This window comes from Capricornis sumatraensis, chromosome 16 (genome assembly GCF_032405125.1).
Source record: "Capricornis sumatraensis isolate serow.1 chromosome 16, serow.2, whole genome shotgun sequence".
NCBI lineage: Eukaryota > Metazoa > Chordata > Mammalia > Artiodactyla > Bovidae > Capricornis > Capricornis sumatraensis.
In genome coordinates this window covers 74,213,290-74,457,994 of record NC_091084.1, presented here as the reverse complement: position 1 = coordinate 74,457,994, position 244,705 = coordinate 74,213,290, and the positions used below count along the sequence as shown (strand labels likewise).

The 244,705-nt window shown below is 40.0% G+C and overlaps 1 protein-coding gene, 1 non-coding gene and 1 pseudogene across 2 annotated transcripts; all 3 read right to left on the bottom strand.

The window, feature by feature from the left end:
• Positions 1-7,258: 7,258 nt before the first annotated feature.
• Positions 7,259-175,958, bottom strand: HSD17B12 (hydroxysteroid 17-beta dehydrogenase 12). Its single transcript, XM_068988508.1, has 11 exons — positions 175,729-175,958; positions 115,584-115,630; positions 112,739-112,814; positions 71,308-71,415; positions 56,246-56,310; positions 55,338-55,382; positions 33,397-33,431; positions 25,509-25,590; positions 23,838-23,903; positions 9,411-9,560; positions 7,259-9,148 (listed from the first exon to the last, which is right to left on the bottom strand). The coding sequence occupies exons 1-11, from the start codon at positions 175,886-175,888 to the stop codon at positions 9,044-9,046; spliced, it is 939 nt and encodes a 312-aa protein (XP_068844609.1). The 5' UTR covers positions 175,889-175,958; the 3' UTR covers positions 7,259-9,043.
• Positions 38,129-38,196, bottom strand: LOC138093340 (U6 spliceosomal RNA; annotated as a pseudogene).
• Positions 114,725-114,796, bottom strand: TRNAS-GCU (transfer RNA serine (anticodon GCU)). The gene has a single exon. It is a non-coding gene; the product is annotated as a tRNA-Ser (tRNA).
• Positions 175,959-244,705: the final 68,747 nt, after the last annotated feature.

The window sequence follows — 244,705 nt, the reverse complement described above, 5'->3', positions numbered from 1 at the left end:
TGGCACAGAACCACTTCTTCATTTATTGGCTAAAGCAAGTTAGCCCAGGTTCAAAGAGTGGGGAAATAGACTTTACCTCTTGATTGGAGTTGTAAAGTCACATCCCAAAGAGTATGGAAAATGGGAGGGATACAGTGTTGAAGCATTTTTGCAACCATTCTACCACACTCTATGATGGGGAATATTGGAGAAACAAAGTTGCTGCAGGAAGAGGGTGAGGGAAGCAGTTTTTTGAGATGAGGTGGTGGCTCCAATGGTAAAGAATCCGCCTGCAATGCAGGAGACCTGGGTTCGATCACTGGGTTGGGAAGATCCCCTGGAGGAGGGCATGGCAACCCGCTTCAGTATTCTTGCCTGGAGAATCCCCATGGACAGAGAAGCCTGGCGGGCTACAGTCCTTGGGGTCCCAAAGAGTTGGACACGACTGAGCAACTAAGCACAGCACAGAAAGGAGTCAGATTGTGCAGGCCTTGAGAGGAATAATAAACTCTGAACATTGATATATGGTATGAAGTATTGATTAACATTAAATGTTCAGGGCCCTTCCTCCCTTACTTGCCATCTCATAGAAAACTTTGAAATGGTTGTCAAGTCCACATGTTTTAAGAAGGTGTAAGATTTATGCAATCGAAAGAGAAACCAGAATATTGGCCCTTTTGTTTCACGGTGTGTCCCAAAGCAGGGATTGTTTTCTTCCAAGTGATTAGGATTCTGGTCAGAAAATAGTCAATAAAAGCTTATTACTGAATAAATTAAAAGTACCTGAAATTATTAAGTTAATGATTAGTGGACTAAGTCCCTTAATGCTTTAGAAATAAATTATCCACTTTGTGGAAGCAAATCCATTATGTAGAGACACACAGAAGTTAAATTGATCTGCCTAGGTCTTTTGCCTGGAAAGAACCAGAGCTTTAAATAGAGTATTCATCCAAGGCTCCACTTATAACTTTCCCAGAGGTTGTGTAGTGCTTGCCAGTCACGATAGGTGGTTTGTCCAGTTGTCAAACGCAGCCAGCATCTGCACCAGGGTGGATGCATGAATGAAAAAGACATAGTAAGCTATCAGCATGGGGTATGTTAGAAGTGGCCTTTTATTTTTTCATCCTTCTACGACTACTTGCTGGGCAGAAACTACATTTATAAGGTATGTGTCTGCAAGGCTTCTTCCAGGTCTTGCCCCATTGTCCTCTCAGGGGCAGAGCAGTGGCTCCAGGGGGAGATGAGCTAGTCGGTAGAACGTTAGGTAGGAGAATCTGGCTCCATGTGGTAAAAGTACGTAGAGATTCTGTTTTTAGAAATTAGGTTGGAAATCCTGAGGGATATCTGCTATAATACACCAATAAAAGATAAAATGCTTTTCAATACTGGAATTAGCCTGTGCAAAAAAAAGATTTCTTCTGAGACCAGGTGGAGAAGGCAATGGCAACCCACTCCAGTACTCTCACCTGGAAAAATCCCATGGACGGAGGAGCCCGGTAGGCTGCAGTCCATGGGGTCGCTAAGAGTCGGACACGACTGAACGACTTCACTTTCACTCTTCCTTTCATGCATTGGAGAAGGAAATGGCAACCCACTCGTGTTCTTGCCTGGGGAATCCCTGGGATGGGGGAGCCTGGTGGGCTGTCATCTATGGGGTCACAGAGTCGGACACGACTGAAGCGACTTAGCAGCAGCAGCAGCTGAGACCAGGAATAATGTGGGAATCCGAGTCCAGAGAGATGAGTAAGCTGGGACATACACACTCCTGGGTGGCCAACTGCTTGTATATTTCTGGGGAAGGGGGCAGATAGGTTGGGACAGGATGGAGACCAAGAGCAGGAAGGAGAGTTACAGCAGAGACTCACATAAAGCTGGGACCCAGGAAGGAGTCAATACCAGAAAGGGGTGCAGAAATCTCACAGAGGCCAACAGCAAGAAAAGTTTTCTGTCTTGGCATTAACTAAGGGTAGGAAGAACTCTTCCCTGAGAACTCATGGCCACTAGCCTATTTTCCATGAGTTTAATTGGCACCCCACTCCAGGACTCTTGTCTGGAAAATCTCATGGATGGACAGAGGAGCCTGGTAGGCCACAGTCCATGGGGTCACAAAGAGTTGGACATGACTGAGTGACTTCACTTTCTTTTCTTTCTGTAAGGACGAATTAATACCATTTGTACAATTTCCGTCCCCTCCCCCACACCCAAGAAGAACAGAGACCCAACAGCTGCAAATCTCAGAATTTTAATATAAAGCAGGTGAAAATCGGTAATGCCCCCATAACTGATGAAAACGAACACAAATCGCCAGGAAAATTTACACTCAATAAGATTTTGAATAATTTCAATATAGGTCTAATGAAAAACTCACACGAATCATGAAAAATATGGGGAAATGAAGTACCATTAGCAAAAGTCAGCAGAAACAATAGTACCATCTACAAAAAATACTGGATTATTGGAACTATAAGAAACACAACATAATGGTGTTTAATATGTTGAAATAAAACAAAGACATAAGAATAGTTGAAACCATAAAAAATTCAAAGCTTTTTCAAGAACCAAATGCAACAATTAAAATTAAAAATTCAGTGAAGTCCCTATTTTTCAGTGGGACGTTAGTACCAAGCAGTCACTATTAGAGCAGAAAAAAAAAATTATAAATAACTTTTCTTTGAAGACACTGGAAGTATTTGGATGCAATGAGGACTAGCTTAACTGAAATTCTAAAGAGCGAGCCCCCACTAGGTGAGCTGGCTATGTTCTTCCCCTGGGACATTTTCCAAGCGTAACAACTGGTGACTGGAGTTGCCAGAGCCAGTGGCATCTCTACAAGGGGAGAGACTCCAGCAGATCTTTCGAGAGCCACGGGGATGGCATGATGGACTGGATCTAGAAGCACTCTCAGACGCACGACCAGTTCCCCCGACAAGGCATCTGCTGAGCACTACGGCTGCACAGAAGGGCAGAGGTCTGGGATGAAAAGACAAGGTGAAACCTCTCATGGTCTTACTTTGCTTGAAAAGCTGAATTTTCAGAAAGGTGAGCCCACCAGAAACACGTGACAGGTTTCATTCTGCTGACATGTCAAATGACAGTGGCGATGAACATAATGGAAGGGGAACTTAGCCCTGGCTTGGCTCAGGACTTACCTGGGTTGAAGTGATCGGTCTCCATCCTACCTACTAGGGAGGAGGCAAAGGCTGCCTAAAGAAAGACAGCGTTGACTTCGGCCTTGGTTCTTTTATATAGAATCTCTGGCATGCAGTATTTAAAAATTGTGGGACATGTGAGGAGGCAGGAAAATGTGACCTCTTCTCAAAAGAAAAAAATAAGTAGATCCACAGATGATCCAAATATAGGAGAAAGCAGACAGTATTTAAAACAATTATATTTATAAAAATAGAGGAAGGGGGCAAAGCATGAAAAAGGGAGTATTTCAATAGATGACTAGAAATTAAAGATTCAAATGAACCTTCCAGAGGTGAAATGTATTAATACCTGATATTACATGGATTTAACAGCAGAAAGTACCTTCAATATGGCAGGATTAGTGAACTTAAAAGATAGTTGATAGAAAAGAAGCTAAGGAGAAGTAACCTGAACACTCTTGACTATATAATCCAGTAATCATGCTCCATGGTATTTACCCCAAATGAGTTGAAAACTTTTGTCCACATAAAACCCTACACACAAATGGTTATAGCAGTTTTATTCGTAATTGTCCAAACCAGAAGCAACCAATATGCCCTTCAATAGGTAAATGGATAAGCAAACTGTGGTGCATCTGTACAATGGGATATTATTCAGCAATAAAAAGAATAGAGCTATTAAGCCTTGAAAAGTCATAGAGGAAACTTAAATGCATGTGAAATGAAAAAAAAAACCAGTCTGTAAAGTCTGTGTTCTATAGTGATTTCAACTATAGAATTTTGGAAAAGGCAAAACTATTGAGACAAAGATCACGGATGCAGGTGTCTGGAGGTGGAGGAAAAGGGAGGGATAAATAAGTGGAACATGGGGTTTTTAGGGCAGTGAGACTGCTCTTTATGATCCTGTAGTGACGGTCACATCACACACATTGTTAAAAGGTCCAGGAAACCCTAATGTGAATTGTGGACTTTAGTTGATAATCAAATGTAACAATATTGGTTCATCAGTTGCAAAAATGAACCACACTGATGCAGAATGTTAATAAGAGGGGATATATATACATATATTATAATAATACATATAATTTTGGCTGTACTGGGAAGCATGTGGGATCTTAATTCCCAGACCAGGGATGGAACCCACACTCCCTGCAGTGAAAGTGTTGAGTCTTGGCCACTGGGCCACCAGGGAAATCCCTCCAGATAACTTTAAATTGTATTGTGCGTGCACTGAAAATGTTCAGGAGTAAAGACAACGAAGATAAAGAATGTAAAACTTCCAAACTACTACAGGAGGAAAAATGGAGTAAAAGGAAAAAAAAAATTAGCCAATCAGAAAGTGAGAAAAAGAAGCATAAAAGAAACAAAGAGAACAAAATAACATTACAGAAAGAAGTCTTCATGTTTTAAGAATCATAAGTTATACATGAAATTAACTTGCCTGTAAAAAGCAGAGAATACCAAATTAAAAGACAATTACCCCCCCCCCCCCAGGTTTATTTTGCTTCTGTTCTGTTCAGTCGCTCAGTCGTGTCTGACTCTTTGCGACCCCATGAATTGCAGCACGCCAGGCCTCCTGTCCATCACCAACTCCCAGAGTGCACTCAGATTCACACCCATCGAGTCAGTGATGCCATCCAGCCATCTCATCCTCTGTCGTCCCCTTCTCCTCCTGCCCCCAATCCCTCCCAGCATCAGTCTTTTCCAATGAGTCAACTCTTCGCATGAGGTGGCCAAAGTACTGGAGTTTCAGCTTTAGCATCATTCCTTCCAAAGAAATCCCAGGGCTGATCTCCTTCAGAATGGACTGGTTGGATCTCCTTGCAGTCCAAGGGACTCTCAAGAGTCTTCTCCAACACCACAGTTCAAAAGCATCAATTCTTTGGCGCTCAGCCTTCACAGTCCAACTCTCCCATCCATACATGACCACAGGAAAAACCATAGCCTTGACTAGACGGACCTTAGTTGGCAAAGTAATGTCTCTGCTTTCCAATATGCTATCTAGGTTGGTCGTAACTTTTCTTCCAAGGAGTAAGCGTCTTTTAATTTCATTTATTTTGCTTACAAAACATAAATATGTGGAAGGATAGAGGTACCTAATTTGATATCACAGAAAAGAGATTTTAAGGCAAAAGCATTAGCAATAAGGATGTCAATACATGACAAAAAAGTTCAACTCACCAGAAAGTCAAAATTCTAAAATTTATTCATCTAAAAAGATAGCCTCAAAATGTATCAAATAAAAATGGATAAAACGGGGAAATCTGACAAATTCATTACAGTGAGAGAATTCAAAACACTTCTCTCAATTACTGACAGATCAGGCAGATAAAAGTTAGTAAAGAGATTTAAGATTTGAATACAATTAACAAACAACTTAAAGGACATATATTGAAAAATAAGAATTAGAAAATAGACATTCTTCTTAAGCATGCTTGGCACATTTAAAGTATTGGCTATACCTAGACATAAGTCTCAAAAACTTCTGCGACTAGGTAATAAGTTTACATTTGTTAGGGATTAGCTTCCTACAGTCGCTGTAACAAACTCAGTGGCTTAAACTAAGACTGCTGCTAAGTCGCGTCAGTCGTGTCCGACTCTGTGCGACCCCATAGACGGCAGCCCACTAGGCTCCCCCGTCCCTGGGATTCTCCAGGTAAAAACACTGGAGTGGGTTGCCATTTCCTTCTTCAATGCATGAAAGTGAAAAGTGAAAGTGAAGTTGCTCATTAGTGCCAAACTCTTAGCGATCCCATGGACTGCAGCCCACCAGGCTCCTCCGTCCATGGGATTTTCCAGGCAAGAGTACTGGAGTGGGTTGCCATTGCCTTCTCCAAAACTAAGACTATCCTCTCACAGTTCAGGAGGCCAGAAGTCCAAATTCAGTTACTAATCCAAAGACTGGGCCCTGCATCTTCCAGAACTAGGGGAATCCATTCCCGGCTCCTAAGAACACTGGGTGGCCCATGGCATTCCTTGGCTTGTGGCTGCATTATTCTAATCTCATGTTCGTGGTCACACTGCTTTCTCCTCTTCTGGTTCTGTGTGTGCTCAATGTGTCCACCTCTGTGACCCCATGGATTGCAGCCTGCCAGGCTCATCTGTCCATGGAATTTTCCAGGCAAGAATACTAGAGTGGGTTGCCATCTCTTACACTTCAGTAATCTTTCTCTGCTTCTCTCTTATTAAGAATATTGTGATTCCATTTAGGGTCCATCTGGATATCCTAAGAAAATCTCATCTCAAGATCCCTAACTTAATCATACCTGCCCCTTTTCCATATAAGGTAACACTTACAGATACAGGGATTAAGACCTGATATCTTTGGGTACCATTCTTTATCATACACTCGCACCTTGGAAGACAAACCTAGACAGCATATTAAAAAGCAGAGACATCACTTTGCCAACAAAGTTCTATGTAATCAAAAAGTGTTACTTGTTCAGTCCTGCCTGACTCCAGATGTGAGAGTTGGACCACAAAGAAGGCTGAGTGCCGAACAACTGATGCTTTTGAATTGTGCTGCAGAAGACTCTTAAGATTCCCTTGGACAGCAAGGAGATCAAACCAGTCAATCCTAAAGGAAATCAACCCTGAATATTCATTGGAAGGACTGATGCTGAAGCTGAGGCTCCAATACTTTAGCCACCTGGTGGGAAGAGCTGACTCACTAGAAAAAGACCCTGATGCTGGGAAAGATTGAAGGCAAAAGGAGAAGGGGGCAGCAGAGGATGGGATGGTTAGACAGCATCATCAGCTCAATGGACATGATTTGAGCAAACTCCGGGAGTAGTGGAAGACAGAGGAGCCTGGCATGCTGCAGTCCATGGGGTCACAATGAGTTGGACATGTTAAGGCTATACAGGCTGGATTCTTATGCTAGGCTGGATTCTGAGCACTTTAAAATATTAATTTGTGCTCAAAACAATCTATGAGATAGGCACTATTATTATTCCCATTTTTCAGAACACAAAACTGAAGTGGAGAAAGGTTAAAACTATGTCATAGTCACGTGTTCTTTGATTACAGTGCAATTATTTAGAAATCAACAACAAAAGATTTAACTTTTTATTTTGAAATAACTTTAGATTTACAGAAAATTTGCAAAATAGCACTAAGAATTTCCATTTCTCTTTCACTTAGATTCTCCAAATGTTAACATACTAACACATTTGCTTTATCATTTTCTGTATACATATTTTTTCTGAATCTTTTTTGATTAAGTTGCATATATAATGTCCCATTATCCATAAATGCTCTAGTGTGTATTTCCTAAAAAACAAGAACTTTTTCTTAAGTAACCACAGTACAATGATCAAACTCAGGAAATTAACATTGATATAATGCTATTATCTAATCTTCAGACTACTCAGATCTCACAAATTGTCTCAAAATTGTCCTTAGTAGAAGAAAAAAAAAAATTTCTCAACCAGGATCCAACCCAAGATCATGTCTTTTGCATGTTCCTTTCGTCTTCTTTAATCTGAAAGTTTTGACAAGCATAAGGTGGCAAAGTATAAGAAATGCAAAGTGTTTTTTGTAAAGCTAAATTTATTCAATTTAAATGACTATTTTTTATTCTGAGATTATGTTCTTCCTATTTTAAGGGGACTAACGTTTCTTTACTTTTAGAGAATGATGCCAATGGCAGAGGGTGATTTGGGTCTTTCTGGTTTTTTTTCCCCAATGTCCTTGGCTGGCAAGTTTAAAAGCTAGAAACACTTTTAAATATGCCAATTAAAATGCCTGTTTGTTTTGTTTTGTTTTGCAAATTTCCTGGTGCTTAAAACTCAGAATCTGGGAACCACAGCCTAGGTAAAGATCTGCCTTCTTGCATATTCCACAACACTGAATTAATTTCTTAGCAAGTTCCCCAAACAAGTTAGGTACGTAGCATGATAAAAGTCTTAATTTATATTAAACCAGTGAAAAAATGGCCTTAATTTCAAGCACCAAAGACATACACTTTCAATCAACATCACCATTATATCATCTTTCATTAAAACTAATTGTATCAGTACCTATAGGGTACCTATTTAAAAGTGTAATACCACTTCCCTAACATCATCACTGTCCTAGGAGTGGCCTGGTGTCACCCACGTGAGCAGTATTGGTGCAGTGCAGAAACAAAGAACCTGGGGTCCAAGAAGGCTGCCTTCCTGGGTCAGGGATTTAGCAGCACTGGAAGGGCTGCCCATCAGTGTACATTTTGGCCTGTTTACCTTTAGAAATCATATCACAGGGCATTCAGTGTTTATACAAGTTTAAACTTAGAAGACATCTGTATTAGAGGAAAGCGTATTTTAGTGAGCATCATGTGTCAAAAATAACTCCATTATTTTTACGTCATTAGCTACCCTTGCAAAAGGAAAGTTCTATATAAATGTACAAACATACTTTTAGAAAACCTTATAGCGTGCTCTGCAGATTGCAGTGTGTCTTCCCATATCAATGAATCCCCACTCCCTTAAAAAGTTAAAAACAAAACCAAAAAAAAAAAAAAAGGAGCTGGCCATTACTTTTTAAAAGTACATTTCAGTGTAAATACTGAATAATCATCACTGGCATTTTCGACCAGATGAAACTGTTTAGCCTTATGTCTGACTCCATCATTCACTGATTTGCTATAATCATGTTTCTTCTATTAATAGTAAGCAGTTCTTGCTAATGTTAGTTCTATATCCATTTGATATGAGCATTTATGTTAAACTTCAAAATAACTCCCGGTGGCATCCAGAACATATGTCAGGAACTCCTGAAAGCAACCTCTGTTTTCCTCCTAATTATGACAACATTTAGCTTTATCAGTAACTGTTAATAAGCATGACAACTGAAGATGTGGAAATGGTGGGTGCCTTGCAGCAAACACGCTTAGCTGGCGCATCTGCCGAGTTACTCGAAGGTGTTACCAGTGCTCAGTTCTTCTTCATTTTTTTAAAATAGTGAGCCCGGATGGATTTGTTCACATTCATGCTCACTTTAAGATACAACCAGGAAGGCAGGATTGAGGCTACTGAGAACTAGGGAAAGAAACGGAGAGATACGCAATTAAGGCCTACAATCTGAATTCATTTGACACATAGCATCTTATGTTTTACTATATTACTGTTTTATTTATAGATAGATTTAAGAGTTCTTGGATGTATGGTGGAAAACACGGAGGCCTTGCTAGTAAGTCTAGACAATGTATATATGCTAATGTATCACATACTAATTTTGTGACTCAAAGGGAAAGAAAACCCCAAACCAAAGTACTAATTCGGGACTCAAAAATCGACATACCAGAAGAGAATGGATGAAGTATCCATTGGTCCGGGATTGCACGCCGATGGTTTTAATGGCAGACTTCACAAACGTCTCCGAAGAAGGCTTATCCAAAGTTGCCTTTCGAATTTTAGCCAGTTTGGTTGCAACAAAGTAGGGCAGGACACTCTAAAAAGGCAATATACCCCACAAAAAACATGCCATTGGTTAGCAAGGCCATAAACTCAGAATTCACTGTGATGTTTGATTGCTCTTAGTGGCAGAAACATTCTGAAAAAGTATAAAGTTTGTATCTTTAGAGAGAGACAGAAGAAAAAGAGAAGCAGCTATCTAAAGCTACCTTGATAGAAGAAATGGCTGCATAAAACAAGTTTACAAAACAAAACAAAACAAAATCTATCACTTCCCTGGTGGCGGAGTGGATAAGGATCCACCAGCCAATGCGGGGGACACACAAAGCTGCAGAGCAACGAAGCCCGTGAACCGTAACTACTGAGCCTGCACTGCAGAGCCTGGGAGCTGCGGCTGCCAGCCCACACGCTGCGACTAGAGCGCCTAGAGCCCGTGCTCCGCGAACAGCCACGGCAGGGAGAAGCCTGGATGCGGCAATGAAGAGTAGCCCCTGCTCACTGCAACTGGAGAAAGCGGGCGTGGCAATGAAGACCTAGTGCGCGCGCACACACGCTTCCCTAAAAAAAGGAAAAACTTCTTCATTGCCGTGCGCACCCAAGTCCATGGGGTCACAAAGAGTCGGATGCGACTGAGCTGCTGAACTGAACTGAGCGATCAATACAACAGAGTCCGAGACTTGAGAAAGTGTTAAAAACTAAGCAGAAACACACCTTTTTGGGTCTTTAAAAAGAAGCATTATACAAATCTAGAGCAGAGATTTGGAATAGGATGCTTTCTACTCTGACTAAACAGCATGGTTACAGAACCACCACATAGGAGGTTTTGGACGTTTTATGCCCCTATAGAGATAATATTAATTTTCTCCCTACTTGACGGTTACTAAGCTTGTTCTATCAGCTTTGGCTCATCTAAAATAAAAGACATTTCACACTCTCAGCTTTGAGGCTACCCACTTTTCTCCTCTAGTTTCTTACCATTCTGAGTTTTATAAACTTTGCTGTTGATGAGCTAGGACCACCATCTGTCTTTGTTTTTCTTCTTTTTTCTTTGTTGTGGGGGAGACAGGATAACATTATGGAAACAGCTTGGGTAACTAATAAGATACTTGACGGCACTAGTGTGGGATGGCAAACCTGGACATTACCTTTCAGGAGGATTAACTATTTATTATTATTCATTATTTAGGGGAATTAATTCTTTCTGATGCTTGCTAAATTTTAGATATGCTTCAACACAGAACGCCAGGAAACCCTACTACAATGACTCAAGAAGTCCCTTCTATACTTTGAAATTACCTGGTCATGCTTGTCTACCAAGGAGTGAATGTACTCTCTTTATCTGAAATGTGTGAAAGGATAGGGTATAAATTACAATGAAACTTCTATTAAGGAAGTGGATCTATTTCAGCACATGGTGGTCAAAATCAAAAACGTAATTACTAAAGGCAGAAACAAAACTGAAATGTGCTCCAGTCTATAGATTTTCTTCCTGCTAAGAGCGGGGAGTTCCTCTCTCTCTTTTGTTTTGTTATTTTTTGTCATTCCCAAGTATGAGTCACCCTCCTTAACAGGTGAGCTGAAACTGCAACCCCCCTAATAGAACCATGAAGCCAAGGGCCTAACCACTGTCACTCTCCAACTTTTTCTTCCTCCCTGCAGTAACAGACCTGGCACTGAGGAAACTAACTTCCCCAAGGCACTTCAATACCTGGGCCAACTTGGATTAGGGGACTTTTTGGTGTTTGACAGTTTGTTTACTGGAACTGGGCTTCCTCGGTGGCTCAGATGGTAAAGAATCTGCTTGCAGTGCAGGAGGCCTGGGTTCAATCCCTGGATTGGGAAGAGCCCCTGGAGAAGGGAATGGCTACCCACTGCAGTATTCTTGCCTGGAGAATTCCATGGACAGAGAAGTCTGGCGGGCCACAGTCCATGGGGTCACAAAGAGTCAGACACAACTGAGTGATGAACACACACACTTCCTGGAATTATTACTCTACACTTATTCTTCACTTAAAAAGCTTTTTTTTTTTTTTTTTTTTGGTCAAATAGATCCTTATTTTTAACACCATGTTGCTAGAAGGATCCAGTGTATGACAGTACAAACCAGAGAGTGATCTCGGGCTAACACACAATATGAAATGCAGAGCTCATGAGGCTAGAGAATGGGTAGGGAGAGACAATGGGTAGGGAAAGAAAGCTTGTTCATCAAGCTGAGTAGCAAACAGCAGAGAGAATGTATGCGTGTACTCTGACTCAATAGTGAAGGACCTCAAGCAAACGCCGTCACACCTCTGGGCCCTGGGTTTCTTGGTTACAAAAAAGGAAAGATTAAAAAACAAAAACAAAAAGCCTTTCTCATATACAGATCACAAGCCTATCTCAAGAGTGAAGTTTCGAGCCTCTCAGTATAATGGTGGCCTACTAATGATACGTTCCAATTACATTATTCTATTCGAATCCTCCCTGCCTCCCTCCTTCTTGCTGCTGCTGCTAAGTCACTTCAGTCGTGTCCGACTCTGTGTGACCCCAAAGACGGCAGCGCACTAAGCTCCTCTGTCCCTGGGATTTTCCAGGCAAGAATACTGGAGTGGGTTGCCATTTCCTTCTTCAATGCATGACAGTGAAAAGTGAAAGTGAAGTCGCTCAGTCAAGCCCGACTCTTAGTGACCCCATGGACTGGAGCCTACCAGGCTCCTCAGTCCATGGGATTTTCCAGGCAAGAGTACTGGAGTGGGGTGCCACTGCCTTCTTCTTGGGGCAGCATAAATCAGACTGTTCTGATCTTAAATTAAGTAGCACTGCCTGGCTGAACCACTTGATGGTGCCAAATGTTAACTCATCATTCAGTTAAACCTCCAGCTTGTCTGGAGGAGGTCTTGGCTCTGGAGGTAGGGACAAGAGACACATACAAATTCTACCCTGGGAAGGGTATTTATTTCTACAAAGGTTTAGAATCGAAGCAGTTCATATGGCCTAGCAGAGGATGGAAAGGATTCAGAGATGGGAGTATAAGGGAAGAATGTGTTGGGTAATGGAAACAGCAGGAGCAAAGAAAAGGAGACACAGGGAGCAAGATGGTCTCAGGGACCTGCAACAATTCACTATGGTCCACACATCAGAAAGGCATGAAGCGGTGGCAGGAGGAAGGCTAAAGAGTACAGAAAACTAAGTCCAATCACTGACGGTATTGATTTCCAGAGCAGAAGTGATGGCACGGTCTTATTCACCATTATATGCTTAGCCACCGCCATTGCCGCGTGTGTGCTAAGAGTGCCAAGGAGATCTGCTGAATGAATCAGCAACAGAGCTCTCGGGACAGCCCTGAATATACTACTGGGGTCCCTTTCTACTGCTGCAGTCCAGAAAATTAATGACACCAGAAAGCTGACAACATGATATGAGATTTTAAACCACGACTTTAGATATTCTGACACTTAAGATTATCTATCTATCCAAACAAAAACAAACATATAGCTTTTGCTATAGCTCACCTAGCATCTAAAAAGCAGTATTTCAAATCACATAAAAGTCTCCCTGGTGGCTCAGATGGTAAAGATTCCACCTGCAATGCGGAAGACCTGGGTTGATCCCTGGGTTGGGATGATCCCCTGGAGATCATGGCAATCCACTCCAGTATTCTTGCCTGGAGAATTCCATGGACAGAGGAGCCTGGCGGGCTACAGTCCATGGGGTCGCAAGGAATCAGACAAAACAGAGTGACTAAGCATAGGACAGTATAAAGAAATACCTAAAGGAAATCAACCCTGAATATTCACTGGAAGGACTGATGCTGAAGCTGAAGCTCCAGTACTTTGGCCATCTGATGAGAAGAGCCGACTCACTGGAAAAAATACCCTGATGCTGGGAAAGGTTGAAGGCAGGAGAAGAAGGGGACAACAGAGGATGAGCTGGATGGATGGCATCACCACCTCAATGGGCATGAGTTTGAGTAAACTCCAGGAGATAGTGAAGGATGAAGGACAGGGAAGCCTGGCGTGCTGCAGTCCACAGGGTCGCAAAGAGTTGGACATGATTAGTGACTGAACAACAACAAGGAAATATCTTATAGGTCAAAATGTCATCTAAACAGTTAAACTAAAACCCAATAAATGATCATTAATCCACCTTTCCTGTCTTCCCTGTCTATGCAAGGAAACATTATAGTGAACCGGTCAAGAAGATACCCATACTTTCATAGGAAGTATTTTGGGCAGAACACAACAAATTTTAAAAGTTGCTTAAGCTCAACAATTTGCTGTGATAAATACAGTCAGCCTGGAAACAGCTTGACCCTTGACAGCTACAGATGCAGGCACATGCCCTGGTCTTTAAACCGAAAATCATTAACTAGGCCATAAAGCAAAGCTGTGATGTTTTATCCTTGCATCAGCCTATAAAAAAAAATCCCTGGAGATAAATTTGATATCCTTTTTCTAACCCACTGAGTAGCTTGCTGAGGTATCTGGTCTTTAGGGAACAGTTTAGGGGGCCCTCGATTCAGAACTGGAAGTTTAACTACAACTTGATGTCATCAAATAGGAGAAAGATGGATGCCCAGCTCTGCACAGCAAGTGTTCAAGAATCAAACACCAAACCTTCTAACTTCACATGGTAGTGATCTTTCATGTCGTCATCTGTGTACTGAATATGCCTTCTCAAATGTAAAGATGACTACAACAACCCCCAGCCATGCTTTGGGAAACAAGGATCCAGAGGACACCAGGCTCCAGTCTGTTTGTACAATATGCAATTCTCAACATGGGGTCTGATCTGCCTTGTACGAGCATTACGTTTACCAGGGAAGCCGGCACACATTCTCAAGGCAGAGGCTGCAGCTCCTAGGAGGCGCTTCAGGGAATCTCTTCCCTTAAGTCTGCGTACTCATCCTCCATGGATGAGTACATGGAGGATCTGATATCCTCCAGAAAATCTGAATCATCACATACCTAGATCCTAGTTTTGGAAAGGAAAGTGAAGTTGCTCGGTCGTGTCTGACTCTTTGCAGCTCCATGGACTGCAGCCTGCATGGGATTCTCCAGGAAAGTATACTGGAGTGGGTTGCAATTTCCTTCTCCAGGGATTCTTCCTGACCCAGGGATCGAACCCAGGTCTCCCACACTGCAGGCAGACTCTTTGCTGTCTGAGATTGGGTTATTTCACTTGCAGACCATGAGATGAGCATTTTCACCAAAGGGCCCTTGATTATCTCATTGGTAGAAACAAATCCTTGGACTTTCTAGAAAAATGTTAGGAAGAAGGAATCATTCTGATGGTGCAGAGATCCCTGATTCCGCAGCAATGAGCAAAGGCCCTACAGTAACATTAGCTACAAAGGACCTAAGCACAAAATAAAGGAGTTGAAGTGTTGTGCTCCGCACAAAGACGATCCTTGATCAACACTGGCTGGCTGATAATCTTACAAATGACCTACTTCCATATATGTGGAATTTGTACATTAAAATGCAGAGAACCACAGGATAAACAGCGTAAATCTCACCCAAAAAAAGCATGTATTCAACAACAAGTGCTTCCTAAGCACCTACTAGAACACTGATTTAGGCACTCAGAATTCAGTTATGAACAAAGACAGAATCCCTGACCTTACTGAGCTTACATTCTTAGTTGGGGGAAGGCCTGGTGCATAGAATCTATAAACAGATGGTAAAAGAATGTCTATAAGATTGGCAGTGATGATAAAAAAGGAAGAAGGGAAATAAACCTGAGTGAAGGATGGAGGTGATGGGGGCTGTTACTGCAGGTGATCAAGAAGGGCCCTCTCTGATATGGTAACATATATGTGATATGATCACATATAAACAAAGATTACAATGAAGGGAGAGAGCAAGCCAAAAGGATACCTGGATAAAGAGCCTTAGACTGGAAGAACAGCAAGTGCAAAGGTCCTGACTGTGCTTGGAGCGTTTGAGGAACTGCAGGGAGGTCAGAGAAATAGCAGGGGTGGGGGCAAGGTAATGTGGAATGCTTGCAATGAGAACAAGGCAGGTCATAAGAACTCATGATTTTACTCTGAAAGAGATGAAAAAACACAGGACGATTTTGAGCAGAGGAGTAAAACGACATGGGTTATGCTTTAAACAGATCGCTCTGCAGGAGCAGACTGTGGGGCTGGCAGGGGTGGGAGTGGGGAGGCCACACAGGAGGACACTGCAAAAGGCCCAGCCAAGAGGTCATGGTGGCTCAGCTTCGCAGCAGCGGTGGGTCATGAGAAGTGGTCAGGTAGTGGATGTGTTTAAAGGATCAACTAAAGTCAGGAGGATTTCCTGATGGGAATACGGGAATCCTGATGGAATTTCGGGTGTAAAAGAAAGAATAAGCTAGATACAGGGGGCAGAACATCAGCTCTGAAATCAATAGACCTGGATTCAAATTCCACTCAATTATTTACTAGTCGTGAGATTTTGAGCAAAATATTGAGTTTTGGTTTGTTCCCTGGGGTATACAGCATCTTCCTTATTGCATTATTACAAGGATTAAATACAACATTGTCAGTTAGAGAGTGTGGGACTTGAACTCTCATATGTGTTAGCAATTATTTTCCAAGTTTTCTAATATTTATATTTTTCATAATGGATTTAGAAAGAAAAACTTAGCTAACATTTTATATCCCGTAAGAGGTATAAGAACACCATTTGCTATAGAAAAATGACTCCGATAACCACTTGGATATCTCAGTCCTTTATGGATACAGATTTAGTGTGTTTGAAGAAGGGCTTCCCTGGTGACTCAGGCGGTAAAGACTCTGTCTACAATGCGGGAGACCTGGGTTCAATTCCTGGGTCAGGAAGATCCCCTGGAGAAGGGAATGGCATCCCACTCCAGTATTCTTGCCTGGAGAATTCCATGGAGAGGAACCTGGTGGGCTACAGTTCATGGTGTCCCAGAGTCGGACACGACTGAGCGACTAAACACTCTCACTAAAGGACACTTTAGGTTTTTAGTTCTTGCGGTGCAACGTTACTTAAAAGGCCGAGGAAAAACAGCCATGATCACTGACAAAAATAAGGATTCACCTAGTTGGAAGGGGTCTGGGTCCAAAGATCCCAATGGGACTAATTTTATTATTCTTAAAGATATTTCTCAACGTTGGTGCAGTTGACCAGATATAACCATCTCCTGTGAGAATCTTTCTGCTGCTTCATTGTTCTCTGTATTTAGACTCCATTTGCACTAAAGACACACACCATTGCCTTCTTTTATTGTCACTGGCAATTAACAAGAAGAAGGTATGAGGACTTACATTTTCATTCCCAACACCTATTTCTCCACGTTGAGCTTTCTAGCTCGTTGAAGCCTCGTAGATCTGATTACGCTAAGCAATAAAATGCTTTAACAAAATATACAAAGAATATCTTCTTTCATTAACAAAATAAACTGGAATCTTGTTTGCTCCCTCACTTCAATTTGTCTGACTTGTTTTCTAAATTTATTCTAAAAACTATGTTTTTTAAAGAATTAACAAAACTGCCAACTCTCATCACCGAGGAGAAACAAACAACTGGAAGGCAGGACTCTTAGAGAGTGGAGCCCCAAGATTTTCTCCATTATGATAAGTTCACATTTAAATGGAACTTATTCTAAATTCTTTTGCAATCTCTTGCTAAGTGTGACAAGCTCCCCCTTCACTTTTAGGCCAGGCCAGCTGAAACCTACACCTGCCTTCTTTGGGTCTGAATGGTCTCCACCTGCATCCTCATCTTTCCTTTGGTAAAAAGTCAGGTAAACTAAACCTGGGCTTCCCTGGTGGCTCAGACGGTAAAAAAATCCCCTGCAATGAGGGAGACCCTGGTTTGATCCTTGGGTCAGGAAGATTCCCCTGGCGAAGGGAATGGCAACCCACTCCAGTATTCTTGGCTGGGAAATCCCATAGACAGAGGAAACTATGGGATTGCCAAGAGTCGGATATGACTGAGCAACTGACACTTTCCCTTTCAAACTAAACCTAATGGGTAGTTTCAGTTAGCAAATGATCCCCATGTTGAGAACATTTCCAGAGACCTGGCTTTCCAGCTCCAAGCAAGAAGGCTATGGTGCAGGATAACACCCCAGGGAGAAGCACGAGGGCCTGTCAGAAAGAGCACAGACCCAGGCGTTACTCAAACCCACGCGACCAATCCAGAGGGGGAAATTCCTAAATTCCCTATACCTCCCCCACGCCCCCAACACAGCATCCTCCTTTAGAGTCTTCATGGAATGGACCACTATGTGAAGCCATCTCATTCATGTGTGTGCTTGCTTGCCTATTGTCTGTCTCCTTCCCACTAAATATAAACTCTGCCACAGCAGGGACTCCATCTGTCTTTTTGCCACGGCAGCCCCACCTCCCCAGCAGTTCCCTCTGAGTATTTTGAGAGTAATATTACGAGAAAGAGTTTCCTGACGGCCTAATGGTTAGGATTTGGGGCTTTCACTGCCATGGTCTGGGTTCAGTTCCTGATAGGGGAATTCAGATCCCATAAGCCACGCAGCTCAGCCAAGATGAGAGATACCGTGAGGTCAAAAATTAGAACGCAGGTGGTAGGTTAGATAAGAATACTACATCAAAGTTAACTGTAAAGTTGGTAACTGTATTGTGATTAGTTATAAGGGTATCCTTATTCTTTGAAAATACATTGAAGGATCTGGAGGTAAAGAAACATGATACATGCAGCTCACCTCTCAATGATAAAATAAACCGAGCAAAATATTAACCACAAGTGAATCTGCATAAAGAATACTGGGGTGTTCTTTGTACTATTCTTACAAGCTTTCTACAGATTTGAAATTACTTCCAAATCAAAACACACACACAAGAAAGCCTGTGAAAGTTTTACAGAATAAGAATTCAAGAAGTACAGTTTAAGGATGTCAACTTAGTCTCAGCTCTTTCTTACTTGCTTGCCATTAAGAGATGGAGCCTGGTATTGGGGCCCACCAACTAGCCAGTCAGATCACTTACGACTTTGCCCTCTGAAAGAGTTAAGTATAATTTTGACTGCGATTTAGTTATAGCGTAATACTGAGAACTGATCATTCTTACTGACAGAGCAACTTTCAATGAGATTTACAACAATGTTTTTCTTAGCCTCTATTCTAACGTTAACAGAGTCAAAATGCACCTCTAAGATGTTTCTTATCACTTGTTGTCACTGTTGTTTGTGTTTCCAGGAAATGCTTTGCCAAATCTATTGGCAAATCTGAATTCATGAAGGAAATGTTAAATGTGCTTACAAAATTATAGGAAAGAAGTTGAAGGAAAGACGAGGAGAGCAAAGCAAAGGAAAAAATATAACAAAGGAATGAACAGAAAACAATTCAGAACCTGGAAAAAATTCTCTCTCCCTCTCCCCAAAGAGCCATCTGTCATATCTCCATGTGGACACAGACCTAGAAAGCGAACTTGTCTTCCAAAGATTAGAAGAAACTGAAGTGTGACATCATAGCATTAGCCTGGAAGCCCTCTAGATAGAGAATTTGAAAATTCAAGCCCAGAGGCCTATGTGAGCACCAGAAGCAGCTCAAAAGGCCTGAAAAACAGAGGACTGTGTATCGCCATGCACAGCCAGGGTCCTGCATGAGGCCAGCAGAGGGCAGCTGTCAGGTGTGCCCCACACTACACCTGCCGTGAGTGACAGAGACAGACAGGATAAAAAGCCCCAGTACACTGGACACAGTGTATTGGTTGGGAGGGGACGGGGGAGTTTGTGGCCAGATAGTATCAGACACAGATATGTAATAAGAAATGAGAGAGGGGCTTCCCCTCTCTCATGTGGCTCAGGGGTAAAGACTCCACCTGCCAATGCAGGAGACACAGGTCCCACCCCCGGACCGGGAAGGTCCTGCCTGCCGCAGAGCAACTAAGCCCGTGCACCGCAACGACACAGCCTGTGCTCCAGCGCCCAGGGGCCGCACCCGCTGAGCCCAGGGGCCGCAGCTGCTGGAGCGTGAATGCTCTAGAGCCCGTGCTCCGCAGCGAGAGGGCAGCCCCTGCTCGCCATAGCGAGAGAAGCCTGCACACAGCGGAGACCCAGGACAGCCAAATAAATCCACTTTTTAAAAAAGAAAGAAAGAAGACAGCAAAAGGGAAGGTGTAACCACGTGCACCCAGCAGCTGAGATAAGGTTTCCCAGGTGAAGCGAGGCCGGAGCCCTGGAAGATGGGCGGGGAGCAAGTGTGAAGAGGAGGCTGGCAGAGGAGTGGGGTGAGGGCGTGCAGGCAGAGGAGGGGCCGGCCACGGGCAGGGTCCGCTCTGGCTGGAGTTCAGGGTGGGACGATGGAGCGGTCAGAGGCGAAGGCCTCATGGGGTCTGAATCCAACCCTGAACTTGATGCGCTGCCACCGGAGGACTCTGAAGGAGGGCTACACATCTCGGTTGTTTGGAATCAGATCACCCAGGAAACGGGATGTGGGAAGCAGTGGAAGGGAAAGCAGCTGATGAATACTCCTCACCCGAGAGACTGCGCAGACCACACACCACCAGAGAAAAACCAATACTCCGTAACGGAGCTGCAGTTAGACCGGATTTATTTTTTCTTATCCCTTTGGTCAGAGTTAACATGAGAGTCTCTTCTACTTCAGCATTCTGACGTGTTCATGCAGAAATGACTACTTTTCCTCACAAACATTGCGGTTTTTGGTTTTTCACCAAGGTCACTCTAAGTCTAAACTTTGAGTGAATTCCCATGAAGGAACACAGGGGTCAATGAAATCACATCATTGATAATCCATCTTTAAGAAAAAGAAACGTGTATCAAAGTAAAATATTTCCGAAACAAATGCTAATGTGTTTCGATAGTAGCGGCTGGTCACAGATCAACAGGCAGAGAAAATGCAGAAAAGATCTTTGAGGGAAATCAGACCGGAAATAAGAGAAGAAACAGCCTTGTGTGTTCACTGAATTTTGGAAACTGCTCATCTGTGCTCACAAGGCCTAAGACTCCCTTTTGTCACTGAAACACTTGGCAGCTTCTGGTCACACTGCCTCCAGGTCACTCACCAATGGACCTTTAAGATTCCTACTGGGTCTCCATAGTGTTTAAAAATTATTAGCTAAAAATATAAGTTAATAGCTTGAATATAATTGATTCATCAGAATGAGAAGATGGCATGACACAGTGTGGCACATGAGGCCTGACCTCCCCTGAGTGCTTTACTGATCTCCTGTTACCAAAATACAACACATTCTGTGTAGCAGGTTCAGACTATTAGCATTAAAATAACTGGTGTCAAGAGACTAGGAGGTGGGGAGCATATGTTGCTGCTGCTGCTGCTAAGTCGCTTCAGTCGTGTCTGACTCTGTGCGACCCCATAGACGGCAGCCCACCAGGCTCCGCCGTCCCTGGGGATCTCCAGGCAAGAACACTGGAGTGGGTTGCCATTTCCTTCTCCAATGCATGAAAGTGAAAAGTGAAAGTGAGGTCGCTCGTTGTGTCCTACTCTTCACGACCCCATGGACTGTAGCCTACCAGGCTTTTCCATCCATGGGATTTTCCAGGCGAGAGTACTGCAGTGGGATGCTACTGCCTTCTCCGGGGAGCATATAGTAGCTCCATATAAAATTCAGAAATCTTGAAAACCCTGACCTCCCAGAGTACCCTGTATTCATGGGGAGCTGCAGACTGGAATAACACCAAAGGGCTATGATATGGAAGGATCCCTTCAAAGGATCCCTTGGGGGAGACATTTAACTGACCCTGGAAGATGAGGAAATATTTACGCTGAAGATATAAGGGAGGAAATGGAGCTAAGCAGTCCAGCGCCTTCTGCCTGGCCAGATGGATCCAATGAACGTTCAGTGGGGTTCCCAGGTGGTGCTAGCGGAAAAGAGCCTTCCTGCAATGCAGGAGACATAAGAGATGTGGGTTCAATTCCTGGGTGAGGAAGATCCCCTGGAAAGGGGCATGGCAACACACTCTAGGACTCTCACCTGGAGAAGTCCATGGACAGAGGAGCTGGGCAGGCTCCAGTACGAAGGGTCACAAAGTCAGACACGAATGAGTGACTAACACTGAGATCATTAGGAGATGCCATGAAACACACAGAGACATATGAAGTGCCTAGCACGGTACCTGAAAAGTATTCCCTCTAACATTAGCTGTTTGTATTGTGATTGGTCGTCTGGGGCTTCAGAGTGCAAAAAGGAAAATACTAGGCTCACAGAATGGAAAGCCATAATGAACACTGGATGTGTGAAGAGGTGGGCACAGGCCATGGGCAGGAGCAGGAATGAGATAAGGATTGCAATCTCTCCCAAGACATTGATAAAAATGTGCCTAACCATGGAAATACCGTGAGCCATCACTTCTTTGTGTTGAGCGATAGCTGATTTGAGACTGATCCCCATAAAAGCCCCTTCACTGGATTAGTTTTGTATTGTATTTTCACAGCATTGTATCTGTTAGCTACATAATAAAATCAAAGGCCTCTCTGAAAATTAAGTCAAAATGGATCAAAGGCCTAAATATTAGAGCTAAAACTGTAAAACTCTTAGAGGAAAACATAAAGGGGAAAATCAATTATACTTCAATAATTTTTTTTTTTTTAAACCCAGCCAAAAGCCTCACGACATTTGACTTGGCAATGGTTTCTTGGCTATGACACCAAGAGCACAGGTAACAGCAATGAAAAATAAGGTGGACTGCATCAAACTTTAAACCTTTTGGGTGTCAGAGGAGACCACACACAGAATGAAAAGGTAACCCACAGACTGGGAGAAAATGTTTGTAAACCATATATCTAATAAAGGGTTAATGTCCAGAATATATCTAGACATCCTACAATTCAAAAATAAAAAAGCAAACAACCTAATGAAATGGTGAAGAACTTGAATAGATACTTCTCCAGAGAAAATAGACAAGTGGCCAGTACACACTTGAAAAGATGCTCAACATCATCAATCCTTAAGGAAATGCAAATCAAAATCAAAACCGCCATGTGATAACCACTCCATACGCATAAGCATCAGCTCAGATCAGTCGCTCAGTTGTGTCTGAATCTGTGACCCCATGGACTATAGCCCGCCAGGCTCCTCTGTCCATGGAATTCTCCAGGCAATAGTACTGGAGTGAGTTGCCATTTCCTCCACCAGAGGATCCAGGGATCGAACCCACGTCTCTGGTGTCTCCTGCATTGGCAGGCAGATTCCTTACCATGGTGCCACCTGGGAAGCACTCATAAGAATGGCTATTATTAAAAACAAACGAAAAGAAAATACCAAACATTGGTGAGGATGCAGAGAAATTGGAACCCTTATACACTGCTGGTAGGAATATAAAATAGGGCAGCTATTATACTGTGGAAAACAGGAAGGTGATTCTTCCAAAAAAGACTTATCATATGATCCAGCAATTCCATCTGTGTACATATCCAAAAGAACTGAAAGCAGGGTCTCAAAGAGATGGGTGTAAACCCACGTTCAAAGCAGCATTATTCACAGCAGCCAAGAGGTGGAAGCACCCCAGTGCCCATCGACAGACGAATGGATAAACACACGTGACATATACCAGTAACAGAATTACATTAAGCCTTAAAAAGGAAATTCTGACATGCTGTAACATGGATGAACCCTGAAGACATTATGTTAAGTGAAATAAGCCAGTCACAAAAAGACAAATACTGTAGGATTCCACTCCTGTGAAGTACCTGGTGTAGTCAAATTCAGAGACAAGAAGTAGAACAGTGGTTGTCAGAGGCTGGGGGAGGGTAAATGGAAAGTGACTGTTTAAAGGATACAAAGTTTCAGTTTTGGACAACTGCAAAAAATCCTGGACATGGAAGGTAGTGATGGCTGTGGACAATGTCAATGTACTTAAGGGCACTGAACTGAACACTTAAAAGCGGCCGAAATGGTGTTTTTGGTGTATATTTTACCACAATTTTAAAAAAGTAAAAAAATCACTACCATACCTATATCAACCTGGTAAATGCAGTCATCCTCACTTTAGTAAAAGTTAGCTTTATTCAGCACTTTCATCTCCTATCATTAATAAACAGTGGCACTCCTTGCATACTCGGCAGCTAAGAGATACTGATGGTCTAATTCTTTCAAAATAAAATCGTAAGCATTTACAATTACTATGCACCAACTGTTTATGCTGCATAGTTCTACTTTAGGGGTAATTGCTTTAAAATTCTAGAGAATAACTGTTTAAAATCTAGATTTAAGGGCATAAAGGAAAAGAAACCATGCCTTTAACGGTGTGTTAACGTCACATTCACTTACTTAGGAATGTGATTTTCTTTCGTTGCCAAGACAGCAACAGTTGCTGTGGAAACCACACAAAAACAGGGATACTTAACTGAAACGAACTCTACTCACCTGCACAAAGATGCCCTTGCTCTTATATTCCTCATGGAGGCATTGAGAGAAGAAATCCACAAAAGCCTGGGAGGGGGCGGGAGTGAGAACACACACATTACATCAATCGGCCTGATCTGTAGCCATGGAAACAAAAATAATCAACTAACCATTTAACACTATAGTTTCTAATCATTCTTTTCACTTCAGATGAAGACAAGACCTTAAAAAAAACAACAACCCTCAAAACCTCATGTTTTATCTGCCACCTAATTAAGTATTCTTTCACCAAATATAATATCTAAATCAAATTCTGATTGAACTGGAAAAGGCTCTTCTTTATCTTTTCTGTTTTCAGAAAATTACTTTCCAAGAAAAAACCTCTTATTATATAACAAAGGATATGTCCCTCTTCCCCCACCTGCCATTCGAACAGAAACACAGTATGAATTCCGTTCAAGTCTGTTCTACGGGGATTTTGTTGTCAGTAAAGAGAAGAAAGGAGCAAGCATTCTCTTTGTCCTTTGGGACGGCAAGATCCAAGAAGTGCAGAGATGAACGTGACAGCCCATCTTCTTCCAACAGAACAACTCTACATCTATTTGTAAAATATACTACTTTTTTCAAATGTGGACTCAACCTCAGGCTTGAAATGTATCAGTGATGACTCCACTAGAGTCCCTGTTAATAATATTAATAGTCTTGTGCCTGCAGAGCAGAACAGGCAAGAAGAAGTTCACCAATCACTTCAAGAAACATGGTGTTCATTTTAAACATGCCTACTGTATGTTTCAGAGATAAAGAAAGCAGGTAGATTCCAGGGTGGGGGGCCAGGCCAAGCTTTTTCAAAATGCATTACTTTTCAGTTTTTTCCAGGGGCCAAACGGCAAGGGAAAAGAGGGCAGGTATTTTGCTCTTTTTTAACCCCCTGCACAATGCAAGTTCTTACTGTGCATTTTATTTTGCTCATTTTCCCCTAAAAGCAGTGTCTCAGTGGTCACCTTTACTTCAGAGATGTATCCTATGCTTCAACAATGTCTTTGAGAATAATGCTATTGACCTGCAGGCAGTATAAAATGCATTCTAAATCACTGTCCTGGTAGCAGTGTGAAGAGGTGAATGGTGGTGTGGTATAGAATTATGGAATCTTACAGAGAGCTCTGGAAATTCTTATCTCACTCCAGAAGTGGCAGTAAATATCTATGAATTTTGAATAATGTTGCCAAACATTCACAGTTTCCCCATCTATCTCGTGTCTGCTATGTCTGCCTATGTGCTGACTAGCTGCAATCCTGCTGTTCAGTTCTGCGGACGTGGCACTTGAGCTGTATGCTGAGTCATTCAGGAACCAAATCCCGTCTTAGACTCATTAACACCGCGTTCTGATCAGCTGAGCTAACTGGCCCAGACCAGCTCTCTATGGGAAAGTACAAATACCAATTTTAAAACCAGTAAACTATGAAGAAAAAAAAAAATCATCTGTGGATCTGAGATCTTGGTGGTAAAGTTGATACCAATCAGTCTATCTCCAGCTCCAGCTCTTCTGAAACTAGGATTGGCTATTTTCCTTTTTTTCTTAGTCCATTTGAAAATGGCTAAAGACAGAACTTCAAGAAAGTCCATCTCTTATTTTTCAAACTGAAAACTATTCTTTATTCTTCTTTTGACACCATTTACTAAAAAACTGTTCACCTTGGTTGCAGAGTAGATGGTCAACAGTGGGACTGGGTACATGCCACTGGCTGAGGAGATGTTCAGAATTACCCCTTTAGATCTAAAAAAAGAAGATGCATGTAAACAGAGTGAAATCAAATATACAATTGTAAGTTACAGATTGAGATATATAAAATTATTTAAAACAGAATAACCTGGCTGTTTTTCTAACCCACCTCTCTCCTTGCCTTTCATCAGCATGTGCTATGCTTGGTCAGTGAATGAGGCATAACTCAATCAACTAAAAATAGCTCTGCTTTGCAATTAGCTCACTTCTCAGTCTTAGTAATCTGGGGCATGACCGGATTAGATCTTCAGTCTTCTCAAGCTGATTTCTATTCTCTGAGGTCTTTTCTGGCTATAGCACCAAGAATTATCACTTGTAAAAACACTCTCATACTCCTGGTATGCTCTTAATTTGGTACATTATCACATACTATCGTGCTGCAGCACTTAATCACTCTATGATTATCAACATTTTAATCCCTCATAAAACCCATCAGATTCTGGACATCATAGCTTTTAATTTATACTTTTCCTCACAATACTCTGCCTGTGGTGAGCATCTAACAGGTACACACATGAATGAATGTCTATGCCCCGCTTTCTTACCTTTCCAGGTGGTAGGCATTCACGTGCTAAATGAAGAGCTGACTCTTAAGACAGCTACTCCATAGTTCGCCAAATCATATTCTTTTGCCAAAAGGCAAAGCTCAATTTCTACTGTAACTTTTAGAAACTAATGTGAGATTTCAAAGTCAGAAAGTTACCAGGAATGACTCGTTCTACAAATAAGTAAAAATTAGTTTGAGAAAAGCAATGCTGCAAATACACAGGTTGTTAGCAGTTGTATATGGCTTGGGTAAAGTGTGAAATTAGGGTTTTAGGAATTTTAGACAGAACTAACAACCAACTTTTGGTCCTCAAATCCATTCTCCCTGGGGAGTTGGTCCCCTTATTCAGCTATGTCAATCTGACTCTGCCTGTCCCCTGCCCTCTAGACCAGGTTCCTGTCCTTCAACTTTCATGCCCAGTCGCTCAGCTGTGTCCGACTCTGTGTGACCCCACGGACTGTAACCTGCCAGGCTCCTCTGTCCATGGGATTCTCCAGGCAAGAATACTGGAGTGGGTTGCCATTTCCTTCACAGGGGATCTTCCCTACCCAGGGATCAAACCCCGGTATCTTGCATCTCTTGAGTTCGCAGATGGATTCTTTAGCACTGTGATACCTGGGAAGCCTTTCTTTCAACTTGAAAGTGAAGGTTGCTCAGTCGTGTCCAACTCTTTGCGACCCTGTGGACTATACCATCCATGGAATTCTCCAGGCTGGAATACTGGAGTGGGTAGCCTTTCCCTTTTCCAGGGGATCTTCCCAGCTCAGGGATCGAACCCAGGTCTCCCTCATTGCGGGTGCATTCTTTACCAGCTGAGCCACAAGGGAAGCTCCAGAATACTGGAGTGGGTAGCCTATCCCTTCTCCAGGGGATCTTCCCTACCCAGGAATAGAGCCGGGGTCTCCTGCATTGTAGAAGGATTGCACTGTAGAAGGATTCTTTACCAATTGAGCTATCAGGGAAACTCTTACTTTCTCATTATTCTTGGCCTGAATTTACTTCCCAAGGCCTTTTTTTTTTTGTATTTTTTAAAAGGACTATATAGGCCCTTCTTATGCAAAATAATAAAAGAAACAAGATCAAATGGCTTCTAAGTTATTTTAGACATAAATCTGAGAAGAAATAATCCCCAAAGGTCATTCAGACCATCTGCCAGCCTCTAGGCGAGATGCCACTTCAACCATCAAATGGAAGTCTGGACCCTCCACTTAATGAGTCACTGAAAGTGAGTTGTTTTTTGGCTTCTGTTTTTTTGAACTGAAGTCTTTATTAGTAATATACACTTTCCTAAGTGGTGACTCAATTAACAAGTTGGACATAGAAATCAAATCTCAAATTTTCTGCAGGAAGTTCGAAATATTTGGTCAATGTATTAATTATATCATTCTTGTAGTTTCTGCCTGTGTCTCTCACACAGACAGAAAAGGCTTTTCTTTTTAAATTTTAAGAGTAAGAATGTCTATCAGGACTTAGAACTCAATTATTCTAAGATAAAAACAGGTGAATTAGCAATTACTTATCTAGTAATTTCATTTTATCTATATTTGTGAGGAATTCCTTTGATTAAAAGGGGTTAAAAACCACCTTTGTTACTTAGACTTTTAATACAGTACTAATTTATGATGTTTAAAATATCTTTATTTTTTTAGAGTGTTAAAAATGTTCTGAAATTAGACTATGGTGATGATACACTCTGTAAATATACTAGAAACCACCAAATTGTACACTTTAAATGAGTGGATTTTAGGACATGTGAAATGTATCTATCTCAATAAATCCATATATATAGAGAGAGTGAAATATATTTATAATTTATTGGAATATGTTTCCTTTGAGTTAAAAGCAGATCCCAATCAAGTAGAAGCTATCTCCTGCAATACAATCTGCTTTCTGAGAATAAGCCCAAATCTTTGCACCCTGTCCTGAGCCCCAAGCATCCATCTAAGTTCAGGTGGTGTTTTAACATTTTCTCATATAACCAGGAACTGCTATATCCTCACTCATCACAGCAAGTGAAGAAAACCCATTCTGAAGAAGTTGTAGAAGATGATGTTTTCCACTGTAGCTGATCACTGCTGGTTTAATCAGTGGGATTCTGGGCTAGATAATACTCAATGTGGCTAAAAAGGCGGCATGTGCCCTTGAACAAAAATCTTACATTCTGTTTCTTTCCTTTCTCACAAGTGAAATACAATTTAAAAGTCTTCCAAAAGTTAAAGTTCAAAAGTTATTAAAAACATTTTTAGGGACTTGCCCGTGGTCCAGTGGCTAAGACTCTGAACTCTTAACGCAGAGAGCCTGGGGTTCAATTCCTGCCCAGGGAACTAGATCCTACATGGAGCCATGAAGACTGAAATCCTGTGTGCTGCAACTAAGACCCAATGCAACCTAATCAATAAATATTTAAAAAAAAATTTTTTTTTAAAGGAAATCTTGACCACATCAAAATGGATTCCTAAAATGCCACTCACCAAAGCAATGATTTCAATACAGGAAAGTTCATTGCAAGATAATAAAAACCTTGTTCTTGCTTGCAAAATTAATACAGACCAACAGTCAAATATGGTCTGCCACAATTATGCAAGCATGTGCTTTGAACTGTTTACTCCTTGAGGCAAGTGAGATTTTTGTTTCTCAAATATTCTACCTTAATTTAAAAATTTCCAGGGGGTAGAGTTAGTTTGACTTAAGTGAAAAGTCAGAATTGAAAGATACTTTATTCAAAACACAATATTTGCACTCTAAAATGCATCAGAAAGTCTAAACAGAGAATGCACTAGATTTAAGTAAACACGAAACAGACAGCATTTATCAGTGGACCAAAATGACAGCAGAGGAAAAAAACCACCCATTCCACAAAAACACTGTGCTGCAAAGCAGCGCACGTTATTTGTTTGTCTTGCAAAAACCCTCCCACACACAAGGCTCTCTTTCTCTCCAAGGATAATGATATTCAACTTTGTTTTGTCTGGATCACAAATAACACCTTTGCAGAGTTGTCTTACTCTCTGTACTGTATACAGTATCTATTCTTTACATAGAGATGGGGATGAACATTTGGGACCGAGAGACACAAAGGACCAGCCTCTAAAATCAACTACTCTATCTAGTGCTAATCTCCCATCTACGCAGAATTAGTGACGTCAAACTAGTTTCCATGGCACAGCCAGACTCACGACAACTCTGTTATATCAAGCAGAAGAACAAAATGTGCGCTTAATTGCACACAGAAACAAACATAAAACCAAACCCTGGCTAATCTCTCATTTTCCAGGGACTTGGGGAACAATTCTAAGATTGGAAGGTACATTAAGAATATTTGCTGAAGTTCCATAATGAAGACTCCCGATGCTCATATTTCTGAGCATTTCCAGTCTGTTATGACAAATATCCAAATAAACAAGTCCAGTAACATTTTCTGTGATACAACCTTCTTAATTCATCATGCTGCTTACGTGCTAACAGCCACACGATGGTGTCTCAGTGGCATAAGTTATTGAGGATCTACTAGAATTAAAATACTGCAAAGACAAAGCAGAAACCACCACTGCTGATAAGGAAGCACTTTTTCATCTAAAAATATTCTCTTCAATGACTAGCCCTCCCACAAGCCAGACATTAAACACACATAACCCTATGAAATTCAGTTCCTTACATTTTTAGCCTTCTATCGTTATGCTTTCTAGAATTTTCTAAGTTCAGTGAAATTCCCAATTAGAAGACTCTCCTTAATGATCACTTGGATGAAAGAGTTACCAAGCCTCTTTTCTTCTACACATGCCCCACTATTCTATCAGATAGCTGTAGTATCCTTGTACACAGCTCTTAAACAGTATTGTCATGGAGGAAGTGGCAGGTCTCCCATGAAATAAGTCTCTGATTTCCATCTTCCTTGGGACTCTCATCATTGCTCCACGCTGCAGGTGAGAAGGAGGCTTAAATATTGCTGTGAAGCACTGGAATACAGGGTTGGTCCTGTGGACAGCTTACAGGATACAGAGAGTGATGGCAGAAAAAGGAGGGTTGTGCAAAAAAGACTACATCCCAGTTCTTCATATTTTCACTTCTTATCAGGGAGCACTTAAGTCTGCTCTTGGAGGGTCATAAGTTTTTTTTTTTTTAAAGCTGAAACATAACACTGAATATTGGTACAGACAGTTCTCTAACAGGTTCTCAAAAAGACTGAGAAACATATCAAAACAGAGTTCTATGTCAGAAAAGAATTCTGGATCACAGGGGTCAGGTATATAATTAGAACCAGCAATCCAAATACATTATACAAATATTGCTTTGTTGAAGAAAGTTTGCAAACATTTCCCACATGAAAGAGAACTGCCTGCCCTAAAACACCATAACATGTCATAATTTCACCTTAAGTAATACAGTATGAAAGGGGCTATTTTTAGCTTTTCCATGGTTGTTATGGCAACCACCTCCTGGCTCCAGCTGTACACAATGTTTATAATTCCAGGGAAGTGGAAAGAGCAAGTTTCCTCCATAACATAATTTTGTACTTTCTACATCTATGGTAATAATAATACCTTAGTTTGATTATAGAGACTTGTTTAGTGATAGTCAGTTGGCCCTAGGCTATAGTTCTAGAGAGTGTGGGAAGCCACACACATCAGAACCAGAATCAGTGAAAGAAAAAAAAAAAAATCCCACCACAACGAAGAACTCTGCTTTTCCTCAATGGAGATACGAAACCTACGGCAACCAACCATAGGAAATAGATCATTTGGGGATGGCTCACATGGGCAGGCTACGATCAAATCACTTATAAGCAAGAAGGCTTTGAGCTGATCTGTGAACTTGGAGTCTTTCTTCCTGCTTGGGCACACAGCTGACAGCGCTTCTGGTCTCCCCTGCAGTTAGCTGTAGCCTGTGACTGAGTTCTAGACCATGGAACGAGTGTAGAAGACAGGGACACCACTTGGAGGCGTGACCCATAAAACACTCTGTAAAATCATCCTTCCTCTCTCTTCCCTCATTTGCTGGCTGGGTGCAAATATTTCTGCAGAGAACTGCAAGGCCTATGGAAAGAGTACCGTGCTGTGCTTAGTCGCTTAGTTGTGTCCAACTCCATGAGACCCCATGGACTATAGCCCGCCAGGCTCCTCTGTCCATGGGATTCTCTGGGCAAGAATACTGGAGAGGACTGCCATGCCCTCCTCCAGGGGATCTTCCCCACCCAGGGATCAAACATTGGTCTCTCACATTGCAGGCAGATTCTTTACCTTCTGAGCCACCAGGGAAAACCAAGGGAAGAGTAGGGGCCCCTTAACTCCAGATGGAAGGAGCCTGAGATCCCTGGATTGACTGTGTAGAGCAGAGTCCTAATCACTGATCCACACTGGACTGTGATGTGAGGGGAGGATCAACCTTTAGAATTTTAAGTCGTTGAGATTCTGGGGTGGTCTGTTGTAGCAGTTAGCCTGCCTTGACTAATACAACAAGTAACTCCTTAAATTCAAACAGACAGACCTGTTCCTTCTCCTATCCCACAAGTACCAATTCATAAATCCCCCTTACATTTCTGACTAGTCCTTCAGCCCATGACAGCTTTCTAGGAAATCAACTTGATTTCCTAAAAACAAGGATCCAATTCATCTTCCATAGGATAAACTTTACTCAGGGAAGTGGATAGGTCCTTTCCTTTGCGTTCTTTATCTAAGGCTTCAGCTACAACTGTGAAGGTGGCTCCTAGGTCTACAGAGACATGTGAGCACTTTGTATCATGTATTAACTAATTATGTAGCCTCATGGCACTCAAGTTCTTTGGATCTCACTTTTTACGTCAAATGAGAGGGGACTGGTTTCAATTAAAGTATGAAATTCCATGATTCTTCAAGTCTGATTAGTCATAAGCAGTATCTCTTTGGATATGGTTTTTAACAACAAACTTAAAAATTCCTCTGTGGAATGTAAGTATTTCTTTTTTTAATGGGTAGAATACTACCCTGAATTTATACTGTGTCACTTGTAGATATCCAAACTGGAATTAAGCTGATCCCAAATTTCATCCGTCTTGAGTTCTAGTCTGTCTGCCCTAATTCTCTATAATCTTTCAGGTTTCTGGTCTTGTTTGACCGTCTTCACTTTCATATCATCACCATCAGGGGCATGCTCAACCATCAGTAAGTAGTTAAGAGGTTTTAAAGGGAAATTTTACTAAAATAAAGCAATTGAGACATTAAAAATCACACATAAAATGCAATTACAATGAAAAAGTAGCAATTAAATGAAAAAGTAGCTACCAACCAAAATGGATTCCGAACTTCAGTTTCCTCATCTGTACAATGGTGGGAGGCTATCAAATTATATAAGCAAATGCTTATCGGATTGTCAGCCCAACACCTGGCAAAGAATATGTAATCGATAAACATAAGCTGTAAATCCTTGCCTGAGCTGGTCATGGAGACACCTTCACGGAAGTAGGGTCCCTGGCTCTTTGCAAAGCTGTGATTCCTGTGGATCTCTCCCAAACTCAAAGCCATTTTGCACAGCAAGGATGACTGTGAAACCCTAAATTTAGCAAATGACCAAGCAAGCCCATCCCTTTGCAACAGGTTTGCTTTGAAAGCTTAGCCATCACTCAGACTTCTCCACGGGAGGAAAAGAATTTAATTCTCGTGTTATACTTCCTGCTATTCCTAATGTAAGGACTTAGCAACACATTTCTCAAGAGAAATGAAGACATTTAGCAAATCCTAGTGGAACCCAATACAAATACAGCTGAAGCTAGAGGACATAAGCTTTTTTCTCCAAGGGCAGGGGTAGGGGAGGCTGACCCCTTAAGATCGCTTTATAATATGCCTAAGTTCCACATACATCCTTTCTCCCATAACAGAAAAACCAGAGGATGGGGGGGTCTCGCTTCACAAAACTCCACTGAGCTGGGCTCTGCCAGCATACCTCTTTAAGAAGGCATTCCCGGGAATATCCCAGGAACTCTATCCACCCCCTCAGAAGAGCAGGCAATTGAGTTAGTGATGGTGACTCAGGCAGGCTTTTTAATCCTGATGTAAAGGAACCACCACCACCCTGGTGAGGGAAATAAAAAGGGAATCGAGGGGAAAAGGCCTCCACCACCGGATGACTCATGCCCTACCGTGTGACTCGCCTGGCACATTACTCTGTCACCAAGACATGGAGGAGAGGTTCATTAGTCACTTTAATGAAATTTTCAAAGAAAGGATTCTCCCTATAAATAATCATGAGCTTGAGTGTTTGTGTGTGAGCTTATGACTCACCTCTCTACCATGCCAGGCAGGACCAGCCGTGTCATCTGTGAAAGAGGAAAACAAAACATCCATGGTGACTGAGGATGCAGGCCACCGAGAGTGAAGAGAACCTGCCCACACAAATGAGGGGGACTCACCGAGCTGCTCGCCACTTCTGCAGACAGCAGTTTATTTTATAGACTTCATATATTGGGTTGGCCAAAAGTTCAATTGGGTTTTGCCATACCTTCTTATGGAAAAACCTGAATTTTTTTTTTTTTTTGATAGATAAGAGATGGATTTATTTACAGAGAAACACCCTCCACAGACAGAGTATGGGCCATGCAGAAGGCAAGAGCGACCCTGGGGGGAACACACTCCACACAAGTACGGGCCGTCACAGAAGGCGACAGCAGCCCCGACTGAACGTTTGCAAGAGTGCGTAAAAAGGAACCCGGGGCAATTACTGGAGATAACACTGGAAACACTTTCAGTGAACCTGGCTAAAATTAGTCTTGCCTGAAATGTAATACTGGCATGGAGATCTTCAAATAAGTAAGGACTTCTGGTGAAATCCATGTCTCCCAAAATACATTCTCAGTACACGACATACATTATAAGAAATATCCTGCCTACCAAACTTACTTAAGCTTTCTAATCTTAACAGATCAAATAACTTTTCTCCTATCAAAAAACCTTTAGGAGAATGCCATAAAGTGACATGTAGGCAAATATGAAGTCTTATCTTCACATGTATTTCTTCTCCTGCTCAAGCTAATTGTGAGTAAAATGCATCCTTCAAGAAAGTTGATATTATCTGTCATCTTAAGTAACCAACAATGAAAAAAGGGACACCAGCATTTTTATTTTTTATTGGCCGAGCCAAGCAATATGCAGGATCTTAGTTCCCTGACCAAGGCTTGAACCTTGGCCCTCTGCCGTGGAAGCAGAGAGTCCTAACCGCTGGACTATCAAGGAATTCTATGGGCACCTCATTTTTAAAGGACTTCATGACTGTTGCCTAAATATATATACTAGGACGAGAGAAACTATTAATACTTCTAAACTCTGTTTTAAGATATTATTAACTCAGAAAAGTTAAGACATCCACTGGTTTAGTCAAGGCCACATCACAGTTAAGCACCTAAGTTGGAACATGAACTCTGGATTCCTGCATACCATCAGTTCGGGAAGAAACAAACGCTATTTTGTTACAGAGAAGTCTGCATGCATGCCAGGCACAGGAATCTCAAACTTTCTATCTTGAATAACATTATGTCTTAATTAAAATAGCATTCTGACAAAGAGAGCATTCTTTTCCTAGAAACACTTCAAAGAAAGAAAACACATCCAGACTTCACCAACATAGAACCTGCTCTGCAGAACTCTCAACTCAGAGGTCAACTTTGGAGCTGCCACATACACTTTTCCAGGAAGGATGTGAATTTGAACCAACACCGTGTCATAATAGGAGAACACACTGCCAACTTCTAAACAGACAAAGTGATGTCTTCAAAGCCCAGGGGAATCGTTTCACCAGAAGTATCTGATGTGGCCAAATCTTCCAGGTAAAAAAAAGGAGACACTGTAAAAGGAGTCTGGCCAGAAGCATCTCCAATCTTCCTCCTTCTGTAATGCTGTAATCTCATATAGTTCAGATCAGCCGCTCAGTCGTGTCCGACTCTTTGAGATCCCATGGACTGCAGCACACCAGGCTTCCCTGTCCATCACCAACTCCTGGAGCTTGCTCAAACTCATGTCCATCGAGTCAGTGATGCCATCCAACCATTTCATCTTCTGTCATCCCCTTCTCCTCCTGCCTTCAATCTTCCCCAGCATCAGGGTCTTTTCCAATGAGTCAGTTCTTCGCCTCAGGTGGCCAAAGCATTAGAGTTTCAGCTTCAGCATCAGTCCTTCCAATGAATATTCAGGACTGACTTCCTTTAGGGTGGACTGGTTGGATCTCTGTGCGGTCCAAGGGACTGCAATCTCATGAAAGGTGGTATATATAATGATCATAGCACAGACAGCTAGCCCAGAGTAGGCCCTAAAAGGAAACTGTGCCCCTTGTTACCAGCGTGTACTCTTCTTTCAGGACACAGCACCACTAAGTATCCAGGCCCCCCTTAAGCTTACTGTGCTTGACAGTTGAGAGCAAAAAAATGCTAATACATTTTGAGGTCATCCAGTTCAACTCACCACACAGAAGTTTCTGGACAGTTCCAGCAATATTGTCAAGTACCTCAACTGGGAGCTTCTTTAGGGTAAAACAACTGTTCTAAAATTAGAGTTTCGTGATGACTGTAAGACTGTAAATTCACTAAAAACCATTCAACTATACACGTAAAATGAATGAATTGTAAAGTGTACAAATTATCCCTCAATAAAGCTGTTTTTTTTAAAGTAAATCTTAATAACCATATGGATACGAGTTAAAGAAGTGGAATCACAAAATACATTTGGTGTTACTTTATCAAACACAAGAAATAAAAGAGCTCTCAAAACGCTCTATGCATATCAGCTCATGGCCTGGAGCAAAATGAAGTAATAAAACAGGCATTCTTCCACTCAGTAGAGGGCATGTTAGTTTCTTGGATTGAGGCTGGGTGATGGGAACTCATGATGGAGTAAGAAAACAGGTATTTATATAAATAAACCCTTACCAGACAGTGTTATGAGACAGTAGGGTTAAGGACAGAGGGCACCAACACTTAGGAGAGGGACTAGTTATGTCTGGGGAAATAGGCAGAGCTTTGTTCAGTTACATTCTGAAAGAATAAGTAAGAGTTCACTAGGTAGGAAAAATCCTAATCAAGGGCATAGAATGTAAAACTTACAATGTATGCTACAGAATTTATGCACTAAAAAAGCTTTTTGTTGAATGGGTCAAGAATAGGGAGAAGTGAAAATAATGTGCATGCCATTATATACGCCCTGCAATCTGCCTGTCATACCACGTCAGACAGCTTCCCACGCTAGTACAGACAGACATCGGGCATGGTAACGGTTGCGGGGGATTCTTCTTCGTAGGGAGAGGCTATATGCATTTTTAGCAGTATCTGAACACATACTTTATTTAATACGTTTCATCAGGGGACCATAATGCTTAGGCTCATGTATTATAAGGAGGTCTCCAGCATTTTGTGAGGAGAAGTTGTTAAACAGTTCCCCCAATGTCCTGAGATCCCCAGAAACAAGATGAGGAAGAAGAAGACTGATAATAAAAAATGTTCTCACCCAGGGATCGGGGTGTGTACATGCCCATGTGCATTTGGGGTGAGGAGTGAAACTTGTTACGTGTGAAGCAGCCAAGTGGAGTGGACAGCGGGAGCCACTGACCACCACCTACCTTTCCTGCACAAAAGGAGAGGAGGAGGGATGGGATTCGCAGGCAGTGATCAATCTGGAGAACTACCAGGAAAGTCTATAAGATCTGCTGATGCAGTCCTTTATTCTGACCAGGGATCTCAGTACCACTTGACTATTTAATAACTCGTTGTGCAGAGTTTTAAAGTTAAATTCAGAGTTTGTTTTTTTTTCTTTCCCCAAGACATAAATGTACACACTTAAATACAGTCCAAAAAGAAACAGCACTTTAAGCTGGGCTGTTAAGGAAATAAAAATGTACACTTTGGGAGCTATTTTTTTCCTTATACTGTGTGCATGTCATCCATGAAATGTCTCCTTTCTGAATGGTAAAAACTACCCAGGAAATGATCAGAGACAAAATAAAACCTTGTAAGATATTATCTTATTTACAAAATTATATCAACAGCATGCTAAACATTAAGTCAGTCCTGATGGTTGTTAATGTGCGGATAGCTTCAAAATATATTCACTTTTTCTCCCAGTTTCATTTGAAATATAATCTACATAACTTTTTTACATCATGAAAGTGAAGGAGGAGAGGGAAAAAAGTGGCTTAAAACTCAACATTCAGAAAATGAAGATCATGGCCTCCGGTCCCACTAATTAATGACAAATAGATGGGGAAACAGTGGAAACAGTGTCAGACTTTATTTTCTTGAGCTCCAAAATCACTGCAGATGGTGACTGTAGCCATGAAATTAAAAGACACTTGCTCCTTGGAAGAAAAGCTATGACAAACCCAGACAGCATATTAAAAAGTAGAGACATTACTTTGCCAACAAAAGTCCGTCTAGTCAAAGCTATGGTTTTTCCAGTAGTCATGTATGGATGTGAGAGTTGGACCATAAAGAAAGCTGAGCAACAAAGAATTGATGCTTTTAAACTGTGGTGTTGGAAAAGACTCTTGCAAGTCCCTTGGACACCATGGAGATCAAACCAGTCAATCCTAAAGGAAATCAGTCCTGAATATTCACTGGATGGACTGATGCTAAAGCTGAAACTCCAATACTTTGGCCACCTGATGTGAAGAACTGACTCCTTGAAAAAGACCCTGATGCTGGGAAAGATTGAAGGTGGGAGGACAAGGGGATGACAGAGGATGAGATGGTTGGATAGCATCACCGACACGGTGGACATGAATTTGAGCAAGCTCCGAGAAGCCTGGTGTGCTGCAGTCTTGCAGAGTCGGACAAAACTGAGCGACTGAGCTGAACTTAAGGTACACATCATAAGGATATATGTATATATATTGTAAGATGATTACCACAATAAAGTTTAGTTAACATAAGAAATACAGAATGCTTTACCATCTGTGTGTCATCCTTGCACAGTTCAGTTCAGTTCAGTCGCTCAGTCGTACCCGACTCTTTGCGACCCCATGAATCGGAGCACGCCTTGCACAGGGGCCATGCGAATCTTCCCTGTATCATTTCAATTAAAGTATCTCTGCTGCTGAAGTAAGTCTTTCTGTCCTTGTTATTCAGTCACTAAGTTGTGTCCGATACTGTGGACTGCAGCCCATCAGGCTCCTCTGTCCCTAGGATTTCCCAGGCAAGAATACTGGAATGGGAAGCTACTTCCTTCTCCATAGTCTTTATCCAAGTGAATTAAAACTCAAGAAGTTTTAATAACACAAGGGAAGAAGCAGTGTTTTCAATGCCTGGCTATTAAAGGGCCAGAAATACTTGTTGCAATCCTCATTTGAACAAATGATTCATCATCAAAGATGGAAATTCATGCATGAAAAGGTTAAATTCTTTTGTATTGGTCATTGGCTTCTCCTCTTAAATTCTGTTTCTAAATTATTTCTCCTTGCCATAAAATACAGTATCTTCTTGGATCTGCCAGACATAACAACACTGAAAAGCCTAGGAAGAGTTAACCTGAAATCCACAGGCTTTTATAAGGCTGATTAATGCCTTCGTCTATACTTAAATTATCTTTCTTTCTACTCAGAATATACGTCATAATAAATTCAATTTCAAGCATTCTTTGTTGGGGTATGTGCATACACATAATTCTTAATATTCTGTGTGTAAGTAGAGTGGCTTCACTACGTTAACATCAAATTAAATTCTCTTTAACGTCACGTCTTACATAGGATATTTAAATTAAGCTATTAGCAGTCTCATTTTACTTTATATGCATCAATTGGTATCTGAATGGCTGGTTATTTATACCATATACCAAGTGTTTCTGTGAAATCTCACTATCTGAACTCCATCTCACAGTTTACAAGCTGTTTCTGGAGTTAACTCAATATACTAATTTTAGGCCATCTGCAGGTGATAACTGCTGTACCAGGAAAAATTTTGTTCCTCTTAAGATACTGCTAAAATAAGGTTACCATAACTTGTAAGTTCAGTGGTTAAAAATATCAAAAATAGTAGTAAAAATGACTTCTATACTTGTTTTCTTCTACGTTATTTCCAAAAGTATACAGCAGACAATATCAAATTAATTCTTTCCTCAAAAGTAAATAAAAGTCCTATAATAGCACCTCTATGACAATGGCAGCTTCAGATTCTTGCGGAAAAAAACAAATGTTTCCTATTTATAGAGACATATTTTTTAGGGACAGTTGCATCAATCCTTCCACAAAAAAGTCCTAGAAGCCTAACTCAAAGGGAGAAAGGCCGATACATGCTCTTTCACACCAAGATATTATATCACTCTGCATGCAAGCCTGGCATAGTCTTCACCAATGATAGCTCAATTGAGAATTCCTCTTGGGGACACCACATATTCTATTTCAAGAGTTATATATTTACGGCCACAGCTATGTATGTTCTGGCTGGGAAATAAGTAACAGGCTGATGTAGCTCATACAAAAATCAAAGTCAGTATTATTAGATCATTCAGTTGAGATAAGCTGACTCAAAAATGCACTGGCTGACCTAGAAAGTTCTTTAAAATGTTATATTAAAATGTATCCATCTTAGTATTCTGAAATATTTCTTCTATTTTTGGCAACTGCTTGCATTGTTTTTGCAATCAGAAGAGCCCCCACAACTAATGTTATTTCTAAAAGAAATTAACAAGAATAAAATTTTTTCTTTTTCACTTCTCTGGCATCAGTAATCAAGAATTTGTAGGAAGAATCTTATTTTATACTCAAAAGCCAATCCAAGTTTCCTACTTTTTAGTTTGGTATGAAAACCGATGCCTACACAAGTGAATCATGCATATTATTTTACAAGCAAATTATTTTTATATCATGTAACCTCTTGTGTTTCATCATTTTTTGGGAGAGAACAGTATAAAGAAAACATTATTGCATAATGCTCAAAGAGATAACTAAAAACCCAAATGAAAAGATTAAAATTCAAGATACTTTAGTTAAAATAAGAAAACGATACTGACACCTGTATCACCATTACATATAAATAGGAGGTCCAGGAATCCAGGCTTCTTGTACAAATAGTTAGGACACCACAAATAGCCACTTTGTCCCTGCTGCCCTGCCCCCTACCCTAGAGAAACCTGCATGGAGTAAACAGGATCTGAATTCAAGCAACTGAAAAATGAACCCACACAAATGAAAAGGAAACAGATACAAATGCCTTAAGCAAATTTTTAGTGGGAATCATTAACAATAACTTTTTAAAACCACAGTATAATAGTGCAAAGAATTACATAAAGTAACAACGATGTCACACAATGCCTGTTTTGGAGAAATTCAGTGGTAACTCCACTGGAGGTCATGCTAGAATGACACAGCACACATTTCCTTTGATGAAATGTATAATTTCAGCTCTGGCACCAAGAATACAACTTAATTATAAATTCTTAGAATCTCATACGTATGGCTAACAGAATGCTTACCACGCGGGGGGTAAGAAGCTTAATGAGATTGGGTTTTTAGACGGCTTTGAGATCTGAGTATTATTTGCCTCTCCTCTACCAATGTTTAGGTCTTTGTGAAAGTCATCAGCCCTTCTTGTCAAGGTTATCAACCCTCTTTTGCCATTTCCCCCGTCCCATATTACTGAACTTTAAATTCAACCCCATACTATAAAAAACAATACTTTTTCTTGGATAATAAATTCTGGTTTAATTTTTTTTTTAATGACTTAACAAAAGAAAAAGAAAAAGAGAAGAACTTTCCAGAACAGAAAACTGGATGCCAACTAATAATGAAGAATCTAAAGCCATAATTTTTAAACTCTAAACAACAATGAAAATAAAAAGAACATATATACCATCACACACTGTTTTTCCAAGTTTGTTGTTCAGTCATTAAGTTGTGTCTGACTCTTTGTGACCCCTGGGACTGCAGGTCACCAGGCTTCCCTGTCCTTCACTATCTCCCGGAATTTGCTCAAACTCATGCCCACTGAGTTGGTGATACTATTCAACCAATATACTGAGAGTTTCTATTACTGATCTTTTCTCCAAATAAGCTGACTTCTCCAAAAGTGACAGATTTGGAGGAGAAAAGAAGCCCTAAGTTTCTCACAGAGATTTTTACACGTTCACTCATTTATAACGCATTTCTTCTTTAAACAAGCTTTACTTGGAGCTACAAAGAATCTTGGAATCTCCAACTACTCCCTCATTTTGTAAAGATGAAAATTGTGGAAAGAGTGGTGGTCGTGTATTTTGGTAAAACCATTATTTTGTATTTGTGCCTGAAGCAGCCCATTACTCTGAGACTCTTAGGGCTAAATATGCTCCCCAATTTGGAAACTGTTAAGAGCTTAATGATAACTGCTTTCAAATGGATTTAAAGGCTCTAGATATTAACCTGGAATGTGTTTCTTCTGAAACCCTGGGCAGGGGCAGTGGTGAGAAGCATACTCTCCTTCCTACAATTGATTAATTTCCTGTTGTGTTAACTTGAATTCTTGGGGCCGAGTCAGAGGATAACTTCTTAGCATAATCCCTAAATTAAATACCACTAGACTGCTAAACAGACTTCTCTGGTGGCTCAGATGGTAAAGCATCTGCCTACAATGTGGGAGAGCTGGGTTCGATCCCTGGGTCAGGAAGATCCCCTGGAGAAGGAAATGGCAACCCACTCCAGTACTCTTACCTGGAAAACCCCATGGATGGAGGAGCGTGGTGGGCTACAGTCCATGGGGTCGCAAAGAGTCAGACACAACTGAGCGACTTCACTTCACTTCAGACTGCTGAACAGATTCTCCTGATGGATTTCCAAATTAATAGAGGGCTCCCCCTACTGGTACTATGTGACATACCAGAGGCAAATACATGTTTTTTTAAAAAAGTAAACAATATTTTTCTTGTGTGTTTTCATCTGTCCATCCATCCAAACCTTTATTACTATTATCTACTCCATGGGCAGGACATAGCATTATGGCTAAAGTGATATACAGTGAATATATAGTTGTATAATGAGAAAAAAAAATTGGCTTTTCAAAAGCAGGCAAAGGGTCTCATATTCCAAGTGATTTGCTTTCAGACAATCATAGGGATGGAAGAGATGGATTTAAGTCAAAGACATTCCAATTCTTTAAGTCCTCCAAGCAAGCAATGATTCAGTATGAGTAGGCTAAATACTTGGAATTACTGAACAGGGGGGAACCATGAACTCAAATACCTAAAAGGGCCAAGTGGGTGAAAGAACAGTGAGGTGGGTCAGACAATAGGGGCGAGTGGGGACTGCGGTGATCTGGAGAGTGCAGGCCCGACTACTGAGCACACTCCGCTGTCATTCAGCTCTGATCACTCGCTGCCAAGCAGCAGTTCAGGTCTGTGTCACCCTCCTTTCAAAATTTTCCCAAGAGAAGCTAGAAAGCTGGGAAATGTCCTAATTTTGAACACACTGCTGGAGCCAACCAAAATATATTAGTAGCCCACGTCCAGCCCACAGACTATGGATTTGTAACCTCTGACCCAGAATCAGAAGGAACTCACCTTCCACCCACTCCCCTTCTGGAAGATCCAAAGCTTAGGAAGTTCTCACAGCTCACTTCAGGGTAAATATCAGCATCCGATCTAAGGCTAACCTTTCAGAGGTTGTGTGATGTAAGTGTGTGTGATCCTTATTTCTAAAGGACTAGAATTTTCTTTTTTAAAATTTATTCACTCATTTATTCAAAAAGCATTTGCTGTACACCTGCCATATGTGAGAGCTAGGGCTGGGAAATGGCAGAGAAAGAAAAGGACGTGGTCCCAGACCTCACAACCTCTAGAGACACTCAACGAAGAATGAAATGCTAAGGGAAAGGGACACACACAGCATGCAATGAAATAGCACAGCTGAGAGACTTCATGGAGCCTGGGAGGCTCCCTGCCCCTTCCCCACCGCTGAGTGTGTAATGCTTCAGCTGAGAACTGAAGAGTGAGGAGAATTAGTAAAGCAGGAGACGAGAGTCTTCTATGCAGAGGGCCCAGCCCGAGGGGACGCTGGACTGAGACTAGTTCAAGAGACTGAGCGCAGCACTTGGAGGAGAGAGACCTGAGTTCAAAGGGAGACGTGGGGAGGAGCCAAATCAACATAGGCACTTCCCAGGAGGTCACGTGAAAGGTTCTGGACTTGAGGGAAAGAAGTCACGGAGGGGTTTAACAGTGGTGTGATACGACCCAGAGTACAATAATAACACTTTGGCTGGAGCACGGAGACTGGACTGGAGAAAGATAAGCTGGCTGGTTAGGCTACTTAAGTGGTTCTCACTGAGAAATGTAAGGTGCTTGGAATCTGCAACGAATAACTGGGTGAGTTGATTTGCAGAACAGTTAGGAGGCTGAGCTAACTGGCCTTGAGAGAGAGAGAGAAAGAGAGAGAGAGAGAGAGAGAGAGAGAGAGAGAGAGTGTGTGTGTGTGTGTGAGCTAACTGGCCTTGAGAGAGAGTGTGTGTGTGTGTGTGTGTGTGTGTGTGTGTGTGTGAGCTGATTTGCAGAACAGTAGGTTGAGCTAAATGGCCTTGATATTGTGTGTGTGTGTGTGTGTGATGTCTGGAAGAAATCATTGGGTGAGCTGATTTACAAAACAGGAGGTTGAGCTAACTGGTCTTGATTGTGTGTGTGTGTGTGTGTGTGTGTGTGTGATGTCTGGAAGAAATCATTGGGTGAGGTGATTTACAAAACAGTTAGGAGGTTGAGCTAACTGGTCTTGATCGTGTGTGCGTGTGTGTATGCGATGTCATGCTTCCCTTCTCCATGTTAAACATCTCTACTTCTTTCAGCTACTTCACTTTGGCTGATTATCTAATGAAGGAAGAATTAAATTTTGATCCCCTGCTTAAGACTCTTCCTCCCCATTCCCAAATAAAATAAGACTGAGTGGTACTTCACTGTAACTGGAAATTGTTAATAAATTTTACCTTGGATCCCCACCCACCTATTTCTCTGCTCTGAGAAAGGTAACAAAGAAAGTAGGACAGCCCCTGTATTTGTCAGAATGATAGTCTGGAAATTTCCTAAGGGATCTCAGTATAGGTAGGGCCACTCCCTATTGTCCAGCATATTCACCAAGCCCAGTAGCAGCTTCAGTGCCCAGCACCTTCAGAAGGGATGGCTTTCGCATTCTTAGATAAGCTATGGAAAAGGCTTGGGCTGTGTTCATTTGAAAAGGAGTGAAGAGTCTATGGTGTCCTTGAGGTTCTTATACTGTCATTAAAGGAATCAAAGAACCATCAGGCCTCGAGAAGGAAGGCAATTTTCAGTTTGGCAGATGTTACAACAAGTGATCTCAAATCAGTGACAAACGGCACGGAGAAAATCCATTTCGGAACTAGTCTTTGGATTTGGTGCTGAGTATGCTACCGATTGAAAGTGGACTTGGATCGATATATACCTGCCTGGAGTTGTGGCCTGTTCCCCCTTTTCTATGATTTCTCTAATAATAACCAATAGCAATACCACAATTTCACCTGCAAACTCTTTCAGTATTCCGAGATGGAAACTTCTTCCAGGCATAGTGAAGTGAAAGTCGCCAGTCATGTCCAACTCTTTGAGACCCCATGGACTGTAGGCTGCCCAGCTCCTCTATCTAAAGGATTCTCCAGGCAAGAATAATGGAGCGGGTAGCCGTCCCCCTTCTCCAGGGGACCTTGCCAACCCAGGGATCGAAACTAGGTCTCCTGCGTTGCAGGCGGATTCCTGACCATCTGAGCCACCAGGGAAGCCCCTCCAGGCATAAAACCCGAACTACTGTAGAAGTGTGTGGCTTAATATCTGGAGATTTAATTATCTCTTAAACTCTTACCATTTCTGGTCTGAAGGTCATTGATCTTGAGGAGAAATGAGCCTTAACCTTAGATTTTAGTCACAGAACATCTGAAATCACAAGAAAGCCCTGGCCAGGAGGACCTTTCTTCCAGTTGAAGGCTGATCTACTGGCCATATCAGTCACCTTCATGCAGAATTTTCACACCATTGCTCTCCTGACCTTGGCACTTACCGCTCTGCAGGGAATAAGAACAAGACTGAATTTAACCCTGAAGGTACTAACAGCAAAACTACAAAGCAGGCAACAAGGCTTCTAAATACCTCTTAGATTACCTCAACTAACCTGGTAAAGGGAAAGCCCAGTTAAGCAAGTCACTGAGAGAGAAAAAAAAGGAATAATTCTAAATTATTGAATAAGATGAAAAGTGAAACAATCAGATGGGACTGGAGGGGTCTAGAGTCACCGCTATTTTTGTTAACATTTCTTCCCCCATATCTGTGGACCACTCATCGCCACTTCATCCGGTGATGACCTGTAAATCCTTTGGCCAGGATATTGCAGTTTTATTATTCCTCTGTTGGAATGCGGGACTTCGATGATTTTTTATCATCATGTGACCTATTGATACAGGGACAGGAACGCACGGACCAGGCACTAACCCTGGAATGTCAAGCCAGGTCATTCAATGGTCTGGTACAGCACAAAACTTCCAACCAGATGCTGGGCCCTGCCCACAAATATCTCCAAATTAGGGACACAAACCCAAGGTCACAGGGCAAGCTCATCTCTCCAACCTTTCTGGGCATGCTTCTCAGCCAGTCAGCTTCTAGCATGTGGTTTGCTGAGGAGATAAAACTTGAACCAACCCTGATGGACAGAAGATGTCATTCTCTTTCATATATAAGCCTTTTTCAACACACTTATTAAGGCATTAGGCCATAAACATCCATGCCCTGGGTCCCCTGATGTCCAACCACCAGAAAACCTTATAAGATTCTAGACCAATTTTCATCTCCTTCTAAGTTAACCTGGAGCTCCAAACAGCCGCTGCTACTGAAAACGTAATCCTGGATCCGCAACATAACCCAGTCAACTGAAGGACAACAGAAACAATTCATCAAAATGCACTGTAGGGCAAATCACAGCAGCACGAAAGAACACTAAACCTGGGAGCTTCAGACACAAGACTCCATCAAGGTGAATGCCCCTTCTCAGTATAAACAAGATCAAAACACATGCCTTTAAATACACACTGCCATGCCATTCTGCCACTAGAGCTGTCTTTCTAAAATGTACACCAGATCACACCTTATTTCTACTTTAAGGCTCTCTGCCCTCTTGAGCACAGCACTCAAGGACCTGAACAATCCTGTCCTAACTTACTTTCCTGGCCTCTGGTAAGCCACTGCACACCACTCACCTCAAGCTGTTAGAGTCAAACTATTGCCATACTTGAACAGTCAGTCAAACGTGCTACAAACGAGCCGGATCCTGCCTACGGTACAATGAAAACTGATTGGCTGTCCTGTAGATGGTACTAATTCCGTGATAAATAAATCAAGCATTTTGAACTGTTTTTCCACTAAAAGCTCCCATCACAAATGGACAGGAAAATACATATTTACATGAAAGATAAATTAAAATATTCTTCATTCTTTGGCTACATGAAGAAGCATTTCTGAATAGCAAACTCCCTTAGTGCTCTGCAAATGGGATTTGACTTCCAAAAAGAGGTTAACAGACAAAATTTTAAAGCATATACCCATCTCTTCTGCTGGTGATACTTCTTGTCAGTATGGCTCACAATATGATAGGGGATGATGTTTAGTAAGTTTGGCGTTTGTCTCCACTGACTCCTTTCGTGGGAAAAAGCATCTATGCCCATGGAAAAAAAGAAGGTGGAAGAAGAACAACGGAGAGCATTTTATCATCTGTCAAGATACCAGGACTGATGTCTTGCTATTATTTCATCATTATGGTAAAGAAAACTAAGGATCCTCTCCAGTGCGGTGGACTGGTGGTGCTTCATCCATGCTTCCCACCCCTGCACTACTCATCTGTAAGCAGGGCCATGAGGTGAGCACCACCAGTACACGCTCACTGGTGCTCAGATGCTGCTCGGAGGATGAGGTGTGTGACCACAGAGCAGAGCAAGCTGACCGGTTCTCAGAGATCAAGGTCAGGACCTTGGCCTTTTTATCACTACTACTCTGTAGACTGCCAGTCCAAAGTGTATGCTTTGGGAGACAGAGGCTGCCAGGGTTTCTCTTTTTTTGTACAATTTTTTTTTCTTTTACATTGGAGTATTTGTTTTACAATGCTGAGTTAGTTTCTGCAGTGCAATGGAGTGAATCAGCTACGTGTATGTATATATATATATATATATATATATATATATATATATATATATATATATCCCCTCTCTTGTTGGACCTCCCTCCTTTCCCCCGGCCCTGTCATCCCACCCATCTAGGCCATCGCAGAGCGTCACAGGTAGGTCATCGTATAGCTCGCTGCGCTATACGGCAGCTTCCCGCTACCTGTTTTACAGCTGGTAGTGTGTTTATGTCAAACCGAGTCTCCCAGTTCAGCCCACCCTCCCCATCCCCCACCATGTCTACACGTCCATGCTCTTCAACTGTGTCTCCATCCCTGCTCGGGAACTAGGTTCATCTGTACCATTTTTCCATATTCCACACACATGTGGTTAATATATGATGCTTGTTTTTCTCTTTCTGACTTACTTCAGTCTGTATGGAGATTGCAGGAGAAGATACTAATTAATGGATATAGAGCAACAACTTTACACTGTTTCTCTGACAGAGGAATTAAAGTGACCAGGAGACTAATGTGGAGCTAGTAAAATGCAATTTAAAAACACTTCAACATGTTTTTCATCATTACTTTATTATGATATATTATGAAACACATGTACATAATATAACTCACTATTTTTTTAAATTAATTTATTTATTTTAATTGGAGGCTAATTACTTTCCAGTATTGTAGTGGTTTTTGCCATACACTGACATGAATCAGCCATGGGTGCACATCTGTTCCCCATCCTGACCCTCCCCCCCACCTCCCTCCCCATCCCATCCGTCAGGGTCATCCCAGTGCACTGGCCCTGAGCACCCTGTCTCATGCATTGAACCTGGACTGGCGAGCCATTCCACATATGGTAATATACATGTTTCAATGCTATTCTCTCAAATCATCCCACCCTCGCCCTCTCCCACAGAGTCCAAAAGTCTGTTCTTTACATCTGTGTCTCTTTTGCTGTCTCGCGTATAGGGTCATCGTTACCATTTTCTAAATTCCATATATGCGTTAATATACTGTATTGGTGTTTTTCTTTCTGACTTACTTCACTCTGTATAATAGGCTCCAGTTTCACCCACCTCATTAGAACTGATTCAAATGCATTCTTTTTAATAGCTGAGTAATATTCCATTGTGTATATGTACCACAGCTTTCTTATCCATTTGTCTGCTGATGGACATCTAGGTTGCTTCCACGTCCTAACTATTGTAAACAGTGCTGTGATGAACATTGAGGTACAGGTGCCTCTTTCATTTCTGGTTTCCTCAGTGTGTATGCCCAGCAGTGGGACTGCTGGGTCGTATGGCAGTTCTATTTCCAGTTTTTTTAAGGAATCTCCACACTGTTCTCCAGAGTGGATGTACTAGCATGCATTCCCACCAACAGTGTAAGAGGGTTCCCTTTTCTCCACACCCTCTCCAGCATTTATTGTTTGTAGATTTTCTGATAGCAGCCATTTTGGCTGGCATGAGATGGTACCTCATTGTGGTTTTGATTTGCATTTCTCTGATAATGAGTGACGTTGAGCATCTTTTCATGTGTTTGTTAGCCATCTGTATGTCTTCTTTGGAGAAATGTCTCTTTAGTTCTTTGGTCCATTTTTTGGTTGAGTCATTTATTTTTCTGGAATTGAGCTGCAAGAGCTGCTTGTATATTTTTGAGATTGTCAGTTGCTTTGTTTGCTATTATTTTCTCCCATTCTGAAGGCTGTCTTTTCACCTTGCTTATAGTTTCCTTCATTGTGCAAAAGCTTTTAAATTTAATTAGGTCCCATTTGCTTATTTTTGCTTTTATTTCCATTGCTCTGGGAGGTAGGTCATAGATGATCCTGCTATGATTTATGTCAGAATGTTTTGCTTATGTTTTCCTCTAGGAGTTTTACAGTTTCTGGTCTTACATTTAGATCTTTAATCCATTTTGAGTTTATTTTTGTGTATGGTGTTAGAAAGTGTTCTAGTTTCATTCTTTTACAAGTGTTTGACCAGTTTTCCCAGCACCACTTGTTAAAGAGATTGTCTTTTCTCCATTGTATATTCTTGCCTCCTTTGTCAAAGAAAAGGTGTCCATAGGTGTGTGGGTTTATCTCTAGGCTTTCATTTTGTTCCCTTGATCTATATTTCTGTCTTTGTGCCAGTATCATGCTGTCTTGATGACTGGCTTTGTAGTATAGCCTGAAGTCACGCAGGTCGATTCCTCCAGTTCCATTCTTCTTTCTCGAGGTTGCTTTGGCTATTTGAGGTTTTCTGCATTTCCATACAAATTGTGAAATTATTTGTTCTAGTTCTATGAAAAATACCATTGGTAGCTTCATAGGGATTGCATTGAATCTATAGATTGCTTTGGGTAGTATACTCATTTTCATTATATTGATTCTTCTGATCCATGAACATGGTATATTTCTCCATCTATTTGTGTCATCTTTGATTTCTTTCATCGGTGTTTTATAGTTTTCTATATATAAGTCTTTTGCTTCTTTAGATAGATTTATTCCTAAGTATTTTATTCTTTTCATTGCAATGGTGAATGGAATTGTTTCCTTAATTTCTCTGTTTTCTCATTGTTAGTGTATAGGAATGCAAGGGATTTCTGTGTGTTAATTTTATATCCTGCAACTTTACTATATTCATTGATTAGCTCTAGTAATTTTCTGGTGGAGTCTTTAGGCTTTTCTATGTAGAGGATCATGTCATCTACAAACAGTGAGAGTTTTACTACTTCTTTTCCAATCTGGATTCTTTTTATTTCTTTTTCTTCTCTGATTGCTGTGGCTATAACTTCCAAAACTATGTTGAATAGTAGCGGTGAGAGTGGGCACCCCTGTCTTGTTCCTGACTTTAGGGGAAATGCTTTTAATTTTTCACCATTGAGGATAATGTTTGCTGTGGGATTATCATATATGGCTTTTATTATGTTGAGGTATGTTCCTTCTATTCCTGCTTTCTGGAGGGTTTTTATCATAAATGGATGTTGAATTTTGTCAAAGGCTTTTTTTGCATCTACTGAGAAAACCATATGGTTTTTATCTTTTAATTTGTTAATGTGTTGTATTACATTGATTGATTTGCAAATATTGAAGAATCCTTGCATCTCTGGGATAAAGCCCACTTGGTCATGATGTATGATCTTTTTAATGTGCTGTTGGATTCTGTTTGCTAGAATTTTGTTAAGGATTTTTGCATCTATGTTTATCAGTGATATCGGCTGGTAGTTTTCTTTTTTTGTGGCATCTTTGTCTGGTTTTGGTATTAGAGTGATGGTGGCCTCGTAGAATGAGTTTGGAAGTTTACCTTCTGCAATTTTCTGGAAGAGTTTGAGTAGGACAGGTGTTAGCACTTCTCTAAATTTTTGATAGAATTCACCTGTGAAGCCACCTGGTCCTGGGCTTTTGTTCGTTGGAAGATTTTTGATTACAGTTTCAATTTCTGTGCTTGTGATGGATCTGACAAGATTTTCTATTTCTTCCTGGTTCAGTTTTGGAAGGTTATACTTTTCTAAGAATTTGTCCAAGCTGTCCATTTTATTGGCATAAAGTTGCTGACAGTAGTCTCTTATGATCCTTTGTATTTCTGTGCTGTCTGTTGTGATTTCTCCATTTTCACTTCTAATTTTGTTGATTTGATTCTTCTCCCTTTATTGCTTGATGAGTCTGGCTAATGGTTTATCTATTTTATTTATCTTCTCAAAGAACCAGCTTTTAGTTTTGCTGATTTTTGCTACAGTCTCCTTTGTTTCTTTCTCATTTATTTCTGCCCTCATTTTTATGATTTCTTTCCTTCTACTAACCCTGGGGTTCTTCATTTCTTCTTTTTCTAGGTGTAAAGTTAGGTTAGGTTTTTCTTTTTTCCTCTCTGCTTCATTTATTTCCACCATTCTATCTTCTACCTCACTTATCCTCTCTTCTGCCTCAGTTATTGTACTGTTGGTTCCCTCCAGAGTGCTTTTGATCTCAGTTATAGCATTATGCATTATTGACTGACTCTTTTTAAAATTTCTTCTAGGTCCCTGTTAGACATATCTTGCATCTTCTCAATCCTTGTCTTCAGTCTATTCATCTGTAAATCCATTTTGTTTTCAAGACTTCAGATCATCTTTACTATCATTATTCTGAGTTATTTTTCAGGTAGACTCCCTATCTCCTCCAATTTTGTTTCATTTGGTGGGCATTTATCATGTTCCTTTACCTGCTGAATATTTCTCTGCCTTTTCATTTTGTTTAGATTGCTGTGTTTGGGGTGGCTCTTCTGTATGCTGAAAGTTTGTGATTCATCTTTACTGTGGAGGTTCCTCCCTGTGGGTGGGGTTGGATGAGTGGTTTGTCAAGGTTTCCTGGTTAGGGACGCTTGTGTTGGGTGTTCTGGTGGGTGGAGCTGAATCTTTTCTATGGAGTGTCAAGTAGTGAGTTTTGAGGTGTCTCTGGGTTTTGACTTTTGGCCGCCTGAATTTTAATGCTCAGGGTTATGTTCCTGTGTCACTAGAGAATTAGCGTGGTATGTCTTGCTCTGAAACTTGTTGGCTCTTGGGTGGAGCTTGGTTTCAGTGTAGGTATGGAGGCTTTTGGATGAGCTCTTGTCGATTAATGTTCCCTGGAGTCAGGAGTTTTCTGGTGTTCTCAAGTTTTGGATTTAAGCCTCCTGCTTCTGACTTTCAGTCTTTTTCTTATAGTAGCCTCAAGACTTCTCCATCCATACAGCACCAATGAAAAAACATCTAGGTTAATGGTGAAAAGATTCTCCACAGTGAGGGACACCCAGAGAGGTTCACAGAGTTGCATGGAGAAGAGAAGAGAAAGGAGGGATATAGACGTGACCAGGAGAAGAGGGGGAATCAAAAGAGGAGAAAGCAATTTAGCAGTAATCAATTCCCTATGTGCTCTCCACAGTCTGGAAACTGGAGCAAACTGGTTTTGCCCCAGCTCACCGTGCATGTGCTTTCCCGGTCTACGTTGCTCAGGCTCCAGGTTGCTCTGCAGGGGAACTGTCCAAATCAGGCCCTGGGTTTTGTGCACTTCCCAGGTCTAAACTGCTCAGGTTCAGGTTCTTGGGTACTCCACAAAGGCACAGATTCGGCTGCGCATGCATTTTGTGCCCTTCCCAGGTCCGAGTAGCTCAGGCAACCAGGTGCTTGGCAAGCACACTGTCCCAGGTGGTCTGTGCATCTTATCACCTCCCCGGTCCCAGCCACTCAGTTTCCCAGGTGTGTCGCAAGAGCACCATCTCAGGTGTCCTCTGGGAAGCTGCTCTCTTGCTCCAACCCTCCTGGCAGATGTCAACCATCCAGGATCCCAGGAAGACTTGGTTAGCAACTGGGAGCCTGCTCACAGTTTGGTGGAGGATGCCATCTCTGGGGCCGACATTGCCCCTTGCCTTCTGGCTCTGGCTGTCGCCCGCCTGCTTCTCTGCCTCTGGGTAGTGGGGAGGTGCCGGTCCACAGCTGGCTAGCTCTCCTCCGGTATTCACTCAGTCCTTTGTTCTGTGAGCAGGCCAGGCTGGGCCTTAGGTTAGAGCTCTTCACAGGAAAGTTCTCTCTCTCTCTTTTTTTTTCTTCTCTCTGGTTATCCCACAGTTTGGGTTGCTATTTCATGTTAGCTCCCTCAGATTGTCCTCAGGGCATTCAGGCCCAGTTCTCACCCTAAGCATGCCACCCACGCTTCCCTGTTCAGTCCCCGCTTGCTGGTGGCAGATGAGAGCATCTGGGCTACCTCTCTGCTGGGAGTTGCAGTTAGGCATGTATTCTGTGGGTTTTTTTTCTTTTCTTCCCAGTTATGTTGTCCTCTGAGATTCCAAAACTCCCCACAGACCCGCCAATGAGAGTGTTTCCTGGTGTTTGGAAACTTCTCCTCCTTCAAGACTCCCTTCCCAGGATGGTCTCCATCCCTAACTCTTTTGTCTCTCTTTTTGTCTTTTATATTTTGTCCTACCTTCTTTTAAAGAGAATGGGCTGCCTTTCTGAGGGCCTGGTGTCCTCTGGCAGTGTTCAGAAGTTGTTTTATGGAAGTTGCTCAGCATTCAAATGATCTTTTGATCTTCTGAATTTGTGGGGGAGAAAGTGGTCTCCCTGTCCTATTCCTCTGCCATCTTTGGACCGCCTCTCCAACACACATTATTTTTTAACTCTCATTATTTTTAAGCATTTGGCCAAATATATTAGAAGGGATTATCAAAACCATAGTACACAGTCATTTCAAAAGGCAAAAATCATAAAACAAATTATAGACCACAAGTGATCTTAATTTTGATCAAAAAATTTGCTTGCTAAAAAAGTAATAGCTGCATACATTTACTCAAAATCTTCACCACCTCTGAGTTTAACAAAGTAATAGAAACATTTTTTAGAGCCTTTAGTATGCTCTGGGCACTATTCTAAGAGATTTACACATATTACCTAGTTTAATTCCCAAAACAACTCTGTAAGGTAAAGAGAATTATCCTCCTCAATTTATAGATGAAAAACTGAAGCACAGAGGGTAAGTAATTCACTCAAAGGCCGTATTACTAGTAAATGATGTAGTTATTTAATTAACTTGAAACCTTACACAGATTATTGAAGAATGATTACATTTACATAGCATGCCAAGGGAAATACCTTTAAGACTATACAGATATATGCACATTAACCATGTTTTACAAGCATTAATTTTGTGCACGTGTGTCTTGAGCCAAAGCTACTCACAGATCCACTTGTTTGTAGTTTGCCTCACACTGAATCTTACTTGAGAAAAAATCTTGGTTAACCACAACAAAAAAGATAAAGCAACTATTTGTTTTATAACATTGTCATCTTACAATGTAATTCACTTGAGGTGCCTTTAGGTAACAAACTGCCAGATGTCACATAGTGTGCATGCAACAATGATGTGGCTTTCTTTTTGGTAGACCTGCTTTACCTGAATCAACTAGATTGCTAAAATCACATAAAGACTAAATTAACTACACACTTTAAAAGCAACATATACATTATACAGGGAGAAGCACAGCTATCCATATATGAAATGTTGAACAAGACATAATAAGATTTTATGGTCTCTGAACTTGGAAAAAGATTTTAGGGTCCTTGAATTTGAAATCAACTGTGTAACGGTTATGATTTCTCAGGACATGAAGACCCAAGGAGAACTTTTCTTTAAATATTCACAATTAAAAAAAAAAAGACTATGCCATATATACAGTTACCTTCTTATTTATATTTATCTGGTTAGTCCAAATAGTTTAAAGCTTTTCTTTTTGGTTTTCTTAAATTAGTATATGAGTTAATGAAAATATCAATAATTTTGCTGTTCCATCAGTATGTTCAAATTGAAACTACCTGACATTATGTATGGAAATTCTGCCTTAAGCAGTATTTTCTGCTGGTCTGGTATGTATAATCAAGGTATGCTATATCATTGTAGTTACTGTTAAAATAAAAGGGGAAATGGAAATTTTCTGGTGGTCCAGTGGTTAGGACTCCAAGCTTCCACTACAGGGGGCACAGGTTCGATCCCAGATTGGGAAAATAAGATTCCTCATCCTAAGAGAGGTAGAGAGGGATGGTTCTGAGATGCTCATACTTGCTAGCTATTCTTCCTTTTAGCATATATTAGCTGTGGTGTCTTTTGTTGGCATATACAAGTGACATGGCTATAATGCACGTCTAGCAACTAGAAATGAGAGTAATTTTCATGTGTGGCTAATAAAAATCATACTCATTACTCTGGGGTCCCACATACAATGCTTTTCCACAACATTTAGCTCATCAGCTTACGTGGACCACAGGAGATATGGACTGGAAACAGTAGGTTAGCAATGAATTATTCATAGGTGAAAGCTTTGTAAAAGAATCAATCTTCAGCCTAAGTTAGTCTGCATATTCCCAGGACTCACTATGTTTTTGTAGAAGTGTTTGTGTATAAGAGGCATTTAATAAATGTTCAGCTGCTAAAAAGGAGAACTATATAGATATCTGTTTGGTAATTAGTTCTTTCTACTTCCTGAAAATGTAAGGAAATAAATTGCTTTCATCTGGAATACGTATTTGAATCAAAATAAGAGCTGACTGAAGTGAACAAACTGATTCAGTGTTTTTAAATAGAAAGATCCAGAAAAAGGTGACGTATTTATAAAGAAGCTATTTATAAAGATGACATGTTTATTATAAGTTTCCTTACCTTGCAAACAGAAAGGACATTAACATTTATCAGTTTCTTGATGGTCTGCAAAAGAAATATTGATCATTTTATATAGATTTGATCGTGGAAGTGACCATATTATATATAAGATAGATAGATAAGAGATATATAAATAATCCAGAGATGCATTGAAAGTTTCCCCAGATACAGTATAGACCTTGGAAACTGACAGGATTTGGGGTAAAGAGGCAGCTTATATTTTACTCTCAGTATTACAGTATTTTTCAGCTAAATGCAGCAATTCATGCTAGTATACAGAATCCAAAGTATACATACAAGTGAAATCTGCAAGCAAAAAAACCACACTAAACCTAAAATAAATATATAATTTCCTCTCTGCTAACATGGAAAGAAGAAACTATTGAATCTAATATTTTCAACAATTTTTAAAAATTTACATTTTCTTTCAATAATATGTTTTCTAGTTTTTATTAAAGAATTAGACATGCATCAAGCATATAGCTTTCATTTTGGTAGAGCTAGTTTACCTGAATCCACTATATTGCTGTATATTATTAACACCATTATGGCTTTTAAATTGATGTTTAGAATCCTGATACTTAAACAGAGCTGCTTTGATGTAATCAAAATGATAATAATAAAACTGGAGCTATTATTGAACCTAGAGTTGTACAGATGAGATGATGAATATTTTCTCATTCGATCCTTCTAACAACTCTGTAAAGCTGCCTATATCATAGACAAGGGAACGGAGACTAAGGGTGGCTGGGTCATTACCTGGGGAACTCAGATAGTGAGTAGAAGGACCAGGGTATGAACCTCGGCTGTTAGACTCCAGAGCTCAGAGTCTCAACATTATACCATACTGCCTCACCCATGCCTGCACACATTCTTTCTATGACCACAATCTACAAAAAACAACTTACATTGTCCAAGTCAGGAACATCCAAAAAGTATTCCGGATACTCATATGACATTCCCACATTGTTCACTGAAATAAAACAAGATCATTAGCTAGCTACTATACATTTTGTAGATTTGACATAAAAAGATTAAAAATAATGAGACTAAGATGATACATACAATTACATAAAATGTTGCTTCTGTCTTGAGTGATCTCTCTATCCATAATCTATCTGTACAGACAGTTCAAATGTCTCCTCTTTCACTAAGCCTTTCTGTATCCAACCCCTGGCAAAAGGACTTTTTATTGGCCTCCCAATTCCATAGCCCATTGGAGTATGTGTACATTCCACCTCTGTAACACATCTGTAGATACTGCTTAACCTCTCTCTCCGTGTGTGCGTTCAGTCGTGTCTGACTCTTTGTGACCTCATGGACTGTAGCCCACCAGGCTCCTTTGTCCGTGGGATCATCCTGGCAGGAATACTGGAGTGGGTTGCCATTTCCTCCTCCAGGGGATCTTCCTGGCCTGAGGATCAAACCTGCATCTCCCATAGCTTCTACACTGGCAAGTGGATTTTTCACCTCTGAGCCACCTGGGAAGCCCAATCTCTCTTTAGATCTTCAATTTTCAGAGTACAGTAGAAAGATCAGAGGATACAGTTATATATATAGGAGACTAAAAACTTGAGTTCTACTTACAACTGTTTCAGAAAATATGCGACTTGGGATAAGTCACGCATGATATGCATCTCAGTGTCTTCACCTCTTAAATGAGAGCACGTTTTAATCATTCAACAAACATTTGCCATTCACTTGTGTGCAAGACACGTGTGAAGAACCAGAAAAACCACAAACAACAGTTTGCATCATGGAGCAAACTATCCAGTAGAAAGAGAAAGACACTAAACAAAAAGAATGAACAATTATCTCATTACAAAGTAGAGAGTGCCGTGGGGCCTGACCCAGACTTCATCTGGGAGGTGAGGGAAGGTTTGACATTCACAGAGGTTAAATAACTTGCACAAGATCATAGAGCAAAGTAAGGCTAGGATTCAAACCGAGAGTATTTGACTTCAGAGGTGTCTTAACCGCTAATTAAAGCCATCCTATGACTTCATTCCTTATTCAGCTCAGGGAAAAAAAAAGTCCATAATAATTGGATAATAAACAGAAATCTGATAGCAATGTTTAATAAAACTGTAAGGTATCAGAAAAGAAAGGTTTCAGTAGCAAAAAGACAATGAAATTCTGATCATTCTGCTCAAGTGTATAAGGAATTATGCCAGATACACCTGATAGTAGTAACATTAACTTTTTCAACAGACTAACAAAATTAGTGGCTCAAAGGAACTCAATAAAGGTTCTATATTTAGCACTGAGCCAGTCACTTGAGGCTGTGACTCTCAAGATTTTACTGGTACAATTCGGTCAGGATGGCTTGAACAAGATCACTGAAACCTGTCTGAAAAATCTGTAAGCAAAGGACAGTAGCAAAGCAAACTGTATTTAATTAAGATTCATGACCATCTGAATAGGGATGGTATCTAAACAGAAAAATAATAGCAGGTTCAAATCCATTTTTATTTTATTCAAAATGTTCTCCACCCACCAGGGATTCTAGGAATCAATTCTTTAAAGATCAGCAAAACTAGTTGAAGGTGCGGGTTTGTGTTCATTCGACTTCGCCTTAACCATCCACAAGGTTATAAAGGATGAATAACTTATTTACAGAGAAATAGCAACAACCAAAAGATCTGTTAAAAAGTTAAACTATTCTTTAGAAAGTCAGTGTAAGATTACAGGAGTCCTCAAGGAAAGGTTTTCGCCGAATTGTAATGTTCTTCGGGAAAGAAGATTCCATCACACACTGTGAACTTCATCTCTCTTCACTCTCTTATATCTAGAAAACTTTCTAGCTGTAGGTCTCTGGATCTAGAATCTAGATCTAGATTCTAGGTCTCTTTCTAGCCCATGGAAATACTAACGTTCCTTTTCAAACTGCTGAAGAAAACTGAACAGTGTTACTATAAATCTTTTACAGTCTGGGATTTGGATTTAGAAGGAAAAAAAAACCCAGGAACTTTGTAAGCAACACCATTAACTTTTGCCATCTTGCCAACATGTGTTACAAGGGCCAAAGTCAAGCTAAGGATGCCCAACCATAACTAATTAAGCAAAGAAGTGATACTCTGGGTAAGGTTGTGTCTACAACACAAAGCCTTCAGATCTAATTGAACAAAGGGAAGACATCACAGCTATCTACTCACATGGTGAAAATGTGATCATCTATTTACACAATTCTAAAAGAAAACACAGTCAACACTGAGACCTTTAATAAATGGTATTATGTATAAGGGCTATGCTTTTATAATCAAAAATAAACACAGGAAAAAAAAAAGTGTTAAAACTGGAATAGACCTTTCAGAGCACTGAGCCTGACTTTATGAGGGGAAATACATGCCAAGGTCACACTGGTAAGTGGTCCTTTACTCTTAAATCTCTTGCTATCTTATTAGTCAGACCTTTTGCTGGTGGAAGATATGCTACCTGTATTCTCTCCATAGTAAGTAATCACTGCATAGTGCTATTATTTAAGAGTTCAAGAAAAACAACTGTTGCTCTCAAATGTTATTTCCATAAACTTGCACAATGGTGAGAATCTTTTGGAAAAAGTAAACTCATTGCAATTTTATTTTGAGACGTTAGGTGGCAGCAACAACCAGACAGCAGGCAGAAAAGGCAACCAAACAAGCAGGGACTTGGAAAAGGAAGAAAACAGGCTTTGGGTAGGAGGGAAGGGTGGAAATATTTCCATTATAATTTAATCTCATTAAGAATGGGTACATGCAATACCATCTTCTTATATTACAAGATTCATTACAGGATTCGCCAAACCAAACAATGCCACAAGTTGTTCCAACATCATTCAGATAATTGAAAATCCCTTTTAAACAGTAGCGTTTTAAATTAGCATTAAATATCTGTTCATTAGTGAGTTTCCTTGAATTCCTCACATCAGGCACCAGAGGCAGATTGAAATTTTTGTTCAATGACCTGAAAAACTCTTTTAACTCATGTAACACACCATGTCTTTCAGAAAACAAGGTGTTATATGTACATGTAATCTTAGAATTCCGAGCACTACCCCGACAATCATCACAGGACCATGAACAGATAGAAACTCTTTCCCATCCATTTCTCAGTGGAATTCTAAGATTGGGAAGACCTCAACGGAAGAGATGAGGCAGACGGAGAACAGAGGTGAAGACAGGCCAAGAACAAGGACAAGGTAAGTGGAAAGAGGAGGAGGTGGTGGACCCCTGCAGAGAGGAACTGTCAGTGTGCCAGGTTCGACAGTGCGCTCTCCATGTCTGCCATCCAGAACTTTCAAAAACACCGAAACCGGAAAGCATTGTATTTTAAAGGCTCGGAAAATCCACAGAGTATTTCTGAATGTTATATAAATATTCTAAATTACACCATACTGCTGTTTAAAAATCATTTCCACCTATCATACTTTTAAAAAATGACGAGAACATACACAAGATTTGTTTCTTCTGAATTCATTTTCTGCTGCTTCTACCCTTACTGGACTTGCCATCCTTTATCAAAACCAGCTGCTGTAGAGATAATGATGTCATTAGGAAATTCAATTTCTGGCATCTGGGTTGGGCATGAGGGAGGAGCAAAGGACAATAAATTGCTAGAGAATAAAAGTCCATCTGAACGAACACAAGAATAACAGATATGGGTAACCACACACAGACCACCTTCAACCTGCTGCCTCTGCCAGATTAATCACACATAAGACATCAAGGCAGTTTAAAAACTCACTGCCTAATGATGGGGTTTCCTAATACATAACAAATAATGCAGTCTTCTCTATTTCTCTCTCATCACATCAAAGTAGAAAACATGACACTAAGTTTACATTTTGTCACATTTGTAGTTGGATACGCTAATGCAGTTCATTCATAAAAAACTGAATTTTAAAAACTGCTGCCACCTCACTTTATTGCAAAAGATACTGAACTTTTAAAAATGTAGACCCAAGTAACACCATGAGTGGAGAGAAACTTCTCTTATTTTAAGCTTTCGAACCAGGAGGGGATGGATCTCAGAGTCCAACAGACCCAGATTTGTCTGTAGCTACCAGGTCCTAATGAGATGCAGGTGATTTCACTCCAGTAAGCCTCGGTTTCCTCATCACCTTTATATATAAATTAGGCATAACAATTTAAGCATTAAATGGGATAATACACATAAAATGTTTAACCCGATGCCTGGAACATACTCTGTCCATGGAATTCTCCAGGTTACCCACCCATACTAAAGTGGGTAGCCATTCCCTTCTCCAGGAGATCTTCCCAACCCAGGGATCAAAGCCAGCTCTTCTGCATTGCAAGCAGATTCTTTACTATCTGAGCTACCAGAGAATCCCAAGTGAAACCCCTCAAAAGTGTGGCAGTGGTGGGCTTCCCTGGTAGCTTCCCCCATGGCTCAGACGGTAAAGAATTTGCCTGCAATGTAGGAGACCTGGGTTGGATCCCTGAGTCAGGAAGATACCCTGAAGGAGGGCGTGGCAATCCACTCTAGTATTCTTGCCTGGAGAATTCCATGGGCAGAGGAGCCTGGCAGCCTACAGTCCATGGGGTCACAAAGAGTTGGACACAACTCTTGTGTGAGCGACTAACACTTGGAATATACTAGTCTGTTAGTAAGTGGAGAGTAAGAGTTGTTATTGCTGTGTGGTCACTTATTCAACAAGTGTTTACTGAACTCCTATTTTGCACCCAACACTAGGGTAGGGGCTGGGGCTGCAGCACAATAGTCAAGGTCTCCGTTTTTATTGTACATAACCAGCATTGAAGTGGAAGATCCATCTAAAAGAGAGCTCTAGGCAAGAGTTAACCAGAATAACTTTACACGGATTGAATTTATCCTAACTGCTCCTGTTCCCTCTTTACTTCATTCAAGTAATCTAATCTTACAGTCTGCGGAGTTTGGAAAGTGATGCAAAGAAAATTCCTTCTTTGCCTTATTTAACATATTGCTGGAGCTAGCACATGTTCAGACTCTGACAGATGATATTTGGAACAGCAAGTAAAACATTTTGCAAACTTTACAGTTTTCCTACACTTGTGAGTAGCAATTTCTAAATAAAAGAGAGTTTACAAGGCTTTAAATCTACAGCGCTTTTACTCAGAAATTGAAAAATTAAGATTGAGTCAGAAGCAACACAACAGAACATTTTAGCTCCACTGTTTAATTACAAACTGCTACGTGATGCTCATTACAAAACCATGTAAGATTTGCCATCCATCAAGTTGGAAGAGAGAATGAGGACAGGGGATGGGAGAGGGTTGGTAGTTAAAAAGCTCAGTGAACGGGAGGAATGTGTGTCAGTTCATGAATGATGGTTCTGCTTACATTTCTGAAATCACAGATAATTGCCCAGTTTTAAGCTAAAGGTTTTGCTTTAATTAATACCACTAGTGGGTTTTGAGTAAAAGGAAATATATTTGAATTCAACCTTATTCTCACTTTAGAAATCCAATCTCGTTCAATACATCTGATGGAACTATAAGGCACTATGAAAGTGAAAGTCACTCAGTCATGTCCTACTTTTTGGGACCATATGGACTCTACCCACCAGGCTCCTCTGTCTATGGGATTCTCCAGGCACGAATACTGAAGTAGCTTGCCATTTCCTTCTCCAGGGGATCTTCCTGACCCAGGAATTGAACCGGGGCCTCCTGCATTGCAGCCAGATTCTTTACCAACTGAGCTACGAGGGAAGCCCAAAAGGCACTATACTTAGTCTAATAACGTTCCTGATGAGTCTCCTAAAAATTCCATGTACCTGTTCTGCTTGCCATGATTGGCTGCATCAGGCTTCTGCTTCATTCAGCCCAAAGGAGGGCGTTTACACCAGATCCTACTGTCTACTTGAATCTCCACTTTGCTTTCTCACAGCTTTCTCAAGTTTAACATAACTCAAAATGAAATCATCATTGTTTTCTACAGAATTGCTCCTGGTCCATGGTCTCTTGTCTTAGAGAAATAGTCCCCAGCTACTCAAGTTGACCTGAAAGTTGCTAATTAGTAATTGTATAATCCTGGACTGCTTTTGAATGACTTTGGCTACCTGATGCAAAGAACTGACTCATTGGACAAGACTGATGCTGGGAAAGACTGAAGGCAAAAGGAGAAGGGGACAAAAGAGGATGAGACAGTCAGGTAGCATCACTGACTCAGTGGACATGAATTTGCGCAAACTCCAGGAGACAGTGGAGGACAGAGTAGCCTGGCGTGCCGCAGTCCACGGGGTCACAGAGAGTCTGACACGACTTAGCGACTAAACAACAAAATAATCCTGGGCAATGCATTTAATCACTGTAAGGCTGTTTCTTGTCTGTTAAACAGGATAGAAATATTAATATCTATCTTATAGGATTGTTGGGGATTGAATGAGATTCATTAGCATGGTGCATGGCATATAAAAACCCTTTGTGAATCTCGGCAATAATAATTAAAAGCAAACTGCTGCTATTCTTGACTCCTCAGTCAGGCAAGACCTCTGATGAGGACCTCATCGGAAATTAGTCCTACTTCCATTTAAACATCTCTCCAGTCAATTCACTTCTATCCATTCCCACCGCCATCATTCTAACATAAGCCACCCTTATCTTATATTTCATTGCTGAAATAGCCTCATCTGTCTTGGCATCAATCCTTGACTCTTCTACTCAGGAGTCAGAAGGATCTAAAATGCTAGAATGGTATCAACCGCTTACAACTGTACAGTGTCTACACTGTCCTGTCAAGAAAGTCGAAACGTATCAACCTGGATTTCTAAGCCTTCTGTGGCGTTGCTTAATCTCCAGACTCTAGCAGTACAATCTGTGCTCTAGATTTACAGACCTTCTGTTAGCTCCTCCAACCTGCCAAGCACATTCACCTCAGGGTTTTTATACATCCTGTTTCTTCTACCTGGAAACATCTTTTCTTGCAGGATTAATCAGCTTTCAGGTCTCAACTTAAATATTACTTTCTCGGAGAGATCCTCTCTGACACTCTTAGCCTTCTCGGCAATTTACTCTTTCATTACATGAAACATATTCCTAATTACTTGCTCAGTGTCTGTCTTCCATGAAAGCAAAAACAGTATCAGTTTTGCTTATTGCTATCTCTCCGCAATTTTACCTGTTGAATGAGTTGGGGCACAACTATCAACACACAGGAAGGGACTTCCCTGATGACACAGTGGATGGGACTCCGCCTGCCAATGCAGGAGACAAGGGTCCAATCCCGGGTCCAGAGGCCTCCACATGACATGGAGTAACCAAATCTGTGAGCCACAACTACCGAGCCCACGTGCTACAGCGACGGAAGCCTGCGCACCGAGAGCCTGGGCTCTGCATAAGGAGACGCCACCGCCAGGAACAGCATGGCAGCAAAGAGGAGAAGCCCCTGCTCACCGCAACTGGAGAAAGTGTGCACACAGCAACAAAAAGACCCAGTGCGGCCCAAAATAACTAACTAAATAAAATTATTTTTAAAAAATAGGATCTGCCTGTAGCAGGGGGACAGGGAGTGTAGGGTGGGAGAGGAAAACAAACAATTAAAAAAGGAAAAAGGCTGTATTATGAAGAATTCTGTATGATATAGTTTGCCTGGTCCTTGTCCCAGACTCCTGAATGGAAATGTCTAAACCCTTGGAATGTCTTTGTTATTCATGGCGGGACCTTTGGATCATATCTGAGTTTAAGCTAACGAGACAAAAAACCTGGGGTTAGCCACTGGTGACTAGAGTTGGGGCTTTTAGCCAGCCCCACCTGTGGAAAAGGGATGGGGGCTGGAAATTGAGTTGAATCACTTGGCCAAAGGTTTGATTAGTCATGCCTAAATAATGAAACCCCAATAAAAACTCTGGACCCTGAGCTCGATGGAGCTTCCCGGTGGGTGAACACACCGACGTGTGGAAAGGGTGATGAGTCCTGACCCCACAAGGCCAGGGCACAGAAACTCTGCGTCCGGACCCCTCTCGGACTTACCCTTTGTGTCTCTTCGTGTGGCTGCTCCTGATTTGTATCCTTCACAAGAAAACTGTAATTTTAAGTACAGCAAGTTGCTGCACCTGAAAGGGTCATGGGAAACCACACATTTGTGGCCAGTTGGTCAGAAGTGCAGGTGGCCTGGGGACCTTCAAACTTACAGCTCGTGTCTGAAGCGAGCGCAGTCTATTTGGGGTCTGTGTCACTGTACCTGTGGGGTCTACACTAACTCTGGTGGTTTGGGACAGAACCTGAATGTATTAGAAAAGAGAAGTTTTGGGAATGTCCCAAACTCCAAGAAGGCATGAAAATTATATCCTGGCGTAATAGAGTAAATTCACCCTCTCTACTAACTACCATCCTACCATGCTCCTCTAATCCTTTCTTGCATACTAAAACAACAGCCTCTGTCCTTTCTTGAGCCAGAGTCATTTTATACCTGGGCTACAGGGCAAGGGGAAAAAAAAAAAGGGAAAAGAAAGAAGGGTGTTTCCAGACATTCAAAGTTTATCACTGGTGCTCTCTCAACTAACCTTATCTTGCCCTTCTATTTTTCGTCCCCTCTCTAGGCACCCTTGGGTTTCCCTGGTAGCTCCATCAGTAAGAATCCACCTGCAAGTCAGGAGACCCAGGTTTGACCCCTGGGTTGGAAAGATCCCCTGGAGAACAAAATGGCAACCCACTCCAGTATTCTTGCCTGGGAAATCCCATGGACAGAAGAGCCTGGTGGGCTACGGTCCATGGGGTCATAAGACCTGGACACGACTTGGCAACTAAATCACCACCACCACCTAAGCACCCCCACTATTCATCAGCCTACCACTACAGATAGCTCTTTAAGCCTCGATACTTCATTTCAAAATGATTTCTCCACATCTTCCATTAACTGAAATAGTCATTCCTCAAGGTGACTGATCCAGCAAGTAGGCAGTAAACTGAATACACTAATACCAATAAGATGTAAATGAAGATGTCACTGCTCTTCCTGAGACATTTACATTTCAAAAGAAGGCACTTTAACACTAATTTCTAAATAGTAAAGTTCCTGAGAATGGCAAGAAGATCATCTGTAGCTTTACATATTTTAAAACCCTCTGAAAAAGCAGCAAGACTCTTCTACTTGTAATTTCCTTCATCAACTGGGACTGAGAAGCCACATAATAACTTCCCAAAGTGCTTAAGATTTCTCCCCTCCCAGGGTTCCTAGAAAAGTTTTCCTCAGCCCAGTTCCTACCGCCCTATAGTCCCCACTCTCAGCCATCTGTTTCCTTTTCCTCTGACACTTTGGGGACTGAACTATAACGAAGCCTTCTAGAGATCTCAACCAAACTAATTCCCTGGGAGTTTGCCATTTTGAAGCTAATTGGTCCTTTCCCCCAAGTAGCTAATAATATTTTTGGTCTTTTGTTAAGAAGCTTTGAAAATTAAATATAAACAGTTACAGTTACAGGACTGATCTTAACTATTAATCTCTGCTCAAACTATCTTTTAAGATACTTAATTCCCAACACTCAGCTATTTTCCATCCCAGAACAAATACTAAGTTGTAGGGGGAAAAACAGAACACAAATGCTTCTGATGTTTTTCCCATAATCCATAAGGCTGTATAGGTAAGGATAATCAAGAGAAATTTTGCATTCAGCTGAGAAGGGAAAATACCAATTAAAAAATGACCCACCAAATACATTAATAGGACAATTATTTATTTATGAAGGGCACAGGAAGAAAGGAGAATAATGTCTATCTCAGATTTTGCAATCAACTGACTTTTATTGTCTATATATACTGTTGTTATTTAAAAGATGCCTCTTAATATAAGTATGGGCACTGTTTAGAGACAGAAAAAAGTTGATGGGTAATCAACAGGTCTAAGACCCTAAGCCATTACAGATCGACACCCGGCACCAACAGATTTTCTGGACGCTACAAGTTACATAAATTATGGCCTATGGGTGGAAAGGACCTTCACAGCACTCGGCATAGGGAAACTCTTGGTCCAGGATGCATGAAAAGCTTGAAAAAAGCTATGGTTGATTTTTTTTTTAATGAATGACAAACTAAGCATCTTTTTCCAGAAGGACCTTTCTATTTTTGCCTCTAGAATAAAGAATGCCACTATTTAAAAGTTAAAAAAAAGTCAGAGTGGAATTTGAAACAAGTGTTGTCTGTGGCATACTCCAAAACCAAGCCTACTCCCCTGGCCCTGGTAGAACACGCCGTCTGTGATGTAGTGCATGTCCTCCAACCAATCTGGAACACACACGAGAGTCCCTCTTGAGCAATCGACTGAGCATTGTAACAGTGACATTCTGTTAACCAATTGTTTGCTCACTGAAAGCAGGACTGATGTCATTTTCTCTAAATAGCTGGAGTTTGTTTTTAAGTTTTCTTAAATCTGTGTTTCTTGGCCTTTGCCTGAGAAGACAGGAGATGTTTGCTTATTTTACACAAAAGAGTAAAGAGTTCATCATCTCAACCTTACACATTTGCAGTCTGATCAAGTTATGGTGAACTTTCAGTACGAATTCACAGAATTCCTGGCCATTTTTTCCCCACTTATCTTATCGAAAAATTAATATTTCTTTCCTAACACATAGCATTTTCTATTGCAATTCTGAAAACAGAAATTCTCTATTAAGCACTGACTATGCTTTTAGTGGTCAATGCTATTCAAACAAATGGAATATACCTTGGTGATTTTTATTTCTTTTTATCATTACTGGTTTCATTAAAATTTCTTCAGCAGAAAAAAAAATCTTTCTTATGACTTAATATGGGTTGATTGCTAAATCTTACTAGAAATCAATGTATATGCTTGTTATTTTAGGTAATATTATAAAGGTAAGACTGACGTTAAGCAGAGGAGGAAGGAGGATAAATTATTTTACCCTTCTTAGACAGAGGTGGGGGTATAATGGGATCTGGACTGGGGTGGGGGAAGAGGGAAGAAACTGAAGGGGCTATATGTTCAGGTAATAATAATAATATAAAAAATCAACACCAGACCCCTCCCACAAGTTCTAGATGGTTACACCCACACTAGAGAAAGAACTATAAGATTTAGGTTGAAATATGACCTAGTAGTAAGATAAAATTTAGCTCATAAGGACATTTTAATATTTTCCACAAAAATCTTGGCAAATTAAAATTACAATGCAATATATCTGCTAATAAATGTCAATAATAATTATACAAAGCTTATGATTAAGGAGATAGTTCTGACAGAGTAGGAAGAAAACAAACTGTATAGCCAATTAATAGTATAATGAATGTGAAAGTGCTGCTATAAACTTTAAAGGAGCATTAGCTCTAATTATTTTTATTATTGAGCTGTAACCAACCTAGAACTGAAAACTTAAGTTGTCTGTGTATGTGTGTGGGGGCCCAAATAAGTATTCAACCAAATCGTTTAATTACAGTATAACTTCAAGGCCACACTGTTAAGATTTTAACCTCAACCTCAGCACTGCTGAGATTTCAGCGTGATCACCCTTTGTGGAGGGAGTCTATCTGAGCACTTGAGCACATTTACCATCACTCCTTCCCACCCTGCACAGGGGCCAACAGAGCTTCCTCCTCTCTCCTCAATTAGTGACAACCAGAAATGTGTCTGGATATTGCCAGACACTGCAAAACTGCCCAGGTTAAAAGCCATGTCAAAGCGTAAGAAAAACCTCACAGTTATATTTATGGCTCTCCCACACAAACTGAGAATGAGAGAGAGCCAAGATGAACTGGAGACAGATGTCTATCACTAGGCATGTGTGTGGCTCAGATGGTAAAGAATCTGCGTGCAATGCAGGAAACCAGGGTTCGATCCCTGCATCAGGAAGATCCCCTGGAGAGGAAGGAATGGCTACCCACTCCAGTGTTCTGGCCTGGAGAACTCCATGGATAGAGAAGCCTGGCAGGCTAGAGTCCACCGGGTCACAAAGAGTCAGACACTACTGAGCAACTAACACTTTCACTAGGTATGGGTGGTTACCGAACATTTAAAATGTAGCTAGTCTGAATTGAGAGAATGTTATAAATGTAAAACACACCCTATGACTTGAAGACTTGGTATGAGAAAAAGAATATAAAATGTTTCCGAAAGTGTTATGTGGATTACTTGGTAAAGTGATAATACTTTGGAAACAGTGGGTTAAAATAAAATACATTACTAAAATTAGTTTCATTTGTTCCTTTTCATTTATTAAAAATGTAGCTATAAGACAGGTTAAAATCACATACCTGGCTTGCATTATATTTCCAGTGGACAGTGCTGAACTTGTGCAAAAAACTACCCCTCCTCCACACTAGTTCCAGGCAGCCCGTGATGACACAGAGCTCTGTCCCGGTTTTCCTCTTTACTTTCTCTCCATTCTCCTTGGATTAGCTCCAGTCTCCTTTCTCCAATGAGACAACTACTCGGAGATGACTGACCTCTAAGCTCTCTCTCTAGTTCAGAGCTCTACTGAAAACTAGACCCATATGTCCAACTACCAACTTGGCAACCCCACCTGGTGGGGAGGGGATGAATTGGGAGATTGGGATCGACATAAATACACTTCTGTTGTGGTGGTTTTGTTGCTAAACTGTATCTGACTCTTTTGCCACCCAATGGACTGTAGCCCGCCAGGCTCCTCCATCCATGGGATTTCCCAGGCAAGAATACTGGAGTGGGTTGCCGTTTCCTTCTCCAGGGGATCTTCCTGACCCAGGGATCGAACCCTGGGTTGGCACTGGCAGGTAATCTCCTGCACTGGCAGACGTATTTTTTACCACTGAGCCATCAGGGAAGCCCATATATACAGTACTATACGTAAAAGAGACAACTAATGAGAACCTACTGTATACCGCGGGGAACTCTACTCAGTGCTCTGTGATGACCTAAGTGGGAAGGAAATCCAAAACAGAGGAGATACACGTATACATATAGCCGAGTCACTGCGCTGTACAGTAGAAACTAACACAGTATTGTAAAGCAACTATACTCAAAAAAAAATAATAATAATTAAAAAAGAACCCATTTGGGCATCCTAGAAGAACCCCAAACTTAAACGATCCTCATTCCCAAAAAGCTTCCCTTTCTAGGATTCCCCATTTTATTAGATGGTATTACCGACACAGATGTTCAAGCCAGAAACCTGAAGGTCATCAAGAGTTCTCTTGCGTCGCTCACATGTAGAGTCCTGCTTCCTCGTCTCCCTTCCTATTTCTGGAATCGTCCTTTTTCCTACCCTACCGGCGAGGCCAAGTCACCGTTATTATTTCCCATATCGACTCTCCCATTCCTTTTATCCTCTTCATTACACCCTGCCCTCCCTGTCTCAACACTTATCCCATAGATAACTATTTTTGATCAGGGTCGTCTTTCCATTCAGAACATCATACTACATAAAGCTAGGCGCTTTCTTGTTCACTGTTGTATCTCCAGTTCACTGACTGGTGAATGAATAAAGAAGGGTGGAAACTGCTGACTCGCAGGCTGCAATTTACTAACGGGCTGGACTACAAAAGCAGTGGTTCCATTAGCATACGTGGCCCAGGAAAATATCAATTCTTATGTCTAAATATTAATGCTTATGTACTGACACAAGTCCTAGGATTCTGGAAGTGGGTACCCTGTACCTCATCCTTCATAGATCTGCCTATTGTGCCTAAACTCACGCTGTAGGGTTTCTATATCTGGGTCAGGAAAGAACAGCTGAAGAAAGCCTTGTATAACACTCCAGCCCTAAAGGAAATCAACCCTGAACATTCACTGGAAGGACTGATGCTGAAGCTCCAATACTTTGTCCACCTGATGTGAACAGCTGACTCACTGGAAAAGACCCTGATGCTGGGAAAGACTGAAGGTGGGAGGAGAAGGGGCTGATAGAGGATGAGATGGTTAGAGGGCATCAACTCAATGGACATGAGTCTGAGCAAACTCCAGGAGAGAGTGAAGGACAGAGAAGCTTGGCATGCTGCAGTTCACGGGGCTGCAGAGTCAGCTACGACTGGGCGACTGAACTGTGTAGAGCGCAGTCGTGCAGTATCTTTATTTTAAGCCCGAGATGTCCGGAAGCAAGCTTAAAGCAGCAGTGACATGGCTGGTAGGTACATCACTGCTGAAAAGTACAATAGTACTTTTAGTACACTACTGAAAAGTTCAAAAGTACAACAGTACTCAATAGTGCTTTTCAAGGTACTGTGTAAGATTAAAAACATGTTCTCTGGTTTTTGTGCTTGCTTGTTTTTTGCGTGTCATTTGTGTGAAAAATATTATAAACCTATTACAGTACAGTATTATATAGCCAGCTGTGTTAGCTGGGACCTAGGCTAACTTTGGTGGACTTACTAACTGGACTTAGGAACACGCTCTCAGAATGGAACTCGTTTTTAGGTAGGGGATTTACTGTAGTGGCTAAAACCCAGGTGCAGTTCTCAGCCTCTGTGTGACCTCAGGCAAGTCATTCATCTGAGTCAAGTCTTCTCGACTGGGGTGATAGCTCCCCTCAGTGGGCAAAAATTGTTTCGGGGGCGTGGTGTGAGCGCTTAACCTTTCTGTATATAAAGCACAGGTATAGCTTTTGTAAACAAGATACACAGGGTATCTGTGGTACTAAAATTTCATGGGCGGGAAGACTAGTGGAAAATAATGTCGAAAAAGACTACTTGTTGGGGAGAGGGTAATACTGAACAAAGGCTAAGAAATACCCCTCTAAGCCTTTATTTCCTCAACTACAAAAGTGGGTCAGCATCACCTGCTGTAAAAGATTATAATAATATAGCTATATTTAAATACATACCGAGAGAATGAAAGAGTGGAAATAAAGCAGGCCAAGAAAACAACCTAAATTGTAGTCGTCATTAAAACACAACATAAAACATAAAGATTCACACATATATAAATTAATATCATCTAATGATCATTTGTATTAACAAGACAATTTTCTTTTCACTAGTTAGGCCACCAGTTGAACACCTAACATTCAAAATGAAAACAGTACTAATCAACAGATGCAAGAAGAATCTATAAATGTGACAGAGATACAAACCTAAAATACCAATCTCAAGACCTGCCAAGCTTGTTTTAATTTTGTCATAAATATCTTCTAACGTAAAGTCAACGGCAACGGTCTTTGTTTCCACTTTGAATTTTTCTCCTAGGGGAAAAAAAAACACAAATGGAGAGAGGAAAATTAATATATGGCAAATAAGATTCAAGCATTTGATGACATTACTTTTTCAAACACTTTCCCCACCCCAATTTGAGATAAAATTTAGACCAGGATAATTTTAAGCAATCATGAGATCATCTAAGAGATGCTATAGAATCAGGACAATAGTTCTGAAACAAAAATTCCAGTGTTATCACAGAGTTGCCTGAATGTTCCTTAATCAGTTCTCCTATAAATCAATAATGATGACTTTTTAGATCCTTAGATACAAACTAGAAAACATGGTTCATATCATCATGCTATATACTCTTTAAGTATCTCTGGCTTTATGATTTTAATTGTAAATGGATAACTTCATTCTTTCTGGAAGAAGTCTCTATGTCACAAAATATTGTAAAGTGTGATCTATTAAAACAAAAATATCCATATTATTAATCTGGAAATAAAAAGAATATGATATTAGAATTTGGAAACTTGGTTAATAATAAATAGTCACTACATTTAAAAAGCCCACAAAAAATGCACAGTAATGGAGCCATACAGTGACACAAGAAAGACCTGTGTTCCACTTTGCACAGGACTATTAAGGTCTAAACAGAGCTAAGGGAGATAACACACTGAGAAGTGAGGCGCTGGAGAAAGCATATTCATGAGAAGGAACATGTCATGTTGATTTCTGCCTTCACCAGTGAGCTGCTCTGAGAACACGGCATCAACGGTGAGGTTACTGAGACATGGGTACCAATTTCACTTTCACACTTATTTGCTAAATGACTTTGAGCAAGTCTATGGGCCTCTGCACCCTCTTCTGAAAATGAAGGTCAGTTCAGTTCAGTTCAGTCGCTAAGTCATGTCCGACTCTTTGAGACCCAATGAATCACAGCACACCAGGCCTCCCTGTCCATCACCAACTCCCGGAGTTCACTCAGACTCACACCCATCGAGTCGGTGATGCCATCCAGCCATCTCATCCTCTGTCATCCCCTTCTCCTCCTGCCCCCAATCCCTTCCAGCATCAGAGTCTTTTCCAATGAGTCAACTCTTCGCATCAGGTGGCCAAAGTACTGGAGTTTCAGATTTAGTATCATTCCTTCCAAAGAAATCCCAGGGCTGATCTCCTTCAGATGGACTGGCTGAATCTCCTTGCAGTCCAAGGGACTCTCAAGAGTCTTCTCCAACACCACAGTTCAAAAGCATCAATTCTTCGGTGCTCAGCTTTCTTCACAGTCCAACTCTCACATCCATACATGACTACTGGAAAAACCATAGCCTTGACTAGACGGAACTTTGCTGGCAAAGTAATGTCTCTGCTTTTGAATATGCTGTCTAGGTTGGTCATAACTTTCCTTCCAAGGAGTAAGCGTCTTTTAATTTCATGGCTGCAGTCACCATCTGCAGTAATTCTGGAGCCCAAAAAACTAAAGTCTGACACTGTTTCCACTGTTTCCCCATCTACTTCCCATGAAGTGATAGGACCAGATGCCATCATCTTAGTTTTCTGAATGTTGAGCTTTAAGCTAACTTGTTCACTCTCCTCTTTCACTTTCATCAAGAGGCTTTTTAGAAGGTACTAATACTCATTAGTACTATCAACACAAAGGTACCAAAATATTACCAACACTACTATGTACTGGCATACAGGAGGCAGTCCATAAAGTCTCTAAGAATGTTTATTCTTTGGAACTGGATAAGAATTCAAAGAATTAACTTAAAAACCCTACTTCCAAAAATAAAATGTTCTTCCTTTGAAGTCAATGCCGGCTCATCACAGAATATACAGTATTAATCCACAGAGATTTCTGTTCTTGCCCTAAAAGGATTTATGTCTGAAACTAAAACAGCTGATTCACAACAGATTTATTCTTAGTTAGACTCAATGAAAAGTTATCAACTCTAGATAGGAATCTATGAATAAACTAGACAGGATAAAAATTGACCTGGAAAACACCTTATTTAGTGTTCAAGGTACACCTATAATTTGAATATAAATTAGTTATGACATGTGTTCATGTAATGGACAGCCAGATACAGGGTTTTCCCCCATAGCTGGTCTAACATGTCTTATCACAAATGGTTCACAGAATTTACCGCAAGTAAGTAAAGAACTCTTGCCTTTATTAGAGCCACCAATTCACAAGAAAAAAAGACTAAAATCAAAAGGCTGAAGGAAACCTTTTATTGAAAGTAAAACTTTATTCCAGAGGTAAAATAAGATAAAATTTATCTATTTATTTAAGAAAAGCAAAGTCTGTTTCCACACTACCACTATATGCTGACATTTAGAAAAATTTCTCTCTAGTAATAAAAGCCACCTAACAGCCACTGAATCAAATTTACTTTTAGATCTCAGAAGATTTGGTGAAAGTACTTACATGGCACAGCCTTATATACATATGGCATAAGTAAGTTTTAAGTTTTCTTATGTCGTCACATTAGGATAAATAAAATGGCTTTTGATGCAAGTTTTTCCAGATACATAAAACTTTGAACTTATACCTGAATTTCTCTCAATCCTACTCTAGTCCAGTTAACACTGTTTTCTTTCTCTTAACTTTTCTCCACTGCCCCTGTTGTGGGCTTTTCTTCTTTTTAAAACATAGGTCAGATGCTGTCACTTCCCTCCTTGCAAACCTCCAAAGGGTGCCATCTCACAGACAGTAACAAAGTCTTCAGCATCAGCCTGATACCAAACTCATCTTTACCCACCTACTCTCCGGTCACTCCTCAGCCTTGGTCACAGGGGTCCTGGCAGTTCTGTAGACACAGAATCTTTTCCAAATACACTCAAGGCTTTTGCACTTTCTATGCCCTCTGTCTGGAATGCTCTTCCAGATCCCGCATCTGTTGGGTCAGAGAAGTCTTCCTTGACCAGCCTTTGAAAAATGCAGCTACTCCTCTCTTGCACTCCGTCTCCCCCTTCTCTGCTTTTTTCATCCCATTGTGCTTCAGTTCAGTCCAGTCGCTCAGTCGTGTCCAACTCTTTGCGACCCCATGAATCACAGCACGCCAGGCCTCCCTGTCCGTCACCAACTCCCAGAGTTCACTCAGACTCACATCCATCGAGTCAGTGATCCCATCCAGCCATCTCATCCTCGGTCGTCCCCTTCTCCTCCTGCCCCCAGTCCCTCCCAGCATCAGAGTCTTTTCCAATGAGTCAACTCTTCGCATCAGGTGGCCAAAGTACTGGAGTTTCAGCTTTAGCGTCGTTCCTTCCAAAGAAGTCCCAGGGTTGATCTCCTTCAGAATGGACTGGTTGGATCTCCTTGCAGTCCAAGGGACTCTCAAGAGTCTTCTCCAACACCACAGTTCAAAAGCATCAATTCTTCAGTACTCAGCCTTCTTCACAGTCCAACTCTTACATCCATACATAACTACTGGAAAAACCATAGCCTTGACTAGAAGGACCTTAGTCGGCAAATACCCCTCTCTAATCTATGTACTTTGTTAACGCACATGTTTATTGCCATCCGCTCCCACTAGAATTAAGCTTGTGGGGACAAGGACTTGGATCTGTTTTGTTCAGTTGCTCAACAATGTCACAAAGGCTCCAGGGTCCTTCCACCCTTTCTCTTATTCCTCTAGACTGGCTCTTCCCTTGGTTTCAAGAGGGTCACTGCCATTCCAAGCGTCCATGCAGGCAACGTTCAGAATCAACAACAGGACATCTTGTTTAGGTCCCTTTTATAGTGAGGAAAACTCCCCCAGAAGAATCCAGGAGTCTTCCCTCACATTTCCTTTCTCAAGGTTATGGGCTATGGATGCTCTTGACGAGGTCCGTGGACCAGATTTGAGGACTCCATGAACTGCCCCCCAAACCACCACCACCAAGCTGTGTGAGTCAAAAATAGAAGCACGTACATAAACACAGGACAGGAGATGCCGCTCTCTGGGCCAAGGCTCTTAGGAGAGAATAATGACAGATGTTCTAAAAGGCTGGGGTGGGAGACAGCTGGCTTCCGTAAAACTGTAGAAATAAATCTAGGCATCTCCCCGCTTCCCATAGCCTATCAACCCTCATCTGGCCCTGCCAACAGAAGCCAACACAGATGAACAAGAAACCTCCGTTTTAAACACGAGCACAAGGATGCAACAAGCTTCTGGAACATAAGCGGGGACCATTATACTCAGGTTTGAACACACCTTTCGGCCACCCCAATACAATCTTCATTTCCAGGTTCACCACATCTCCTACCTGAGGCTCTTTATACAACCACCCGTCTACAACTCAGCAATAGCCCACCACTGGAGAAGAGTAAGAACTTCACCGAAGCTTTGGAGACATACTTCTGAGTACTCTGATCCTTGTCCACCACAACGGTCTACAACATGACTGCCTCTATTGTCTTTCTTCCAAGGTAGAAGCTCTGATAAGTTAAAATCAATACCCTGAAGGGCTGTGGGATAAAGATATATAATAATTCCTCCAATTATGTCTCAGCATTTTTAAAAAAATCACATAAATTTTTTTTTTTCCTTTTGAAAAGCAACTTTTTTTCTTGAGGTACCTCTCTTTGTTGGCTTGAGAAATGAAATTAAACTCGTCTCTTGGTATCTATGTATTCTGTTTCTAGGATGCCCTGTGAATATAAAATTCCACGGAGGCTCAAGTCCCATATTCGGCCGACCATATCCACTAATTCTACCAACCCAGGATTGTAAACATACCACGTGATCCTGGGGCTGGCTGAATCCACCACGTGGAACTCATGAACACAGAAGGTAGTGAGTACTGCCAGTAAGACCTGGGCCAGAGCTGACCAATTTCCCATGCAGGATATGTGAACTAAAAGGGATATAACTCAAAGTGAAAGGGATATTTCTGTAACCCTCCATAACATTTCTCTCTTCTTTCAAATAAAAAGATAGTTCGAATTAATTAGAAGTCAAACATCACACAGTACCTTTCTTCTAAAAATGCTGGCTGTGCTGCTTTTGTTTTAAAGTGACCTCTTTTTATTTCAACCTGTCACTTTGTTCTTGCAAGATTCCATTCTGGTTTTGTGAAATTTCACCACAGGAAAAAGCATTCTTTTCAAGATCTAGGTCTCTCACTTAGGTATTTAGAAAAAGGAAGCTTAACAGTTGCTTTTATTTCTTTAAAGTCAAAACAAAAGCAATCCAGGAACTTTTGAAAAAAATTACCATAACATTTAAAATATTAGCTATTGAAATAACTACTTTATGGCAATTAACACTCTGAAGATCAATACAGTTCAACATTTTGCCAAGAGTAGAACCATTTTTCTATTTAACACAAAACAACACTTTTCATTTAAAGTAGAAGGAGCACAGTTTTTACGTATTAAACCAAAGTAAAAGCAAAAGTGCTGATTCACAGTCTCGTCCTATAGTATTGGAACTAAGAATACAGATCTGACACCAGTCACCTAGACTCTAGGATGTCCTAAAGAACTCAGAGGTACCATGTAAAATGCTTAGGGCTGCAATTAATAGCCTACCAACTAAACAGGAGTAATACCTGATAACAGTTATTACAGTAATAATTCATAAGTTGTCATTTACTAAGAATCAACTAGATGCCAAAAAGTTTACTAAATGACGTATGCCACTTAATCTGCAGAAGAATTTACTGGTATCTTGCTGAAACTCACAAATGACTATCATCATAAATTTCAGTCTTCATCATTTGAAAGGCTATCATTTATTTATGGTTTGTTTTTTTAGTTTTGAAATAATCTCAATCAAAGTTGCAAATACTGTACAAGGAATTTTTTTTCCTTAACCATGTTTCATTCAGTTGATTCAGATTCCATCACCCATAAATACTTCAGTGTAGCCGTTCTCAAATAGTGACCCATGACCCTGATGGCTCTTTAGAGTCAAAATTACTAAGACATTATTTGCCTTTTTTAGTTGGTGATAACTGCACCAATAGCACAAAAGTAATGGTGGGTAAAACTGCTAGAATCTTCTCAAGAAACCTAACTATGTTAAAAGTCACTGTGTTCTTCACATACCAGCAGTAAAAAAGAAAAAAAGTCAGTTTTGTTAAAGAATGGCTCCTATATGAAGCAGTAAAATAATTTTTATTAAATCTCTACCCTTGTGTATACATCTTTTTAATGTTCCATGTGACAAAATGGAAAGTCTACATAAAGCACTTTTTCTGTGTACCCAGTATAACGGCTGTCCTGAGAAAAAGCAAGCACAATTGAGTTGTGAGCTGAATTAGCTGCCCTTTTTTCAGGCAGCATCATTTTACTTCAAAGAACAACTGACAGAAAAACTATGCTTATTCAGATTTGGCAGACATATCCTAAAAACGGATGAAGCTAGTCTGACACTTTAAGAAAAGCAATGGGATTTACTGTCCATGGTAAAATGGGAGATTTTAAATGAAAATTAGAATCCTATAAAACTTGTATCCACCGTCCTGAGACTGAAAGAAAAGATTTTTTTTCTGATGAGATTAGGACTGATATTAGTAATTGTAATTTGGCGGTGGGGGAGGGGAGTGCGGGGAGGGGAACAGTGTCAACATTTGTAAGATTTGCAAAACTCAGGAACCAATATTTTCCAAAGACCAATCATAAAGTTAAAAAATCATGATGGACAAAGACCTATTCAATGTGGGAGACAGACATATGGATTTTAAGGTAATGGAGTATGAAAAGTTCATTGATATGTTTTCAGATTCCAGATCACAACTAACCTTGAAGAAATTTCCACTTAAGGAATGTCGATGTAGTAACCAAAAACAATATCCACAATTATCTGAAGAGGCTACCCAAATCACTTTCTCTTCTCCAACTAGATATTCATGTAAACCAGATTTTCTTCTCATGTGCTATGCTGTGCTTAGCTGCTCAGTCGTGTCTGACCCTTTGTGATCCCATGGACCACCAGGCTCCGCTGTCCATGGGGATTCTCCAGGCAAGAATACTGGAGCGGGTTGCCATGCCCTCCTCCAGGGGATCTTCTTTCCGACACAGGGATCAAACCCAGGTCTCCTGCACTGCAGGCAGATTCTTTACTATCTGAGCCCTCTGGGAAGTCCAAGGATACTAGAGTGGGTAGCCTATCCCTTCTCCAGGGGATCTTCCTGACCCAGGAATCAAACAGGTGGATTCTTTACCAGCTGACCTACCATGGAAGCCCTTTCTTTTTAAACTTCAACCAGAAGAACATATTTTCACATAATGGATGCAGAAACAGATCTGCAAACACAACTGTCTTCTATGTCAGATATCAAAGAGAGTTTTACAAATGTAAACTAACACCACTCTTCTCACTGAATCTTGTTGTTTCAGAAGATAGCTATTGTCCTTACTAAAAATACATTACACTAACAGAATGGGTTTATTGCTATTACTTTTACATGAATTAAAAAATTATTTTAAAAAATTAGCCAGCTTGACTTTCTAATACAATAAACATTGATAGCCATATCCTACATAAACAAAAGCTCTATGGGACTCTCCACAATTTTTAAGTGTATAAGGGGTCCTGAGACTAAAAAGTTTAAGAATGTTTCTTTCATATGTAATTCCTACAGTCTCCTAAATGTTATATAAGCAACAAAATTAAGAAATTAACCTTGATACAGTATTGCCTTGTAACTCTTGGAATCTATTCAAATTTCATCAGTTGTCTCAACGATGTCCTTACAGCAAAAGGATCCAAACCAGAATCACCCATTGCATTAGGTGCCACGTCTGTTTAGCCTTTCAACCTGGGAACAGTTTTCTGGTCTTTTCTTGACCTTTATGACTTTGACACTTTAAAGACCACAGGCCAATTACTTTGTAGAACATCCCTCAATTGAGGTTTGTATGTTTCCTCATGATTAGATTTGGGTTATACATCCTTGGCAGGAATATCATAGACATGAAACTGTGTTTCTCATTGTACCCTATCAACTGTCCTATTACCCATGAAGATACGTTTGATCGCTTATTAAAATGGTAACTGCTTGGCTCTTCCACTGTAAAGTTACTATTTTCCCCTTTGTAATTACAAATATTTGGGGTTTTTTGTGGGGAGAGATTTTGAGACTACATAAAATTCTCTTTCTCATTAAAATTTCAATTTATGCATTTATTATTATGAGCCTGGGTTCATAACTTCCTATTTTATTCAATAATTATCATGTCTATTTTAATTTTAATGTTCAATTTATCCAGATTTGACTAATGACAGGGAGTCTCTTCAAACTAGTTTCTGTGTCTTTTTGAAGCATCCTCATTATTCTTTGAATACTTTCTTGCGTTCTGGCACAATAAAATATTCCAGGCTCACCTTCTATTTTCCCTGCCCCAGCCCTGGAACTAGCAATGTCTCCAAGGAGCACTGCACCCTTTATTAGAAAATAGTATCTGGAAACCAAGATATGAGTGGTGAGTTTACTCATTATGATTGGAGTGTAGCTGCTCCCAGCAAAGAACATAAGCTTTGGCAACCAACTGTACAGTGTCACAGGCATGACACAAATACATACTGGGCAGTGTCCCACACTTAGTTGCCACTGAGAGACACTTCCTGAGATGAGAGACACTACCTGAGTAGCCACTGAGAGACACTACTCTACTTTAATAGAGTAGCCAAAGGTGCTGCAGGCAGGCCTTGGGTTCTTCTCCAAAGCCTGGAACATGGTAAATGTATCCAAGTATCTTAGATACAGGCTTCCCAGGCAGTTCAGTGGAAAATAATTCACCCGCCAATGCAGGAGATGCGGCTTCAATTCCTGGGTCGGGAAGATCCCCTGTAGAAGGAAAGGGCAACCCACTCCAGGGTCCTTGCCCGGGAAATCCCACGGACAGAGGAGCCTGGCTGGCTATATGGTTCATGGGATCCCAAGAGTTAGACACAATTTAACAACATCTTAGATACACAAATGTCTTTGATACATAATGTGAAATAAAGGCTGATGAAACACTAGTTTAAGTCTTAGTTTAAGAAGGGGTAGCTTTATTTGGGGCCTTTGCTTGGTAGATTAAAGTATGAAGTAATATTTGAGCTGTGAAGGGCAAAACAGACTCTTGGTTACCTATGGAGTTTCACGCTAAAAACATATAAAACTCCACATACTTTGCTCAAGTATTTCCAGAAAGTACACTAAACAGATGTTGAAAAATAGATCCCATTTGCCCACAGAAACAATTTTATAATTGGAATTTCTGCTACCAAAATCAATCATAGCTAAACCCAATAATGTAACATAAATACACAAACATATAATACCATTAGCCTCTATAATAATTTAAAACAGTAAAATTATGCCCCCAAAGATTGATTGCCTTAAGGACCCAATTTACTATAAAGTATGTATTTAACATGTAAAAAATATAACTATCATATCATAAATTTGGTCTTAAAACATGTTGGTCCCACTTAATATACAATAAAACTGGCTCCCTAGACTTTAGAATGATTTGTGTAGAATGGGCCTTTAAGAAAAAGTTCAAGGAGGTATAAGTTAAACCTTTTAATTAACAAGTTTTCTCTGCAGCAGACAGAGGCAATATCATTTCTATTACCCTTAAGGTTGCTTCAAAGCAATATTGTAGAAGTTCAATACATATTATTACAATGTATATATCATAAACGCAAAGATGAAGTGTTTTCTCAGTACTTAAAAACAGACCAACTAAGATGGATATTAGACAGTAATATCAAAACACATGGGTTGAGTCAAAAAAATTATTAGAAGAGTCCCTGAACTCCCTAAATTTGTAGGCAAAATACTCTGTATTTGTATATACTTTTTATAGAAATAAGGTTTTTATTTGGAATCACAAAGCACTCATCATCCTCAAAAGAATAAATGTTTTTGGTTTAACAGCTCCCCAGAAATAACCACTGTGAATGCTCTGTTATCCTATAGATCTTTCTTTGATGCATATAGACATATATACACACAGAGTTGGTTCTTGAGTTTTGTTATTTTTCTATTTGTACATATGTGGCATTGGCAGGCTGGGCTTTTTGGTTTTTTATTTTTGTTTTAAACAACAGTAAGACCAGACCTTCTCTAAATATGTTACTCTCTAAATGCTTTTTAAATAAACATGGCCTTTCAGGTCAGTACGTACTGAGAGACATTTTTAATTACATAGAATTTCTGGGCCATAATTTAAGAAGCCATTCAAAACACAGTATGAGCGGGCACAGATCTAAAGAAGAATTCATTGTCTTAGAGAGGGGGAGTGTAACCTGGCAAGTTGTAAGAAACAGAATGTGAGAAGCCAACAAATGCAGAGGAATTTATAGGTCACCACGGCTTTATTTAAAAAAAAAGAGAGAGAGAGACAAAATAAGGACCTAGGAAACTACAGAATGTTTATGTTCGTTAGCACCAAAGCCAAAAGCAGTTTGACCAGAAGAAGTGATGGCTGCAGCGGAGGCTGCTCCCTCACATATGCCCGCCCCAGCTTCCAAGACTCTTCCCCAGGCCAAAGCCATGATAATAAAAGATAATGATAATACATACACAACTGAAGTATGTAGAATAAATCATAATCCAAGGCAAGGTTATTTGTAGTCTAGTTAAGGCCACCTTGGGAACGGTCTGCGTGAGATTTGGGAAAGACTGTAATGCAGGCAACAGACAAAGGCAGGAAGTCGTTAAGGAAAAAATTGAGTAACACATCAAAAAGCCCTACTGAGTCACAGCATTCAAGGCTATTTATGGATGTTGGTCACCTCTTCTACTTCTGGAACTGTGGTCAAGACAGGCAATGAATCACATGACTGATGTTCTGATCGTCCGTATCAAGGTCTGGAAGGAGTCACTGACCAAGAAGAGGTGGCTTATGTTCCCACTACCCTGCGTTTAAGCTGGTCTGCTAACACAGAACCATCTAGGGCCTACCATCTGCACTGAGAAGGCGGGGCCCTGTCTCTAATCAAACAGAAGAGTGGATTAGGGAGTCACTGATAGACATGTCGATCATTTCTCATATCTCACTACTGCTGAATATCCTGCACCTAAATCTTCGTGGAGTTAGCTACCTGAGTTTTTCTGTAAGATAAATTCCTAGATGTAGAACGGTCAGGGTATTTGTGTTTTTAAATTGGGTACAGGAGAAAAAGGAACCAACTTCGGCTTCTTCCTTCTTTTTCATGATTTTATTTATTTATGGCTGTGCAGGCTCTTCCCTCCTGTGCGGGCTTTCCTCTAGCTGTGCCAAGCAGGAGCTACTCTCTGGGTGTGGTGTGTGGGCTTCTCACTGCAGGCGTCTCACTGCAGAGCACGGGCTCGAGGCTGCTCGGGCTTCAGTAGTTGTGGTACACGGGCTCAGTAGCTGTGGCACAGTAGCTTAGCTGCTCCAAGGCATGTGGGATCTTCCCGGACCAGGGATGGAACTTGCATCTCCTGCACTGGCAGGCAAATTCTTTACCACTGAGCCACCAGGGAAGCCCTCAGGTATAAGAAACAGACTTTGATTCTAGTTTTCCACCTGGGTATCTGGCGAGAGAGGCCAGGGTCAAGAGGCCTGGCAGCTGGGAGTCCTCTGCCACAGTTCTGGCTCTGCCATCAAAAGCTCTGGGGCCTCTGGCGAGCACCTCGGATTTTCTGGGACTGTTTCCTCCCCTCAAAATGACTGCCTGCTCGCTCAGTCATGTCTGACTCTTTGCAACCCCATGGACTGTAGCCCACCAGGCTCCTCTGTCCATGCGATTTTCCAGGCAAGAGTACTGGAGTGGGTTGCCATTTCCTTCTCCACAACTTCGGCTTTTTTACAGTCTGAATTAATTAGTTCATGAATTTCAGAAAGCCAGAAGCATTTCTGTCATCTTAAAAGAAAACAAATAACTCCTCTGGTCAAGACTCACTCCCAGGACTACCAGAACTATAAAGAAAGCCAAGTTGCAAGCAGTATACCATATAAAGAAATAAAGTGTTGGGTAGAAGAGGGGGAATGCTGGAGAGATCTGCATGTAGGAAAATGAGAGTCACTAAGACGAGTTTTGGAAGGGTTCACCAAGCACAGGCTGAGGAGGTTGGCCAGAGGCAGCAAATGCGAGGTATCCTGGCAAGGCTGTTCCCTTCATGGAAATGGAAATGCCAGACTTTTCACTTGATGCCCCTAAACACACAGACTCCCTGGGCAACAGACGGCATGCTCACAAAGGGAACTTCCGGCTTTATTTTGCCTTCCTCTCTACATCTGCCAACAGGAAGCGGTGACACTGATAAGCACGCTAGCCTTCACCATAGTTATACTTCTTATAAAAAATAAACAAATAAAACTGGACATTCAGTTTTGTTTTGCTGTTGTTCAGTCACTCAGTTGTGTTCGACTCCTTGCGACCGCAGCATGCCAGGCTTCCCTGTCCTTCACCATCTCCCAGAGTTGGCTCAAACTCATGTCCATTGAGTCAGTGATGCCATCTAACTATCTCATTCTCTGTCACTTTTGTTTACCAGCCTCTTAAACTTGATTTCATGCAAGTTTACCCTTGAAAGGCATATTTACTCTGAATATTCAGACAAAATCAGGTTTCAGCTTCTAAATCTTGGGTCAGTTCTCCAAGAGTTTCCTTTGGAACTGAGTGTAAGCTTTCTGTCTTAGACACACGTGCACACTGATTCTCTCTGCCCTCTACCGTGACCAACATTCTTAAAAGGCAGCAATCATGAACGCATTGCTGCGGGTCACTCCAGGTACCCCGCCCCGGCCACTGAGGTCTGGCTACAACCCGATTCCATATTCAGTAGCGGAGCTGAATACATTCCTCTGACAGTTTGGAACTCTCGTGTTCTATTTCTCTTATCTCACAGCGCTCCTCTAACAAAACCACAAGGGCGACCTCTGAGTACTTGCCACGTGCCAGGCACTGCGCCAAGGGTTTTCCATGAATCATCTGATTGAATTTGCACCACAATCCTAGAACATTGTGCTAGGACTGCCTCCATTTTAAACTGAAGTGAAATAGCTCGTCCAAGGCCAGAAAGTTCTGTCAGAGACCGGATGGGATGCAGCGCTGGAAAAGGCGCCTTATTCCCAGTTCCACTCTCTCTTGATGGCATCAGGCGCTGCTTCTGGATTAACTGAGGCTGGTAAGCCTTGCGTTTAGATCCACATTTTTTGTGAGGAACAAAATAACAACAGTTTTTTTCAGTTTTAGGATGACTCTTGCTGTGCTGAGGTTTATTGCTACACTTAAGCCATAAGTGTACTTTTGAAACTCAGTGTATGAATATCTGGAAATACGGCCCGCCACACTTTGAGTTTAGCTAGTCTCCTGTTGATGATGTCATTCAAATCTGGGGAGTTAAATCATCTAAAAAGCATACCCTCCAGAATTAGGAGATTAGGACTGAGGTATCTGCGTGAAGCAGATAGCTAATGGGAACCTATGGCTAGTGCAGAGAGCTCAGCTTGGTGCTCTGTGGTTGACCTTGATGGATGGGATGGGGGTGCTGGGGTGGGAGGGAGGCACAAGGAGGGGATATACGTATACTTACAGCTGATTCACTTGGTTGTACAGCAGAAACTAATCCAACATTGTAAACCAACTATATATTCTAGTTAAAAAATAAATAAAGCATATCTTCCAAAGTCTCTTTATAAGGCAGTTAATACTATGGACATTCATTCACTCATTCAACAAATATTTCTTGAGTGCCTTTTATATGTGGGAATATTAGCCATGACCCAACTAATCTGCTTATCTTGGAGCTTTGAGTTTATCGCAGGGTAGGGGGAACCAGGAAAGAAACAAGCAAAAATATAATTCATCATATTTGGTAATAAATGCCATGGGGGGAAAAAATAAAAGCAAGGTGAGGGACAGGGAATGACTGAACAAAAATTCTTTTAAAATGGGATTATTTTTTGAAGCTAAGAAATTCTATTCCTAATGATGTGTTAAACTGGTATAACACTGTTATAACACTGATATAACACTGTTTAAATTCCATGCCAATCCTAGTCTATGACAAAATTGTAGTATCACAGGTAATTAATGGACTGAATTAGACAACTGACTGGATGTTGAATCCTCAAGAAGTAAACTTTATTTACTTGTATTTACTATACTTTTCAATTATTTCTAAGCAAAAAATGAGTACTTGAAATTTTTCCAACTGACAAGTGTCATACAATTTAATGTAAAATATGAAAACATAATGTGTCTGTAATTAATAAAGTCCATGTCTCTCTATATGTATTTCAACCAAATTTTCAGGAAGTCTCACTGGTCGTTTTGAGGAAATCAGTTCATGTATCCTAAAGGTAATAAACTCAGGCAGACCCCTGGCAGTCACACAACTGGGCCCTCAGCCAACACCCTTCTGTAGCAACATTTCCTTTTTGCTTTGTAAGCTTCAGTAATGACCACAGTGTCACTGCCATGAAGAGTTACCTTGAAAAGCAAGAGATCTTTTATCTCCCTTTTATCCTCTCTTGTTCCTCATTATCAAATGCCACCAACAAATAAGACTTAGTGACTGAAAAAGTCACTCAGTCATGTCTGACTCTTTGGGAGCCCATGGACTGTAGCCCGCCAGGCTCCTCTGTCCATGGAATTCTCCAGGCAAGAATACTGGAGTGGGTTGCCATTTCCTTCTCCAGGGGATCTTCCCAACCCAGGGATTCAACCTGTGTCTCCTGCATTGGCAGGCAGATTCTTTACTGCTGAGCCACCAGGGAAGACAACAGTAATTACACTTCTCACTTAGCTCCCAAGAAAGCAATTAACACATTATACTGGGGAAGGCAAATACTGAAATTTAAGCTTTCCCCTTACATTCAGAAATTTCTCAAGTATATTATCTTGTTTGATCCTTACAATAATCCTCTAAGTTATAGAAAGCATATATTATCAACATCACAGATGTGAATACATCTGTCCCACACAAAGTGCAACAGGCAGCCAGGTGGCTCAGGTGGCAAAGGTCCTCAGGGGAAGGACAGAGATGGAGCCAGGTCACTCAACAGCTAATCCATGGCCACAGAATCATGTTCTGTTAACAGTACTCGGTATTTAATAGAGCATTCTGGATTAAAAACAATGCTGTCAATTGACTGCACACTCCAAAATGGAACATTTTTTAAAAGGTATGGACTCTAGCTCGTTTAAGAATCCTGATAATCCTTAATAATTAAGATTAACTAATCATTAATACCTATAATAAGAATGGGTGAGTTTTTATTACCCACATGGTAGATTATATTCCATGCCACGTACTTTGCATCACTTTGGGCAAGTTTCACATACTTAAAAGTACATGAAGGTGAAGTAAAAAATGATCAGTTCCATTTCACGATTTTAAAATATGAGATAAACTGTAAGTTCTGAAGGTCAGAGAGTTCAGGATGAATGTCATTAATTCGATCACAAGTTGTAAAATACTCCATCATCTTTTAAAACTTTGAATCAACGAAAATAAACTTTCTACAATACCTCACAGGGATTTCAGCAAATACTTTATCCGCATAGCCTGAAATGCATGTTCTTTATAACTTCATATCAAAGAGATTAGAAACATTAACACTAGTTCACAATACAGAAAAAATACTGCTTTTTAATAAAAACTGATTTGAATATATTATGTAAAGAATATTTCCATGCATAAATAAATTTTATATGTATATATTTATACAGCTTCTTAATTTGGGGGGGAAGATAAAAAGAGAACTTAAGAGTAATTCCAGAGTTGCCCACAAAAGTGGATTTATAAAAACATCATAGCAGAATATACACCTGTGGCCATGAAGGACAGAGTGGAGGCTTTAAAAAATACATTCTTAGGATTATTCGTGACACGAGGCTGTGTACTCTGTACCTGCACCGCCGGGATCCACCCCCCAGATCTGCAGTGTGACCTCAGAAATGTGAAACAGGGAACAGATACTAGTTGCCTATTGGTGCACATTAAACGACCACAAACTTGCCTGTTTAGAACAACAGGTATTCGTCAGCCCCCAGATTCTGTAGGTCAAGAATCTAGGCATGGCATAGCTGAGTCCTCCACTCAGAGTCTCAGAAGTCTGTGATCTCACCTGAGGTTCAGGCTCTGCTTTCAAGCTCACTGGCTATTGGACAGAAAACCGCTCCCTGCAGTTGTAAAACTTGGCCTCTCTGGTCTTAGAGGCCACTTGCCATTCCCTGTCATATGGTCCTCCCCATAACAAGGCAGTTTGCTTCTTCGAGGCCAAAAGAATAATTCTGCTGCTTCAAATCTCTTCACCTCGGGGAAGGCTTGAGCCAGCTTGGAAAGAGCTCACCTAATGAGGTCAGGCCCATCAAAGATAATCTCCCTTTAGAAGAACTCAGAGTGAACTGATGAGAGACCTTACTTGCATCTGCTAATTCCCTTCACCTTTACCATAAAATATAACCTAGTTACAAGATGTCCTGCCTACACTCAAGGGGAGGGTATTCTATGGGGCCTGTGCACTGCGGTGCATGAATCTTTAAGTTTGTTCAGTTCAGTCGCTCAGTCATGTCTGACTCTTTGCGACCCCATGAACCGCCCCATGCACGCCAGGCCTCCCTGTCCATCACCAACTCTTGGAGTTCACTCACACTCATGTCCATAGAGTTGGCGATGCCATCCAGCCATCTCATCCTCTGTCGTCCCCTTCTCCTCCTGCCCACAATCCCTCCCAGCATCAGAGTCTTTTCCAATGAGTCAACTCTTCGCATGAGGTGGCCAAAGTATTGGAGTTTCAGCTTTAGCATCATTCCTTCCAAAGAACACCCAGGACTAATCTCCTTTAGAATGGACTGGTTGGATCACCTTGCAGTCCAAGGGACTCTCAAGAGTCTTCTCCAACACCACAGTTCAAAAGCATCAATTCTTCAGAGCTCACCTTTCTTCACAGTCCAACTCCCACATCCATACATGACTACTGGAAAAATCATAGCCTTGACTAGATGGACCTTGGTTGGCAAAATAATGTCTCTGCTTTTGAATATGCTATCTAGGTTGGTCATAACTTTCCTTCCAAGGAGCAAGCATCTTTTAATTTCATGGCTGCAGTCACCATCTGCAATGATCTTGGAGCCCCAAAACTAAAGTCTGACACTGTTTCCATTGTTTCCCCATCTATTTCCCATGAAGTGATGGGACCAGATGCCATGATCTTCGTTTTCTGAATATTGAGCTTTAAGATAACTTTTTCCCTCTCCTCTTTCACTTTCATCAAGAGGCGTTTTAGTTCCTCTTCACTTTCTGCCACAAGGGTAGTATCATCTGCATATCTGAGGTTGATATTTCTCCAGGCAATCTTGATTCCAGCTTGTGTTTCTTCCAGTCCAGCGTTTCTCATGATGTACTCTGCATATAAGTTAAATAAGCAGGGTGACAGTATACAGCCTTGATGTACTCCTTTTCCTATTGGGAACCAGTCTGTTGTTCCATGTCCAGTTCTAACTGTTGCTTCCTGACCTGCATATAGGTTTCTCAAGAGGCAGGTCAGATGGTCTGGTATTCCCATCTCTTTCAGAATTTCCCACATTTTATTGTGATCCACACAGTTAAAGGCTTTGGCATAGTCAATAAAGCAGAAATAGATGTTTTTCTGCAACTCTCTTGCTTTTTCCATGATCCAGCGGATGTTGGCAATTTGATCTCTGGTTCCTCTGCCTTTTCTAAAACCAGCTTGAACATCTGGAAGTTCACGGTTCACGTATTGCTGAAGCCTGGCTTCAAGAATTTTGAGCATTACTTTACTAGCATGTGAGATGAGTGCAATTGTGCAGTAGTTTGAGCATTCTTTGGCTTTGCCTTTCTTTGGGATTGTAATGAAAACTGACCTTTTCCAGTCCTGTGGCCACTGCTGAGTTTTCCAAATTTGCTGGCATATTGATTACAGCACCTTCACAGCATCATCTTTCAGGATCTGAAACAGCTCACCTGGAATTCCATCACCTCCTCTAGCCTGGTTCGTAGTGATGCTTTCTAAGGCCCATTTGACTTCACATTCCAGGATGTCTGGCTCTAGATGAGTGATCACACCATCGTGATTATCCAGGTCATGAAGATCTTTTTTGTACAGTTCTTCTGTGTATTCTTGCCACCTCTTCTTAATGTCTTCTGCTTCTGTTAGGTCCAGACCATTTCTGTCCTTTATCGAGCCCATCTTCACATGAAATGTTCCCTTGGTATCTCTAATTTTCTTGAAGAGATCTCTAGTCTTTCCCATTCTGTTGTTTTCCTCTATTTCTTTGCATTGATTGCTGAGGAAGGCTTTCTTATCTCTCCTTGCTATTCTTTGGCACTCTGCATTCAGATGCTTATATCTTTCCTTTTCTCCTTTGCTTTTCGCTTCTCTTCTTTACACAGCTATTTGTAAGGCCTCCCCAGACAGCCATTTTGCCTTTTTGCATTTCTTTTCCATGGGGATGGTCTTGATCCCTGTCTCCTATACAGTGTCATGAACCTCCGTCCATAGTTCATCAGGCACTCTATCTATCAGATCTAGTCCCTTAAATCTATTTCTCACTTCCACGGTATAATCATAAGGGATTTGATTTATGAATCTTTAGGAGCATCTTAAATTGTTTACCACAGACAAGCACCCTTCTGACTGTGGGTCACCTGTATCTGACTTATATCACCTTTCATATGGGGATAACAGAAGTACCAACTCCAGTGTTGCTTGATTCAATCAGTGGATTTCTATAAAGCTCTGAGAACAGTGCCCAGCACATTTAATGATCAGAGAAATAATTCACATTTCATGATCAGAGAAATAATTGTTGTTCAGTTGCTAAGTTGTGTCCCACTTTTGCAACTCCATGGACAAGCAGCATGCCAGGCTTCTCTGTCCTTCACTGTCTCCCAGACTTTGCTCAAATTCATGTCCACTGAATCGGTGATCCCATCCAACCATCTCATTCTCTGTTATCCCCTTGTCCTTTAGCCTTCAGTCTTTTCCAGCACCAGAGTCTTTTCCAATGAGCTGGCTCTTGGCATCAGGTAACCAAAGTACAGGAGCTTCAGCTTCAAGCATCAGTCCTTCCAATAAATATTGAGGGTTGATTTCCTTTAGGATTTACTGGTTTGATCTCCTTGCAGTTCAAGGGGCTCTCGAAAGTCTTCTCCAGCACTACAATTCAAAAGGATCAATTCTTCAGTGCTCAGCTGAATGTTTATGGTCCAGCTCTCACATCTATACAAGACTACTGGAAAAACCATAACTTTGATTATACAGATCTTTGTCAGCAAGCTGATGTCTTCGCTCTTTAATATGCTGTCTAGGTTTGTCACAGCTTTCCTTCCAAGAAGCAAGCATCTTCTAACTGCATGGCTGCAGTCAGCAATCACAGTGACTTTGGAACCCAAGAAAAGAAACTCTGTTAGTGCTTCTACTGTTTCCCCATCTACCTGCCATGAAGTGATGGGACCAGATGCCATGATCTTAGTTTTTTTTAACGTTGAGTTTAAGCCAACTTTTTCACTCTCCTCTTTCACCCTCAAGAGGCTCTCTAGTTCCTCTTTGCTTTCGCCGTTAGAGTAGTATCATCTGCATATCTGAGGCTGTTCTTTCTCCCAGCAGTTTTGATTTCAGCTTGTGGCTCATTCAGCCCAGCATTTCACATGATGTACTCTGCATATAAGTGAAATAAAAAGAGTGACAATATACAGCTTTGTCATAATCCTTTCCCAATTTTGAAAGTCAGTTGTTTCATGTAAGGATCTAACTGTTGCTTCCTGACCCCCATACAGGTTTCTCAGGAGACAGGTAAGGTGGTCTGGTATTTCCATATCTTTAAGAATTTTCCAATTTGTTGTGATCTACAAAGTCAAAGGCTTTCTCATAGTCCATGAAGCAGAAGTAGATGTTTTTCTGAAGTCCCCTTGCTTTCTCTGTGATCCAACTATGTTGGCAATTTGATCTCTGGTTCCTCTGCCTTTTCTAAATCCAGCTTCTAAGTCTGAAAGTTCTCGGTTCACGTATCGTTGAAGTTTAGCTTGCGGAATTTTGAGCACAATCTTCCTAGTATGTGAAATGAGTGCAGTTATATGATAGCTTGAACATTCTTTGGCATGGCCCTTATTTGGGATTGGAATGTAAACTGACCTTTTCCAGTCCTGTGGCCACTGCTGAGTTTTCCAAATTTGCTGACATACTGAGTGCAGCACTTTAACAGCATCATCTTTCAAGATTTTAAATAATTCAGCTAGAATTCCATCACCTCCACTAGCTTTGTTTGTAGTAATGCTTCCTAAGGCCCACTCGACTTCAAAATCCTGGATGTCCGGCTCTAGGGAATGACAACACCATTGTGGTTATCCAGGTCATTAAGACCTTTTTTGTATAGTTCTGCATATTCTTACCACCTTTTGTTAATCTCTTCTGCTTCTGTTAGGTCTTTACCATTTCTGTCCTTTATCATGCCCGTCCTTGCATGAAATGTTCCCTTGCTATCTCCAATCTTCTTGAAGAGATCTCTAGTCTTTCCCATCCTGTTGTTTTCCTCTATTTCTTTGCACTGTTCATTGAAGAGGGCCTTTTCATCTCCCCTTGCTATCCTCTGGAACTCTGCATTCTGTGGGTATCTCTTTCCCTTTCTCCCTTGCTTTTCGCTTCTCTTCTTTCCTCAGCTATTTATAAAGTCTCCGCAGACAACCAGTTTGTCTTCTTGCATTTCTTTTTCTTCAGGATGGTTTTGGTCACTGCCTCCTATAGCAATGTTATGAACCTCTATACATAGTTCTTCAGGCAGTCTATCTACTAGATCTAATCCCTTGAATCTATTCGTCACCCTCGCTGTGTAATCATAAGGGATTTGATTAGGCCATACCTGAATGGCCAATAACACTTTGATAAAAGGAAATGAAATACTCACCCACAGATTGTTGGAGCCTCCTCAATTTTATCTGGCCCCAGTTAGAGTTAAGCTGATGTAAAACTGCTAAGTTTTACTTAAGACATCTTGGTTTCTTTTTACAGTCCTTTTAAAATAACTAGAAATAGTGGTACGCTCAGGCTTGAACTGCCACCTAGTAACTCTTGGCAAGAGCCAACGTCGTTACACAGGGTGAGAAGTCCCGGGCTCTCCAGACCTGACCGCTCCTTCTGGCCTCATTCTAGCCCAGCTGATTCATTCCATTACCTACCTGGTCCCTAGAAGCATATGCATTTCTAACCTGAGACCTAAACTCATCCCTTTCAGCTTGTGTCCAGTGAACAATACAGACACAGAAAAGACAGGCATGTAGTAAAATATATTTTTTGAAAACAAAGATAAACTTAAAAAACTTAACTGGTGGAAAGCAAAAATTTTACTTTCCATGCCATTTTTTTTTTTAACCCAAAAGAGTATAAGCCAAGGAATCCAAACAGAGACATCTAAGACGCATTTTGTAGCAGTATACAACAAAAACAAACTTGAGATTTAAATATATCCCTTCCAAGAGTATGAAAAATTTATCCTGCACTACAGATTTTGGGTTATAATGCTGTGTTAACACCCAGATTCATCAGCTGTAAGGAATGCTGATACTCTGGTGCAGCATTTTGACAGCATGGGACGCTCTTTCCCCTCAATTTTGCTGTGAACCTAAAATCACCTCGAAAGAATAAAGCTTATTTTTTAAAACTACAAAATATTTTTAAATCTAGTAGGATAAAATCTTCTCCATAAAATATTCGTTAGTTTTTCTAAACATCTTCAAAAAGGCTTGAAAGTATTTTCTTCCCCCCCAAACAAGCATCTGACAATGTAAAACCCATTCACAAAAAAAAGATTTAGAAACAGCCCATATTCCCATGATGCTCTGTTCTCCTCAAGAAAAAGTAACCACTCCTATGGATTTATTCTCCATTCATACTGGATCACACTTGGAGAAGGAAACGTGACCCAGAAGGAAACAGCGGCTCACACTCCAGTATTGTTGCCTGGAGGCTCCCATGGATAGGGGGACTGGTGGACTATGGTCCACAGGGTCACAAAGAGCTGGACATGACTGAAGTGTCTTAGCACTGGATCACAAGCTAGTACATCAGCTATTTTACTTGCTTTTAAAAATATATCAGTATTTCTAAAAGTCTGTGCAGTAGGGCTTGATTTTCTTCATCTACCAAAAGCAGCTGCATTGTGTAAAAGTCCCAGAGGCAGTGCTGCTGTGTAAAATGATGATTTAAGTAACATTAAGCCCTTCTTGCAAAAATCATCTTGTAGTTACGCCAAGAGAAAATTCAATTAATAATATTTCAACTGTGTGAAGGGGTGATGGAAAGGAGGGAAAGCCAAAACGTATTTTAATAAATGATTTTCTTAGGAAGGGCCATGTGAACTTATATGAATACACATATTTGTTCTGTAACATTTTTAAGAATGAACTTTTAAGAGAAAGCAGGGGTGGGGGTGCAATGGGGGAGCTTACACTATCGATTTCCCATTTAACGCAGTAATCTACCATATTCAGGCTCCACTACCATTAACATGATCTTTAAAGTGTACTTTAAGTCTCCTCACTACAAATTCTGGCAACTTGGAGCCAGCCAAGCAAAAGAAAACTGCCTGGTGAACCAACTTATAAAACATTTGTTAAGTCTGAAAAATGTTAAAGCAGTTCAGTAAAAAGATTAGATGTTCAGCAATATATATATATAATGCATATAAATTATATATATAAATTCATATGAAGTACTAAAAGTTAAGACATAAAAATAAAGAGGTAGCTTGCAGCCTCATTAGATGTTTTTTTTTTTTACTTTTTGTGTTTTGTTTTGAAAATGGCACAGGAGGAATTAAGGTCTTAGGTGCCAATTCTGAATCTGCTAATGTATAACATTTGCACGTGATCTTAAAAAATGTACTTAATATCTCTTCATCAAAGACCCTGAAAGAAAGAGCAGTGCTATGTGTATGCCAAAGAAGCTATCAAGAATATGAGTCCACTCATAATATAGATCCAACAGAAATTTACACACATGCACACGTGCTCCAAAAAGACATACACAGGGTTGTTCCCAGTAACATCACTGACAGGAACTACCCAAATGTCCATCACCGATGGAACAGACAACTAAACTGTGGTATATTCACAAAGGAATGAAAATAAATGAACTATAGCTCCATTTAGAAATATAGACAAAACTCACAAGCATAATGCTGAGTTGAAGAAGCCGAAACTCAAAAAAATACACACTGTATTATGCAATGTACAGAAAGTCCAAAGAAGTCAAAGCTAAATGATAATATTAGAAATTAAGACAGTGGTTATTTGGGGGGAGGAAAGAAAGAGTAATAATCGGGTGGGAATATGTGACTCCCTCAACTTCGTGTTCACTCACTAACCTGTACATGAGTATTTTTACTGTTTTTGCTATATCCTAAGTTTATATTTGTTTTCAGTATTAATATTTATAGGCATGTTTCTGTTACAAGGCTTCCCTTGTGGCTCAGCTGGTAAAGAATCCACCTGCAATGTGGGAGACCTGGGTTAGATTCCTGGGTCAGGAAGATCCCCTGGAGAAAGGAAAGGCTACCCACTCCAGCGCTCTGGCCTGGAGAATTCCATTGACTGTATAGTCAATGGGGTCGCAGAGTCAGACACGACTGAGTGACTTTCACTTTTCTATTACAAGACAAAAGCAAAATTAATGAATATTTATAAAGTGTAACTATGTGAAAGTTTTAGTGTTAGTCTCTTGGTCATGTCTGGCTCTTTGCGACCTCATGAACTGTAGGCTGCAAGGCTCTTCTGTCCATGGGATTCTCCAGGCAAGAATACTGGAGTGGGTTGCCATTTCCTTCTCCAGGGGATCTTCCTGACCCAGGGATCAAACTTGGGTCTCCTGCACTGCAGGCAGACTCTTTACCACTGAGTCACAAGGGAAGCCCTAATACTTATAAAAGTGTACCTATACCATACCAGAAGTACCTTTTTTTGAAGATAAGGCATATCCAAGTGATACAAATGTTCTACCACACCCTGCAAATGAAACAGAATTTCTCTCTAGATGTGCTGCTTAGAAAGACTGTCAAGGATAATAGAGGCTGCAAACTCAAAACATCCTCAGGGACCAAGCACTTTTCCCAACTGTGTGAAGAAGGCCTGGTAAAGTACATACGCAGGCACTGTGTGAGTGCAGAGGGGATGGGACACACGTGACAGGACAGGCTCCACCTAAAGGGCAAGTAGGTCACAACCCCAGCTGACAGCTGCTCTACAGAAATGCTGGGCGTAGGGTTAACAGATCTTTTGGATTTTCAAAGACTTAAATTAAGATTTATGTAATTAAGTGACAAGCACTGATTTTTTTAAAAGAAAAAGCAGCCCAAGAAAACTCATCTAAAAGGTACCTGTTGGAGATAGCAGAGAAGACTATTATGGGAACAAGTCCTTACGGTACTAGCAAGAAATGTCAGATTGGGGTTCAAGATACCAGCAAAAGGTTGAGTTTTAGGGAAGAAAACATTTCCTCCTTTGAAGAGGAAAAAGTCTAGGCATATAGAGACATATGCTGAGTAATTGGGTCCTTTGGTAGAAACAAACAACGAGGAACAGCAGAGAAGGTGTGGGTTTCCAGCAATGGTTTCCAAACTTCACTTTCAACAGGCCCTTTTATCAAAAGTCCACAGAACTCCATGTACAAAACCGATCAAAGCAGGGCGGCCAACACTGAAGCAGAAGGAAAGCTGGAGTCCCACCCATGATGGTGCCCCCTATCTTACTGCAAGTCCAATATCCACCTCCACAGACCACGACTACAGACACCAAGGATGAATAATGGCCTTCTACAATCTTCCATGCCACTCAGAAATGGAAGTCCAAAACATGGATTCTCTCTATACTCAACACACCATGAGAACCTATATTAATACCATTAATGATAACTTGGGGAAAAGGGGAGAATAATGAGAAGTGTCACCTAGGAGTGGAAAGAGACCTAGGCCTGCAGTTAGTTGGTCTGTAATTAACATTCACACTGCCTACTATGTGACCTTGGGTAAGCTAGCAGGTTGTCCTCATGATGGTTCTAACAATCAATTATGAATGTTTATTTCACTACTTATTCAGGAAATATCTCAAACATTACTAGAAGACTATTTGCCTTTAGTCAAAGCTTGTTTTAATATCAACAGTTCTATATAGTTACATTAGGGCTTTCCTAAGTCAAAGTCCTCCTTAAATACACAGTTAAATATGGCTTTATCTTAAAGAAAAAGAATACATCCATTCAATCAAAATGCTCACACATCCTTTAAATGATCCAATGATAATAAATGCAATAAGCAACTGCATTCAAAAATAGTTATAATGCAAATTTAGCTTAGCCTGTTGTTTGTTCTCTTGATGGTAGGTTATTCTGACATTAAGTTTTTGAAATGTGCCTCCCCAAAAGTTATCATTCAGTTATCAGCCACACCATTCAAAGTATATTTAAGAACATGGGGGTAATGGAAAACACAGTGGAAGAAGCCAAAGATCTGAACCCTGTCCACCTCTGCCATTCATTAGCTATGACCTGGCTTCTCAGAGTTGGTTTCCATATTAATAAAATGAGGATTTTAACCCATCAGTGGTTCATAAACAGAGATGCCCTTTTAAAACAGTGTGGAGCGTGCTTTTCAAACTACATATACCTAAACATGATTCTATGTATTCCACAAAAGTGAATATATTTATATTTGTGGCTTAATATTTTAATCAGTTATGGAAAAGTGACTGCATTTTAGATCTTATAAATCTCTACAGCATTAAACAGAATGAATGTATAATAAAAGCTGACTCTATATCAGTGTTCTATTACTAGTAGACCGATGTTATAAAGTATTAATTCTATTGTTTTTTAATAACAAAGGAATAAAGTAGTTCAAAATTTATCATATTTCCTGTCAGTTTTAATGGACTCCTCTTTTGATTCCAGCATTAGATACAGCAGTACATTATCTAAATTTGATCTGTAGTTATTTTAAAGATCATCACGTAACATAAATTATACATTTAATAACTGATGGCATAAAGAGATTATTAAAACAATAGATAATTGACAAGAAGACACAGAACTTCACTTGCCAGAAAAATCAAGATAAAATGAACCTTTTCCATAAAGCTTTCAAAAATACTTTCTCTCTGTGATGAAAAAGAAAGCAATCCCTATATAAGACTACTGAACTTTATGTTTTAAAGAATATGCCTTTCTACAAATTCCTTTATTAATGCTGAAGGCTGTACCCCAAATTACAATTATCCACTTAAAACAACAACCAACAATTTAGAAGTGGGAGGAGAAACACCAATTATCTATTTAAATGGGAGCCATTTCAGAACACCTTGGTCCCACATTTCCCTAACCAAGAAAACGGTTTCATACAAAAGTCATGGAACCATCAATAACACAACTGGAAAGACCACTCACTGTTTTAAAGAAATCACACAAACATAAGCAAATATTTTAATTACGAGGTATAGCTAGTGTCTGGCCATGGAGCAGCACACTCCCACATGCCTAGTGCCAGCTGTAGAATAGCAACACGCAAGCAGCTGCCTTAATTGGAGACGCAGACCAACGCATGCTAATTTGGCAGAGCCAACTAATTGGTAGGTATGCTACATTTCTAACAAAATACCCACCCATATTACAGATGTTGTTCTCTGCTGGAGTACACGATTGGTAACAAACAGTAATGAAGTTGAAATCAGCTACATTTGGTGAAATTGTTTAGTTGGACAGCTTTAGAACACGATCCTGCATTAGCTTAGAAAAACACTTGTGCCATAATTGGAACGTCAGCTAAATGTCAAAAGCATCTTTCTGTGCAATATTAAGAATATGATGAGGTTTCATAATGACTATTCAGCCAACAAAACAATACTTGCTAAGTGGACGCATTCCCCCAATTAAGTCACGCCAGGCCCCGTGCAAACATCTGCAAAAGAACTGAGTCCTTTTTTCTCTTCAAAGTTTAATACAAACCAAACATTTATAGACCTCTGCAAAGATAGTAATTATGCTTACCAAGAAATCTATGATGGTAGGGGGAAAATGGGGAGGGGATCTTCTGCTTAAAGCCATGATGGTGTAACAAAAACCAGATTTACTCCGTCACTTAAAAAAAAATGATAAAATATATGAAACAATGGTTTTTAGACACTGGACAATAGGCAGTTCAGGAGAGGAATACCTAATAAAAGGGAAGTAAATAAAGTGACCCTTATGGTTACCCTAGCTTACTGCCCAGTTAGGTTTCCTGGACTGGAATGAAGAGAACTCACATAGATACCAGCAGTGTCCCCTGAACTGAGGAAACAGACTTGAGCACTTGGGAAACACAGAGTCTGCAGAATTAGCCGAGTGAAGAGAAAAAGTGAGTGAGAACAAGAGTAAGAAAGATTGTGCGTGTGTGTGTGCGTGTGTGTGTGCGTGTGCGTGTGTGTCAGTTGACAATCAACACATCACTTTTCAGGCAGCACTCCCCATCTGCACATGCGCATCTATAGACCACGTAGTACACACTGGGCAGTTCAAACCCATCTTGTTCTCTCTCAGGAGAGGGAGAACATGCTGTAGTCTTCACGTCCTAGAAATTAGAGGGTGACTATTTTAAAAAGAGATAAGGAAGATATTTAAAAAGATCTAAATTTTTATATAGAGAGAAAAACACAATTTCTGGATTAAAAAAATATACACTAACAGGATTAACAGCAGATTAGACACTGCGGAAAAAAGGTTAGTAAATGTGAAGAAATAGCAAGAGACACCATCCAAAATGAAATACAGAGAGAAAAGAGACTGAAAAGAGACGAAAGAGCACACTATGAGTGAGCTGAGGGACCACTGCAGTCAGTTTAATATACTATAACTGAAGTCCTAGGAAAAGAGTGAGGGATAGAACGAACATCTGATGCACTAACCGCCAAAAGAATGAGAGGAGACTTCTTGTCAGACACACTGCAAACAGTGGAACAAACAGGTAAAGTACTGCGGGGGAAGAAAGAACCTGTCAACTTAAAATTTTATACCCAGGGAAGATGTATTTCAAAAGTAAAAGTTTTTTTCAGATACACAAAAAGAATGTCACCAGCAAACCAACACTACAAGAGAATGTTAAAGGGCATCTTTCAAACAGAAAAAAAGGAAAAAAAATCCCAATTTTAATCTATTTACATGAAGGGATGAAGAGCATCAGGAATGATAGTATGTGTGTAAATATAAAATACTTTAAAAATAAATTTAATTCTCTTTAAAATACAGTTGACTAAGGCAAAAGTACCATGTTACACAGCCTATAACACACAGAGGAACAGAATGTATGGAAGGGAAGTATAGGATCCTCCGGTTCATAGGCTAACATGAAGTAGGACACCGCGATAAGTTAATGTACCCTACAAAATTAAAGGCAATCACTAAAAACAAACAGAAAAAGATGTAGTCAAAAAGCTAAGGAAGAAAATGATATGGAATAATACAAACCAGGCTATTAATCCAAAAGCAGGCGGGAAAAAAAATAACAAAAAAGCAAATGAACAGATGGGAAAAATTCAAAGGAGTAAGTGATAAATTTCAATTCAATTATATCAACAATAACATTAAAAGTTAATGGCCTGAGCATACCAATTAAACAGCAGAAATCATCAAATGGGATAAAAAATAAGACTAAAGTTATGCTGTCTATAAGAAACCCATTCTAAATATAAAGTGCATATAGACTAACAATGAAGACAGAAAAGGATATATCATGCTAACACTAATCAAAATAAAGCTGGACACAGAAGATTTCAGTGCAAAGAACACCACTATCAAGCAACTGTTTAAATCTCAAAACACCTGTTCTTTTCTGACTAGTAAGTACTCATTTAAATCTGAGAAAACTCAAAAATTAACAAACAAGGACAAAACTTCTAATGCTTTACATATGGTGAGGATTTCAGAAAAATCATTCTCCAAGAAAAGATCAGCTCAAGCAGTGACAGTTTAAAAAGTCAGACAGACATCTGACTAGCAACTAATAGTTATTTGAAATTGTACTAATATAAACTTAAAATATGAAATATTTGTAATAATTGGTAAGAACCCAACTTCTCCGTAAACCTCTGATTAAGGTAAATACTTGGCCAAATTGGAACTGGTTTTTAAAATATGTCTTCTTTCTGACCATATCACAGTACAAAAAATAATGCATTGTAACATTTCATTCAATTTAGCTTTTAAATTTTCTACCCAGGTTTTACCAGTTAGCTGCATTATCACTGTTTCCACACACACAATTTAAAGTCATGAAAATTGATATCTTTATTAAAGGGTTATTAGCTCTTCTAAATTACAGACAGTGCTCCAAATCATCTTATCTTAATCACTCTTCCTATCTCCTGGGTATAACTTTTAAACGCCATCTCTGACAAACCTGGTGTCAAAAATGATTGTACTGCTCTGTAATGTCATTGGAAATAAACCTCTAAAACTCTTAATTGGCCTTAAGATACTATACTAGTATCATGGTGAGTTAAATAAGGAGGAATGTTTGGTTAACTGGCCAATTTCTGAATACTAAAATTCCTAAGGAAAACTCTAATTAGGATATCAAGTTCAGTGTGGTTATGTGCGTCATCTTATACTAAGAGAATACAGTTAATACATTCTAAGTTATAAGCGAAAGTGTTAATTTGTCATCTAAATATATATGTATACACACATATACCTATATATAAATGGGCTTATAAAACATATTAAAATCTACAAAGAAAGCTTATGAATTAAGCCATTAGAAACCAGTTGTTGCAAAGAAACTTGATCTTTGATAATATAATCTTCTCTTAAGAAGAAGACTTTAAAAACAAGCTATTCTGTGCCTTCAGTTCCTAGCCTGGCCAGGTTCCTTATCTGCCCACAACACTCTCACTTCCGAACAACCAGTTATCTTTTTGAGTTTTTGTGTTGACTTTTGTTGTGCCCTTGAAACATTTTTTTAACAAAATTTCTTGCTTCTGAGGCCAGATTTCATAATCATTACTATTTCTTGCAGCTGTGCTTTATTTGAATTACTGTCACTCCAAACCTGGACAGTAATCATTTCTTGTCTTGGGCACCTATGACTTATGTTTATATTTTGCTGTAATCACTAGTCTCCTGGCAACTCTTTATGATACTGCCTGTGAAAACATTAGCCTCAAATTAAAAATAATAAAATTATTTAAGATATATTTTATATCCAAACTATCTCTGGTGTTTCCCAGATAGCCACTGGGCATCATCTGGCTACCAGGAAGAACTAGATATATTATACCCTGTATCTTTAATTTAGCTTAACTCTAAATAAGAGTTGCCCTGTTTACTAAACCCATAATATGGGCAGATCCATGAAGTAACTAATAACGAGTATGGCTCAACACTTGTACATTTTTCAAGGTAGACAGAATATATTCAAGATCTTATGAAAAGGACTGGCACAACAATGCAAACAATATGATTTCTAAATATTAAATACTCTGGTTAATTGGTGGCAGGTTTAAAACACACTTTATAAAGGTCCCTGGAGATTCATTTACCAGTGTCTTTAGTGTCTATCATAAGGCTCGTGCCCTCGGGATAATCACTGACTGAATCAGTAAGTGGCTGAATATTATACTCCAATAAGGGATTCCATTCTGACATGGTTAACTGTTGTAATAAATTAACCAGAAACCACCAGTCTTGTTAACAGGTGGTTTCTACTTTTCCTTCAAGAATGCCGAAAGGCCAAGCCATAAGCTGGAGGTGAGAAAACTGGGTCTCTAGGATGAAACATTCAAATAATAAAGGCTTGACTATTATGGACTCATGGGTCAGGCTTCCTGTCCAGTGTAACCCAACAGCACCACTAAGAGCATACTCTTAGACAGAATGTATCAGGAACCTAAGTCAGTATTTGTAAGACTATTTTACTTGAAAATCAGACACCTTGTAAAACCAGGCTGCTAACCCAAGATCCAACGGAAAAAGAATTAATTTTGCAAGACTGAATGGAACCCACGAGGGAAATTTAATTGGTTTTGACAAAACCTCTTTCTCCCTTACTCACTAATTCTCATGGTGTCTGGCTATACTTGGGCATACTGAAATGAAAACTCTTTGAATGATGTATTGCTCCAACCAAGCCCTCTGGATTCAGGAAAAAAAAAAAAAAACAACAACTGAGAAATCTCCATATAGCTTATAAAATGTGGCAGACTGTATTTTCCAAATCAAGATTTTATTTTCAAAAAATATCTCCCTTCCCACATGTTCTCCAAAGTTACCACATCACTCCCCCATCACGACGTGGCATCTTCTCCTCTTCAGTTGAATCTGAGATGGCCCACCATCGCTTTGACCAACACAGTACAGCAAAATTAACACCCTATGAATTATGAGAGCAGGTAACCAAAAAGACATCAGCTTCTGCCTAGTTCTCTTAGGACATGCACTCTGGGGAAAGAGAGCTACCATGTAAGAAGTCCAGCTACCATGAGATGAACATCCTGCAGAAGCTACATGGAGGCACTGAAGTCAACAGCCCCAGCCACGTCTAGTCTGCAGTCACATCCTGCCGCGGCAGCAAACTGCGAAGCCATCTCAGATCTCCCAGACCAGACAGATGTGTTATCCCTCAGCTATCACTGATGACCTAAATAATGCCCTGATGGGTAAAAGAATTGTTCCCCGAGTCTTGGCAAATTCCTGACCAGCACAATTTGTGAGCATCTCAAATGGCTATTTTACACTTGTAAGTTTGGGTAGGTAGTTCGTTATGTGGCAATAGTAACTTGAATATACACTAGTAATTTGTTAGGTCAATTTCTAGATGGGAATCGTATAGAAAATATAACACATACTCATTGGTCTTGTCTGCAAAACTAATCAGAATAAAGGTCAAGTATTACACATGTTTTTACTGAGTTTTTTTTCTTTTTTAATATTTATTTATTTGGTTGCAATAAAAGGGATCGTCTATCTTCATTGTGGAACATGGGTCCCGAGTTGCTGCATGTGGGACCCAGTTCCCTGACCAAGGATCGATCCCAGGTCCCCTGCCTTGGGAGCATGATGGAGTCCCAGTCCCTGGACCACTAGTGACGTCCCAAGTCCTTTTACTTTACATGGTGATGTAATTATTTAGACTCAGGAGGAATCTACCTTTCTCCTCAGTTCAGTTCAGTTCAGTCCAGTTCAGTCGCTGAGTCGTGTCCGACTCTTTGTGACCCCATGAATCACAGCATGCCAGGCCTCCCTGTCCAGCACCAACTCCCAGAGTTCACTCAGACTCACGTCCATTGAGTCAGTGATGCCATCCAGCCATCTCATCCTCGGTCGTCCCCTTCTCCTCCTGCCCCCAATCCCTCCCAGCATCAGTCTTTTCCAATGAGTCAACTCTTTGCATGAGGTGGCCAAAATACTGGAGTTTCAGCTTTAGCATCATTCCTTCCAAAGAAATCCCAGGGCTGATGACCTTCAGAATGGATTGGTTGGATCTCCCTGCAGTCCAAGGGACTCTCAAGACCACTAGTGAAGTCCCAAGTCCTTTTACTTTACATGGTGATGTAATTATCTGCATAGGCTCAGGAGGAATCTACCTTTCTCCTACCAGGATATAAATTAGATTAAAGCAAATTTATAACTATCACCATGCCAGAAATGTTTCATTTAACAGTACCTCTCAATTAGGCATGACAAACCCACAAGTGAGGAACAAGGATTACACTCCCATATGGGGAAACAAAGTTTCAAAGACCTCCCAGTAAACCATCCTGGTACCTCCTCTATGACTTGAAGGGAGTCTTACGGGGAGCACAGAACGTCACTTTCTGAAGGCCAACAACACTGAGTTACTTGGGGAACTTGCAGTGAGATCACAGGTAATATGATCTTACAAACAGGCAAAATCGGTAGAGGCATACTGGATGGTCTTCTTGGTTCCTGACGGCTTACGACCTTGAAATAGGTGAACTCAAAGGGCAATAAAGATATTTTTGGCACTACAGAAGTGGTAAAAGAAATATGTGACTCTAGGGGATACATGAGATTAACTCTATTCCTACAATCATACAGTTCTAGCTTTATTAAAGATAAAACAAAAAGATCTTTAGGTGTTCAAGAATGTTTCATATTCCTTAGATAGATGAAAAAGCTAAATACAGTAAAGCTCCATATTAACAATACTGATGGCACATCAAAAAAACACGGGTCCAACATGTTGGGTCGAATCTGCACTTTAACTGCACAGATACGATCATAGGTCAAGAATGAAAAAGTGAAACTGATATTGTTCACCTTAACCTATTCCTCTGTTGACTATTTACCAGGAAGATTTACCAGTAAGTTTTCTAAAAGCTTTACATTTGAAGAAATAAAGTCATGAAATTTTGGGGGCCATCCTAAAGGTTTTCACCGACATAAGTCACACAAAAGAGACATCATATTTGTGGTGACTCAAGACGGTAAGGAGTCTGCCTGCTATGCGGGTGACCTGGGTTCAATCCCTGGGTTGGGAAGATCCCCTGGAGAAGGGAATGGCAACCCACTCCAGTATTTCTGAATGGCAACCCACTCCAGTAGTTTTGCCTGGAAAGTCCCATGAACAGAAGGAGCCTGGCAAGCTACAATCCATGGGGTTGCCACAAGTTGGACACAACTCAGCGACTTAACTTTCTTTCACTTTCTTTAATCAAAGACAGAAATGTTTTTGAAATCAAAGTTGATTAAACTGTATGCAATGAGAATGATCGATCGCTGCATAATGATATGAACTATTAACATTTCCTTCTTTATATTCTACGCGCCATTAGGCTGCTCTGAAAGCCAGTCTCTCTTGCACTGTGCTTTACTGCAAGTAAAGCACAACTCAACTCAGAGTCTGACATTTATCCAGGAGTCTTTTTTCTTTGACAAATCAAAATCAGTAAAAATACTTAATATATTCATAATCCTGGCTAACAATGATAATAAAATAAGCTTATTATATGTATGATGACTTTCAGCTTGTCTTAATTCAACAAGTGACAGGTATCCTTACAAAGAACTGTAATTTCATCAAAGCAGTCAATCCTGGGAAAGCATTTAACCACTGCTGGCAAAACATTTAGTTCCCTACAATGTTATATATAATCCTTTTAAATTTTTTTCTGAAGAGCTTTGATGAGTAGGCTGTCCTCCATGTACACAAGCAATTACATCTCAAGGCACAGAATCCCCAAATTTACATAATAACAGTAGAGAGTTAGATGGTGAGAGGAGCCCTATTTCTCTCCACTTGGTTTCTTTTTTAGTCTCCTCCTTTCCTGCGTTCAGGAAAGACTTCTCCAGTGAGACAAGAAAGAAAGAAGGATGAATTCACCCACTGGAGTGAGTTTAAAAGCTGGAGAGAGAGCTTCCCCAGCGGCTCAGTGGTAAAGATTCCACCTGCAGTGCAGGAACACAGGAGACATGGGTTCCCTGGGTCGGGAAGATCCCCCGGAGGAGGACATGGCAACCCACTCCAGTATTCCTGCCTGGGAAATCCCACGGACAGAGGAGCCTGGTGGATCACAGTCCGTGGAATTGCAAGAGTCGGACACAACTGAGCGTGAGCATGAAGAGAGACAAGCTAGCCTAGTTAAACAAACTTGCTTGGCTTCTGTTTCCTGACTGAACTCTGGCTTGTACAGAAACTGGTATCAGGAGTGGAAGCCTGAAATACAGACCTCAGGAGACTTTTACGTTGGCTTGACTCCATGCCGCAGCAACACTATGAATGGTGGTTGCCCATCGTTCAAGTACCTACTGAAGAAGTGCCTTAAGAGACGAAGCAGCTCCTTGGCACAGACCTTTCAGTTTGCAAGAAATGACGACTACAAAGACTGGAAAAGCAAGTCAAAACCACAAGGAGACATCATCTCACACCTGTCAGAATGGTGATCGTCAAAAAGAACACAAATCACAAATGTTGGTGAGGATGTAGAGAAGAGGGGACACTCCTAAACTGCTGGTGGGAATGTAAATTGGCCCAGTCACTGTGGAAAACAGAATGGGGGATTCTCAAAACACTGAAAACAGAACTATGTTATGACCCAGCAATTCCATTCCTGGGTATATATCAGGAAAAAAAAATCCATTCGAAAATATACATGTACCCAGTGTTCACAATAGCATTATTTACAACTGCCAAGATACAGAAGCAACCTAAGTGTCTATCAACAGATGAATGGACAAAGAGGGAGTACACACACACACACACACACACACACACACACACAAACACACACACACACGAATACTACTCAGTCATAAAAAATAACAAAAATTTGCTACATGGAGCAACATGCATGGACTTGGAGGATATTATGCTCAGTGAAATAAATCAGAGAGAGAAAATACTGTATGATATCATTTATATGTGGAACCTAAAAAAAAAATACAACAAACTAGTGAATATAACAAAAAAGAACAAGACAGATAAAGAGAACAAACTAATGGTTATCAGTGGGAAGGCAGAAGAGGGAAGGGGCAATACAGCGGTAGGGTATAAAGACATACAAACTACTATATGTAAAATAAGCCACAATGATATATTGTACAACACGAAGAATACAGACAGCATTTTATAATAACTGTAAATGGAGTATAACCTTTAAAAATTGTGAATCACTGTCCTACACCTCTAACATATAATATCATCCTTCAACTAAAACTTCAATAAAAAACAAAGACTGCGGTATGTGGCTTCTTCTAAATGCACTGGGGCTCTAACAGAAAGAAAACGACAAGCTTGGGTCTTTAAGCTTTCGAGATCACATTTATGATCTAGATCCAGAGAATTTTTATGGCAACCCCAGTATAAACTTTTATGTCTTATAGCCACAGAGCTCGCTTCACTAACATCCCAGATTTGAGTGTGTCATTTACGGAATTACAATAGAAGATGAATTTCACAGACTCACCACATTTCATGGATGAAAGTGAAGCAGAATGAGAAAGAGGGAGACCCTGAGACCGGAGATGAGGATATCTGCGTGGACTCTGTTGAGGCTAAAGAAATGACACACACGCTGCCCCTGCAATGCTACTCTGAGCTTGCCCTACCAGGAAAGAGAAATAGCTTGCTTTCTTGTCTCTGAAGAGATTAGCTTTCCCTGGCTTGAAAATCCTGTAAAAACCTCACCATAAATATAAGGGTAATTCATTTGCAGCAGAATGCCTCTTCTACTCAAGACCTAGCTGAGGAGGCCTTATTACTATCCAGAACATCCCTTATCACCACCCATAAAAGGGTTAGATTCTGAAATTCCCTGGAAGCACAAGTACAAAGTCTAATCCACGAAGTAATAACTTATACACAAAAATAACTGTGAAGTTTTTTTTTATACAACTGGTATAGATCTCATATGTATTGGTAGAAACATGGAAAAATGTATTGGTAGAGATCTGGAAAAATCTGGGTGTGAACAGATTCTATGAGCAGTAGATTAAGGAAAACAAAATATAACACCAGACTGGTGGTGGTTTAGTCGCTAAGTCATGTCCTACTCTTGCAACCCCAAGGCCTATAGTCCACCAGGCTCCTCTGTCCATGGGATTTCCCAGGCAACCCTGGAGTGGGTAACCATTCCTTTCTCCAGGGGATTGTCCCAACCCAGGGATCGGTTACGTGAGTCACTTGTGAAAGATTTAGGATTTAAAGGTTAGTTTCTACAACTGAAAAGAGCTCTTAAGAGTTAACTTCGACTCCACGATGGTCCACATTTGATATCATTGCTGCTGTTGTTCAGCTGCTAAGTTGTATCCAATTCTTTGCTCTCACTGAACTGCAGCACGCCAGGCTCCTCTGTCCTCCACTCTCTCCTTGGAGCTTGCTCAAACTCGTGTCCATTGAGTCAGTGATGCCATCCAACCATCTCATCCTCTGTTGCCCCTTCTCCTTCTGCCCTCAATCTTCTTTTCCAGTTAGCCAGCTCTTGGCATCAGGTGGCCAAAGTACTGGAGCTTCAGCTTCAGCATCAGTCCTTCCAATGAATATTCTGGGATGATTTCCTTTAGGATGGACGGGTTTGATCTTGCTGTCCAAAGGATCCTCAAGAGTTTTCTCCCAATACCACAATTCGAAAGCATCAGTTCTTCGGCATTCAGCCTTCTTTATGGTCCAGCTCTCACATCTGTACATGACCTGTGGAAAAACCACACCTTTGACTATATGGACTTTTGTCAGCAAAATGATGTCTCTCCTTTTTAATATGCTGTCTTGGTTTGTCACGGCTTTCCTGTCAAAGAGCAAGCATCTTTTAATTTCAAGGCTCCAGTCACTGACTGCAGTGATTTTAGAGCCCAAGAAAATAAAATCTGTCACTGTTTCCAATTTTCCCCCTTCTATTTGCCATGAAGTGAAGGGATCTGTTGCCATGATCTTAGTTTTTTGAATGTTGAGTTTTAAGACAGCTTTTTCACTCTCCTCTTTCACCCTCATCAAGAGGCTCTTTTGGTTCCTCTTTCTGCCTTTACAGTGATATCATCTACATATCTGAGGTTACTGACACTTCTCCCAAAAATCCTGATTCCAGCTTGTGATTCATCCAGCCTGGCATTTCTCATGATGTGCTCCACATGGAAGTTAAATACGCAGGGTGACAATATACAGCCTTGTCATACTCCTCTCCCAGTTTTGAACCAGTCAGCTGTACCATGTAAGGTTCTAACTGTTGCTTCTTGTCCTGCGTACAGGTTTCTAAAGAGATAGGTAAGGTGGTCTGATAGTACCATTTCATTAAGAAGATTCCACAGTTTGTTATGATGCACACGGTCAAAGGCTTTCTCGTAGTCAATGAAGCAGAAGATGTTTTTCTGGAACTCCCTTGCTTTCTCCGTGATCCAAGGAAAGTTGGCAATTTGATCTCTGGTTCCTCTCTTAGAAACCCAACTTGTACATCTGGAAATTCTCAGTTCATGCACTGCTGAAGCCTAGCTTAAAGGATTTGAGCATTACCTTGCTAGCATGTGAAATGAGCACAATTAAATGGAGTCTGAACATTCTTTGGCATTGCCCTTCTTTGGGACTGGAATGAAAACTGACCTTTTCCAGTCCTGTGGCCACTGCTGAGTTTCCCAAATTTGCTGATACACTGAGGGCAGCACTTTCACAGCATCATCTTTAGGATTTTAAACGGCTCAGCTAATAAAACAGTAGTAGTAGTAGTAGTGTTAGTTGCTCAGTCGTGTCCAACTCTTTGTGACCCCATGAACTGTAGCCCGCCAAGCTCCTCTGTCCATGGGATTCTCCAGGCAAGAATACTGGAGTGGACTGCCATTCCCTCCTCCAGAGGATCTTCCCGACCCAGGGATCAAATCCTGGTCTCCTGCATGGCAGGCAGATTCTTTACCATCTGAGCTACAGAGGCCACAACTTTTCATGGCATAATGTAGAGTCAAGAACCCAAAGGTTTAAGGAAGTAGAAACGTTGGAGTGCATCTACCATGGCAATTTGCACACACAATCCCTCCACCACTGAACCCCCAAGAAGGCCCAGCAGATATCTCTTCACTGAAGCACCAACTTGTTTATTATATGGGCAAGAGGTCTAGGTGTAGCCCTTTATTAGTCTTCCAGTCATAAAACTCACTGTGTTGCTACAATATAAGAACTCCCTATTTCCTTCCTCCAGCCCCTTATTTATTTCCTTCCTCTAGCCCCTTATTTACTTCCTTCATGGTACTTACCATAAACTGCAATTATTTGTCTTTGGTTTTGTTTATTATTTTCTTCCTATTTTTTTCTGTATCCTCCACTTTCACGTCATTCCACGAGCACAATGACTGCATATATCTTGTTCACTATTGCATCTTGACTGCCTGACATAGTACCTGGTACACAGGCATTCAATAAAGATTTGCTGAAGGCATAAACAGAGTCAGTCTGTCTTTGCCAACGGTAAATTCTGGTCCTTCCTTCTTCTGGAATACATACGTTCCGGAAAATATGATCCCCTCACAGATGATTTACATCTGAGTTGAAAACTTATACAAATGTATAAATCTCCTCTGTGTATTTATTTTTTCAGCCTGGAACAGATGACCTGGTTTGCTGATATCACCTCTCCCAGTAAATTTATATTATGCCCAGAAAAATATTTTTCAAAATTTTCAAGAAATAAAAATTTTTTTTCCTCATAATAAAGGTCATTTCAGTGCCTTCACCATCTGTTTCTGCATGAAAAATGTTTGAACAGGATCCTGTCTCTTTCCAGAATCACATTTCTGCCCACATTCATGTGTCACCTCATATCACAAGTTAACAAAATTCTCAAATGCCATTAAAGCATATCTTCTGACTCATGGGGCAATTTTTGTACAGCCTGGAGCACTTGCTGTGAGTGTCATGAGGAAGCTTTTCTTGCTTCTGTATCAAATAGGGGGTGGAGTCATTCATAGTACAGCATTTCAAAATTCAATGTTCCATTTAATCAAAAGCTTCTACTTTCAGCCTATGAACCTTTATTTCTAGCAACTACTAAGTGCTTTCACTAACAATCAGTTTTACATACACTGGCCACAAACATACACACAATGTTTTTATCACTGTAAGAGTTATTAGACACATTTAACTACAAGTAACTAAGTAAGAAACAGTATTAAGATCCAGGCAATATGTTAACATCACCTACTGCATTAAGTAAATACCTCAGACTCCGTAGTGTCACAGGAGCACTCCTTAATTCGAATTCACACCTCAGCAAAACTGCAAGATACTGTATGTCTTGGACCTCCAAGGCTGCATTTACATAGTTGAAACTTTGAAAGTTAAAATCCTTAAATACCAAAGACGTATTGGATATCTCACTTTTGCAAAGATCTGTGCCCTCAACAGGGCTTTAACATTTTTTTAATATACTTTATATTACAAAGATCTGTTTTTCACCTAAAGTGTCTCAACGTGTAATCTGTCCAACAGGACCAGCTATGGTCTGAGTAGAAATAATAACAAAATATACACCTCACAAGGTTGCTTGAAGGATCAAAGAGGATAATACATGTGAGAAAATAAATAAATAACAACATACTACATAAATGTTAGTAGTAGACGGCAATGTTAATAATAATATGGTATATACAAACTTACATAATATTATATGTCAATTATATCTCAATAAAGCTGGGACTCCTCTGAAAGAATCAGGGTAGTGTTTTAGCCGGATACTCAGAGAAGTCAGTTAAAGCAAGAATTCTAGAAAATGATAAGCACATATTATAACCATTTTGACTGACACCATGACTAAGTGTGATTCATTCACCAACCCTCTGTGTAGGGGACCAAGTCCTTATCTGAATTTGGATCTGCAGTCTGGAATTCCAGTCTTTCTTACATATACAACACCCCCACACCCATAACGCATTATCTATAATTGCAGTTTCAGTTCTTAACGCAGCAAAAACTTTAACACATATGAAACAGTCCAAACCATTTTTTCCCCAATATTTTGCATTTTTCTTGTTTTCCCCTACGTTGACAGCCAATTTCTAAAAGAACTTGCTTTTCTCACTTTTTTTCAGAGCATTCAACTTGGTTATCGTACTCTCCCTTTTACACTAATAATTCATCAGTGTACAGAATGCTTAGTAACAAATGCACCCGGCATAAGTTAAGTCTGAAAACAAATAAAACTGACTGTTAACAGGTAAACCATTAGAGCCATAGGAATAAAAGTACACAAGCATCATACTGAGAAGCCTACCAGCCACAAACAGCATATGGGGAACATGAGTTAACACATTTTACCAAGGAAATGCACAGCACTGGTTTAACCATCTGGTTGGTTAATGAGATGTCAGATGAAAAGAGTTTTTGCCATATTATAATTCAGGTCTCAAGCACAGCTGTCTAAGAAAAAAGTCCAAAATAGTTTCTCTCTCAAATATATATATGCTAGCCTTTTGCATTTTTCCTCAGTCGTATACGATATACATTTAAAGACAATGAAGTCAGGGACTTCCTTCTCTGGGGGTCCAGTGGTTAAGACTGTACTTCCACTGCGGGGGTGCAGGTTCCACCCCTGGCTGGGGAACTAAGATCCCACATGCCCCATGGCATGGCCAGTAAATAAAGACATTGAAGTCAAAGAGCAAAAAAAAATGTTAAAATAATTAAAAGGAGCAACAGAAAAAGAATGCAGAGGTTTAAGGAGAACATAATCCGAGAATCGGATTCTTCACAAAAGAACCTAAATGAGTCAGTAAAATACATTTTAAGCAACTTATAATGGTACTATATTAATTTGAAAAAACTGATCCACCTCTGAAACACCCCCATTAACAGCAAAAAAACCCAAAAAAACAAAAAAGAAGTTTTCTGAAACATAAATAAACACATTAATGGTAGATATCTGCTTGAGAACATTAAATTTAGGCTACCTGTACTCCTTTTGTGATTATAGGGGAAGGGTGATGTGAGGACTTACTTATCTCACTGGAAACCTGGTTCAGTTTGTCCTGTGATCTGCTGATAAGGACAATTTTCATTCCACGCTTTGCTAACTGAAACAATAAAAGAAGACACCGAACAGCTGAATCACATCTCTGTTTCACTTTAAAATGTAAATTAGATATAGCCTCATTTTAAGAAAACATATGATAATTCAAGTTAAAAAACAAATAAACCCCCGAGTGTAATGAATGGGCAAACCAAAATGAAGACTTTACAAAAAGATTCCCCAAAGAATTATTTTTCTCAGTCAAGCTAGTGTATAAAAGTCAATGGGTTTTAGAAAAAGGAAGACTTTTACTTTGTACCTGTCCATACTTAATTTTTTTATTCGTAAGTATCTATTACTTCTTTAATTTAAAAATTAGCTTTAAAAGTTTTTGTCTTAGACTGGGTACATGAAGACTATAGAACTGGCAAAGGAAGCTACAGTTAAAATGTTGGGAATTCAAAAAATAGAACCAATTTTAAAGTTTTTATTTAAATACTATACTTTATGGACTACAAAGGCAAACTAAGATAGTTAATTGTATGACTTAATAAAGAATTTCCTGAGGAGTACCTTCTGTGTACTTCTCCAGTGCCGTATAAGTACTGCACAAAATGAATAAGATTTATAGGAACGTGGTTTCTATCCCCAGAGACCCATAAATATTGGGGCAGAAGAAAAACACTGATATACACAGAATTTTTAGTGAACTACTACAGACAGTATATAAATGAGAATAAATTATGTGCTCTGAACTATAAATGATTTAGTAAACTAATTTTCCAGTCCTAAATCCTAAAGTCAGCTTTTATTAAGTAAAAAGTGGTATAGCAAATGAGAAGATATGGAACATTTTTTTATAAAAAATAATTAAGATTGGTAATAACTTGCTGAATTAATCTCTTATAAAAACACTATAAAAAACCCACAAATATATACCGAGAGTCCTTCTTTTTTTAATTAATGGGGAGAGGAAGAACAAGGAAAAGATCCTATCTATTGAAAAACGGCATCTAATATAATCGTAAAAGGAAAGATACCATTTAAGAATCACCATTTTAAAACTACCCTAGCGATAACTAATTTAGCAACAGATGCTGGGGTGGAAGACTGTTGAGAAATGAGGTATGCATGCAAAGAATCATCCCACAGATTCCTCATTAATTACAAAGGGGGAAAAGGTACTTTTATAATAGAAAATTATGGTAGAGAGCATCTTAGTAAGTGACTTATCTCAACATAATAAAGGAACGAATGGACTTCTTGTGGCTCCTGATAAGATAAACTCAAAAGAATACAGTATCACCTGTGTAACACTCCTGCTAAAAAATGTTTATCACCTGTGCAGCATTTCTGCTAAAAAAATCTACCTTGAACCGCATCATGAGGAACTGAGCAACTGAGCACACACGCACACAATCACGAGGAAACAATCAGACAAACCCAAACAGTAATCTATGGAACAACTGGCCTGGATTTTCCCCAAAATGCCACTGTTACAAAAGAAAAAAGGCAAAAAGGGTGGGGGTGGGGGGCCTGCGCGGAAGGGCACTAGGGAGCTCTCCTGGTCAAGAAATAGGCCATCTAGATGCAATGCACAATCTTTAAATGGTTCTGGAATACACAAAGCTCTAGAAAAGGCACTCCTGGGATAACGGGGAAACTTGAATACAGAGTGTATATTGTACGGTAGTGTGTCAAGTTAAACTTTGTATCCCATGTGTGATCACTGGACTGTGGTTACAAGAGTGAACATTCTAGTTTTCAGAGGCTTCATGCTGAAATCTTTAAGGGTGAGTTGTTACAATGCCTGTAAGTCGCAAATGGTCCCACCAAAGTGAAGTGAAGTGAAGTCGCTCAATCGTGTCCAACTCTTTGCGACCCGTGGACTGTAGCCCACCAGGCTCCTCCGTCCATGAGATTCTCCAGGCAAGAATACTGGAGTGGGTTGCCATTTCCTTCTCCAGGAGAATCTTCCCAACCCAGGGATCGAACCCTGGTCTCCTGCATAGCAGGCAGGTGCTTTAACCTCTGAGCCACCAGGGAAGCTCCAAATTATAATGATAGAGTGAAACAGGGCAAAATGTTAACAACTGGTGAATCCTGATGAAAGGTATATGAGTGCTTCCTGTATTCTTCTTGAAACTTTTCTGTAGATTTTGTATTAAAAACAGAAGGCTGAGAAACCAAAGGATTTAAAAAAAAAAACGCTTTTGAAAGGATAAATGAGAGAGTCAATGGATCGGCCAGGATCTCCACCACAATCAGACAATATCTCAGGCTATCAGTGCGCCTCTGTGGAACCAGGACTGCTCGCCTTAACAGCATGGCCAGTGCTTCTGGTCTGTATAGTTTTGTTCAAACTATTATGATGTCCTCCCCTTCAGTTACATTATAGACAACTGGAATCCTCTGAGGGTGTCTGTCAATATCTGTCAGTCACAGTCCTTCTTGTGAAAACGATACCATGGGCTAGTCTGCAGATTTAATCGCTCTCTAATAATTTATCTACCTTTTGGAAAATAATCCAAAGCAATTAACTTTCAAGACTGAGAATGGTCCATAGTTACACAATATAAAATGAAATTACACTAAAATGTTCACAATTCCAACTTACCAGGACAAAACGTTTTACACACATTATGCCCCAAAAGTTGTTTTAAAGTTGTGTTTAAGCATAGTATTGCTAACAAGGTAGAAACAAAGTACCTCTATTATATTGTATAAGGCTCTATTGGTGCTTTTAACTTCAAAATCAAAATTACTGTAAGAGAGCATTCTATATTTGTTCTTACATTTTTATACCAAAAAGAAAGTCTTGAAAATTACTTACCTCTTCTGCATATGATTTTCCAATTCCATCAGTACTACCTGTGACAACTGAGAGAAGAAACAAGTAACAGTTTAGTTTCAGAATCACGATGTAGAACTGATCACAGTTAAGACCCACCAATTAGACACAAGAGGGCCTGTGTGATACAGCTGCCTCCTGAACAACACGGCTTTGGACACCAAGGGCCCATGTGTATGTGGATTTTTTCCAATAAATACATAGTACAGTACTACAGGATCCAAGGTTAGTTGAATCCACAGATATGAAACCTCAGAAGCAAAATCTCAAGATACTGAGAGCCAACTGGTAGGTTATACTTTGATTTTTGACTGCATGGAGGGTCCGTGACCCTAACCGACCGTGCTGCTGACGGGTCAACTGTACTCTGATGTGAAAGACGGAGCAATTACCAGTGGTTCATTATTAGGAATGAATACCCAGCAAAAAGCTAAAAATAAAAAAACTGCACTTCCAAGGGCTGACAAGGATGTAAAGCAACTAGAACTCTCATACAATGCTGGTGGCACTATAAATTGACACAATCATTTTGGAAAAATGACTTTGCATTATGTCCAGAAATAAACGTGCCTACCTATGACCTCACAATTCCCAAGAGGTAATAAAAACATCATGTCTATCAAAACAATGTCCATGGTAGCTTTATTGAGGCACAGTTGTCCAAATATTAAACTACAAGAGAATGAGTAAGTAAATTAAGGTATATTTACACAACAGAATACTAAATAGCAATTTTTAAATAAAAGAACTATTAATACATGCAAAAGATGAACAGATCTCTCAGACATTATATTGAGCAAAAAAAGCTGAAATAAAAGTGTACAAGCTGTTTTGATTCCATTTATCCAATTCCAAAACCGGAAAAACTAATCTATAATGATAGAAGTTAGAATATTGGCTACTCCTAGGTAATGGGGTAGACGACAAGGAAAAGGCATTAAGGGAACCTTCAGGATGTAGGAAATATTCTATATCTTGATGTGTACGTGTGTATGTAAAAATGCATGGAGCTGTACTATTAAGTACACATTATGCCTATTATACATTTAAAAACTTTAAAATATATTTCTAGGTAGTAAAAATCGAATAATACCTATTTCTTCTACGAGAAAGCATATTTCTCTTTAAAGCTCTAAAACCTTATGTAGCATAAACATCTGAAAATGATAACGGGTCAGATCACACCAAGGTATCTTATCTCTAAAATACTGGAATCGTGTTTAACAAATTCATAGCATGGTTGTGAGTGGCATCCTGAAATGGGCTTCCCTATGCCTCAGACAGTAAAGAACCTGCCTGCAGTGCAGGAGACCTGGGTCGTAATCCCTGGGTGGGGAAGATCCCCTGGAGAAGGGAACGGTTACCCACTCCAGTATTTTTGCCTCAAGAATTCCATGGACAGAGGAGCCTGGTGGTCTACAGTCCACAGGGTCGCAAAGAGTTGGACATGACTGAGCGACTAACACTTTCCCTACTTTTACTATTCAGAAATATGGCAAACATATCTAAATTCTTCCTAGTCATATGTTTCATAATCATAATAGAATATGAAATAATAAAACAGGTTATGAAATCACATCTATGTCTGTCTCCATCTCTATCTCTCCCCCTCTATCAGCTCTGTGCTTAGCCGCTCAGTCATATCCAACCCTTTGCGACTCCATGGACTGTAGCCCACCAGGCTCCTCTGTCCATGGGATTCTCCAGGCAAGAATCCTGGAGTGGGTTGCCATTTTCTATCTGCTCTATCGGCTTCTCTTTTTCTCCCTCTGCCTCCCTCCTTCTCCCCTCCCTGGCATCTGTTGAATATATCATACATTTAACTTAACCAGCCTGTCACTGGCTGACTGCATCCTCCTGATGTCATTTAACATGTTCTTCTGTCCACTAATTGGAGAAGGAAATGGCAACCCACTCCACAGGTCGCAAAGAGTCGGACACGACTGAGAGACTTCACTTTCACTGTCCACTAATAGTTAGGTGATCAAATTCAGGTTTAATTTTCTGGGTAAGAATACTTTATAAGCGATAGTATGTACTTCTATCAGGAGGCACGTGTTTGCTAATTTTGCTTTTTGTTACATAAGCAGCCATTGATGTTCACCACTGAGATACAATATTTAATTAGAGACTGCAAGATGGTGATACTTCCATAAGCCTCTTATCCTTCTCCATCAGAGGGCAGACGGAATGAAAACCACAATCACAGAAAACTAAACAAACTGATCACATGGACCACAGCCTTTTCTAACTGAATGAAACTATGAGCCAGGCCACGTAGGGCCACCCAAGACGGATGCGTCATGGTGGACAGCTCTGATAATACGTGGTCTACTGAAAAGGGAATGGCAAACCACTTCAGTACCCTTGCCTTGAGAACGCTATGAACAGTATGAAAAGGCAAAAAGATAGGACAATGAAAGATGAGCTCCCCAGGTTGGTAGGTGCCCAATATGCTACTGGAAATCAGTAGAGAAATAACTCCAGAAAGAATGAAGAGACGGAGCCAAAGCAAAACAACACCCAGCTGTGGATGTGACTGGTGATGGAAGTAAAGTCTGATGCTGTAAAGAGCAATACTGTATAGGAACCTAGACTGCTAGGTCCATGAATAAAGGCAAATTGAAAGTGGTCAAACAGAATATGGCAAGAGTGAATACTGATGTTTTAGGAATCAGTGAACTAAAATGGACTGGAATGGGTGAATTTTACTCTGATGACCATTATATCTATTACTGTGGGCAAGAATCCCCTAGAAGAAATGGAGCAGCCATCATAATCAACAAAAGAGTCTGAAATGCAGTACTTGGATGCAATCTCAAAAACGACAGAATGATCTCTGTTCATTTCCAAGGCAAACCATTCAATATCACAGTAATCCAAGTCTATGCCCCGACCAGTAATGCTGAAGAAGCTGAAGTTGAATGGTTGTATGAAGACCTACAAGACCTTCTAGAGATAACACCCCCAAAAGATGTCCTTTTCATTACAGGGGACTGGAATGAAAAAGTAGGAAGTCAAGAGGTACCTAGAATAACAGGCAACTTTACCCTTGGAGTATGAAACGAAGCAGGGCAAAGGCTAACAGAGTTTTGTCAGAAAGTGTGCTGGTAAAAGTAAATACCTTCTTCCAACGTAAGAGAAGACTGTATACATGGACATCACCAGATGGCCAATACCGAAACCAGATTGATTATATTCTTTACAGCCAAAGATGGAGAAGCTCTATACAGCCAGCAAAAACAAGACCAGGAGCTTACTATGGCTCAGATCATGAATTACTTAATGCCAAATTCAGACTTAAATTGAAGAAAGTAGGGAAAACCACCAGGCATGACCTAAATCAAATCCCTTATAACTATACAGTAGACGTGAGAAATAGATTCAAGGGATTAGATCTGATAGACAGAGTGCCTGAAGAACTACGGATGGAGGTTCATGACATTGTACAGGAGGCAGTGATCAAGACCATCCCCAAGAAAAAGAAATGCAAAAAGGCAAAATGGTTGTCTGAGGAGGCCTTACAAACAGCTGAGAAAAGAAGAGAAGCTAAAGGCAAAGCAGAAAAGAAAAGATATAAGCATCTGAATGCAGACTTCCAAAGAATAGTAAGGAGAGAGAAGAAAGCCTTCCTCAACGATCAATGCAAAGAAATAGAGGAAAACAATAGAATGGGAAAGACTAGAGATCTCTTCAAGAAAATTAGAGATACCAAGGGAACATTTCATGCAAAGACAGGCTCAATAAAGGACAGAAATGGTATGGACCTAACAGAAGCAGAAGATATTAAGAAGAAGTGGCAAGAATACACAGAAGAACTGTACAAAAAAGATCTTCACAACCAAGATAATCACGATGGTGTGATTACTCACCTAGAGCCAGACATCCTGGAATGGGAAGTCAAGTGGACTTTAGGAAGCATCACTACGAACCAGGCTAGTGGAGGTGATGGAATTCCAGTTGAGCTGTTTCAAATCCTAAAAGATGATACTGTGAAAGTGCTGCATTCAATATGCCAGCAAATTTGGAAAACTCAGCAGTGGCCACAGGACTGGAAAAGGTCAGTTTTCATTCCAATCCCAAAGAAAGGCAATGCCAAAGAATGCTCAAACTACCGCACAATTGCACTCCTCTCACATGCTAGTAAAGTAATGCTCAAAATTCTCCAAGCCAGGCTTCAGCAATACATGAACCGTGAACTTCCACATGTTCAAGCTGGATTTAGAAAAGGCAGAGGAACCAGAGATCAAATTGTCAACATCTGCTGGATCATGGAAAAAGCAAGAGAGTTCCAGAAAAACATCTACTTCTGCTTTATTGACTACGCCAAAGCCTTTGACTGTGTGGATCATAACAAACTGTGGAAAATTCTTCAAGAGATGGGAATACCAGACCTCCTGACCTGTCTCCTGGGAAATCTGTATGCAGGTCAGGAAGCAACAGTTAGAACTGGACATGGAAAAACAGACTGGTTCTCAATAGGAAAAGGAGTACGTCAAGGCTGTATATTGTCACCCTGCTTATTTAACTTATTTGCAGAGTATATCATGAGAAATGCTGGGCTGGATGAAGCACAAACTGGAATCAAGACTGCCAGAAGAAATATCAATAACCTCAGATATGCAGATGATACCACCCTTTGGCAGAAAGCAAAGAAGAACTAAAGAGCCTCTTGATGAAAGTGAAAGAGGAGAGTGAAAAAGTTGACTTAAAACTCAACATTCAGAAAACTAAGATCATGTCATCCAGTCCCATCACTTCATGGGAAATAGATGGGGAAACAATGGAAACAGTGAGAGACTTTATTTTGGGGGGCTCCAAAATCATTGCAGATGGTGACTGAAGCCATGAAATTAAAAGATGCTTGGTCCTTGGAAAAGCTATGACCAACTTAGACAGCTTATTAAAAAGCAGACACATTACTTTGCCAACAAAGGTCCGTCTAGTCAAAGGTATGGTTTTTCCAGTAGTCGTGTATGGATGTGAGAGTTGAACCGTAAAGAAAGCTGAGAGCTGAAGAATTAATACTTTTGAGCCGTAGTGTTAGAGAAGACTTGAGAGTCCCTTAGACTGCAAGGAAATCCAACCAGTCAAACCTAAAGGAAATCGGTCCATGAATATTCACTGGAAGGACTGATGCTGAAGCTGAAACTCCAATAGTTTGGCCCCCTGATATGAAGAACTGACTTGAAAACACCCCGATGCTGGGAAAGACTGAAGACAGGAGAAGGGGACAAAGAGGATGAAATGGTTGGATGGCAACACTGACTTGATGGATGTGAGTTTGAGTAAGGTTCAGGAGTTGGACAGGGTGATGGACAGGGAAGCCTGGCATGCTGCAGTCCATTGGGTTGCAAAGAGTCAGTCACAACTTAGTGACCGAACTGAATTCAACTGATACTTGAATTCTGTCTTCCCATCTTAATTTATTAGCTGGAATATTTCCATAGTGAAACAACTCCTTATCAGTTATTTGATAACAAATGATACAGAATTTGCACAGAAGCACAAGATAAATGTTGGATTTTTTTCCTTTACTTACCAGTTTTCAAAATAAATTGGTTCTCTGATACCTCTCAAAGGTAACTCATGTGTTTTTATGATTGTGATTTTGCTTACAAGAAACATTATTAACTCATGCATTTAAACATTTGTAGTGGAATCCACCTATAGGAAATTAAGTATCATATGAAAGTTCCTCCAACCTCATTATCAACTCTGTTGCACATTTCTGTAACTTTTCATCTTCTGAGTATTTTGGAAGTAAGGAGACCCAAATTTTACACTGTATTCCTGTCACTGATGCACTAACGTTTCACACAAGAAGGATAAACATTTTCTAATTGTTTCCAATTCTCTCCTTTTCCTTTTCTCTGTGATAAACTTTTCTGCTCTCTTCCAGATCCCCAGAACCTCATCTCCATGCCTCTTTCTTCATAACTTGTTCAGACTCCACCAACTAACTCCACTGTTGAGATCACTTCAAACGAGTCCTTTCTCTCTTCCACATCTTTACGTGCGCTTCTCTTGCAGCACTTACCACTCTCTACTTTGAAATGCATTTGCTCACGCGTCTTAATTCTTCTGCTGGATTCTAGGCTCCTTGCTGTGTGAGGTGCACAAGGTGGGTGCTCAGTAGACACTTGCTGAATGCACCAGTGATGCTCACAGTTAGCTGCTCTTACAAACTACAAAACAAGACTGAGACGATTTCCCTGAGAACCTGCTTTCTCAAACTTCTTCATGATACAAGCACAATACCTTATACTCTCCTAATCTGTCTGCCACTCAACCTGTCTATTCACAGAGCCTTTGGTACCTAGATTATTCTGTTTATGCTCAGCAATTGTGGAGCAAGCAAATCCTATATGTGATTATAGCACTGAATCAATCGCCGCATCAGACTTTCTCAGATTTGGTGTTTTTAAATCCCTTAATATGAAAAAGCTCAATAAATAAATGACAATAAATTCATCACAACTAATGCATCTAGAATTTCTGGTTGTAATATACGTATTTCAAAAGAATACAGATGACTCTGGTGTGTGTGTGTGTGTGTGTGTGTGTGTGTGTGTGAAAACTGTGAACTCCAGGCTGACCTCAACCAGCATACATTCAGGTAAATCACTTCAGTTGTGCCCAACTCTCTGTGACCCCATGGACTGTATGTAGCCCGCCAGACTCCTCTGTCCATGGAATTCTCCAGGCAAGACTACTGGAATGGGTTGACATTCCCTTTTCCATGGGATCGTCCCGACCCAGGGATGAAACCCATGTCTCTTAAGTCTCCTGCATTGGCAGGCAGGTTCTTTACCATTAGCACCACCTGGGAAGCCCTCAACTAGCATACCACACTTTAACAATAGTCCTGCAAAGCCTAGAATATGTCAGGACTAGAGATTATAAAATTTGTCTGACGGCCATCAAAACTTTATCAGACTCTCCAGTTTCTGGAGTTTGCAGTGGGCATCAGGTACCATTAAGAGTACCAACCTCATCCTCGCTTCCAGTACAGAGGTCTTCAGGCAATCCTCTCACCAGTCGTGTTATCTGCTCTCAGCGCACAAGACAGCATCTCCCAGGAATGATCCTCAGTCAAAGGGAGCTGCCTTGCCCAAGGTTACAGCCCTCCCCTGGGTAATGCATGCCTAATTACCGGTCCACACAAAGATCCAGCTCCCTTACCGCACTTAGGGATCTCCGACGGGCCATGGGCCAGGGGGCCATCCCATGGGGCTCGAGTGACTCCAGCATCAGTCTGACTTCTCCCTCTGCCCTACCCTGCTTCCTTTGCTTACTCACTTTTAGGTACCATTCCTGAAAACATCCCCCTAAATACCTCCTCTACATACACACGTCACAAATGTCCATTTCCTGATGAACTACTGACAGCCTACAAGTCAGGCTCCCTTCTTTTTAAAGTGATTTTACTTAAATCTAGGAAATACATAACTTAGCTTGAAAAAGAAAACAGTTTCAAGAGGTTTTGGACCAAAAAAAAAAGGGGGGGGGATTTTTTTCTGTATCCTTCTGCACCTTCCTACTCCATCCCCGTAAACAACAATTTTCACTGCTTTTAATTGCATCTCCTTGTCTTTACATGTTCTAAATCCTGTTATACTCTAATTCCCTGATTCATTTATTTTTATACTACTTGACTCATTCGGGTTGAAGACAATCTTGACCCCTTAAAATTTCCCCATCCTTCCAATGAAGTTATATCACAAGATTCTGTAAACAGTTAGTCATTAATTACTATAATACTGTAACTCAATTCTGATATTAGCCCAGAGTGAGTGTAGATCCTACAGGTTAAAGACAGCGAAACTGTCCACGAGCAGGCACCAGCCACAAGTTTAGGCGTCCCTAGGTCACCCACGCTTGTGACTAGTTGGTTACAATGTTCAGGTTCTCACAATTTCTCAGGTTCAAGAATTCACTAGGATGACTCACAGAACTCAGGATAACTTAAGACAATTAATGATTACAGCTTTATAGTGAAGGATAAAAATCAGGACCAACCAAGTGAACAGCCACAGAGGACAAGGTGTAGGGGGGTCCCCAATGTAGAGCTTCCAGGACCTCTCTGAATAAGGGGAGGTCACTCCTCCAGCCCCACCCCAGAACATCAGTGTGTTCACTCACTAGGAACTGCAAGATGATTTTTGCAAGAAGGGCTTAATATTACTTAAATCATTTTACACAGCAGCATTGCCTCTGGGACTTTTACACAACGCAGCTGCTTTTTGGTAGATGAAGGAAATCAAGCCCTACTGCACAGACTTTTAGAAATACTGATATATTTTTAAAAGCAAGTAAAATAGCTGATGTACTAGCTTGTGATCCAGTGCTAAGACACTTCAGTCATGTCCAACTCTTTGTGACCCTGTGGACTGTAGTTCACCAGTCCCCCTGTCCATGGGAGTCTCCAGGCAACAATACTGGAGTGTGAGCCGCTGTTTCCTTCTGGGTCACATTTCCTTCCCCAAGTGTGATCCAGTATGAATGGAGAATAAATCCATAGGAGTGGTTACTTTTTCTTGAGGAGAACAGAGCATCATGGGAATATGGAATTCTCACTGGGCTTCATTACGAAGGTGTGGTTGATTGAATCACTGGCCACAGGACTGAACTCAGACTCGAGCCTCCTCATCCCTCCGTAGGGGATGGAAGGTTCAGCTGGTATCCCATTCAAGGTGCCAATCTTCTAATCCTGAGGTTGGTGTTTCCATCAGGACCAGTCCCCATCTTGAAGCTCTCCATACAGTCCCACCATGAGCGATCTCACGGGCATACATTATCAGAGCCCACCATGAATAACAAAGACATCCCTATCACTTAGGAAACTCCAAGGATGTAGACACTCCGTCCCAGAGAGCAGGAACAAAGTCTGTCAAATCCTTTATTATTCAACAATTACTGTGGCTAGAAAAATTTATCATCCACTAGTGACCCAAACTGCATATCAGAATTACATTTTCTTTCCTAATCAACGTTTTTCTTCTCCTGGAGTTAAAATGGCCTTTTTCTTGCATTTGCTTAGCTTTCCTTTTCAATGTTGCCCCAATCTCTAAAGGCCTCTCAGTATATTTTTCCACACAATCAACCCCATCAATTTGTTCCATGCTTCTTTTTTTTGGTTTTCTTTCCCTTAAAGATCACCTTCACAGAGCGCTCCAACTTTCATCCTATTCCAACCTGGAATAGATGCTCTGCGGGCACAGCTATGGTTCTAGAACCTAATCTTAGGGAATTCTCTCGGACTCTCTCTCCCGGGTTGAAGCTCTTGTTTTTTTAGATCTTGTTCTAGTCCCTCATTATGGAGCACATCTAAGTTGCCAAACAAGGAGGCATTTAGATACATTTTGTAAACATTTTGAAAAGTAATTACTAAATTTTAAAGTAGCTTTTGTTGTTCAGTCACTGTTGTCCAACTCTTTGCGACCCCATGGACTGCAGCACGCCGGGCTTCCCTGTCCTTCACCGTCTCCCGGAGCTTGCTCAAAGTCACGTCCACTGGGTTGGTGATACCATCCAACCGTCTCGTCCTCTGTCATCCCCTCTCCTCCTGCCTTCTATTTTTCCCAGCATCAGGGTCTTTTCCAATGAGTCAGCTCTTTGCATCAGGTGGCTAAAGTATGACTTATCCAAAAACAAAAAAATGTGAAGATAATACAGAGTGTTCCTCAAACTCCAAGCTAGTTCTTCTTATTACTAACATCTTACATTATTATGGAAAATTTGTCACAATTACTGGACCAATAATGACACATTATTATTAACTAAACTTCATTTTTTTTTCAGGCAGTCTTGTTACTGAGTGTCCTTCTGTTCTAGGATGCCATCCAGAATTTTAAATTTAGTTATCACATCTCTTCATGTGACAGTTTAAGAGGCAATTTTTTTTATCTTTTGTATCTTTAAAAATATAGCCTATATTCTAACTTCACCTGTAGTAGTTTAACTAGTATGAACAAAGAATGCTGCCTGCCATCAGTAAACAAAGGATGCTGAGGTCATCAGGCCATCAGCTGCCCCCAACTGTGAACCCTCAGGGGATTCAGGATGGAGAAAATCAGGATACTGGCCTGTTAGGGTGCCTATCAAAGGAACGGCTTCAGTAAACCAAGACTCTGGCATCTTCCCATACATGAAAAAGCACTAAATTCATAAACTTGAGAAGTCTGCTTTTCTTTAATTAAATTGCAAAAACTTATACATCCTGGCTCCTCCCTTACCTTTTTGGAACAGTCACTCAGAGCTAAGAGTGGTTGACTCTTTGGAGCAGTCACTCAGAGCTAAAAGGCTGTTTCCTGGGCTTAAGCCCTCAGTATGGCTGCCAAATAAAACATAATTCTCAAATTTTTGGTTGTGCATTTTTTTAAGTCTACACTAGAATTCGAAACGAGATCGCTTTCAACAAAAAATTAAAACAACCCTCCACTGCACCAGTATTGCTTAAAAAGAAAGTTTCACCATTCTAGTTACAATTTGCTTTTTTGTCACTGGGGCTTTTAGGATCGTTACTTCATCTTTAGGACTCTTGAGAAACCTATATGCAGGTCAGGAAGCAATAGTTCAAACTGGACATGGAACAACAGACTGGTTCCAAATAGGAAAAGGAGTACATCAAGGCTGTATATTGTCACCCTGCTTATTTAACTTATATGCAGAATATATCATGAGAAATGCTGGGCTGGAAGAAACACAAGCTGCAATCAAGATTGCCAGGAGGAATATCAATAACCTCAGATATGCAGATGACACCACCCTTATGGCAGAGAGTGAAGAGGAACTAAAAAGCCTCTTAAGGAAAGTGAAAGAGGAGAGTGAAAAAGTTGGCTTAAAGCTCAACATTCAGAAAACAAAGATCACGGCATCCAGTCCCATCACTTCACGGGAAATAGATGGGGAACAGTGGAAATAGTGTCAGACTTTATTTTGGGGGGCTCCAAAATCACTGCAGATGGTGATTGCAGCCATGAAATTAAAAGACACTTACTCCTTGGAAGAAAAGTCATAACCAACCTAGACAGCATATTGAAAAGCAGAGACATTACTTTGCCAACAAAGGTCCATCTAGTCAAGGCTATGGTTTTTCCAGTGGTCATGTATGGATGTGGGAGTTGGACTGTGAAGAAAGTTGAGCGCCAAAGAATTGAAGCTTTTGAACTGTGGTGTTGGAGAAGACTCTTGAGAGTCCCTTGGACTGCAAGGAGATCCAACCAGTCCATTCTGAAGGAGATCAGCCCTGGGATTTCTTTGGAAGGAATGATGCTAAAGCTGAAACTCCAGTACTTTGGCCACCTGATGCAAAGAGTTGACTCATTGGAAAAGACTCTGATGCTGGGAGGGATTGGGAGGCAGGAGGAGAAGGGGACGACAGAGGATGAGATGGCTGGATGGCATCACTGACTCGATGGAAGTAAGTCTGAGTGAACTCCGGGAGTTGGTGATGGGCAGGGAGGCCTGGCGTGCTGTGATTCATGGGGTCGCAAAGAGTCGGACACGACTGAGCAACTGAACTGAACTGATGGTGATAGAACTTGAAGTGGGTGCTTCTCCCTTCATTGGTGCTAGGCACTGATGGGACTCCAAATTCATGGGCTTCAATTCTGGCAATTTTCTTATGTATTAAATATTAATTATTTGATAATTTCTGCCTCACATTGTCTAGAATTTCCTTTAACCAGAGTTTGGACATAACAGTTTCTTTATTAATTTTACTTTTCTTCTTATTTACTTTCCTGGAAATCTCTTCAACTTTTATCTTCCAAATTCTGTATTGACTTTTAAAATTAGGTTGTCAATTTTTTAATACTGAAGAGCTCTTCTCATTCTGATTGCTCTCTTTTTAAAGCAGCGGGTTGTTCCTACTATACATTCATTATCTTATCTCTCAGGACATTAATTAGACTTTGTTTATATATTTATACTTTCTTCTACTCTTTTATTCTGTCTCCTCTAAGTTATTTTTGATTGTTTTGGTTTGTCTCATCTTGGAGACAGTAACACAGCAATGAGGGTGCATGGGTGGAGTGACTATATTGGGGCCCTCACTACAGGGTAATCGCTGGGCAAACGAGCTCTTTGTTTAGGGGATCCACAAGTCAGTATTGTTATTGAGTCCAGGCTTGCTCTGCTTGCCACATGACAGGCCAAAAAGTCTACAGACAGGTGTTGAGGGAAGGAATACGACTTTATTCAGAAAGTCAGCAGACCGAGAAGATGGCAGACAAATGTCTCAAAATAACCATCTTGTGGGATCTGGATGCCAGATTCTTTTACTGAACAGAGAATGGGGGGAGGTAAGGAAGTAAAGTAAAAAGGCTATTAATCTTGCAAATACCTCCTGGAATGGCCAGTGGTGGGAGGTGGGGGGCGGGGCAGTGGGAGGGTGTCAATTTCTTGTTTTTGCAGCCATTTACAGAGTGGGGCTTCCCTGGTGGTTCAGAAGTAAAAGCATCTGCCTGCAATGCAGGAGACCTGGGTTTGATCCCTGGGTTGAGAAGATCCCCTGGAGAAGGGAATGGCAACCCACTCCAATATTCTTTCGTGGAGAATCCCATGGACAGAGGAGCCTGGTGGGCTACAGTCCATGGGGTCGCAAAGAGTCAGACAAGACTGAGGGACTTCACTCACTTTCACTTCACACATGGGCTGGGTCAGATTGTGTCTCTGTGAGCTGAACAAAGACACTTCCGTTTAAGTCAAGCAGAGGAACAGGGTTACCTGAGGCAGGCCATTATGTATGATTATAATAACAGCAGCAACAAAAAGCAAAGGTTAAAGTCAAAAAAACTGATCCAACATGGAGTCGAAAAGGACTCTTCCAAACACAGATAAAAGCATCTGTATTTTCTCCAGGACTCCTGATATCTCTTCATTCCCCAAATTCCAGTCTTCTGGCTGCTGAGTAGCTGGGCAGCTGTCAGTCTGCAGACTCACCACTTAACCTCTGTTCTCAGTCTGGTGTCTCACCTCTGCTCTCTTCTGTGCCCAGTTTTTTGGACTCACAAGCACATCTGGTTCGGTGCCCTTCCTCATCCTTGTCTTTTGAATTCCTGTGCTTTTCTTGGGTCCACAGCAAACTTGCTTGCTTCTCGGTGGTGGACCATCTGTGAGCTCTTAGACATCTGCTCTGTGAAGTAAGCTGTCGCTCTAACTTTACTCTCTGTGACTGGGAATCAAGGATTTCAGAAGTTCCCTCATTTCATCCAAATGGTGCTTTCTGTTTCTTATTCTCCTAAATAATTTCCTACACATTCCAAGAGATAAAAGGCTAGAAAATACTGTTACTCGCCTATTTTGAAACTGGAAGTTCCCCAAGGTCCCTCTTAAACATATTAAAGTAGACTAAGTTGAGAATAAATACTAAATACACTTCTCAAAAAGATTTGGCTTTATGCTCCCAACAAGAACACTTTTTCCCTATCATCTCCTATTAACTATCAAATTTAAATCAAGTTAACAGCTTTTAGAAACTATTATCTGTATGACTAGAGACTACAGTGATGCATAAGACCCACTGTGGATATGAGGTATTCTATAAAGCACCCATTTCATGGTTAGGGCTTTAAGTATTAAGCAGAAACGAATATGAGTTTAAATTCCTTAAGTATTAAAAATTCAGCCTCTGATCTTTTTAGATACATAAAAAATACCACTTTCCCATATTCAGAGAATTCTCAGAACCAAATACAGCACTATATAGTTACACAAAAGTCAGACACTGCCTCACAAGTACATTTTTTTTCCTGCAAAAATAGAAAAGTATAAAAATTATTTTTATGGGCACAAAGAAACAAAAAATAAAACTGGAAACTGAGAGCCTCTCTTAGTCATCTCTATAAGCACCACTGCAGATCTATAATAATCAGTCATGCACAATGGCCAGGCAATGGGGGACCAAGTACAATTTCCCCATCAAAGTAAATGACAAATTCTTTAGTTCTCTAAGTCATGACAGGTAACATGCTTGAAATAATGTACAAACATGACCAAGTCATCTGTCAAACTTAAGTCAATCTCAAAAGTTTTACTTTATGCCAAAAAAAGATTAAATTTGTCTACTTAAGGCAGGGAGGAGAGGGACAAGGATTGTCCTGTCTTTGCTTTTAAAGATATATTCTTTGCTTTAAAGCTAAAGAAATATTGCAACAGTAGTAGCAGAGATAGCAGCTCATGGTGGGATAGAAAAAAAAAATCCTTAACCCAAGTTGAATATATTTTTTTAATTTTATAAAATAATAGTGTGAATCTCACTAGATGCTCCATATTGTCTGGGTAGTCAACTCTTCATCATTCACTTTAGGAAGCTAAATAAAGCGCATGTTAAATCAAAAGTCTTTGGGCAGTGTTCTGTGACATTGGGGAAATACAGGAAAGAGCCTACTATTTTTCACTCTTCTTTCTGTCAGTATTTTCTAACCATGTGCGTGTATTGCCTTTCCAAAAAAAGAAGTCTTTTCCTACCAGGAATAGAAAGATGGTGTAAACTGATCCAGCAAATTCTCCATCTATTCTAGTTTCCGAAGTATCAGTGTAGCACTGCTTACATCAATGTTTCCTAAGGTCACTTAATACTTTCTTAAAACTGATTTTTTAAAAATTAAATTTAATAGAAAATGGAATTACTATTTACTTAATTACCTGATATGGTAAAAGACCACCAGTTTCAATTAATATAAATAGAATATTAGTATAGAATATGTACATAGAAAAATATTAAAATTTTAAAGTATTCATCAATGCAGTACCTAAGATTATCTCTTGTTTGGTCTTCTGGGAAACACCATCTAAGCACTATCACCGTGATATTTCTACCACTTTGCAATGAAAACCAAATGAAAAAAAGACCAGCTTTCAAATCACCCACAATTAGAAGTACTGCTTGCTTTTTGTGCTTTCTTAAAACAAAAATAATTATATACAGCCACACCAAAAGAAGATGAAATATGCAAAAACAACCCTGGGGACCCATCCTTCTTACATTATACACACACAAGGGCCAGAGCCTACTAACTGTCTTCCTCAGTACCCATCCATCCTTTCCTTCTTGGTAGCAATCGTGGCCTGGAATACAACCTCCCCAGCAGCTAGGCGCAGCCACGTGACTAAATTCAGGAAATAAAATGCAAGTAGTGTTTCTTGTGAGGGACTTTGAGAAAGGCTGCATTAAAGGAGTGACTCAGCGGGGAGAGACTCCTTTCTGACCTTTATCCAGCCAATTCAAAAGTGGTGGCTACAGCTGGCTTAAAACTCAACATTCAAAAAACTAAAATCGTGGCATCTGGTCCCATTACTTCATGGCAAAAAGATGGGGAAGAAGTGGAAGCAATGACAGACCTTATTTTCTTGGGCTCCAAAATCACTGCGGATGGTGACTGCAGCCATGAAATCAAATTGAAAGAGACACATGTACCCCAATGTTCATCGCAGCACTGTTTATAATAGCCAGGACATGGAAACAACCTCGATGTCCATCAGCAGATGAATGGATAAGAAAGCTGTGGTACATATACACAATGGAGTATTACTCAGCCGTTAAAAAGAATTCATCTGAATCAGTTCTGATGAGATGGATGAAACTGGAGCCGATTATACAGAGTGAAGTAAGCCAGAAAGAAAAACACCAATACAGTATACTGACACATATATATGGAATTTAGAAAGATGGCAATGATGACCCTGTATGCAAGACAGGAAAAAAGACACAGCTGTGTATAACGGGCTTTTGGACTCAGAGGGAGAGGGAGAGGGTGGGATGATTTGGGAGAATGGCATTCTATCATGTATATACTATCATGTAAGAATTGAACCGCCAGTCTATGTCTGATGCAGGATACAGCATGCTTGGGGCTGGTGCATGGGGATGACCCACAGAGATGTTATGGGGAGGGAGGTGGGAGGGGGGGTTCATGTTTGGGAACACATGTAAGAATTAAAGATTTTAAAATTTAAAAAAAAAAAAGACACTTGCTCCTTGGAAGAGAAGCTATGACAAACCTAGACAGCATATTAAAAAGCAGAGACATCACTTTGCCGACAAAGGTCCATATAATCAAAGCTATGTCTTTTCCAGTGGTCATGTACAGATGTGAGAATTGGGCCATAAAGAAGGCTGAGCACTAAAGAATTGATGCTTCTGAACTGTAGTGCTGGAGAAGACTCTTGAGAGTCCCATGGACTCAAACACCATTTTTATGATCTCATCCTTCCATCAAGAAATGACAATGTTTGTCTACAGCCAATTATATAAAACCTGGAACACAAATCTATTCATGTTTCCCCATTGCCACCACCTGGGCTACGAGAATTCACTTCCCACAAAAACTACTGCAACAGACTTCTAACTCACTCACCTGCTCCCTTTCTTATTCCTCTCCAAATTACTCTCCACACTGCAACCAAAGTGACTGGTCCACTGGGCAAACGTGACATCACTTCCCTGCCAAAAACCTGTCAGTGGCCTTCCACTGCCCTTAATTCTTTACAAGGTCTTCCATGAGTTGACCTTACCTCCCATCACTGTCCCCCTACCACCCACTGCCCCGGTCATGCTGAAAATTTTCTAATTCCTACAAAGTTAACATGCTCTCTTTTCACAAATGCAGTCTCCACTACTCCCAAAATTACTTCCACCAGTTTCTCTCTCCCGTCCTTAAGGGTTTCCCTTGAATGTTTCCTCCTTTAGACCTCCCTTGACCTCGTGACCAGCAGGATCTCACAGCTCCCTGGCCCCTTGGTACTCTGGACTTCCCCTACTTGACATTCATCATACAGACTTCCATAAAGGTCTGGGTCACCACAGTCTAAAGGCGAGCGCAGTGTCTGGTAAAAAGCAGACGATGTTTCACAAGATGAGTGAAACATGATAAAAGGCGATTACGCCACGATGAAAGGAGACTACGAATGAAGGACTATCTTCTTGCAACACCCCCCACTGCTTCACCTACTTTTTTTTCTTTTTCTTTTTTTTTTCAGAAATAATGCCCAATCAGCCACTGCACGCAATCCCCAGCACTCTTCAGCCCCTCTCATTAGCACGGATCAGTGGTCTAAAATAAAATTTAAGAAATGTCACAATCAGAAGTTTAATTTAGTTTATGATGAATCTATAGACACACATATTCAAAGGATTGTGAGGGGGTCCTTGTAAAGAGATGAGTTTCAATGCTAGAGAGAACTACTTCACTCAAAATGTGCCAGGGGGGATGTGAACTGAACAGATGCAAAGCAAGAGCAGGGGAAGGGGGGGGCGGTGATGAATCACTTGGGCTTAGTAAGGCACGCCAAATTACCAAAGTTGCGGCAGATCTCTGTTCTTGTCATTAAGATCGGCTTCTTCAGTTAACACTTGGTGCTCTCAGATTCCATATTGCTATGAATAAGTAGGGAGTTTTCAGCAATACACAGAATAAGGCTACAGGTATCGCCCACCCATAATCCAATGGCCTCAGGTATCACCCACAACCCTATGGATTGCGAGAGTCTTTATGATGGCCAGGGGCAGAACTGAAGTAAGAGAAAGAAGGTGGGGGCAGTCTGGGGGAAGGAGACTTTAAAAGGCTTATGTTTTCATATATAAATATAACATCTAAAACCAAATTTGCAACCCTTTGAAAAGATGGAAACTGACAACTATAAAGAATATCCCAACTTGGCACCCAGAAGTGTCTTGCTTGTTACAGATTATATAAAATACTGGCAAGTGACCAGGGCTCAGCCTCCAGATTTTAGAGAGTCAACAAAAATGCTTCAGTTTGTGTAGGTTAAAAATACTCTACTCTTTTTGTCCTCAACTTGCCAGGAACAGATATTTTTAGTAAGAATCCAATCAACCTTACCAATATCAAACATCAAAAATAGACTAGAGGAACACTGGAAGCAAACGTGCTATTTTTAGCTTCTTCTATTCCCTGCCACTACCCACCCAATTCTGACTGCAGGGCCCATGCATAAGAGCTTAGTTATTCTAGGCAGATTCCTTCTCCTGACCCTTACCCACCCTCCCCGACTACCACCTGAATGCAGAGAACACTGGATTGATTAAAGATTAATACTGCCGCAAACCATGACAGCTGCGGTTCCACTGAGTGCTTTTGGGGGGTGGGGAGAATAGGAAAGGACAGAGAGCTTACATCAGTATTCCTCTTGGGGATCTATTACATGGGAAGAAAATTGCTATTTCAATTCCCTTTTGTTGCTAAAAATAGCAGTCTCAATTGATTCAGGCAAACAGAGAACTGGCTTAGCCAGGGCTGAATTTAGAAACCACTGAAGTCCCGAAGAGCAAATGCAAACGTAGTCTAACACATGCCAGCTCATATTTAACAAAGAACAAAGAGGACAGGCGAGCAGCCTGCAAGTTAAGAAAGCAGCAGCAACTTCCTGCATTTTTCATTAAAGAGAAACAGTGAAAGTGATGCAAAATAAGAAAGGACAATTATAACTTGTTCTTCTCATCATATTTTAACAAAAAAGAATCTTATAGGAAAAAAAATATCAGATTATACATCAACCGTGATGCTGTGGGCATTTCCCCTAACCTCATGGTTTGGGGAAACAGACATCTCTTCTCAAGCACAGTCTATTACTATGGAAGGAAAAGGCCCAGTTTACAAACATGCTATCCCAGGAGTATACAGGCCTCTCCCCCACTAAGCCCTGTTGGATTCCCTACTGAACAGGCCTCTCTCCTACCTGTCCCTTCTCTTCTCTTGACCCAGCCAAATACTGCAGACAGTTATAATTTGCCACTCAAAAAATGAGCAAACAAAACCAAAACAGAAGAAAAGACTCCAAGCACCCAGAGGTTCAGAATAGAGAAAATGAAGGAACTGCAAAAAGCAGAATCCACTTAAGTCAGTTAATCCCCTGGGCTGACTTCCAGACAAGGCTGTCTGATACATTCTGGTAGCACCAAAACCCCAAAATATCTCCTGCCTGATTCTTTCACTTTATTTGGTTAACTGAAAACCTTCGCAGATAATGATTTATTTCAGTTACTGCCACATTTTCAAAAATGCAAACTCATAGAAGAATTAAAAGAACATCAATCTGTGTGCTTCAGCATGATTTCGTGGATTCAAACTGTTTTCCTGGCTTCCTTTGGGAATTCCCATAACGTGAGGGTGACCGGGAAGGGGCTTCCCAAGTTGAGAGCAGGAATTGTGACTGGAGACAAAGGGGTGACTACTTGGGAATCACAGGCCTAGTAAGACCCCACCCAGGAATGCCTGTGGGCTTCTGCCATTTAAGTACAAAGGGCAGAAGTGAACGGGTTAAGGACATGGGTGCTAAAACCAGAGCTGCTGCTGCTGCTGAGTCACTTCAGTCATGTCCAACTCTGTGCGACCCCATGGACTGCAGCCCACCAGGCTCCCCTGTCGCTGGGATTCTCAGGCGAGAGCACTGGAGCGGCTGCCATCGCCTTCTCCGAAATCAGGGCATCAAGGTTCAAGTCGGCCATCTGTCAGAAGCGATCAGTGTGTGCGTGTGTTCAGTCACTCAGTCGTGTCGGGACTCTCTTCGATCCTATGGACTATAGCTTACCAGGCTCCTTTGCCCATGGGATTTTCCCTGCAGGAAAACTGGAGGAGGTTGCCATGTCCTCCTCCAGGGGGTCTTCCAGACCCAGGGACTGAAACCGCGTCTCCCATGTCTCCTGCACTGCAGGCAGATTCTCTACTGCTGAGCCACCAGGGAAGCCCAAAGCTATCCACAGTTACCCTCTATTGTCTGTTTCTCTATCAAGTGAAGACAACGCTATCTGCCCCCAGAACATGAACCCACTACACAAAAGAACACTGACTTACACACGTGGAACTAATTAAAACAGTCACATTTAGCAACAGTGCATGGTACACACACAAATAGTCCAAAGAGCTTCCACCTCTTTAATCTGGTGATGCAGAATCCAACTTTACTTTTCATTATTCCTAACCAGCCCCTTAACCCTAGGCAGTTTGTCTGGTGTTACCCAAACATAACATGCCAAGGGATGGACCGCATGTCATGCCCCAGTCACTTCTCATGTTGAGACGGACATTTCTCTTTACTCCCCACCCCCATCAGCCACCAGCCAATAATCTGAACTTCTAAGCTTTACAGACCACAACAATCATTAAGTCTGGCTGACTATGTAGCCTCTGGGATGTCAAAGCCCTGATAATCTATTATTTGAGCCTAAATACTGTTCACAAGTTCAAAATAACTGAAAGCAAAGAAACAGAACTGAAGTTCTCTGACTTTTTATCTGCTTCTAATACTAATGATTAATTAGATCATAAAATAAGCCAAGGAAGGCAATTCCTTGACAGTCCAGCAGTTAGGACTCCACACTTTCACTGCTGAGGGTCAGGGTTCAATCCCTGGAAAAGGAACTAAGACCTCACATTCTGCACAAAAATAGGCAAGAAAAAGAATGAGTTGACGGCCAAGTTACAAGATTCTTATCTCTATTACGCTATGTAATCCTGCCTCCATTTTCTCCTTCATGTGGTGCAGGCAACATTCAAATGACAACAACTGTCCAATCTATGTAAGTATTTTATACTCAACATAATCCATAACATTCCCTCTACGTCTGTGTAAGAAACGTACATCTTGTAAATGCCTACAATGCTTGAAGTTACTTCAACAAGTCCATACTGGAACAGTCCTTAACCTCAAAATAAAAAATATTAGTCTTGACATATCTTATGATTATACACATTTAGTAATATCTAAAATAAAACATTTTCTTAGTTTATAAGCAGTACACTTGTAGGACAATAGTGTCTACTACGTGCAAGTTCATTAAATATGTGACTCAGGCCTGATAAAAGTGAAAGGTATACTGAAATCTACTGGTTAATTCCAATACTGACTTCTTTGAATGGTCTGCATTTTTACAACCCAAGGTACACGTGTGTGTGTGTGTGTGTGTGTGTGTGTGTGTGTATGTGTGTAGGGTCTAGTGTAGATTATTTGATTATTTCAACCTAACTCATCCAGTTTAAGCTTTTAACCATATTTTTCATATGAGAAATGGGTAAATTCCTCCAAAATAAAGCAACTGCAAATTTTAATCACCTTGATAAATTAAGTCCCTCCCAACTAAGAAGCTATGCTGCTGTCAAACTGGGTTTATCACAGTAACTGCAATAAACTCATATTTTGAGCCAGAGTCTCCTAGTGAACAATTTCTGCTTCTTAGAGGATTAAATAATTCTGTAGGTCTAAGTGTTCATGTTTCAGCCATAGAGGCCTCACCACATCCCTAGGGACTCTACACCTAGGAGAAACCAAGTTCATACTGACTCAGGCCTGGTCAAGAACTTCAAAACACTGTCCAACAACTACATTTCAATAAGAAATAAAAATAAGAACTTAAAAACCACTTCCCCAAAAGATAGTTTGGTAAACAATTTATGATATATCTTGAAGACTGGCAAGCATCAACATCAAATTTGAGGAAGGAAGTGAAGAATGCTAATTTATTCTCTCCAACGGTTTTTTTTTTCCTTTTTTTTTTTCTTTTCCTTATCTCTGTTGAGACAAAACCATGGGAGCACACTTTCCTCCCATCAGAGATCTAACTGAATTCTCTTTCTAATGTCTAGGGAAACCCAAAACTGCCAAGGAAATTATGCTAAGCAACTTAACAACTATCACACTTCTCAAAATGAACACTCAATGAGATACATTTTCAATCTCATCTTTTCAAAAGAGCTTCATGTAATCCAACTCCATTTTTCTCAGTTACAGAGATCGTAGTCTACATAAAATAGGGGTGTGCTGACTAGCAGTAAGGAAACTTTGGTGTTAGTCCTAGTTCTGTTCAGTGAATCTAGACCACTAGTTAAGATTTCTGAGCCTAGTTTCAGCATCTTTTTAAGTGTTGTTGTTGTTGTTATTGTCCAGTCACTCAGTCGTGTCCGACTCTTTGTGACCCCACGGACTGCAGCATGCCAGGCCTCCCTGTCCATCACCATTTCCTGGAGCCTGCCCAAACTCATGTCTATTGAGTCGGTGATGCCATCCAACCATCTTGTTCTCTGTCGTCCCCTTCTCCTCCTGCCTTCAATCTTTCCCAGCATCAGGGTCTTTTCTAATGAGTCAGCTCTTCACATCAGGTGGCCAAAATATTGGAGCTTCAGCATCAGTCCTTTCAATGAATAGTCAGGACTGATTTCCTTTAGGATTGACTGGTTTGAGCTCCTTGCAGTCCAAGAGACTCTCAAGAGTCTTCTCCAACACCACAGCTCAAAAGCATCAATTCTTCAGCACTCAGCCTTTATGATCCAACTCTCACATCCATACATGACTACTGGAAAAACCACAGCTTTGACTATATTGACCTTTGTTGGCAAAGTAACGTCTGTTTTTTAATATGCTGTTTAGGTTTGTCATAGTTTTTCTTCCAAGGAGCAAGCGTCCTTTTTAATTGCAGTCACATATTATATGAATAGCCAGGACTCCATGGTTCCACGACTATGATGAATATGAAGTTATGGTCGTGACTTCTTTCTCACCTTTAACTACTGAAACAAACACATCCGCAAGTTTTAGAAACAGGAGACATCGAGTCAGAGTTATGATTTACAATAATGAAATAGAACCTGTAGCTGGCTCATCTTTAGGAAGTCAAGAAAGAACATGAGTAACTGAATGAAAAACTCTTTCCAACTTTTAATTTTTCTTCCAAAAACAGTTAACAAGAAAGGTAGAAAACTTGAGGCTTGTTTTATAACTTTATTTCACCTGTGAACCACTGGGGTTCCAGAAGTGGTAAAGACCAGTGAGATGATTTTCTGCTTGTCCTTTGAAGTCTGCTTTATTCAAGCTCATAGATAAGCCCTAGTCTCAGATGCAATTAGGTAGCATTATGGAATCAAAGGAAACATACTCTCCTCCCCTCCAGAAGCTACCTCCTACAAACAGAACTTCTAACAAAAGCCTTATCTAACATGCAATCTCATGTATCTTTCAGCAGTCCCATTTGTTTACTTATATCCCTTTTTATTCTGCAGAGGACCCGTGGAAACTCACTGATCTCTAGTGAAAGTTTCCACAGCTTGTTCAAATATAAATTATTTAACAAAGTCTCATTGTTTGAACTGAGCTGGAAAAGAGAAAGTATAAGGTCTCTGGTGCCTAATGTTAAAAGTTGTGTTGTTTACTGACTTATCTACCTTACAGGTAAGCTGGAAGGATGAATATCACCTGCTACTTAATGATTTGAAAATCCTTTCAGTTCCTCACAGGATTAGGATTCCTCACTGCTCAACTCAAAGATTCTGGTATTCTACTAGATTCTAATAGATGTGCAGTAGCCCTCGGTTTTCTTAATTAGTCATTGATCCTTAAGAACCAAGGGCATCTGAGGCCATTCTTTAAATGTCACGCCTTTCCATGCCATCTGCTGGCCTCTAACTAACTTAATCCATTTTAGTTTTTCAGAATGAACATGACCTTTAAGACACTGGTATACTGTAGCACTGTTTGCAATAGCAAAATCAAAACCAAAACCATTCAACAATAAAGGACCGCTAAATAAATCACTTCCCAAGGGGTTCAGCAGTAAACAATCCTTCTGCCAAGCAGGAGATGTGGGTTTGATTCCTGGGTTGGGAAGATCCCCTGGAGAAGGAAATGGCAACCCACTCCAGTATTCTTGCCTGGGAAATCCCACAGACAGAGGAGACTAGTGGGCTACAGTCTGTAGGGTAGCAAGAGTAGGATGTGACCTACTGACTTAACAAAAACAACAAATAAATGACACAGAATATATAATCGAAGAATATATATATAATATATAATTATGGTATATATAATTATGGCATATATAATAACATAGTTTATCTATATATACACCTACTATATATAATATCTATATGATATATGATATTGTACCAATATAGTGGAAATACAAGGCAGCTATCAAAAATTATAGCACCAAAGAACAGCCTTTGGCAGCGAAAGGTGTCTATGTTTCTAAGCGAAATGGAGAAAAAAAACATGAGGAGCAAAACTGACTATATTTGTTTTAACGTTTATTTCTCCTGAAGACCCTTAGATGGAATTTCTAATGACCACTATCTAATGATGGGCCAGAAGAAGCTTATCAAAATACTAACTTAAAACAAGTGAATTCCCAATAGTAGGAATGACAAGTACAATCACTATCTTTTGTATAAAAAAAAGTTTTACACGTACATATGTGTATGTTCGTATGTATGTTGGAAAAAGTCTTGAAAGTCTAAAAGGTCATACATAGCCCAAGAAGCTGACGGTAGTTGTCTCTACGTAGAGGGCTGTAATTTTTATTTTCTTCTTTTTACTTAGCTGCATTTTCTATTTTTTCTATAATAATTAAATATATTTCTTATATAATGCTTTTATGAAGGTTAAAATTAAATTACATTCTGTAGGTGCTAAGTTACACAGAATTACAGTATGGAAGTCACTATACTCTGTGTTTATTGCCACAGTGAGATGGTCTGTTTAATTCAGTTAGCATTTAAAATCTAGGCTAGAAAAACACGTAACAAACTCAAGCTTTCTAGAAATGAAACAAAATAAAGAACTGAAACTATCCTACTAATTCTGGAGAAGAGGACAGCCATGCCCACTGTACACTTATCTCTTTCAACTTGAGACCCAGAGGGCGGGGAAAACAAAGAGAAACAGGACTGATCAAAGGCCAGAAAGGATAAGAGCGTATTGAGAGGAGAATTTTGCCGGTTTTATACTGTTTATTGTAATACCAGAAACTTGGAGAAAGAGAGTTGTAAAATTCAGCATCAAGAGATGATGGTTTATTCTATGAGGGAAGTTCCAATACTTTAGCCACCTGATGTGAAGAGCTGACTCACTGGAAAAGATCCCGATACGGGGAAAGACTGAAGGCAAAAGGAGAAAGGGGTGACAGAAGATGAGATGGTTAGATGGCATCACCGATTCAATGGACATGAATTTGAGCAAACTCCAGGAGACAGTGGAGGACAGGGAAGCCTGGTGTGCTGCAGCCCATGGGGTTGCAAAGAGTGGGACACGACTTGACAGCTGGACAACAACAATTTAAATATCAACAAAATACTTTATAATCAGGAGTCACTTTCCTAGCCGTGCTCAAGGTTCGAATAGACTCAAAGTTCCCACAGAGTTGTCTCTAAACAGGATCTTCCCTGGAACCTTCTACTCAGATTTCAAAGACAATAGAGACAAAATAAAAACTAAATAACTTCTGCTGAGTTAGCTGATACCATATAACATAAGAATAATGAAGGCAACACTCTACTGAAAATAATCGAGGAATGCTGCAATATTTTACACTGAATTTGTTGCCTCTTGGCCTTTAATGGGCCACAGTCTTCTCTTCATATGCCACCTGATTACACAACCATCACCTTCACTGAGAATAAGCAAGACACTGTATCATAACTTAGTCCTCCATATAGAGTATGTGTAAGCTTACCTTTAGGTAATAACTGTGGTCTCACACTTATATACTGTACAAATACAATCTGTTCTTTGAATCATTATGTGAAGCAAACTCTCCAGTTAACTTAATAGAAGCCTTAAGAATCTTTTTGGAATGCAAACATCCCCCCTCCTACTTTAGCTAATTTTTATAAATTTATATTCTCTTACACCAGGTTTCCTTAAGAATGGACCACACCTGTATTCTGACAGATTGGCAAGCTTCTAATTTGGGACAGCATGTGTACAAGAAACCAGATGGAAATGTCATAACATTTGTTTGAAAAGAGCTATTCAGACACTATCTAAATGTGCCTCATCTTGGAAACTCAGTCTGTTAGATGGCCAATGCTGAAGCTAGGAAAATCATTTTTCATTTAATTTAAGAGATAACCAAGTGAAAACAAAACAGAACAAAACAAAATGACTGCCACTGCAGGAGGTGTTGGAGATGAAGGTTCAATCCCTGGGTCAGAAAGAGCCCCTGGAGGAGGAAATGGCAACTCACACCAGTATCCTTGCCTTGGACAGAGGAGCCTGGCGGGCTATAGCCCATGGGGTCACAGAATCGGGCATGACTGAGCAAGCAACACACACATGCTCTAGGAGCAAAGGATCCTAATGGTACCTAATGAGGAGAGTATATGCTCGAGGCTTAGTCATGGGACGACTGTCTGTGCACCATGAGAGAATTCTGGACCAAATCACACCTAACGGTGAAACCAAGCTGCAGAGATCAGGGGTGCCAGCGTTCATACAAGCCATCTCAGGCCCACCTCATGTCTCGGATTTCTCCTTCCTTCCTTTGCTGAGGATTTAGAGATTCCACCTAAGTATTTCTGCCCCATTAGCACTACACTCAGCTACTCAATCCTCTGGACCAGACAGTGAGATGCTGTCTCCCTGGTTGCCTCTTGTTTTTAAAAACACATAACCCTGGTCGATGCTACACAACAACCTCAACTATAAAATGGCAATAGTAATAGTACTTAACCAAGAGATTAGGATATGAATATGGGTATCAAATCCTTACAACAGTTCCTTGTGCATAATCAACATTATACATGCTCATTATATGTGTCAGCCATTATATTTTATTATTATTACTGTTGAGAACAATGTTTGATATAAATCTAAACTTTTATAAAACTGAGACATGAGACCTACCCTGGTGGTCTAGTGGCTAAGACACCATGTGCCCAGTGCAGGGGGCACAGGTTCAATCCCTTGTCAGGAAAGTAGATCCTGCAGGCCACAACTAAATACAGCATGTGCCGCAACGGAGACCCAGTGCAGCCAAATAAATAAATAAGTAAATTTTTTTTAAATAGGAGAGATATGAGCATACTTTGTTTTTTAAAAAATGAATTTACTATATTTATGAGTTGCCCCTTGCTTTCTCTTGATTGCAGGGATTCTCCTGCTGTGGTTGTATCTGCTACTCAACCATCTAGAATTTTTTAAAAAGGGTCTCCTAACAAATTAAATGATAATGTGTTGTACATATTTAGAGATAATGATGGACTTGTTTTCAACAGAAACCGATAGGCTTTCTGCCACACAGAGTAACCCCTAGGCCCTTAGGCAGCCATTGCTCATGCAAAATAATGCCAGTCCCTAGTTGGGTAAGACAAATAAACAAACACACACACTGCATACAAATATACACATAAAATAACACTTCTGGAGAATGCAGCCAAAAGCTGAATGGGCCCACGAAGAGAACCTCCAATGCTTGCGTACCTCTTTTTCTTGGCTACAAGCTCAGTGATCTACAATAGTTTGCCCATAATAGATAATAAGCAGAAACGCGTAAGCAGCTGCAGAGAGATGAATGAACTGTGTGATGCTGAAAATCTGTGAATTGAAGTATCTAATACATGAATTAAAATTAAAAAAAAAATTCTCCTCCTCCAAATGGTTATATGAACAAAGCAAAGGGAAAAGGAAAGAGTTGGAGGGAAAAATGAGACAAAGAACAAAATCTGGTGTATGTGACACATTTATAAAACTAAGGGCCTGTCAGCAAGACACTGATGAATATTTCTGCAGGATAAAAATGGCAACCCAGTGTCTAAAAATAACCTCTTGTGCTGCAGACCTGTCTGGTTCAGCTACACCACTGGAATACAAACACCCTCACTCACTAGCACATTTTGACTCAGGGTTTCTCAAAGAAGGAAAAACAGAACGTTTGGTTAGCAAGAGAACATATTTTATGCAGTTTTCAATCAGTTATGCTCTCTATAACATATTCATTTGAATTTAAGTTTAAATGATTCTCATTTACTAAAGAAAAGGTAAAATCAATGGCAACAGTCATAAACTATTAACTCATCTTATACAAAAGATTATTTCCTCCCAGCTCAATGACAGTGAAATACAGTGAGTGACATCATGACCATCTTGTGATAATTGCCTAAAATCTCAATTTGAAAACAAAATCATGAATTATTTCTAAGGCCACTGACTTAAATGGCAGATCTAGTCAAAATGCTATCTTCAAATGACTCTGGGGATGGGATGAAAAACCTATTATCTTATTTTGTATCGGAATTCTACAATAAAAAGCTGTTAGCTCAATAGAAAAGTGAAGTTACTGTCCTTCACAAGCAGCACTTTAATTCATCAAAGCCATTCAACTTCCTGATTCCTGCCTTATGACATCAGGATTCTGGTCTCAGCTAAATGCTGCTTTCAATGCGAAGAGTTACACACCTCTAGAAGGTTCTCCCAGAATACTACTATCATGCCACTATTTTTAACAGTAAACATTAATGAACTCTCCATAACGATAACATACAAATGACAAATGACACATGATCCTTATAACCACACCCAGTTGGGATAAATAGGGGGGGGGAAAAATGGATATCTTTCTCAGGGGCCAATGAAGTTTTCCAACATAATAACAACAAACAAGGCCTGACTCTTGAAGGTATCTGATTGTGCTACTCACTTCACAGTAAACGACGAAAATACCTATATCCTCCAATACACGTCCATAAGCTTCATTATAAACTCGCGTCTCAATCTGATAATGATAGTTTCTTAATTAATAAAGGAAAAAAGCACAGACAGCCACGAGATAAAAACAATTTCACTGCTAGAGTTTACTATCGATCTCTTCTTCATAGTAGGTATCACAAACTTAATAACTCTTGATGCCCACTTCAGGCTTGCTCCTCTTTTCAGATTCCTCATGGGACCACCCATTCAGCTGCTCAAGCCAAAAGCCCAGAAGTCCGCTTTGATTCTCCTTCCCACATCCTGTATCCAATCCACCCACAAGACCTGTCTATTCTCTCTCTCACATACGTACCAAGCACGAGTACTGCTCACCCCCTAAAGCAGGGATCTCCAACCTTTTTGACACCAGGGCCTGTTCATGTGGAAGACAACTGTTCCATGGATGGCGGGCAGGAGGATGGTTTGCGGATGATTCGAGCACATTACATTTATTGTACACTTTATTTCTATTGGTCTTCCCAGGTAGCGCTAGTGATTAAGAACCCACCTGCCAATGCAGGAGATGCAAGAGACGCGGGTTTGATCCCTGGATCAACAAGATGCCCTGGAGAAGGAAATGACAACCCGTTCCAGTTATTCTTGCCTGGAGAATTCCATGGACAGGGCAGCCTGGAGGGCGGCAGTCCATGGGGCTGCAAAGAGTCAGACACCACTGAGCAACTGAGCACTACTTCCTACTTCTCTTATTATGACATCAGCTCCACCTCAGATCATCAGCTCTTAGATTCCAGAGGTCGGGGACTCCTGCCCTAAAGCACCACACCCCAGTTCAAGGCACCACCATTCACATCTCCCTTAGATGACTGCAAGGCTCCTCAGAGCCCATCCAGCTTCCATCCCTGGCCACTACAGTCTATTCACCACACAGCTGCCGGAGTCACCTTTATGAAATCACATGGCATGTGATCACACCTAACAGCATCACAGGACATCAACCCCGCTCTTGAATTCCTCCATGATGTCCCAATACCCAGTGAATAAAATCCAAAGTCCTTCCCAGGGCCTGTGGGATCTTTCACGGCCTCATCCACGCCGACCCCCTTACACTCCACACCTAGTCACACAGCTCAGCCAAAGGCCTTCCCTTTTCTCTAGCTCACGAAGCCCAGTCCCACCTGTGGGTCGTCTTACTGGCTTTTCCCTCTGTCTGGAACACTCTTACTCGTCACCAGATTGACTTCCTGTCATCACTAATACCACTCAATATCATGCCTTCAGAGAGGCCTTCCTGACCACCCTACCTAAAATGTCCCCACCACTACACCACGTGCATACCAGTAACTTTTTATCCTCTTTATTCTGAAAAACCTACAGTATTAATCAATCATCTATGGCAGCAAAGAATGCAAACTCAAATTCCAAAGGAACCAGACAGGTACCGTAAGTGAGGAAAGCTGGTAATTATCAGCTAATGTTAGAAATGCAGTGTTAGCAGGGTTTCCCAGGTGAGTCAGATGGTAAAAAAAATCTGTACAATCGAGAGACCCAGGTGCAATCTCCGGGTTGGGACGATCCTTAGGGAAGGGAAAATGTGGAGACACAGACCGAGTGCAATCGCTTACTCTTATTCAAGACAAGTCAGATATAAAACCTCCTAGATGAAATCTTTCAGAGAGAAATAAACTAAATAAAGACCTATTTAATTTCCAAGCAGAATTTAGAGAAGACATAGAGGGCACAGGATTGGCCAAAGATTCTCAAACTAAGAAATGGTCTTAGGGTAAATATCAGGTCAAGGGTTTGCCTCTAAAGGTTTTTGAGATCTTGGAAATATTTAACGTATTATCTAATAGATTCTTCTCACCTAAAGGGACTTGTAAGAATCATAGGACCTCCCTTGTCTTATAGATGGAAACCAAAGACAAGATGGTCTTAGAAAAAAAAAAAATATGGACGTAGTTTTGGGGATTTAGAATCAACCCCCGATAAAATTCACAGAAAACCCTCAACGCTTTTAAGAAAACTATAATGCTAAAAGTACTACCATCTTGAACTAAAAGAGGAAAACAACAACAACAACAGTTCAAAATGAAAAAAAGTGTCTGGGGGTCCCAACTTCGTACAGATGGGAAACAGGTGAGTGAACAAAGCTACTCAGCTGTGAATGCAACCCATTTCTTCTGAATAAGAAAAGCAGCAAGAAAAGAAAATCAAAACCCCAAAAGTAGAGCTAACAGCTTCAGAAAACAGTGTATTAGGGGACAACTCCCAGGCAGCAGAAATGGGCACAGATCATGGAATGTTTCCAAAACGTGGAGTAAGAAAACCGGCAATGGAATGGCCAGCTGGATTTCAGAACGGCTATGATAGCTGTGTTCTTCTCGTTCTCCTTTTTCTTTTTTAATTTTAATTTTAGACTGGAGTATAGTTGATTAGCAACACTTGATAAGTCCCAGGTGTACAGCAGAGTATAGGGCTATACCTATACAAATGTTCATTCTTTTTCAGATCCTTTTCTCCTACAGGCTATCACAGAATATTGAGTAGAGTTCCCTGGGCATTCTTCCTTTTTCTAAATGGCAGTAGCTATCACAGTTTTCCTGTTCCTGGCCCACCAGTGTATGTTGGGCATGGGTGGGTATGGAGTTCACAGACCTCTAAGAAGAAGCTGTACCAGAGCAGAGATGCCTGAGAAACTTCACATCCATCTGTAAAGTGAAGTACAGTCACTCAGTTGTGTCCGACTCTTTGCGACCCCATGGACTGTAGCCTACTACGCTTCTCTGTCCATGGGATTTTCCAGGCAAGAGTACTGGAGTGGTTGCCATTTCCTTCTCCAGAGGATCTTCCTGACCCAGGGATTGAACCCAGGTCTCCCACACTGTAGGCAGACGCTTTACCGTCTGAGCCACCACTGAAGTTTATTTAAATAATAAGATCTTGAACTTGAAGAAATGGGAGAGGGGTAAATATATTTTGCATGTAGAAGAAATGTAAACTGACCTTATGCTCAGAGGGCTGACCACAGTAGATCATTTCCAAGATGGCTGCAACAATACCTCCCACCTTGGGCCACTTTGCTAGGAGAATCTGCCATTCCTCCACTGAAAGGTGGAATTTCTTCCTTTCTACTTGATTCTGGCTGGTCCTGTGACTTGTTCTGACCAACACAATGTGGCAAAAGTGACACTGCAGGATTCTAGCTCAAAGCTTTTAAGACACTTGCAACTTCTGCTTTCCCCTTCTTGGAACAGTAATCTCTCTGCCATGGAACCAAGCTCTATCCAGTCTAGAGAATGAGGAGTGACCGTCTAGAGAGGCCACACAGAGGAGAACTAGCCCCTCAATGAGTATCAAGGCCCCAGACATGGAGGTGAGTCCATCTTGAACATTCTAGCCCCAGCGGAGTCACCCCAGCACTTACCATGTGGAATAAAGTTTCATCCACTGGGCCCTGCCCAAATTCCTGATCCACTAATCATTAGCAATAACACTTGGCTGTTTTCTTAAAGCACTGCGTTTTAGGACAGTGAGCTATATGCAATGCGGATTCCCTGGTAGCTCAGTGGTTAAAAGAATCTGCCTGCGGTGCAGTAAGCCCTGGTTATATACAATAGGTAACTGACGCACTGGGGAGAAAAAAAAAGACCGATCTGAATATTAAAAATCTCTCAATTTTTTCAATTTTGAAAAAAACACCTTTTAATACTTTTAAACATTCACAGGGACTTGTAGGATAATAACCTAGGATTCATTTCTACCTTCATCAAATATTTACTGAGCACCTAACATGCACCAGGCACTGTTCTAGGCCCTGGGAAGAAACAGCAGTGCATTAAGGCCCTGGGGAGACAGCAGAAGCAAAGATGTAAAAGTGGGGACAAGTGAGGGGAAACAAGGACAGATCTTTATGGACCTGTTTTAATAGATAAAATGACGTCTAGTTAGCACTCAATAAAGTAACTCAGTGTTTGCCAAATAACGAAGTCTAGTTTTACCTTTCTCCTTGGAATTGTTACTAGGATGCTTTATCACTGTGCCAGGAGCTATTTTTAGCCCAGCCCTTCTTCAGGCTGAGCAAGAAGAAAAACAAGGACAAGATGTAATACCACTAGTAAATTTTGTACACCTCCGTTTTCAGGTATCTTCAATGTACTAAACATATTCCCTGATTGTAACAAACATTCTCCCACCTCTGCTCCCGCCCTCCCCGCACACTTCCCCTGGAGGACTCCCGTCGCCCTTTTCGGTCGCTGCTTCTCTGGCTCTTCCACTGTGTCCTTTGCATATAATTTCCTATTTATTTAATTTTTCCCATTAGATTGCTCATTCCTCCAGGGAAGGACGATTGTTCTGTTTTTAACCTAGAAATCTACATATCATCGTGAAGTGAAGTGAAGTTGCTCAGTCGTGTCCGACTCCTTGTGATGCCATGGACTGTAGCCTATCAGGTTCCTCCGTCCATGGAATTTCCCAGGCAAGAGTGCTGGAGTGGATTGGCATGTCCTTCTCCAGGGGATCTTCCCCACCCAGGAATCGAACCCAGGTCTCCCGCAATGCAGGCAGAAATGAACAATAAATGTCTATTGAAGGAGTCTTAAATCTCTGATTAAATCATGGCTCCCTCACCTGAAAAATGGGGCTAATAATACAAGACTGAAATTCAACATTCAAAAAACTAAGATCATGGCATCCAGTCCCATCAGTTCATAGCAAGGAGATGGGGAAACAATGGAAATAGTGATAGACTTTATTTTTGGGAGGCCTCAGAATCACTGCAGATGGTGACTGCAGCCATGAAATTAAAAGAAGCTTGCTCCTTAGAAGAAAAGCTATGAAAAACCTAAACAGCATATTAAAAAGCAGAGACATTATTTTGCTGACAAAGGTCAAAGCTATGGTTTTTCCAGTAGTCATGTATGGATGCGAGAGTTGGACCATCAAGAAGGCTGAGTGCCAAAGAATTGATGCTATTGAACTGCAGTGTTGGAGAAGACTCTTGAGAGTCCCTTGGACTGCAAGGAGATCAAACCAGTCAATCTTAAAGGAAATCAGTCCTGAATATTCACTGGAAGGACTGATGCTGAAGCTCCAATACTTTGGCCATTTGATGTGAAGAACTGACTCATTAGAAAAAACCCTGATGCTGGGAAAGATTGAGGGCAGGAGGAGAAGGGGATGACAGAGGATGAGATGGTTGGATGGCATCACCAACTCAATGGACATGGGTTTGGGTGGGCTCCAGGAGTTGGTGATGGACAGGGAGGCCTGGCATGCTGCGGTTCATGGGGTCGCAAAGAGTCAGACATGACTGAGCAACTGAACTGAACTAGATTAAAAGTCAAAGGAAACTTCATTTTAATAAAAATCAACATAAATTTTTATAAAGTGTTTGGTGCTCATCAGCACCCTCTAGAGACAGTTATTACAGTTCAAAGTGAACCAGATCTTAAAATGGTAATTCATTATTTAAAAGGGATAAAATAAACATAAATTTTAATATAGAACTTAAATCACAGTCATATCATATCATGTCAAATCACAGTCATATCAAAATTTTCCCTCCAAATTTTCAAAATTCCCCTCTAAAAATCCACATATACTTTAAAAACAAAATGGTTCAGTTTGGCAGTGTCACTTTAAGATATTTATATTGTTTCACAAAAGGATAGTTCAAGTGAAAGACACCATGCCTTTTGAAGTTTACTATGAAAAGATCCTTGCTCAAAGACCTGCATTTTTAAGATTTTTAAGTCAGGTATCTTTATTTCTAGCTGTCCTCCATACGCCTAAATTTTAAGAATCACTCTTGTGCAAAAAAAAGTTTACATAATATATACTCCATTAAAATAAGATAAAGGAAGCATGTATTTCTTGAATATGTTGAAAATACGAAATGAAAATTCACTATAAAGACAATTGGCCCGGGTTTTTTAAGGAAAAGAAAACCCATGTTTATGATTTCTCAGGTATCACCCACTAACTTACTTTCGCGAAATGTATCTTAAATTTTCCACTAACACAAAAACTACCATCAAATCTCTTTTTATGTTTCCCCAACAAGTGAGTGATCCAGTTCTCTGAGCCTAGAACTGCAAAGACATGGAAGAAGCCTGCAGCCACTATCCATCCATCAGGCGGGAGAATTCAGCACCCTCAACCTGAAGATCCACTAGCCCAGAGCGGCATGTGTGCCAGCCCACGTTCTGAGCATGCACCTCTGCAGTGCTCTCAGGGGCTCAGGCACGTGCAGTTACCACGCCCGCTGCTGAAGCCTGCTGTACACCGAAAGACCACGTTCAGGCCAGCAGTCAGAGCACAAGGGAGCAGCCCCTTTTACTCAGAAAAAAGGGGAGTAGTGGTCCATTCCCAACTTTCTGAATGCCTTAAACATACATACGTGCAGCAACAAGATGTTTATTGTTTCAGTTCAGTTCAGTCGCTCAGTCATGTCCGACTCTTTGCAACCCCATGAATTACAGCACGCCAGGCCTCCCTGTCCATCACCAATTCCCTGAGTTCACTCAAATTCATGTCTATTGAGTTGGTGATGCCATCCACCCATCTCATCCTCTGTCGTCCCCTTCTCCTCCTGCCCCCAATCCCTCCCAGCATCAGGGTCTTTTCCAGTGAGTCAACTCTTCACATGAGGTGGCCAAAGTACTGGAGTTTCAGCTTTAGCATCAGTCCTTCCAATGATTGTTTACATCCACTAAGTTAATTCTGGGTTTTCTTTTGTCGTCTTTAAAAATTAAGAAAAAAGGAAAAGAAAAGTCATTGTTTGAGTTCATTCTAGGAAGAAATCTCCAGTTATTACCTCCTCTCAATTTTTTCTAAACTTGCCTGACGGTTCATAAACTGAATATGTGGCATCACAACACAGACAACAGGCAGCAAAGCCTGGCATCAACTACTTTTTTTTAAAGCAATGAAGTCAAAGCACAAGGAATAAATTCCTCTTTGAATGTTCAACAAACTCACGAAGAGGAGGACTCATGTGTCGTATTCTTGCTTATGGGGGTGACAACAAGCTCTTTCTTTTATGCAGGAAAGAATTATGCAGCTTGGCTCTGACCTGGATGTGTTACATCAACTCTCTGCTGCTTGTTACCTGGGCTATTTCACTGCCCTGTGTTTTCTCCACTGGAGGGCACAGTTAGCTAAAAGAAAATTTGGTGAAACCTAATTTGGTCTGTTCTACAGTTCCAGGAAAAAAAAAAAAAAGTATGGGTGAGAAATGAGGTTAAAGCTGCTCTCAGAAAGGATGTTTCAGTAGTATTTCTGAATTTTACTTATCTCTGTTCTCCTTGAAAATCATTATAAATGATAATCACTGATTGGCTAACAGCTAAAAGAAAAAAATATATTCCAAAACATCACTATCTATAATGTATAAATAAAAGATGAGGTGGAAAGAAAAGAATGATTTTTAGAAATGGTGAAAATGACCCACTTCAGGTACAGAGTAATCCAAGGATTAAGTGCGAACAGACATTCTCCTCTTCAATAAGCATATATATGACTATTACAGTCCCTTGGGCTCCCCAGGTTCAGTGGTTAAAAAAAAAAAAAAATCCACCTGCTAATGCAGGAAACGCCAGCTTGATCCCCGGGTTAGGAAGATGCCCCGGAGAAGGAAATGGCAACCCACTCCAGTATTCTTGTCTGGGAAATCCCATAGACAGAGGAGCCTGGTGGGCTACATTCCATGGCATTGCAAAAGAGTTGGGCACGACTCAGTGACTAAACAACGGTCCCAACAAGGCATCACCATGAGATTGTAGTAATGAATCACTCAGTTCTTTTGCAATAACATAAATCATATGCTCAGCAAAAAAAGGTTTTTCTTTTTCTATTCTTTGCATTATCATTTGAGAGATAAACCCACAAGGGATGCTATTCAGCAATTCATTTATAGCTGCCTTTTCTTTACAGATCTAATCAATCATCAGGGTGTAGTTTCAACATGCTTAAGAAAAAGATCAGTAATGAAACACTGCACTTCTAAATACACTTAATAAATGTACAGCTTTCAGAGGAGCTAACAAAACAATAGTCCTTTTTTGTTTTAAAAATGGCTTTTGAATAAAACTGTTGCTAGGCTTCAACTTCTCAGTAAGTTTTCTAAGTTTTTATTGTGTTGAAACTAAAGTGATGGGATTACCTAGGGAATCACATTTTATTAGGTCAAATGACAAAGCAGTATCACCAAGTTTTTTGTTATGGATTGACTCAATTTTTTAAAGTAGCAAATTGGGCAAAACAACTTGGGTGGGATTAAGTCTTCAAAAGATCATCTAAATACCATGTATATTTAAACAAATTATTCATGTTATTTTAAGTGTTTCACCAAAGAAATCTAAAAATTCCAGTTAGGGTCTTCTACACCATTCAGTGGCAGCCAGACCAGTTCTCCTCAGTTCTAAGAGAAGAAGGAATTCCATTTGCCTGACAACACAATTGGTCACTCCAAATCCTTTCCCCCATTTATTTAAATCCTGGTTATCCATATGAAGAAGATTCTAGGCAGAGGGATACATTAGTTCTAAGTTTCTGCTGCAGATGCACAAGGAACAGCCAGGACTCCAGCAAGGCTGCAGTGGAGACAGGCAATTCCATTCAGGTCTGAGTTCAGGTGCCACCTCATGAGAAACCCTTGCCTAACCACTCTACATCAAACTGCGAGCATCTGCTGGATCATCGTAAAAGCAAGAGAGTTCCAGAAAAACATCTCCTTCTGCTTTCTTGACTACGTACGCCAAAGCCTTTGACAGTGTGGATCACAACAAACTGTGGAAAATTCTTCAAGAGATGGGAATACCAGACCACCTAACCTGCCTCCTAAGAAATCTGTATGCAGGTCAAGAAGCAACAGTTAGAACTGGACATGAACAACAGAGTGGTTCCAAATCAGGAAAGGAGTACGTCAAGGCTGTATATTGTCACCCTGCTTATTCAACTTAAATGCAGAGCACATCGTGTGAAATGCCGGGCTGGATGAAGTACAAGCTGGAATCAAGACTGCCAGGAGAAACATCAATAACCTCAGATACGCAGATGACACCACCCTTATGGCAGAAAGCAAAGAAGAATTAAAGAGCCTCTTAATAAAAGTGAAAGGGAAGAGTGAAAAAGCTGGCTTAAACTCAACATTCAGAAAACTAAGATCACGACATCCAGTCCCATCACTTCATGGCAAACAGATGGGGAAACAATGGAAACAGTGACAGACTTTATTTTGGGGGCTCCAAAAATCACTGCAGGTGGCGACTGTAGCCATGAAATTAAAAGACACTCACTCCTATGACAAACCTAGACAGCATATTTAAAAAGCAGAGACATTACTTTGCTGACAAAGGTCCATCTAGTCCAAGCTATGGTTTTTCCAGTAGTCATCTATGGATGCGAGAGTTGGACTAGAAAGAAAGCTGAGCACCAAAGAATTGATGCTTTTGAGCTGTGGTGTTGGAGAAGACTCCTCAGCGTTCCTTGGACTGCAAGGAGATCCAACCAGTCGATCCTAAAGGAGATCAGTCCTGAATATTCATTGGAAGAACTGATGCTGAAGCTGAAACTCCAATACTTTGGCCACCTGATGTGAAGAGCTGACTCATTGGAAAAGATCCTGATGCTGGCAGGAGGAGAAGGGAACGACAGAGGATAAGATGGTTGGATGGCATCACCGACTTGATGGACATGAGTTTGAGTGAACTCTGGGAGTTGGTGATGGACAGGGAGGCCTGGCATGCTGCAGTCCATGGGGTCACAAAGAGTCAGACACGACTGAGCAACTGAGCTGAACGGAACCACCCTATATAGACTAGCAGGCAGAACACACTTTCTCCTCTCCTGGCTCCTCTGGTATTCTCCATCTTCTACCTTGCTTTAGTTTTCTTCTTAGTCTATCTCATCACAAGATTTACCAAATTTCTATTTTTTGCTTACTGTCCATTCTTCCCTATTAAAATGCAAGTTCCATGAAAGGCAAGACTTGTTCACTGCTAAGCCCCCCAGCACATTGCGAGGTATCTGGCATGCCGAAGATGATAAAATATTTGTTGAATCAATTATATGAAAGAATAATTAAGGGAGTATGGAAACAGCTGGACAACAGATGATACACTATCCATGATAACTGTTATGCCTGATATGGCGTGCCAGTACCAAGTAAGGTGCAGATACACTGGTAATATAAAAATGTAAGAAGAAAGAAAAAGAAGCATAAAGACTATGAAATTAAAACCAGTAATACTAGCTGTCCTAGTCTTCTAATACTTGCCTTTGATCCATTATCAAAGAATGAGATTCTTTTACTAATCAGCCATAAAATCTTACCTTAAAAAATGGAAAAAAAAAATAGTCATCTTTCGAAAAACCAATGAATGTTTCACCTCTTAAAGAGGAAGGCAGGGAAAGAACACACACACACCTTCATTCACAGGGCAAGATTTCAGTACCTTATTGAATCTCTCTTCTCAGAAGGGACATACCCACACAAAGAAGCACAGCTTCCCTTGAGCCCCAGAGGTGGTGCAGGGCCAACCTGTGTCTTGGCGGGCCTGTGAGGTTTAATTATTGTACTACAGTCCTTTTAGACTTGGTTTCTGCACTACTGCTATTCAAGATGAACTTAAACAATACCTTCTTTTTAAAATAGTATTTAGATTCACACAGCAGGTTCTCCTGCTTCTTAAACTCAGCATCAGTAAGGCCATATCCCCACCTGGGATATAAAGCAGAGTCCATATTCCTAAGCTCCTTGTATCTTTGCTCCAGCTTTTCAGTGACTTGGATGGTGTATTTCCCCATTTGGACTATATTTTTTTATTTTACTTTTTTTTGGCCACAAGTGGCATGCAAGATCTTAATTTCTGGACCAGAGATCAAACCTACATCCCCCACAGTAGAAGGGCTAAGTCTTAACCACTAGACTGCCAGGAATGTTCCCTAGACTTTAAAAATAAGAGCATTTAAATAACATTGAATCTCTAACCTTATATTTGATTGCTATCCCGAACCAGGAATATCTGAAATGGATGTCATGGTGGTGGTTTAGTCGCTAAGTTGTATCTGACTCTTGCAACCCCATTGACTGTACATTGCCTGCCGGACTCCTTTGTCCATGGGATTCTCCAGACAAGAATGCTGGAGCGGGTTGCCATTTTCTTCTCTAAGGGATCGTCCCGAAACAGGAATCAAACCCAGGCCTCCTGTATTGCAGGCAGATTCTTTACCAACCGAGCTACAGGGGAAGCTCAATATGGGAAAATGGCAAAGCTAAGAATACACTGCACTGACTTCTTACTGGCTTCTTATAATGCAATTAGAGAGAAATAAGCACTAAGACATGCTCCCCTGGTGCCTCAGTCAGTAAAGAATCCACCTGCAATGCGATAGACCTGGGTTCCATCCCTGGGTTGGGAAGATCCCCTGGAAGAGGGCATGGCAAACCCCCCTGGTATTCTTGCCTGTAGGAGCCCCAAGGACAGAGGAGCTACAGTCCATGTGGTTCCAAAGAGTTGGGCACAACTGTGCCCAAGCACAGCACAGCACAGCCCTAAGGACAGGAGATCCACACAGACATACCCACCTCGCCTTCACTTCCCCACCCTCTGTCTTGATCTTTTTCCAATTTAGTTGAACCACACTGGGTCAAAGTCCTCAGATCACTAGATACTCCAAAAAATTTAACAGTTACTTAGACCAAATGGTGGCTCCCACGATAAACAACCTACCTGCAAAGCAGGAGAGGCAGGTTCGATCCCTGATTAGGAAGATTCCCCTGGAGGAGGGGATGGCAACCCATTCCAGTATTCTTGCCTGGAGAATTCCATGGGTATCTTAACTCCCTTCTCCGGAGGATCTTCCTGACCCAGGGATCAAAGGCGGGTCCCCTGCATACCGGCAGATTCCTTACCATCTGAGCCACCAGGGAAGCCCTGTCCAAGTCTACAGGACCTTAAATCAATCATAAAATTTTTACTCCACAGAAGAAAATCTGCCTCCTTTTCTACCAAATCTGTAGGTTAGGATGCTTTCAGCTGCAAGTAACAGAAACAGTTTTTAAGAAAAATGGGATGTGTCATCTCAAAATAACAGGAAGTGTCGGGCACTCCAGAACGGATGAATTCAGCAGCTCAGGGACAGAACCGAAAACCCAGATGCTTTCCTTCTTTCTGCTCGAAGACCTCAGTGTGCTGGCTCTTTCCTCGGTTTGCCCTCTCTGGTCCCAAGGATGGCTACGGGCATCACGCGCTCAGACAAAAATACCCTTCTTTCTACCTCTTCTGAAAGGGGGTGAAAGCCTTCTCAGAAGCTCTCCCCCGAGGACATCCCCCACATCTCAGTGGCCAGAACTGTGCGCATGCCCATTCTAACCCAACTTGTGGCAAGGAAAGAGGAATCATCAAGATGACTGTAAACTACCCAAGACTGGGCCCCTGGGGCTGAGGAGAGGCCCAACCTCCTCTGAAGTGTATGGCTGTCCGATACCTGCATAAATTTGGCATTCTGTCAACAAGCAGCCAACCACATCCACCGCAACCCCCTCAAATGCTGTCCTCCCCTGTACTGACCTTGGGGAAACCATGTCCAGTTTAGTAGGTCAGAATTTAATTACGGAGAGGAAGAGATTATGTCATACCTTAATGCAACCATAAGCCTATGAGGTTTATTCAATATTTAGTCACTTATCTGTATTTATAAAAAGTGTAAAAACACTTAACATAGACCAATCCATCAACCACCCTGAGAGGCAGCAAAACCCTCAACCACAATGAAAGAGTCTAACATAAATCAACTTCTGCCTCCCATATACTGTATTTATTATTTCCAGGAAATAACTCCTCCTCCTTGGGCTTTATTCGTTGTTTTGTTTATAGAAAACGAGGGGCTTCCCTGGCAGTCCAGTGGTTAAGACTCTGACTTTCAATGCATGCAGGTGCGGGTTAGATCCCTGGTCGGGGAGCTGAGATCCCACGTGTCTCAGGGTCAAAACAATAAAACAGAAAACAGAAACAATACTGTGACAAATTCAATAACAACCAAAAAAAAAAAAAGTCCTTAAAATAAAAAACCTTTTTAAAAATTAAAAAAAAAAAAAGAAACCAGGGGGAAATATTGTGATGAGAATTAGAGCTAAGCTGGTGATGCCCTGTCCACATCCACTCTGGCCACACCATTGCAGAGCACATTCCAAGTGTACCTCTTTGCCCAATCGCTTTATCTGGTAGCTGAAGCCAGCAAGTGCACAGTGGACCTAAGTGCTATCAGATTAATGCTCCTCCCAACAGCCCTCAACCACTGACTAATGGCCACGAGTGTATAAACATCTGAGCTTCTAGACCCTGCAGCTGAACTAACTCTGAAACTTGAGTTCTACACTAGCTCCAGGTGATCACAGACCCTCGACAATACCCCCTGTACTGGCTGTGTTCCCTTCCCTGTCTCCCTCCCTACTGGTGTTTCTTGGGATCACCTTCCAAAAAACTGATTGCACTTGATTCCCTGTCTCTCAGTATCTGCCTCTGGGAGAACCCAAGGACAGGAATGCAAAAGGAGAGAAAAGTTAGTGTTTCCATTTGAAGAAATATTAAGAAGCTTCCCCCCAAAAAAGAATTTACAATTTCTTAAAAAAGTAATATATTTCAAAGCAAGTATTTTTAGACGACTTGGATGTTCATATATAGTCCTAATCTTTGCTATAGTTTTAAAAATTAGATTCAAAGTACACCTGAAAACTATTTCCTCATATCAAAGATAATACTTTCACTATAGAGATCTAGAAAGCACTGTTATGTCATCAGTGTCATAACTGATGAGAATCTAGCTTAAATGAAGATTGCAACAGAAAATTTTAACTAAAGAAAAAGTTCGCTCTGAATATCTTTAAACCTGGAGACAAAAACAATGGGGTATTGGATGAGAAATGACAGGAACTTATAATTACCTCTTACAGTAACGCTTATAATATAGTAATGGAACTTTAAGCAGTTATGTCAGACTTGAGAGTCTTCCCGGAGAAGGCAATGACACCCCACTCCAGTACTCTTGCCTGGAAAATACATGGATGGAGGAGCCTGGTAGGCTGCAGTCCATGGAGTCACTAAGAGTTGGACTCGACTGAGTGACTTCATTTTCACGTTTTACTTTCGCGCATTGGAGAGGGAAATGGCAACCCACTCCAGTGTTCTTGCCTGGAGAATCCCAGGGACGGGGGAGCCTGGTGGGCTGCCATCTCTGGGGTCGCACAGAGTTGGACTTGGTAGTAGTAGTAGTAGTAGTAGTAGTAGTAGTGAGAGCCTTCCAATTACATCAGAGTTGAAATGACACTTCAATACTAATAATTTAAATATATCCTTAACCCTTGATACCTAACCACAGTTCTTACATAGGTTAAAAATAAAAGTTGAAGTTTATTTATTTAAAATTAACACACTAGTGGTTAAATCAGTTTAATTCAGAAACCCAGCTTACATCAACAAAATTGCTTTTAAAAGTTTTAGGTACTTTCTAAAATTGACATGTATTAGATAATCAAACCAACAGAGACTTAGGTGTTGATCATGACAAAGGTGTAACAGATCCCAAAATAGATCTCTGAAGCAATTTGAACCTCACATAAAGGATCTGATCAACTCGTGGGGCAAGTCTGTCTCCAGGTTTCTAACTGAAAACAGAAGGAAAAAGCCCAATGCCCTGTTTGTACATAATGCTTTGTACTTTGTGCTGCGCTTCCAGACACATTCAGAGACTCAGCATCTCTGAAGATACACAAAGTCGGTATTTTTAGACATATATGATAGGAGAAATAAACAGAATGACTGACTGATGATTCCACAGCTAATAAGTGTCAAAGATGGGAAGGCAGGCTAGGAACTCAGGTCTTCTGACAGTCTGCTTCCTGTCTTTTCTGCCTAAAAAGGGCAGAAAAATGGGCAGCAGGCCAGTCCTAAAAGACCTTGATACCCTGTGAGGGTGTGGTTTATCCTGGCAAACATTTACCGACCCAAGCCACAAAGTGCTACATGGGATACACTCAAATGGCTCAAAAATAACGTTTTCTTTTTTCTAAAATATTACATGCTGAAGCTCCAAATTTCCCTTTTTTAAATAATGGTTTCTAAAATATTATTTATTTGGCTGGGTCAGGTCTTAGCTGTAGCCCATGGGATGTAGTTCCCTCACCAGAGGCTGAATCTGGGCCCTCTGCATTGGGAACATGGAGTCTTAGCCATTGCACCACCAAGAAGTCTGTCTAAATTTTCTGTAAAATACACGATGTATTAACGGCATATAATTTCTGACAACTATAAATGACTGCTGAGCCAAAGGACTGTGGTAAGTCACCCAGGCTCAGCCCAGTGCTAATCTATAGAAGACTGCCGGACATCCGCACAGAGCCACAGAGCAATCACTATTTTCTCCCAACCCTGCTCCTTTCCTTTGTATTTCCAAGGTCAGCATCACCATCTGCCCGGACACCTCACAGTCCTTGATTCTGCCGCCACCTTCATCCCCACAGCCCCTCTACGGTGAGGGCCCAGGACTTGCAGCCACCTCTCTCTTGTCTGACTCCCTCGCTCAGGCCTTGCCCCCATGACCTTGATCCAAACCACCACCATTCAGCGCCTGGCTGACCACCACCACCACCATGGGTCTCCTGCTGGGCTCCCTTTCTCCTGGGTAGCTCCCTACACATCCAATCTCCAACCTGCCGCAGTAAACTGTCCAAAATACACATCTGATCGTGAGGTCTGCTGCTGGAAATCTTTCAGTGACTCCCCACTGCCCTCGGGATAAACAAAACCCTCACAGGCTCTCAAGGTCCTTTAGGACTGGCCCTCTGCCCCTTTCTCTAAGTCTTATCTCCTGCCTCTCCTCTCCGAAGGACCGTCTGCCCAAAGTTTCTGAAAGCTGTCACTTTCCTCAGGGTCATCACGCAAAGTGTTCTCTCAGCTGGAAAACTCTCCCATTTCCGCACTCCTCTTACCCACCGACTCCTCATTCATCAATGCAGTCTGCAGAGAGGTCACAGGAGTTCCAGCCCCAGGGGCTCCTCCACGTAACTACCTATGTGACTTCAGACAAATGACTTGACCTCTCTATTGTTTCCACTGGATCATAGAAAAAGTGAGGGAATTTCAAAAAAAAAAAAAATCTAATTCTTCTTCATTGATTATGCTAAAGCCTCAACTGTGAGAATCACAACAAACTGTGGAGAATTCTTAAAGAGATGGGAATACCAGACCATTTACCTGTCTCCTGAGAAACCTGTATATAGGTCAAGAAGCAACAGGCAGAACCAGACATGGAAAAATGGACTGGTTCAAAATTGGGAAAGGAGTATTTTGAAATTGTATATGGTCACCCAGCTAATTTAATTTATATGCAGAGTACATTATGTGAAATGCCAAGCTGGATAATTTACAAGTTGAAATCAAGATTGCTGGGAGAAATAACAGTAACCTCAGATATGCAGATAATGCCACTCTAATGGCAGAAAAGAAATTGAAGAGCCTCTTGAAGGAGGTGAAAGCAGAGAGTGAAGAAGCTGGCTTAAAACTCAATATTCAAAAGACTAAGATCATGGCATCCAGTCCCATCACTTCATGGCAGGAAATAGATGGGGGAAAAGTGGAAGCAGTGACAGATTTTATTTTCTCGGCCTATAATATCACTACAGACAGTTACTGCAGCCACAAAAAATAAAAGACGGTTGCTCCTTGGAAGGGAAGTTCTGACAAACCTAGACAGCATATTAAAAAGCAGAGACATCACTTTGCTGACAAAGGTCCATATAGTCAAATCTATGGTTTTTCCAGTACCAATATAAGAGCTGGGCCATAAAGAAGGCTGAGCACCAAAGAACTAATGCCTTTGAACTATGGTGCTGGAGAAGATTCTTGAGAGTCCCTTTGACAGCAAGATCAAACCAGTCAATCCTAAAGGAAATCAACCCTGAATATTCATTGGAAGGATTGATGCTGAAGCTCCAATATTTTGGCCATCTGATGAGAAGGGCCAACAAAAGACCCTGATGCTGGGAAAGATTGAAGCAGGAGAACAGAGCAAAAGACGATGAGACGGTTGGATGACATCACTGACTCAATGGACATGAGTTGGAGCAAAGTCCGGGATACAGTGAATTACAGGGAAGCCTGGCATACTACAGTCCATGGGACTGCAAAGAGTCAGACATATTTAGCAACTGAACAACAACAACTCTATTATCTTAGCTTTCTTTCAGTAAAATGGGGGTATTAATGAGACCTACCTGACTGGAGTAACTGAATTAACTGAGGCACTTAGAAGAGCATCTGGTACATGGTAAGTTTTTTCATTTTGTCTTATTCCCATTATTAACCAACACCATCATCATCATCTTTCCTTCCATATGTTGGATTAAACGTTACTTCTTCCAGAAAACCTTTAAACCTCTGAAGAGGTACCCCCATAGCTGGCTCCCAGTAAACTTTTTGGAGCTGCTTTTGTAATGATCTGTGTCCTCTCCTAGAACAAAGAAGGTACAGGCCAACACTTTCTTACTCCCTACTAATCCCCAGCTCCAGTGCTGTATGCCTAGCATATAGTCAGCACATAATGCATGTTTCTCTGCTGAATGAATGAACAAACTGATTCTACTGTTTAATCACTACAAACGTCATCCAGATGGCCCACTAAAATCGGAATTACTTCTGGTTAAACCTAAGCCCATTTTGCTTCTTCATCATTTGGAGGACTTTATTTATTTATTTATTTTTAAGAAAATGAATATCCTCTCCTGTCTATTGGCCCAATCAGTATCACTTACATTAATTTCACAATAAAGACAATTTTGTAAAAATCCACCTTTAAAGAAAGAAAGATTTTAAATGTTCTTGTCTATAAATGCAATAAATATAAACTAAAAAATGGGACCACCAAAAAGAATTGCAAACAGAAAATAAGAACATACTGTTCTCTCAATTTTTTATAGTGAAGAAGCTTTCAGAGTCTTCAGCTCTTCTTCCTATGGTCTTACCCAAAAGCAAAGTAAAATTTCCATTATTTGCATCTACCAAAGCCCATTCTTATTGACCCCCTACCCTCACCTGATCTCCAACTAGTAAAGACTGGGTATGCTGCATTCAATATGCCAGCAAATTTGGAAAACTCAGCAGTGGCCACAGGACTGGAAAAGGTCAGTTTTCATTCCAATCCCAAAGAAAGGCAATGCCAAAGAATGTTCAAACTACCGCACAATTGCACTCATCTCACACGCTAGTAAAATAATGCTCAAAATTCTCCAAGCCAGGCTTCAGCAATACGTGAAACGTGAACTCCCTGATGTCCAAGCTGGTTTTAGAAAAGGTAGAGGAACCAGAGATCAAATTGCCAACATCCACTGGATCATGGAAAAAGCAAGAGAGTTCCAGAAAAACATCTATTTCTGCTTTATTGACTCTGCCAAAGCCTTTGACTGTGTGGATCACAACCAACTGTGGAAAATTCTGAAAGAGATGGGAATACCAGACCACCTGACCCGCCTCTTGAGAAACCTGTATGCAGGTCAGGAAGCAACAGTTAGAACTGGATGTGGAACAACAGACTGGTTCCAACAAGGAAAAGGAGTACATCAAGGCTGTATATTGTCACCCTGTTCATTTAACTTCTATGCAGAGTACATCATGAGAAACGCTGGGCTGGAAGGAGCACAAGCTGGAATCAAGATTGCCGGGAGAAATATCAATAACCTCAGATATGCAGATGACACCACCCTTATGGCAAAAAGTGAAGAGGATCTAAAAAGCCTCTTGATGAGAGTGAAAGAGGAGAATGAAAAAGTTGGCTTAAAGCTCAACATTCAGAAAATGAAGATCATGGCATCTGGTCCCATCACTTCATGGGAAATAGATGGGGAATCAGTGGAAACAGTGTCAGACTTTATTTTTGGGGGCTCCAAAATCACTGCAGATGGTGACTGCAGCCATGAAATTAAAAGACACTTACTCCTTGGAAGAAAAGTTATGACCAACCTAGATAGCATATTCAAAAGCAGAGACATTACTTTGCCGACTATGGTCCGTCTAGTCAAGGCTATGGTTTTTCCAGTGGTCATGTATGGATGTGAGAGTTGGACTGTGAAGAAAACTGAGCGCCGAAGAATTGATGCTTTTGAACTGTGGTGTTGGAGAAGACTCTTGAGAGTCTGCTGGACTGCAAGGAGATCCAACCAGTCCATTCTAAAGGAGATCAGCCCTGGGTGTTCTTTGGAAGGACTGATGCTAAAGCTGAAACTCCAATACTTTGGCCACCTCATGCGAAGAGTTGACTCATTGGAAAAGACTCTGATGCTGGGAGGGATTGGGGGCGGGGGAAAAGGGGACAACAGAGGATGAGATGGCTGGATGGCATCACCAACTCGATGGACGTGAGTCTGAGTGAATTCCGTGAGTTAGTGCTGGACAGGAAGGCCTGGCGTGCTACGGTTCATGGGGTCGCAAAGCGTCAGACTGAGCGACTGAACTGAACTGAACTGATGCTGCTTGAAGTTCTCATTGCATAACAACATACAGAAGTTTCTAGTTTAGTTTGCTTTTTTCCTAATCTATTTTGAATGCACAAACACAGAAGTAGCCTAAAATAGAATCTTTATTTAACTGTCAAAATTACATGTAAATATTTAGTACAGAAATCACTGGAAGTTTTAACACTATTATAAACCAAGCCCTGGTACTAAGAATAGCGATCTAGCTAAAAAGCCTGCATGTATAACCCACTGCCTTCTTCCAAGATTAGCCAGATCTCAGCCCAGTGCTTCCCAAAACGCATGAGCTTAAGAATCCACTTAATTTGTTTTTTTAAAAAAATACGTTTCCCCAAGTTCTTTTCTTAGAGATTTTCATTGAGTGGGTCTGGAGTGAAGCCCTAGGCTCTATTTTTAACAAGCACATCCAATTGATTCTTATGTCTCATGGATACTGTCATGATGAAAATACGGTAGAAATAGACCTTTCAGTTTCAGGTAACATTTGAGGAAGTCTCGGACATATTAGCTCTTGGACAGGTACTGCAAACTGTCTTAAAATCACCCTCACCAGGAACTTTGGCAGGAGCCTGGAGTTGGAACACATGGATCCAGTTTCTTCTGTCATTTACTAGCTGCGTAACACTCCTTACAGTCACCGCAGCTCCCTCTGGTCTTGGTATATGACTTGGTTATGGAAATCAGCTGAGAAAATTTGCAAAAGCAATTTGTAAATTGAGATGTCATCATTATGGTAAAATTTCATTAATCTAGCCTCCTCTAATTCAGAATGTGTGAACATCATTGTCTAACCTGCTGTGGGTTTTTTTTTTCCCCTTATCTATAAGGAGATCATCCCCTCCTTTCTCAAGACAGGCAATGATAGGTATTGGAACACACAGATAAGCAGCTGCTCCCTGTTCCACAGCAAAATTATTAGACTGAATGCGCAAGATTAGGGGAGCTTATTTACTTTATTAGCTCCGTTGATGTGACAAGATGGGAGTTTCAGTGATCATTAAAGCAAGCTTGGCAACATTTCCACTGGAAGTGAGTTTGGTAGTGAGCAATTACCACCAGGCAATACAGTAAAATCAATCTGGAGAATTAGGGGTGTGTTTTTTTTTTTTTTTTTTGTAACATACCAGGAGGGTTAAGGGAACTTTAAAAACTAGAATTTAAATTTTTAAAGGAGACTGTATGTACCCTTTCCTGGCCATCTTGAGAAGCATATCCTAAAACCTATATAATATTTCCTCGGCAATTTAGTGGCATCAACGTCATCTGTAGTTAAGGGTAGAGGCGCAGCCAAGGCTATAGATAAGACATACTGGATCGATCCACTTGGCCTGAAGCACCACATATAATGAGGAAGTCCCCCGATCTTCATGTCCACGTAGGCATTACAAGGACATTACAAGGCATTCCTGTCCAAGAACAGGAAATAATGGTATCCTCCAGGCTACAGAGACGTGGTGTTTCTTCAGAATTCAGGCTCTTGTACAGAGAAGGCTTTATGCCCCACACCAGCGGTGGCAATGTGTGATGGAGTTCAGTTTTGCCAACATCCTTGCTGTGGCCCGCCTCTGCCGGTCCTCCTTACGAGTTTTCCTCTCTTCATTCATCCCTCACAAATCAATTCTGCCGTCAGAGTCTGCTGCTCATCACTCCTACCATTAGTTTTTTAGATACTTTTTTTTTGTTTTTTGGCTGCTGGGCATGTCAGCTCTTAGTTTCCCGACCAAGAATCAAACCCGTGACCCCTGCAGTGAAGTCTTATACCACTGGACCACTAGGAAGCCCCACTCCTACCCACTGCTTTTAATCAACCCACCACTGATGTATCCCCCATTTTCTGCTCTTTGCCACTGATCTTCTTGCCTAGATATTCTCTATCATGTTCCCTGACACCCATAAAAACACACGAAAGGCTGCATGATCATCTCGCCTCTTCCAGCTTCTTTCCCTAATAGTTCAACGGAAGAGGTCCTTCCGGTTCCGTCATTCTCTCATTAGTCTCTTAACGATTTTTCACGTTTCTCCAGTTTCTCAGAAAATGGCCAACTAACCTTCTGCAGACGATCAACCAACTGCAGTATTCATTTCTTTCCATGAAGGAAAAAAATGCATGTACTCAATGGTCTGTGGTTAACTTTCTAGCGGTTATTAACTATACACACTGACCACTCAATGCCTTTACTACCAAAGAGATATTCCAGGAAATTCAGTCCAATGTCCCCCAAAAGGTCTGTAGAAGGTGTAGGTTCATTTTATCAGGCCTCTGAAATAACAAAACTACATTTTGGTCAATACATCCTAGAATTCAATTTTTTCACTAATTCCTCTCAGCTTTATGAATTAGCAAACTTTACTAAAACCTTCACTGGGAAAGACTCTCTTATGAAAGGAAAGCCTACTTGGAACAATTTTTAAAGACTTGAGGGGTCTTTCCTGGTGATCCAGTGATTGGGACTTGAAGGCCTGGGTTCAATCCCTGGTTCAGGGAACTAAGATCCCACAGCCACGTGGTGCAGACAAAAGGAGGTTAAATATATATATATATATATATATATATATATATATATATATATATATATACACACACATATATATATATATGGTTTAAATAATAAATATATTACCAAATTTTTATTAATACTGAAATGTTTATTAAATCTGGCAGAGTGGTTGGTTTTATAACACATGTATAAAAAGAGATTAGTTTATTACATATGCTACACAGGATAGGTTTCCTTGGTTGCTCACTGGTAAAGAATCTGCCTGCCAATGCAGGAGATGCAAGTTCGATCCCTGAACCGAAAAGATCTCCTGCAGAAGGAAGTGGCAACCCATTCCAGCACTCTTGCCTGAAAAGTGTCACGGACAGAGGAGCCTGGCAGGCTAAAGACCATGGAGTCGCAACAGTCTGTCATGATTTATCAACTGAGCGCCACACACACACACACACACACACACACACACACACACACACATCTTTTTGCTCTCACTGCTTTTCACACTTTCAAAACTGTTATCCCAGCTCTGCTGCAGTAATCCAATAACCCATCTTTGTCTAGTCAGCCTTGGTTTAATTTCAACCAGCTTTTAAGGCATCACTTCAGGTTTTAAAACAAAGAGAAAAAAAGGTGTACAAACTATTTTGCAAAATATAACCCACAAAAAGGAAAACGTCCCACCCCCGTCAAAATACAATTCAAAGAAAATATATTCATTCACTGCATATAATTTATTGTACACTCTTGACAGGTTTATAGTTCAGAACAAAGTCATGCGTGCATGCACAGGTGCACGCACATACACACAAACAACTAAAAAGGTTAAGTGTGGAAAAGCCCACAAAAAAGGATAATACAAGAGCTACTAGAATTCCAAAAGTACATGATGGCTTCCATCCGGGCAGCTGCACAGAAACATTCAGAATCTGGACTCTGAGAAGTTCATGAACAGGAGGAGGAAGGAAGAGTGAACAACAGAAGAAAAATCACTCCAGGCAGAGAACAACATTCAACAACCGCTGAACCACTGAATGTCTTTGCATGAACAAAAGGACACAGGAGCAGAGAGATGCAGCTGAGTACAGGGATGTCTGGGACACAGAAAGTCATTCTGGGCAGTCTGACTCCAGGGTCTCTACTATGAGAACACCTCCCTGAGGTTATAGTCTGTATTTTGTTTTTAGACTAAATAATTTTACTTTTAGAGGTGGGGAGACCACTAATAGCTCTTAGATTTATAACTAAAAAGAGAATGTAGAAAGAGAAGAGAATCCTCCCCACAAAAAAAAAAAAAAAAAAAAAATTATCCCTCAAAAACACTGGAGTACCTGAATATTTTAATTCATTCAATAAGGAAGTATTAGTGTTTGTGTGCAGGCTCTGTTCTAGGTGCTGGAGATAGAAAAGTGAACAAAAAAGATCTTTGCCTTCATGGTGCTGCCACTCTAACAGGAGGAGACAAACAAGAAACATCAGAAATGAACACCACCTCCAGAACGGGAGATGGTGATAAACGCTATGGCATCAGGCCCAAGCAGAGCAGGCTAACAGGGTCAGAAGGGGCGTGGAGGAGATTGGATCGCTGGTTTAAAGGTAGAAGGGAAGGTTTCACTGAGAAGGTGATATCTGAGTAAAGACTAGAAAGAAGGAAGAAGGCTCAGCCAAATGGACATCTGGGGAAGAGCATTCAAGAAGAAAAGATAACCAAAGGTCAAAGCAGCAAGGCCAAGCATGCTTAAGGAATCGAGTTCAAGGAGAAAGAGAGTGCAGCTAGAAAGGAGGGAGGGAGAGACAAAACATGGGGAGAGAAGAGAGGTGAAAGAAGGCAGGAGGCAGGTGGTCAAAAGCCTTGTCAACCACAAGAAGGATTTTGCGTTTTCATCTGAAGATATTGGAGGGATCTGGGCAAAGGATCACATGATCTGACTAGAGCTTTTCAGGTTCCCTGGCTGCTTCTTAAGATACAATTATAGGGGAAGCAAGATGGAATCAGGGACAGGAGGCTGTTATTATATCAAGACGAGATTTTGGTAGCTTACACCAGAGTGATAGAAGAAACTGGATTCTGGGTATTTTGAAGTTAAAGTCGACAAGGTCCCCTTACAGACTGTACATGGGTGCCAGAAGAAGAGTCAAAGATGACCTAAGATTTTTACAAATGTCATTGAAAAGTTGCATACGACCAGATTTTTCTAAGTCCATCATAGCTTACGTTCACTAATGGGAACCATATTTTGGTAAACCAAGATGGTGGCAAATCTTTCCATAAAGCAAGGAATTCTCCTGCAGTAGCATGAATCACCTCGTAACTGATCTATTTACAGCTTCAGACGTCCAATAGTTTATCTGCTGAGTAACCTACATTATTTTGTGGTTTCAACAGTCCCCTTTTATCAAATAAGAACAATGTGTGCAAATAAAGATGCCCTAAATATGTGTTCCTTGATACCCATAAAAAACACACAAAAGGTTACATGAGACCCTCATTATCATCTTACTGTCATAATAATCCCAAAAGTTATTGGCCCTATTTAATAGATGAAGGAAGTTATGCTCAGAGGTTAGCAATCTTTGCCCAAGGTCAAACAGCTTACCAAGTAGCAAAGCTCACATTGCACTGACCCCAAAGCCAAACCTCCCCTTAGTGCTACTGTTACCCACTGTCACGCTCTTGAGAAGCAGTAATGGTTCAAAATCTTTTTTTTTTTTTTAAGACTTTCCTCTTTTCTTGCCTTTCCTCTCTTTCCGCAATGACGACATCATTTAACTAGAAATAACTTCACTTAACACCAGTAAGGATAACTTTTCAGAAACTAGATAGTCTCCCTGGCACTGCCAGTTAAGAAACTGGGCAAACGCGTTGTTTCCCCAGACAAAATCAATAACAAAACAAAGCATTCCCTCTGAGACTGACATAGGCAGGCTTCTCAACTATCACACCTCAGTTCTATGGAGTGACCGCGGGAAAGCAATGACCTGGTTTCCAGCTTCATTCAGCAACCTTATCAGCCGGTCCCTGATTAAGAGTAGCACTTCCCACACCTCGGTGATTAGATATCCCCCAGGGAGACATAGTCTTTGAAAGATGATAAGCAGAAAGCACACAGAAATGGCCTCCCTGACTATAAAGTATGATTTTGCCTTTTTAAAGGCAATTTTAATGGAGATTATCTGAATAATTTGCACTGATCTATCTCTGTGGCAACACAACAGCTTCGGAAAGATCACAGAAGCAAAAATTTCTGTTTAAATGTTGCAACTCAGGGATGTGCCTGGTAGTTCAGTGGCTAAGACTCCACGCTTCCAATGCAGGGGACCCAGGTTCGATCCCTGGTTTGGGAACTAGCTCCCACGCGCAGCAACTGAGAGTGTGCAGGTTGCAACTAAAGATCCCACGTGCCACAACTAAGACCTGGTACAGCCAAATAAATGAAAAGTAAAATTGCAACTCAACATTACCCTTCTGCTTAAAATCCCACAACTGTTTTCCATGTTCTTAAACTGCCCTGCTCACTGGCCCCTTCACTCCATTCCACTCCCATCGTAAATCAGGCCTACACTTTTTTGGCTCCAGGCGCTCAGGTCTTATTCTAAGGGGACCCTGCTCTTTGCAGCTCAGGAGCCTAGCACCTGCTGATCCCCTGCTCTGTCTGCTACTCCTCACTTCCCTTCAGATCTCAGGTCAGACATCACTCTGACCTTCCTGCACAAGCTGCCACAGAACCAAGTGCTTCTGCTTTCCTACCACTTCACAGGGCAGTTTGTTCTTCGTTCCTGCTGGCCATCCCCCTGGTCCCTGGCCAGAACTCAAAGAGGATTTGGGCAGTGGATGGACAAATGAAGAGTGTTGAATCACACTCTCCACCCACCCTCCCTGCCTTAATCACCATCTATTCCAGAAGGCAGAGATACAAACTGGTATAATATTTCAGTATTTTTATTTTCATGATAGATGAGCAGGAGAGAAATGGAATGAAGGATCTATGCTACAGACTGAATTCCTATGTTGTGAAGTGAAGTTGCTCAGTCGTGTCCGACTCTTTGCAACCCCATGGACTGTAGCCTACCAGGCTCCTCTGTCCATGGGATTTTCCAGGCAATAGTCCTGGAGTGGATTGCCATTTCCTTCTCCAGGGGATCTTCCCAACCCAGGGATCAAACCCAGGTCTTCTGAATTGTAGACAGATGCTTTACCGTCTGAACCACCAGGGAAATCCCTATGTTAGGGACATTCCTATGTTAGGGACAAAATATATACGTTGAAATCCTAACCCCTGAATGTGATGGTATTGGGGGTGGGGGTCTTTGGGAGGTGATTAGGTCATGAGGGTGGAGCCGTAACAAATGCTATCTGTGCCCTTACAAGACACCCCAGAGAGTCCCCCTGGCCCCTTCTGTCACGGAAAGATAGAGCAAGAAGACAGCTATCTATAAAGCGGGAAGCAGTTACTCACCAGATCAGAATCTGCCAGCACCTTGATCTGACTTCCCAGACTTCAGAACTGAGTGAAATGTTTGTTGTTTAAGCCACTGAGTATACAGTATTTTGGTATAGCAGCCCAAAGACACACTATTAAATTTCTTTTAACTCATCCTTTACCTACAAATGAGTTTAAAGACAATGGAATTGACTTATTCAAATCCACTTACCCATATATTCTATTCACTAAATTTTTCAATAATTTTTTTCTGAAACCTAAAGAAATAAATTTCCTCAACCAACAAAAATAAACAGAAAATAGGTTTTGAAGCTCAACACTCTCAATTTCAGTAGTAAAGGTAATCTCAGTTTTCTGAAGATGGAGTCAACCAGCTATTAATTTTTTCTTACTAAGCCTTATATTGTCAATTAGCTAAAGTGATAGGTACATAATGCTACTAAGGTTAACAGTATTACTAGTTCAGTTCAGTTGCTCAGTCGTGTCTGACTCTTTGCGACCCCATGAACCGCAGCACGCCAGGCTCCCTGTCCATCACCAACTCCTGGAGTTTACCCAAACTCATCATTGAGTCAGTGATGCCATCCAACCATCTCATCCTCTGTTGGTCCCTTCTCCTCCTGCCCTCAATCCTTCCCAGCACCAGGGTCTTTTCAAATGAGTCAGCTCTTGGCATAAAGTGGCCAAAGTATTGGAGTTTCAGCTTCAACATCAGTCCCTCCAATGAACACCCAGGACTGATCTCCTTTAGGATGGACTGTTTGGATCTCCTTGAAGTCCAAGGGACTCTCAAGAGTCTTCTCCATTACCACAGTTCAAAAGCATCAATTCTTCTGCACTCAGCTTTCTTTATAGTCCAACTCTCACATCTATACATGACTACTGGCCTAGTAACAATAAGCTATCAAGCATTTATATACAAGGGCACTGCACCATCTGCTTCACGTAGAGCAAGTATTCTCACTTACCCTTTACAACAATACTATGAAACAGGCACCAGTACTGTCCCCATTTTGCAGATGAGGAAAGTGAGATTCACAGGTATCTACTACTTTACTCAGTGCTACACTCTAGTAAGTACAGAGGAGGAACTAGACTCCAAGTCTAGGTTTGAGTCTCTGAGGTCTCACATTTGACCCTTTAGAGGAAACTTAATATTGCATAGAAAGGAAGAACAAGGGGGTAGGGGGAAAAACACGAAGCAGGAGACAATGGAGACTGGTGTAAGGTTAGAGGCAACAGCTCAGAGTTCAGAGGCTGAATTTCTAATTCCAGGAAACCATCCTCTCTGGTTTTTCCTCCAAATAAGACTAGGGCATGCTTTTAGGTCCCATCCTCCAGCTGCACCTGCCATCTCTTACATAGCTCGAGCCTGAGTGCTTTAAGGTTGCCCCTGAGCTTCCCGGATGGCTCAGCAGGTAAAGAGTCTGCCTGCAATGTAAGAGACACAGGAGATGCATCTGCAATCCCTGGGTCGGGAAGATTCCCTGGAAAAGGAAATGGCAACTCACTCTAGTATGCTTGCCCGAAAAATCCCATGGACAGAGGAGTCTGGCAGGCTACAGTCCATGGGGTTGCACAGAGGCGGACACGGCTGAGCACACAGCACACTGCCAACTCCCATCTGGAGACTGTGTTCATTTAGGCCTACAGACTTCCTTTTCAGAGCTGAAATGCAAAATGAATAAATATTTTTAAGAACTTTTATGACTAAGTTCATCTGTTTCTCAGCCTTCTATCACCTGCCCTGCTCTAAAACAAACAAACAAACAAATAAAAATACCCAGCACTACTTTCATTTTCACTCTGGTCAAAGTGCCAGGTTTATCACTCTGGCATTCTCAAATGGGTTTAGTGACTCTCTGGAGGTTCAGCTTGGTAAGTGTAACAAACTTCCTGTTGACATTCAGGAAACTGATAGGCCTGATCACCTTTGTTAGCCATCTTCTTTTCATAACTTGCTACAGAGATTTTCAAACTGGAAACTCTACTTTCACAGGACTCTTTGTTCTTGGAAGGAATACAGAACGGATCACATGACAACAACAGGCAAGAGAGACTTATCTGCTAAACTGGCTAAACTCACCCACTAGAGACCTAGCGAAATCAGTGATTTACTTGCGTGGGACTGTGACTCGAGAGAAGGAAGGAAGGGATGACCCCGCTCTTGATTAGGAGATGAAGGAGATAAGTTAGAGGATGGGCCAGGTAACAGGCGGTCTTAAAAACCCACTAGACTAAGGAATCTATGGTCGGGAGTATTTTTATGGACTGCAAAGTCCAACTGTATTTCAGGGATTTTCCAAGCTTTTAAGTTTATCTGATCAATGTGCCAATTACTGTGGGAAAAAACAAAAAAGGAGGACCCACAGTCCCTGCCTCTCAGATTCTAAAATCTAAGGGGCGGGGGCAGGAATTAAACATCCTCACATGCAGAGACTTAAGCATGACAAGTATAAAAATATACCACCAACACAACATACATTATTATATAATACTTAAAAATAATTGGTTAAGGAGAGGAAGATGTTAAACAAACATCAGTATTAGAAAGCAGACAATGCCCCCCTAATGACAGCTAGACTCCCTAAAACCAAGCTCCCTTACTGAGTTTATGATTAATCTCTTTATCCAAAACTTTATTTCTTTTCTGGTCCCTTCTACCTCAATCCTGCGCTAACTGAACACCAATCAACCACAGTCAGAAGACTACAATCACTATTGTTAACATCATTCAGATACTGAAACTGCTGTTGTCAATATCATTAACGTACAAACTCAAGTTGTTCCTCCAGGGCGAGGAGAGCTCACAGACTCCTGTGCCATGGACCACCTGGCCTGAGAATCGTAAACCAGACACCCTGACTCCCGAAATTATGACTAGGAAATGTCATGGAAATGTCACTAGATGATGATTAATCCCAGCCACTTAAAAAAAAAAAAAAACAGAAAAACTCTAAACACAAAGTCAGAGTGGATCTGAGAATTGTCTCCCACACCCGTCTGCCGCTTCCTTGCTGAGTTGCTTCAGTTGCCTCCGATTCTTCATGACTCTGTGGCCTGCAGCCTGCCGGACTCCTCTGTCCATGGGATTCTCCAGGCAAGAATATGGGAGTGGGTTGCTATGCCCTCCTCCAGGGGATCTTCCTGACCCAGGGATCGAACCCACATCTTTTACGTCTCAAGCACTGGCAGGCAGGTTCCTTACCCCCAGGACCACCTGGGAAGCCCCAGATAAACCTTCATTGTGCTGCAAACACCAGCTGTCAGTTTGGCTTTCAGGGCCACAGGCACAGGAGCCCTGGCATGGTTACCCTGATACTCGGCTGAACAAATCATCTGTTTTTAATTACAACTGAACCCTAATTACTCAAATATCATGTCTGCTGCTTTGTTTTCCAAATCATTTTGTTTCCCAAAGACTCCCTGAATTTGCAGAAATAAAGGACAAAGTATTTTAAGATTCAGGCCACCACATGTAAGTAATGTTACAAATAACAACTTGTGCATTTCTTCTACTTAGGTATTTAAAAAAGAGAAATTTCCCAACAAGTAAACTGGATAATATTTCACTTTATGATCCTCTCTGCTAGATTACCAGTGTTCGAGTTCAAATTTCATTTCTAATCTTTTAAACACTGCCCTTAATTTATCAAAATCCTTCCTCTGAGGTCAAATCTTTTCAATATAAATATTACTCATGAAATGACAAGGTCACAACACTTGGCTTTTACTATGGATTATTATATAGATGACTTAGTTCATTTAAGTTACCAGCCACTGTCGTCAATTTTAGATAATTAAAAAAAAATTATTACCATAAGTCTTTAATTACAAACTATAAAACTTATTCATCTTCATATATGATTTTCTAAGACACTGGAGTCTTATTCCACTATTTCAAAAGTCAACAAGTTTTCCAAACCAGACAACCAAGAACTCAGGCTTATTAACAGTGAAATTATAATCTTGATTATAACAACATTGAGCATTTCACTTGCTTTTTCAATGATGAAAAAACAGTAAGTTTTAAAAATATTTATTATGTTAATAGATGCTTATTCATTCCTACTTGAGATGTTTTTTGTTGCAGTTCCAAAAGGTTAATTTATGTTTTTCCTACTAAGTTGTTGAAATGTTTGAGTGAGTGAAGTTAAGAATATGGAGTAACATGATTTATATACCTTATTTGAGCCTAGCCTGAAAGCAACCCCTAACCAGCCCAAAATTCAACAAAATGCTCTGTGAATTATATATAAAACCAATCATAATTTTACAAATCAATAATAAAACAGCAGAATGAATAATTGGAGAATGGCAATATCACTTGGTTTAAAAAAAAAAGCTAATAAAAACAAAACATCGAGAAAGATAATCAACAAAAAAGGCAGAAATGGAAAAAAGCAAAACTTTCCTGTGGAATTTTCCCAACTTCTCTAGTCTGACCTTTCCCTTATATCTTCAGAATTCTTGCCTAGAGGAATCGTAAACCAGACATCCTAACTGGTGAAACTATGATTAGGTTTGTTTAGCTCACTCTGTGGGAACACTCTTTCCTGCAAATCTCCTTCTGCAGAAGGCACTTCTGACTTCTACATGAAGAGTTACCATCTCGAAGAAACAATAATTCTTGCTAGGCATTAGGACTCCAGGACAGTTTAGCCAAGAATTAAAAAAAAAATTTTTTTTTAATTATATGAAATAGGCCGAATCCAAGGTTCCAAAGAGCAGAAAGACTTCTGAAATTCTGTCCTTTCTCCACCCTCGACCCCCAAAAGGCAACAGAATGCTTTTCATTCTGAGCACAAGGCCTGTATTCAAGCCAAAGACTTTTTGTTTCAAAAACTCTCCTAAGAGGTAGCCTGTGACTGAGGAAGCAACCAGCAAGACAACTAACTCCCTGGACCCGGAATGGCTTAAAAGGCACAAGCCCCAGAGAGTTGAGGCCAGATTTCTCCCGCACCCAAGCGGCACTTTAGATTCGCTGAGTTAAGCCAGCAGTGTGTTTAGTATTTAAAAACTCTACTACAAGTCTAAGCAGGCCAGGCGACGTAATGGGGGACAAGCGGGTACGCAAGACGCAGGAGCCTCAGAAAGAAGAGGGGAGCTGGGGACGCTAAGGCCAAGCGCCGGGCCCGAAAATGGTCAGCGCGAGCCAGGCCAGGCCCAGAGCCGCGCGAGCCGCAGCACGAGTCAGGGGGAGGGCGGCGCGGGATTCGACTCACCTGCCCATTCACCGAGCCTCGGTCCGACCCCCGACTCGTTACCCAAACCCCAGACCCGAACGGCCGTGAAGAGCAAGCACAAGATACGTAGGGCCAGGTAGGCCACGGTGCCGGCGCCCACCCAGTACAGGAAACCGGTGGCAGGCAAAACGCTCTCCATGGCTTTCAACCAGGCCTCACTACCTTCGTGAATGAAAAAAAACGAATGAATGAATCCAGGAAGACGCGCGGCGGTGACGGCGAAGACGACAGTAATGGGCGCTGCGCTCCACCCCCGCGCCTCCGGCGCCCCATTAGGCCTAAGCCCCGCCCACAGCACCACATCCGTGCCGCCATTGGTGACCTATCTTTCGTTCCTGCGAGCAGCGCGTCAATCATTGGCTGACTCTAGCTCCACTGCCCCGCCCACGACCTCTCCTTCTCCCAACCGACCGCGTATCCTTTCTAAGGCTGCTGATCGCTCACTTGCAAATCAAACTTCAGCCTCGCCCAACGCGTCACCACGCCCCCAGGACTCCTCCGCGTGTGGGGAGGACTTCAGTTCAGTTCAGGACTTCTCACCCCATCAAATCGCCCACGTCTCTCATTGGCTGGAGGAGTCCTCGCGACTACGGGAGGTTGTGCTCCGATTGGTCAATCAGACCCAGTCTGGTTTGAGCTCGGGTTTGAGGACCGAATGGAACGAGAGACACCGCTCGTGAATGACAAGATTGTAGTAGTAAATTGAGGCGGAGCCGTGGTTTTGTTTTCACATCTTTATTACAGAACTCGGTATCATTGTCATATGTGCTGTCGTTGTTCCCGAAAGCTTTTCCGAATAAACGCTTACTTCTCCTGTTTCCGTGCGACCGCACGACACAGCTTCGCTGCGGTTACACATCCGTGTGTGAAGCAAAGTGAAGTCGCTCAGTCGTGTCCGACTCTTTGCGACCCCGTGGACTGTAGCCTACCAGGCTGCAGGAGCCACCAGAAGCAGGAGCCAAGCCACCAAAAATGTGGAAAGACAGGGAGAGGAGAGAGGCAGGAGGGACAGCCAGGAGTGACAGCTGGGGATGGGGAGGGCGACCGGCTTCCCCACTCCGACAGAGCCCTCTGCCCGGGGCCCAACAGTCATATGGGCTGGAGTGGGTAAAGGGCCTTCTAAATGCCAGACCTCCGTCCTGCGCCCAGCATTAAACCACAAAGTCCCCAGAGTTCTGGATGAAGTTCAAGGCAAATAAACTTCAAGGAGTCGAATGCTTATAATACACAATGGCATGAGAACTATAAAATGAATGAAAATATTTTGGGAACATGGATTGATGAACAATGAGATGGGGGAAAGTCTCCATGTTTTAACGGGATTTAAAGGACTGTTGAGATTTTTCTTTTACTTTCTTTTTGTATTTCCGGGTTTTTTTGGTGTGTGTGTGTTGGAGGAGGGGGAGGAGGGTGTAAAAAAAAGTGTGCAGTCCAAGGAGGGGTACGAAAACCACCTCGGTGAAGTTACAGAGTAGAACCACAAAGTTTAAGAAATCGTGTGATGCTATCCAGTGATTCACACGCATTTTTGTTTCCTTTTCTGGCAGGAATTTGGAAATCATATAAGATACCTGAAGCTTTTTCTGATCCAGTGCCTGCTAAGTCCCTTCAGTGGTGCCTGACTCTTTTAGACCCTATGTACTGTAGCCCTCCAGACTCCTCTTGCCAGATTCTCCAGGCAAGAATACGGGAGTGGGTTGCCATGCCCTCCTTCAGATCTTCCTGACCAAAGGATTGAGCCACATCTGTTATATCTCTTAACCAGTAGGGGCTGCTGAATGAAGACTTGAGAGTTTCTTAAAAGGCAGGGACCTAAGTGTAATAATTCTAAAGGTCAACAGTTCAACATATCCTGAAGCTAAAGGCATAATTTTGTAATACTTAGGAAACTTACTGATTCCTACAAAACCTCCTCCTCTTGTGTGATCAGTTCAGTTCAGTTGCTCAGTCATGTCCGACTCTGCGACCCCATGAATCACAGCACGCCAGGCCTCCCTGGCCATCACCAACTCCTGGAGTTCACCCAAACTCATGTCCATCAAGTTGGTGATGCCAACCAGCCACCTCATCCTCTGTCGTCCCCTTCTCCTCCTGCCCCCAATCCCTCCCAGCATCAGAGTCTTTTCCAATGAGTCAACTCTTCGCATGAGGTGGACAAAGTCTTGGAGTTTCAGCTTTAGCATCAGTCCTTCCAAAGAAATCCCAGGACTGATCTCCTTTACAATGCACTGGTTGGAGCTCCTTACAGTCCAAGGGACCCTCAAGAGTCTTTTCCAACACCACAGTTCAAAAGCATCAATTCTTCGGCACTCAGCTTTCTTCACAGTCCAACTTTCACATCCATACATGACCACTGGAAAAACCATAGCCTTGACTAGACGGACCTTTGTTGGCAAAGTAATGTCTCTGCTTTTGAATATGCTATCTAGGTTGGTCATAACTTTCCTTCTAAGGAGTAAGCGTCTTTTATTTCATGGCTGCAGTCACCATCTGCAATGATTTTGGAGCCCCCAAAAACTAAAGTCTGACACTGTTTCCCCATCTATTTCCCATGAAGTAATGGGACCAGATGCCATGATCTTCATTTTCTGATGTTGAGCTTTAGGCCAACTTTTTCACTCTCCGCTTTCACTTTCCTCAAGAGGCTTTTTAGTTCCTCTTCACTTTCTGCCATAAGGGTGGTGTCAGCTGCATATCTGAGGTGATTGATATTTCTCCCGGCAATCTTGATTCCAGCTTGTGCTTCTTCCAGCCCAGCATTTCTCATGATGTACTCTGCATAGAAGTTAAATAAGCAGGATGACAATATACAGCCTTGACGTACCCCTTTTCCTATTTGGAACCAGTCTGTTCCACATCCAGTTCTAACTGTTGCTTCCTGACCTGCATATAGGTTTCTCAAGAGGCAGGTCAGGTGGTCTGGTATTCCCATCTCTTTCAGAATTTTCCACAGTTGATTGTGATCCACACAGTCAAAGGCTTTAGCATAGTCAATAAAGCAGAAATAGATGTTTTTCTGGAACTCTCTTGCTTTTTCCATGATCCAGCGGATGTTGGCAATTTGATCTCTGGTTCCTCTGCCTTTTCTAAAACCAGCTTGAACATCAGGAAGTTAATGGTTCACATATTGCTGAAGCCTGGCTTGGAGAATTTTGAGCATTACTTTGCTAGCGTGTGAGATGAGTACAATTGTGTGGTAGTTTGAGCATTCTTTGGCATTGCCTTTCTTTGGGATTGGAATGAAAACTGACCTTTTCCAGTCCTGTCGCCACTGCTGAGTTTTCCAAATTGGCTGGCATATTGCGTGCAGCACTTTCAAAGCATCATCTTCCAGAATTTGAAATTGCTCAACTGGAATTCCTTCACCTCCACCAGCTTGGTTCGTAGTGATGCTTTCTAAGGCCCACTTGACTTCACATTCCAGGATGTCTGGCTCTAGGTGAGTGATCACACCATTGTGATTATCTTGGTCATGAAGATCTTTCTTGTACAGTTCTTCTGTGTATTCTTGCCACCTCTTCTTAAAATCTCCTGCTTCTGTTAGGTCCATACCATTTCTGTCCTTTATTGAGCCCATCTTTGCATGAAATGTTCCCTTGCTGTCTCTAATTTTCTTGAAGAGATCTCTAGTCTTTCCCATTCTGTTGTTTTCCTCTATTTCTTTGCATTGATCACTGATGACAGCTTTCTTGTCTCTTCTTGCTATTCTTTGGAACTCTGCATTCACATGCTTGTATCTTTCCTTTTCTCCATTGCTTTTCACTTCTCTTCTTTTCACAGCTATTTGTAAGGCCTCCCCAGACAGCCATTTTGCTTTTTTGCATTTCCTTTCCATGGGGATGCTCTTGATCCCTGTCTCCTGTACAATGTCACAAACCTCCGTCCATAGTTCATCAGGCACTCTATCTATCAGATCTAGTTCCTTAAATCTATTCCTCACTTCCAGTGTATAATCATAAGGGATTTGATTTAGGTCATACCTGAATGGTCTAGTGGTTTTCCCTACTTTCTTCAATTTACGTCTGAATTTGGCAATAAGGAGTTCATGATCTGAGCCACAGTCAGCTTCCGGTCTTGGTTTTGCTGACTGTATATAGCTTTTCCATCTTTGATTAATTAGATATAGTCTTGTACTGGATTATATGTTATTTCTCCACTCCCTCTTACAGGATTGATTACTGTTCTTCATAAACTGTCAGTTGCCCAACAGAGTGTGAGTTAAACTGGCATCATATTTTATTTTAATTGAATCTGAGAACTTTGGTTGGAGATGCCTGTCCAATTCAGCTGAAGTCTAACCACTCTCTCCTACCTCACCTTCCTCCTCTTTCTCTCTTGTCAAAACCTTTACCTACAGAATAGCCCCAGATTTAATATCCCAATCAATCATCATTGCTCACCAACAAAGGGCCCTCCACATATTCAATTCCATCCTTCTTAGAATAGGGTAGAAGGAGGAGAAGAGAGTTATATAAGCTAAAAATACATATCTTGCTGCATTTATATATGTGTATATTTTATGCATATATAACTCACAGTACAATTTATGATTATTGGGAATACTATACTATGAATCTATAGGACATAGAACAATACCTGGAACTTAGAGATACGTACTTATGTAACAGATAAGTAGAGGTAAAGATTCATTCATTCAACAAACACTATTCTGGGAATTCCCTGGCAGTCCAGTATTTAGGATTGACCAGTTGGATCTCCTTGCTGTCCAGGGGACTCTCAAGAGTCTTTTCCAGCACCACAGTTCAAAAGCATCAATTCTTCAGCGCTCAGCCTTCTTTGTGGTACAACTCTCACCTCCGTACATGACTACTGGAAAAACCATAGCTTTGACTATATGGACCTTTATAGGTGAACTGATATCTCTGCTTTTTAATATGATGACTAGGTTTGTCATAACTTACACAGATATACCCAACTGAATGCAGAGTTCTAGAGAACTGCAAGAAGAGATAAAAGTAGGTCTTCTTAAATGAACAATGCAAAGAAATAAAGGAAAACAATAGAATGGGAAAGACTAGAGGTCTCTTGGAGCTTCCCCGGTGACTGAGCAGTGAAGAATCTGCCTGCAATGCAGGAGCCACAGGAGACTTGGGTTTGATCCCTGGGTTGGGAAGATCCCTGGGCTGGGAAGATCCCCAGAGGAGGAAATGGCAACCCACTCCAGTATTCTCTCCTGGAGAATCCCATGGACAGAGAAACATGGCAGGCCACAGTCCATGGGGTTGCAAAGAGCTGGACACAACTGAATCGACTTAGCACACGTGCACAAAGAGATCTCTTCAAGAAAATTGGAGATATCAAGGATTTCACAATAGGAGATTTCATGCAAGGATGGGCACAGTGAAGGACAGAAACAACAAGGACCTAACAGAAGCAGAAGAAATTAAGATGAGGAGGCAGGAATACACAAAAGAACTGTACAAAAAGGTCTTAATGACCAAAAAAAACATGATTGTGTGGTCACTCACCTAGAGCCAGACATCCTGTAGTGTAAACTCAGGTGGGCCTTAGGAAGCATTACTGAGAACAAAGCAGGTGGAGGTGATAGAATTCCAGTAGTGCTGCATAAAACCCTAAAAGATGATGCTATTAAAGTGCTGCACTTAATATGTCCGCAAATTTGGAAAACTCAGCAGTGGCCACAGGACTGGAAAAGGTCAGTTTTCATTCCAATCCCAAAGAAAAGAAATGTCATAGAAAGTTCAAACTCTCACACAATTGCACTCATTTCACATGCTAGTAAGGTTATGCCATAAATCCTTCAATCTTGGCTTTAGCAGTACTTGAACTGAGAAATTCCAGATGAACAAGATGGATTTAGAAAAGGCAGAAGAACAAGAGATCAAATTGCCAACATTCTTTAGATCATAGAGAAAGCAAGGGAATTCCAGAAAAAAACATCTGCTTCATTGACCACATTAAAGCCTTTGACTGTGTGGATCACAACAGTGGAAAATTCTTAAACAGGTGGGAATACCAGACCACCTTACCTGTCTCCTGAGAAACTTGTACGCAGGACAAGAAGCAACAGTTAGAACCGGACATGGAACAATACACTGGTTCAAAACTGGGAAAGGAGTATGTCAAGGCTGTACACTGTCACCCAGTTAATTTAACTTATGCAAAGTATATATATATATTCAGAGTACATCATTCAAAATGCCGGGCTGTATAAATCACAAGCTGGAAGACTGCCGGGAGAAATATCTGTAACCTCAGATATGCAGGTAACACCACTCATGGCAGAAAGCGAAGAGGGACTAAAGAGACTCCTGATGAGGGTCAAAGAGGAGAGCGACAGAGCTGGCTTAAAATTCAACATTTAAAAAGTAAGATCATGGCATTCGGTCCCATCACTTCATGGAAACTTGAAGGGGAAAGAGTGGAAGCGTGACAGATTTTATTTTCTTGGGCTCCAAAATCACTGCGGACAGTGACTGCAGCCATGAATTTAGAAGACGCTTGTCCCCGTGCTCTCGCTGCCTCTAAATGATGAAATGATGCAGTGTCCTTGGGCTCAGCTCCCAGCTCTCTTTACTCCTCTACATTTAATGTAGTCCCTTGCTTTTTTAGGGAGGGAGAGGGTTATTTGTTTTTGTTTGTTTGATCTTGCATAAGCCTCACAGCTTGGGGCACAACCCGAACCTGGGCCACAGTGGTGAAAGCACTGAAAACTAACCACTAAGCCCCCAGGGAACCTCCATGGTCCCTTGTTTATAAATATCAACTGTAAGCAGACGACTTCCAAATGTCTCTGGACATTTATCAATATAAGTGCATATATATGATTTTTTTCTTGGACTCCAGATACATATATATATATATCTTGGCTGCCCTGATGGCTCAGATGGTAAAGAATCTGCCTACAATACAGGAAACCTGGGTTTGATCCCTGGGTCAGCAAGATTCCCTGGAGAATTGCCTGGAGAACTCCATGGAGGGCTACAGTCCATGGGGTTGCAGAGTCGGACACAACTGAGCGAACAACACTTTCACCTGCATACATATAAATACACACACACATATAATCTCCACCAGCCTACTCAACATCTCCACTCAGATATACAATAAAAACAGACAACTCAAACTTGCCATGTTCAAGAATTCTACCCAAACACCTTCCTTCCCCTGTTAAAGGCACCACTATACACCCTCTTTCAAAAGCCCCTAATCTAGGGGTCAACCTTGATTTTTTTTTCCCCTTTCTACTGCATTCCCATATCCAATTCTTCAGCAGGTCATTTTCATTCCACCTCCAAAATACAACTTGACAGACTAGTTCCCCCACTTCTACTACTGACCTAATCCAAATGACAAACATTCCTTAGCTAGAATATGGCAATATCCTCCTAACTTGTCTCCCTGAAGCCTCTCTTAGGGTTTGTTCTCCATGAAGCAACTAGAATTTCTTTTAAGTAAATTAGATATGATTCTTTTGCCTACATCCCTTCACAAACTTTATATCACATTAAGAGCAAAACCCTCCGATATTAGTTTATCCTCCCCAGCAGTATCAACCAGGCTCTCCTATGTCCACTTGATTTCAGCCATACCTTTTGCAGTTTCCCAAATAAGTCAAGTTCATTCCAGTCTCAAAGCAGTTCTACTTCCTATTCCCTCCCCCTGGAACCTTTTACCTCCTGTTTCCCCAAACTCAGTTATTTACATTATTTAGACTCTTGCTTACCATATAGGGTTGGTTTTCACTGATTGTCCTACATAAATAAAACCACATAGCCTTGTGTCTTTGCCCTGTCACTATTTATCCCATAACCCTAATTTGTTTACCTTTTAACACTTAATGTCTTCAGATTCTTTGATTATTTGATTTTTGTCCATCTTCCCAGTAGAATGTAAGTTCATGAGGCAGTGACCTTTTCTCGTTCAACATCATATCTTCACCTTAGATGTGCATCTAAGAGTACCTGACACTTAGTAGGTATTCAATAAATACCTGCTGAATGAATGAATGAATGATGAAGGAAGGAAAATAGTATAGCAGGAGAAACAGACACTAAGCAAACTTCCAACTGATTATATGGTAAAAATTGTAATAAGTACAAATTAATTTGGCAAAGAGTGGAGTGGAGTAGAGAAGAGGAAAGAGCAACAAATACCTGTTAATGGTTTTGCTGTGGTTTTGGAGAACACACATATATCCCTCTAACACCTCTCATAGCACCTGACATAAAATTAAACTCAGTTAAAATAATTTTGATTTTGGAGTTTTGAATTTTTTTAATAAATAAGGACAGGTACTATAGAGACATACTTTCCATTGCTGTTAGAAATCACATTAAGTATGTTATTTTAATTCCAGGAATATTGAAAATTGAAACCACCTCATTTTGGTATCCATTCTTTCTCTGTAAAATCTGGGCATGACCCACACAGTTAACAGGAGCAATTTTTATTAACAATGCACACATTTATTCTGATCACCTCAACTTCCTTTAAAGAATATTAATTATCCTATTGACTAAAAGTAAAAAATGGAGACTTTGCAGAGTGAAGTGGTACAATTAATTTTTGTCCAAATTAATTTGTACCCAGAGTTAAGCCCTTTCTAGTTCAGACAACTAAACCCTTTTGGGATTGAACAACAATTATTTGCCCCTGGATAAACTCTGTGAACCACTAAAAACACTAATATATACAGGAACCTGTGGTGGTCTACTCCTGTTCAGCAGTACTCTGTGTTCAAATTTAATGTAGACCACAGTTCCCCAAGATTGGTAGAGCCATACCTCCAAGCATATGAAATAATTAAAAGCTCTCTAAAGAGGGAACAATACTATAAAACTTTGGGCTTCAGGGTCTGGGATATCCGGGACAAGATTCCACTTCTACCTCTTACTAGCTGAATGATCTTGGGTGGATTTAACTACTAAGCATTGAATTCTACATCTGTAAAATGCGGAAATACTGCTTAAGCAGTGAATGGTGCAAAGATACTAAGTGTTCAGTGAGGTTGGCACTACTCTTATCCTTATTTTAAAGAAGAGGAAAGGGAGGCTTAAAACATTTAAGTAACTTTTCTAATGGGCATATAGAAACTAAGTGTAGAACTGAAATTTCAATTAAAAACCTGTAGTTGAGAGAACCATAATCCAAAAGGATACATGCACCCCAGTGTTCATTGCTGGAGGAGGAAATACCAGCCCACTCCAATATTCTTGCCTAAAAAATCCCATGGACAAGAGGAGCCTGGCAGGCTAGAGTCCATGGAGTCACAAAGAGTTAGACACAACTGAACATGCACACACCCAATATTCACTGTAGCATTACTTACAGCAGCAAAGACATGAAAGCAACCTAAATGCTGTGGTACAAACATACAGTGGAATATTACTCAGCCATAAAAAAGAATGAAATAACGCCATTTGCAGTGATATGGATGGACCTAGACATTATCATTATTGAGCTTCCCTGGTGGCTCAGATGGTAAAGCATCTGCCTGCAATACAGGAGACCCGGGTTGGATCCGTGGGTTGGGAAGATCTCCTGGGGAAGGAAATGCCGACCCACTCCAGTATTCCTGCCTGGAGAATCCCAGGGACGGAGGAGCCTGGTAGGCTACAGTCCATGGGTTTGCAAAGAGTCAGACATGACTGAGCGACTTCACTTCACTTCACTTCCAGACATTATCATACTAAGTGAAGTCAGAGAAAGACAAATATCCTATCACTCATATGTGGACATGTGTTAGTCACTCAGTCGTGTCCGACGCTTTGGGACCCCATGGACTCTAGTCGACCAGGCTCTTCTGTCCATGGGAGTCTCCAGGCAAGGATACTGGAGTGGGCTGCCATTTCCTTCTCCCTTCATATGTGGAATCTAATTTTAAAAATAAAGTTACAAATGAACCTATTTACAAAGCAGAAACAGAATTATAGATATGGAGAACAAATTTGTGGTTACCAAAGGAGAAACGTGGGGGGCGGCGGAGGGAATAAATCAGGAACCTGGGATGAGCACACATTACTATGTATAAGATAGATAACCAACAAGGACCTACCACACCCCACAGGAAACTCTACTCAATATTCTGTAATAACTGATAGGAGAAAAGAATCTAAAAAAGAATTAATATCTCTATTAATATATGTGCAACTGAATCACTCTGCTCTACACCTGAAATACAACATTGTAAATCAGTTATACTCCAACTAAATTAACGCATTTAAAATATGCGTAATGAAGAACAGTCTCTAGAAATATTTGGTTGTTACACAGATAACATAATCAGACACAACCACATTGGATTTCAGTCTCATTTATTTAAAATATTTAGAGCTCAGAATAATTTTTAACATGGAAAAAATATGAATCAACCAAATTGCGTCTCTTAATATACCAATATTCACATTTAATTTTAAATTCATTTTCAATATTTATGTAAACAGAGTTTCAGGTCAGATTTTCATGGTGAAATCAGGACTAGTTCAACATAATGAGATAAAGTTCTATAATTAGAGAATTACATAGAAGCTAGGAATTTTTAAGAATACAACAGAGCTGAAGCCTTCATTTGTACAATAAAACTTACATACTTGTAACAGTTCTGTCTTCTACCTCATCTTCATTTAAATGTAGTTCCAAATATAGCACTTAATTTCTCCTTTAAGTTCAGTTGAGAAGGTGTTCAGTTCTAGGTTAAAAAAGAAACAGTGCCATGATTTAAAAGCCTTTGACATTAGAAACTTGGGAGGTTTTCAAAAAAGTAAAACTTTACTGTAACAAACAATATTACCATAAGACATGAGCATTAACAAGTACATGCTTCAGTACTGCATTAGCACGTTCAAAGTGACTTCACATTATCCATTCAAACATCACAGTAGCACTCACACGTCTCAGCATGAGTTTCCACTACTTACTCAGCTCTCAAGAAGTTCAGGCCTTTGAGGGGGTTGAACATTTCATGAGATCTTCTATAAACAAACAAACAAACAAACAAAACTAAACCAGTCATTTTGAAACAAATGATTGAACAATATAGTTTTGATATTGGTTTTTTTAGTTTCAAAAGCTCACAGAAGTATATAAGAAAGTATCCCACCTCGTTCCCTATTCCCACTAATTGCAGCTGGCAATTGGGAGTACATCTTCTATTTATTTTTCTCTGTAAGTATTAAGCTATATGACATATACAACATACATACTTTGCTTAAGTTAAAAAAAAAAAATTGTGAGGAGGTAGCCAAGATTGTGGAGTAGGAAGACCCTGAACTCACCTCTTACCAAGGACTCACGAGAATTGCAACTACTTAGAGAGCAACTATCTATTTGAATGACCTGAATACTAGCAGAAAAGATTTTTTTTTTTTTTACAAGTGAAGACATCAAGAAGGACCCACAATGAGACAGGTAGGGGGAATGGAGATGCAATACAGTCAGGACCCACATCTGGGTGGGCAACTCACCAGAAATGTCACAATCATAGAAGGCCTCTCCCAAAAGCAGGAGGACCCTCACCCCACTTTGGGCTCCCTAGCCCAAAGGCTGCACATCTCCTGCTCCAGGAAAATGAGCCTCCAGAACATCTGGCTTTGAAAAACAGCAGGGCTTATGTTTGGGAGGAGGTCGAGAGCTGTAGGAAACAGACACTGCTCTTCAGAGGGCGCACAGGGACATCCCTGGTGGTGCAGTGGCTCCCAACGCAGGGGTCAGGTTCAACCCCTGGTCAGAGACCTAAACCCCACATGCCTCAGCTGGAGTTCGCACGTCACAGCTAAAGATCCCACAGGCTGCACCGAAGATCAAAGTTCCCATGTGCCTCAACTAAGACCCAGTTCAGCCAAATAAACAAATAATTTTTTTTTAAGTGTGTACTAACTGTGGAAGGATCTTCACTGAGGACACTTTTCTCCAACCTGTATATCTATATACATGCACATGTCTAAAATAATGTTCATTGAGTATTAATACTTGTTACTTCAGAGTGGTAAGATCTGGAGTCATTTTCTGCTTTTTTATGTTCGTATTTTTTGTGCGTGTAATGAGCATGTACAATTAAAAAAACAGCAAGGTGATTAATTACTCCTTAAAAAAAAAAAAAACAGAACGTGCACAAAAATCTCACAAACCCCAGCACAGAACAGTAGTTTGAAAAGAGCCTGGGTCAGACCCACTGGGGCTCCGGGAAAGGCAGGAGGCAACTGGAACACCCCCTGGGAAAAGAGACATTGCTGACAGTCATTTTGGGGAGCTCGTTCTTCCACAATAACACTGGTGTGGCAAGTGCCATTTTGTAATCCTCCAGCCAGATCATTAGCACCAGGCACCTGGCCCCACCCTCAGCAGCAGAAGCTGCCCAGTAACCCTGAGCCAAACAGACAGCCTCAAGAATCGACTCCCCCAGGCTCCAGAAAGCCCATATTCATTGCAGGAAGCACGACCTTGCAGCCAATCAGGTTGGGGGTCAGCCCTACCTACCAGAGAGCCCACAGGAGTCAACCCCACCACAACAGGAGGGTGTGCCCAGCTCACATGGGGCACCCCTAAGGTGTCCCTGGTGGCTCAGATGGTAAAGAATCCACCTGTAATACAGGAGACTCGAGTTCAATCCTTGGGAAGTTCCCCTGGAGAAGGAAATAGCAACCCACTCCAGTATTCCTGCCTGGAGTATTCCACGGGCAGAGGAGCTTGGTGGGCTACAGTCCATGGAGTCACAAAGAGCAAGACACGAGTGGCTTACACTTTCACTAAGGCATACAGTTCTAATGACCAGAGGAACACACTGCTGAGCCCCAGGGAGCTATAGGTGAAAGAATTATACTGGAATACTTTCTCATACCCTATAAACTCAAAATGGATTAAAGACTTAAATGGTAAGGTCTTAAAGTGAGCAAGGAGGGAAGGGGGCAGTGCACAACCCTTAGCCATTAAGGATACGACAGAAACTGGTTAAAACCTACTGGACCTGACACAGCAAGAAATTCAACTTCCAGTAGATCTTGAACCTCCTGAAACACTCGATGAAATACATGTTGTTGCTTGTTGTTGTTGTTGTTTAGTCACTGAGTTGTGTCCAACTCTTTTGTGACCCCCATGTACTGTAGCCCTCCAGATTCCTCTGTCCATGGGATTTCCCAGGCCAGAATACTGGAGTGAGTTGCCATTTCTTACTCCAAGAGATCTTCTCAACCCAGGGATCAAACTGTGTCTCCTGCACTGGCAGGCAGATTCTTTACCACTGAGCCACTGGGGAAGTCCCTGTAATTTGTGTGCACACTAACAGCATAAGCTAAATGACACACCCACAGGTACCATGCCAGTCCAAAGGCAGACCATAAAAGGTCAAAAAGTGGGCAGTGGAAATCCCCTCCCGGTCTCCAAAATACTTAGAATATCCCTCCCACTTGTTAGTGTATGAAACTACCCAGCCCATAAAAACTAACCACCCTTGTGGCCCAGTGATAAAGAATTTCTCTGCCAGTGCAGAAGACAAAGGTTCGATCCCTGATCCAGGAAAATCCCACATGGCGTGGAGCAACTCAGCCTCTGCGCCACAACTACTGAGCCAACGCTTTAGAGCCCAGGAGTCACAAACTCTGGAACTTCTGAAACCTACAAGCCCTAGAGCCCGTGCTCCCCAACAAGAGGAGCCACCACAAGAGGAAGCTCACACACTGCAACTAGAGAGTATCTCCTGCTTGCTGCCACTAGAGAAAGCCTGTGCAGCAATGAAGACTCAGTGCAGCCATAAATACACATGTAAAATGATAAAGAAACAAACCTAAGCTAACCACCCTTTACATCAAGGCCTTCTCAGATGGCCCACATCCTGCCTATAGAATGTGTCCCTCTCTAAATAAATCTGCTTTCACTTTACTGTGGCCGGTTCTTGCATTCTTTCCTGTGCAAAGCCAAGGAGCTTCACTTGGCTGCTAGAGACGGGCACGTGACTATCCTCTCACACCCCATTTTCCTGCAACACGCCCACCACTAGTAGATGTGGAAACCCAGCAGGCCTCTCAGGTTCCTCAGCTGTTATCTCTATCTTCTCTGAAAGGTGGGGCATTATTTGCCATCCCACTTTACACGTGAGCGAACCAAATACTGGAGCTGCCCAAGGTCACAAAACTTCAGGCTTGTTCTTTTCCTCATACTATTCAAAGAGAAGATTCTGTTTTTGAACTATTTTGATACATATATATGATAATGAGTTGATCTCTGACCTGGGTAATGCAAGATGATTGTGAAACAGAGCAGACCTAAGCCCAGCCCATGGCCTGCAGCCAAACTGAGTCAATCCATGGATGTGGGAAAGTGCAAGCTGCTCAGTCGTGTCTGATTCTTTGCAGCCCCATGGACTGTAGCCCGCCAGGCTCCTCTGTCCATGGTATTTGCCAGGCAAGAATACAGGAGTGGGTTGCCATTTCCTTCTCCAGGGGACCTTCCAGACCTAGGTACTGAACCCAGGTCTTCTCCATTGCAGGTTGATTCTTCACTGCTGAGCCACCAGCAGGTTCATGGATGTGGGAGTGAGGAATAAATGCAGTTTATCATATAACAAGGAGGTTTTACAGTTGAATGCAGCCAACAGGTGCCTAACCTCACCTTCTACCATTTCCTTTTCTGCCCTACTCCCCTTGCACGCCAGCATGCTCCTCTCTCTTCCTTCCTCAACACTTCAGCCTGCACCCTTTAGGCATACTCTTTCCTCAGTTGCCTCCATACCTGGGTGCTTGGAAAGCAGGAGAAGGGCTATTTATTTCTCCATTCCCTATCTTATGTAGAAGATTTTAAGGAGGCTTATTAAAATTCTCTTACTGCAAAACTAAAAAAAAAAAAAACACAGAAGGGAGCTAGAGATAGGAAAACATGTTTAGGTCCCCTATATCGATAATGTGAACACAGCTAATTAGCAATACCTATTTCACAGAGACATAACCAGCATTTCAATTTTTCAACACTACCTGTAAACTGAGTAACAGGGGGTGGTATTCCTAAGACCCAATCATTCTTGAGTAAGAGATGACAATGATGTTGCTAGATTTACCAGATGAGCCCCCAAAAGCACAACAAATAGTAACCAATTGTACACTATCTTTAACAGCTGGCTTCCCCTCCAGCAGACAGTTTAAAAAGTTGATTTGGGCCAGGTGAGACAAAGAAGTGTAGCTTCTTTCCAATTCTTGGTTTAATAAAGGAAAATCCTGAGTTATAACTTAGAAAAGTAGAACCAGCAGACAAGCTATATAGCTAAAAATATGTGACTGATTTTACTTTCCAACTGGAAGTTACTGCTCCCTGCCATTAACTTTTACATTTTTCCTTCTACAATAATGATCCACTTGTTCATTTAATGACTACTAATTTAGAGGCTACCCACTCCAGTACTCTTGCCTGGGAAATCCCATGGACGGAGGAGCCTGGTAGGCTGCAGTCCATGGGGTTGCTAAGAGTCGGATACGACTGAGAAACTTCACTTTCACTTTTCCCTTTCATGCACTGGAGAAGGCAATGCCAACCCACTCCAGCGCTCTTGCCTGGAGAATCCCAGGGACGGCAGAGCCTGGTGGGCTGCCGTCTGTGGGTTCGCAGAGTCAGACACGACTGAAGCAACTTAGCAGCAGCATATGTTTACTAGAACTATGTTGTGGTTGTTCAGTTGCATTCATGTCCAATTCTTTGAGATCCCATGGACTACAGTACACCAGGCTTTCTTGTCCCCCACTATCTCCCTGAATTTGCCCAAGTTCATGTCCATTGAGTCAGTGAGGCTATCTCACCATCTCATCCTCTGCCACCCTCCTCTCCTTTTGCCTTCAATCTTTCCCAGCATCAGGGTCTTTTCCAATGAATAGACAGATCTTTATGGTGCTTAAAGTATGGTTGGTATCAGATGGATCTTTGTGCTTTTGAGGACTTTAGAGAAGGCCCTTATCGCTTGAGTGTAGTGAAGAGGAGAGGCCACAACCAGGTGTGCTTCCTTAGGACACAGGCACACACGCAGACATAGTATCAGTTTCCACTGTCGATATTATAAATTGCTGCAAATTGGTGACTTTAAGCAACACACACTTATTTTCTGACAGTTTTATAGGTTAGAATCACAACCCGGGACTTACTGGACTAAAATCAAACTGTTCATTTTGGAGGCTCTAGGGAAGAGTTTGATTCCTTGCCTTTTTCAGCTTCCAGAGGCTACGGGAATTCTTCGACTCGTGGAATCCTTCCTCTTCCTACATTTTCAAAGCCAGCATCCCTGCATCTCTCTTGACTGTTCTTCCACAATCATATATCTCTTTCTGACCAAAGCTGAGTTCAGTTCAGCTCAGCCACTCAGTCATGTCCGACTCTTTGCGACCCCATGAACTGCAGCACGCCAGGCCTCCCTGTCCATCACCAACTCCCAGAGTTTACACAAACTCATGTGCATTGAGTTGGTGATGCCATCCACCCATCTCATCCTCTGTCATCCCCTTCTCATCCTACCTTCAATCTTTCCCAGCATCAGGGTCTTTTCCAATGAGTCAGTTCTTCATATCAGGTGGCCAAAGTATTGAAGTCTCAGCCTTGCATCAGTCTTTCCAATGAATATTCAGGACTGATTACCTTTAGGATGGACTGGTTGGATATCCTTGCAGTCCAAGGGACTCTCAAGAGTCTTCTCCAACACCACAGTTCAAAAGCATCAATTCTTTGTGCTCAGCTTTCTTTATAGTCCAACTCTCACATCCATACATGACCACTGGAAAAACCATAGTTTTGACTAGACAGACCTTTGTTGGCAAAGTAATGTCTCTGCTTTTCAATATGCTGTCTAGATTGGTCATGGCTTTTCTTCCAAGGAGTAAGTGTCTTTTAATTTCATGGCTGCAGTCACCATCTGCAGTGATTTTGGAGCCCCCCAAAATAAAGTCTGACACTGTTTCCACTGTTTCCCCATCTATTTGCCATGAAGTGATGAGACCAGATACCATGATCTTAGTTTTCTGAATGTTGAGCTTTAAGTCAACTTTTCCAACTCTCCTCTTTCACTTTCATCAAGAGGGTCTTTAGTCCTTCTTCGCTTTCTGCCATAAGGGTGGTGTCATCTGCATATCTGAGGTTATTGATATTTCCCCAGCAATCTTGGTTCCAGCTTGTGCTTCTTCCAGCCCAGTGTTTCTCATGATGTACTCTGCATAGAAGTTAAATAAGCAAAGCGACAATATATAGCCTTGACGTACTCCTTTTCCTATTTGGAACCAGTCTGTTGTTCCATGTCCAGTTCTAACTGTTGCTTCTTGACCTGCATACAGATTTCTCAAGAGGCAGGTCAGATGGTCTGGTATTCCCATCTCTTTCAGAATTTTCCACAGTTTGTTGTCATCCACACAGTCAAAGGCTTTGGCATAGCCAATAAAACAGATGTTTTTCTGGAACTCTCTTGCTTTTTCGTTGATCCAACAGATGTTGGCAATTTGATCTCTGGCTCCTCTGCCTTTTCTAAATCCAGCTTGAACATCTGGAAGTTCATGGTTCACATATTGCTGAAGCCTGACTTGGAGAATTTTGAGCATTACTTTGCTAGCGTGTGAGATAAGTGCAATTGTGTAGTAGTTTGAGTGAGCATTCTTTGGCATTGCCTTTCTTTGGGATTGGAATGAAAACTGACCTTTTCCAGTCCTGTCGCCACTGCTGAGTTTTCCAAATTTGCTGGCATATTGAGTGCAGCACTTTCACAGCATCATCTTTCAGGATTTGAAAGAGCTCAACTGGAATTCTATCACCTCCACTAGCTTTGTTCATAGTGATGCTTCCTAAGGCCCACTTGACCTTGTATTCCAGGAAGTCTGGCTCTAGGTGAGTGATCACACCATAGTGATTATCTTCGTTGTGAAGATCTTTTTTGTACAGTTCTTCTGTGTATTCTTGCCACCTCTTCTTAATATCTTCTGCTTCTGTTAGGTCCATACCATTTCTGTCCTTTATTGAGCCCATCTTTGCATGAAATGTTCCCTTGGTATCTCTAATTTTCTTGAAGAGATCTCTACTCTTTCCCATTTTAATATTTTCCTCTATTTCTTTGCACTGATCACTGAGGAAGGCTTTGCTATCTCTCCTTGCTATTCTTTGGAACTCTGCTTTCAAATGAGTATATCTTTCCTTTTCTCCTTTGCCTTTTGCTTCCCTTCTTTTCATAGCTGTTTGTAAGGCCTCCTCAGACAACCATTTTGCCTTTTTGCATTTCTTTTTCTTGGGGATGGTCTTGATCACTGCCTCCTGTACAATGTCACAAACCTCCATCCACAGTTCTTAAGCCAATCTGTCTATCAGATCTAATCTCTTGAATCTATTTGTCATTTTCTCTGTATAGTTGTAAGAGATTTGATTTAGGTCATACCTGAATGGTCTAGTGGTTTTCCATACTTTCTTCAACTTAAGTCTGAATTTGGCTATAAAGAGTTTGTCATCTGAGCCACAGTCAGCTCCTGGTCTTGTTTTTGCTGACTGTATAGAGAGCTTCTCCATCTTTGGCTGCAAAGAAAATAATCAGTCTGATTTCAGTATTGAGCATCTGGTGGTGTCCATGTTTAGAGTCTTCTCTTGTGTTGTTGGAAGAGAGTGTTTGCTATGACCAGTGCATTCTCTTGGCAAAATTCTGTTAGAGTTTGCCCTGCTTCATTCTGTACTCCAAGGCCAAATTTGCCTGTTACTCCAGTTATTTCTTGACTTCCTACTTTTGCATTCCAGTCCCCAATAATGGACATCTTTTTTGGGTGTTAGTTCTAGAAGGTCTTTAGGTGTTCATAGAACCACCCAACTTCAGCTTCTTCAGCATTACTCATCAGGGCATAGACTTGGATTACTGTGATATTGAATGGTTTGCCTTGGAAACGAACAAAGATCATTCTGTGGTTTTTGAGATTGCATCCAAGTACTGCATTTCAAACTCTTTTGTTGACTATGATGGCTACTCCATTTCTTCTAAGAGATTCTTTCCCACAGTAGTAGATATAATGGTCATCTGAGTTAAATTCACCCATTCCAGTCCATTTTAGTTCACTGATTCCTAAAATATCAGTGTTCACTCTTGCCACCTCCCGTTTGATCACCTCCAATTTGCCTTGATTCACGGACCTAACATTCTAGGTTCCTATGCAGTGTTGCTCTTTATAGCATCAGACTTTACTTCTATTGCCAGTCACATCCACAGCTGGGTGTTGTTTTTGCTTTGGCTCCATCTCTTCATTCTTTCTGGAGTTATTTCTCCACTTACCTCCAGTAGCATATTGGGCACCTACCAACCTGGGGAGTTCATCTTTCAGTGTCCTATCTTTTTGCCTTCTCATACTGTTCATGGGGTTCTCAAGGCAAGAATACTGAAGTGGTCCCTTCTCCAGTGGACCACTTTGAAAGGTTCTGTAATTGTAAGGAACTGTGTGATTAGATTAGGCCTTCTAATCTTCCTCCTCTCAAAATCCTTAATCCTTAAACTTACCATCACACAATCTGTGTTTCTGATCATTTTCTTTGCTGTGCTGAAGCACTTTTGTTTGATGTAGTCCCGTTTGTTTATTTTTGCTTTGGTTTTCTTTGCTGAGGTGACATATCCCCCCCAAATATTATTAAGAGCAATGTGAAAGAGTACATGTCTCTGTTTTCTTCTAGAAAGCTTATGGTTCTGTTGTAGGAAAACTGGGCACAAGAGGATGTTCACGTCCCAGGTCTCAGAGGAGTTCCTGGGGTTGGCCACCAAGAGAGAGGATCTATGGCTTCGTGCAGAAAAGATTTCAAGAATGGGCCATAGTAAAATGAAAGCAAGTTTATTTAGTTCATTTCCAAATGTGTTTTCCAACACCAATGAGCAATTAAATTAACTCAGTCTTGATACTACTGGAGATAGCATCAGCTCCCACAGGTTTAGTCCCACAAGACTGTCCCCACTTCAGGCACCACATGTAAATCCAGGTTGTAAGCGTACTTCTGACTGCCTGGTTATAAAACTGGAAATTCCTGCTGAAACACAAGGATGATGGTAAGTTCGGGCTGAGCACAATGTTGGAGCACCACTCTGTTATCTCACCACCAGAAAATCAGAGGAAAGTCACACACACCCTGCAGCCACCAACCCCAATTTTGCCTGTAAGACCTCTCCAGAAAACATTAGGGAGTTCAGGTTTTTTGAGCAAAAGCACTCATCTTCCTTGTACGCCCCTTGAAATAAGCCTTTCTCTACTCCAAACTCTGAAACTAGGCACACAAACTTGCACTCAGTGACAAAACTTTTTAAAACTATAATACCACTGACTCACACACCATATACCTTTTTTTTAATCTCTGAAAGTTTCAAACATACATATATGAAAGATTTATCAAGTTGAGAATACCTTGAACAGGAAAAGCAAAACAAAAAGTAGGATTACATGGGGAAAAAGCCTGTCATCTTCAAAAATGGGTATCTAGCTAACTTTACAAAGAACTACTAGAAGTGAGTAGCTAAAAACAGACGTAAAGTCAGCAGCTAGATTCATCACAAATAAAGAAATCATCAGAAATGTGTATAAATCTAGTCAATTTAGGCAACATTCCACTTTCTGAATACCAGAAGGGAGGGAAAAAAATGTAATAATCCTAATGGTGAAATAGCTTCTTTTGGAGCACAAAGCAAGTTGTCTTGAGAATTCCCTGGTTCTCTAGTGTGTAAGACCCCATGTTCCCAATGCAGGGGGCCTGGGTTCAACCCTTGGTCAGGGAATTAGACCCCACATGATGTAACTAAGAGTTGGCATGCCACAGCTAACAGATTCCATGGGCTGCAACTAAGACCTGGCCAGCCAAATAAATAAATAAATGTTTTGTTTTTTAAAAAAGCAAGAGATCTTTATAGCTTGACACAAAGTAAAACAATGCTCTTGGTTACAGCATTATCTGAATTAAATGAAATTCAGAGGGAAAGAAAAATGTGGATACAATTGACAATAGCTCTTTGACATCAACTGTCTAAAAATAAAACTTTGGAAATGTAGCTTTTGTTGGGGAGAAACCTTTTTGCAAAACATGAGTACTTCCTAGGGCCCTGTTTTCTATTCAAATCCATACACTGTCGCTTAGCCTTTTTTTTTTTCCAGCATCACCTGGTAATGACATTCGGCACCTTGTAATATCTGCATATATGTATGTGTGTTTAATGAAGATATGAATGAATACTCACTCTTTTTCTAAGTTTTGTAACAAAGGTCTCTTTTTGGTTTGAATCTGTAGAGACCAAAGGGCTCAATTTTAATATTTTCACAAGTTCCTGAAATACTGCTCCGTCATCACTTCATGAATGAAGTATTTTAATCATTTAAATGGAAATGTGAAAAAGATGATTTCCAAAACTAAGAATATATATTATTCATAAAAAACAACAAAAATAATTTTTGGACAAAATTGTAATTTTTGAGTGTGGTGTCCAAGTATAGAGAAAATATGGTTTAAAATGTTGAACACTAACATTTTTCTACTTTACTTTCAAAAAGTTAACTGATACTGAAAATATGTATAAATTATTTTAATAGTTATTTGTTCTGTTTTGATAACTTCCTTGATGTTTTAGGGTTGGTCAAAGTTGGAGGTGCAAAGTTGGAGATCTGAGTTAATTCATTCTTTTCATCATGAAATGAAAACTTTGGGACACCAAGATAGAGACTAAACAAAGAAGTCTGTAGGTTCTTTATTCCCTATTTAATATCAATTCAAACACTATCAGATGATCTGTTTTACCTTCTCAAAGTGGAAGTATTCAATAGTTTAAGTGATCCTGAACTCCTGATCTGGGGCTGCTCAACTAGCAGATGGTAAATTTGACACACAGCTAAAATGGGATGAGATATTCTGACCCTTTCCATATCCCAGGGAATGTACTAAGGATCCATGCTTAGTTATAACTGTGCCCTTGTTGAAATCTCATTTCAACTCTCACCTGATTTGAGATACAAGTGTCCTCTTAATCTAATTTAGGGAGATTTTTAATAAGTCAAACCTAAGAGGTTCAGTTGGGGAATTAGTGAACATTAGTCAATACCTTTTACAGTGAATATAATCCCTGTTTAATAGTAAAAGGAAATGGTGAACTTGGTTTACCTTGGAGCTAAAGATTGTTGCTCTAAATTTTTAATCTCTTCTATTTCTAATGAGATGAAAACACACATATGGAGGTAGCCAGATTTTCAGATCTCACTGACACAATATCACAAAAAATCCCAATTGCCCCTCATTTATCAATGATAGTGAACAACAAATTCTGTTAACCTAGTTTCAAAATAAACATAAAAGCAAAAAACTAGAGTCCATACTACATTGTAACCTGCTTTGGTAGTTAACATAGTAAATATCTATGTCATATTTTCTATATAATTTTTAATGGCTTGACAGATTCCAAGTATAGATTTATCATGATTCTAAACATCTGGGACTTCCCTTGTAGCTCAGTCAGTAAAGAATCTGCCTGCAGTACAGGAGACCTGGGTTCAATACCTGGGTTGGGAAGAAGCCCTGCAGAAGGAAAGGACAACCCACTCCAGTATCCTTTCGTGGAAGATCATGACACAGGAGATTGGTGGGCTGCAGTCCATGTGGTCGCAGAGTCAGGCGTGACTGAGCAACTAACACTTCCTTACTTACTTAAACAACTTTTTATTCTTGGGTATTTAGGTTGTTTCAGGTATTTAGCAATTAATATAATAAAGCTGAAACATGAACTAGCATGTTTTTATACACATCTCCAAATGTTAAATTCTTAGAAATACAATTATTGAGATAAGTTGCAAATATTTTTTTCCAATCTTTAGCTTAACTTTTTTGGATTTTTTTTTTTTTTTTTGGTTTTAGTGTATTTTGATAAGGAAGTTTTTAATTTTGATGAAATACAATTTATCATTTTTTCTTATTTTTTAATTATTAAAAATTTAGCCATGGGTGTACATGTGTTCTCCATCCTGAACCCCTCTCCCACCTCCCTCCCCAGCCCATCTCTCAGGGTCTTTACATTACCCAAGATCACAGAGATTTATCTCGTTTTATTCTAGTTTTCTCTCTTACGTTTAGATTTTCAAGTTAATCTTTGTGTATATCAGAAGGCTAGGAATAAGACTCATCATTTTGCATATGGATCCCCAACTGTTCCAGCATCATTTGCTGAAAAGACTATTTTTGCCTATTGATTTACTCTGGCACTTTTTTGAAAGGCACTAGAGTTTACATCACGTGCATACCTCCATTTTGCTTTGTCTCATTGATTTCTCGTTTTGTTAAAATTACATGTAAGGTTCTGCAGTTTTAAAGTCTTGAGAATTCTCTGGTAGCCCAGTGCTTAGGACTTGGCGCTTGAAATCCCTGGTCAGGGAACTAAGATTCTGTAAGTCATGCAGCACAGCTAAAAATTTTTTTAAAAATAAAGTCTTAAAATCAGATAGTTTAATTCCCATTGTTCTTATTTTCAATACTCTAGAGCCTTTACATTTGCATATAAATTTTAGCCTGTTGAACTACAGATAGATCAATACACCAATTTGAGAAGAGGTGAAATCTTAACAATATTGTCTTCTGATTCTTGAACATGATATCTTTCTCATTATTTAGGTATCCTTTAGTGTCTCTCAGCAATTTCAGAATACAGGTCTCAAACATACTTTGCTAAATATATCCTTCAGTATTTCTTGTTTACTGGTGCTACTGACATGGTTTTTGTTTCTTAACTTCAATTTACAATTACTGTTGCTATGATGAGCATTTTTAAGGTTCTTGGTAAACACTGTCCTTTACGAAGGTCAAACCAGTTTGTATATCTAACAAAATATGAGAATCCTTGTCTGACCACACTTTTCTAAGTACTTATCTCATTTAAACTTTTTTTCTCCCAGATACAATTTTCTCTTCTTGGTAAGATTTATCGTTGGATCTTAGCCACAGAAAGTTTGATCATATGCCTTGGTTTATGGCACAGCAACATCACTGTTCTTTTAATTTAGTATCTTTTTACCTCACTTCCTGCTCCTGTTCTACTTTTTGCTCTATGGGCAACCTTCTTCTTGTCCTTAGGAAACCATCCTATATTTGACATGTTTTTGAGTATTTTCTTTAAAACATCTTTGTGTGTATGTATTTTAAACGTATACAAATGGTATTATATTATAGATTTCATGATTACTTTCACTAAACACTGCATTTTTTAAAATATGTGCATATGCGGCCGGTATATGTAGTCCTTTGCTTCTGTGTAATGCACAGTACTATACGTGTGTTTCCACTATATTTTACCTATTCCCCCACCTCCCCAAAGGGATCAAGAATCCTAGGTTCCGACTTTCCTGGTAGTGCAGTGGCTAAGACTGTGCTGCCAATGCAGCAGGGCCGGGTTCAATCCCTGGTCAGGGAGCTAGATCCCACACGCCACACCAAGAGTTCACGTGCCACAACTATAGATCCCGTATGTTGCAACTAAGACTGCACAGCCAATAAATAAATTTAAAAAAAAAAGAATCCCAGATTCACTCTAAACTACTACCAAAAAATAAAAACAAAAAATGAGATCAATACCCTTGTTTTTGTTTCTTTGGAGACCTGTTTAAGACTTCTTGAGGACACATACCCAGAAACAATTAATAACATCTATATTCATTTAACTAAATTCCACCAGACTGCTCTCCAGAATGGTTCTGCCACTTTATACTCACAGCACCAGTGTACGTATCCCCTCATCCCCATTAACACCTGACATTACCCATCCTTCTGCCGGTTAGTCTACTAAGTAGAGAGAGACTATACTGTTGCTTTCAGATGAACCCCTCTGATTACTAATGAGTTTGGGAATATCTTTCTAGTTTGTGAGCATGATTATAACGTTGGTGCATTTTTCTATTGGTAACTTGGTTTTTTTTTGATGATCTAAGTATTTCTTATCATACTGTAGGTACTAGATCCTTGTTGGATTTAGACATGAACATATATTCTCCAATAGTGCCATCAATTATAAATTAACAAATCTTTTTTCTCAGGACTTTTTTCCAGTGATCTGTTGTTGAATAATGAAGCACTCAAAACCTCACAAGCTGAAAATGAATCATTTTATTTTGGTCAATATTTTGGGGGTCAAAAACTGGGAGAGGCACCACTGGGTGGTTCCCCTGATTTACACAGCAATAGCCAAGGCAACTGGGGCTAGAGAATCCACTTCCAAAATGGCTTCTTCACTTACACTTCACTTCTGGTTCCTTGGTGCTCCTTGACCTCTCTACTTGCTGTCTCATCTTCCAGGGCCTCCTTTCATGATCTTGGGCTTCTTATAACATAGAGATTTCAGGGAACTGCATTTTTTATTTAGTGGCTGGCTTCCAAGAGGCAGGAAGCAGAAGCTGTCAGGCAAATTAACAGCAACATCTGGAAATGTACATCATCACCTCTACCATGGGTTTCCCTGGTGGCTCAGACAGTAAAGAATCCACCTGCAATGAGGGAGACCTGGGTTTGATCCCCAGGTTGGGAAGTTCCATTGGAGGAGGGCATGGCAATCCACTCCAGTATTCTTGCCTGGAGAATCCCCATGGACAGAGGAGCCTGGTGGGCTATAGTCCAAGGGGTCGCACAGAGTCGGACACAACTGAGCGACTAAGCACAGCACCTCTACCATAGTCTCTTGGTCTAAGAACTCAAAAGCCTTGCCCAAATTTAAGGAAGTGGAGAGATGTCACCTTCTGATCACACTCTAATATTATGTTGCAGAACACGTGAGCTGGAAGATACTGTTGTGGCCAACTTTGGAAAAGAGTGTCTGCCACATTATTAACTGAGTTTTTCCTTTTGTGAATTATCAAACCATGGCTTAGTCCATCTTTTCCAATTGAATTATAAAACTTTTTATATTACATATCTCAAAAGGTTTCATTTATAAAAATTATGTTTTTTACAAGTTTTTCTCCTCAGGTAGAAGAATATAAGACAATTTCATTTACATCACTATTAAGTTTCCTTCTAAAAATCTTTTATTAGGATGAGAAAATTACTTAACACTATGTATCTCAAAAAACTAATGATATATATTACAGGATCTTATCAAATAATAAACCATTTCATAGACATCTTTAAATTAACCCCATAATATTAAAAATTCAAATTATACGATACAATTATAACGAGTGGCACAAAAAGTTTAAAATTACTGATGTCTACATTTTGACTTTCTAATACAATGGGCCTTTTATTTTGCATCATAAACTGCACATACTCTACACCTTTGGTTAACACTAAAATAAAAAGGAAAAAGTTGGTCACTCTTTTAAAACAACTTCAATGACAATAGGGTCCTCACTCCCTCAAAAAGACTTCTTTAAAAGCAATTTAAAACCCAGAAACATAAATTTATTAGAGAGTTAAAAAAAAAATAAGCTACTAAAGCAGTTTACAAATAATTTTTTTTTTTGGTTAGTAAACACACACAGAACTGTTTTTTTCTATCATGTGAATTTAAGGACTTCTAATATTTTCTTAATAAAACTTTTCAAAAATATGTATTTCATGAGAGTGTCAGGCAAAAAGTAATACTGTCTTCAAGTGAAACTTGTCTGAAAATGACAAGTCATTCATCTCTTCATTAACTAAAGACTGCTAGTAACAGAAAGGCAAACTAAGCTATATACCCTGGATTTTTTTAGATGACAAATTCTGGTACTTTGTGCTAAGGTTTAAGGTAATTATTAACTCATTCTTCCCTACCACATAGAAATATAATATTCCCTAGCACACAGAAATATAAGATGCATAGCATTTTAACTATAAAACTGCAACATGACAAGAATCCTATATTAAGAAAATGTCCTTATCACAAATATTTCAGATTAAAAAAATGGTTTTAAAAGTTGAATCACATTAACTTGGAAAAACAAATTCCAAACTAAATAAAAATGTCATTTAAGTTCTAGAACCACAAAGGCACACTAAGAAAGTCAAACAAAAATAAGGAAGGGAGAGGACACAGCAAAATGATCTCTTAAGGGTCTTCTGAACCTTTAAGATACAGCTAGAATCCTTTAAGTAGCAGGATATATGCTAATGATCTTGCTTTCTTTCAGATGGAAATGAATTAATGTCTTTTACTTTAGACATAGTATTTTGAAATAACTGTTGGTTTGCTGTGTCTTGCCCATAAAAAGCATATGACTAATATTCTAACTTCAAAAAATGAGGCCCAGCGAGCAAAAATAATGTATGTTATCCAACAAATGTATACAGAAAAAAATCAGAAAATAAAATTGACAAGCATGGAAAAAATTTTAATACTTTTCCTCTTTCTCCCAGAAAGGCGGAGGTGAGGGGTGGCAATACACTCTGTGCATTGGAGTACTGTGCTGTGCTCAGTCACTCAGTCGTGTCTGACTCTGTGACCCCATGGACTATAGCCCACCAGGCTCCTCTGTCCATGGGACAGTTCAGGCAAGAATACTGGAGTGGGTTGCCATTTCTTCCTCCAGGGGATCTTCTCCACCCAGGGGTCAAACTTGTGTCTCCTGCATCTCCTACACTAGCAGGCAGATTCTTTACCACTGAGCCACCTGGGAAGCCCATGGTTAAGAGTACTGCTATCTAAAAACAAATGTATGGTTTTGCCATACATTAATACAGTATTGTAAAGTAAATAAAGTAAAAATAAAAATTAAAAATAAATAAATAAATAAAAACAAATGTATGAAACTGAAGAAGACAAAATACACATACAAGTGCACAAAGTGCAATCAATAATTCCTCCTCCTCAGACAATGTAAACAAAAAACAAGTGCAATCAATAATTCCTCCTCCTCAGACAATGTAAACAAAAAACAAGGGCCAGATTCTGAACGCGTGATTTGTTGTCTTGTATATGCAGTTTTACCACTCACCAATGTTCACAGATACAGAAACACATTAATAAGAGATGCTTGCTTTCAGCAAAGTGAACAATTAAATACAGGGAAATGGAATTAGAAAAGACTTAAGTAAAAGCCTCAAATAGATATTCCTACTCCTCCCCCCTAAAGTGTTTCCAAATTTTGGCTACCATCTAATGAAAACAATTTTTTGTTATCTCCCAAATTCTATTGCCACATAGGTCAGAGATATTGCAGGTTCAGCTCCAGGACACCATGATAAAACAAATATCTCAATAAAACAAGTGGTGCAAATTTGGGGGCTTCTCAGGGCATATAAAAGTAATGTTTACACTATGGTGTAGTCTGTTAAGTGTGCAATAGCATTATGCCTTAAAAAACGATGTACTCACCTATAACTAAAAAATGTTTAACTGGGACTTCCCTGGTGGGCCAGTGGTTAAGACTCCATGCTTCCACTGTAGGGGGCGCAGGTTCAATCCCTGGCCTGCTGCATGCCACAAGGCGTGGCCAAAAAAGAAAATAAAAATTCTTTTTCAATTGCTAAAAAACGCTACCCCTCATGTGAAACTTCAGCAAGTCACAGCAGTAACATCAAAGATCACTGATCACTGATCATAACAAATAAAATAATAATGAAAAAGTGTGAAACAGTGTGAGAATTACAAATATGAGACACAAAGACACAAAGCAAGCAAATGGTATTGGAAAAATGGTACTGATGCCACAAACCTTCAATCTGCAAAAACAAATAAGGTGCAAAAGCTGCAAAGTGCAACAAAGTAAAGCACAATAAAACAAAGTATACCTGAACCTGAAACAAAGTTTGTGTCTCGTTTTTGAATGAACACCAGAAACAAAGGCTTTCACTAATAACGCCTAAGTCAGGAAAGTTACCCTTTGGCATATGTCTCCTTGAAAGAAGTCTCATCAAACCCCTGCAAACTTAAACTTCAAAAGGACAGCTTGTGACACATCTACACAATACAACCCTCAGGGATTATCTTCCCCACTGGGCAGTGGATCTTGACATATTTTTCTCGAAACTACTGCTGACTTTATGTATTACAAAACACATTTTACACCAGCAGCAGAACTAGGGTAGTAGAGATGGAAATCAGGGTACAAAATAAAGAACTCAGAGGCTAAATGTTAGAATTCTTGGGTATAAACTCTCCCCATTTAGTGAAGAAATGTGTCTAAATGTCCCAAGAACGAGGGTTCTTTGCAAATGCACTGTTTATCTCTAAATTTACACACACCCATCCACTCTCAGAGCACCTTCTTATGAACTGTTTGTTCTGCTTAACTCAAGTCAGAGTAACTTGGCAGTTTAAAACTTATGTATCATTTTTCAAAGAAAATTGTGCTTGGTTTTGACTACTTCTGAATGATTCTACAAATCTGTAACTTCCCGCTATCCAGTTTTCCTAAGATACAAAACGCACTCACTCATTTTTCTGTTAAATCACCAAAACATAACCAATATGGACAACATAGATCATTTAAAAATAAGTGTCTCAATCTTTTTGCAAATGGAAAGTTGGCTAATATTCTGAGACGCACTGGGGTGAGGTCAGAGGAAAGGAAAGGGCTTTATGGATTACAAAACACACATTACATCAGCAGCAGAACTGAAGTTACGTGATTAGCAAGCCAACAATATCAGTCTACCAATTTAAACCTGAAATCATGCTTCAAAAGAAACATACATACAAACCCATCTAGCTTCGCTCCTCCTTTTTCTACCATTAGTATCCCTCAACTGGTCAAGCACTAAGCAAACTCAGACAAGAGCAAAATTATAATCCACTTCATCACAAAATATCAAAGGGCTTTTCAATTATATATGAAGTGGTGTAATGGAATGACACAGAAACAGGTTTCAGATGCTTTCAATTATACCAAGAAAAAAATGGAACATACTTTTTTGCTTTCTCTATAAATAATTTCTGTAATGTGGCCTGCCCTCCAATCTAAAAACTGACACCTGACTTCCAAAGCATCTACTGTACATTATCGGAAATCACCTACTTCACCGAACTTGAAAGACCTTCCTAGACACCAGAAATAGTGAGGTCCAAGTTTGCACAGTAGGTAAGGCAGATGATGACCTGCTTAGCAATCTGGTGTTATCCTGAGATGTTAACAGGTGCAGTTAAACGGCAATGCACAGTGTCTCCTTTTGCCTGATACTGAGAAAACACCCAATAACAAAGGTCAAACTGTCCCAACATGCAGAGGAATCTTATGAGCCAAGAGTAATATTAACACAAGGAAAAGTAAATCTGATTCCCATAAAACTTTCCAAACAACTTCAGAGCACCAGAGAAGCCACATGGGGCTTGCTTCCTAAAACTAAAGGAACTTGTGATATTGGCATTTACTTTATATCCATTTTTGCACACAATTCCTTACTACAAACAACTGCAAAACACTCCTCTGAAGTTTTCAAAGATTTAACAACACATTCAAGCTAACAGAAAAGCATTTCACAAGCAGGAACGGCCAGCCACTGCCTCGCAGCATTAGCAAACAAGGGCAAAGTTCACCAAAAGCAAGAGAAAGTGAATCGCACACTCACCAACGACAGACTCACAACTCATGCAACTTCTTACACCTAAAACAAAAAAGAGACAACACCCAAGCTACTGCTGTCCACCCTTTCCAAAATCCCAGCTCGTGCATAAATCCCACCAGACCCACGAAAACGAGCCCAACCTAACCCCAAACAGGGTCGTAAGCATGAAGAGTACAACGACAGGGTGGAACCCTGTAAGAGAGGGGGGAGGGGCACAGGGCACAAAGCACAACAAAATAAAGCAGACTCTAAAACTCTAAGGCGCTAGCCACAGCGAAATTTCAAAGGCAGAAGGCCAAACGGCCAGGGTCCTACAGGTTGGGGACCCCCTCACAGAGCCGGTAGCCGCCAGAGGCCCCCCTGGCCAATCTAACGACAGTAGGCCACCAAATTAACCCGTCAGGCCGCTCTCCCACCTCCCAAACACACAACTAACAGGCCCTTGGCAACCTGGGGGCTGCTGGGGGCCCTCTAACGATACAGAGAGCCCCCCAAGCCGTCCGGAACAGCAGAAACTCCAAACTCCTGCCTTGGCGGCGGCCATCACAGCGAAAAAGCGAACTTTTACGACAACTCCCACAATGCCTGCGGCCTACAACTCCCAGAGTGCACCGGGCGGCGCCATGGTTAACCCTGTCGTGGCACCGGGACTGACGAACCCTGCTCTCCTGCCCATCCCAACTGCCAGTTGTTGCACCTACTTTTACCTTCACAATCTGAAACTAACTTTGGAAGTTTTGTCAAGCCGCTACAGTTATACTATCTCAGCGCCTTCTTTTATCACACAAACCATGCCAACTGGCCAGAAAAATCATCCCTGACAGAGAACTTTTTGTTATCTCCAGAGCTCTCCTCACAGTGCCAAATGTTTTGTCAATCAAGGGGACACTTAACTTCAATTGATCTTCCCCTTCGCTATAACTTTCTGGCATTTTTCTAAATTATTATAGCCTAGAGGTTTTGGTACTCAACTTTATTAGTTTAAAACCTGCTTCCTAAGTTCTGGGAAGCAACAAGAAAAGACTAGCCTATAACTGACCATAATGTTCTACATGTCTCTATTTTATAAAGACGAATTTCCACAAATATTTGACTAAGAAAATTCATGCGAGTCTAAATAAGTCCTAATAAGACAAATTAGTTATGGGCAATATATCTTTTAAATTTCAAGGTAATTTTTTTAAGGGAAAACCTTGTATGCCGACATACTTTGCTTTCCCTTTTCTATATGGATAATCAGATATAGCATAAACCGTTGCTTTATTTGTTTCGAACTTTAAAATGTCAGCAAACAACAGGGAAAGGAACATTTTAATATAATTTGAAAAATAAACGAAGATTTCATTCTTTCAGAAAACTGGACAGCAAATCTTTTACTCACGAAAAAACTCCTTTAAAGTCTTTCCATTTTAATTAGAAATGAGGTTTAAAATACATTTCTTTTAAGTATATTGCCCATAATTTCAGAAAAAAATGACAATCACATCTAGAGATCACTGTATTATCAATATTAATTAAATGCCTAAGCTGTAGTTAACACAAAGGAACTTACGCAGACCGGTAACCGACTGACAGACAAAATAATTGCTTGGTATTTGATGTGTGCTGTAAAACAACAACTAGAATTCCCCTAAAGTATCTGCCACTTTTCTCATACTCAAATATAAAATAAAATGTACACAATATCTGATTTTTTCATTGAAACATTTTGCCCTTTAAAAGGGCATTCAAAATCTATCTTGAATTTCGAATCACAAAACTCAGAAATCCTAATACATAAACAAAAACCCAAAGCCTTGTTGTTAAGATAGGTCCTCAGCAAAACTATTCTACAATATTCTAGTTTAAATGTGTCTCTTCATGTTACATTTAGCTTATTACTAAAGGTTTTGGTCTAGTAAACTGCAATGAGAAAATACTTCCCCATTTATTTTTTTCACTCATGTTACACCATGTCGTTTCATTAGCAACTGAGATAAATGCTACATACCAAGGCATAAAAAATTATACATACATAGATATTTTGATGTTTAGTTCATTATACTATTTTAGCTTCTGTATTTTTCTAATTTTCATTTAACACTTTAGTTAGAATTTAGCTGGAAGAAGTTGCATTTTTTTCTCCTATTTTTAATAACTGCCAGACCATAAGAATTTAACCCATATTTTATATATTATTCTCCTGATGTTAAAATATATGATTCATAAGAAAGACTCAAAATCAAGTCAGAAATGCAACTTATCTCCTCTTATATGTATTACATGCTTACAACTCTCTTCTCAGTGCTATGAAGTCATATTTTCCATTAGATTAGTCATTTTTTCTTCTTTTATCCTTTAAAATACGAGATTTGAAAATTGGTACATTTGAAAGATACATTTAAAGATTACAATAGAAGTAATTTTGTTTTTTTTTTCAGGTTACCATAATTCTTCTTTTAAAAATAACTTAGCAGTTTAGTATATCCTAATTAAGTAATTTAAGTAACCTGTATACTTAATATTAACATGAGTTTCTTCCTAAGGAAGAAACGAATATATTCTAGAAATAAATTCTTCAAATTCATACCAAAAATTTAGTATTTTTCTCCCAAAGTTTTTAGGTTCTGTTTTTTCACATGAATTTTTTTACGTGTATTTCTTAAAATCCTAAATCTCTATACTGTGATTTTTAAAATATTCACATGTAACTATATTAACCTATTTAAAATTAGGAGAAATCTTGTTTATTCTTGAGAATATATGTTAATGGACGTCAAACACTGCAATCTATTTCTTTTTGCAACTGTGGTATTGGTGGCAAAGCTAGAATGTACAGATTGCAGATCTTACAACAAATTCTATATATAATTTCAGTAACTACTTCTTTTATTCTTTTAACCATAAAATACTTCCAAGCATCTCTAAATGTTTAGACATTTTAATTGCATTTTTAGTTTATCTACCTTAAAACATCTGATGTTCATATATGTAATTTATACTGTTCATACAAGTAAACTGCACTAATAGAATTTCTCCCCCAAATAGAATGAGCTGCTAATATTCTATTATGCCCAAAAAGTTAGTCTGTCTTTTCTTCTCAGACACTATCAGTATTACACAAGCAAAAACTGAAAAGAGGTCACACACAAAGGACAAGTTCTTGCCTGATTTTAAGTAATTGTTTATATTTATGTTATGACCCTACAAAGCAATATTTTGAGTCTTTCCCAGAATTTAAGCTTCTCTCTCAAAGTTTAATTACCTTTAATTCATTGGCCTGCCTTTAAAACAGTGACCAGTCTTTCAAACTTATCAAAATAGTCTACTTTTTATTTCCATATACATTTACATTTATGTTTAGGGATATTCTACTTGTCTGAAAAATCTCTAGTTTCTGATTGTTCTAAATATAATTTTAATTTTATCTCTAAATACTTAGGAAAGCTGGAATGATGGGAATTCTATTATCATGTCAGTCTGTGAGAAAGTACAAAAGAAGGGTCTCCTTTTTTTCCAGGAAATTGATCTTTTTAAATCAAAGTTTTCCAACTACTTTATTTAATTTAAAAAAGCTTGCTTTCTCTCCTCTTCATAATGTTTGGCATCAGTTAGGATAAGCAAAGCTTAAGTATATGTTACTTCTTTTCTCTAATTGAAATGCTATCTCTTCAACAGATGGATAAACAATGGAAAACGTTTCCTTACCTAAAGAGGATACGTTCCACGCTTAAAAAGAATCTTCATGGTTCATCAGGAGATAAAACTTTTTAGATTTTCCTATGGAAATGAAAAAGATACAGGTTAATGAATATGATCACTTTCTACTCTGTAAAAAAAATCATAATAGGATGATGGCTATTTGAATCTTTTTAGTCATAATTTTAGACAGCAAGGCCTAAATATAATTTAATTAAATAGATGCTGTCAATTAAAAAGTCATCCTGTTTTACGGTTTAAATTTTATCACAGAACTGTCACAAGGTAGTAGCTTCTTATTCTTACTTATTCTGTTATTCTGCCACTGATATATCTTGTCGTTATGTATATGGCTCAGTGGTTTTAATACCCTTTCAATATATTGAAGCCATTAACTAACTTTATGTATTTTAAGATTTTTCTAATACATAATAATGCCTCCTTTATCTATATTTTCTATAGTCTAAATGTCAAATCAATATGTGAAAGAAAAAAATCCAAACTAAACTTTCTAACTTTCAAAAGGCTTTTGCTAACTACAAATCAATTTCTGCAAAAAGAGATGTGTGAAACACTACAAACTCTAAGGTGAAAATACTAATACTTTAACACAGAGTAAGATCTAGGCTGAATTTTTAAAAACAATTATCCTGCTCCTCCCTCTTCCTCTCTGTGCTGATAATTTTTTCTCCACTTTAATTCAGGATTACATTCATTAACTCACATCATGCCTTTTCTCCAAAGAAAAATTACCTTCTTCTTGGAAAATTTTCAGATTCCTTACATTTCCCCTTAATTTCACAGAAGGATCTACTATTAATACTTCAAATTAAGTATTAGTTATGCTGTTTCTCCCTTGAAATTCTTTTCCTAGACCTGATTTCTAAGTCTTCCTTCTGTAAGATTCTACCATACTCTAACTTAGCTTTTTTTTTTTTAACACCAACACAATTTGTCTAATATTTATTTCCCCAACATTTGAGGGCATATTCTAATTTTCTCTTTTGCATTTTGATGCATGTTTCACAGTCTGGCTGATGGTACCACTTCATACACTAAATACAAAAAATACAAATAAGTGCACTTCCCACTAGAGACTTGTGGGCTTTCATTAGCCAGACAAAAATTTCTTCTTCACCAGGATGTCCCACGTGGGATTCACATATGGATGAATCAAGTTGGTGAGCTCAGGTGAGTTAGATGCACAAGAAAGAATGCCAACCACAGATATCACTATTCACATCACTGAAAGAATCTTACTCAAACTACCTTGATACTGTACAGGTTTAAAAATTCACATGCACAAGCACTAAAAACTTCCTTTCCTTATGTGACCCTAGGCTATCTTTGATTTCTTAAACCATTATTTTCAAAGGATGTGAACTTTGTGGTGTAATTTGCATACACAAAGCAAGTTTCTTTTGAGGGTAGAATAGTTGGCCACTCATAGACTCAACCAGTTTCTAGGACAGAACTCACGTTGACCTCCAAGGTTTCCACCCAGACTAGACACTCAAGTTCCGCCTCTCAGTTTGCCTGTCATATGCTCCCGAGGGATTGAAAATGAGCATATAACTACACCGTGCCTCAGTTTCTTTATCTCCAACTTCATTCTCCGACTCAGAACACCAAACCGATGCTGATGTGGGAGTAGCCAGTGAAGGCAGAATCAACAGGCCAAAAGCAGAGGGACTTAAGCTAACCTGGCGTCTATTCCTCAACTCCACCCATTTTCCTGAAGCATCCCAGCAATGGAGGTGGGCTGTGGCACTGGGTGAGCTTGAGGGAATGAAATGGACAGCCTCCAAAATCTCCAAACCCTATACCAGTGCAGGCAGTGATATGGCCAGAAATAACAGCAAAGTTTTTCTTTCTTTAATAATAATAATAAAAGCCAGACTAAAAGCCTCTTGCTAAAATATTGACATGATAGATAAATGCTTTTTATAAAAAAGAATACACAAGTGGGTTCAGAGCCGTAAAAGTCTTTGTTTCACTCTCAACGCTGTTGGGTTTCCCTGGTGGCTGAGATAGTAGAGAATGATCCCTCGGTCTGGAAGATCCCCTGGAGGAGGGCATGGCAACTCACTCCAGTCTTCTTGCTCGGAGAATCCCATGGACAGAGGAGCCTGGGGGGCCACAGTCATGGGGTTGCAAGGAGTCGGACATGACTGATCAACTAAAACACAGGGCTGTTGGGTTTTTCTCCATGTAAACAGACAAACTAGGCCTCACTCACTAACCCTATGCTTTTGTAACTGGGGAACAAGCACAGTGAGGTGCCTTTAAACACCTCAGAGAAACTCCCTCCACCCAACACTGGCTCAGTGACTTGGAAAGGAAACTCAGCAAAGCGTTGTTAGTGTTTAGGAGGATTTCTGTCCCCTCCCTTGTTCAGAACTCCACGCCAAATTAATCTGACTCATTCAATCCTGTTGAGATTCTTCATTATTTAAAAGAAAGCACTAAGCTTAAACTTAGTTAAAAGTGATAAAAAAAAAAAAAAGCCCAGATATATTCATCCTAAACAGTAACAGATTAACTGCTTACCAGTTTCAACACCAGCTGCAAATGGGGTTGATTCTTCATCTGCTGGAACCATCGGCACTGCCAGACTCTCCCCCAAACTTCCTTTTCATTTTAGAAGCCAAGTTCCTAGAAATAATTTTTTTTAAAAAAAAGACTTTTCTTTATCATGGACTTTTATACATTAATCACAAATCCAATGGAACACCGTTTAGCATAAAACTTGAGTTCTCTCTTTTCCTCCTTCTCTCCCTCTTTTTTAAAATTAATTTGGGAAAATTCACTGTCTTCTCTACTCTGCTCTCCTACCTGGGTATCACTTTAAAACTCAAGAAACTTCCTCTCTCTTTTCCTTCATCCTTACTTGAAATCTCTCTTAAACATATCACAAATTTCCCTGGCATCGCTGTCATGTAATCCCGGCCAAATTTCTCCAAACTCTGTTCTCATAGAAATGTAAAATGAGGGGGTTGTACAGGACAATCTCCAAGGTCCCATTTAGCTCTAACATTTCTATATGTGTCTGTGATGATCCAGAGAAACTGGACTCACTCCACATGAGCACCCAAACTGGGGCCTCATTTCTATATTCCTGCTGTCCCTGTGTTTCTGTCAACTTTTTGCTCAATTACAATATAACACACATTTTTTCCTGTCTTTCTAGGCTAACAGTCCCCTCTTCAATTTGCTTCTTCAAACTATTTATTTCCTTTCTCTAAGAAATCTTCTGTATCATTGATAATGTTAACGCCATCCTTCCCATAAAGACCATCACTGCAACCAGCAGCCTTTTTCTGACCTAACCGAGGATCTCTTAATAACTCTGTAACATGTTCTTCTAAGTAAAACAATAGTGTTTACTTACCCTACTGATGCAGCATCAATCTCCTCATCTATTCCATTTACGACAGTTTCCTAGATGTCAGATGACTAAACACTGCTCATTTAACCTATCAGTCTTCTAGTGCAGACCTGTTATCATCCCCATATCACACAGGAGGAAATTGAGGCAAACGAAGGTGAAGTCATTAACCCAAGATGTATTCCTATTGAGTGAAGGATCCAAGTTTGAAATCCATGCATTATGGAGACAGAGCTTGTATCCTTAACCACCATGGTGCACTGCCTCTCTGCTTAAATGATTTCCATGGGCCCTCCCACCTCTAAAATCCTCTGACTACCCAGCACTTGATTACCTCAGAATATGTAATCTCTTAATTGATGAATCAGGCATAATCAGAATATCTCCTTTAAGATTGTGAGAATTAAAGAAATTTAATGTAAAGCACTCAAAACAGTGCCCGGCACAGAGTGAATAGTTTGAGAAGATGTCAGCAGTTATTAATGGGTGAGCTCTCAATTTGCTAATGGACTCACCAAGTTCAGAAGTTAGAGGAAATATCTAGGACTGAAACCCAGGAGTAACACACCCACTTTTTCTTCTTCTTCTTTTTTTAAATACCATTTACTAATGCAAGGCTAACTTAAAAGACACAAATTTTAAGACTTTAAAATATCCCATGTCCCATGTTTCTTAGTCCAGGACTTTATCTATTGAACCACACTGCTCTTCCTAAAAAGCAAATTCCAGGGAATCAACAAGTCTAGATTTGCCTGTCTTCATCTCCTGATGCACAGCTGAGCTTTGTTAACCTGCAAGTCAGCAGTGATTGTTTTGGGGAGAGCAAGATTAACAGACCTTTCACATCTATTAAAAGTGGCCTCCATGTTGAATACAGGTTTAAAGTTTTTTCAAATGGTGATACTGATTTGATGAAATATATTTCTCACAGAAGCCCTATACTTGAAAATGAGCCCATTTTATATTAACTGAAAAAAAAAAAAAGATTAAAGGTGTTCGAAAGGAAAGATCTCCTTACCTGTATAAACAAAACTGGGGCTATTTATTATCTTTAAATCAATATGACATATTAAATATGGTAACAGTAGTTTTCGTCATGCATTTGTGTACAGCAAAGAATCAAAGAGCTTGACATCAACACAGGTGAAGCTGAGCTGCGCACTCTAGAATTTTACGTAGAAACAGTCCCTTCACTACTGGAGTTATATTTTCTGTTTGTGGCCTCATGGCAATAAATAAACACACACATTTTGTGAGAAACAAATGCTATACTAATATACCATAAAAGTACTACATTACTTGGTTACAACATAGCTATTGTGGTAATTACTATTCAAAAGGTAAAAGAAACATTTTGAAGAAGTACATAAATCTGGCAGTTCCAAAGACAATTAAAATAAAATACCTTGGTACAATTTGTAATTTCATAATTTATATCATCAACATCAGATTTGCAGTTAGCTTATATGGTGATACTGACTACCTTGATTTCCTCTCGTTCTTTTCTGAGAATCCAAGTTTTACTTCTGTGACCTTCTTTAAGCAACATTCCACCTTGCCCCAAGGTCAGAAACCTAACTTTTCAGTTAGCTCAAGTAAATAAAAAGGAACACGTCTTCATTTTTTAGTGTCTATTGTGCTTTTTTTGTAGTTTCAATTATAGGATTTTAAATGCATTTAAAAAACATTAAATAATATTTTTGTACAGGATTTTCTTCTTATGCCAATTTATGTCTTACTAATCATATTCTCAAGAACTAAAGCATCACCAAGAACTATAAATTTGCCCTTAGACCAGAGAAATTCTAAGTCTATGATTTCCTTCTTGTATGTGCACAAAAATATTATCTCAATGACATTTTATTCTATCAAATGTGTGGTATTTTTGGCATCAAAAGAGTGAATCCCTAAAGGGGTTTTTTGGGGGGTTCTCATTATTTGCTACAGAAAATTTCAAAGAAAAGTAGAAATAGTATAAGAAATATGCATGCATACATTATTTCTATTTAAATAGCTATTAACATTTAATCATTATTTGCTTCATCTCCCTTTTTTCTTTACTGAGGTACTCTAAAGGAAATTACAGACATCGTGGCATTTAACTCCCAAATACTTCACTGTGTTCATCTAAAAAGTAAGGATATTTTCCCACATAATCAGAATGCCATTATCACTCCCACCAAAATAACAATAACTCCCTATTACCCAGGCCATATTCTAATTTCTCTACTTGGAATATAATTTTCTTGATAATATCTTTTAAGTCTTTATTCTGTCATCAGTGAAAGTGCATACATTCTTAATTAAAAGCCCTCTCTAAAGAGGCTAATTCCAGCCAGTTGTGCTAGGAAAGCAATGCCTACCCTGACTGTTCCACACCCGTTATCTGACCGACCATCACACACCATCTAATCTCCCTTTGTCTGACGGCGATGTCACGTTACATCAAACACTGATGAGAACTGGATAAAAGATTCTGTGAAATTTCAAATAGACATCTCCCCTCTATAATCAGTGGACACTGGTGAGCAAAGAGAGTGGGACAAGGGACCATCAACCTTGAATATAGTGACATGGCTTAAAACGGGGTTATTTCGCCTGATCATTCACGACAGGTCTGCATAGCCCCATCCACACAAGATGCTAAGGTGGTAATTTTCTATACAGTCAAATTCACTGAAATTCAGAGGAAAAAATTCACTTTTCCTTCAGTTATTTGGTTAATTCGGTAAAAGTAAAATTATAATAATCCATGAGGGGGTGGAACAACTGGATTATTTGGATTTTCTTGGAGTGAGGAATAAAGAGGCTTTTTGAAGGGTTCAGGAAGGAGACTGGAAATTAACCTGACATAAATTTTGAGTTGTGCTTTGTCATAAAGACTAAGGCAAAAGACCCCTTTTGTAGGACATAGAAGAATAAAGAAAATAAGTAACCTACCTAAGTTTATCTTTTCTCTACCATCAGCAAACTATGTTTTTCTAGAAATGATCACATCTTTTATCCATATCTATATATCTTTGTTTCTCAAGAACTCACGCGAACAAAGGAAGATGGTCAGCCAGGGTTCTGCAAGCTCCAGCACTTGAAGGCTGTTCTTCCATGCTATTCTCGGTGAGAGCATCTCTTGCAACAGCTAATCCTTTCTCAGCCTTTACCTTTGGCATCTTCCCCTTCTCCCTGAAGCCACACAGCCACCTTAAAAATGTTGTTCTCTTATTCTTTTTAAATTAGTTTTTTTTTTCTTTTGGTTTACCTATGACCGAACGTTAAGGAAATACAAATTTTAGTTTGTTCTCAGAGGTAAAACTGGGTGAGGAAAAAATAAAAATACCTTCCCCTTCCCTGTAACCAAAGTGTACCATATTATACTTTCTCTCTCTTTTTTCTTTTATAATAAGGGAACTACAGCCAAAATATGAAGTAGAAAAGATTTACTGACAGTATCAGAATTGAGTAAGGCATGCTCAGCAACACTCAGCCACATGCCTTCCCCCCAAGAACTTCATTCTAAAAGACACGCCAAAAATAAAATAGATAACCAACAAGGGGAAAAAAAAAGACATGCCAATATGCCCACGTGTACATTTACAAAGTGAAGTCACTTAGTCGTGTCCGACTCTTTGTGACCCCATGGACCATAACCTACCAGGCTCCCCTGTCCATGGGATTTTCCAGGCAAGAGTACTGGAGTGGGTTGCCATTTCCCTCTCCAGGGGATCTTCCCGACCCAGCGATCGAACCGGGGTCTCCCACATTGCAGGCAGATGCTTTACCGTCTGAGCCACATTTACAAAAATATATGTGTGGAAATGTTTACATTTGATATGATAATTTAGGTGGAGGAAATCAAAGTGAACTACTACCAAAAATGGGACAAACAGTCAGTATGGGAAACCAGAATCCAAAGACAATCTTCTATTTTTTCCTTTAGTCATAAAAATCTTTCCAGAAAAATAAATCACTTAATAGTTGGCTACCTCCCCTTACCACTCTTCTGAATTTAAAGGCAAGAAAAATGGAAACTATGCGAGAAGTTTAAAAAAAAAAAATGCTGTAAAGGACCTAAGGAGATCTAAAAACGCAGACATCCGTCCCTGACCAGTGACATTGTCTGCAGAGCCACTCGGCGCATATTCGGATGGACAGACAGGCTGTGCGTCCATCCTTACCCCTGTGGTCGTCACAGTCAACTCCTTCCTACCCTCGTTCAATGGGATGTTACAAGAAACAACCTTAAAACACACATCAAAAAACATTAATGGCCTCACAAAAAAGGTAGTTTTTTCCCCTGCACAGAGTAACTAAGTGAAGTTTACAGTATAAGTAGTGTTATATTATGCCATCCTTTACCTCGTGTCCAAGAAACAGGATGTCAGCATCATTTACTCATCTAATAAGCGTTACTAATTCTCATGACATCCCTGGTAATAAGACATTGGTCTTTGAAGTTGAAAGGGTCCTTAAAGATCACCTACGTCAATTTTTTCTCTCTACAGAGAAAGATGAGAGAGTAAAATGACTTACCGAGGTCATACAGCTTTCTGATCTGTTTCTCTTCTGCAGTAGAGGCAGAGAGCTCAAAACAAGGAACTGCCAGGGACATAATCGAGAACGGCTAGCAAAACTAAAGATGAAGAAGTGTACTTTCGGACAAGCTTTCAGAAGAAGGGAAAGCTCTGGTCGTTTCCTTCATCCCCTCTTGCTCACTCCCCAGCCCCTCACACACCCAGCCAGCCCCGGCGCCATGCTGTGGAGTGGCCAACCACTGCCTCCCGATCGCTCTCCAGCCCCCGGGATGGCGAGATGGAGAGATGAGAAGGGAGCACAGGGCGCTGGCTGTAGACATAGAGGCTACCCAGGACGCTGTCCAAACCATGCCTCAGGAAAGTGGCAGGATCCCTGCAGACTGAGCTCTCCATCAAACACTGATAAGGTAGCTCACTTCTCTAAGAATCCACAGCTCATTGCAGGGTACCACAGAGCAGAGCAGCTCAGGGTTTAACAGAGAACAATTCTTACAATGAAAGAAAGGAAGGGGGAAGAAGAGAGGGAAAAAACTCATTTTTTTGTTTTTCATTCAGTCTCCTGATATGGAACCTTATTGTTTCCCAGTATTAATAGTCTCCTTTCACTGAATGGGTCGAAAGGAGCTTGGTTGGTGCCTATTAGGACTGACCATTCTCTGGACAAAGTAGAAACTGCCTTTAGGAATTTTGAGGGAAAATGTTTGGAAGATCTTCTTTAAAAAAAAAAAAATAGTGATGCTGTATCTGTTAACAAGCAATTTTTAATTAACTTAGAAATTTTTTGTAGTATTAAAAATCTATATTCTGGTCTCTTAAAGTAGTTGCCAATAACAATGAAAGCTTAACAAGTAAGTTGTGTTTATTTCTAAAATATATTTTAGAACGTCCTCTTGATACAAGAGGACTTGGAGCTCTCTTATTAAATAGTTATAAAGAGACACTTGAGTTCCCTTACTTCCCACCCAATCTGTTCAAAAAAACTTTATTATTATTATTATTATTTTTTACCCCTGGCCTAACCACCCACCATCTACTTGCTGCCTGCACCAAAACTCAAAATTCCTTTGTAGTCTCAGTCATGTGTCCAAGCAATCAACTTTAGAAAGGCAAAGGTACATTTTTTTTTTTTAAGAAAAGAAAGCTATTAGATGATTAAGATTTCATTTACAGGGCATTAAATCCAATGCTGGGGAAACTTCAGTAGAGGTGATATATTAATTAAGGCAGTAAAAACTCAACCATCTTAAACCTTCATCCCTTTTACCCCTTCAATTAGCTATCCAGTTAGGTTCTTACAAGGAGATGAAATACATAGAAACACAGAAGTTGAGGCAGCCAAATAGCCAACCTTCCCCCACAGTCCACTCTGAGCAAGATAGTTCAATGCAGGGCATTTAGACAAAAATGCTTCTGGTTGTCACAGATACCTTTGTGCTCAAGGGCTTCTCATGATTTTTAATACCCTCCAGGACACTGTCCCCTTAAAAAAAATGGAAGAGTGAGAAGCAAATAGAAATGGAGTACATTAAGCTGAGAGCTGAAAAATATTAAAAGCACTCTGGAAACCCCCACTTTGGGGGTAATTCGGACCCTTGCTATCTTGTCATTCATCACCCCCAAAGACAAGTTGTCAAAGTACCTAGAGGACTTAAACTCAACTAGCTCACTTTTCACATCTTATAAATAGACTGGGATTGGAGAGGAAAGCACCCCAAATGACGCAACCAAGAGGTTGAAAAATCCAGAACTTCCTCCTCTCTGGTTCTCTTTTCTATGCCCTGGATTTCACCTTTCCAAAATGTTTAACTATCCATTACCTCAATTAATCCTCTAAGGAAACCTCCGTGGCTGATAGAGTTATCCCCATTTTCCAGACAAAGAAATTACTGTAGAAGTTTACACTGAGAGTCACTGCCAGACTCAGAATTCAAGTCAGATCTCCCGGACACACTGGAGAAGGAAATGGCAGCCCACTCCTTTTTCCTGACTGGAGAATCCCATGGAGAGAGAAGCCTGTCACTGGGCTACAGTCCATGGGGTCTCAAAGAGTCGGACATGACCGATGGACTAACACTCCTGGACACAGAATCAGATGCTCTCCTAACTGACAGCTGAAAGCAATAGTTTCTGTTTATTGTCTACATTTGAACTTCACATATTATGATTTTTCTTTGGTATTCCAAATTTTTTTAAAAAAGCTAACGATTAAAAACATTCTGTTTGAATTGGAGAGCAGACTAAATACAAATATTCCCTCAAAAAAAAAAAAAGAATTTCAACATTCTAACATCCCTACTTGGAGAAGGAAATGGCAACCCACTCCAGTATTGTTGCCGGGATAATCCCATGGACAGAGGAGCCTGGTGGGTTACAGTCCATGGGGTCGCAAAGAGTCGGACACGACTGAGCGACTAACACACAACATCCCTACTAAACAGTTATGGAGAATGTATTGATTTGTAAGTTTCCTCTGGCTCTCACAGCAGGTTTTGCCATGGCTGGGAAGCCCAACCGTATGGGCTTTCCTATTTTACAGTGACCCTTTAACACAGAAAAGAACGTGCAGTCACAAGGAATTCACCAAGTAAACTGGTATAAAGCCGATCGAGCCTGTGGGCGAGAGAGTATGTCCTTCTATGCTGAAAAAACGAAAGTGTTAGTCGCTCAGTCGTGTCCAACTCTTTGCGACCCCACAGATTGTAACCCCTCTACCCACGACCCTGGCTCCTCTGTCTATGGGATTCTCCAGGCAAGAATATTGGAGTGGGTTGCCATTTCCTTTTCCAGAGCATCTTCCTAACCCAGGGATCAAACCCAGGTCTCCTGCATTGCAGACAGATTCTTTTACTTCTCAGCAGATGTAGAGAAAAGTGATAAGGAAGAGAGAAGAGGGAAGAGAGAGGAGGAAACTGCACCAGGCAGACTCCACAAACTCCAAGAACAGGACTCCCGAAGGGTTTGGATCATCTGGCGGTCAACTCTTCCGAGGACAGCATAATTTTATATTGGTTAGAGTGACCTAATAGATTTTAAAACGTAGAGAGAAAATTGAACAAATATGAAGGACAAATAAAAATATAATGGTAGCTTTCTCAAGGTACATTTAGAGGTAATGAACTAGACTTGCTCCTGTTACAAACAAACAAACAAACAAAAACCCACAATTTGAATACCAAGATGTTACAGGACCCCATTAGAATCACTTGACACTGCTCATTTGGAAAATTATAATATTATAAAAATTACTATATTTTGTTGAGAAGTCTAGGTCATTTGTTCGATCCAAAGGGATTGCAAATAGGCTTTGTCAGAATTGGCAGTTATTAGATCTCTCCAGGTTTGTAGATAGAGAGGAATAAAGTCATTTCTTCCTTTCCCCTCCCTTGCATCCTCCTCCACCCATTATCCGTGTTTCTGCAAAGAAATAGTCCCAGGTAAATCAACTTCCAATTCTATCAACATTAAAAAATAATAATAATAGTGGGGCTGGGATCATGTTTGGCCCAGTAACTACATTATAACATTTGCAACAGTAAACCCAGACATCAGGTGAAATATTATGAGATTAATGGTATGGATTATCAGTAAAGATAAGTGACATTCTTAGATGCTCATTTAGATAGCTCATAATACTTTTGATTAAGCCAGTTAAACGACATTGCAAAAGTCAACAATACTTGTTTGAAAATTACTTAGATGAATCTTGGAGCTTTTGAAGAGAGCTTTGGGATAGTCTACAGACGGCATAACGTAGTATCACAGTTTAGTTACAACCTTGAATGCAATAAATAAACAAAACCAAAAGAATATCCATGTATGCTTCCATGTATTTATTCATTTGTTATTTCTTTGGTTATGGTTATAATACAGGTTTTTTTTTTTTTTTAAAGGAGGGGGGATTAGCAAGTTAACATTGCTCCGGAGACTAGTTCTAACCTAGCCAAATGTGTATTAGGACACGATGTTTTTAAGTCAAAGCCTGATAAACTGCGAGACGGTAAGTCTTGTCCATTTTTATTAACATTTATATTTGCACAATGTATTCTTTTTGGATAGCCAATTTCTTTTTTATCTGCGAGTTATGAGCCAGTGCTCATCTGAATGCCTAACACATCTTGAGAATTAAAAATGCTTCTAAAATTCTAGTCAATCGTGATCGTGAAGAGTGATCAAGACCAGAGGGTTTGCTTGTTGCTGTTTTTATTAACATGTGGATAGCAAAAGAAATGTAGTCAATAGTTTGCCAAGCTTGAACCAATAATGTCACTGAGAATGCTCAAATCTATTTTATTCAGGGTAAGTTTCAAACAAAAAGTTCTTCAGTAAAATGGGATATCACTATAAAAACAAAACATGAGAAGCTAATAAAAAAAAGAAAATTAAAATGTTTTATTTAAAAAAGGAAAGAAAATTGTATTGAAATGGGATCTAATTTCTCTAGTTATTAAAAAAAAATCATTGCTTTGTAATATGTATTTTATGTGGTATGTTCCAGACATTTTAAACCATAATTTTATATTTCTTCTTTTTTAAAAGTAGATTTACAATATTGTTTTAAGTGTGCAGCAAAGTGTTTCTGTTATATATATATATATTATTTTTTCAGATTATGTCTATTATGTTATTACAAAGTATTAAATATTATTCACTGTGTTATACAGTAAATTTTTGATGGTTTTATTTCTTCTTATGTGGTTTTTGTAAAAAAATGTCATAAAGACAAAAACTTTTGGACTAATATTGAGAGTTTTAAAATATTATTATTACCTATATTATAACTGGCAAAAAGAAAAATTTGCCACTGTATTTCAATTCTTTCTAATGATACTTTGAAAATATAGATAAGATTTTTTTTAACGTTAGGCAAAATTAAAGCTTCTTAAAGATTTATTGACAGAAAACAATAAAATTTGGTAAAGCAATTATCCCTCAATTAAAAATAAATTAATTAAAAAAAAACTTCTTAAAGATTTATTTATCATGATCAAGAGTCTAAAGGTTAGAATTATGTCAGAATTCTTTGGTCAAAATCTAGAGAGGAAAATCATTTAGAATATCTGAAATTATGTTTTAGAAAGAGATGCAATTTACTTATTAAGCTTTCATTGATATTGGCAATTACTCTGAGACCAGAATACAGATTTTTTAATACTATGAAATTTTTAAGCTAATTAAAAATTATATGCTAACAGATATAGCATTACTATTTTTAAAACATTTTTGGTATTTCATAAAGGTATAATAGTAAATAATAAAATAGTAAAATGACATTTTAGGGTTATTTTTTAATTGCCATTTTAGTTTTCTCTATGGTCCCTATTTTATATCATTACAAATACATTGTTAAATTATGTTATTGTAACTCAAAAACATACCTAAATTATTTTTTCTTAAATACAGTTCACTGTAATTGAGTCGATTTTGTTTTCAAATTAAGGACTAATACTTAAACAGAAATTCAGAAGATAATAGGGATTATCCTTAAAATTTTTCTTAATGTTGGGATAACTCCATATAATTACTATAAAACCAGTTATTATGTTTTTATAATGTATTTCTGTATGAAAACCAAAAATCTGCACAGGACTCTGTTGCCTGCATGAAGCCTCACAACCGGACGTTTGTAAGCATCAGGTAGCTGAGAACCGAGTTGTTTAACCTTTGTGCATCTTCTAAAACCAAGCTATCTCTCTGTAACTTTCAAAATCGTGAGATTAATTCATTAAGAAAGTAAAGCAAAGTAAATGCAACTGGTTAGCCATAGATTTGAAGGTTCTAAAACTATTGAAATTTCCCTCCTTATTGATTCTTTCTGTGGCAGTTCCTACATTCTGTGTAATACCCATTTTATTATTATTTTCACCCCATAGAACATGTAATATTTATTTTTATAGCAATGCAAATACTTAGTTTAGTAAGATAAGGTTATGAACCATGTTTTGAGTTACCCTTTGCATCAAAATTGTAATCTGCTGTATCTGTTTCATTTAAGCCTAAGAATTGGCAAAATAGAAAGTTGAAAAATAATGGTATTATTTTCCTTTGAAAATGTTACTTATTTTACTACAGGTCTCAGATAAAATGAAAATAACCTTTTCTTCTGAAATTATTGTTTCAGCAAATTTTAAAAAATAAAATGCAAGAAATCTTCAATATGCCATATGGTTTCTGTTTCTTGCTGCTAGTTCATTTATCTGTGAAAACAGAAATGCATTATTTTTATATGCATTTTAAAAAACCAATAAAGAAATATGTGATGAATTCTAGAATTTATACTTTATATTTAAAATTTATAAATAAATTGAAGTAAGTAGAAGGTTTATATTCCAACTAAAGGTTACAAAAATCTGAGCAATAAAATATCAACTTACTTAAATATTTGGCACTCAAAATAAAACTTTGTTATTCTGCTTTATAAATCTAAAAAAAGCTTGACTAAAACAATTAAAAATTTTCTATATCTTGTTAAAATTGCTTTTGGTATTTAGTAAGTGTTTTAAATAGAATTTCTATTCAGAATGTATACTTTCCCATTGTTTCATAAATAGATACAATGCAGAGTTTTTTTAATTTCAGTTTTTAAAATTAAAAAATCTTAAGCAGTTAATACTTTCTTGGCAACTCCTTGCTTTTCATAGGAATAAAACTTTAATGAAGTTATCTCATCTTCCTTTCAAATATTAGTATTTTAAATATCAAGAATTTAAAATTTTAAAAAGCAGAGGAAGAGTTTTCAATATTTACAATAATGTTATTCCTAAACTAAAAGGTTTATGAATTAAAAATAATTTGTATTAACATTTAGAAATTACCAGTGATTTCTTATAGAAGAAAATACAAAATCATATTGCTTTTTAACAGTATCATATGTTAACTATCAGTCCAAACTTGTTAATTTTGGTCTTTTAAAATATTTTTTGAATTATTAAAGACAGATTTCAGGACTATGTTGACAGTGAATTTCTACAGTTATCAATTATGATTTCATAAAAATGTTCCAAGTTGGCGAAAATGATAGCAATATAATTTACAAGGATAACATCTTCTTTCTACAATTTGGTTCTTTCCTTTAAAATAAGGTTCACGTAAACATATGATAAAATGTCTTACATGCTTTCAACATATTTCTAAGCTATGATTCCCAACAAAACATATTTTAGTCCTATCTTTTTTTCTAATTTAAAAAACAATTGCCAAACTGATTGTTAATAAACAAAATTTAATTTTTCATATTATTTTAGAATTATCTATTTTTACTTTAATTCTGAAAATACATGAAATTAAAAAAAATATGTACATCATTTTAACAGTAACTATTAGTTTAACATTTAGGGATTAAGGCCAGTATTTGCCACAGGATTTATAAAAGCTTTATTAAAAAAGTTTAAAATATTTAATCATGCCATCTTGAAAAAAATCTTCAAATATGACAAAACTGTAATGGAAGATCCTAAAATTTAAATTTGAGGATGTTTTAATTTTTGGTTTTGCTTTTTTATGTGTTATCAGTCTAGCTTCATAAAGTTTAGGCTTTTTGTGAACAGACAACAGCCATTTCATGTATGATTTGGAATCATTGTTTTGATAATGTTTTTGTTTATAAAAGAACTGTCGTTTAAATTTTGTGTGTGCCTGAACCTTCTTTAAAGCAGTATCGGAATTAATGTGATTCTGTTGAATGTATTCCATTAGTCTATATTTGAAAAAAGTGAGATAAATAATAAGCTTCCTTTTAATACTTATGTGACTATTCCTAGTTTAAAGATTATGCTTCTAATTTTCTAATAGGGTGTATCACAGGCCTTTGCAGTAGTAATTTCTGGCATGAAGGGGTTTCAAATTTCAAATAATTTAAATATCTGATATATTTCATGGACTATTAATCTACTCAATTTTTACTTTGAAATTTACAGCCCAGTTCAGTTTTATGTGAACATTTTATTTAAATTTTTAAAGTATATTCATAATGTGTTAAAAAAATTTTTTTAAATATTATCTACCTTTATCTGACTAGATCAATGCAATTACTTTTGAACTTCTGAACCTTCACAGTTTCAGAGCTTGGCTGTTACTTTAGCATCTATCAATAAAAATACTAATGTGTACTAAACACTGGTTATAATTCCTTCCTTTATTTAAAGTATAATTCACAAGAATATACAAATACCATGCAAACATAACTATAGGGTATGGAATCCAGCTGAGGATAGCTTAATGAATTTCTTTTGTCTTCTGGTTAAATCTTGTCATCTCATCTGAAAAAGAAAGGTACTTAGACGGTTAGACTTAAGAAAACTTTTTAGTAGGGGGGGGTCGTTACAAATATAAGATTTTCTATCCCTCGTTAAAATAGCTTCCAATTTTCTTGAAAGAGGATTCTCCGAGAGCTCCCTTTCTTTTCCTATAAATTAGACACATTTTATTGAGTTTGAACGCACAGGAAAAAAAAATGCTCATGAAATTTCTTACTGACTCAAATCTTAAGGCCCTTTTCAAATTCTCAGACTGAAGTACAATTATCTGGTGAATTGATCAGTGAGGACAAACAACTCAGATAGTTTAGGCTCCTCAAAATTTTTTTTCAGCGAGGGGATTTTTTTTCCTTTGAATTATCTGAATAATTGCTTCAACTCTCCAGTTCAATCTGCAAGTCTAGACAGAAAACTAGATTGAATAAGGCTCGGAAGGATCGTGAATTTTTGAGACTGCATTTTGAGTTGTAATTCTTACCATCTTCCATGTGTAACCTCACTGAATGCTTGCATTTGAGGCCTTCCAGAAATCTTGTAAAGTTTTAAGTGTTCATCCTATATATATATATATCATCATATACATCTATATATATGGTTTTAAAACTTACCAGGGTCTCTTCTGTTTTTTTTTTCCTAAAAATTCGCCTCAGATCTTCTTCATGAGCCACTTATAATGAAGGAAAATATAAATTCTCTCTCCTCCCCCACCCAGTTTACATGAACAAATGAAAGTGTTTTTACTCTTTTATATAAAAGGAAAAAGTCTGTATTTGTGGTTTTTTAAAACATATTGCTGAAAGACTCTTTAGAGATAACGAGTTTTTTTTGAGAAAGGAAACAATGTAGCAAAGGTTTGATTTGTTAGACACAGATTTGTTCCATTACATGTTGCTGAAACCCAGTATTAGAAAACATTATGGGTCATTTCCTAAGATAAAAAATAAGCAACTTTAAAAAAATCATGTTTGAAGAATGTGCAAAAAAAAATCTGAATCTTTAATCATCATTTTTTCAGATGGCTAATAGACTGGAGTTTAAAATGTGAGTGAATGAAGGTGGTTAATACATACAACCTTCCAGTTATAAGAAAAATAATTACTGGAGATGTAAGGAACAACATAATGACTACAGTTAACACCGCTGTATAATATATTTGAAAGTTGTTAAAGGAATAAATCCTAAAATTTCTCATCACAAGGAAAAAAATTTTTTATAACTATAGTCATTGAACCTACTGTTAATAATTTTTCAGTGTATGTAGGTCAAGTTAGTATGCTGTGCACCTTAAACTTATAGAGTGTTGTATGTCAGTTATATCTCAATAAAACTGAAAAAGAAAATAGTAAAAAAAAATAAAATTTTTAAAAATATGATGGATTCAGGAGTTCTAATGAATGTCAGCTTACAGCTCCAACAATTGCTATTGCTATGTTGATAAAACAAGAACTTGCATGGAATTCTTTATTTTCAGCCATTTAAAATAAATTATACTCTTACTTCAGAATAAAACTTGGGAGGTAAAGGTGTAGCCACAAGATCCAAAAACCATACAAGGCCTTGAATTTTGTTAATCAGTTGATCTTAAAACATGACTCTAGCAATATTATTTTTCCTTACTGTTATTGTTGAAACCCACAAAGTACCTCTTTGATATCACAAATAGCATTTATTCACTATTAAACAAATTGAGCTAACCTAAAGGAAAAAAAAATATTCAAAACAGAAAAGGATTTAATCACATAGCCTGTAGAACTGTTTGATTCCCTCTTGATGTTAAAATTCATGAGACTGCCTTTTCCAAAATGGTCCTTTATTAAGCCATTTTGGTTTGGGTGTACCTAGATAAATTTTTATAAGCTTTTCTCCTCCAAAAAATTTTTTCTCAAGGAGATTCATGTCTTCATTTCTCATGTGATGGTTCCTTATTCTTGCCCTCTTTTCTTTTCAAAGCGCATCAACTAGTAAAATTAAGGTGAAAGGACGTGAGGCTAGTAAGTCTGGAATAGCACCTTTCAAAACATTGCAGATTCCATCAGTTAGTTGCAAATCTTTCATTTATAAAATCTGGTCACCTCCTTTATCACATATCCTCTTCTATTTATCCTACAATGGATTTTCAGTATTCTCACTGATAGAATGAAAGTGAAGTTCCAACTTCAGATAATAAAAGTTTAGTTGGTGGCCAAGGGCTCTGAGAAGTTAATAGGGTTCAATAGGGATTAAAATAGTAAGAGTGTAAATTTCCCTGTCCCTCGAACACCGTACAGGGCATTCAATTACCTCATCCTGTTTCTTCCTTCCTAGGATAACCCATCTCTGGTTTACCTTCTCCAAGGACAGAGCTCATGCACCTTTACAAAACCACTTCAAATTGTTTAGGGTGCAAACCCTTTCCTATTTTTGAACAAAAGTAGTAAGATTGTAGCACCAGCTACATAACTGGTGCTGTGACTCAACTAAACCTTTGATTTTCAGAAGAGAAATCTTTATAACCCAGCAGACAGAGATCAGCTAGCATAACCCATAAGGATGGAAACCATTCAGTGTGGATTTTCTGGTGTAGCCCCAATTTCATAAACTGCTATTCTTTTCAATAAAAAATGAATTATTAGACATGCTCTAAATATGATGTAAATTTATAGCTCTGAAGGTATTTTCTATCTGTGGATTCATAATTCAGAAAAAAAGGACATCTATCAGGTAAAATATCCCCAACTAAAAAGGTGGGGAATTACTGTTACCATCAAGCTTAAGAATTTGGAAAAAACTCTTTATAAGGGATATAAATATGAATTCTAAATTTTCAGTCCTTGGCTCCCCAAAGGGTGCAGTATCTGGTAACAAGGGTTTTCATTTTCATTTTGCGACATATGTGTGACCACAGTTCCTTTACTCTTGATCTGCCTATTATTCTACATTCATATCTGTCTGCATAACCCTAAAATAACCAATCACTTTAATCAATTCCATCAGTACTATGGGAACTAAGAAAAGGCAAGCCAGTTGTTGGACTCTAAGAAGTGGTTCGCACAAGAGACTCCATCTAGTCGGGCCATGTCCTACTGATGATCACTGTCCTACTGATGACTGAAGGGTTCTTGATGAGTTCTTGACCCAGAGAAGGAAGGAACAAGGGTCTGAGCCTTCTCTTCCATCTCATACAACACCTGTCAACAGAGTTCTAACCACAGAAGGCAGGTTCATGCAGCAAAAGCAGAGCTCTTTGTGGAGCTGAGGAACCCACGGATCCCATGGAGGGGAAAGTATATTTTGGCTTTGGGGTCAAACACTTGGCTTTTATATATTTCTGAGAAAGAGCATATGTAACACGAATAAATCTTTTCAATATCCTTGGGGGTTTGTGTTGTTGTTTGTTTGGGTTGTTTTTAACTAACCGTCTACAAAACATCTTGATCACTGTGTTTCTAAATTTACTGCTTGTTGAGGTCCTTTTAAATTTCTATTTGAAAGTAAAAGAACTTGGGATTGTGGTGGTGATTTAAGGAACATTATGTCTTCATCTCATAGACTCTGATCCTCTTTTGTCCTATAAGCAACAAATAATACTTTTTAGAATACTGGTAACCTATGTTATTATTCCTGGGTGTCTGAGCTTAATTTCTGTGCAAATGTGTTCATAACTTAAATAAAATAGCAAACCAGTGCAGCTTGACTCAGAGTTAACAATGGATCGGAGTTGCTCCTCTTTGTCTTTCAGCTTGCCCAGCTTTCAAAAACAGATACAATCTAAAGTGGAATGGTCTGTTTGGCAGAAACCAACAATACTGTAAAGCAATTATCCCTCAATTAAAAAATAAATTTAAAATAAAAAACAAAACAAAAAATAAAGTGGAATGGTCATTCATTATACCTGATTTATGTAACATATCATATTTCATATTTTGATGGGGTACTGTCAAGAAACATAATGTGTTCAGGAAATTCTAAGCTGGTATACAAGGAACAAGTAAGCTCCGGTTTATAGGCATTTGAAAGTATTTTTCCATAACCATGTCATATAACTATTTCTTAGTTTTCCCTTTTCTTAAATGACCTCATTCTAACAATTTTAATACCTCCCATGTGTATATGAATTTGGTGCTTTTTACAAACATTATCTCTTTTGATCCTCACGCCGTCAATAACAGTGTTGTTCTTAGACCCATTTCAGGGTGACTAAAAGCTCAGACTCTGAAATGAGACTGAGGAGAATTTGAATGTTGGTCTTCTTAGTCTTCTAAGCTGTGTAACTCTGAACAAGCTTCATAGACTTTCTGAGCCTCAGTTTACTTATCTGTAAAATGGGGGTGAAAATAATGCTTACTCCACAGGATTGTTGTGAGGTTTAAATGACTAAAAGTGCTTAGTATATAGTAAGTGCTCGATAAATGTTGGTATTTAACCAAAAGGTAAATGAAGCTGAGAGTCACTGAGAGGTGTACCCTTGATTGCAGCCAACGCCAGAACCCAGGTTTGGGACTTCAAAGCCTACAGTGGAGGCCTCTCACTTTGTTTGCAAATGCAGCTGTTTTGAGTGTGATTCAGTGTTGTTTCCAACCGCCCTTTGCCTACGCACTGATCAAACATGAAAGCACTTTCTCTTCTTAACCAGTGGACTTCAAAACCTTCCACAGATGCCTTCATGAAAGACAATGGACAACCAGGTCTTGTCCTGGCACAGAAAAATGCAGCCAGGTTAAGTGCAGAAAAATCACTGAGAAAAAAATATTCTACAAAGATAAGCTTCAGTAGTAGTGCATTGCCTTAGCAGGAAGCTGTTACAAGCAGTAAGCTGGCAAGAGGGATTGAAGAAAATCTCAAGGCCTTTACATCAATGTATTTTAGTATTTTTATTTTATCTATTGTTAAAATTTTATTTTTTATTTTTTTGCCACACACAGCATGTGGGATCTTAGTACCTTCACCAGCGCCCCCTGCAGTGGAAGAGTGAAGTCTTAACCACTGGGCAGCCAAGAAAGTCCCTATTTTTTTGAAACATTCTTAGTATACATGACTCAGGTATTCTGCTGGGTTAAAAGGAAAAGTGCATTGGATTGAATGTCTGGTAAGTGCCCAGAACTTCCAAACATAATAATGGTCCCTTTAAGTCATCATACGTGTATTCTTTTCCATGTCTGTGGAGAAAGCTTATAAATGAAACTCATTTAAGTGCTATAATTCTTTGAGGCTCTGTTCCGTGAGTTCTGAGTTAGGGTTGTTCTCAAGAACAAAGTCCCTTATTACAACTACACACTTCAGCCCCCTCGGTGCTTTCTGAGTCATTTCAGTTAATTTATTTACCCTTCGGCTGCCTTCGGTACACGTTTGAGCCCTACTGGTATTCATAGGGAGTATGTCATAACCACAGGCAATAAAACATGGTCCTCTATTTTTAACCTTGGAGCCAATACCATTCCAACTCAGACGTTAATGTTCTAGGCTCTCAAGTCCTAAATTATAAAGTTTCTGGTTGAGTTCTAGTTCCGGCATCCTCAGAAACTGATGGTGATGTTTCATAATTTCAAGTTTGGTATTTTCTTACATGGAATTTTGAAAGTGATTTGCTGGAAGAGGGATACTCTGTTTTGTTTCCAGGAGAACTTAAAGAGGGAGAAGATGGAGTATAAGTGTAGAAACAGACCCAAAATTTTAAGTTTTTTGACTTGGCTATTAATTACTATGGGTGACTTTCAAAATAATAGCTCTCAAATATTTAACCAAAAATGTATAGTGTGAGGTGGTTCAAATTCTTTACTTGGTGAAATGACACTTGGAAGATATCTTTAATAGACACAGTGTATGACAGTATTTGTTGGTTTTATAGGAGGTATCAGTTGTCAAGCACCATCTGAAATTCTTCATGAAATAAGCAAAAATACAGCATCAGGGTTTGAGAGTCATCTTCAACCAGCAACAGTGAAATAAAAAATTCTAACCCAAGATCTCTGAAGATGATATATATTTCTCTTGTGGAAAAAAAGAATGAATATAAATAAATAAAATCAAAGCTATCTTGATGTTATTAGTCTTAGAGGAAAATCCCCTGGAACTTAGGCATCTCTTTAGATTCTTTCTTCAGCAGGAGACTCCTTCCAAAAAGAAAAGAAAAATAACAATTATATAGAATAATTGCAGAACTCTAGTTGACAAGAGAAAAAGGACAGTAGTTTTCTGGTTTTCAAATGGGCCCGGGTAGATCTGTCCAAATTCAGGTCTTCCTATATCTTTCCCAATACAAACTCCCTCTGTTTTGTTTCATAAAATGTAATGCCTAATGCAGTTTCCTTAGACATTTCAAAATATGATCTCCCTGGTACATGGCTCAATCCACGTTAAAAGATACTTAGGGAGATGATTCACTAATGAGGAACCTTGGAGACAGCAGAGAGAATAGACAGTGGTACCTCCTATCTGCGAGGACATGAGATTTTATGTCTGGAAAGATGTCTGTGGAACAGGCCCATGTAGGTCCACACTAACGGCAAGGTGTGGCTCCTGGCACTACTTCCAACCCGATTCATTGCTGTCTTCCTGCGGGGCGCTGGGTGACTCAGGGCCTTGGTTTTGGCACACACAGACTTTCTCCTCTAAATTTCAAAGGCAGCTGAGTTTGACAGACACTGAACAGAGTGGTTCAGTGACTCAGGGAACAACTGTTTGGTGGCCGAAGAGAAATGATCTTGCCGTAATAATAGCCTGCAATCTGCTATCCACTTCCTTCTTGAAATCTCGAAGATCACAGGAAGAACTCATCCCAGGGAGACAGCAACGGGCAGGAAGAGAAGTGGAAACAAAAATCCTAGCGCGATTTAGGCACCAGTCTCGATCAGGATCCTGGCGCACTCTTTCTGGTCAGAAGCAGAAACAGTCAGCCTCCCGATGCGAATTACGGATGACTTAGGGAAATGATTTTTTTTTTTTCCCCAACAACTTCCTATGACATCAAGAAAGATGGGTCATCACAACTGTCAGTTGGTCTCTCAAGCAGTCCAGATTAAGAAGATAGGCACCGAAAATCTCCTTGAGTCATTCATCAACTTTTGTCTGCACTGGAAGGTCACTTAAATATCAAAACAAATATTGGTTACTGAAACTGATGAAATAGAAGTTAAGAAGTGAAAAATCTGGACCAACAGAATGCTGTTTATCAAGCGTCTCTCACCAGCACCAAATCCCAGTGAGATTTTTACACCTCACCAAAACTTAATGTGAAATTTTTTTTTAAGTATGAAAGTGAAAGTTACTCAGTTGATCTGACTCTTTGCAAACCCATGGACTATACAGTCCATGGAATTCTCCAGGCCAGAATACTGGAGTGGGTAGTCTTTCCCTTCCCCAGGGGATCTTCCCAACCCAGGGATTGAACCCAGGTCTCCCACATTGCAGGCAGATTCTTTACCAGCTGAGCCGAAAGGGAAGCCCTTTTAAAGTATGGGGACAGAAAAATTAAGAAAGGGAAAGGAAGAGTAACAAGATTTTTCTCTGTTCTGAAGGCAGCACACAGGTTAAAAAGGTAGAGTTTTGGATGTAGACCACCTGAGATCAAGGCCTAATTCCCTATCTATTAACTTTGTAACCTTGGGCAAATAGATAGGGAAAAAATGGAAACAGTGACAGACTTTATTTTCTTGGGATCCAAAATCACTGACTGTAGCCATGAAATTAAACACACTTGCTCCTTGGAAGAAAAGCTATGACAAACCTAGTCAGAGTATTAAAAAGCAGAAACTTCACTATGCTGATAAAGGGCCATATAGTCAAAGGTATGGTTTTTCCAATAGCCATATACGGATGTGAGAGTTGGACCATAAAGAAGACTGAGTGCCAAAAAATTGATGCTTTGGAAGTTTGGTGCTGGAGAAGACTCTTGAGAATCTCTTGGACAGCACGGAGATCAAACCAGTCAATCCTAAAGGAAATTACCCTGAATATTTATTGGAAGGACTAATGCTGAAGCTGAAGCTCCAACACTTTGCCCACCTGACACGAAGAGTTGACTCACTGGAAAAGACCCTGATGCTGGGAAAGACTGAGGGCAGGAGAAGGGAGTGACAGAGGATGAGACGGTTGGATGGCATCATCGACTCAATGGACATCCGTTTGAGCAAGCTCCGGGAAATGGTGAAAGACAGGGAAGCCTGGTGTGCTGCAGTTCATGGGGCTGCAAAGAGTTGGACACGACTGAGCGGCTGAACAACAACAACAAACCCTGGGAAAGTTATACCATGTCTCTGCTTCTCAGTTTTCCAGTCTGTAAAATGAGGCTAATATAAGCACCCATCACAAAGGGTTGTCGTGCAGATTAATCAAGTTAAAATATGAGAAGCACTCAGAACAAGGCCGTCAAAAATTTAGCTAATATGACAAGAGTTAAATTTGGTTTACGGTTTAAATCACTTTCATGCTAAGTATTGTTTTTCGACTGCACGGCCTCTAGGGATCTTAGCTCCCCGAGCAGGGATTGAACCCATGCCCCCTGCAGTGAAAGCTCAGGATTGTAACCACTGGACCACAAGGGAAATTCCTATGTTGAGTATCATTTTTTAAATATAAAGGTTTGGACCCTCCCAGTGTGTCCTCCCTGCTTGTATATTTACCTGATCTCTCTTTACCCCTTCTAATACTCATCTTCTCTCACTCTCACTTTCTCACGCACGAACATACAAAATCACACAACCACACTTACAGGAAAAACATTAAACCAGAGTTTGTAAACAACATCTTGAATTTCACATATCACCTTGGCCATGCTGTCTGTCTGTAAAATATATGTAGTTGCACGTGGCTTTTCAGAGATATCCCATTTCTCAAAAGTAAAACTAGAGCCATCTACAATAATCACTAATTACTAGAGAAATGTAAATCAAAACTATAATGAAGTACCACTTCACACAGTTCAGAATAGCCATTCCCCCAAAGTCTGAAAATAATAAATGCTAGTGTGGGTGTGGAGAAAAGAGAACTCTACTACACTGTTGGTGGAATGTAAATTGGTGCAGCTACTACGGAGAACAGTATAGAGGTTCCTTAAAAAAAAAGCTAAAAAAAAACACTAAAAATAGAGCTATCATACAATCCAGTAATCCTACTCCTGGGCATATACCTGGAACAGACAAAAATTCTAATTTGACAAGACTAAATGCACACCAATAGTCATAACAGCACTATTTACAGTTGCCAAGACATGGAAACAACCTGAGTGCCCATCAACAGATGAATGGAGAAAGAAGATGTAGTATATTTATTCAGCGCAATACTGCTACTGCTGCTGCTGCTAAGTTGCTTCAGTCGAGTCCGATTCTGCGCAACCCCATAGATAGCAGCCCACCAGGCTCCCTCGTCCCTGGATTCTCCAGGCAAGAACACTGGAGTGGGTTGCCATTTCCTTCTCCAATGCATGAAAGTGAAAAGTGAAAGTGAAGTTGCTCAGTCGTGTCCAACTCTTCGTGACCCCATGGACTGCAGCCCACCAGGCTCCTCTGTCCATGGGATTTTCCAGGTAAGAGTACTGGAGTAGGGCGCCATTGCCTTGCAATACTACTCAGACATAAAAAAGGAATGGAATATTGCCATTTGCAGCAATATGGAGGGACCTAGAGATTATCATACTGAGTGAAGGAAGTCAAAGAGAGAATAACAAATATTACATGATTTCACTTATATGTGGAATCTAAAAAATAATACAAATAAGTTACTTACAAAACAGAAATAGACTTCAAACATAGAAAACACACTTACAATTACCAAAGGGCAAAGGTGGGGGAGGGATATTTAATATTTTGTAATAACCTATAATAGAAAGGAATCTGAAAAAATATATAACCAAATCACTGCTACACACTTGAAACCAAGAAAATATTGTAAATCCATTATACTTCCACTAAACAAACAGACAATCGGACAAAATTAGAGTCATATAAGATGGAGAGCTATGAACAATTCAATGCGAACCACTCCACTGTACTAGAGACTTCCATTTTCAGTCATTATGGCTGAATTTGTACTCAATTAGTTCTGCTATAAAAAAATATAAAACTGAAATAGAAGTGTTCACACTCTAGACAACAATCAGAGAACAAATGTGATCACTGAGAAAAGGAAAACACACGATATCAGTTGCATAATCACCTTCGGCTTCCTTCCAAGAAAGAACGTTCTGGATGTGGTGCAGGAAGGGTTAACTTAATCAAAGCACAGTGATCTCACTGATCTGATGGGATAATTGGAGTTCAGGTTTGCTTAGGTGGCTGAAATTTGTGTCTTGCATACCAGAGAGAAAGGGGCTGTATATAGAGCAATAACTCTTGATAACTCTGCATAAGAGTCTCCTTGAATCTTTTACTGGAGACTAAATTATGTATGCATTGAAAAGACTCTGCAAGCCATGGCAGAGAATAATGATTAAGAAACTGTGAGCTATGCAAAGATTCCAGATATTGCACAGGGCTTGGAGACATTGGAGGTCTGACAAATCAGAATAGGATGACCTCACTATACATACTGGGCATTCCTTTGAGATCTTAGAAGGGCAAAGATGTAGGAATAGGTCTATTCTAGCTACAGAATAAGAGTTACTCTATACCCAACATTAAAGCAAATCTCAAAAGGATCAAGCTAATCTGTGACTAACTTAACTACCAGACAGAACAAAAGTCAACACTCCTCAAAAAAGGAAAAACAAACCACTTGAAACATTGTAAAATCCACAATTTCCAATATACTATGGGGAAAAAAAAATCACTAGCTAAGTAAAGAAACAGAAAACTGTGACCTAGAACTAAGGTGAAAAAATAGTCAAAAGAAGCAGACCCAGAGATAACACAGATAATGGAATTAGTAGACAAGAACTTTAAAACATAGTAAGAACCTTAGGCGAAAACTAGACATAACAGGTGAACAGAAGAAATCTCCATATAGAAATACAAACTATAAAAAGGACCAAATGGAAATTCTATATGTAAAAATTATTATGTCTGAAATTAAAATTTTACCAAATGACCCAAACAGCAGATTGGACATTGCTGAAGAAGAGATCAAAGGAGCTTGAAGTACAGAAAGTGAAAAGATTGAAAAAAATGAACAGATCCTAGGGATATGAGGGACAATATAAAATGGTCTAGTATAGGTGTAACTGGAGTCCTAGAAGGAAAGGAAATTGAGATTGAGTCACAGAAATTATTTGAAGACCCAATGACCAACTTTTCCCCCTTATTTGATGAAAAACATTATCTCATAGAACCTAGAAATGCAATTAATCTCAAGAAGAAAAAATAAGAGCAAATCTATACCTAGACATATTATAGGTATATTGCTGAGACAAAAGTAAATAGTAAAAAATTAAATAGCCAGGCAATCATATACAGAGAAATAAAATTTTAAGTACTGACTTCTCATCAGAAACAATGAAAGCCAGAAGACAATGGAAGAATATGTTTAAAATGCTGAAAGAAACATTTTCCAATAAGGAATTCTATCTCCTTTAAAATGTGAAGGCAAAAATAAAGCCCTTTTTTTAGATAAAAATTGAGATAAGTCACTGCTGGTAGACATGCACTAAAAAAAGTATTAAAGGAAGTTCTTTGAGTTGAAGAACTGCATAGACGAAGGAGTGAAGAGCATCATTATATATGTGGGTAAATATAATTATTTTTATTTCCTAACTGTACAATTGCCTAAAAAGTAATTGTGTATAATTACAGTTTATAATATATGTAGAAGTAAAATATATGAAAAATACCACATTGCAAGATTCTTATATACAAAGTGGCATCATATTAATTCATGGAATGTTATGATAAGTTAAGAATATAAATAATACTTCCTAGATCAACCAGAAAAAAAAACAAATAAAAATAGTAAAAGGATAATAGAGGAGATAAAACAGTGCTATAATACTAAATTATTACAAAAGAAGGAGAAAAAAGGGAACAAAGACAGGTGGGACAAATAGAAAATAAGATTGTAGGTTTGTGTGCCATGTGCTCAGCTGTGTCCGACTCTTTTTGACCTCATGGACTGTAGCCTACCGGAATTTTAGTCTATGGAATTTTCCAAGCAAGAATGCTGGAGTGGGTTGCTATTTCCTCCTCCAGGGGATCTTCCCAACCCAGGGATCAAACCCAAGTCTCCTGTGTCTCCTGCATTGCTGGCAGACCCTTTACCCGCTGAGCCGTAAATCCAACTATATTAACAAGTGTGTTAAATGTAAATTTATTAAACACTCTAATTAAAGGCACTTCTCAAATTGCATAAGAAAACAAGACCTAACTTTATGCTAAAGAGATGTACTTTAAACATAAACAGATGAGTTAAAAATTTTAAATGGCAAAAGATATAATGCATAAACACTAATCATAAGAAAGCAAAACAGAACTAAGGGGAGAAATAAACAAATCCACAATTATTGTTGGATATTAATTCTTCTGTCTCAGTAACTGATAAAATAAGCAGACAAAAATATTAGTGAGAATATAAGATTTGGAACAGTACTATCAACAACTTAATTTAATTAACACATTGAAAATTATACCCAACAACTGCAGAATACACTTTTTTTTTTCAGGTACACAGGAAATGCTCACCAAAATAAAACATATATAGGGTCATAAAGGACTTCCCTGGTGGCTCAGACAGTGAAGAATACTCCTGCAACGTGGAGGACCTGGGTTTGATCCCTGGGTTGGAAAGATCCCCTGGAGGAGGGCATGGCAACCTACTCCAGTATTCTTGCCTGGAGAATCCCATGGACAGAGAAGCCTGGCTGGCTATAGTCCATGGGGTCGCAAGGAGTTGGACAAAACTGAGCAACTAAGCCCAGTGCAATGGCAGGGTCATAAAACCATTTTCACTAACTTTCAAAGGACTGAAGCTATATGGCATGTTATTTGATCACAAAAGAATTGAATTATAAATCATTAACAGAAAGAGACGTAGGGCTTCCCTGGAGACTCAGCAGTAGGGAATCTATCTGCCAATGCAGGAGACATGGGTTTGATCCCTGGGCCAGGAAGATCCCACATGTTGCAGAGCATCTAAGCCCTTGGCCACAACTACAGAGCCCGTGCTCTAGAGCCCAGGAGCCACACCTACTGAACCTGAGCACCACAGCTACTGAAGCCTGAGCACCCTAGAGTCCATGCTCCACAACAAAAGAAACCACCGCAGTGAGAAGACTTCTCACTGCAACTAGAGTAGCCCCTACTTGCCCCACTTAGAAAAAAGCCCTCACAGCAAAGAACACCCAAGAGAACCAAAAGTAAATAAATACATAAATTTTTTTAAAAGAGATATAAATGATCCCCAAATTGAATTTGAAATAAATAATACTTTTAAAAATCACATCAGAAAAATTGTAGGGTGCAGCTAACATAGTGCTCAGGGTATTACATACTTAAATTAGAAGAGGACAGATTTTACATAAACAATGCAAGAACCTAGAAAAAGAGGAAATAAAGCCAAAATATGTAGTAATAAAAATAATAATAAAGAACATAAATCCATAAAATAGAAAAACAATCTCAATAGCAAATACTGATTCTTTGAGAAAGATCAATAACACTAACATATTTCTAGGTAGATTGATAAAGAAAAAGAGAGAAAATACAATATAAAGAATAGAAAGGGGTGTCACTACAAATCTTTCAAACTTTAAAAGGATAATAAAAGGTTATTATGAACATCTTATATGTCAATAAATTTGAGAATTTAGTTGAAACAGAATTTATGTCCTAGATACTGATACAAGAAGAAATAGAAAACCCAAATAATCCTATATCTTTACCTATGGGGAAGGAATTAAAAATCTTCTGTAAAGAAAATTCCAGTCTGAGATAATTTCACTGGTAAATATTACCCAAATATGAGTAAGAAATATAATATCAATTTTGTGTAAATTTTTTGAGAAAATAGAGGAGAAAATATATCCAAATTTACTTTATGAGGCATTATAATGCCCCTATAATAGCCAAGGACATTATAAAAAAAGTAAGTTATAATTAATATCTCTTGAGACCATAGACAAAAATATTTAACAGAATATTAGCAAACCAGTGACTTTCCTGGTGGTCCAGTGGCTAAGACTCCACACTGCCATGTGGGGGCCTGGGTTCAATCCTTGATCAGGGAACTGAATCCCACATACCACAACTAGAGATTCCACATGCAGCAACTAAGACCTGGTACAGCCAAATAAATTAATTAATTAAAAAAAAAGAATATTAGCAAACCAAATGCAATAATATATAAAAATGATAATATATCATGAGCAGAGAGAGTTTATTCCAGGAGTGTAATATTGGTTTAATATTAAAGTTCAATGTAGTTTATCACATCTACAAAATAAAGAACAGTGACACAATCATGTCAACATATGTATAAAAAGAACTTCAAACGACCGTTAAGGAAAAAGAAAATTAAAAAAACATCAATTTTAGTGAAGTAGGAGTGAAGAGAACTTCTCTAACCTGATACAAGGCAACTATGAATAACCTTACAACTAACCTCCCCCACTGCATGAAGTTTAGGGACAAGGCAAGACTCTGTTTCACCGTTTCTCAACATTGTACTGAATGTCCTAGTCAGGGCAACAAAGGAAAATGAAAAAGAGACAAAATCCATAGCTTTTAGGGGGAAAAAAAAGAAGAAGCAAAACTGTTTTTATTTGTGGATAACATCTGTACTAGAAACAAGGATCAGGCCCAGTCATATTTTTGACAGTGTCACCAGTCATTAAACCACATAACCATTGAGACAACTCACAGGAAATCCCCCTAATATTCTGGGCCCGACCTTTTAGGCTTTCTGTCAAAACAAAGGCAGCGAACGCTGCAATGGAGGAGTGGCTTTCTGCAAGGAAAGAACTCTGGGAGAAAAGTGGCCTGTTGATGGATTTACCAGTGTGTGACGGTGTGACTTTGACCAGCCACTATACCTCATCTTTGCCTCTATATCTTCATCTGTAAAATGGGAAAGCTAATCATTTCCAACTCTAAGATTCCAATTTTGGTCCTGAATAGGCAAAAATTTGTTCATTAAGCTTCCAGCCCCAGAGGAAATGAAGGTAGCAGGGGTATGTTACATTCCAGGTTCCTGGGAGCACCGAGAGCCTAAACTCCACGATGCATCCACTTCTCACCATCTCCCATTGTTATCTCTCACCTGCAATAGCTTTTTTATTTTCTTTTTTGGCTGTGTGGCTTGTGGTTTCTTAGTTCCCTGACCAGGTATTGAACCCTAGGCCCTTCACAGTGAGAGCTCAGAGTCCTAAGCACTGAACTGTCAGGGAATTCCCCTGCAGTAGCCTTTTAATTGGGCTTCCTGGATAGCTCAGCTGGTAAAGAATCTACCTGCAATGCAGGAGACTCCTGGAATTGAACTGGAGTTTGATTCCTGGGTTGGGAAGTTCCCCTGGAGACAGGATAGGCTACCCACTCCAGTTTTCTTGCCTGGAGAATTCCCATGGACAGAGGAGCCTGCTGGGCTACAGTCCATGGGGTCACAAAGAGTAGGACATGACTGAACAACTAAGCACAGAACAGCCTTTTAACTGATCCGTTTACTTTTTGCCTTTCTTCAATCCATTTACCAGTAGCCAAATTATTTCTTTAATGTTTTATTTTATATTGGAGTATAGCTGATTAACAGTGCTGTGATAGTTTTAGGTGGACAGCAAAGGGACTCAGCCACACATATACAGGTACCCATTCTCCTTCAGACTCCCCTCCCATCCAAGCTGCCACATAACATTGGGCAGAGTTTCCTGTGCTATACAATTGGTCCTTGCTGATTATTCATTTTAAATATAACAGTATATACATGTAAATCCCAAACTCCCTAACTATCCTTCCCCTCATCCTTGCCCCTGGCAACCGTAAGTTCATTCTTTAAGCCTGCAAATATGTTACCAAAGAGATATTTTTAAGAATAAGTCAGAGCATGTCATTCTTCTGCTTCAGTCCCTCCAATGGCTTTCTCACTGATCTTGGAATTAAATCCCAACTCCCGAACTGGGGCTAATAAGGCCTAAGGGCTTTCCAGGTGGTACAGTGGGAAAGAATCCACCTGCCCACGCAGGAGATGCAAGAGAGGAGGGTTTGATCCCTGGGTCAGAAAGATCCCCTGGAGTAGGAAATGGCAACCCACTCCAGTATTCTTGTCTGGAAAATTCCATGGACAGAGAAGCCTCAGTTCAGTTCAGTTGCTCAGTCGTGTCCGATTCTTTGAGACCCCATGAATCACAGCACGCCAGGCTCCCTGTCCATCACCAACTCCTGGAGTCCACCCAAACCCATGTCCATTGAGTCAGTGATACCATCCAACCATTTCATCCTCTGTCATCCCCTTCTCCTGCCCTCAATCTTTCCCAGCATCAGCGTCTTTTCAAATGAGTCAGCTCTTCGCATCAGGTGGCCAAAGTATTGGAGTTTCAGCTTCAACATCAGTCCTTCCAATGAACACCCAGGACTGATCTCCTGTAGGATGGACTGATTGGATCTCCTTGCAGTCCAAGGGACTCTCAAGAGAAGCTTAGCAGGCTTACAATCCATGGGGTTGAAAAGAGTCAGACACGGCTGAGCAGCTGAGCACACACATAATGAGGCCTAAACGATGAGGCTCCTGACTACTTTTCGGGCCTCACATTTTAGCCCTTGTCTCATCTTGTTCACAGCACTCCAGCTACACTGGGCTTACTCTCCTGCAAGTATGCCAGTGGGGTCTCTGCCTCACAGCCTTGGCCTTTCCTGGGACCCTCTCCTCTAAGATCTGGCGTGGCTCATCTTTTCTCTTCATCCAGGTCTCAGCAAGGCCTCTTTCTACCACCCAATCTAAAGCAGATGTATCTTCTGCCTTACTTTTAAAAAACCCTCTTTCACTTTAGCCATTTTCATTTTCTTCACTTCTTAGTGCAATGGGCAATTTTCCTACTTATATGTTATCTGCTTCCTTTGCCTGACTTTCTCATCCTCGTTCACAGCTGTCCCTTTGTCTGGAGTGGTGTCTGGCATGGATTAGATGCTCAACATACTTTTTAGAATGAATGAATGAGCTCTACTCTATCATATTGTATATCTTGCTTGAGTGGACACTGGATCAGCTTACCTCTCCATCAGCCTAGACCAAACCCAGACTTGCCCACAGATTCCAATCTACCTCTTCATGCAAGCAAATGCAAATGTATTATGCACAATACATTTATTAAGCCTCACATAACTAATTGTTCTGTGGACACAAAGAGTAAGACAAGATTTCTATGCAGCAGGACTTACAATCTAATAATGATGCAAGTAGATGAATAATAATAATTAAAATTTGAATATTATACCATTTTAATAATTGATGGAATTATAATTTTAATACCTAAAATTTCCAGTTTTCAAAGTACATTTCCTATGAATTATATCATCCAATACCAAGAAAATAGCCATCTTTTTCTGTCATTATTTTCAACCAGAAAAAAGTCAGACAAAGAAAAGACAATAGAAGTACCCCAAGCACAGTGGAAAGAACATGAGATTTGGAATTCTCTAGAAGACCTATGCTCATTCTTTTAAAATGTACTGATGATAATAATAACCACTGTTTAGTACAAACCTATTATGAGCCCAAGCCGGACGAAGTGATGCCATACAGTTAACTAAGAATCAGTATATACTTTGACTTTATATACAGTATATATATATATATATATATATATGACTTTTTTATAGTATATATAGGTGACTTTGAGGAAGTAACCCAGACTCTTTAAATCTCAGTTTCTCATCCCTAAAGTGTTGAAAATTCACTTCATGATTGTTGTCAGAATTTGAAACAGTGTACAAGAAGTTGGTATATGAGAGGAACTTCAAATATTAGCTTATTTTTAACAGTCACCTCAAAGAAAGTATTTTTTTGATAGTTATATTTATCAAATATTTAGAAGGATCTGTTGGTAACAAAGACCAGTGATGACTGCAGCCCAGCTGTCACCTACTCCTGACCAGAGCTATTTTGATCACTGAGGAATTTATATTCTTCCCAGGCTGGAAGCAGTGAGGCTCCACAGCCAATGTGGGAGTCTGTAGTTCTGAAGGATTAAAACAAAATAAAATAAACCACTGATAACTCGAACGTAAGGGCTTCCCAAGTGGCGCAGTGGTAAAGCAGGAGATGCAAGAGACAAGTATTTGATCCCTGGGTCAGGAAGATCACTTGGAGCAGGAAATGGCAACCCACTCCAGTATGCTTGCCTGGGAAATCCCATGGACAGAGGAGTCTGGTGGGTTACAGTCCATGGGGTCACAAGGAGTCAGACATGACTGAGCACGCACACATCTCAAACATAAATTTTATATCATAAATTCTTATTTATATTTTATTCCCCTACTAAACAAATTAATGTCTCAGAGTTGCCATAAAACTGGCTCCAAAAAAGAACTTACTGACCATTCTAGAGTTGGGGGAAGAAAAGTCTTTATTAAAGAAGTGTCATTTGAGCTGAATCTGGCAGGATGGGTAATATTTGCCACTGGGGTAATGAGATTTGCCAGTGGCTCCGCAGTGAAGAATCCACCTGCAATGCAGGAGACTCGGGTTCTATTTCTGGATTGGGAAGATCCCCTGGAGGAGGGCATGGCAACTCCAGTATTCTTGCCTGGGAAATCCCATGGACAGAGGAGCCTGGCGGGCTA

Bases quoted from the DNA above. Each gene is read 5' to 3' on its own strand.
- HSD17B12 (XM_068988508.1), bottom strand. From the start codon at position 175,888: ATGGAGAGCGTTTTGCCTGCCACCGGTTTCCTGTACTGGGTGGGCGCC. The intron at 71,416-112,738 runs GTAAGTCCTCAC...TTTTTCCCCTAG, and splicing joins CCAGGTTTCCAGTGAGATAA to GAGAAAAATTCAAAGTGGAA. The intron at 23,904-25,508 runs GTGAACAGTTTT...GCCCCCTCCCAG, and splicing joins CCATCTACTCTGCAACCAAG to GCTTTTGTGGATTTCTTCTC.